At 41.0% G+C, this 266,169-nt stretch overlaps 8 protein-coding genes and 1 long non-coding RNA gene across 23 annotated transcripts; 4 read left to right on the plus strand and 5 right to left on the minus strand.

Annotated features, from left to right (window-relative positions):
- Window positions 1-61,617: 61,617 nt before the first annotated feature.
- On the plus strand, window positions 61,618-138,382 carry STAB2 (stabilin 2). 4 transcript variants are annotated; one of them, XM_068191014.1, is made up of 67 exons: window positions 61,634-61,962; window positions 64,149-64,282; window positions 65,174-65,289; window positions 69,269-69,354; window positions 70,173-70,242; window positions 72,021-72,116; window positions 72,285-72,410; window positions 73,844-74,040; window positions 74,860-74,993; window positions 78,977-79,110; window positions 80,667-80,749; window positions 81,403-81,552; window positions 82,855-82,998; window positions 83,791-83,853; window positions 83,946-84,065; window positions 84,701-84,754; window positions 85,430-85,510; window positions 86,494-86,643; window positions 91,906-91,992; window positions 92,507-92,618; window positions 93,826-94,006; window positions 95,014-95,107; window positions 95,303-95,461; window positions 95,830-95,925; window positions 96,655-96,750; window positions 97,735-97,782; window positions 100,533-100,669; window positions 101,041-101,155; window positions 102,099-102,176; window positions 102,309-102,401; window positions 102,520-102,627; window positions 105,058-105,189; window positions 106,239-106,364; window positions 106,953-107,009; window positions 108,198-108,293; window positions 108,997-109,192; window positions 109,710-109,805; window positions 110,761-110,806; window positions 111,863-111,939; window positions 113,435-113,560; window positions 114,079-114,152; window positions 115,506-115,577; window positions 117,448-117,567; window positions 117,981-118,028; window positions 119,035-119,118; window positions 119,205-119,351; window positions 119,748-119,873; window positions 120,192-120,251; window positions 120,632-120,808; window positions 120,890-120,979; window positions 122,200-122,346; window positions 123,414-123,470; window positions 123,873-123,996; window positions 125,024-125,173; window positions 126,971-127,075; window positions 127,405-127,512; window positions 128,152-128,345; window positions 129,324-129,465; window positions 129,752-129,885; window positions 131,211-131,376; window positions 131,609-131,715; window positions 132,330-132,449; window positions 133,223-133,381; window positions 134,244-134,351; window positions 135,028-135,156; window positions 136,197-136,316; window positions 137,282-138,382. In XM_068191014.1, exons 1-67 carry the CDS (start codon window positions 61,879-61,881, stop codon window positions 137,312-137,314), a joined length of 7,479 nt encoding a protein of 2,492 aa, XP_068047115.1. In that variant the 5' UTR covers window positions 61,634-61,878; the 3' UTR covers window positions 137,315-138,382. The 4 variants fall into 4 exon arrangements, with proteins under 4 accessions (XP_068047117.1, XP_068047115.1, XP_068047113.1 ...); XM_068191012.1 differs by lacking the exon at window positions 137,282-138,382 and adding an exon at window positions 136,912-137,076 and having other exon boundaries at window positions 61,635-61,962; XM_068191015.1 differs by lacking the exons at window positions 122,200-122,346; window positions 137,282-138,382 and adding an exon at window positions 136,912-137,076 and having other exon boundaries at window positions 61,635-61,962.
- LOC137474442 (uncharacterized) lies at window positions 73,558-126,876 on the minus strand. 2 transcript variants are annotated; one of them, XR_010999356.1, is made up of 3 exons: window positions 126,392-126,875; window positions 103,696-103,748; window positions 73,558-73,922 (listed from the first exon to the last, which is right to left on the minus strand). It is a non-coding gene; the product is annotated as an uncharacterized lncRNA (long non-coding RNA). The 2 variants fall into 2 exon arrangements; XR_010999357.1 differs by lacking the exon at window positions 73,558-73,922 and adding an exon at window positions 96,306-96,385 and having other exon boundaries at window positions 126,392-126,876.
- NT5DC3 (5'-nucleotidase domain containing 3) lies at window positions 138,325-166,911 on the minus strand. 3 transcript variants are annotated; one of them, XM_068191019.1, is made up of 15 exons: window positions 166,718-166,901; window positions 165,666-165,787; window positions 155,020-155,204; window positions 152,074-152,148; window positions 151,557-151,612; window positions 149,295-149,385; window positions 147,516-147,653; window positions 146,166-146,226; window positions 145,831-145,933; window positions 145,589-145,690; window positions 144,510-144,591; window positions 144,084-144,170; window positions 142,794-142,934; window positions 142,369-142,433; window positions 138,325-141,303 (listed from the first exon to the last, which is right to left on the minus strand). In XM_068191019.1, the coding sequence occupies exons 2-15, from the start codon at window positions 165,682-165,684 to the stop codon at window positions 141,042-141,044; spliced, it is 1,467 nt and encodes a 488-aa protein (XP_068047120.1). In that variant the 5' UTR covers window positions 165,685-165,787; window positions 166,718-166,901; the 3' UTR covers window positions 138,325-141,041. The 3 variants fall into 3 exon arrangements, with proteins under 3 accessions (XP_068047120.1, XP_068047119.1, XP_068047118.1); XM_068191018.1 differs by lacking the exon at window positions 165,666-165,787 and having other exon boundaries at window positions 166,718-166,911; XM_068191017.1 differs by lacking the exons at window positions 165,666-165,787; window positions 166,718-166,901 and adding an exon at window positions 158,123-158,353.
- A 6,891-nt stretch (window positions 166,912-173,802) lies between these two features.
- Window positions 173,803-183,862, plus strand: HSP90B1 (heat shock protein 90 beta family member 1). The gene is given in 21 exon segments (XM_068190999.1): window positions 173,803-173,877; window positions 173,879-173,947; window positions 173,950-174,028; window positions 174,031-174,144; window positions 174,589-174,688; window positions 175,218-175,359; window positions 175,452-175,568; window positions 175,942-176,273; window positions 177,197-177,308; window positions 178,000-178,116; window positions 178,704-178,820; window positions 179,533-179,670; window positions 179,758-179,835; window positions 179,918-179,983; window positions 180,240-180,509; window positions 180,740-180,985; window positions 181,267-181,403; window positions 181,787-181,865; window positions 181,962-182,117; window positions 182,655-182,753; window positions 183,598-183,862. Coding segments are annotated over 21 exon segments (2,658 nt in total). The 5' UTR covers window positions 173,803-173,817; the 3' UTR covers window positions 183,628-183,862.
- A 3,251-nt stretch (window positions 183,863-187,113) lies between these two features.
- On the minus strand, window positions 187,114-189,156 carry UQCC6 (ubiquinol-cytochrome c reductase complex assembly factor 6). The gene is made up of 2 exons (XM_068191008.1): window positions 188,981-189,156; window positions 187,114-187,386 (listed from the first exon to the last, which is right to left on the minus strand). Exons 1-2 carry the CDS (start codon window positions 189,086-189,088, stop codon window positions 187,291-187,293), a joined length of 204 nt encoding a protein of 67 aa, XP_068047109.1. The 5' UTR covers window positions 189,089-189,156; the 3' UTR covers window positions 187,114-187,290.
- A 221-nt stretch (window positions 189,157-189,377) lies between these two features.
- Window positions 189,378-199,199, plus strand: TDG (thymine DNA glycosylase). Of its 3 annotated transcripts, none has more exons than XM_068191000.1 (10): window positions 189,378-189,466; window positions 192,021-192,169; window positions 192,969-193,198; window positions 193,691-193,760; window positions 194,354-194,489; window positions 194,569-194,651; window positions 194,732-194,826; window positions 196,330-196,501; window positions 196,798-196,926; window positions 197,026-199,199. In XM_068191000.1, the coding sequence occupies exons 1-10, from the start codon at window positions 189,444-189,446 to the stop codon at window positions 197,163-197,165; spliced, it is 1,227 nt and encodes a 408-aa protein (XP_068047101.1). In that variant the 5' UTR covers window positions 189,378-189,443; the 3' UTR covers window positions 197,166-199,199. The 3 variants fall into 3 exon arrangements, with proteins under 3 accessions (XP_068047101.1, XP_068047102.1, XP_068047103.1); XM_068191001.1 differs by having other exon boundaries at window positions 197,029-199,199; XM_068191002.1 differs by lacking the exon at window positions 189,378-189,466 and adding an exon at window positions 192,695-192,855 and having other exon boundaries at window positions 191,752-192,169.
- Window positions 197,950-213,301, minus strand: GLT8D2 (glycosyltransferase 8 domain containing 2). 4 transcript variants are annotated; one of them, XM_068191003.1, is made up of 12 exons: window positions 211,848-213,301; window positions 211,077-211,233; window positions 210,453-210,559; window positions 209,897-209,951; window positions 208,386-208,481; window positions 207,049-207,217; window positions 205,259-205,376; window positions 203,821-203,905; window positions 201,598-201,710; window positions 200,986-201,152; window positions 200,440-200,552; window positions 197,950-199,890 (listed from the first exon to the last, which is right to left on the minus strand). In XM_068191003.1, the coding sequence occupies exons 3-12, from the start codon at window positions 210,456-210,458 to the stop codon at window positions 199,718-199,720; spliced, it is 1,095 nt and encodes a 364-aa protein (XP_068047104.1). In that variant the 5' UTR covers window positions 210,459-210,559; window positions 211,077-211,233; window positions 211,848-213,301; the 3' UTR covers window positions 197,950-199,717. The 4 variants fall into 4 exon arrangements, with proteins under 4 accessions (XP_068047104.1, XP_068047106.1, XP_068047107.1 ...); XM_068191005.1 differs by lacking the exon at window positions 211,077-211,233; XM_068191006.1 differs by lacking the exons at window positions 210,453-210,559; window positions 211,077-211,233.
- A 480-nt stretch (window positions 213,302-213,781) lies between these two features.
- On the plus strand, window positions 213,782-233,342 carry HCFC2 (host cell factor C2). 3 transcript variants are annotated; one of them, XM_068191010.1, is made up of 16 exons: window positions 213,782-214,263; window positions 216,063-216,211; window positions 216,593-216,753; window positions 217,792-218,000; window positions 218,496-218,580; window positions 219,620-219,723; window positions 220,310-220,498; window positions 221,645-221,830; window positions 222,258-222,361; window positions 223,338-223,494; window positions 224,487-224,687; window positions 225,890-225,960; window positions 227,170-227,301; window positions 228,624-228,809; window positions 229,197-229,482; window positions 230,397-233,342. In XM_068191010.1, the coding sequence occupies exons 1-16, from the start codon at window positions 214,098-214,100 to the stop codon at window positions 230,420-230,422; spliced, it is 2,412 nt and encodes an 803-aa protein (XP_068047111.1). In that variant the 5' UTR covers window positions 213,782-214,097; the 3' UTR covers window positions 230,423-233,342. The 3 variants fall into 3 exon arrangements, with proteins under 3 accessions (XP_068047111.1, XP_068047110.1, XP_068047112.1); XM_068191009.1 differs by having other exon boundaries at window positions 229,197-233,342; XM_068191011.1 differs by lacking the exon at window positions 213,782-214,263 and adding an exon at window positions 215,839-215,958 and having other exon boundaries at window positions 229,197-233,342.
- A 6,870-nt stretch (window positions 233,343-240,212) lies between these two features.
- On the minus strand, window positions 240,213-255,986 carry NFYB (nuclear transcription factor Y subunit beta). Of its 2 annotated transcripts, none has more exons than XM_068191021.1 (7): window positions 255,853-255,986; window positions 247,643-247,736; window positions 247,025-247,155; window positions 245,064-245,261; window positions 243,279-243,360; window positions 240,876-240,955; window positions 240,213-240,654 (listed from the first exon to the last, which is right to left on the minus strand). In XM_068191021.1, the coding sequence occupies exons 2-7, from the start codon at window positions 247,734-247,736 to the stop codon at window positions 240,622-240,624; spliced, it is 618 nt and encodes a 205-aa protein (XP_068047122.1). In that variant the 5' UTR covers window positions 255,853-255,986; the 3' UTR covers window positions 240,213-240,621. The 2 variants fall into 2 exon arrangements, with proteins under 2 accessions (XP_068047122.1, XP_068047121.1); XM_068191020.1 differs by lacking the exon at window positions 255,853-255,986 and adding an exon at window positions 255,825-255,847.
- Window positions 255,987-266,169: the final 10,183 nt, after the last annotated feature.

The raw sequence follows: 266,169 nt of genomic DNA on the forward strand, positions 1-266,169 counted from the left end.
AGACAAAGTAAATAGAGGAAAAGAAAAACTAGTTTGCCTATAAAGTAAGTCACTTAAAAAAGATGCCACTTTCATTAATACTAGAGTATCATGCAGAGAAAACAAAATTATCAGGCAATGAGAAACAGATGTAATCATGAAACACCAACCTGTGTTTATTTTTTATGTGTACATTTTATGGTTGACAGGGATCATTAGGATGACTTACAATAACTTTCACCATAAGGTAGGGCACATCTTTGTAATCCAAATAAGGATTATTTTTAAAGGTTATATTAGCTTCTATTAATTTATACTTGGTAGCTAAATAATAATTAGTATGATATGGCAAACTGCAGTGATCAAGGAGACTACTGCTACTGGCAAAGATTAGCTCTTAAGCATGAAGGTTTTCAAGCTCTTCCTCCCAGAGAGCATTACCTGGAGGTAAATAGGAGTCTTCTCATTCAGGCAAACAGTTCACAGGACTCTTTGGCCCTGGATATCCTAACTTCCTAAAGTTCTGAAGAAACAGCCCTCACCCCAATGCTCTCCAGCAAGGATGCTGATGTCTCGGAGATAATGGACAAAGCTAAGCCCAGCGTGGGCCAGGCAGGTGCATGTCACCCATGTGGCTGCACTGGCCTTCCTCATGATCCTGGGAACCAAATCCTGGAATCAGCAGCCTCCAGTGTGTGAACTTCAAAAATCACACCAGGATTTTCAGTTTTAGTTTCCATTACCATGGTACCTAGGAACACTTTATGGTTCTAAAGCCCATTACGAGACATAAATTTTTTTCCTATCTGAAATTGTAACACATCTCATTATTGTAAAATGCAGGCGAACCCAATGGGAAGAAATGATGATGTTCAACATCAGTTCAGAAGGCTGAATGATTTCTTTATAATAACTATGCTATAATACATTAATATACTCTATAAAGGAAGATACTAAAACTACATACCTACTTTATCATATCTAACTCACAACTTGTGACCCTATTCATGAGAATCCAGACACAGGTGGATCTGATTGGCCATCAGGCTCAAACAATTCTCACCAGAATCCAATCAAGCACTCACCCCAGGTAAAAAATTCTCCAAACACATTCCACATGGGAAAATCAAGGAGCAGAAATAGAAAATGTTTTCTTTTTCTTTCTCTATGTGCACCTCTATGAAAAATCCTGAGAGAGACAGAAATGTGCTTACCACATCACATTACTTTCACTATCTTCATATAATGTTATAGTGCTGTTGAAAAGCTCACTGTTATTAATTAAAAAATACTTGCTCCAAAAATTGATTAAACATCTTTTTTCCTTCTCTTGCAAACACTCATGGCTATATGGTGCCTCACTGTTTTCTCTCTTTGAATAAATGTCTTTAAAAAGCACAAATAAAGAGAATTAAATGCTGTATCAAACTCCTGGTACAGCATGTTTAAACACCTGCTTCCCTTCATCAGTCCTTCATAACATTGTTAACTGATAATTATACATACTGATGAGTAATGAATCAAAATACTGTAATCTATCCTGAAAGGGGTTTTGCTAATAATACACATAAGCATTAATGGAATATTTAGAGTGTTCTTGTTAGAGAAAACATATCTTTCTATGCGGAGAAAGAAAAACATCAGGAGAACCTACTGCATTTTTCTCTCTACCTCTCTCATCATGCAAAACATGGGTTGCCACTCCTCCAGTATTTTATATCCAGAAATAGGGATTTGGGGCTACTCTTGCGTCTTGGCTGGAATCATACATTGCAATTTGTTTCACAATTTTTGTTGCAGTATTGTGTTTACTGGGCTGGGGATACAAGGATGATGCCCTGCCCAGAGGAGAGCAATGGTCCCACCTTTCCACCCTTTGATTCAGCTCATGGACTTGACTGCTCAGTCCAGGTATTCAGGGCAAACACAGTTGCTCCAGTCAAAACTGACATAACTTTCATCTTCTACTCATAATTTGATTTTCTAACAGCTTTAAAAAAAAGTCACAGCAGATTGATTTCTTCATATTTTATCTGAGCTTGACAAGTTGTACAGTTCTAGAGGAAAAAGGAGTCTCTTTCTAAATGGTAAATGAGAAATAGGCAAATATTTTACACCTATTTGCCAATATCCTCTGATTTCAGGATTGTGGGGTTTGTTCTGCAGTTCTTTTTAACAATAATGCAAAAACTCTCTAGACATCTGTGATGAAAACATGCAAACTAGCATGCTGAAACCTTGCAGGCTGGCTGCCTTTCAGGTCATAGTTGAAATAATTCCCTTCAGAGCCAACCATAAATGGGAGTGTCCCAGTGCCTTAAATTCACCTGGCACATGAATTTAAGTTGCTTATATGTGGAGGGAAAATTACACAGTTTTACCACTGCATCTCTTTTTTCCCACCATCTATCCCACTCACACCTTGTAATATGTAATAGCCTCACACAATTCTAAACTGTAATTTCATCTAATTTTATCTTTAGACCTGTGATTTTCCCTTGACGTTTTCCACAAAAAAATAAATGAATCATCATGGAGTCCATCACCCCAGAGTGGCTCCAGCAATGTGCCATTATCTCATTCAGCATCATGTCTTAATCCATGCACCTTAAACAAATATAACTGCTTCACACTGTTCAGAACTTAACTTGACTGCTGATTTTATGTTGCATTCACACAAATTTTAGATGCTGAATCTGGTGTGCCAGTGCAGTTATGCATAGTAAGGTTGGCTCTAGCAAGCAGATGCTGCTGATGGGATTTTCAAAACTTCACTTGATTGAAAACTTACACTAAGCATTTGCTTTAAATGCCACCCTATCTGATGATGCCTGACTGAAAGCCTACAAAGCAATTTTAAAATCTGGGTCCATAGGAATTTCAGCAGGCTACTCAAAAAGCCTAACTAATTTTGTTGCTTTTAGAGGTGTAAATGTGGAGCTACTCCTCAGAAGTCAGCAAAATTACACCAGGTTCCACCTGAATACTGGGTACCTTCACCGTGGTCAATTAACTTGTAGATCACTGAACTGTCTCAGGTGTGAACACCAAGGTCATTCTTAATAATCTTTCCAGTAGTTTGCAAAAAACAAAAAAAAGATAGAAGCAGAACAAATGTTGGGTTTTGCACACAAACAAAATCAGAAGTCATGGAAAATTTTTTTACTTTACCGGATAATCAAAAGAAAAGCATAAATACAGGATAAACACTGATATGTTAAGTATGGATACAAGAGGATCAGCATTGACTTCTTTCTCTCATTTTTGCTTCTGCCATAGCTATAGCAGTTTTTCTTTTTTAAAAAATAATATAATCGCTGGTATATTCTATGTGGAAATGCTTCCCTACTTGCAATACTGATAAAAATCTTATAAAAGAATATCAAATTATGCCTCTTCTGTTACTAAAAAAACGATTTCTCATATAGTTTTTTGTGAGTGAAAGCTAACTTGCAAAATTTCTCAAGAAGTCAAATATTATAGACTTCCAATATATTTTCTTCCTCCGAGATAACATATTCCAGTTTAAAGTAATATCCTTTACTTAACTGATAAATTATTCAAGGTGAAGACTAGAGATCTCCTGCTTCATGTATATTAGCCCTTTCTTGAGCCTTTTCCATGACACTGATATTATCTCATAACAAAAGAGAGGCATCACAGAAGAGCAACATATCTTAGTTCTGTTCCTACTGAAATTAATGTGGGTTATAAAAGAAGGAGTAGATATGCCAGAGTATTAATTACTGAAAAATATCAAATCACCCCAGTACAACATCGCTAGAAATCTTGATAAAATATCATGCAATTTTACACTTGCAAATTACTTTGGGGGGGAAGGGGGAATATGTTTTGGTGTTCTGTTTACTTATTTATTCAACCGAATCCCCATATTTCCCTATCTATTTCAGCAGCAGAAATTCCAGTGTTCCCATGGAATTTTCAGTGGTGTGGATTAGAATAAATAGAATAATAGCAGCACGAAAGACCACACAACAAATGCTCACGTCTGTTACTTGCACTCATTGGGGAAGAACAATTTTTTTTTTAAGTGATTTTAAAAAGTTGATAATACTTATATTCTCTTGTAGCTATGCATTACAAATTGAGAGTAAATGACTCACTTTACTCCTATGTGTACTAAGAATGATGCAGCAAAACATTGGTCCATGCTACAGAACTCTGCCTGCCTAGTAACAGTGGCTAGGAGACGTGGAAATAAATCATATTGTCTGACCATCACAATGTACAAGCAAATTGTTTTCTACACAATCCTACAGCAGCTGTACAGTATGTGATAAAGCTGTCCCGAAGCTGTTCAAGGTGGTGTGTAAATTTGCTGGCAAAGCCCCTGCTGTCTCTGGCAGACCACTTGTCTCCACTAGAGGGTATTACCAGTTTATCTATGCTGCCACAGGCGCACCAGCACTGCCTCCACGCTTCCCTTTTCAGGCTCAGAATTTGCACCAAACCCAGCTCGTTTTGCCCATCGTGGACCAGCTGCCTCCCACAGCTCTGCAGCCGGTCAGAGGGACATTCCTGAGCTTCTGCAGTACAGAGACGTGCACCAAGAGCTTGCAAGCCCCTGCATACCTTGGCCAGCAAGAAACGATTTCATTCTAACTGCTTTAGAGAGCCAGGACTTCAGCTACCAGGGCAGCCCTGCAGACCTCTACACACACAGGCTGCTGACTCCAGCAGCACATTGCACACCTCAAGGCTGTAAGACTGTGGAATTTACTTTTGTGTGTGCTCTAGGAGAGAAAATGAAATGTATGTGTCTTCCTTTAAGAGCCATTCATAACAGAGGAAAACACAATGTGAAGAAGCTGACACAAATGCTTGGATTATTTGTACTGCAGAGGAAAAAAATTGTGGTGACAGAAAGGCAAGAAGGGAATCTTCCATATGTTGGGCAAATAAAAGCATGAGCCCACTGGAATTGTATTCATATTTGTATTTGTATTCATATAGGCAGATGTTGACTAGGCAATTCCTTAAGCTAAATTTTATCAGACCATCTCCTTTCCTCCCCCTCCCAGACAGACTGGCATGATTTTTATAGCTACACAGCTTGGCAAACAAAAGCAGCCAAGATCTACCACATAAAACACTGCACAGAACACAAGTGTCAGGTCCTGCCCCAAAAACCTCACAGTGTAATTGGACAGCAGAGGCAGGGAGGAAGGCCTGTGCCTGAGGTGAAGGAACACAAAGCCAAGAGGCCAGGAACAGCTACTGTTCCAGCAGTGTCACAAGAAATGTGAACAACAGAGTTCACAAATGTAGAGGAATAGCAGCTTCTGTGATTTTTTCATCAGCTGCTACACCAGCTTTACTTTCCAACTGCCTCTGCCCTAAAAACCTCAAGGCTGTAGAAATGCAGAAAAGAATTATAGCTTGGGAGTGTCATGAGAAAAGAGAAAGAAAATGGAGTAACTGCAGCCCTAATCCTGCCTCCTTCTTCTACACTGTTCACTGGATCATTATCTTAGGCCAGACTGAGTCTTTTGGGTGCTGTCATTGAGTGAGATGCAGTCCCACTTGAGAGAGGTTGGGTCCCACTTTCCAGTTCACACAGACTTGAATAAATGAAAGCCAGACAACAAGTTGGCTTTTACTATTAGCGCCATTAATAATCATATAATTATGCATAGTAAATTGATAATAATTACCTATATTATTTTGGCACCATTACTAAATATTGCTTCTAAGTGGAACAGCCTTAAGCATCTCCAGCCACAGCACAGTTGCAATATTCATCCTCAGGGTAAAATACCACTTTTAAACCTAGAAACAAGCTGGATTCATCTATATTAAAGCAAATGCTCCCTCTTGATGAGTAAAAATGGTTTTTAACATAACAGTAAACTGGATTTACATCACTTGAAGTCACTTTACATTTTCCTAATTTACTAGAGTAAAAAGGACTTTAGTTGCAATGAAAACAAGTCTAGCAGCTCTTCTGATTCACAGTAATTCTCTGTTGATACAGCAGAAGACCTGTAGAAAGAGAGGGGAAGCACTTCTGCACAGGCATAGCTGCCATGGCCCCTGAGAGGGAATATGTGGAGGTAACAAGTCCTGCAGTGGAGGTGAAATTCAGATCAGAACAGACTAAATACCAAAATTCTGATTCTTCAGATCCTGGTAGAATTTCACACATTTCCCATCTTTTACTGCAGCACTAAAAGGAAGGCTACACTGGGGGACATGTTTGCACACTGATGTTTATTCCTGCCTGTGAAAGGCCAGCTGCCCACTGACATTTTGTCATCAGGGCAGTGCCCCAGACTGGCACAGCAGTGGTGGCTGCAGCACAGCTGGGTGCCTGCACAAGGCAGCTTGTGTGCAGCACGAGCCTGGGCGCAATCCAAACAGCGGTGCACAATATTAAAGGGTGTTTCTCTCTTTAAAACACTAGTGAATTTAAGTGCCATGGTGGATCACTCCCCCAAGGTGCATTTAAGCACTGTTTCATAAAACTAAGGCGCAAAGCACCGTCAGTTCTCATACAATATGAGTATGTACATATCTAAGGTACAGCATCTTGTGTCCCACAGGCACACCCAGGCAGGCTAAATCCTTTCCATGCCTCAACAGCACAGGGGAGAAAAACATGGACAGAGTGTAGGGCCTGAGTTTGAAGAGTGTGGTGGTCACCACTGAAGGCTTACTCCTTTCACCATTCATTGTAAGTAGGAAGGAAATTAGGACAATTAGAACAGTTAAAATGTAAATGAGAGAAATAGCTGAAAACCGTTTTTTCCCCCCCAGTTCCCACTTGTTTAAACAAAGCCCTAACAAGCTACAATCAGAGGGGCCTGCAATGGATCCATGGCAACAGAAAGCTTTGGCCTATGGCTACCATCTTCCCCAGCACACTGCCATTAATTTACCAGATACACATGTACATGTTTCAGGAAAAAACACCAGGCTCAAGCTTCATTCACTGAAAAAGGAGATCATTAGCAAATGAAAGAAAAAATATAACAGGTCAGCAATTTCCTTGATGAACTCATCTATTTATTTTTATTTGAAAGAGAAAGATGAAATTATTCTTGTAATTTTTGGTCTTTGTACCTCTAGTGAAGAGAAAATTGCACCTATAAAGCTGATTTTGATTCTTATACAGCAGATGAATAATAAAATCAATGCTTCAACATCTATGTATTCCTAAAATATTCTTCACAGGGCATCTGAACAGCACATTAAATGCAGAAGGTGATAGTACTAGAATACTACTAGAGATTACACCAAACAAGGTTTTATTTGTTGTTGTTTTGTGTTGCTTTATAATCCTGGTGTGTGGAAAAGGGGTTATTTAATCAGTCAGAAGATCAAGAGCTATCCAACAGCATAAGAACACTTGTTCCAAGCATGATCAGAACAAATTCCTAAAAAACACATGATAAATGAAGTACACACAAAAAATAAGCAAAGCCATCTCCCACAGATATGATGGGAATTTTGGATATGCTGTATGCTACTGATGTAGAAAGAGTGCTTATTAAATAATGAGACAAAAAGCAGTTAACTTTGTGGGTGGAAAAGGGAGACTCTGTGGGAGACTATAGGTCAGGCACAGCAGCAAATGTCTCCAGCCCATGACACTCCATTCACATGGGCTGTGCAACAAGGCACAGCCTGCAATGTATTTAATAAGTAGTGTGGTTTGCTTTTATTCTGATTTTGCAGGCTCAGCATGCCGCTTCTAGAAGAAATTTTATAAAGCAGAATTCAAAGATGAAACAGATCTAAGGAGGCTCTCAGGTGTCACAACAGAAATTTTAGCTGATGTTTTAGTCTTACCTCATGTGAGTTTGCAGTATGGCAGGGTGCTCTGAGAGACAAAGCATGAGATTGCTCAATTGTATATTGGCTGATATTCTTGACCCACTCAAAATGACCATAAATAAATGAATAAAATCAGATACTTGTGACTCAACTCACTGTTATTCTCATAGTAGATTGAATCCCTGTGCCATTAATAATTGCTCACCTTTCCTTTTCCAGGCCAAAGCCAGGAACCCATCATATGTGCTCTAAAGCCATGCACAAAACACTTGCCTTCAGGTACCACTATGCTCTTCCATGTTGCATCTTGAAGCCATTCCAAGCTGTCTTTGCCGAATGAGCAATGCCAGCACATGCCTACATTTTGGCACTTTCATTAAAGCTCAGTCATGCAAAGTGCTGACAGAGAGGGGGCTGATCAAATCTGAGATGCCAGTAGAAATTATTCAGAAAAATCCCACAGCACATGTTTGACTTTCAGCATATGACATACACCCTTGTGAATCATTCTGACAATAAGCACTGCTAATTACTCCCACTAGAGATCAAACAACACATGTAACACCCTCAGCTGTGGTGCTGATGTAGGACTCTAATCCTGACTGGGGTTACTATCAAACTACCAACATTAACTGGAAGCAGATAATGCCCTCTGATAAGCACTGTCACTTAAATTCTTTCACTAAGTAATAAATACAGTTTACTGTCTTTCATTGTAGAAATTCTCTCATTTAATATTGTAATTTGTTTGACAGGAACATTTTAAAGATCAATTACATTTTAACTGTGTCGTGTTTCATTTTCTCTTTTAAATTATCTGTGATGTCTGACAAGCAGCAGTCTGCAGAGTTACTCTGGGGATTCTTTTTCACACTATTTATAATCAGGGAAAATGTACTCTTTTAAGGTTTAGTTACTAATAAGGAGTAATTTCTTTATAAGTGTAAAGAGCTGTTGTGGTTGGGGTGTCCAGTGGGACCATGTTCATCATCAGCAGTGCTCAAACTGTTTGTGAAGTTGCTTAAAGGTCTAATAAGGCAAAACAGGAGGGCAGTTGGTGGACATCAATTCAAAAATGAGTTCTCAGAAGAGCTATATCTCCAGCTTTAGTGCTTGTAGGATCTCCAGGCCTTCAGGTTACCATGGCAGAAGCAATAGCAAACAAAAATGAGCCAACACTTTATAAAACAAAATATGAAATATAGCCCAGTTATTATGGATATATAACTTCAAATAGCCAAATCTTTTTTTTTTTTTTTTTTTTTTTTTTTTTGGCAGGCAGGCAGTCCTTATAAAGCAAGGCAAGAGATATTATTCAGTCTTATTTTTCTCTAAATATCTAGGAAAAGACACTGCATGTGCATGTATGTACACACATTTACATTTGGATAATCTAGCATAAGAAGGGTTACCGAACCCTTCTAGGTCAAAACACAACATTTCACTATAGCCAAACTCTAAGAATTTCTTCATCCATCAAAACACAGCCAGAACAGGGGTAGGAGATGGCAACCATGCTAATGAATTAACATAGCATGCAACAGTTATAAAGACCTCAAGTGAAAATGCACTGCTGTGGGAGGGACTAAAGAATGCTGTTAGCAAGAAAGCAATTTGGTCAGGGCAGGATCTCATGTCGCTTCTGGGATCAGTTCAAGTGGAATTTGAACTACAGAAAAAGTCAGGACTCAATTTTTTCTTTGATTTGAAGGTCTTTCCCAAAGCATATTTTCTGAAGGTCCCAGGTCTCCTCCTACATTCAGAGCAGAACTGTATTTCCATGCCCAGAAATACAATAAAGCAGAACACCTCCCAGGAGAATTCCACACAACATCAGCTGTCATAGCAGGGTTTACAGCTGTACAGATGTATTCTTCCAATGTTGCTTTAGAAGTTCATGGGGGCAGATCATCCTCATGGGGTGAGACAACACACAGCAGCTAAGGATCTGTGGTTTAAACCATTTAAGACCGGCTCATTCCCACTGATCTTTATCAGCACATGGATATATAGATGCCTGTGAAATAGTACTATCTAGTCAGTACTAAGTAGTACTATCTAGTATAAAACATCACTGCTTTCAATTTGAGTGCTTACCTGTCTTGAACCTTAATTGCTTGCAAAACTAGGTGGAAGCATTAGAGTTTGCACCCTTATTCTCACAATGAGAAATATTCTTTCTTAGAATGACTATATGTCTCAGTATGTGCAAGCCACAGATACTAATCCTGCATAATCATAACCATTAAGGCTGGAAAATAACTCTAGGATCATCAAGTCCAACCATTAACTTTCTCATGGCAATAAAAAGGCATCTAGGAATGATCTTTGTCACCTTGATTAGCACAAAATGGTTTTAACCACATTAGCAGTCCTCCCAAGTCTACTAATCACAAACTGAGGATAAAATAGCAGTTATAACCTGACTTTGTCAAATATATTTAGCACTCCACCTAAAGAGAAAGCATCTGTAATATGGCAGTGGCTGGGGGGTTTTGCAAGGTTTTGACCGCATCATGTTTCAGTTCGCCTAACACACAGGTATGATGTCTTTGGAGATTAAAAAGTATTGTAATCAACAAGGGGAAAAAATACTTGAAAGTAACAAGTAGCTCAGATATTCATTACTAGCCATTAACCTGATTTTCTAATGAATATGACATTAGGCATTCATTAACAATCATTTGTGTTTATGTGGAACAGTGGCTGTATAATGAAGGTTTATAAATGAATAGAAATGAAACGAGGGAATTCTGGACACTTGTAAAGTAATTAACTTGTTTGGCATTAATTACATATTGAAAAGCTAAATCAAGAACATTTGGAAAGCCACTAGGACAGAGGCGCAGACCAAGGATAGAGAGAAAGACTAGATATAAAAGAAAAGCTTTATTTCTTTTAAATAAAGAAATACAGCCAGAAGTGTGGTATTAATGACAAACAAAGTCCATTTCTAGCAAAAGAAATCAGATTGCAGCCTGCATGTTAATAACAAAAAAATCATGAGAAGCAAAATAATGAAGCCAATAAAATAACCCCTCACAGATGACAATGAAGTGCAAACAGGTGGTGTACTAGAGGGTTAATGTTTTTGTTTCTTAAAGAAAGAGCCATACAAGTGCCCACACACTTGAATGTATGCTAATAAATGAAACCACCTAGCAAATTAGATGCTAGAAATGAGGGAATATGGAAGCTCATTTTACAGTTACCAGGACACATTCCCTCTAATGCGTTGGTAACCTGATCTTCCCAGGCAGTTTTGACAGTATCATTTCTGCAGTGTGGCCCCAACCCCAAAAACAGATGCTTTCCAGAGCCTTTGCCTGCACAGAGACCTATTAACTACAAGGAAAGCGACACAGCCTCAGCAAACACTTCCCACACATCTCTTTTGCAGTATCAAAGATCGGGGCAAAAGGAAAGAGAAGGCTGCAAAGTAAAAAACGGGGAAATTTTTGTTTAGCTGGGATTTGCTAAAGTGAATCTCCTGTAGCAAAGGAGAAGGGATCTCCCATGGCACATTGTGTTCTTTTCCACAGTTTCTTCCACAGCTCTCAGTTTTGCCTCCCATGGCAACACCCAGGACAATTCCCAAGTGCAGGAGCTGCTGCCTGCTCCTGGCTGCCCTGAGAGCTCACAGGGAGCTCCTGTCCCGCTGAGAAAGGACTGCCAGCAGAGTGGGACCTCAGCTGACAGAGGGTCTGTATGGTTTGACCCAGGCAACAAAGTCAGACACTGCAAACTGAAGCCCCCTTGTGCTATGGCAGCAGATAGAAGCTGATGAGAGCAACTCCTCTGTCAGGACATCAATTCTGTCAGAGAGCTGGGCCTTCTTCCCTGCCCAAACCAGGGACCTAAGTGCTGCCGACTCCCAAAACATTTCACCAAGAAAAGGAAAGGTCTTTTCCCTGCCTGTTGCTACAAGGGAAAAGCTAAAATTTTAAACTTGTCTCCATCAAAAGCTCATGCAGACACTCACACATCCTGAATTAGACCAAGAGACCCACCAGTAGAGTTTCCCGTTTCAAAAGGATTCTGCAATCATTAAGTACATAACACAGTTACATTTCCAAGAGTTATTAACAGTCTTTCTCTCTAGTCAAATATATTCTCCCATTGGTTGCACTTGCAAAGTGTCAATTTGATCACACTTAAAAGAGCATACACAAAATTACTTATATCTGTGCATTTCTCCAACTAAAAGAGCTTTACACACTTTACCTTGTAGCTGCTATCTAAATTCAGTCAGTGCTCTGGATTTATAACCTATACCATAAAAAGTGCTTATTCTCTCCTGTGTTGCAAGCACATTCTCACAACAGAAGAACTAAATAAATCTTACCTTGCTCCAACTAATCTTGCTCGGGCTCACAGCCAAGCCTTGGTGGATACATGCTTGATACTGCATGGCTCCTATCAAAGATAAGGTCTACCACAGATACATCACCAACTCTGTAGGGAGAATGTAATTTTATTTACTTTCAACCATATTTCACATCAATTAGTAGGAGTAGCCTCATTGAAAATGAGTTTTAGACTTATTTCTTTAAAGATAAAAACTCATTCAAATGAGTTTTAAACAGAAACATTGCTTTGGTGCTTCAGTGCTAGCTGGGAACCCCAGTGAATTTTCAGAAAGACCCAGCACCACTATAGGAAACCACAAATCCTTAACTAACATATGCTAACTTTTCTCCCCCGAACAAAAGCTTCATCTCTGTTGTCCCCTCAGAAGAAAACACCAATCAAAGGCAACTCTTTTCACAACAAATGTTAGCCAGGAACTTCAGTTGTGTTTAATTAAGTTCTTCCGAAAGAAACTGCATGCTGTGGCACTGAAAAGGTTATCAGAGGTCAGCTGCCTGCCATGACTTTGTGACCCCCAAAAGGCAAAATAAAAGATAGTGGTATCCCTGCTGGTAAGATTGGCTTCCACATTTGTTTCCCTCCCTTTCTGCTTTAATTTAATAGCAATCAGCACAATATGGCTGCTTTTCTTCCAACAATGGGATGGGCAGAAGTTAGATTTACAGCACTGCAAGGGGGAAAGCAGGAGAGAGGGGAAGCACGCTGTGGCTCTTGATCTACAATAGGAACATCACTTTGATACCCATAAATAACTTGCAAACCTACTTAAGATTCATTACTGTCAAAAGCTGACAGATGTGCACTTTTTTGAAATTTAGTATTATCTTATGGAGCCTCTCAAAGACACCACTGTTAAGTCAAACAACTGAATTTTAAAATTGGAGATAATTCAGATCCATGCTGAATATATAATGTATTTGCAATACTTCTCTGAGCCACTATCTGTAGAAGAGCTATCAACATAGATGTACAAATCCACATTTAAACCACTCAAAGAGTAAGTGAAACTACTGAGGAGGTTGACACAACACTCTCAGCAACCTCCTCCAGGTGACTTTGGTCACAGCAAATGTTCCGACAGTCTCTGTGATTATCAAAGTGTGCAGAAGAGACGGGATCCCTTCAGGATTTCTCCTGAAGGTTCTAAAAGTCAGTATAACTCCAATGATTTCAGAATATCAATTACTACACTGCTACCCTGATCATAACTTTACAGTATTCCATCAATATTACTGAAATTGCCTCTGAAATTTAGTTATGAGGATAAAGTAAAATAAAGCCTTCAAATTTTTTTGTATAATTTTAAAGTGCAAGAACTTTCGATATTAGAATCCATTTCTGTTAATAACTGAGAAGATGAAAGTTGAGCGGTGGGTTGATTTCTATTTTTTTAAACTATTTCCAGTCTCTTCAGTTGCTGTCCCTCATGACTATTTCTCTGTCTCACTGCTACCCAGCAAACTCCATTCTTTGAATATTTCCATCATAGGAATCTTTCCAGAGCTTCCTTCAGGTGCAGCATGGGATGGCATCTGTAGCTTGCTGTAAATGCCCTCATCATGTCACACCAAAGCCTGACCTTATCCAAGTCCATGTCAAAACCCACACAGACTTCAGCGGAGACAGGACTGATCACAGATCTTTGCTCAAAATCAAGCTCTGCCTCTCTCCTTCTCTAGGAGAGAAGCCTACCCTGCTTTCTGAAATATGATCAACTCAACCCTGCTCCTAAAGCCAAGGCAGAGCTGTAAAGGCTTGAAGCAGGGGGAGTCTCAGTCCAGAGAGGGAGCCTGAGACCACGGTCACCCCAAACACTCAGACTGCTAAGCCTTGTTTGTTCTTAGAAATTGAGCCATTCACCAAAATAAAGGGGAATGATTCTACCCCCTTGCTGGGTCACATTCATTTTGGGTTGAAGAGAGGTCAAGTAACAAGAGGGTAATTGGCTATAAAACTGCAAAATCTCCCACTGAAATCAGTACAGTTCAAGGTACATTAGGAACACAATGCATTTTTGCTGTCAATGTTACCTTAATTTGTAACCTCAAGAAATACAGAAAATAACTTTTATACATTCTAAATATATATATTATTGAATCTCAGGTCATTACCATGCTAAGCAGCACAGAGCAGAGTGTTAGATGTGTTACAGCAGGACCCTGGGCTTTTTCTCAGTAAATCCTTTTAGCAGCAAAGTATTAGTGGTTTTGTTTGCCAGGTGAATTGGTCTCTAGAAAATGCAGTTGGTCTTCCAAGAAGGATTATCTCCATACTGCACTGATGTACAAAATTATTATTGATAGCTGCATTCATTCCAGTTATAACATTAGTTTTACTGTTCAGAAACATACATTTTAAAGTCAATCAAAATTAGAAAACCAGCCCCAAGATTAAAGTTATGAGAGAATAAAAGATACAAGCTACTGTTAGTTTTCTGTAGCAGGAATCAGTCCTATTCTTCCCTTTGCTTGAATTTTTCTTCTCTGTTGAAACACTGTAGTCGTGAGGCTTTAATCAATAAGCAAGCAATTACTTTCTAAAGTAAAACAATCTTAGCTCAGCTAAAGATAATGGAAATCATACAGGCAGTTAATAGTGTCTAAATGCCAAGCTCCTGGTTTCACTTCCAGACAAATCCAAATGACAAGGATACAATATTTGTTTTCCCTAGTAACACAAACTGGGATACCACAGCATATACTTTAACTGAATACAGCCTCCTGTGTTTGTCCTCAGCTTGTTTCACATAATTCAGTAAAATACACAGACAAGTGCCGCATCTGGATTTGTTACCTAGGCAGCAAATAAACTTCATCTGAAACCTCACAGCAAAATACACAGTTTGAAATTTCAACTGGTGTGGCTAGTGCCTCATTTATCAACCTCCCAAGGAGAAAAACAAAATACAAGAGAACAACAGCATCTCACTTAAAATGAAGTTACACTAGGGATTTTCATCTTCAATACTTTAATTTTCTAGCTCTTACTTTCATAAAACAATGGAATACTGAAGGGAGCACTGTAACACACCAGTGTGACCACAGACTCCTGGCTCTATTCAGATAACAAAGTAAAACCATCCTCACAATAGCAATTAGTTTAGAGTAACAGCAGAAATTCTGATTCCACCTACTGTATCAGGTATTTTTAATAAAAAGCACATTTTGAAAAAAAAAATAAGCAAACAAATGCAGCTCATCAGTCAGGAAAAAAAAAAAAAAACCTAAGAAAGCCTGAATAGTCCTTCATATCTCTGTATAGTTCACTAGAGGTTAAGAAAACACTTTTCATGTTTTTATGATACTGAATTTGAGGCTATTTTAAAGAGATTTACAAATCTCTTGGCCTTGAAAAGACTTAGAGACAGTGAGTACCATCTTCCAGCTCACACTCTGTTTTAGAGTTCTTTACTATTACTTGCTCAAAATATTTTTCTGAAGCAAGTGACCAAGCTGCCATATTGAGCCAGTGGTCATTTTAGGATTTTCCTTGTCCCTCTGAAAATAACATATCTTTCCTCTTCCTGCAATAGGAAGTAATTTATACTTCATATATAAAGCAAATTTTTTGGCCTAATTTCTGTGAGAAAGCAAAACATGTGTTTACTGGTGCTTCAAATGATTGCATAAGTGTATCTTAACCTTCTGTGCTGTGGCTCAAGAAGACATGGTGCCCAAAATCTTCAGAGAGAGTGAGTACACCGACAGGGCAAGCCTCCCTGATTATTATCCCCTTAATGCTAGTCTAAGCCAAGTGGTTTTTCACAGGTATTTTCAGGTATGAGCTCATCATGTAAATTATAAACTAAAGGAGGAATGTACACTCCTGAGATCTGATGTAAGCCCATAAATGCCATTACAGGCACAAAGGCTGGCTGTTCAAAGGACAAATAACAATAAGACTTGAGCTAACATTTTGTAGAAGAATAGATCAAACTTGGCCAGTGTATGAAAGTTCAAGATACCATTACTGTGTGTCGCTCATAAAGATATAGAAACACTTGAAAAATAGACTGTGTACTATCATTAGTCAGAGATGTTGGCGGCAAATCTTGATTTCTCAGACCTCTCAGGCCTTTACGCTATCTTCCCAAGGAGAGTAAAAGAAGCAAATCTCATTGCTGAGATTATCTAGGATAAACTCAGTCATCCCTGGAGCAGCATTCAAGAGAGTGTGGGAGAAAGGGGGTGTTATGCCTCATTAATAAAGTAGCTTACATCACCTCAGATCACTTTGCAAAGTGGAAAATTTAACTGTGTAAGGAAGAGATGTGATTATGGACCTATTAGCTTTGAGTCTGAATCTGCAAAGAATCTGTGCAACCACACCTGTATCAAGAGTAGTCCCAATCTCCAACCAAATAAATCCAGGTTTAAACACAAGCATAAAATCTGGGCATATGCAACAGGAACAATATGGGAACCCTGGCAATCACAGCTATCTCTTATGCAGAAAAGGATATTGGTGAGGGTACCAGAATTGCACTGGTATATTCTCAGAAACCAGGCTTCCTTTCACACCTCAGGCACACTGACCCTTTCCTGTTTTTACCCCAAAGCCTTCTCTAAAGAATCAAAGTCAAATTCAGAGCCCTCCCTAATGGCATGGGTGAGATGGACCAGTACCACAGAGGTCCCAAATGCCAGTGCCACCTATGGAAGGAGGAAGCAGTGGAACCAGTGTCCCCTTTTGAAGAGCTGGCAGGTTTGCATTGCTCTTCCAGCTAAACTCTGTGTGAGGGGGATACCAGAGCCTCAAACATCCAAAATCCTGGGCTCCATTAGTTACCAAAACTATGCAAGCCTAGAAGCAGCATCACACCTGTCAGCTACACTGTCTGTCACCCATGACAACTGCATTCACAAACTAGCACCCACCACTTTTTTTCTGCCAAGTCTTACCCAACTGACAAGCTGTTCTTTCAAATTTTCTTGTTTTAGCATGTTTGACCTTGAAAACCCTGCCTCAGCAAAACTCTTATCCTTCCGCCAAGGGCAGACCAGAGAACACTAAACATGTTCCCTACTACAGTATTTAAAATTCAAAGACACAGGAGCAATATATTTCAGAATAAATCCTTTGAAAAGGTAGATAAATAATACAAAAAGAAGGAAAAAGTGTCTCGATATGTCATGAAAAGAAAATTATAAGAGTCCATAAAGTACTTATTCCTTGTAATTACATTCTAGCAATAGTTCACATTCAGCTCCTAATAAACAAATATGCAGCTTTCTGAATGTCAAGCTTTGGAACATATATTTTGAAGTCCTAGGCCATGAGACCATTGTTAACTACAGAAGAAGAAATAATGACTGATTTAAATCAGCACATTTCTATCAGCCTTAGCAGAGCCATGCTTCTGTGAGAACCTGCTATAAAACTTCAGTTTGAATATTGACACAAGTGAATCCTGGGCACAGAGCAGCCCCTGGGATGCTTTGCAATGCCATGCAATTTGATGTCTGGGGTCTACACTGTGGGCTTCAAATCCCTCCTCCATCAAAGTGGAGCTTGAACTGCACTGCCTCAGCTCACTGCTTGAGAAAAATCTCTTCTCCCTAAGGGAATGAATGTAAATTTTATGTCCTTTTTACTTCCTGTAGTCAAGATGTAATCTTGACTATAAACTATGATATTAAATAATACAAAGTTAAAGTATTCTCTACTAGGACAAATCTCATAAATAACATACATTCTTTTCCAACATATTCACATCACAATTTTCATTCAAACTGGGGGTTTCTTCTGTTACATTTCTTAATGTTCTTTAATCAGAAATAACCAAAATTACGAGTTTCTATAATTACACAAAACAAAACTATACAAAGTTTGTTCAGGATGACATCCAGAATAAAACAGAATACAAGCACCAACTGAGCCATATAGCGTGGAAACTGTAAGTGTATATCTAAACCAACTTTTTTACACCTGTAATGTTGATCACAGGCCATTGCGGGTGGGGTTTTCCAAAATGCTCTGCGTTGGTCCAATTTTCAGTAGGCCAGCACAGACTACTCTGTAAGACACAGTCAGAGGTTATTTAAGATGATGGAAAATGTTACCATCACTGACTGATCCTTTCTCCTGACCATAACAGAAGCAAGAATTTTACAGGTGAGTGCAATGAGATTAAGCCACATAGTCTCAACTACACTTATTAGTTTCAAAAATAAATCCTTGTCTTTCTATGTGGAAGTAAAATGGTTGTTTCTTATGGGAAAAAAAGTTATAAATTGCAGCTGAAAAAAAACTAGTTGTGATCAGTCCATGGTTAATGAGAAGAAAGGTGCTTTCTTTACTCCTTCTTAGCATTCCCTCCCCATCCCTTTTATCATGATGGTTTGGGATCAATTTAACACAAGTTTTGAGGGTCCTTACCTTCTCATCCTAGGCATAAAGAACAGCAATTTTTTTTTTCTTTTTAATCAAAATATTTTTAGCTGCTTTTCTCTTTTATTAATCAGTCTTTTGAACAGCAGATTCTTCCTGATAATCTGTGGCCACTTTCCTCAGCTTTTCTCAAGAGTGACTAGAGGGGGAGGGACACCAAAAACATGACAAGAGGACTCTACCCCAAAACAGATGGGCAAGAACAGTTCACCCTGTGTGGAGACTCTGAAATGATTGCTCTCCCAGGAAGGACTGCAGACCCCCTATGGCAACAAGGACCTCATCCAAGAAACACCTCACACTGAAACCTAGAGCCACAAGGCTTAGCAAGTCCCAGGTGAATTCTCTGCTACAAAACAAGAGAGCCTAAAGCTCAAACAGGTCTTAAGCCTAAAGCTACACTATACCTAGTGGTGTGAGCAGTAGCCGAGTATAAATCACATTCAGATTCTTAACCCTGTAGCCAACAGATTACAACAGAGACACAGTTTACAATGGCTGGACTCCATGATCTAAAAGGTCCTTTCAAACCTACATGAATCAATGTTTCTATGGCTATTCTGATTACTGACACCCACTCTTCCTGGGTTGTTTTCAGTTATTTCATTCAGGAACTTATGAATTTCATCTCAGTGAATGAGGAAAAAAATTTGTTGGTTTTGATAGCATCAGGTGTTCATTCCTCCTTTTTGCTTTTTTTATCCGAATAGCTTTATACAATAGCCATTCCTGGGAAATATTTATGCAGCTTTTATTCACTGCCTGAAGGTGGAAAGAATGCTTTGGGCTTCTGGTTTTTGCTCATAATTTCACATTTGGCAAAGTTTGTTCAAATCCCTTTAAAACCTCAAAGCCTATCTGCAAGTCAAAAAGGTACAGCTTCAGAAGGCAAAAGAAATAAATCTCTTTGAAATGCTAATGGAGTGGAACACTTTCTGCCATTTCAAGAAATAATCTATCCTTTTGGAAAATTTGTTAAGGGACTTGCTCTAATGAAGATATTTTAATTTATGACATGCAATTTCAGTTCAGTGAAAACAATATTGCCTTGTCACAGCCTTGTTCCTTGTGTTGTGAAAATAGAAACACCATTATGAGAGAGAAACTGCTGCTTTTAGGATTTCACAATGTTTCACCAGCTTTGTCAAAGATGAACAAAGCCCTGAGCTCTGTGTAGATGGCTAAAAGTTACAGTTTGCTTTTATAGTGACACTTCAGTTATTTTGTTTTAAGCATTTTTAAAATGGGGAAAACAGCATCTAGCATGTGTCTGTAAAGAGCTTTGAGGAACTGGAATGAAAATACAGACAGACAGTACACTTGGTATTGTACCAGCCACCACTCGCCTGATGAAAAGCTTGTCTAGCACCAGGTTAGTGCTGATGATGGAGAAAAGATGCTATGCCCAAATATTGCTCATTGCACTAAGATATGGATCTGGGAACATGAGAGGAAAAAAAAAAAAAAAAAAGAAGAAACGTTCAAAAGAAAAACAAAACAATGCAGCTAAAATAGGCCTGATTATGTGGGTCACTAAGTACTGTGTATTTCCCCTGTAGCATTTCATAGTCGTTACTGTTGCCAGGGGAAGCTTGATCCTCTCATTATGTATGTTTGTCTTTCACATCAGAGCTCCTCTCTTTCTTTCCCTGCCCTGGCACTGTAACAGAAATAAAAATAAGGAATGAACCCCCATTATTACCCAAATACCTACAAAGCAGAGGGAGTGACCCTGGCAGGTCGGCGGGTCAGCCCCCTCATCATTGATGCACTTGCTCCAGCAGACCCCTGCCTTTTGTCACGGGGTCAAAGCCAAGACCTCTGCTGAGTGTCCTCAGTGAAGAATTAACAAGTGTGACAATTTGCAGTCCCTCCTCCCCCAGCCCCCGCTCCTGCCTGTGTGAATGCTGTAAATAGAGACATCTGGATGGAGGCCTTTCACTCCAGTAATTGAAAATGAACATGGATCAAGTTCTGGCCTGTTGTATTCATAAATCTTTGGGCTTAATTACATTAAAGGGAAATCTAGGGCCCAGCTCTATGGAAACAGCAGATCCTATCGGGCTCTCAGATCGTGAATCTTTAAGATAAGTGTTTTTCTTCTCTTTGGGACAGTCAGATGAGAAATTTTGATTGGGTTCTTCCAGCATCAGAAACCCGTCAGAGATCCATAATTGTTCTTTGTGTTTTACTTCTTCGTACGTACCGCGCTTCCAGTGGCGGGGAGCTGGAGGACTTGGACATGCGAGACACCAGGCTGCTATCATGCCCAGTATTCAGGCAGCTGGTCTTGAAGGGCCACAAACACCCTCCATGTGGACATTTAGCAGAGGCAAAATGTATAGCCAGGTCAGTATCCCAGCTCTCACTCACACAGAGCCCTTGGTCCTGCTTCCCAGTGAAGAGCTGGAGCACAATAAGCAAACAGACTCTGCAGTTCTGCTTGCTTGCTTCAAAAAGAAAATGGATTCTAAGCTCACGGGAAACCCCCAATACATCTGTCTTTTGAAAACTTAGCTGTACTTGAAGGAACAAATTGATATTCTGAAAAACAAATAAGCAAACAAATTAGTGGCAGAAGAGCAAAATGTTTGGATTTTGAAAGAAGCTGCTAGTTCTCAAGAGGTGTTTGTTTCACAAAAACATGGATGTTTTCAGCAGCATATCTGTCTCTGAAATGAGCTCCCATCAGTTACAAACTTCATAGCAAGTTTATACATGAGGCAGGTTTCCAATGCAGCAGAAGCTTTGATTAAAAGAACACCCAAAATGGTATAAAGACACATTAGAGGCAAGTTATTTTTATGTGAAGGAAGGGTTTTCCAAAACACTACCCAGAAAAAGTTTTGCTGCAGACAGACCTCTTTAATTATATTCTGCAGGAACTAATTTGATAGCATACAAGTTGACTGCTGTCTCCACAGCCATCAGACAATGCCCCTGATCCACAATATGGCCACATAAAACTGATGCTTTACTCCTACTCATTGCAAGACCAGTGGGATAAATGGCACTGCAAATACAGAAATCTTACATCTTTGCATTTATAAGCACTGTGAATGGTGCTGTGTGGTCTCTCTATATTTATTTTCAAGAAAAAGAAATTACCATCCACCAGAAAAAAAATAATCAAACCAGATCAAAACCAACATGAATGCTCAAAATATTTTTATGAAAAGGAAAAAAAAATCCCAAACCACAAAACCAATGGACTTCTAAATTGCAACTTTTTTTCCATTAAATTTCAGCCTGAATGAACTTCAATATCATGATTAGAAATTTTCTTTTAATAACAGTAGGGTGAGTTCTATGCAGAAACCCAAATTCAGTTCTCAGTGCCCTTGGCTGCAGTTTCCCTCTAACCACAGGGGTTTCTTCACTCCACTCACTCCACTTACTTACAGATCAGAAGAACTTTATAGCAATGAGTGGCAGTAGATTAGCAAGCAGGTCCTCCAAAGAAACAGCTTGTCCTGCCTCTCAGTTTATGACATATTGCAAAAAATAAAATTCCTAAAAAATATCTCCTGAACTGGCAGGAGGAGTAACTCATTCTCTTCAACAAATTTTGACTTTCTTCCAGGACTTATACAAACTGCTGTGGCAGAAAACTATCAATAATGGTTGCTGTGCAGGAGAAGAGTGGGGTTAGTCACAGCCTTTTAAGAGCCAGTGCTCCAGGAACAAGTGGTTTTGCTGTCAGCATTTGCCATCATATCAACAGAAAGGGCAGGGTAATGACTCAAGGATTATTTATGTGAAACCCAGAGCCAGCAGCACTGTAAGTCAAGGAGAGAGGGAAAGCTCACAGAGCCTGAATGAGAAGGGACACACCTTCTGTTAGCAGGCTCAGGGACTGAGCTGGAGATCCAGAACTACAGGATTCCACCTGAGCTCATGCATTTCCCCACAGCTCGAAAGGGTGACAACGCTGCCAAATAGTTCATGTTGCAGAGAGACCAGTCCTCCTCCCTACAAGGCTTTCTTATCTGATGGGTTTACTCAGGTTCCTTTTGTACTTCTACAGCCACTCTGCTGCTGCTGCCAGAATCTACATTTCACCTGTGTCTTAATTGTAGTTTTAATTGTTGAACCATTTAGGGGTAATCTATATTATAGAGGTCTTTTCTGTCATACATTTGAAGGGAACTCCAGGTTCTAGACCCCCTTTTTGTTGCATTCACTACCATGAAATAAGGACCTCTGGCAGCAAAATTAGCAAAGGCACAAAACATAACCTGGGTGGGGTTTAACCACCCACCTTTTAATAGCATTTGGAAGATACAGAATTGTTTTCAAATGGGATACACCTTTCCCAGTTCTGAAACTTCCAAGCCATGCTGGTGATCAGGGCTAATTCCTACAACAATTGGGCTCATACCCTGTCCTGTGCTCTCTTTCTCACAGACTGGGTCAGAATTCAGCCCCTGTGTCACATAGCAACTCCTCTGATATGGGCTCAGGCAAGCCTGGAGGGTGGTACTGAAATACGCTGTGGAATGCCCTGCTCCTGCAAATGCTTTGAAAGGAAAGTAAATTAGCAACTTTACATTCCTCTTCTTCCTGCCAAGGAGCAGGCAAAAGCAGCAAATTAATAATAAATTAATTGAACTAACATTATTATTTTAGTCCTTAATCAATGTCTGCCTGGTTACTTCCAGAGCTAGTCAGTTTCTATCAACGTATTTTACTGACTTTAAATAGTTAAATATACAACAGAAAGCAGCCATTGGGCATGCATGCTGCATTATTTTGTAACCTTCATGCTGCCTGCATTGTTGCTGGCTGTGAGTTCATTAAAGAAGGTAAATTGGTGACTGTTTATCACCTTTCTTATTGCACTACATAGCGATATACGTCTATGAACCAGGAGACAGCCCTCCTGCACCATTTTATTTGAGGTCCTTGGGGTCTGGGTGCCTAACTCTCAGTGACATCTCTGTCAATATCAGTTTATGTCACCTGTTTCAGCAAACACAAACACAACCACAGAATCACAGAGTGGGTAAGGTTTGAAAGGACCACAGTGGGTCATCTGGTCCAACCTTCCTACTCAAGCAGGGTCAGCCTAAAGAACATGACGCAGAACCGCATCCAACCTGTTCGTCATTATCTCCAGCGAAGCAATGCCTCAAAAATTTAAAATGACAAATGGTAATACTAAAATCCATTAAAACAAGTCAACTTTTCAGCAGGCACCCTGTAAAGAACACCCAATTGTAGCAGTAAAATTTGATACAACTTTTGTTTAGTTTACTTTTTTTTACCAATGTTGAATGTACAGCTGTTGATGGATGCTTCCATGTATAATTCAGGTGAAGAACCATCAATACTATGATGGATACCAATGGAAAGCATCTGTTCCATCGTGCTCTACAGATGCTGAAAGCTAAAAGTCACAGCAGGAAGGGAGGATATGATCTCTCTAAGAATCCCAATTTCCCTACACTCTCAGACCTCCGGTATATTTATTCACATCCCAGTTAACAATGTACCTATTTACTCCTTCTACCCTAACAGCCAACTACTTTGTAAGAGGAAATTATTAGGGCTCTAAGACCACAGGAATAATGTCTTTGCTCAAATTTAAGCCAGTGCTTTGGCCAGAGCAGTTTCTGCCTGGCATATTCATGCTGGAACAGATCCATTTGTAAACACTAGAATATTTGGGATGAGAATACCACCCCTTTTGTGGTGGGCCAGCACCAAACCCTAGTAGCAAAAGTCTTCAGATGGAACATAAAATTGCATCCTAAATTCATGGAAAGCTCTGTAAAGACTCCTCTGAATATTCATGCATAAAGCCATGTAACAAAATTATGTTAGGAAATTATTCCATCTCCATATTTGACACTAATGTTCCTTTTATATGTTTCTTCTCCTTTTGACTCTACAGACTTCACAGTCTAGCACACAGGGATAAAAGTAAAGATTCTTTATGTTATAGTTGTATCATGCCTTTAACTTCACCCAAATTGAAAATATCTGTGGCAAGCCCAGAAACCTTGAAAGATAAATTTCAGGGCAGTGATATATTTAATTTCTCTGTGACTGTACTGCCTGAAATTTTATATACCTGTAGTTTATATGTAAACTATACATATATATAGTCCAAGAACATTGAAAGTTTTACTGAAACTCACTATGGCCAAAACCCAGAACCCTCTTCCATTGCATGGAGGCCTCACAGTGTCTCTGCATATGCTGAAAAGATGCAGTGACAGCTGGCAAGGTCATTGTAAATGAGGGAAAAAGAGAGTCTTGTCTCCATTACCAAACAGCAGCAACTAATCACTGTCACATCATGATGTGGTTCAAGACTGTCCACAGGTTTATTGTGGTCATTAACCTATTCAAATATTCTACTTGAGAAGAAAAAAAAAAAAAGTCTGGGGCCCAGTCTGGATCCTTAGATCTTCTGCAGTAATTTCAACAAAGCTACTGTAAGACATCATCCCATCAGATCACCTCAATACAAAACAAATACAGTGAGGCAAATTAGAGCTTGAATATGTAGTGTGTTGCTGTATACAGACCCCACACAGGATTTTTCTTATCCTGTAAGCAATGTAAAATAGCTTTTGCAGCTTGTACTGAAACAGGGAAAGTCACCATGCAGTGTCTGAGGCTGTGCAAGCTCACACCCCACCCCATAGCAATCTGCTCATGCCACCACTTTCAGGGTGATAGTACTTTATGGCCACCTCCCTACAGTGCAAATAATTACCCCAGAGCAGAGAAAGGCTAAAACACACTGCAGGAAGGAAGGAGAGGAATTGCTCAGTTTCCTCCCTTTTTGGAGTTAAGGACCTTTGTCATGTGTTTACATTATCCTGACAATAGTGGGTTGATTCCCACACTGATTTTCTTGTGGGCTGTCAACATTGTTGAGAGTTATACACAAGCAGTGAATAGTTTCTCCATCTACCACTATTTATTTTAAATGAGTCTCATGAAATAAAAAATTATTTAAATTAAAGCCATTCAGGTATTTTATTGGTTTGGTTTTTGGTTTTGGTTTTTCGGTTTTGATTGAGTTTTTTCCCTCAAGGAAATGAACTTCATGAATGTAAGACAAAGCAATATTCCGATGGGCATATGCCTGCACTGCATGAGGCTTGCACTCTTCACACACTACATGCAGCCACTACCCTACCTAGAATGAAACCCTGTCTAGGAAATGGACAGCAGGACAACTCATGGGTGAACATCACACAAACCTTTAGACACCGAAAAGTTCCTAACACTGTTTAATCAACACTCTGTGGGGGTCAGACAGTGGGAAGTCTCTGCACCTTTGCAGTATGTGGCAAAACAGAGTGTATCCCCAAGGGTAACTCAGGAAAAGAGGAAGGTCATGGTACAAGACTGAGTTTCAGAAATTATGCCGTAAAATTCCTGTGGGCAGGGCCCTCTATGTGACCTTTGGAGATGGCATCTGGTTTGCCTGATAACCCAGCTGTACTGAGTGCAGATGCACCCCCAGTGTAGGGCCAACCACTGAGCTCAGGTACTCGGTGGCGTAGACTGGGAATCAGCACATGGGAACCTCTTGGGTGGGTTTATTCCAGTAGTCTGTACTTCCACAACATCACCACCAGCAGTACACAAACTACCTAATGTACATCCAGGTGATGCATGTTCACATGTCCTTCACAAGGACTTTCAGCTCTTCAAGAGGAAACCAAGACCATCTACCTAGGGAACTTGAGTGCCTCAGTTTGCCATCCCAGAACCTGCACAGCTTAAGAAGCCATGATCCTGACTCTGGACCTCAGACCCGTATGTCAACCTGCCAAAAACTGGCTTTGTGATGCACTTCACAGTAGAAACTAGAGAAAAAAAATACTACTTTAGATGCTTGATAAGTGTATGATCACTTTAAAAGCTCAGTGTCACTGCAAATTTTTATGGTATCTTCTCTGTAAAGACGAGGTCTCAGATGCCCTTCCAAGGTGATGCTCTAGCAATTGTTAAATTAATGATCTTTTGTAATAACCAAAGTAGCTATATCATGGATAAATGGAGTCCTTGTGCTCTTCATAAGAAGACATCTTAGAAAAATATTCAGCATAGAAGAAATTTCCAGGAAAATACCCATGAAAATCTGAGCAATACTCTCCTCTAAACTGAGCAAGTCAAAGAAATAGAGGCAAATAATTTATCAGTGTATGAACCCAAACTCTGCTGCCTGGTATGCAGGGTATTGCAGACACTTAACACATCTGCCACTCTATAGCTGCATTTTGTTTAGGGCTCTGGAAGTACAAATGCTTGCCCACTAGTGGAACCACATAGTTTCCAAAAGCTGTCTTCCATTGAGAGGACAATTGTTTTCTATAGAGATGAGAAACAAATACCCATGACCCACGTCACCTTGCCCCAGCAGGCTTTTGCTGCGGCTTCCTCTGTGCAAATACAACAAAGTCTGGCAGCAGTCAATCCTGCCAGCCCACACTGAGCCACCACAGAGTGCAGAGCTATTTACCCTTCCTATTAATCTGTCAGTGTTCTAGTCAAACACATAAAACAATATGGTGTGTGCATATCTTGACTGGTCATTGCTAAGTTACTGAGGAGCAACATGAATGAGTGGAAAACCATGCAACAAACTATAACACTAGATTTTTAAGGTATGGAATATAGGAGTTTTCAATTGTCAGAGCAAAGGAAGCAGCCATGGTGTTCGTAGCATGGTGACAATAATGCACAAGCCAGAAGCTATAGCCAGACTGCCTCTTTCAGCTTACAATAAACGGGACCTGTTTGTTTTGCTCAGATGCAGATTTAATCCCAACTCTTTCATAAGCTCCTGCTCTGTGCGCTCAGGAAACAATTAGGAAACTTGGGATCCTGTCCCTCACTTTACTTCGCACAATCAGACTGCTGCCACAGTGCAGAAACCAACAACTGCAGTTACCAGGGACATGGCAGGGCTAGATTTTGAAGCATTTGAAAGTTAAAATACTGTTAAGGTGCAAACCCTGTTAAAGAAACTGTATTGAATTGAAAAGCTGTGTACTGGAAAACACTGTGGCATCCACTCCTCACTCAGATATATTCAGCTCACTGGTACCAATGCTTGTCCAGGAGAGCACCTTTAAGAACAAGTCAATAAAAGTTGTCAGGCTGCTGAGCCAAGCACCCTCCTTGCCCTTCTCAAATAATAATCTTATTTGATGATGCTTCAAGGTCCTGTTAGAGCTGAAAATTCACCCTGCCTGCTATCTCTTTAATCTGTTTCCTAGCCATGAACAAAAGGAAGAATGTGCATATGAGAAAGCAGAAATAGAGGATATAGGTCAAAGAGTATATTCTGAGTGCCAGGAAGACTTTATCACAAAGAGAATAGTCTTTCCACAGTCAGCAAACTCCCGAGAGCCAAACAGAACAGCAAAAAAGCATGACTACAGACACTGCGAAAATAAATGACAGTACAAATAATAGTACTGAGCTATTTTCAAAAACCTTGAGTCATTCTTTGCTTTATGGTCATGAAAGTTCTACTTTGGCACTTCTGGAAGAGAAGATAAACTTTGCTTACAAGCATAATCACACATATAAATATACATGTCTGAAGGTATTTGTAGAAATAACAAAGTAAACCAAGCAATTTATAATGAACAAAGGCACATTTCAGATTCACTGCTGCAACCATTTCCATAGTTTTATACTTCTAGCTAGTCCCATCAACTTCAGTAGTTATTTATATATGAAGGTATTCACATGGATAATCCCAAAAGGTCTTGGCCTCATGGTTTCACTCTTCATTGGTAATAACAGAACTATACAAAGCTGTAAAGAATTCCTGGATAAGGCTTCAGACTAGTGATTTACAAAGTGATAAATTGCAATAATTAATTATGCTGTAATTGTCCTAGCCAATACCCATTTGAATATGAAGTTCATTGTCTGATCAGCTTCAAGTTGACCAAAATAGGCCATAGTATACATCTCTTTGGACTTCTGAAAGATGAACAACCCAGAGATGTCCAAAAAAGTGTCTGGAACAGATCCAAAGGCACAGAAAATATCTTACTCTCAGTCCATGCTCAAGCAACAGCTAACAAAGCATACAGAAAGCAGATCTACCTCACACAATCAAGCTCTCAGTCTCAAGTTCTTACAGGCAAAATATGACCCTTCTAGTAAATCACTGCTAGCCACACTGAACTTATTTAACCCCATTATAACAAAGGACAGGTAAGCACATCAGCATTTCAAGGGGAATTAGGGAACCATAGTTCTGCTATTAACACAATTAAGGTGCTAAAATCCTGGACTGCACACAGCACTGGAATATCCTTCAACTTGCAAGGAAAATAGTCACAAGCCAATTATTCACAACACAGTTGTGGCAAAGTCCACACAAAGTGGGAACAGGAATAGCTCCTCTATCCCATCTGCTGCTGTGTGCTAAGGTCTAGCATTGATGATGTTATCACCAGCACATCAAGACAGAATCAAGTTTTCACAAAATATCCCAAACCTTCTCCTAAAGAAAAAAAATTGGTTATGTTTTAGCCAAAGATAACAGATTAACTAAGGATAATTAATTCTAAGATAAGCACACTTAACTCTCACCAGGACAGGAACACATGGATGTACATTTGATTTGATATTCCCAGACGCAATACACTTACTGCTCTGCTTAGACTCATTGAAAGGGGTAAAAGCTCACAGAATCAGTGTAATATGGCCCTGCACAGCCATTTCAATGAAGTTTTAAATGAGCCAAAGCTGCCTGAGGTCAACAGAAAAATTCATCGTCCTTTGATTCAACTCTACAGTTAAGGTCTATCTAAGGAGCAAAAAACCATTTATGCCTATCATCTTAATACAATAGATAACTACTAGAAAATAAGGAGTTTTGCACTAGGAAACAATATTTTGAGCGACTGTAAACTGTAGGCTTAATACTATAAGCCAGAGCCCTACAAGATTACATTGCAGCTCTAAAATTTTCATGCGACATTCTTCTTGTGCAAGTATCTTCAGGGTTCTTAGATATAGCCAAAAATCTTCAAACCATCTTAAAAAAAAAAAAAAAAAAAAAAAAAAAAAAAAAAAAAAAAAGGGAAAATTTTTTTTAAAGTTCTCCTTTTTAACTAAAGCATATGTAAATTGTTTAGGGAACAGAAAAGATTATTTCATTTATTAAGATAAAGTAGGTCATATTTTTCAGGTCAGACCTTACCACATCTTACTCCAATTTGCAGGAAAGTTGTACAGAGAAGTTGCAGATATCAGGCTAGTGATCTAAAGATGACAAGCATTAGTTTACTTCTGTGGGTCACTCAGAAATGTAACCCTCTATCAAATAATACCAAAGTCTGGTATATGTGTACCAGTTCAATAAGTTATGCTTCAGCCCAGAGACTCCCCTATGAAAAAAGAGGTGAAAGTTCAAGGCACTGAGGAGTGTCATGTGGCAGATTGGTGACCATGCTCTCCTTTCCCCACCTTTGATTAATACCCTCAACAAAACATCAGATCAATTTCCAAATAAAATATGCAGCAATCTTCTCTGCTTCAAACCTACCATATTTCAATCTACTAAGTTGCATGCAGTTACATTTATAATTGAAAAAGGGTAGGAAGAGGTAGGATGAAGTCTGGGGGAAATTGAGGTTTTTTCTTTCCTTTTTTAAATAAAGTTGTTAGCAACAGAAAAAATCAAGGTGATTAATGTTGGGTTTTTATAACTTTATCAAAATAAAAGGTTTTGGTAAATTTAAGACTGCAGGAGTCCTAACAAATTGAATCCCAAAGGAAAAACTGGGGTCAGAAAAGGGGCACAGTGAAGGACATAGAGAATCATAATAAGATATATTAATTTTTTTCAAATGAAGAAAACTCATATAAAATTTTAATTTTGTGAAACATTGAATCACTTTGGCTGTTCTGAAGCAAGAATAGGTTTCTGTCTGGGCAGAGCTCTCCTGGATGCTAATAAGGACCTCTGTTAGAGGTTTTTAAAAAACATTGTTACCTACTCTGACATGAATGGGGGTGTTCACCCAAGAAGTACAGGGGACCTGGCTCACAACACAGGGGACCTGACTCCTCCTCTACTGGAATGAGGAATCCTGGGGTCAGGAGATGTTCTCTTCATCAACCTGAGAGTCAGTTAAGCCAGGGACCCTTTTTATATGTCCTCTTAATGATATTTTGTTAGTTTATCCCAACCCTGAAGAGGAAGATAAATGTCTTTTTACAGTCTAAAGCAGTCACATTTAACAAGTGTCTATACCTAGACAAAAAAGTCTGGACTGTACTACTGAGCCTTTGGGCTGAGTGGCATATGTAAGGATGCCCCTTGGACTTCAGGGCAGAGCCTGGCTTCACAGGTCACAGGGACTTGGTGGCCATTTCAGGGACATGCTTCAGAAGGAACAGCAGGCTCTTGGTTCCTGCAGGACCATCGCAGAGCAGTACTGATAACCAGCCAGATCACCAGGCCGAACCTTCCATTTCTCTTTTCGTCTGATTTCTCTGTTTCCCAAGCTCAGCACCTCTGAATTCTGGCACTGCTATTCAATAATGTTTCTGTGGCTTTTTTAAACTCCATGGTCTCAGATGAGTTTAAAAAACCACCATTGTGCCAATTGTGACAGCACTGCAACTTGTCTTGCACTGTTTATATTTTTTTGTCTTGCACTATTTTTTTTTTGTTTGCATCTTTTACAGCTCCTTCTTTGAAAACTACAGGTGTTTGCAGGCATAAAGCTCCCAGTACTGTAGAAAGAGTTTATTGTGAGGAGCCTTTTCTTTGCCACTTATCCTGAACCTGTTTGCAAAGTGCTACACGCGTTCTACCGACCACCATAAAAATCAAGGAACAAGAAGTCCTCTGTAAGCCTGCCCAGCAGCTCCACTATGACATTGGTTGAGACAGCTTTGTGACCCTGCATTGTTTTTCATTCATTCATAAGCTTCTTTCTTTGCTTTTCTTTTCTTTTTTTTTCCTTATAAAAAAAGAGAGGGGTGAAGCCTTTATAGGCATTTTTATCTACTGTAAAAAAAAGTGCATGTGTGCTGGTGTAATAGATTAAAAAAATAAACAACACAATGTGACAGCTACTTTAGAGAACATGTGTGGAGTTACAGTAGTTATAGTTTCCAAAACCACCTGCAAACAAGTGCAGATACCATAGCAAAGTGCCCTTAGGATTTCTTTCTTCTTTTTCCTTACATGCTCCCTCTTCTTTATTTTAAAATTCCCTTTTGCTATTCTAAGCCTGCAGTCAGCAATGAATTTATGTGACAGCTATGAAGCAAGTATTAAAATTGTGAATAGTGGCTAACAGTGCTCGAGCCCTCGGTGTTCAGCATCCTCACACAGCAGTGAATGCAGGCCGGGGCTGCTGAAAGGGAGGGGAGCAAGGGGGGAGGCAGGTGGAAGGCCTGGTTTCTCTCTCTTGTTTATCTGTACACCAGCATCTGAGGGGGGGCACATGATGGAAGGAGCAGGATGCGAGCTCCAGGGCTCCTTCTCATGCTGATGGCCCTGCATGCTGAAGGAGAAAGGGCAAGACGTGAGCACCAAGAGAGACTGGGGATGTTTCTGGCTGCTTGTCTGTTGAAGAAAGGTGTGAAGTCAAGGAGAGGAAGTGACAAGGATTGAAAGGCATCAGTTTTTGCTTCCATCTAAACACGCTTGAGCAGACTGAAGGAGTTGTGACCACAGGCACAGTACAGGAGAGGACAGCAAATGGAGAGGGGGACCCTGGCGCTCTCCCGCACGGGGCAGGTAGGAGCAAATTAGTCATCTCCCCAGCCTATTTTATACGCGCACAAACATAAACAAGGCTAAGGGGGCCAAAGGAAGAGGAAGAGAGAGGTGCCCAATGAGGCAGTGAGAGATGTTGTGCTTCAGTGGTCAGGCTGGGGCAGACGGGTCTCGCAGTCTCCTCACCCCTCTGCTAAATGGGAAAGAGGGCAGGAGGGAGAGGGGTACAAAGGAGACAAGGTTGAAGAGTCATGGGGAGTAGGGAAGTGGTGGGCACCCTTTGGCCCTCCCTCCCTGAAATCCAGCAGGATTTCAGCAGGAGAGGAAACAGAGCTGGAGCTGAGTGGGCAGGACGAAGGCTCACTCTCTCCCCAGAAGCTGTGGAAGGCAGAGATGGTGCTGGGGCAGGGGCCGAGCCGGGGGGCTGGGGGGAGGGTGCGTGTTATTAGCGGAGAAACCTCAAGACCCAAGTTGAAGCGAAGAAGATAAAAGGAGCAATATGATCAATATGGTTTCATTGTTGAGCCCCGCTTACCTCGGCGGGAGACCATCTGCTCCCTGTCAATGCATCACCTGCTTGTCTGGCCTGTTGGCCGGGCAACGCGGGCGGGGGGATTAAGGGGGCAGGGGGGCCGGGGGCCCAGCCAGGGGCTGCTCCCCGTGTTGGGGCAGGCACCGGGGGAGGCTGGCCCAGGGTAGGTGGGAAGCCAAGCGGGCTCCGCTATTTCCACAGGAGGACATAAAACAAATGCAGCGTTTCGAGCTAGCAGGGCGGTTTCAGGAAGGCCCTTCCTGCCCCTGGAAGTCAGCATTTTGCTGCACACGCTGGATTTAGGGATGCATGAGTGAGCCCGCCACAATGGACACCCAGGGAAGAAAGGGCAGCCGAGGGGTCCCCACAAAGCCAGGCACTTCACGGCCACAGTCACAGAAGGAAAACAGCGCACAGCACTCTCGAATTCCCTCAACCCCAGAAGAAAATTTTCTGGAAGAAGATACTGAAATAGTGCTAATATTTTGTTATTTTAATACCCCCACAAATTCAGTGCATTTACATAGGTTTAATGTAAGGGAGGAAAAGAACGAAAAACCCTCAGATGTTGTACAGTAACGAATGCAAGTAACGTGTTGAGTCTGTGCATCAGAGTCAAAATTACTAGATTTTTTGATCATTTTGGATATGTTTGATGTTAAACCCCGGGCACTCAATGAGCAGATAAATTACAGCTCCCTGGACCCCAGACTGGGCAGAATCAAAGCACTTAACTAAGCCCTCAGAAAGTGTCAGAGATAAAATGTTGCAGGTGTGGTACCCTTGGCTTTGGCCGATGTGTGAGGGTGGTGCTACCTCCTGCTCCTCCCTGCACTGGCCACGGGGGCACCTCTGCTCAGCTGCATGAGCACACTGCTCTGTGCTGTGTACAACTGCACTGACTGGGGGAGATTATATATCCACACAGAGATCCATGTACATACATATGTGCATGTTTGCACCTACACACACATCATCCTCTCACAAGACCTTGCATCTGCTTTTTTTTTTTTTGGCACCATTGTCAAAGCATTGCCAGCTCTCCGTGTTTTACAGTCTCATCACAGCCAGCCCCAGTGCTCACTGTGTTCAGGCATTTGGTTTCAAACCTCACCTGTGAAGCAGCTTCTCCCAAGAGTAGGCTGAGGTTCCTCCCCCATTGGAATCACTGAAGACCCACGTGAAGTTACACTTCTAAGTCAACAACAGCATTTTAGGGCAATGTCACACTCTACTGCCTCATAAACAAATAGACAAAACCCTTGGCAAATCTTGGCAGTCTGCTGAGTTTCCCATTAGCCATTTTTTAAACTTTTCTAGTCCCAAATAGAAGGTCCAGGCAGTGATGAGGGGTTTATAAACAGGAGTACAAGAGAAGCCAAGTTAAACTCTCAGCCCTGCAGAGCTTTCCTCTCTACAAATCACTCCTCAGGAAGAAGATTTCTCAGATGAAAGCCTAGAAGAAACATTCATCACAAAAAGCTGAATGTCATGCTTTCCAAAGCTATAACCAAGCAGATAAAAGCAACAATTAGACGTCACTGCTTGCATGAATCAATAAGAAACCAGACTCCTAAAAACGGGATATCTTTTTATCAGAGTATTATTATTTTTTTAACTACCATATAGTTCAGAGCAATCCTCACAGGAGGAGTATGGAGTATTTGAATTCTGGATTTAGCTTGCATTTAAAAGTGTATATTTCTAAGCCAACAAAAGGTCGCTGCATCAATTATAAATAAATGTGGAAGAAACTGAAAGAATCACTTCCAGGAAAATTAAAATCAATATATGGATAACTAATACTGAGAAACAAAGGTCAAGCACACATCTCATGATGTTGTCTAAAGTAAAACTTTTGCAGTCTCCTTAGCCAAACTATTGAGGAAGTTGTTTGTATCTCCAGTGCTAGCTTGTTTTCCCATTTTTTCCCAGAAAGAGTTTTTCAATTAATTAATTGCTTACAATTCAAGATGCAAAGCATCAGAACAAGACAACTAAAGAAACATTGTGATTTCTATGAATAAAGGGTTTCTGTTATCCCTTTGCTGCCTTATGCACAGATTCAGTAAGGCATTTAGACGACTCCATCTAGTAGGATGTGATACCCTGAACATCTTTTCCAGTCTGAACCTTGGAATTCAGAACATGAAGACCTAGCCTGCACAAGAGGAACAGAGTGAACATTTCTGTGGATGTTTCTGTGAATAAGTTAGCAGACCCTGGCACCCTGAGGAAAATCAGCATTGTATGGAATGAAAGTGACATGCATTAGATAATATAAACAAAGATTCACTGTTTAAACCATAAGTCATCAAAAATTTCCCAAATCAAAGCTGGAGGGGACCTTCTTAGATCACCTGGTTCAACCTCCTGCTTAAGCAGGTTACTCAGCAATGTGTCCAGATGGCGCTGAGTATCTTCACAGACAGAAACTCCACAACCTCTCCTCAACAACAACAAGTACCTCCTTGTGTTCAGATGGAATTTCATGTGCTTCAGTTGGTACACATTGTCTCTTGTCCTGTCACCCGGCTCAGCAGGACATCCTGCTGATAGCACCAGCTACAAAACAGGAATTATCCCATATTTCCTACTGAAAATGTAGAGACTTATTCACCTTTATCAGGAGTTTTCATTGTTTATACTAAATCAGAATTCAAGGGCCCATGTGATGCCTTTGATACTATTATCAGACAATTTCTGAAAAGAAGGACAACTGATCCAAAGAAGTTTATATTACCTAAAGCAGTATACCTTAAAGAAAAGGAACTAATACTGACATGGTCAACAGAAACAGATGCAGGTATCATCAGTAAGATTTCTTAGTTTCTCCAGCCAGATGTGTGCAGGTTGTCACCCATATGAATTAATGATCATTTGCTCCCAGCTAGTATTTTCAACAAAGAAAAGCTTGTGTCCTGCCCTAGAACAATCAGCAGCAGCAGTAGTAGATAAAAGTAGATAAAGTAGATAAAAGTAGATAAAGTAGTAGCTGGGTATGGATAAACCATTTGTCTTCATTGAATAAAATGAAGGGGACATAAGGTGTTTTTAAAAAGTAGCAAAAATACATGAAATAGGGATGTTGCAGAAAACAAAGTAAAAATAAGAAACAAAATCAGGATATTAAATATGGAGAAATTTGAAGAAATTACTCCACCATGATGGTGCTGTTATCTATGTGATGCAAAAGGAACACCTAAGCAGGTACGCTGGATGGGGCAGGCATTCAGGAAGTTACAGAAGTTAATCAGCAAGTGAAGGCCTGGGTGAAAGTTTCAGCAGTGTGGACTGGAAGGAGTGGCCTGTGTCCCTGAGACACAGCAGAGAGCCACCCCAGATAGATTTAGATATAGCACCAAGGGGAAGGACAAATGAAAAAAAGAGTAAAGCCTGAAGGGAGGTTTTGGCAGGGTATTTTGTCAAACCTCTCTAGCCCTGGAGAGTAAGGCTCTTCCATTTAAGAAATTGTACTGAGCACTGGATCTGACCAGAAGCAACCTGACTGCGCTAAAGCCATGGGCAGAAAGTTTATCTTACCATTGGGGTTCCTTTTCATCAGAGGAAAAGAAAGCCTTTCTTATGGAGGTCATGTAGTCACACAGGTTTACAGGAAGTCCTTTCAGTTGGGATTGCCTATAGATATTACCATTTTATGTAATAATATTTTTCTGACTCCTATCATCCAAAAACCATATTCTATGCATGCAATGCCAGGTAGCAAATTTTAGTGAGATCTCTAGAGATAATCAGGGACTAGTAACAGTTTATCCTTCATTCCTCTATTGATTGGAGCCTGAAAGAGCATAAATTTCAAAAAGTCCTTCTTAAAATACATGACGATCATGGATACTATATACCATGTTGTATTGATCAGTATCTAGAGAGGAGAAATTTTTCTCCTACTCATATTCAATACTCTCCAGTATTGGCTTCTGCCACCCATTATGGTTATTTAGGTTTTCCAAGCAAATACTCTGAACAACATGTTTCAGGGATATATTTGGCCATTTTATATCTTTAGCTGGTTTCCAGCAGATATCAATGATATTTAGGTTAGACCCTTGTTTGCTCTACTGTGGAATTTACCAGAATGGGTCCACTGTGTTCGCACATAGATGAAAACTAAGCAACATCTAAAAGCCAAAATATGCCACTATGGTACAGGCAGCAGTTCTGAAACTACAGGTCACAATAATTTTCTTGGTTTTTTTGGTTTTTTTTTTTTTTTTTTCAAATCCCATTGATCACAGCTACAGTCTGTGCAGCTCTGTGTGGGATTAGCTATCCTTCTTCTCAAATCTGATTCCATCCCCTCCGCTACCATGTCTTGGAAGTTTGTTGCTTAAAAGTTCCTTACAATTATCTATAAAATCACTAATAAATCCATAAAATGCAACAATTTTTTTCCCACCACCACAATACAAAAACACTGTAGTATTTATTCTCATTTACACTCAAAGGATCCACCTGTAAGTAATAGATGTAATAACAAAGGCCTTCTTTTAAGATTTTAGTTTCTAAAAATTAAGCACTGGAAAGATAACAACTTGTCCATGTAGAAGCCAACCTACTGTTCCTTGTGATAGATCTGTGCTGTCACTCTTTTACTACCTTTACTCTGTGGTCAAGGATTTGCTATAATTAATTTGGGGGGGGGAGAAAAAAAGATAATTAATTTTATGCAAGTGATGGTTCAAATTGTACTAGGATATGGAGAGTGGAGCCTGGAACTTATTCCCCTTTTTGCAAAATTACCTATGGCTGAAAAGCAGAAAGCAGAGCAACCTTGTGTCCCCAAGTGACTTTAGTCTGATACAGCAGTGCCACCTCTGTTCTGACCGCAGCCACGAGCTCCAAGTGAGGCAATGCAAACTGATATGAAACTCCTTCACATATGAAAATCTGCCAGCACAGGTAAATAAAAATATTTTGCCCGAGTTTAGTCATGAGGAAAAATTACTTTTAAAGACATTGAGGCAGATAATTAGGTGATAATGAATGCAGAGCTGCCCTTGGAATTCCACTCCAGCACACCGGGGGTGAGTACGGGCGGGATGCGGAGCTGGGTCTCCGCACTCCTGCCATGCATCACTGAGGCCATACACAGCATGGCCTCAAGCTGATTATTGCTGCTCTCCAAGAGGTTGTCAAAATATGTAAACTGTCAGCAGGAGACTCACTTTTATTAAAACTGCCTATCCTCCAGTGATATTTTTCAGTTATGAAAAGAGCATCCTTTCATATAACATGTGCACGTGAGCAAGAGAGCATGTAAAACACTGCAGCAGCATTCCCAGAAAACAGCATTTTCATTACAAGTAGGCAAATTGGATGTTCATGTAGACTAACATGCTCCATGCTGTCTGTTACGTGACAATGAGATGATTTCTTGTGAACTGACAAATACACTGTATTTGCTGTGTGGGTCTGATGTTTCACAATGTCAGCCAGCCCCTCGATTTTTTCAATACACGTGTCTTAACTCATTGTTTTGGGTGAGAACATGCAATCCCAACTCAGTATTTCTTGTATGCATGTGTGAGAGAGAATGGATGAGATTGCAATATCAATGTTTTAATGTATCCAATTGTAACACTCAGTGTGCCCCAGAACTCTGTAGATTCACTTGACATCATCTCCTGTCTTTCTCTAGGAGAAGAAGTGTAAATGGAGCCCAGCTGGTCTACAATGCCTGTGAAAATAATCTCTGGAGATGTAAGGACAGAGCTGGTACAAACATGGCTTGTATGGCCTATGTACCATTTCAAAACCAACATCAGCATTTTTAGCAAATGCAAATTTCAGATATTTCTCTGAGATTTAGGACTTCCAGATTTCTCAGTGGCTTTAAGAATCACAGGCACTGCTCGGGGTAGAGGAGCAGGAAATAAAGAGAGGTTATGGATACCCAGTGAGAAGGAAATGACATCTGCCTCCTTTTAAGCAAAGATCAAGTAGCACCTGGCCTCCATTTGCAGAGAAGGAACATAAATGCAGGTGAGAGCATGAGAGAAGTTGCAACCAGAGGTCTAATGTTGACACACCAGTTCTGAAGGGCTGCATGGGCATGGTAAAGGAAGCTAGAAGCTCTTTTTCTAAGTCTCTTGAATTGCAGCACTTCAGTCCCAGAGGCTGGCATGGGTTGTAGTGACTTGTGTGTACAGTCATTTCATCCTGGGTGCACAGCAAGACCAGGATAGCAAATATACACTGACCTCTACCAATAAACAGCTTTTCCCTCTTTATGGTATGTCTTGTTAAAAGCATCTCAGAGACAGCTTCTTCTTCAAATACAGAAGAGTTCTTTTGTTACTGCAATCTATTAACATGGCCTGTTTTTATCGTGTTCTCCTACCTCCCATGGTCACAGATTCAATAACAGTGTCCATGCTTCCTTAACTAACCTCCAATTTTTTATCCTCTGACAAATTATCTTATTTGAAAACAGGATTGCCTTGCATTGATCAATGCTAGTGGGAAACATAATGCTAGCCTTTTTGAGAAAGACAAAATGAAAATGGAAAACATGAATGACTGCTCACTGCATCTTTCACAAATATAAGATAATTGAGATATTTGAACTTGCAGGGGAATTTTTCAAGCATAGTTTATCTAGGGTTTAATTTCAGAGTCTTTGTCTCTTCCATTAACTTGTTTTTTTATTACTTTACTCTTCGTTTGTGTATCATTCTGCTCTAAAGTATCCTCCACCTATCCTGCATTTGCTCATTGCATGGGTTATTTTTCTTCCCTGCATTGCTACAAATGCCATAGAACTAACAAAACCCCATTTACTTTTTCTTTACTATAAAATAGATTTAAAATCATATAGAGAAATAAGCTGACAGCAAGGGAAATTTTTATTTAAAGGGGAAAAGTTCATCTTAAGTGGCATTGCCAAAAACAAATAACAAAAAAAAAAAAGCCATATTTTTCTATGCCTCTTCTTTTCTTACTAGTAAAAATAAACTCTCATAATCTCTGTTACCAAAGAGGGCAAGGAGTGCATCTTAGCACTTTGGCATCAATGATCAATACAAAGCTGGTGATGGGCAACCCTACATTAATATTTGTCTTCATAAATTGTATACTTTGTATTTAAATTCATCAATTTCTAAAATCTGTAGGCTGGATTTGCTTTTTTTACTGTCCATGACAATGCCTTGAACAACTTTCTGTCAGAGTGCCCCGAGATTAATAACTCATCACAAGATGAGTATTGTGCTTGATTCCTCAGATAATGGAAAAGTTTGTAAACATGGCAAAGAAAAGACAAATCACATTATGTTGTCACAAGCAGGAAATTCAAACATGGAAACACCCAGGAGCCAGGCAGGCACCCATGGCAATGGTTTCCTCTCTTTGCTCAGCCAGCTGACAGCAGGAAAAAAAGACTAAAGCTATCTTTCAGTGCTTGTCTTCACGGAGAAATATGAATGTTAATCAGGAGGCTGATAGACAAATCAGTAGACAATGTCTATCAGAACCCCAATTAGCACACATTACCCAGTAATTCTCTCTTTATAAGAGACACTGCTCACCACATTGTTTTGGGAATCATGCAGCAAGGAAGGAGACAAGAGGTATTTTCAGTCTTCTTTCAATCAGAGGGAGCCCTGACTAAACCTCTACCTTTCCTAATGGCTTTATGTTCTGATGTTGATGTTTATGTTCTAATCTTGATGTTCTGACTGCAAATCCAACACAACCACGTTTCAAGGAACTGTTGATCCTTTAATAAAAATTTCATCCTGAAAAGGGCAATTCTTGGATTGGCAAAGTCCAGCTATGCTGTTTGGCATTATTTCTGAATTGCTCAACTTTGTGAGGTGTTCAGCTCTGAGATGCAGTCATGAACTAACCCTCAAAAACTTAGTTGCCTTTCACAATGATGAAAGGTATAACCTCAGCTCACTCAAAAATGCTTCATCTTTCGTTTTTGTTTCTGATACAGATTTAGTGTGACATTCCTCAGCACAGTTTCACACCAAGTCTGCCCTGCCAGATTTAACTGAAACATGCCAGAATATGGAGCTATCACCTACAGAAATAATGAGACTTTTTGTGCAGCCCTCTTTTACAAGCCCACACTGCTCACAAGCACAAAATGTTGCCCCATTTAAGGCTTCACATACTTTGGAGAATTTCATCACTGGCAGAGCGTTTATTTGCTATCCTCCTCATTGCTTTTCCTTCTGGCACATTCTGGTGTTTGGGGATGTCACTCCACCTGAAGAAGTTCTCTATTAATCAGTCTGATTCCTAACACTAAAGCACACAATCTTTGTAACACCTACCTTTTTTTTTTCCCCAAGAAACTGCATCCTCAAGGGATTCAAAAATACCAGAACACCCATCTATTTTCCTCCTACAGTAATGGGCACTCTGAGCTAGAGGCTATCCTTCTGTACATGTACTTCTTAAGCCAGAGAGGGAATCATCTCTTGGAAACATAATTATGAACATGAAGTTCAAGTTCAGTGATTGACAGTGAGGCTGCCTTTACCCTGCAGGCAGTGCTTGCAGGTCACCACAGAGTTTGATGCTAACGCGCTACTTCAGGCACTAAAACCACCCAGGCTTCAGCAGCACAAAGCACAATACAAGCTCCAAAGTTCACAAAGAATCTGGATAAATGATCATTTCTTCTGTCATGCTGAGAGCACACTGCTACAGCTACATGGCAATAGTAACACTGCAGCAGGTTGAGAGGCAGCTCCACTGTGTGTCCAGAGGAACATTCACACTGCTGCATCACAGTTTAGCCACACTAAATATCATAGGAGCAGGGTTTCTAGTTCACTTATTTTTTTAGAAAAAGCAAAACCAAGCAAAATTACAAGTGTTCTTAAAAAGCTTTTCTAAAATGGTCTGTTCACCTTTCAGTGGCACTCTTCTGCAAACCCAAGTGTCATTCTTCAATTAAAAGCTATATGATAACATATATCCTGCAGGAGATTGCTGAAGGTGATTCAATTGCAGTGTTTCTTAACTCTTAAACATCTTTTTCACAATGTTTATGTTCTCAGCATAATTTGATGCGGCATTTTAAAACAGCTTACACAAAATTAGGAACAGAAGTATAAATCCCAGAGGCACAATTATCTGACAAGCTGTATCTGCAACACAGTATCATGTTCAATTCTTCCAATTATATTTTATGGGAAAAGAGATAGCACAAAGCAGATAACTTCCTTTCATCACTGTCTCACATCATTCTGAGAGGAAAATTCCACAAAGCTTTGTTTATTGGGATCACATCACAAGTTGAAGGTCACAAAATACAGCCTCAGCCAATATATAGTCATAGAATCATTGAGGTTGGATAAGACTTTTAGGATCATCAATTCCAACCGTAAACTACCAAGTATGCCAAGTCCAAAAATGCCAAGCACTGCCAAGTTCACCACTAAACCATGTCGCTAAGCTCCATCATCTACACATCCTTAACACACCTCCAGGGATGGTGACACCTCCACTTCCTTGGGCAGCCTGTTCCAAAGGAGACAAGTCTTTCAATGAATAAATTTTTTCTGGTATCCAATCTAAACCTGATATTTATCTACCCCCACCTGCCTTTGGAAGAGATCTCTTTTCCATGGATTTCATGCCTGTCTTCATGCTCCAGCATATTCCTGACATGCTGCCGTGCTCCACTGGGCTCTTCTTGTTATCCAGTGCCCCACATACCTGAGTGCTCTCCATTCCCTGCTGCTGGTTCACCAAGTTTCACCAGCCCAGGTTAAGAATACATGATATGTATTATTCTTATTGCTTTCTAACTTTAAGCCATATTGGATTTTAAATAAGAGCCATATTCTACACTCAGCAGGCTCTACCTTGTCCCAGTGGCTGTGGGGCGGTACACAAGTGAAGACATCTTTTCCCTAACTATATTAAAACTCAAAAAGTCAGCCAAGTTAAGCCAGCCTTATCTTATGTTCAGCTCACAAGCAATTACTCTCTTTTCTGAAGAGCTGCTCATTATAAGAATATGCACACTCAGGTGACCCTTAGTAACAGTGCAATGTTCTGGTAAGTGAGGTACACATGAAAAGGTAAACAGCACTTTAAAAATTATTTTTAAGTTAATTTGGTACATCTCGCAGAAAGTATAATCTCAGCATCAGCAGATGATAAAATTTGTAGTTCATTTAAAAACTTCATATTTTCATATGTATTAATTACTGAAAATTGTGCTTTGTTAATGATCTAGGACTATGGATTTTTTAATGTTTCCATATCTAATTCTAATTTTGCATAAAATGAGCATACAGATGGGTTTAGACATTTTTTTTTTCTAAAAAAAATATATATATTTAAAATTATTTTGTTCTAGTCAACTTCTCTGAAAGCTGCTGTGAAAAACAAACATGTTTCACCTAAACAATGGACTACCACATTTATATCTAATCCTGCTCTTGTCTGTGCTAACATAAATCAGGACAATAACTAAAGCCAATAGGATGACATGGGGTCAAACCAGTTTGAAATCTGAATGAAGACCACACACTTTTCATCCCTTGGAAACACTTATACCATTTTGCTGTTGCTTCTCTTAACTAAGCCTGGCTATCTGGTTTTTACATACCAAGCATAAGACCAGCACACAGACATTCATGGATTTAAATTGAAATGAAACAAAAGTAAATTCGATTACATGCTTCTCCCCAAGGTTAAGTTGGACAAGCTATAAACTTTCTGATGCTATTTCCTTTAAAGACATACAGGATTATTTTAAAAATACACTTTTTACGTAGTTTTCAAATTGAAAATTGCTATTATATAGGCTCCTGATCTGGTTATTTTTCACTGTATGGTGAGCCTAGAAAGTTTTCTCAGCTTGACCAAGGAACCAGGGGAACAGATCCTTCAGTGTCTGACAGCAAAACAAGGTATCCACTGACTCAACAGAAGGGGCACCATCCAAAAACTCACCATCCAAAAACTCAGTGAATCAATGGTGATTTGGACCTGGGGTGGGTAAAAAAAGAAAAGAGTGATTCCAGCAATAGTTCCTCTTCCAGAAAGGCAACAGAATCACAAGACATGGAAAGCAGCTCTTCATCCAGCACTCACTGACATCGAAGAAACACTGGATAAGATTGTAATTTGAGGTCCAAGGCAATACATTAATATTACACCCTTAAATGTATTTCACATTTTAACATAGGTTTTGATGCAATGTCATTTTCTTCCTTTTTTTCTTTTCTGCATACTTTGCTCTTTGATATATAAACTCAGGTGAAAAATGTTAAAGGAAAAAAATCAGTTGTGCTGAATTCAATGTGCTTTCCCTGTATCATTTAAATTGCCAAAGCTTTTTATTTTTTTCTTGGTATGTTTTCTGAGGTTTTCCTAGTTAGGTCTAGGTTTTGTTTCAAATTTTCTTCCCTTTTGTTTTAAATATCAGAGCTCATATCTTAGTCTGTCTGCAGCACACAGACTCAGATGGGAGTTTATCATGCCCTTCAACTGCTCATAGTTCCTTTTAAACAGTAGCTTTGTCCTCTTCAGTTTGAGATAAAAATCCTTAAAATCAAAGGCTACTAGTTAGAAGAGCCTACATTTGAAGTGCCTTGAAGTCTTTGGTTTTCCTTTCATTTCTGTGGGCCTTGGATCAGCCTGTACAGTCTCCTTTGTTCATTTACAAGCACAAAGAAGAGATTCTCTTTTATTTATCAGAACTGTAGCCACTTGGATAAAAAAAGACATTTTTTTATGAGGGATGTTATGGAGTTATTTAATGATCTTATAAGCTAAAAGCTCATTACATGTCTCCTTTTAGATCCCTGCTAAGGATCTGAGTGGGACTAGGCTTTGCACAGAGACAGGGCTGGTTTTACTAAGCTGAACCCGTGTCTGCAGAAGACTCAGACCCGTTTGAGCATGCGGGCAGAGCGAAGCCAAGCACGAGCCTGAGGTGTCTTGCCAAAGCCAGTGGGGTAAATCAGGAGCCAGGCTTGGCCCCACGCGCCTGTGCAGGAATCCGAGCTGTCACCGCCACATGGAGCCAGGACTGACTTATCAGGATTTTGACGAGAGGCACTTGGTATTCCACAGGGAAGGTGGCCTTCGCCTGCGTGTTGGGAATGAAGGAGTTATGGCGTTTCTATGGGTCCTGTGAGCCTTTCATTTCATTCAGCTCTCCGCTGCTGCACAGCATGAACTGACTGAGCCCCAGAAGAGGTTAACGAGCACAACAGCCATCATTTGTGAGGAGTGGGAAAGAGCCATGTGCTGCACCAGCTTCTTTTCAAGGCTCCTGATTTTTTTTTTGTCTTCACACTGGCACAAGGGCAAGCACCCAGCATAGCTTGTCTTGGGGAGCTTGGCAGCATTCTCCTCTCTTGGCAAACCCGATGAAGCCAAATAAAGTAATCTGTGCATTGTCTATTCCTTCGCTTGGGTGACTTTTAAACTGAGGAAAAAAGGAACAAGGGGGTGATAAGACTTTCGGACTGGGGGCCCTGTTACTATTCATACCACAAGAATCTTGCTTGGGACAAACTAATTGAAATCACTTTCTGAAATTGCACTTATTAAGTAGAAATTATTTTTTGAGATTATTACAGCTCTCTTTCCACCATTCTCCTCCCATCTTTTCTGAAGCCATCATTGCACAGATTTATTCTATTCAGCCCTCACATTAGCAGATGTGAATGAGGGAATCTGACTGAGCCTGTCACGGCAAAGAAAGCCATGAAAGAAGAGAGAGAAGAAACATTACACAACTATAATGGCAGCCACAATGGAAATATGCTGGCGTGAAAGCAATTAATGCAATTGGTGCTCTAAGTTCATGGCTTACTCCAAAACCAAGCAGCCCCTGGAAGCACGAAGCTCATTGCAATGTAGGGGACAAGCCCCGAGCCGCTGAGGAAAGCACAAGTAAAAAGGCTTTGCTGTGCATGCAAAGCTGCTCTGAGAAAGGGCTTTAGCACGGAACTTCCCTGCCATGAGCTGCTGCTCTGTGCTGGAGCCCCACTCGGGGACCAGAAGGCAGCCAGGGTATCACACTGCAAGGCTTTGCCTTGCTGATGTGCATGAATCCTTACAGCCACGCCATGGGGTGTGAGAGCCACGCTGGGCAGCCTTCCTCCCTGCTGCCAATCTGAGGATCCAAACCCTTCTTTATTCAATGGAACAAAAAGTCAAAATCCTGAAAGGTTTGCAAATCAATAGCCGTATGGGGAGAAAGAAGGGAAAGTCCATGTGCAATGTTTCCTTTTGATAATTTCGAGTGTGCCAAAGCAGAAAAAGAAAAATTTCATCTAGAAAATGCTGAAATATGCAGTTTCAAGGATTTGTTCTTTCCTGAAAACAGTCTTTTCTGTAACTAGGTATCACCTCACAGGAAAAGGGAACATTTTCTGGAGATCTCTAACCAGCTCTGTTACATGTACACCCATCCCCAGCTGACTCCGGGTGTCCCTCATTGCATGTTTGAGTCGCTCAGGACTAGTGGTACAGGACAGCTTTTGCACAGCACAAGTGCCACTTTCCCACAGCTCACTCTCACTAATGGCTCATGGTAGCAGAAGCAATCTTTGGACCCAAAAAGTGAAGTGTTACAGAGCATGCAACACCTTACTACCTTACATGACAACAGATCTGAAACAGGATTAATAGCCTGTTTTGCATATTTTTACCTTCCAGGATTAATACAAACAGGACAAAGGAAGACAAGGGAGAGAAGTTTTCCTCTCTGAGGTGTTACAGTGTAAGAAGAGATATGAAGAGAGACCTTCTGCTGATCTCAGTGGTCAGACACATGATCATCTAAATCACTCCCCATGTCCTGGACCTGGAGGGCCAAGATTGGCCATGTGGGAAGGAGTTGCTAAGGCTCTCTCTGAGCATTACCAAAGATTCCTCCCACACATCTCCTCCATTTCCATCAGCACCCTGAGAGGACAATGATTTTTATCCTTTCAGACAATTTCATTTAGTGTTTTCTCCACAGCCTCAAATTTAGGGGCTTTCTTCAACGTGCTGCATAGTAGCAGCAGTGCTGTGACTCGATTGTCATTAGATCTCCCCTCTGGTAGGGACACATGTATAATTGCTCAAGAGGACAAACATAACTTGTGCCTGCTCTCTTTCCTCAGATCAGGATTTACATTCAAAAAATTTACCAATCTCAATTATAGATTGAATACATTAAAATATCTTCTATTTTATTTTCCCATTATTTACAAAGGGACTTTTTATTACCTAACATTATATTTGCATACATTATGTGTTAGGTTTCTAGCCGCATCCACAAGTTGTTCCATCTCATATACCATTCTTTTATGACTACATTAAAGGGAAACAAGATGCAAATATTTGTTGTTCTATTTATAACTGATCTCCTTGTAGAGATAGAAATGATCCCTCAAAATGCAAAGGAGATCCATCAGCACATTTTTCCTTCCTTCCTTCCTCCCTTTCTTTTTAGAATCAGCTCTTTCCTTTGTAGTTTTAAATAAGACTTCTTTTCTTCCCTTTTGTGAATTCTAGGGGAGCTATCAGTCACTGCTGTAGGTCACAGACTTTTTACATATTATGGTGATAAATCACTGTCAGGAGGTAGTCAGGAGGTAGAGTAAACCAGGGCCCTGCCCCACAATAATGCAACAATACTTTCAAGTGGACCTGCAGTGTCTCACTTCACCTGAAAACCCTGAAATCCACACAGTTATTTTCCAGAAGATTCCCCAGCAAGTTTTTCCTCCCTTTTATTTCCCAGGGCACATGCACATTTCCTTTGAGTTCTGTGGGATCCCCAGTGCTCCAGGTCAGTCACTGTGAGAGGATGGGGCAGGGAGATCTTGGGGTACTTGGCTGTGTTGACATTCCAAGTCTAGCCCAAGAAACAATCAGTGAACCAGAGGGAAAGGGAAGGAGGAAGCAAGAGGCAGTAGGTGACACAGAAAGTCTGGCCATAAAGAAAAAGGGCTCAACAATAGTTTTACTGTTATAGAAAATAAATGAGTTTAGAGTCAATGCAAACATACAGCACTATCAACAAACTCAACTTGTTAGGAGGTTTGCTGAAGGCCAAAAAATAAATCAGGTATCAAGTGTCATATACCAACTTTCAAATCAGAATGTGAGCCTCAGGCTTTTTACATCACTGAATTAGCTCACATCTTAAATTTTAATTTCAAAAGGACAAAATTCTACATACATTATCCAGTTACCTTATTGCTCCACATCATATGCAGTCCCTAAGGCAGTACTTGAGCTATACAAAAGAGCATATTTTCTTTGCTTCTTTCTGTTCAAAATAAAGTAGACAAAATAAACAAGATGTTATAAGCCTACTATGCTAATTAGGTTATTATTAGAATGCCCGACTTCTAACTATTTGACAAAAAAAAAGAAAGCAGGGAAAAGGAGGAGAGCAGCAGCAAGCAGCAGTGTTTGCCAGCTCCCCATTATGACAGGGTGTAAATAGAGGTTAGGCTCATGCGTCTGTCTGCAAGGGGGTCACATCAAACTGCTTTCACCCCACAGGCAAGGTGAAAACAAGACCACACAGACAAAGAGGAATTGAGCTTCAGCTGGCATGACTGGAACCAATGCCAGTCAAAGAGTTCATTGAACAGTTCAATCATTTATCTTGACAGGATATGATTCTTTTCAGGCTCCTTCTAGCACTCAGGCACAGCCAGCTCCTTAAAACCTGACACAGGATTTAATAGCTCTAATGATCCAAATGAATATTTAGTCTAGAAAATTAACTTTTGATAACAGTGGCTGATATACCCTCTTATGGCATACTGTGTTTATCAAATGTTACGGTAATTTATCACTGGGGAAAACAGAATGTTAGCTTTTGTGGACAGACTCCAGCACTTCTTTCTAAATGAAAGTTTAGAGAGGGATTTACAGTGGTCCATACCACACAGGATGCCAGAGGATGAATTTCATGTCCTTGAAACCAAAACACATACCTTCATCACTTGAGAGGAAGCAACAGTGCTGCTGGACCTCCCATTCAGCAGGGTCTAAACCATGTTTTATGCATTCTTCCTACCAAGTCTGACTTCCAAACCAGTAACTCTTTGAGAGTTTCCACATTCTCAGGAATTGTATTATTACATGTTTTGTTACCTCCACGCAGGAAAACCATGACTTCAATAAGGAAGGTTTAGCCAAGACTGAAATTAGAGAGCAGCACATCCCAGTTTTCCTGTAGCTTTGGTGTGGCTGAGGAATTTCCCCGTTTCACAAAAGTCTTGCTGCAAGATGGACCATATAGGGATAAAAGTATTTAAGTTTGCAACAGGATTTCTTCCTAGATCCATCCCAAGCTGCATCACACCACTGTGCAGCTTGTGTGTATTTTCTGTATTTTGCTGTTGATTTTCAGAGCAATGGACACAATATTAATTATCGTTGGAGTCTTACCTGTGACACATTTAGGCCAACTGACTAGAGTGAACAATCTACTCCCCCTTCTTAAATTGCTCCTTTTTTTACAATTAGCTGTTTCTCTTCTATCTGTTCTCAAATGGATTTTGGAAATATCTCCTTAAGTCACAAATCAGTTTTTCTCTCCTTGTTCTGAAAACATTTCAGTTGCAAGCAGAGATGATTTCTCTACTCTGCTGCCACATTTTGGGGCTGCAATGAATACAGTATCCAACCTATCTCATAAATTCAGCTTTGGCACCATTAGCATCTCTCTCATAACAACCCAAAATCAGGTGGTTTAAGTGAAAGGTGCCATCCTATCCAGTCAGAATTTAAACACACACCTCAGCCAAAATTTACAAATGGCTAAAATTCCAAAGCACAACTAGGGCAGAAGTTACAGACCAGTCCTCACCAGTTTAGGCTAGACTAAACCCTCTGGCACAGCACTAAGTCCTACTCATAACTACTCATACAACTGTAGTATCTGCTCTTGAAAGATACCTAAAAATCTTCCTTCAGTGCTTGTAGAATGCAGCTCACTCCAGCAGATTGTTATCTGGATTAATTGCCTTGACTATAAAAAATATTTTTCTCTTCTGAAATCACTAAGCTTTGTTTTCCTCCATTATTACTGCCTTTATTGTAGAGGTACTACCTAGTGCTTTTGACACCAGTTACTTCTTGGCTTTGTTTAATTAAACAGACTCAACCTTTTTAATCTTTTGCATAAAGACAAATTTTCCAAGAGCTACCTTTAAGCATTAGTTCATTTTCATTAGTTGGTTGTGGCAATTATTTTCTAATATCAATAAAAGTTAAACCTATGTCATTTTTTTACATGTTAGTTCCAGAATTCATAATTGCCAATACTCATATTAGAAGTAGGCAAAATATTTGGACTGATAATTTTAGACCAACAACTTCAATATGAATTTTTTCATGAAAAAACTTAATTATGCTTTATATTCCTAAAAGGAAAAAGTATTTTATTAAAATTATTCTGATTCTCATAAATTTTACATGGAATTTAGGTAATTAAGTGCTTTACATAGATCCAGGCACTTCCTAAACATTGATACAGCAAAGAGAAAAAACCCAAACCCCTTCCAAAGTCAGCAATAAGCAGAATGAGAGACATTTCTTTTGTGAAGGGCTCTCCATGACCAAGAGTCTAAGACACAAAACATCTTGGAGCACCTATCACATGGAAGGCAATTACAGAAAAGCAATCTAGAGTGTTTGCTGACAAATAATAATTTAAGAAATAGAAAATAAAATATACCCTACCTGGTATCATAAAACTGTAGCTTCACCAGGGGGTTTTCACAGTGTTATTAAGTTTGAGAGACAAGCTCAAGTGGTTTAAATAATTGAAAGAAGAAATTACAACTTCCACAACATCATGTCTTAAAGTACACTTCTTTGTATCTAATATATAGGGCAGCCTCACTCCAAATACATTTGAGATTTTCTATTTCATGTTCTGCAGATGATGTTTGCAGCTCTGTGCAGGTATCTAATTTCCAGCCAAAGACAATACACTGGGGGCAGCATGAGGTTATAGCAACAAGTCAGTCAGAAAACAAGTTATTCAAAGACTGTTCAAAATAATCCTGTAATTCTATCTATTGTACCCCCTTTGCTTTCAAAGGATAGAGCAATACACTGTTCACTGGACAGTTTTCATGAAACCAACATTATTTAGTTTAGATATTCTTACCCAATTGGAAACAAAAATAATAAATATTTCACTTTACAATATCACTGTCATACTTCTTCACGAGTCCCAAATGACCAAACTATTCTCATTTCTCTGCCTTAAAGAGGAAAAGAAAATGGGAGTATATGTCTGCACCAACACCTTGCTTTTGGATAAAGAAACAATAGATGAAATACAAGGTTTTTTATGGCAATTCGGTAATACAGCTGAGCACCTTGGTCAAGAAACTGAGACAATAGATTTTCTTATGCAGTACTTGCAAGAATAAAAGTATATGGTTAAATATTTGTGGATTCTTTGACAAATAGCCTGCTTTTCCAAGGAGTGTAGATCCCCAACTCCATCAGAGCTATAGCCTTGTCTATGACCCAGCCATTCAGACTCGCCAGCAGAACAGCCCTTTACATAAAACTCTGAAAGGAACCAAGTGGTTATGGAGAGAAGCTCCTCAAGTGGTTTAGCAGCTAACTGAAATGTAGGAAATGAGGGAAAGGTCATTTTCACACTAGAGGGAAAATACTGGCCAGGAAGTGAGAAGCATTACTATGCTCAAACCATAGTTAAAATGGAGTTGTTAATGAGGCAAAAAAACATAACCTGAGCTATGAAAATGCTCAGAGAGGTTGATTGTAAGGCTAACTGACTGGGGAGATGCAAGAGCATTTCACAAGAAACCAGCGGGATGAGCAGCAAATGAAATCACATGCATGGAAAAAAATAACTATGACCCAAGAGCTGTCCTTGAACCAGTATTCACACTCCATAAATAAAATATGGCACCCTTGTGCCTCCCTCTCTGTACCAGCAGCTCCATTTTTAAGAGTAGACAGAAAAGCATACACAATGCTAAGATTTTTAAGGTGAATTGAGAATGAAGAAGAAAAAATACTGTTGTATAGCAAGAGAAATCTATGAGGCACAAACATCTTGACTGCTGTAGGCAGCTTAGATCTTCCCATTTCCAAAGCTACAGAGATGAACCAGAAGAGGTTTTAGCTGAGAGAAGGACAAAACTCAGGTCAGAGATCCAGGGAGACTCATGTATGGGGGAAACTACATCAACTATAGCACTTGTATCTGGGAAAAAACATGTTCACTCAGGAGTTTTGCCAAGAACAAAAATTTGAGCATTTTGCCTCTTAATCACTGTGACAGGAATTAGTTCAGTCCAATGGATACAGTGTTTAGAAGTTTCACTGCTGTCCCTAGTGCTGTCATCAGCACTGTCTCTTTTCACCCTAGACTTTGGTCTTGATGCAGTAACATCAAGTGAAGATTTCACCCTCACTCTTCTATCGTATCTTCTCTTGCTACTTTCCAGCAACTCAGGAAACTTTACTCAATAATAGCATTAAAGTTTTAATGTGATCAGCCCATCAATAGAAAGGCTGCATTTCATTGATCTTGAATTATTGCACCCTAGTGCAATCTATGGCTGCTCTACTATTCTAATTTTGCAGAAATTCTGCATCTACAACAGCTCAAATGCTGAAAACATACAAAGGCAAATCATATACAGGGAACATGAAAAAATTGATAATATAAGCCACTGAGTGGTTAGACTTTCCAGAAATAACCAGACTCAGATGCTATTTACTCACCTAAATAATTATTAGGATATTTTCAAAGGAGCTCAGCACTCAGTCTGTTGAAATCATTTGAAAACCTGGTCTTAATAGTCACAATGAGAACTGAGTTCTTTTGGAAAACTAGTCAGCAGCTGAGAGTGCTAAGCCAGTGAGAGCTGGATCTCAGACAGAAAACTTTCTTCATAGCCCCTCTTGAAATACTCAGCAGCAGTTGATGGGAACAGGTGAATATCTACTCTACCCTCTGATTGCAGCCTACATCAGATAAACAAGTTGTGATTTTCCATTATATTGATTTCCCAACAAAAAAACCCGGACTCCAAAAAACCTTTTATGAAGGAAGGTATTGGTTCAAGGCATGAGTTTGCTTTCGCCTCAGAACACTGGTTCCATGCACTGCAGCTCTTAGGACCTCCGGGCAGCCACTGCTTCCTGACTTGTGGATTCACAAGTAACAAAGAGGGAAACCTGCATCTTAAAAATAGTGATTCTATAGATGTTTGCCTGATGGGACTTGGAAAGGACATATCTGTGGTCACCCTACACCCAGCCCTCAGTAGCCACACTAACTCTGCAGCTTTTGATGCTTTCAGGTTTCTAGTTCCTCAGAGTCCTTATACCCACAGGGTGTGTTTTAGTTGGTTTAGAGTTGGTTTAGACTGTTTTAGAGACCTCCTGGTGTCCCACGTGTCTGCCAGATGCTACTCCATGAAGTCACAGCACTCACTAGTACCAAAGACATCTAAAGCAGCACTAGATGCCAGTGTTTAGGGACTTGAATTGCTCCTCAACGAAGTTTGAGACAAGCTACTGCATCTTTGAGGAGTCCAGTGTGCCAGGCAGATGCTTTATCCGGCAACTGAGGCAAAAAAGTGAACATTCATGCTTTTCCTTCAGTAAAATTTTTTCAACCATAAAGTTATTCCAAATACTTTCTTACAAGAAAGAAGAGTTTACTTCTTACACATGCTAGCTAAATGCATACGAAGTCTGTGAAACAATTTTCTGACTTGTACTTCTCAACCACAAACTTCTAAAACGTGAAGAGTTACCTACCTACAATTACACAATAAGAAAGAGAAGTTGCATTAGCAGAAATGGTTGCAAGCTCTTTCACCTCTTATTTACAAAGAAATAACTTTCTTTTGTCATTTTGTAAAGGCAATTCTTTCAAAAACTTTCTTACTGTAGAGTTACAATAAGAAAAAAACAAGAAAATCCTACTTTTGATTTCTACACACATCATAATACCTCTATTAATTTTATCCCTTTTTAGTTTTCTACCTACTCCACACAGAAATTTATTACATCCTAATGTACTAATATCTGCCATTTTCATTCTCCAGATCCTTCCAAATCTTTTTATATTTTTCATGGAAACTAGAGTCAGAAGAATGAAGAGAATCTCTGTCATTAAAATATTCAGGCCATATTTTTAATTACTTGTTTGGTTTTCTTCTAGGAAGTAGAGGTTGCTTCTCCCCAAGAGATCAATAATATAATTTTCCCAAATTATTCCTAAAGTTTTTATATAACTTCACAGCTGTGGGTCAAAACTGAAACAAGAAAAAAAACCCAAACAAACAATAACTTGAAATTTAAATTGCATTGTCCTGCAGTGCCATTCCTTATCCCTAAAAACCTGTGGGCAGCCAGCCAGCATTTGTCATGTATGGACACTTACAGGGACTTTGGGGTTCTGGTTGGTTCAGTGTCATTGGTGATGATGGGCAAAAAGAGGGTGCTAAAACGTTGTGAATGTGAAATAATATGCCTTTGCACTGCTTTACCATTGCTCATGTTAAATGATATTAAAATACACACTGCAATCACAGAAAGAGAGAGCTACTGCTGGATGAGAGTCTTGGAAGAGTATCTGGCAGGACCAGGAAGAGATGCATTTGAAAATACCAGTGTTGGTACTGGGCCCAAAGATATAAATTATCCCTCCTTAGAGCTTCACATCCTCAGTCCTATTTCTGCAGCTAATAACCTAGACAGATTTGAAATAACTGCATTGAAACTTTATATACAGGTGGGTTTGGTTTTTCCTCTTTTTTTTTTTTTTTATATTTTAGTTGATAACATTTCCAAAAACTTTTTTAAAAACCCCAACCAAACAAGCAAGAACCACATAAAAGCTGCACCAATAAAAAAAAAAAAAAATTTAAATTTGAAAATGAGACAAGCACTCAAAAACAAAGTAGAAAGTTTCTATTTTATAACCCCTACACAACCTCTTTCTTTTCTTTTTTCTTCTCTTCAGAGGACTACTTCATGATATTGTCTAACTGCTAAAGGGAATAATAGCGTTGGGAAAGACATTTAATTCTGGATTCTAGTTCATAGCTCTAAATGCTTGACTTCTCCATCAAAACTTTCAAAACCATAACTCTTTTGTTTTACATTAGACATATCCAAAACTTATAATCCTTGTATGTTTACTTTGTCAGCATAAAAAAACAAAAATAACAAAAATAACAAAAAAAAAAACCAAAAAATACCACACCAAACAGTAAACATTGTAACAAAGTTTAGTCTTCAGCAAAGCAGAGTCTTTTGGATGAATCTTCAGCAGATGCTCCCATGTATTTGAAATTATTCTAATTTTTACTCATAGTGTATATACAACTTACAACTTTGTGCGAGTCAGGGGAATGTGAACAGTTCCCTGGCTGCTCATTTTCTGAGATGCAGCATATGTTTGTGCAGGTACCTGACTATATCCTCTCTCTTCTACCTCGTGTACTTTGTACTCTTTGCAACAAATTACTGTTTCCAAATATATAGATATAAAACATGCATCATTTTGATATTGACATAATTGCTGTTCTATATGATTTCTATTTATTTTATAGATTTATTATATAATTCCATTAATTTTATACCTTTAAATATTTATTTCATATATTTTATGTATTTGTGTCTCATGTTTTTAATAATAATCTCTATGTTTTACATATTTCTTTTTATATTTTACAGACTTATTTCTATATGCTTACTGCGCATCATATATTTAAATCCCTATTTCTTTTTTATATTTCTTTATCCCTGTGCGCTCTCAGGCCAGTTTTGGGAAAGCACCCCAGTCTTGCAAGCGCGTCCTCACTCTCATCCCGCGGCTGGGTTGCGGTGGCATCACCGGGGCAGGGGAGCTGCTTCCCTTCCCTTCCCTTCCCCAGGTTCCCCGAGGGGACTCCCGGAGCCGCTTCCAGGCGCTGCTCCCGCGGCGCCGGGGGCTCGGAGCCGTGGCTTGGGCTCTGCTGCCCTCCGGTGGCCCCGCGGGAGGCGGGACGGGGTCAGCCTCGTGGTCCCTTCCAGCCCAGCGTGTTCCTGGCTCCTGCGCACGGATCTGAAGAGGGACGGAGGATGCTGGAGGACAGACTTTTGAGCTTTGCTCGCCAGGAGCCATCCTCGCCTCGAGAGTCACCTTTGGAGACACTGACACACACAAACTATGGAGAGGCAGAAAGGAGAGAAGACACAGCCAAGGCAGACGGGAGAGTGGCTTGTCCACATCTTTAAACAATAGAGCCAAAACAGAGCCTGAGCTTCCTTTTCCCCAGTCCAGCTCTGTTTCCCATGGCAGCAGTTCACAATCTCTGCTGCCTGCAGCCCCCAGGAGCACCACACTTGGCTCTTCCCAGCAATGCCAGATGTCCCTGTGGCCAGCCTTGCCTTAGGGATTCCCATTCTGCATTCCCACACTGAGTTACCCAGCTAGCACAGACATCACACAGCTCTGTAACTTGAGGTAAGATTACACATCATGAGGGGAAAGACAACGAAAAATAACACTGTGTTATTATTCTATTTGTGGGAATCATGCCACATTGTTTTCGACACAATTTTCTTTCTCAACCAGATTTGGGGATGGTTTTTCCTAGACAAGATAATTGGCTGAAATCAATCCACTATAGCCACAAACACACAAATTTGGATAATGCTATAAAGGCTGCATTTAAAAGGAAGAAAGAAGAAAAAAACATCTGAGCAAGGGTTGATTGCTCCACATCAGTATCTGCAATTCAGTTCCATTTGTAGTGAATTATTAACTATATGAATCTAGCTTTGTCTAAGTCTGACTAGACAAAACAGAAATACCACTGTGAGAGCATACAAGTTCTACACAGGCCAAAATTACAGCAAGCTCTCTGCATTATCTAGTGTGAGGAAGGAAGTCATCAGGTAATAACACTGCAGTAACAACACAGCTTCTGCTCCTCTCTCAGCTCCACAAAATCCCTTAACTTGTGGTGCCTGGATTTCCCAAACATCCCCAGTCCTACCACAGCTACCTGCTAAGATCTGAAATGTATATGCCACTCTCTGTCCTGCCTCTCTACCATAGGGTTAGAAAAATCAGTGTAACATGTACAGCACCAGAAATCCATGCTGTACATCCCTCAACATCTCAGGATATTCCTAATATGTTTCCTTTACATACTGCAACCTCAGCAGAACTGCAGTAGAAGACACATACAAAAAAAACCCACCATCCTTCCTGCATATTTATAAACTGCAAAATAGGTTTGCTTGAGAAACCCCATAAAGATCCATTTTGGCCAACTCTGAAAGCCCATTATTGGTTCCTAGCTTCCAATATTCTTTGAACACATCTTAAAGCTGAAGCCCCTTACATGCTGGCATTACACAGCCAGATGTTAGCTCAAACTACAGATTCATTTTAGTGTATTTACCCAGCAGTTCAGAACTGCAATTAATTTTATTTCAAATCTCTTCAAGGAACACGTGCTAAGCTCCATGTATATAAACTCCATTAAACATGAAATTTATTGATTCTGAAGTGTGTAACACCTCCAGGAAAAGCCACAGTGTTCAAAGAAAATCAAGATTTTTGTACCTCCTCCATTTATCACACCATTGGCTGGCAGCAACATGGGATCAGAGTCTGTGTATGGTCTATCAAGAATGACAAGGCAGTAGATTGAAAGTAGAGACAGGGACACAAAGATAACTTTAATATTCCTGTAAGCCACCTGCACTTCCAGATCCAGCTAAGTCCTTTCCCCTGCCCCATGGCATTGCTGCCCAGGAACCCTGTAGATTCATCCCCTGGTACATCTGTCTCACAGCTGTATGTGGAGAACACTTCCAAGAAATTGGGGAATTATCAATAACTCCTGTATCTTACAGAACCCACATGACCTGGGACTTTAGCCATTCCTTAAGAATGACTTCCACTGTTTTAAGCAACATGCAATTACAAATAACATGAACGGGTAGCAGAGGTACCTGTGAGCAGCCCCTGATTTTGTGGTAGTTCAATTTTAGAGCATGATACTGATTCTAAGCTCAGTATTACAGCTCCCCAACCCAAACCAGCCCTGAAAATTTGTGGTAAATATCAAAGTCCAAGTTAGCACCGCACACACCGCTCTTTTCATGGCTCCCTAGCAAAGCCCTCTCACCACAGCTTCAGCTAGAATGCCTTTTGTTTACAATTTCACCAGCTGAAAGACTCTTTTGAGAACACAAAAAAAAAAAAACAAACAAAAAAAAACCAGAAGGGAAAGAAAGAAAGAAAGCTGAAGAGGCCACTATGAGGATCTAATCTATGGCTAAGACCACCCCTTGCCTGGCAGTCTGCAGTGCCATCAGCTGTATGCATCGTGAGCACATTGGGGTTTAGATCAGCTGTCGGTGCCTTCTCCCTCATTAACATGGATAGAAGCGCTGGCCTCGCCGGCTGCGCGGCATTCCTCAGCATACCAGCTGCAGCCCCATCCTAATGCATCCTCTGGGCTCGGAGAATTAATTAGTTCTGATAGTCACTGTGCTTCAGAATGATGGCTGTCATAACCCCACAGATAAAATTACACACCCCTGGCATTTTCCACATGGCCCATTCAGGCTCTCCGTAGGCCACCGTTGGCTTCCTCAGATGTATGGCACTGGAAAGATTTAACTTGCCAAGCCCCTTTTTTTGATATCTCTTTGTTATGTTCCAATTAAGTCTGTGTTAATCAAAGGCAGTATTTCCCAAATATTCCCCCCTCCTCTCCCCAAGCCTCCTCCTAGGCAACTTGATGGTTTGTACCCCCCTTCCTCCCACCTACAATTAGCATTCAGACGTTTCTCTCAGCAGAGCAAAAGCCTCCCTCCCCCTAGGAAGCGTTCTTCTTATGAACACATTTTATATTTCCCTACCCCTCTGCAAGGTGCTTTAGCCAGTTTCCAAACAAAGAGCAAAGTGACTTCCCTCAGACATGTGGAGCCTCCAAGTGTATTCAAACACCCCTGTGACAGTTTTCCTGCTGTGACTGGCTCTAAAACAGAATCCACATACAGTAAAAAAAAACAATAATTCATTGATTTTCTTCTGCTTGCTTCCAAATTACCAAGTAAGAATATCAAATTTAGCTCAATACTGCCCTCACCCTTGACACTCTCTAAGATCTCACTAAATAGGCTTCACCCCTGGGAGAGGAGCTGAGCTGCAAGTAGGGTAGAACATACCAGGAAAGCAGTACCAGCTTGTATCATGCAGAGCTCACAAATGCCCAGGCTGCAATGAGTGCTTTCTTTCAAAGTAGTCTTATTTCTTTCTTATTTCTTCCTCTGAAATGGTGCTTTGGCAATATGATTGTCAAATGGCTGAGCGTTGTACGAGTCTCTGAGACCTCATCATGTGAAGTCCAGTCACCACTGGTTGAGTGAGCTTCACATTCTGAAAGTTAAGGAGAACAAAATACAATGCAAGCTATGTGGTCAATATTATTTTTTTTTTAAATGCAGGAAATTTTGTGGTCATCAAAACTGTGTAGAGCAAAGTGAGTGCTGCAACCATCATGTCTGTATCTCTGCTGATTTTGATTTACTTTTGAACTGACCTCACAAACCTGCTCTGAGAAAGAGCAACTACCTCATGGTGATGCTGAAATAAGCACAAACATTGTTTTCAGAGACATCTACATAAATGAGCCATCACATTTTCTCTGGTTGGTTGATATTTACAGCACAGAAATGGAAGCAGTAGCTTGGGGAGGGGCAGTAGGTAGAAGAAGAAAGTAAAAGGACAACTAGTTCATTAATACCTAAAGTAGGAGCATCCAGTCCAGGAATGCAGTAGCAAAGCAAAGCAAAACTGTGACCTGCAGAAGGGAATGCCCCAGCACATGGTATTTGCAGTATTAAAGCACACACAGTGACTCTTCATAATCTTTTTCACCAGGCTGCTTGCAACCTGAAAGTTTTCAGAAGTACAAGGGTGACTAGCAGCTGAGACACAGGGCAATCTGGGGAGGGAGGCTTGGCTGGGCTCCCCATGCCAAATCCCAGCTTTCAGGAAGCCACTCCCAGGCTGGCTGGCAGACGCCCTGCCACACTGCCCAGGCTGCTTCAAGCACTGAGGTGACACCTTCCCACCCCCAGGGCCGCACCCTGTGTGCCAGGTGACCTTTTAGCCTGAATTTCTGCCCAAAGTGGGGCAGGAGCCAGCCAGGTAGCATTGTAGTCAGAGCCTGGCACAGTCTGCAAGCTTCATGAAGAAGGAAATGCCCATCAGCAGCAGGAGGAAAGGGTGGCTGGTCCCTCTGGAGCAAGGAAAGCAGTCACCACAGCAGCTAGTGAGGAGGCCGTGCTGTGATGAGAAGGGAGAGGAAGGAAAGGGAAAAAGGGTTTACTTCACACAAATGCCTATACAAGAGGCAAGAGAAGATAACAAGAGAGCTGATGCTGTTACTTTTTATCTCAGCCTACAGGACAGGAAAGGGACGTGCTTGATTTACAGCTCCTTTCACCACTGCGCTGCCCAAAGTGGCAATAGACCCAGCCAACCTCAAGCTGCTGAAGGAGCTGTCAGCTCCTGCCAGCACCCACACAGGGACCAGGCAGACCAGGTGGCACACACCCTGCCCAGACAGCCACTCTGCCCACACTCCCACGAGGTGCTCCTGCAGAAGTGAGAGGGTGAATTTTACTCCCAAACATCCCACAAAGAATGGGATGTGGCCATGGGACATCACCACTCAGAAGAGGAGATCTTCCAGGATTCTGCTTTTTGAGCCATCCCTTCTCTGCCAGGCCAGATTGTACACTATGCAAAGCCAAAGTAACGTGAAAGCTTGACCTCAGAAAGAAGAAACAGCCCTTCTTAGGAACGTACCTACTGTCAGCATGTCCATCACAGCCCTGGCTGCTACCATGTCTGCATAAACAAGCAATGATTTACTCCCCTCATCATAGAGAGAAAGGAACAGGATCTGATGAGTGCACAGGAAACACCTTGCCCTGCCATCCCAGCGACTTTGCAGAGCTCTTTTAGAGCATATTAACAAAAGTAGATGGGTTTGTACATTATGTTGTGTGTTTATCACCACTCAGTTCTTTAGGAAAACCACACAGATTTAAAGATAGGGTGTTATGAAGCACAGCTTTGTATTAAGGCACCCTTAAGGAACACCTTCTAATGACAGAAAAAAAAAAATCTAAGGTTGGGGAACCAGGCAAAGCTGACAAATTGGAGGGAGCCACATTATTGGGTATTTGAGACATGAGAGAACCTGCACAAGACTGACCAGAGCAGTGGCAAAGATCAGCACTAGAAATTAGCTGAAAAACTCTGAGAAGAAAGAAAAAGTCTTGCTTTTGGCAAATCCAAATGGCAAAATCAAAATGCTTTTGGCAAATCCAAATATTCGTCTCTCCCAACCATATCCAAGCAATACAGGTGAGTCAATTTTCCTCTGCTCAGATCCAGAAAATCAGTCAAAATTATTTAACAAAATAGCAAAAAGGGAGAAAAATATGCCCCTTTTTATCTAGCTAACCAAATCTAGAAGAGGTTATTTTGGCCTCCTGAGATAAAATCTGTAGTATTTCTCCCAGAACCATATTGGGGTGACCTATCCTTATGTTATAAGGGCTGATAAGCCATCTCCCAGCGACCCTTTATTCTCCCTCAGATCTGTTAAATAACTGTAATAATAAGAAGCCCAGTAGCTATTCCAGCCCCTATCCATGCTCACCTAAAAGAGGAAATCATCTTCTGTCCCAACAGTTTAGTGTCCTTGGTTTTGTGCTGTCAACAGCTCCAGAGAGAGGAATAAATGATGGGAGCCCTGTCAGGATATCCTGTCATTCAGTGAGGGAGGCTTTATTCAGCTTTCCAGTGCACGCTTTCAGCAAATACCCTGCATTTTGGAATCTCTCCTGCCTGGGCAAGCTCTGCATGCCTTATCCTTCACTCATTTACCTTGAGGAAGACAAGTGTCCTGTTAAAAGTATTTGCCTGAGAATGCAGAAGAAACAGCACCCCTAACAATCATTTTATGCAAAAATTTGAATTTTCAGGCTTGGACAGCTCTGAAAGAAAAAAGTCCAAATCACAATGGAAAAAAGTCCAGGGTTTTTATTCCTTTTTGCTTTTTTGGTTGCAATGAAACTATGTTTGACATCACAAGTCCAAGACGAGGTAAGAAGCAGCTTTTTACATAATGGTTTATTGTCTGTATTACTCTGTGTTATAGAGAGAACAGTTACCAGTTACTGTATCTTATGGCAGAAAAACCCACTTTAACAGTCACTGGTGCAGATGACCATGAATTATAACCTGAGAGCTCTTTAATTCAGTCCTCTGAAATAACAGAAATGTATCTGTTTATTCTGTATAAGAATTTGGTTCAAATTATATAGCATGAGTACACTGAAAAAGTCTCTAAAACTGGCATATGTGGCAAAAGACTGTAAATGATGCATGTATCAAAATAAACTGATTGGGATTTCTGGTAAGTCAGAAGATGAAAGCAGAACTTTTTCTATAATGAAAATTATCTGTTCCTGCTAACTAAAAGGAGGAAAAGCTATTTTAGACAGGTAAGGGATAAAAATCAAAGTAATTGAGCTATGTAAAGTAATTACACAAAGTTATAAACATAATTAAAGGATTTGTAGACCTTTGGGGAAATGGTGCATTTGTCACGTACAAATACTGTGAATCTGTGGAATTTCACAGCATCTGTTCTCACCACACTTGTAGAGAGGCAGAACAGATTTAGAAGAGGAAACAAAAAGGCAGAGAGGAATTAGAAGGGGGAAAAGAAAGACACTCAGGTGTTTTGTTGCTATTGTTGTTAGTTGGTTGCAGTTTTTAAGTGGAAACACATATTGAAATGTACAAAAAGTACTGGGAAATATGGGAAACATGGGGTTTTTTTTAAAAAAACGACTAAAAGAAGAGACTAAAAAGTCAACTTTCTTCCATTTTCTCTAAAAACAAAACGGGAAAATGAGGAACTGGGAGAAAGTGGAAATAATGTTACCATTCCAAAACAAATAGTGTTTTACAGCTGGTTGTAGAGAAAGGCATAAGTTATTTTTATTTAAATTTTTCCTTTTCAAAGCACTCTGTGAATTTTATTGCTTCAAAAATGAAATTTTGCAGAGTGCCTTTTTGATGACAACAAAATTTATTTTCAAGCTGTATCCACATTATACCCACAACTGGGAAAAGGTCACATTTTTACTTCAAAGACACCTGAAAAGCATCTACACAACAAAAAGTTTTCACTACTCAACTAGAGTACCTAGACCAATTCCAACAGTGCACTTATGAAGGCTAAAATTTGACAACTAAATAGATGTTGAAATGTGCTTGCATGTGGGTGGTGGCAATCACATAAAATGGCTCAGCTTATGAAGCTAAATCTCATTATCAGTGTCTGTGATACATCCTCACCAACTTTGCTGCTGAAATATCCACCTGTAAAGGGGAGAAACTGCTGAGTGAGGGTTTCATCCAGGACCACCATGGGACATGTAGAAATCCTGCCTAAGGTGCCAGGGCACCTACCCAGACCAGCTGTGAGGTTCTGCAAAGGCTGCAGCATCCCATGAGTGCCCAGAAGGTCCAGGACTCTCTGGACTGCACAGGGTTATGCTGCTGGTTTTTAAAAACCATACTCTGACTTAGGTCATTTCTCGCCATTTGTAAATGAGGAACTCACTTCTACAAATACCAGTAAGAAAGAAGATTAAGCCAACATTAGACGCAGTTCAGCAAAGACTTACTGCTTTAAAATAGACACAAAAAACAGGTTAAAAAAAAAAAAAAAAAAGAAAAACAGTGCTGCTCTTCTCAGAGTGCTCTGGTGAGGTCAGGCCCAAAACCTCCAGCAGCTCTGAATGCAAAGCAAGATGTCATTCTTTGCCATCAATTTGAAAACTCCAGCCATTGCCCTTTAGATCAGTGCAGTGGTGCTAATTTAATTTTGCCTCCTCCACACCTTGTTTAATTTTGCCTTAGAGTGGGGAAGGCATTTGTCAGCAGCTTTGGAACGAACACTCCGTAGGCTGATGCTGTCTCTGTAACCTGGCTTTTAAGTCTGACAAACTTACCTTTTGTTGATGAAGTGCTCTTAGGAAAAATATTACACTTAGAGGGATTTATCCTGCAGTGGTTGGACATATTTTGTGCAGCCAAAGCTCCTGCACAGCATTAATATGTGGTCTATTACCTAGTTTAGCCCCAAAACAAGGAGTTCCTGCTGAACAGAAAAGAGCTATGAGTGAGAACAAAGCTGAGTTAAATTTGTCACTTTTCAACAATGTCATTTGGAGTAGTGTTTTTCCTTCTTGTTAATTATTCTGCTCCTATTGCAGGTGAAGAAGCAATGTGATCAAAAGCTGCTCATTAGAATGAAAACCAAATGTGTACCTTGCTCTTTAAACCTTGACACCCAGTGCCCTGCTGGTTACACCAAAATTACCAACGGGACTGGGACACCAGACTGCAGGTATCTCCTCTGTCAGAGCTTTTCTCATTAATATTGTTCTCCACTAATTAGAAAACGTTAAAACACATCAAAAATTCTCTGGTCTATGCAATTTTCTTATGGAACATTTACCATTGGCTCAACCAACTCCAGAACTCAAGCTGCATTCAGGGTATTTGATGCTTGAAGTTAAAGAGCAAGTGATATAAGAGGAAATTAAACATTGCTATTGATGGTCTAACATTTTCTCTTGAATAGAATCATAGAGTTTCTTCTATATTTATTCTGCATTCTTGATATCAATGATACAAAAGTATATTGTAAATGTACATACTATATTTATTCTTCTATATTTATTCTGCATTCTTGATATCAATGATACAAAAATATATTATAAATGTATATACTATATTTAGGTGTTAATCCTATATATCATATAAATAAAGTATTTTTCACTTCTAGATCAGGGATTTGTGGGGGTGAAGGGCAGGAAGAGATATCTCAAAACCAATTTGACATCTTGCCATTCTGATTGGGAAAAAAACCTCCAGTATTTTAGAGAAAATGTAACTACTTTAGAGAAAATGTTACTATTTTGAGCTTACTTAGCATTTAAAGAAGCTTGATATTAAACAATTTTTAAAATACTCTTTCAAATCAAAACTTAGAGAAATGTGCTGTATTTAGGCTGGGGTGGGAAGATAAATACACTGCTCAAAAGAAACAGCTCCAAGGACAATTTTAGACCTTGATGTTCAATGTATGGTTAATGAAGAAGAAAAAAAGTAGATCAATACAACCAAGCTCAGAGTTCTCTTGTCTGACACTGAAAGAAGAACAACTTTAAAATTTCATTTTCCCCCACAGGAGGCTTTTAAGTACTTTAAAGCAGCTCTAACTTTCTCTCCACAGGTATTACCTGGAAATTAAAACACACACACTTTCTTTTCCGGGCTGTCGGCACCGTTGTGTAAAGGAATTTGAACAACCTGAGTGCTGCCAGGGACACTGGGGCCCAGACTGCATGGGTAAGTTGCTTTGGGGTTTTATTTTCATATAGAATTTGAACAGAAATAAAGCAGCAACTTTTCTTCTTTTCAGAAACTATTGCTGTGAGAAGTTTGTTCCTCAGAGCTTGTTATAAAAGTAGAAATAAATAGCAGTTTTCAGCTAAAATTTAAGGGATTTGAAGAAAAACAGGTATTCAAATTTTCATTTACAAAGAAAAATTCATAGACAAATGTAAAGAGCCTCAGAAAATCTCCTAGATTTTGAGATTTTCAAAACAAATCATCGCAGCCAATGCCTGAAAAATTATTTCATTCAGGAGGACCACCAAAATGGATTTTAAAAATTAGGATTTTCAAACCAAAAATTAAATGTTTCATTTTAGGTCAAAACCACCTTTATCTGCATCTGAAATATCTCCAAATCTCTTTAATTCTTGTTTAGTGATGCATGGAGGATCTTTTCTTTTAGCTCAACTTGAAAGTGTTTTTTTAACTGCCTGTGAATGCTGAAGGCCATTACTGAAGCAAGGGAATCAGGAGTGCCTCCCCTCCTGCTGCCCCTTCTCTCAGGAAAAGCTTTTCAGCATGTCCACAAATGCATCAAATCTCAGACTACCATGATGGGCATCCAGACCCACAGAGGAAGTTTTCCTGCCCAGCCAGAGCGTTTCCTCCTTTAGTTCATGGCCTCAAGGTCTGTTTCAATGCCTGTGAAGTCCTTTGTCCACAAAACAGATTTTTAAAAAATTAAAATTTTAGCCCAAGCTATTATTTAAACAGCAGTCATTTATCTACTAAAGGCAAATAGTTTAAACACCAGTCATTTATCTACTAGAGGAAAGCAGTCAAACTGCAGCTCACAGCAACTTCAAGAGAAAAGCCAGGCAAAGAGCTGAGTGCACAGCGTTTGGTCATGTCTTCTAAGAGAGTGATTTGTGTGGTGGTTTAACCTCCCCACTTCCAAATGCAGCCCAGGAGCTCATCCTCTCATAATCAGGGTGCTCTGGGCAGCCACACAAGGGGCATCGGTATTTCTGGAGAGGGGCAGGGTCCCCTGCCCGAGTCAGAGCCCTGCCTGCACCACTGTGTGAAGGAGGCTGCCAAGGCAGGGAAGTCCTCTCTTCCTTTGGACAAACTTCCTGACCCCAAAAAGCAAAGAATCAAGGTCTCAGCATTGTTTCTGCTTTCATTTGGAGGGAGAAAAAAAAAAAAAAAAAAAGTTATCTGTACATTACCACAACCTCTGTAATAGAATGCAGCACAAGTTGAAATATTTGGAGGAAAGACTGTCCTTCCTGAGGCTGGGCAAAAATCCCTGACTAGGGGTTTGCTTTATATTTATCATCTGATGGCAAGGACAAAACTAGGTCTTAAATAGCACTCAGACTTCCTTAAATGATAGCACATATTGAAACACACAGGGTGAATGAAAGATCTTTTGTCCCGTTCCCTCCCCACGAAGCACACCAAGCCATCCAGCTGCACACCAATCCCTCTGTAAAATGCCACAAAGTCAAAAGAGAAAAGCACAGGATCAGAAAGGTCCAGGGGGAAAGAGCAGAGCCTTTCAACACTGCCAGTATCATGCAGCCACAGGTACAACAGCTGGGGGAGCTCAGGTGCAGCAGGGGCTGCTCCCTACCCCAGCACAGGTTCCCATTCTGGGCAAATATTTCCATGGCTCCTAAGAAAATCCTGGGTACCAACTGAAAGGTGTATGGTATGACCAACTGAGTAGAACGGACTGTAAGAATAAAGGGGAGGAAATGTTAAAAGAAAAAATAAAGACCAAGAGGAAACATACTAAATTTAATTATATCAAATTATATGGTTCCAAATACTTCTTTCCAAGTACTACTCACTGCTTCAGCCTCACAGGGAGTCAGGTGAAGAGAAGTATTTTAAGAGGCTCTATTTGATAACACTTAGAAAGTGCTGAATTTAAGTCCATGAAGGGAAAAGATGCTGATAGATTTAGATTCTTTTGGCCCAGATTCAAATATTTGGCCTTCACACTCTGACAGCTGTTAAGAGATAAGCAAGAGCATCGCTTTCTTACTGCTTTTCAAAAAGCATCCTCAATAAAAGCAAAGGTCTGGCATCTCCCCAGGGTGGCAGCAGGTGACTGTACCAGCACTGCTCCAGTGTGCCAGCACTCCTGTGGCCCTGCTGGTGGCAGGAAGTCCTTTATCTGCCTGGCCAAACTTGTTCAACAATCTAGTAATTTACCCCACTTCTGATAAAGCTGTCCCTTGGTGCTGGTATCAAAACAAGAGACAAGATGTAGTGAAGACAAGGAGTGTAATGAATGCCAACAGCAAAAAATAAAACCTGCTTTGCCAACAATTTTAAAATAACTTTTCATAGGAATTACACCATAAACTCTGAGTTTTCTCTTTCCTTGCACATGCAATAAAAACATCAGTGCAAATATTTTTTTTCCATTCTGGGCAAGTATTAAACACTTGCCATGAATATTTAAGTGTCATATGATAGCCAGAAAACAAGATTCACTAAAAGCCACTTTAAGTATTAAAGGATATATATTTATTACTTTCCCTCATTTGTAGTTATTTTACCAAAATTCTTAAAACATCTTATTACTTCAGCATGTAAGAGATAAACAGCACTTAAATGTTTATCTTTAAATTTATTGGTTTTTCAAAAGAAGCTTACACAGATGCAATAGACCTCAGACTACATTAAGAAACAAATTAAGAAATGTTAACAACTGATATAAAGCCATAGCTTTCAGTGGAATTAAGTGCACACATATGCACATCCACTTATTTCCTCATCATTCTGTCCAAATAAAATTCATTTTTACTAAAGCTTCCACATTACTTAAATACTCTAAATCAGTATTTACTTAGGCAGGGGGAGCATAAATCCAGTGCTGCCCACCTCCACCCACACAGAACAAACTCTGAGACTCTTTATAAGTAATAAATCCACTAGTAAGGTACAGCAGAGTACCTGTGATGCCAGTAGGAGGTGGATACACTTAGGTACTACCTGCATCAAAATTATGGTACCTAATGGGAGTTCTAATTACAGGAAGGAAAGGTTTATGGAAGAGAGTTAATACATCATTTCCAAGGAGGGACAGGACAACTGTGAAAAATAAGGGTATCCCCATAGGAGAGAAAACCTGACAGGATGATCTGACTAAAAACCACTGTAATATACATTTCCTGTAGGCAATCTTTCAGTAAAGATTTGAATCTTGAAACCTTTCAGACAAAAGAATTAGACTATTTTTATTATAAATATGGTATCTTATCTCATCTTGCTGGCTGGGGTTTTCGTTCAGACTGTCTCACCTTCCATACTGCTGCCTGTAACCATGGTTTTAGCAGCAGAGGCACTGAAGAGCATAACACACCTTTGGTACACAAGTTTGATTAGTGACCACAGCCCCTTGGACAGGATTTGGTTGTGAGATATCTAGATATTTCAATTTCCAAGATCATTTGAATCAATTATCAGACTTATGAAGGTAGAAGGGAAAAGGGAACATTTCCCACGTAAAGAAAATGCAAGTTTTGGTGGGGAAAAAAAAAAGGCTTCTTAAACCCTAACTTAGCATCAAATAAAATCCTAAGAGCAAATTATCAACACACCGAGAGTTATAGCAACACACAGGAGTGCTCAGGCAAGCTCCCCTTGTACCAGAAAAGTCAACAGCTTAGGGTGTGGCAGACAGAGCTGGATCAGCAGGAGCAAAACCATATGGTACTTCAGAATAAGAGAATTCATTTTTGTTCAATCCTTTGACTACACTCACTAGCCTAAGTTCCCAGACAAGAGAGGGTGATGGTCTCTGCTGATGCTGAGATTCCAGTGAAGAGATTCAGGCAGCTGCAAAACTGCAGCTGTCCCCCAAAGCCCCTGTTTGGCCCAAAACCCTGCAGCTGCCAAGGTGGTCACCTGCAGTGCAAGGGGAGCACAGGGGTCACAGCAAGGTGACTGATGGCTCAAACATTGTCATCTCCAGCATGTCCAGGAGGAGCTGCATCACCATGCAATGGGAGAGGACGCTGCTCACAGGGCATAGCTGGGAATGGAACATGCACTTGCCAGGTACGTCCTTTCTTTTAAATGAAAAACAAATACAATAGCATGTCAGCTGTCCTAAGGAGTCATGTATGTTCTACTCTATAAATACATTAAAAGAAAATATTCCAGAAACAGCAGTGTTGATCAGCTTGGAGTTCATTTTTTGCTTGGATTGCATTAATCTTCATGCTATTATTTCTCCAGACTTAAGTGTGTTCGGGTGGAATTATGAAGAAGTTCTTTCACCTTGCCTACCCGAGACAAGTGTTTTGAGTTCCTCTGTTTTTTAAATTGTGCTATTACTTGTGACTTTTTTGCCCTAAATAAAAAGTACTTATACATGGGGCTATATTCTCCATACATTGTTCCTTCACGGAGAGTGCAACTTGTAGTGCTTCACCTCAGGCAAACAGGTTTTTGATAAACAATAAATCAAGTTAATCTTCTTTTTTTACATCCCCCTCTGCTGGTTCATCCTTACTTTACATCAAAAATACTCTTCTGGGGACATATGAAAAAGAGACAGAGGTAGAAGCAGCCAGAAAATACAATCCAACAATTGTAAGCCTGATTTGGACATTAGGCTTGATTTTTGTACTTCATTGTTATCTTGATATTCAGAACTTCTGATTTGAAGATCTACAAATAATTTTTTTAAAAGATGTGGGGGCAAGATTGTTCAAAAGACAACGTTTTCTAGATTGTGGTACCTATTGATTGAAACTGTAATGTTATTTTATTTTGGCAGCAAAAGAGGCTGTTTCCAGCCTGATAAGCATGTATCTATCTGTATAGAGATAGACGAGAAAATTAAGTTTTGATTTCCATTGTGTAATTCACAGAAAGGGTTTGGTGGGACAGCCTGTGAAAAATGTGCTGAAGACAATTTATTCGGTCCTGACTGCACATCAGGTAAATTTGAACTTGCTTTATTTGATTAGGGAAAAGAAGAGAGTGAAAACTGTATTCAGATCCTAAGAAATCACAGTGAAACGGGGAGAGGGCCCAAAGAATTCCCAGGACGAGCTGCTGTCCACCTCATAAAACACAGCAAGAAAAGGAAAGAGAGCTTTCTGCTCTATTCTGTGCCAGGGAGACATACAATTCTGTCAAAAGTGTGAAAAAGAGTGTGTTTACTTTAGTTTTGGGGCTTGGGTGATTGATGAATTCACTGATTAGCCATACATCTATCAGAAGTGGAAGTCTGAAGGAGCAATTAAAGCTGTGTACACCTTTTAAAATGTTTATGTATCACAAGAGCATATATGCATACAACATTTTCCACTTTTGCCAGCTTCTTCATGGTCTCTACTATTTTACCTTCCTGACCCTTGCTGAAAATTACACTGAAAAACCAGAAAACTGCCTGAAAAGATTTTTATAACAGTCTTATTCTTAAGTGGTAATAGTTGCTTATCTCAAAGTAAAACTCCTGTTCTTCCCTCAAGATCTACATAACATTACTTTTGATGAGTCTCAAATGGTCTCAGTTTAAATAATCTTTGTCAGCCTTTCTACACTAATCCTATACCACTGCTGGCTCAAAGGCCCTTTTTCCACCAGCTGTCCACTGGATGCCAGTGTTGATACATAGAAATGTAACTGAGCTAGCATTTTCATGAAAATAGGGTACTTGAATGAATTTAATATCATAAATGTAATTATTTTCCAAGAAGTTACTGGAGGATTCAATTACATATTAATTTAGGCAATATTTTACACTTCAGCTATCAGATATTTGAGCTTCTCCAAGTGTTCTAAAATAAAAGATAAGCAATGTTCATTTCTGGCTAACTGCTTTTCAGTAATACCTTAGACATCCCTCGTTTTTATATTATGACTATTAACATAGGTAGGGAGTTATTAATTAATTAATTAGTGCAGGTAATTTGCATGAACACAAGCTATGTTTTTAAGGGGAAGAGGATATGCTATATCACTGCAGCTTAAACATGAAGTCAGCAATACAATTCTGTACCTCTTTTGGACTTTCCAAGTGTAACTCTAAATGGCCTTTTAAAAAAGCATCATTGCCATAATTCAAACAGTTATAACTGTAAAGCTTTTGCAGAATACTTAAGGCTTCAAAAATCATTTTAAAAGGGTCTCTTAGTCGCCTGGACTGTGAACACATCATCTTGTCTGCATATTGTCACTGGGTTTATAACCAGAAAATAACCAGAAATGAGAGACTATAGGAAGAGAGAAGTCTGAGACCTCTACAGTGATTAATTATCCTTTTAACTAAAAAAATTCTGTTCAGGGAGGGGAAAAAAAGTCATAAAACTAATCTCATCTTAAGGTTCTTGAGAAATACAGAGTTGAAGAAAACCAAGCAATAGGTTAACCGTTACTAGAGAGATCTATGTTTCACATTATATCCAATTTTGGCTTCATATTGTTTGTCAAATATTTCAAGTTTTATGGCATTAGCAACAAGTCAGCTTGGTGCTTACAGTGTGTGTTCTGCAGATTTTTTGATCCCAGGCTCTTAACATTCTTCAAAAATTCAGATGTTATTTACTGATATGTGCAACTGCAAGCACTGATTACCTCACCTATAAATTCAGGCACTCGGGTCAGAGCTTGCTTTGGCCAAAGCTGCTGGTTAGGACACACCTTGCTATGTGTAACCATGGCTTTCCAAACACCATCCTTGTTCAGAAAAGCAAATCCATTTCTCCCTGTAGCTTGCGACTGCGTTCATGGAGTGTGCAACAGTGGAATTGCAGGGGATGGACGCTGCACTTGCTTGTCTGGGTACAAAGGGCTCCGCTGTGATCAGCGTAAGTAGCTTTGTCCATAGGACATGTATTCCACAGCTGTGATTCAGGTGGAATTGGTGAGGATTAATTGGTCTCAGGTTAGTCATGCAAGAGCAACCAAACATAAGCTGAACCTCAAAGCCTGAGAGCATGCAGGCACAGCTTAATCTGTCCCCTTCTGCTCCTCAGCCATAGCCGAGTGCGAGGCGCTGCAGTGCCCTGCAAACTCCAGGTGTGCTGCCTCAGGTGAGGATGGAACACAGCTGCAATGCAAGTGTCTGCCCAGCTTCCACGGGGACAGTACACGATGTGAACGTGAGTAATTTCCATGTCTGCCCCAGTTCTTTAAATGCACCACCAGTAGTGTTATAGCTCAGATATGTAACGTGTTTTTGAGCCACATCTCACCATCTGATTTTTCTTGGGTTCGTATCCCAAAGCACAAAATAGATTCCTTCTATTGAAACAAAATCCTGAAATGTGCTTCAGAAGCCCATTCATCCAATTGCTAACAAATTACAGTCCGTGCAATCAGATTAAAGCTAGTCAACTCCCTTGAAATACATAAGGTGGGTACTGGGTGGTCAGTGCTTACAAATGCACTGCTATCATATCCTTCTGCTTGGTACAGTTCAGCTTCCATAACAACAGCAACCAAGGGCTTATATTTATTCAGCATCCATCATGTGGCAGCTCAGTTCCATCAGCAAGCACAAACTCTACAGGCAAGTAAGGATCATTTTAGCTTTCCTCTTTTTCATGAAACAAAGCTAATAGCATCTCAGCTAGAGGTAAACTCTGCCTTAGAGGTGTCTTTATAGACTCAACTTGCCATTGAATGCCCAAATCAACTGTATAAGAGCCCAGATTTTCTTTTCCCTACTCGCTTTACATGCGACCTACTGTCTTATGGTACCAGTCCTTCTTTCTAGACCAATTGCAACAAAGAATATTGTTTAATCTGATGCTGGAAGCACAATTTAGAGGCTGGCTCAGATCAGTCCCAGCTGGGGGGAAGTCAAGGGAAGAAAAGAGGAGAAAACTGAGAGAAGCACCATTTTTAGGTGTGTCCAGGGCATGCCATCTTCTAGGTACTCCATGTGTTTAACCATAAACTAACCTGGACACAAAGGTGTCAGAAGATGCTCTCCAAGTACTGCTTGATTTCGAAAAAGAACAAGTAATGCTATTGCCTCAAAAAAATGGTTCATGGAAATAACTAGTGAGCTTCTAGTGCCATCCTGAAAGCAGAAGAGTGTGGGAGGCAAAAGCACTTGCTGGACAGTTTTCCATACAGTTGAACCGATGACATTATATTGTTTAACTACAGGAAAGAAAACAGTGAAGGCCTATTGTATTGAGAAATATTTTCCAACTGATCTAACCCGTGCTTGAAGCTTGCACAGACCTAATACCTCCCACCTGACCTTCCCTAGTTAAAATCCACCAGAGAACAAGGAAATAGTTGTGATATTTTAATGAGCACGTTACATGCTTTAATCTGTTTATAACTCAATTTGCCAAGTTAAGAGATCATTTCTGCTCAAAAGCAAACAGCTGGTTGCTATGTTAGCATAAACACATTCCTCCCTTCCATCTCCACGCAGCAACAACACTTCAGACTTGGCTGTTATGAAAAGTTTAGTCTGCCCAGGCCTTGTTTGGCATGGAGGTGCTCTGGTGAACCCTCGTCTTCAATTTTAGATCTGTGGGAAATGATTTTTTTACTTCACTTCTTTTTTCACAAGCTATCAACCCATGCTCCAAAATGGTCTGTGATCCTAATGCTGACTGCGTTTACCTCGGGCCAAACCAGCACAAATGCACCTGTGGAGAAGGTTACACAGGGGATGGTCAAATCTGCCTGCCCATAGACCCTTGTCAGGCAGCACATGGGAGCTGCCCTGCACAGTCCAGCATTTGCATCTATGATGGTCCAGGAAAGGTCAGTGTAACTGCCCAAGAAGAAATAATGCTTTATCTCCACATAGAACCCATGAGGGTATGGAAACAGCTCCCAAGGAAACCAAATGCTATTCCTAGCTTTACCATAAGCCCTGCTGTTGACCAGGAGGGAGTCCTTTTAGCTCCCCTCTGAAAATAGGAATGGTAGTAATGTTGTTTTTTCTGGGACTATTTTGGCTCTGATTTGCCTCCCCAAAATGGAGGCACTGAAATAAATCTTCTCCCAGTTAAATTTTGTGTCTCTGACAAAAGGGACTTGTAGGACCAGCAGGGTCCTTATACTAGTACCACATATACATGTCTAAATTTAGTTTATTTAGGAAAGAAGCAATCTGAGTCTTTGAAAACAATCAATGAGCAGCACTTTACAAAGACAGCATATTATTCATAATATTGGGAACCATCTCCAAGTTCTGTATGTAAAACTTGCACCATCAAAAAAGCAATACTTCAAAAGGCCTGGTTTGCTTGGACACCCTGAGGAGCCAAAAAGGGACTTGATTTTCAGTTCTTGGCCTAAAATTCTTGGTTTAAAATTCTCAGTATCCAGGGTTCCAACACTTGATCATTCAGGGTTCTTTTGCAGTTCATGGTCATGTCTCAGTGAAGGTGTCCTTCCTTCATGCACATGGCTGAAACACAGGCTGGTGTGTACAAATATAAGCTTTATATTTGTGTCTGAACCCACCAGGTGATTAACTAAGACACTGTGTTCAAGCCCTAGTTCCAGAAATTGTGCTGAAATCCACAATTTGTGCACGACTAATTTTCTCTCCCCTCTCACATCCTTCTGATTTAGTCCCACTGTGAATGCAAGGAGCATTATACCAACTTTGTACCTGGGAAAGGCTGCAGCATGATGGACAACTGTGAAACAAACAACACCTGCCACAAAAAAGCCAAATGCTTAACAGTTGCACCAGGACAGATTGCGTGAGTCTTTTTGCTTAGAAAACTTTCCCACAGTTTCTCCCTCCTTCCCTAGTGAACTGGCTGCTAAAACAATTCCTGTGGATGGACACCTCCTGAAGTTATCTTTAATGGCTTCTTTATCAAGGGTAAATCACAAGATTTAATGGGGTTCGGGTCAGCCAATTAACACAGTGATAGATTTCATCAGGCCATTTGCTAATACCTATTAAGTTTTATTTTTAAAGCACTCAGAGGTCATTTCTACACTAGTAAATAAAAGGGAGCAAAACCTCTTTTCTCTTCCTCAGGGCAAGCAGCATTGTCTGTCTCACAGCTAAAATCTCTTCCAAAACAGAGTAACTGCCTCTTGGCAGCAATCCCTGGCAATGCTCTCCCTTCAACTGTGCCTGGGCACTGCAAGGGAAAATGCTCCTTGGTGTGGGCCAGAAACACGCCAGGCAGCATGCTGAAAATTAATCAGCATTAATCATGGGACAGCACTGGAGCCCTGCCTCTTCCGAGTATACTAATACAGATTCAACCAGGGCATCTGCCCCCCAAGCTGTGAAAGCAACACCAATCCCAGCAGATTCCCTAAAACCTCAAGTCAAGCAGGTGGGAGACTGCCAAACCTCTGGCAGACTTGGCTTTTCCTGTACAGAAATATGCTACATGGATGCTAGGAAAAAGGCACAGTTGGCCCTAAACTCTACAAAGCTCTCTTAAAGCACAGAATTTGGCTTATGTGTTTCTATAGCCCAGTGATGGCAGGTACTGGGTTAAAGAGCTGTGCCTGAAATATCAGTTTTGGGAGCTGAGAGCTTGAACCTGAAGGACAATACAGGCCATTCATTGTAAGTTAGGAACAAATTATCACCTAGATCCATAGAGAGAAAGTATTCAACTCAGGAGAGTATTCTCATGGCCAGTCCTTGTGTCATCATGCAGCTTTCCCTGGCAGGGTGATACCAGCATCACTTCTGCATCAGCTACTGTGCATTCCAAACAAATTTATCTAAAATATCCCCTGGCTCTCTTCTACAGCATAGTGTGCTACTCAAACTGCTTGCTACAGACTCACACAACACTTTATAGTATAGAGTACTACCATACTGCACAGCAGCAGCTGGAATTTTGAAATAAAATTCCAAATCAGGAGCCTTTTTCCCTAATTAGTCACAGTTTCACCACTGTAAAACAATTTTTGAAGGCTGAGAAAGTTTTGAGAACCTTAGAATGAGAAAATTAAAAATTTATTACTTGGGATGGAAAAGAACAATGAAAATTCTCTGCACATCATTCATTTAATGATATTTAATGGCAAAAGTATAGAAGAACGGAGTGGGATTGAAATAAAACTTGAGCTAAGGAAAATCCATTTATGAAAGAGAAACTTTAAAAAGAAAAGCATTAATTTGTAAATGTGGGCACAAAAAATAGGTTCTGGTAAGTGACAGATGGTATTTTGGCTGCATCTCAGATTTTAAATGTATTTTGGGAGGGCTTTTTTGGTTTTGTTTGTTTTGTAAAACACAGAGCTATAACAGAGGCCACAAAACTGCATTGTTTCCTTTCTATTTTTGTTTTGGTTTGTTTTTTTTAAGGATACAGTTGTGCTATTAGCTTTCCTCACACAGTCAGTTCTACTTTCTCCAGAACCAAATTATTTGTACAGGAATAAATCTCTCATACAGGCAAAGATGTAAAAAACTCAAACATTTGATTTGTGAATATAAACACAGCAACCTCCTCAAAAATCACAATTGCTTTTGTCTTATGTTCCCACATAGATTTTTCCTGAATGAGTGCTGACACTTTCTCTGGTGTTGCTTCAGCACAGTAATCATGTTCAGCCTTGCCCAGGAGCTATGAAGCTCCAACCAGTGCAGAATTACACTGCATATTAGATCATAACCTCTTTGGTTTCCAAGGAGAGCTGCCCTACTGTCAGTTAAACTCTTTATTATTTTCTCTTAATGCCACTCTTATTTTTCCTCTAGGTCTTCAATGTAGAATTTAGTAGCTTCATAAACCAAAACTCTATTATAGAGGGTTTTGGTAAAACACAGACAGAAAGCTGAGCTTTCCTCTTCCAGAGAGAGAGAGTTTTTCTTCCCTGAGTAAGCTGAAGTGTTGACAGTTCCCATCTTTTCCAATCCTGCTGGTTCTCCCAATGCCCAGCCACAGAAAGTCAATTCCTTCAGCAGAAGGAGTGAGGAAGCACACAGGTTGAAGGGTTCAATCCCATGCCATAGGTGTTAATCTGAAATTGCCCAATGCTTTCCTTTGGCACACAGATCCAAACTACCTTACTTGGAAGCTCACTCAGTTATGAGCACTATTGTCCTCAGGACAGAAGTTTCAAACTATTGCAGGCATTTCTGCAGTTCACTGTGCCCCCAGAAATTATAGCCGAAGAAGTTGTTATGTTTAAACACCTGCTTCTTTATGAACATTAGGTGAAAAATAAGAGGAGAGCTTTATTTTGAAACCTGAATCTGATTTGTGCCATATTTCAAGGGTGGCTCCTTTTTTCTACTTTGCTATTTCTCAGTTCCTTTGAAGCCTCAGTTGTTTTCTTCTCTGTTCAGAAGTGGAAGGGAGCTACCTACAGCAATTCAGCAATATTTGCCCCACCAGAAAAAATTGGATCAGCTCCCAAGGAGCAGCTGTTCCTCTCTCCCAGCTGTAAACCCTTTAACCAGGCTCCACAGTCATGCTCTCTCTGCTCAAGAGATCCCCTTAGAAAGAAGTGGATTCACCCTCAGAATAGCATCCTAAAAATTTAGGTTGCTTTTAGACTGCCATTTTTACCCAGGATCAGAGTCAAAGCTTGAGACTCTTGGCCAAAATCTCTACAATCCTCTGAGCCTGTATGCAGTTCCCCAGATTGCAGGGACTTGGGGGGACTTCCCAATAATATTTCTCTCACTAGAGAAACAGCTGCAGTAGAGACCATACATGGAAAGAAGGAGAGGGTCTGGCATCTGGCTGATACTACTGTGGGGTGTTAGTGGTAGGTGTGCTTTTTTAACAACCAGCACATGCAAATGAGTAATTATAGAAAGGTTTGCTGATGGGAAATAATGTCCCTTTTCTAGTGATGCCATTAGGAAAAAATATCCAGAGAGATGAACCATTGTGGATAGAGCTTATATGAATACTGAACATGCTGCAGACTTAATTGGGAAGGGTACTATTAAGCCCAGTGTCTGTCTGTCCATCTCATGGGCACTGTGACCTGAGTCTGCTTTAGGCATCCAGAGCACGGGGTCAGGCACACATCACTGGCACCTCCCACAGGCTGGAGTCCCCAGGAGACACACAGGGTGTTACATATGAGATGCTATTTCCAGAAGAGGGACAGCAGCAACACATACATCTAAAAAAAGCACGAGATTTTGTGCTGCAGCAGAAAATAAAGATAATGTTAAAAGTACAAGTATTAATGCACAAAATGGTGGCATTACTTAAAGGGCAGGGTAACAAACCACCACTTTGCTTTGTTGAAAGGAAAAAACTTTTTCTACAAAACCAGTGCAGCTATTCCAAGGACTGATGAGCTATCACCTCCCTTATCTACCATTAATCCTGCCAAATCCCATGTTCTGAGTGAGCTCTTCACAAAACAGACTCCCTGCTGCAAGAGTCACACCTGACACATTTATGCTCTGCTCTCTCCTCACCCACAGACAGGGTAGGGTCAGTGGATTTCTGGGCTCCAGCAGCCACAACATCTTGGGACCAGAGGCTGCACATAGCCTCTATTCAAAGGTCCTGCAAGACAGACAGTGCTGTCTCCTGGCCCAGCTAACAAGAGCCCACAAGGCAAGCAGCCATCAGGCTGCCCCACACACTGACACACTTCACAGCATGCAAAAGCAGAGAATTAACTACAGTGCACTGGTGCTTCCTGAAAATGCCTTCAGAGGAGCAATAGATAACACCTGGTGCCAGTTTATTGAGAACCACAGCTAAAAATCCCAATCCCAATCCCTTCACAGGTGCACGTGCCAGGGGGGCTCTGTGGGGAATGGGTTTGTGTGCTATGGGAACATCATGGAGCGCCTCCAAGAGCTGAATGCAGAAGTGGGAGGACAGTGGCAGGGCAAGCTGACATCCAGCCTCTTGCTCATGGGTGAGTAACTGCACACAAGCAGAGCCCAGGGGGCTGATCCTGCCCTGTCTTCCCCCCACATGCCCTGCTACAGGAAAGTGCCCCCCACAGCATGACACAGCACACGTGCTACCCACTGCACAGTCCCTCAGACCACCTAAAGCCGCTCTGCTCCTCACACCGTGAATGCAGACTGCAAGAACCTCCAGGCAGAAGTGCTAAACTTGTTCCACAACCCCTCACGCATCATTTCACATCACCTGTGGGTTTCACCCTACATTGTCACAAGTGGGATTACCCCAGTTCTTCTCCCTGCCCCCACTGTTTTGGGCAAATGAGATTTGGTCTGGAATGACATACTAGTCCATAAAAAACACTGGCATTCCCAGTTACCTAGTGAACTGAACAACCTAACAGCCTTCATCATCTTCTCTATGGCAAAAAATTTGAGCTATGAACAAACACTGTTAGGATTGAGCTGGATCTTTGACTTAAACTTGTAAATGTGGAAAAAAAGATCCTTCTGTTTAATATAATTTGCTCAGTCCCACTGAGCCCAGTAATTAAAATAAAGACAATGAATTCCTCAACAGAAGGAATAAGAATCCCCCACAGCTGGCCAAGGTCAAAATATTGGCAAAATCAAGGTCAAAAATCTAAGCTGACTTTCATACTCAACACTGAAGATCAATATCCATTGCCTCAGCGCTTAGACTTCAATTGCAGTTTCTCTATGAATTCCTTCTCACATGTCTGAAAAGTGCCCAGCATGCTGAGTTAACAACCCAGATTTCATGTTCTTTGGTTAAGTTTTGGACATAAATATTATCTGCTTGCCAGAAGCTACAAAGACACATTAACCACACAGGTTAACTTACAATATGTTCACTCCACATTAATGTCCTTCAAAAGCTAAGAAATTATAGATGTTTTGTAGGACAGCATATTAATTTTGAGATACATTCTTTTTACAATATACCTGTAACAACTGTAAAGATTTTTTCAGTTCTGATTTTATACCTCTAGAAAAAGAGCTGAATATCAGAAATATTTAATGCCTTCAGCTGCAGAACCAGTGGTCTCTCATGCTGATGTCTTGGATACAGAAGTAGTCTCTGGGTAGTAAATGAATTCTAATTAACTTTCAGTGCATCTAGTTTTGATTACCTGTCATGTGTTTGCTGATATTTGTAGTATCAGCAGGTTATCAGCAGCATATTTCTCACCCCATAGAGACTGAATTGATTTAAACCAGAAGGCTGTCTTCCTGTAAGGACACATCTCCAAAGAAACTGCTGGTTTTATGTCCTTGCTCCGGCCTGCATGCCACAGAATCCAGGCTGCCAGAAGCATCCTGAATGTTTTGCCTCATCATGTGTCAAATATGCAGCAGCACCTGGATTTAACATCCCATCTATCTCTCATCTTTTAATGGCTTGTACTTTAGAATCTTAAATTAACATTTAATAATCAGATACTATTATTGCTTATTCTCCCTTCACAGCTTTGCGCAGTTCCTTTCACAAATGAGGTTTTCAATATGCATTTAAACTTTTTTTGTTCCCTCTTCTCATAAGAAAATACCTATGAATGGCAGCTGAGCACTCTGGGACCATTTACTGTGCTTGTACCAACAAACAAGGGACTCAAAGGTACAAACGTAAGTAAACAAGAGAAAAGGTTTCACAATGGGGGGATTCAGCTTCTGCAGAAATATCATCTGAGCTGTCAGTGTTTTGACTCAGCAGATACAAATAATTTGCTCTAGGACACTTACAGTCACATAAAGCTAGGGCCACAGACTGCATTTTTCCCACTTGAAAGAAAAACAAAATAATTTGGTGAGTTAAGGTCGAACACTGTCACACCTCAAGCTAAGTTTTGGATTGTCTTACATGACTATGCTCAAAGTCTTTTCACTCAGTTGAGCCAGGGGTTGAACTGAGATGTGAATTGTCAGCAATGAGGCCTGCAGGTCACCTTTTACATAAGGGTGATTAAAAAAAATAATGAAAAAATGTTTTTAGTGAAAAAAACAAAAAAAGAGATACTGAGATGTAAGTAGCACCTTCTACTGACATCAGGACAATTCTGGAGGCACCTGCCACTCATGCAGGGCCATAAGAGTACAGTGTGAGCTGAACCAAAACCAAGAGAGGGCTCCACTTCTTTCAGACTCCACCACCTCACTTGAGGGTAAAATATGTAATTTCATAGTACAACAACTGAAGAGAGCAAAAAAGCATTCAGCATTTTTTTTTTTTTTAGATAAAGCCTGCATTGAAATAAATCTCTGTTCCTCTGCTTTTCTAGGTAAAGGAGCTTCTGAAAAATAAACAGAAAGCCCAGTACTTTGTTAAACTCCATATAATTGCAGGTCAACTGAACACCAGTAGCTTGAATAATGCTAATGTAATATATACTTTGACTGGCAAGTCAGGAGAGATGTCAAAGGGAGAAAAGGTAAGTGGCCTTTCAGCCTCCCACAGCAAGAATAGTGCTCTCTGTTCCCTCCACAAGAAGCAGGAAAACACCTTCACTCTGATGTCTCCCTGCAGAAAGAAACTGTTGGATTAGGAAAAACCACAGCCATGGCCATGTACTACAAGGAGTTCAAGTCAAACTTGAAACCTCACTGGCATCAAAGTTCCCACTAAAGCCAGCAAAAAAAAAGAAAAAAATTACCTTTAGTCATGTATCAGCACTGAGTGACTTGGCAGACTAACACAGACTGGTCTAAAATGTTTGCTAAAATGAAGTTATCCTAAATCTGCAAGTATGACCAACAGAGCTGGGGGGCAGGGGAGGGGTGTTAAGAGAGCCCAGGTAAAGTAAGAGGTGGCAGGGGGAGAAAAACACAGAGTTTATGCTGGAAATCTGTGAACACTGCTCACATGGAGCAAGCACTGGCTGAGCTGCAGATCCCATCTCCCACTGAGCATCAGCAGCCTCAGAACAAGGCAGCAGATGGAAGTCTCAGCAGAGAGAGAACACAGGGCAATTAACCATGGGAAATACATAGCAAAGTTTAGCATTAGCCCAGATTGTCCAATGTCAGTAAACATCAGAGCACAGTTTAAACTGGCCCCACAGTGTAAAAAAACTTGTTCTCTGTGGATGATACATTAGATTTTATAGTCTGGAATTATTGTTCTTGGTCCATTACGTGTCTCTTTATGGTTAGGCCAACGTGAAGGCTGAAATCAAGTACTTCTCATGTTTTGCAGTAGAGCAGTGGTATCTGAGCAAAGATATCTATTTTGTATGTTCAGTGAGTACACACTCCATTTGTAACAGGAAAATATCCTTGCTGTCTGAGCCCTGTTTCCTGAAGGCTTCAGTACAACGCAGAATCAGCAACATTTTGTTGTTTTAAATATACATCGACTATAAGGAAATGGGTTAGAGTCCCATAAGATTAGAGGAGCTGACCTTTCCAGTACAACAATATTTTAAATAATTTCCTGGCAGATTTTTATTACTAGCAGTCACCACAACACTTTCAGGTACATTGAATTCCCCTCTGGGCCTGTCTCTCTTTCCCTTCTGAATCTTGCAGTTCTGAAGCAAAAGAACATGGTCCTGATCCAAAGAATTTTTTTCCATTTCCTTGATAAGCAGTGGAAGCAATCTTTAGCCTCTCCAGATTTAAATTGTTTAGGTGTTGGCAACAGGAAGAGGTCTTAGAGTATTTTCAACCTGTGTACACACTCTGCTGTCATTTCATAATAAAGAATTCACTATCCTTTGCCTGGTTTCTTTCAGGATAACCAATTAAGGATTAGAATCCAAGGAGGAAGGGGGAAAGGAAAAATTTTACAAGGAGATATTATTGCTTCCAATGGAATTTTGCACATTATTGACAAAGCCATGGACAACGTGGAGCCAACATTTGAGAGCAACAAAGAGGTGAGCCATAAGTTATAGACATGCAATGTCAAACTCTCTTTTAAAATAGTTTCATGTGAGGTGAATGTGAAGGAGGATGATAGAAACTAAACAAACTCTACTGAGCTATTGCACATCAGCTCACAGATGCAATATTCAAAGTGAGAGGTAATGACAGAGTTTCCACAGAAAACAGACATTCACCCTGCTGCCAAGCTGGACCGTGGTGGGTTTGGATGTTCTCACTGCACCTGAGGGGTTCCTTGGAAAATAGGCAGTCATGATCAGTGAATTTCACTGAATGTCAGAATCACACACTAAAAGGAGGGACATCTGTACAAATACCAGACAAGGCTTGTATTCAAAGTTTCAATTCCTTCCCCCAAAAGGCTAATATTAAAAAAAAAAAAAAAAAAAAAAAAGTGATTTTAAATGCTTTGGGGTTTTGGTGCCCAGCTTATCATGCTTGCTTAAAAGTTCTCTTCCTTTTGTTGCATTTTTCAAATATTTTATATCTCTACCTTTTTTTTACTGGGGATGAAGAGATAAAAACCCTTTCCCACACACACAGAGTTGTGTTTCCTGTGACCACCCAGTATTCCAGCACAATAACAAAATCTAACTATAAACCATAGCACCAGGAAAAAAGGGGCTGCCATCTCAGCCATTTCCAAGCACCACCAGCACCCCAGATGAAATGTATTCAATCTGTAACAACTGAGACTCACACAGTAAGTCAAGAAATATCTCATAACAACTGGCACTTATTTCATATTCCCAACTAAAACAAATCTTACTTTTATCCTATTTCAGAAAACTATAATGTCAGTGCTTCAGGCTAACAGAAGATATAGCCAATTTACATCTTTGATAGAGGTAAGGATCCAGAAAAGCAATTACATAAGGCTACTTTCAGATGTTCTTCAACATTAATATGTAAATTTACTTTTATTTTTAAACCAAAACAGAAAACTGGCCTAGGAATGGATTTACAGCAGGAGAACCAGGCTTACACAGTTTTTGTTCCAAGTAACAAGGCTCTGAGTAATATGAAAGCTGAGGTTCTGGATTACCTGCTTTCTGCAGAGGTACAGTCTTTCTATAAGGCAAATCTTTCTCAGACAGCAGATAGATAGGAGAGTCATACACACATTGTCCAGTGCTCATCTAAATTAGCTCCTATGATCAAGCTTGAAAGCCATCTCTAACAATTAAAGATCAAGGTAACACCTAGAGAGGAAAAGGATCTGGAGTCTCCCATCACATATAGGGATGACCATCCACACCAGGCCCCCATCGTCTGCTTTTGCCCAGACATCACAGCCTGAACAGACACATGGCACAGCCCTAAAACCTCTCCTGGAATGCATCACCCTTGGTGGGAACAGTCAGGGAAAGCAGTTGCTACAAGGGCCCCACTGGATGGGAGTCACTGCTGGTGGGGTCCCAGGAGGTGGATATTGGTATCCTGTCCCCTGGACACCTCCTGCCTGTCCCAAAACCAATACATGTCATGGAAGGCTCACATCAAAATAAAATGTGGTTTAGGGGTGAGGGCATGGAATGTCAGGGTGCCTGCCACAAGCTGAGCACCACCACTGACCCAGAGGTTTCTGGTGCCCCAGCCAGTGATGCTGTTCTCATCCCCATGTCCACTCAGCGGACCAGAATGGCTTCCTGAGGCTGATTTTGGGCTCAAACAGCCTCTTTTCTGCACTGGCAGGGTTCCTGGAAGCTGCTGGAGCTGGTCCGATATCACGTTGTCTCCAACACTGAGGTGAGCACAGCTGCTTTGCCAGCCCAGAGTGCAGGAGCAAGAGCCACTGTCAGGGGTATGGTCAGGACTTCAGGCACAGGTAGCAGGAAAAGGACTTATTGAAATCAAGGTATTTCTGAGCCTATTCTGCTAAAATCAGTCTTCTGTTTTTCAGAAAGAGCTGCTTTTTTCATCCTCTAAGTAAGCCCCCTGTTTTTCCTGGGGGGAAGTTCATCTCTACCCCAGTCTCTGTTGTGGGGAAAGAAGGAAAGAAGTGGCTGTATCCTCAGTGAAAGGCTCAGTTTATATAATCTGATGTGGCCAGCACAGAGAGTGGGAACAGAGGGAACACGAGTACCACATGTACCTTTATGGCACCAGCACCACCACAATGGTCTATGGATGCAAACAGGGCTATTTTTAGAGAAGGGTATTAGCTTTATTTAGACTGACTGTAATAATTGGAAGAAAAATTAATATTATTTTGAGCAATGAGGTCCTCACCTGCAGAAACCAGCAAGCTCGGTCGTGATTTAATGACACTCATTTGGTTACACACGCTGATTCGTCAATGCAAGGCTGACCACATTGATAACCATTTTCTCGCCCCAAAGAACGTCTTTCTTGTGAAATCTCTCTGGATTTGAAAAGAGTAATGATATTACACTTGTCTCAACCAACTTACATTCATTTCAGCTAGAGGTTGCCAGCCTTGTCTCAATAGAGCACATCAGGAGCATGGCAAAGCAGTTCATCCACTTTAACAGGACCAGCACTGTAAGTCACAGCCCTCACCTGTGAGCAGCTCGCTCTGATCGAGGCAACTTTGCATGCAGGGGGAATAAAAAAGGGACAAGGGGAGGCATAAACAGAGGAATTTCGAGCTATAATGAGGCAGAATTTTTCAACTTCTCATTCCCACCTACTGTTAGTACTAATATTATAAAGGATGCAGAGATTGGTATACAAGGACAGCCGTGTACACCTCAGAGCTAAATATCAGGGGAAATATCAGGGTTTTTTTCCTTATGATTGTCCACAATCCAGGAATGATTCTCATTCATGCTCTGCCTTATTAAAAAAAATCTATTTAAAAGATTTAAAATCATTCTGTTACATATATTAATAATTTTAAACCCCTATCAAAAATATTCTTTTTCTCTCTGTAATATTACAGTCTCTGATCCTGATGTACCTAGTGAACATATTTTTAAAAGTGTTAATTTGTCAGTATTTGTGCAAAAACAAACTGATCTGTTAGGTTAGCTTCCTTTTCTTCTGGAGTACAGATGCACCTATAAAAATTCTTGAATTCTTGTAAGAGCAGAGCAGCTGTAGGAGTAAATGCAGAAAAAATACTTTCTTTTTTTCCCTCTCTCCTGTGAATTTGAATAGATCCCAGATTCTCTCTCACTTTCCCCCTCGTCTGTCAGAGAGAACACCAAGGTATGCTTAAACCCACTGAAATCAGTGCCTGAAGTTATCAGTAGTCTTCTCTTTTTGGCCAGTCTGTTATTCACCAGTTCCACAGGCTGACAGGGCAAATTCACAGAAAAAATGTAGACACCTCTGTTAAAGACCAGTATTCAAGAAAATACAGAATATATGTGTGCTTCTTGCATAAACAAGCATAATAAAATTTTGATAGCAAATTCAAAAGAAGTATGAGTAGAAAGTAATTTTAAACATTTAATTTTAAATCATTGGAAATCGATGAGCTAAAACCACTTCATTATTAATAATAATTTATTTTTTTATAGGGACAAGTCTTGGTGAGTGGAGAAAAAATGGAAGAAACAGATATTGTTGCAAAAAATGGTCGTATTTATATCCTTGAGGGTGTTCTCATCCCATCCACAATTGTTCCAATCCTACCACATTGGTGTGACGAGACAAGCCAGGTCACAAAGGTAAGAGAATCCCAATGAATCTGTATCTCCAACTCCTCCATACAAGGTATTCCAGCTTCCTCTTCACTTTACTAACTTTCTTTGATATCATCCATTTGAAAGAGGTATTTTTGGAAATAAATCAATGGCTACCAGCCTAGCAGTACTGCAAACAGGGAACTCATATGAACACATTCTATACCATACATTCTATACATTCTATTCTATTAAAAAAATCTAGTTGGTGCATTAACCCTTTGAAATACCCTTTGTCTCTCCAGTCCAACTCTTTCCTCCAGTTCCTAAATCCCATCTGTGCATACAAGTACATGGGAATTTACAGGTGTCATGTTCTCAGGGAAAACTACTCCCTGTTTCTCAGGGAAACTACTCCAGGTTAATATTTTCATTTCTACTAAATATGCAGGGAAAAGAAAAAGCAAGTTAAAATATTAACATAATAATTTTATATTTATATATATAATCATATTTTATATATATAAAATTATAAATTACATATTTAATTATATTTTATGTTATTTTCAGCAGCCACAATTTCCCCTAACCCTGCTTTCCTCCAGAAACAAAACTGCTCCCACTTAAAAGGGTGGATTCTGACAAACCTTGCTCACTTAGGTAACACAGTACAGGCCTTTACTTGGTAACATTCAGATGCTATTTCTGGTAAGAGAGCTGACTGTCAGACCAGGCTTTTCCTTTGGAGTAAGCTCCAGTGAGCTGCCTCTGGACCATGTTCAAGCCCAGTTCTGGGCCAGTAACAGTTCCGGTACAAAAGGAAAACATTTAATGTCTAAGCTTACAACAGTCCAGAACCACAGCCTGCAAAGAGGTTCCCAGCAGAGCTGGACAGCATCAAAATGTAATGAAGAAAACACTGGCAGTAAAGATCTACTACCTCTGGCAGTAACTACAAAGTGCTGTGTGTGCAATATAATCATAAACCAGGCAGAGCTCCAAGCAGCAACCTCTGATGCAAAAAGCAATCCACACCCAGAACACTCCCGTAATCTGAATTCCTTATCAAAAACCTGCCAACAAATTATGTCCAACATCAAGCTATCCCTAAAGCGACAGACAAAAAAATTATTTATAGACAGAAGAAAGGCTGTTAGTCCTAGAAATTATTCACCAAATTTAAGAACTTCTGTCAGCCTTGAAAGCTGCATGCATAGTTAAAAAATATAGTTATATTTTCCAAGACTTAAGCAGAGCACTGCTAGCCAGGAAAACACAAAGGAGCAATGGCTTTTGCAGTTTTTACTCTGCACCAAGCATTCCCATCACTCTCAGAAAACAGGAGTAACAGCACCTAATAAACACTACTTATATTTAAAGAGTTAGAAGACACAAACCTTGTAGGAACTGGTAGATCTACACACTTACAAGATACTTTGCATCCCCGAAGATGAAACCTTTGGGCTAATGCATATTTATCCATGTAACCATACCCAAATGCTGAAAGCTGCACCTGAGCTTAACCGAAGGACAGCAGGGCTTATTCTTAATGTCACAAAGAGCACAGCAGGGACAACAGGTCCCCTGTACTGCCTGATGTGTGGACCAGGGCCAGTTTTGATGATCTCTGACAAGTGGCGCTTGGAGCACTGAGGGAGCAGCTGACCCCAGCTCCCTGCATTCCCCCAGAGATCATCACCCCAGGGGCAGATTTGATGGGAATAGATCTCTGTGCTCCAGTGACTTCAGTGTGAAGGCAGTGTACCAATCTACCACTGAGAACAGACAGAGCTGACCTTGCCTGGAGGTGACAGAGCCTCTGTCCTCTGCTGGGGTGTGGCAGAAGAGAGAGACCAGACTCCCACCCTTAGAAGAGGAGGGAGCAGGTACACATGTCTGGGACCATTCCAGGGGGAAAAAGGGACTGAGTAGGTGACACCAAGTGGCACTGAGCATCAAGGAGAGCAACATTGCCCACAACAATCAGCCAGATTTTTAGGTTCTAAAGGGGTAAAGGCACACTTACAGGCATTTTCAGAAACACAAAGGCTATGTCAGCTTCAGGCATGGCTATGCAGCTTGTAAAAGAGCTTGTATAATATTGAAATGTATTTGCCAAAATATACATATCTGAACCACAGACCTTTAAAGCACAGTAGTGGTACCTCAGCTATTTGCTGCGCAAATGCTTTTGTAATTCTGATCCTTTATTCCTTTAAGTCCTGTACAACATGAGACACTACTAAATCCAAATCAGTACCTGATTATTTCCCCACAGCTCCAGTGATAAATCTGTGGGAGTAGTGCCATAATTCAGGTTTATGGTCTCCTGTTCAATGGCTACAAAACAGAGTCACATAACACAATGGATGCTGGCTCTAGGAAATATGCTAACTTGATTGAAAAACAAGACACTGCTAGTCACAAGGACAATAGCTTTGACAAACTCCATATCCACACTCTAAAGGTTCAGCCTCTCTGAAGTTATTGCATGCAGATATTGTAGAGAATTCATCTTTAAAACTGCCAATGGAGTTTATACCTCCTCAGTAATGTAATTGCCAGCCTCTGTCACCACCACATGGTGATAAATTAGCCAGTCAGGAAAAGCAAACAAAGGTGAAGACAAAAAATATTTATGTACCACTGGATCACAATGGAGTACAGGATCTACCATGTGGAAGCAAAGAATATTTTTCTCTTTGCCATCTATACACAAGACAAATTTCTGTTCACAGTGCCTGCATTCTAGACTCAACTAATCTGTGTTTTTCCAGGAAAAAAATAAAATATTCTCATAGAAGTTAAATGCGTAGACTTCGGTAGACTCTCAGACAACATTAGTTAACTCATTATACTGAGTTGAGTCAAGGACACCAGTGCATTCATGTCCATGTTGAGGAAGCTTCACGTTCATTAAAAGAAGGGAATGAGGGAAGGAAAAATGGGGAAAGAAAGGAGAAGGTGGAAATGAATAACAATTATTCAAAAATCAGAGCCAGCAGATATAGCCCTGGTGCTGCTCTTTGGTTCCAGATTCAGGCTCTAACACTTAGAAGTCATAAAACAGCGGTACTTAAAATGTACAAGGTACACCAGCCATAAGTATGCATCTCAGCAGATGGTATAACACCTTTTCAAATCCCTCTCTCTATTGCTTCCATCTAGGGTGTGTGTGCAGGTTGTTTACAGCATGCACTGGCTCCCTGTCCCCAGGATGCACAGCCCATCCTAAGTGACATTTCCCAGCCGACTCACCAGTTGGCCAAAAGGCATGGGAGAAGGCATGCCCATAGTTTGGTTATTGCTCTGCCAATATAGAGAGCAAAAGAACAACATATGAACACAGGAGACTGCATAAAAGTACAAATATAGATGGTACTTTCATCTCTTTTTTGGCAATGAGTGAATCATCTGATAATTTCAGCATTATTTTGTTTGCCCTTGCAAAATTCCCTGTATAGTTCATAGAAGCTCTTACTTGTTTCTCAGGTGAAGCAAGTCCTATTTCAGTAGAGGAGAGATGTGAGGAATGAGAATCACTATGACAATGCTTAGAGAGTTAATAAACTGAATACATTTAAAATAGACCTCACATCTGTTAAAAGTTTCCTTTTGATTAAGCATCCTCCCTGAAGTAACAGTCTGAAGACACAGGTTCAGGAAGGATTGAAGATCTCCCATCTGCTTTGTATCTAAGAGATGCAAATTTAGCTGCATATTTCTCCACATACAAAATTCAAGTCTAGCTACACGGGAATGTTATTCTCCATTTTATAAAAATCCACAGATAGTAGTCCTGTAAATCAGTAGTCAGAAACAACGAAGAGAAGTTTGTATCATGAAAAAAAAAAATTTAATTAAATTTTTAAATGCAATACCATCAAGGTGCTTTCTATTCTCCAGGTAAATTATGCTGTGATATTAAGACTCTATCACAGAATTCTATGTAGCTTAGAAATATCAATGCTTCCCTCTCGTGCATGTTCCAGCCTTTCTCAAAACAGAGGTACATTATTGAATGCCCAACCTTTCAAAAATTGGCTCTGATAGAGCCTGTAATATAACAGCAAAGCTACAGAATTACACCTCCTTTAGGTGAAATGTATATAAAAGTTTTCCAAAATATTGTCTCATACATGGTGAACTTTCCTGTTGGAGCTGAGAGATGTTTGGACATGTCCATGTAGTTTCCATGCACTTCAACACCAGGCTGAGAGCTCGTGTACATCTTAGAACTAAATATCAGGGAAAGTCCAGATTAGTTATCATATGTTAGTGACAACAGCACGCTCATACTCTGCCAAGCAGGAGTTTTCACATAAGGCTCCACACCCAGGTGTATTCATTTTCCTATACAGCTTCACCCATGAAGAACAGGACAACTCATCCTCTCCTGGTCCCAGCCACTCCTGTCCCAGGACTTCCCATGATATTGGAAAACAATGAGTGGGGAACACTCATGAGAATCACACCCCAACTACTGCTTGGGAAGTCCAGTTCTTGCAGAAGTCATTAGCCCTGAAAGATCTTTACACACTTCCCTGCTTAGGAAGTCCAGTTCTTGCAGAAGTCATTAGCCCTAATAGATCCTTACACTCTTCTAGGGGTCCTAAATAGGCTTCTGCACTTCATGAGCACCACTTAGTGACAGGCAGATAGGTCTAAAAAGTGTCAGCTTTGTAAGCCTTTTGCTAATTCCTAGTTCTCTTGAATCACACATGCAAATCGGTCTTTTCTAACACCCTTTCTCTTTATAAATAAACAGATCAAGAAGCCATTGCACAAATAAAACAACATACTCATACTCAAAAAGCCATTCAGAGCTGCATGGTGGCTAAATCCCACCCTGGGGAGGGGAAGGAGGAAGATCAAAGCAGCATGTCTGTCTATCACAGCATCTCTCTGGGGTGAAACATCCCAAGGTTCCTGATCTCAGATTCCAAGGAAACTGCCCACATCCTAATTCCACTGCACTCCCACTGGTAAATATGAGAATGAACACAATATGAGCAGATACCCACTGGAATGCTTGTAAGTGGGGACAGGATGGGGATTTCTAACACTGAGTCTTATGAGAACAAGGGCAATATCTGGTGATCCGTGCATCCCCTTTCTTAACTGTCAACACCCCTCCTGGTTTTTAACAAGGCCATGGCAGAGCAGGTTCTGGTTCAACACAAGGCTTTTCAGAGACAGTTATCCATGCAGACATTTCCCAGAGGCCCAAAACACAACAAAGATTTGATCTTTATGCACTGCCTCTGCCCTAAAGCACTGAAAGAGGATATTTTCTTTATTTTGCAGGAACCAAAGTGTTGCAAAGGCTTCTTTGGCCCTAACTGCAGACCGTGTCCGGGAGGTTTCTCCAAACCCTGCTCAGGGAATGGGCAGGTAAGCAGAGAATCCAGCATCACCCTGCACTCCAGAAGGGAAAGGATGAGCTGTGTCCCAAAAGCCCCTGGAGCATTTCTGCATAACAGGAATGTTTGGCTCCACAAGGGCTGTCCCCTTCATCTGTGTCCAGTGATGGCTGTGAAATTCAGGTTCAGCTATAGGCAGGAGGCAAAGGGAATCTGTCACCTCTCAGATGACCAAATTGCAGATTTCTAGGGTTCCAGCCCACAGGCAAGGCTGAGTGGCCCATTCTCATGCTTTTAATTTGCACAGCTCAGTGTAATGACCCAGCTCACTATTCTTACATAAAAACTGCAAAGAAAGGTAGAATATATAGCAGTAAAGAAAAAGCATAAAGGAAGTTTTCTTTGAAACACCTGGCTCAGCAAAGCTGGAGTTCTTCCTGAGAGTCTATCAGAATCACAAAATGTGAGCAGGCATGTAGTCTCTTTTCTAGGGTAAAGACTTGTTTGAATTCATACATAACAATCACCTCCCTTCCATATCACAGTGTATGGATGGCCTGGATGGAAATGGCACTTGTGTTTGCTCTGAGGCATTTCAAGGCTTGAGCTGCCAGTTCTGCTCAGACCCTGGCAAATATGGACCTCAGTGTGACAAAGGTAAGTGCAGCTCTACAGCCTCAGCACAAGAGTGTGGGCTATTTCTTTTGGACCCTAGTAGTGTTCAGGCAGGAGTTAAGTGCTTGCTTAACAGTCCCTGTGGAAGATGAGCAAGATGTTCCTGGGGATTTCTCATTTCCTATTTCAAAGGGACACATCATAAGGCCAGGGTCAGTGTAAATACTCTAAATTACTCTTTGCAGGGGGAATAGCTTGTTTTATACTAATTCATTGTTCTTTTGATTCTGTCTCCCTCACACAAGTAATTGAAAAGAAAATCTTTGCTATTCTGTTCCCACCTGCTATTGCTCATAACAGAACAGATTCTGCCTGCAATGACAAACATATGTAACCTAAGAACAACTAGATCTATAAACAGGTTGTGTTTAGGCCACTTAACTACCCTTACTGAATATTTTCTGATCTATTTTATAGCTTGCAGTTCTGCATTGACAGATTTAATCCTACTGAGCATAGGATTTGAGAGTCTACAGCATATCAAACATACACACATTCCTCATCTACAAAACCATTTTTAGTCTTTTTTGTTATGAAACAACCTGCCATTCATGAAACAGAGCTCCCTTGAAGGTTCAGAGGTACATGGGCAAAAGCTGAGACACAAATTCCATAAGGAACTGTGGTAGTGCCTAAACTCCAGTCCCACCAAAGTAATAAGTGTTTGCTTGACCAGTCACTGACACTTCTTTGGAATGCACAAAGCTTTCCTGCTGTGCACCTTGGGCACATTGCTGTGCCTCCAGCAGCACTGATCCACCCAGTCCTAGCAATGTGCTGGTAGGTCTGTGCTGATGCTCTGTGTACCCAGCACTGTGCAACCTGGAGGATCTGTGCGCTCAATGTTTAAAGGCTTACCCTGTCACTGAAAGCACAGCAAAAGTCATGCAATGAATAACTTTAATAGTCTAGGACATAGCATTTTGCTCCTACTTCTCTGAAGCACTTTGAAATTCATTGATAAGAGCAGTGTAAAAATACAACAAGTTTTAAATAGTTACCTGTAAAAAACACCTGAAAAGACAGCTATGATTAACAAACAAGTCCCCCATCAAAGTGACATTAAAAACTACAAAAGTTTAGATTCTTGGAAAAAAAAAATAGGAAGAGCTCATTCATAAGAAATGCAATGTAAGTATAAATGCCTTTTTCTACTGTGGAAATGCACATTGTAGTTTATCTCTGGTAGAGTGCCTCTGCATTTATGGGAAGTGTGATAACCGAATAGACAGCGATGGGACCTGTCTTCCTGGATCCTGCAGAGCTGGATACACAGGGAACCTCTGTGAGAAGCAGATTGTTCCCTGTGAGGCCTCCCTGCAGCTCTGCCATGCACATGCAGACTGTCAGCTCAGCGATGGCACAGTGAGGTAAGTCAGTAGCCTGCATCCAATTAACATTCACTGTGCTGCAGCTCTTTCCTGTTTGCCTGACCAACACAGTCCCTGGCTGCAGTGCACATGCAGCAGCCACTGCAACCCTGCTATGCAGCGAACAAGCACAACCATGCACCACATCAGCCTTGAGATGCAAGATAATAATTACGAGTTCTCAATACCCTGTAGCTTATATATTTACCACTGATAGTTGCATACAGATCTGATCCTTGATTAAAAGCGTCCCTTCCTACCAACGTCTACAGAGGCTTTTAGGAAACTCTTCTTTCTAATCACCCCTTAGTGATTTAGGAGTTTAAGCCTTGCTGAAAAAGAATGAAATTCTCAAAAGTTTGAGGATGGATATCTCTCTCTGTAAGCTCAGGTAAATTTTGCACACCACAGCACCACAGACTTCAGTACAGGTTCCCCAGTCCTGCCAGGACTGGCCACAAAACTGTAACTGCTTCAGCTGCCTGCACTTGCCTCAAGCTCACCTTCACATGCAGCAAGTTTGCCTCTTGCCGCAGTGTATCTATAATGAGTCACGACAAGCACAACGGGGGATCCTGCAGAACCTGAGGGCTTAAGTAATTCCCTCCAATATAGGTTAATCCTGGGGAGGGACCCAGGGAAACAGGAGGGCTCATTGACTTGCACACATTTCAGAGAAAGAGACATCTTCTGTGTAACTGAGAGAGCATAGCCAGCCCGTAAATATTTTAGAGCTGTTAGCTCAACTTTGCAATGATAACATCAGCTCAGAATTAATTTCACTCCCTGTCTCATATGCAGAGAATGGATCCCTGATTTGACTCAATTAACCCAGTCAACATTTTGGAAAAAACCCATAATGTACACACTGGAGCTATTTGCATCACGAATCCAAGGTTACCAATTTCAAGCTGCCTATAAATAGCAAGTTGCAGTGGAAAACAATCACTTTACTTTAGAGCTGTCCTGTCACGTGTAACGCCTCCTTCCTCCTCTTGTCTCTGTAGCTGTGTTTGCAAACCTGGCTATGAGGGAGATGGCTTGAGCTGCAGCAAAGTTGATCCTTGTGCTGTTTTAAACCCTGGTGGCTGCAATATCAATGTAAGTATGTGCTTTTCCCACAGAAAAGCAAGAAAAGAGGAAGGTTTGGCCAGAAACTTCTGCATGAGAGTCACAGTTTTCATTTGAGTTACAGTCTCTTTCCCCAGATACCACTACAGAGCTTAGACAAGCCTTATGGCTAAAGGCAGATGTCCCCTAAGAGTCCTGAATGGCTGCCTCTGCATCTTCCCCTAGGCTGAGTGTGTTCAGACAGGCCCAGGGGAGCACAGGTGTGTTTGCCAGGCAGGATGGACAGGCGATGGAAGGGACTGCTCAGCCATCAACAACTGCCTGCTGCCCACCACGGCACGGTGCCACGAGAATGCCACCTGTATATACATCGGACCAGCTCAGGTAGGTCCTCACATTCAATAGCACCTTCATTTTGCTCTGCCAGAGCCTGGCCTTCCTACCCAAATCCTCCTCTCTCTCACAGCCATGATGTTATTTCCACATGGTGCTCTCTATCCAAAACAGTCTCCTTAAATTCCAGTCCCAGTGTTCCCTCCTTTCTATGTGGTGGTGCTCTGGCAGCGAACATGTTTTTAGAAAGTACATTAGTAGATGTCAGGTATGAAGGTCTTCTGCAGATATTAGTCAGTGTCATTCCACTGAAGTCAATGCCAAGCTAAAGAAACACACAGAAACTAATTCACCATGTCTAGAATATGCACACTATTTTAATTATTTTAATGAATTGCCATGTTTTATTGAAACAACAGAATGACTGTAAGTGTAAGGATGGATTTCAGGGGAATGGAATTGAATGCACACCCATAAACTCATGCCTGGAACAAAATGGAAAATGCCATCATCTGGTGAGTAATTAATCATTCCCTGAACAAAGTGTTCAGATACATATCACACCTCGCCTCCTGCGTACACCATAGAATTTATTTGCCATTTCAAGCCTGCAATTTTCTTTTGAGAAAGCACTTTCCAAGCAGTTCTACAAGCACCAAAAACTGTGTGAACCACATCAGAATAGTACCTGAGCTGAGGATAGATTGCAAGGGCTGCTCCCAAATCCACCAGTACAGAAGGATTATCTCAAGCCTGGAATAAACAAATGCTGTTTTTCTACCAGCAATTACAACTTGGATCCACTATCCTGTTGGGATATGTATCCAAGTCAAGCATCTCTACCCAGGCATCTATCAGCTTTTTCACAGCTCTGCTGTGCCCTGTAGTTCCATCCTCAGGTGGGGCAAAGAGCTTAGGTGAGGAGCACTGGGGAGAAGAAGATGGATCTGCCATAGTCAGGTGAAAGAATTGAGCCTCAAATGGGTAGGGAGGAAACAAGAAAAGGTGGAGCAAGGGTTTAGAATCCTATAGACTTAGTGCATGGCGGGTAGGGGAGGGAGTTAGTACCCTGGGCTGATGGAGTGTGTCCTACAGGAAGGTGAAAACACCCATGGAAGATGGTAAAAAGCTCCTTTGTAAGCTTATGCTTATATATAAACACATCCTAGTAAGAGGTTTCATAGGCCATCCGTGCTGGAGTGGTCTCCTGAGTATTTGAAAAATTCTCTCTTTCTGGTTCAAAGGCAACTTGTCAGTTTGAGTCTTCTCGTGGCTGGGAGTGTGTGTGCCCAAAGGGCTACGAGGGGGACGGTAGGACATGCTACGGAAATGCTGCAGATGTGAGTACTGGGGTCACTTCCTCTGGGCACAGGACCTGCTCACCCTGGATCTTAACCAGAGAGAACAGCAAAGCCTTTACAAACAGCCAGAAAAGTATTATGCCCACCAGTGATCTCTGCAAAGAATGTTCCAGTGGGAACGCTTGCCTGATTCATAATTTGTTGTGTTTAAAAGCATGGCTTGGAAAGGGGCCTAAGGAGCAGAGCATATTTCTGGCTTCAAACAAATTGAAAATTTGAAATTGAAGACAAATTGAAAAATGCCAATCCCAGAGTCCAGACCTACAAAGGTGCTAAGCACTCACCTCCCAGCTGGGAGCACCAAGCAATCAACTCTTCTGAAGTTCTGCCCTGCAGTCTATCTCAGTGGAAATTATCAATTTATGATGTTGAAACAAACTGTGCTGACCCACAGGCAGATAAGACCAAAGCAAGTCAATTGGTGAAATAAATATGCATTTACCAGCATAGGAAAAATGAAAGTGTCCTCAGTCTCAGCTCCTGGCAATAATCTTACATGGCTCTCAGCACTATCTGCCACCCTGCTTATTCTATCATCTATCTCTGTTCTAAGTACTCTGGCAGAATAAGGGCTGGGTGATGTGTAAGATGCTGTACAAATATAATCTAAAACAACATATATTTCAATCATTTTTACATGGAGTTAAGAGAAGAATTAAGTTTAAAATCACAGGAAATTAGTCTTAGCCTGGGGTCAGTACACAATATATACCAAGGTCAGGTACACACCTACGCAATCCATGGCCTGATTTTCAAGAATTGGTAATTCACCTTTCCCACTACCAGAAAGTATTAAAAAAAAAAAAAAAATTATGTCATCCCTTTTGACACACACCAAAAAACTCCTCCTCCTCCATGTCACATAAGCCAGGCCAGATATGGTGGGTTGCACCACAGTCAAGAGCACTTTGGTACAGCTAATTATAGCTTACAGATTCATTGATCTCTCTTCTTTCTCATCAGGAGCTATCCACTCTGTCAGAAGCAGCTGTTTTTAACCAATGGGTTAACGTAAGTACATTTTGTGCTTAATTTCTGTATTATGTTCAAGTTTGCAGAAATACATGAGCCTTGTAGAGCTTAGAAATGGGAGCCTCACAGCAATATTTCCATCAGAGAGAGGAAGCTGAAAATCTGGAAAGACATCAGGGTGCCTTTCCCACCTGTCATGGGGGGGTTGATCATCTGGTTCCCTATTTCCACCTGAAAATCAACTTCTGAACCCAAATTCAGTGAGTAAGAAAGCTCCACAAGCAGCAGAGCTAGTTCCAAGCCTGCTCTCTGAGGCAGAGGGATACATAAGCCATGTCTAATTTTGCATGAAAACTCTGCAGCCCAGATGAGCAGCAGCAAGGTGTGAACAGAGACTGAACATGACCCCAAGTGTCTGCTTTCAACTTCTCTCATTCAATAAAATGACAAGTGGGAAGGGAAGGCAATGCCCTACACCCCCATTTTCACATGCCCCATGACAGGAAAATGCAAGTGTATGGCTGGACAGTGTGCTGCTGCCACAGCAAGAGGGCAGGAAAAAACTGAGTCTGTGCAGGAAATAGAATCGTAGAATGGTTTGAGTAGAAAAGGACCTTTAAAGTCCATCTGGTCCAATCTCCCTGCCATAAGTAGGGACATCTTCAACTAGGTCAGGTTGCTCAGAGTCCTGCCCAGCCTGACCCTGAATGTCTCCAGGGATGGGTTATCCACCACACCCCTAAGCAACCTCTTCCAGTGTTTCATCATCTTCATTGTTTAAAAAAAAAAAAAAAAAAAAAACCACTCTTTCTTATATCAAACCTAAATCCACCCTTTTTCAGTTTAGAAGCATTCTCCCTTATTCTTTTGCAAAAGGTCTTGCTAAAAAGTCTGCCCCACCTTTCTTACAAGCTCCCTGTAAGTACTGAAAGGCCACAAAAAGTCTCCCTGGAGTCTTTTCTCCAGGCTGAACAACCTCAGTGAGGAAAGATTAGCTTGTTTGGTTCCAGATTATGGAAGAAACACCAAAGTAGGTTTCAAACCCCAAAGTTCTGGATACATGTGTTGTCAAAATCTACTTTCTATTTTCACATGCTATCATTTATTACTGGAACAGCAGTAACATTAAGGTCCTACCCCTCTGTGATTGGAACTGTACAAATAAAGATTAAAACTGGTTGCTCCCACAAGAACTTAAAACCTAAATGTAAGAAGTGTTCAGCAAATACATAGTGAACAAGAAAGGACAGTGATATGTTCATGAACAGCAGCAGAAGCAGAAGTCACAGCACATTAGTGGCTTTTCAAAGTTAGATGGCTTGGGGTTCATTAAAGTACATAATTGCAAGGAACACCTCAGGGAGCTTCTTAAGAGAGCTCCATGTGGCTAATTCAGGTCAGTTGTCTGCCCTGAGCTCACACTGTGGCACTGGACACTGTATAGAGAAAGTAAAGAATTTAAAGAAATGGGCACAATAAGAAATATGAAATGCTGTTCTCCTGCTAATGTGCTCTTTAGATAATGAGGGAACAAATCAGAGGGAAGATTCTGTATAATCTATTGAAACAGACATGGAAATTTCTGCCACACTTCAGAGAAATGCTATCACTTAAAATAAACACAACTACAAGCACGAGCAAAATAGGGAGGCATACCCATCCATGGGTTTTTGACTTTGTACTTGAGCAGGAATGTGATGTCTACCACTTTTCATAACCAAATATTTTTATTGCTGCTCAGGAAGGATGAGAAGGGGAAGTTTGTTGCTCTTTCTATATTTAAATATTTGGAAGGTGATAGAGATGATGGCTAGGCAGAAAGATGATCTTAACAGAGACAAAATTCCCAGCTATTTAAGGGAGCCGATTCCCTTCTTGATTCAAAACCCAATATGGGTAATGAAGGACTATCCAAAACAAGCCAGCTTCCAGGCAGCATACCAGCCGCAGAAAGGTAGAACCCAAGCTCATATTGCTCCCTCAGGTTTTGCAGTATCAAAAATGGCAACTTGTGGAGCCTGTGAAAAGCTTGGAGAACCCCATCTTCAGTAAGATCACATGTAAATATTTAGCTTTCCATTTTTCACTCAAAAAAAAAAAATCCACACAACTGGAAAAATTCTCTGCAGTGGAAACTCTTTCCATCCTTAAGGCAAATAAAATGGAAGATTAATTAATTAATGCATGCTACAGATCTCACAATCCCCATCTAAAATTAGAGCTGTCACCAGCAAGCTCCACTGCAGTGCTATGGGCACAGATAACTTTTGGACCTCTTGAAAAAAAATCCCAGCCATGTTAAATAGTTGTTTTCCAAATGGGAACACTGTGTCATGGGAGTTTCTTATATCATGGTTCATAGTCCTTCTATCTATTAAACAGCATGGAGTGCTCTGTAAGAGCAAGTTACTTGAATTTATCAGTAACCACTAGCATTTATCACCACTATTTTTTTTTCTTTAACATTGAAGTGCATAATACAAAACCTATGAGACAGGCTAACTTTTGAGGGGGGTCAAGTTATGTATGTATAAGAAACAATTCTGACCTGGACATTATTTCTGCCCTTTAAATGCTGGCAATCTATTCTGTAAAAAATAGACACTCATTTACCATTTTTGTACAGCTCTAAGTGCTATTGTTCAAGTCATTGCTCAGTATAATCGTTTTTCCCTTTCCAGCCTGGTCACAAAGCACGTCACATATTCCACCTTGCTTAAAATGGCACCAGCTACTATTTATAGACCATATGTAGAATGAATTATTTTACCTTCTTTATTCCCATGCAGGAGGCCAAGATAAACTCGGTGTTGTCCACCACCTCAAACCTAACTGTCCTTGTGCCTTCTCTGCGAGCAATTGAGAACATGGATGAAGATGAGAAAGCCTTTTGGATGTCAAAAAGTAACATTCCAACTCTACTTAAGTACGTCAATGGTTTGGGGGTTTGGCTTTTTAAATTCACTGTTTTTATGCTAAACAAGCCTTTGGTGTGAAGCCACTAGAGCAAGACAGATATTTTGATTTTAAAGGAAGGGCATAGGATTCCCCTTCTAGTTCCAGTGGTATAAATCTCTGTAGCAAGGCCACTGGGAAAAAAGGCATTCTTTATGTTATGTCAGAAATGTTTAAAGGTTGAACTAAGATGAAAACATAAATAACACCTGAACAAGGTCTTGTAGAACCAATTCCTGCTTAAAGCTACAGTTTGAGACAAACTAAGCATGTTTATCTGAAATAAGACAAAGAAAAAAGAGAGAAAATACAAAACCTTCAAATCCAGTTAATTTCCTTTAGGTATCATGTACTGACAGGAGCTTACAGCTTTGCCGATTTCCAGAATTTATCGTCCTCTGACATGCTGCCAACATCACTACAGAGCAAATTCCTACACTTGTCTAAAGAAAATGGGGTGAGATGACCTACAAACCACTGCGGTATCATACACCAAACCCTCACCATCACTGCCTCTGTCTTTCTTGTATAACAAAACCACATAGACATTATGTATTTTTTAAAATACATGTCATAAAATTAAAGGCATAGTTCAATTATATTGGGCCCTCTGGGAGAAACATTAGCTTGTTTTTCTCCACCACTTTACATCACTGAAATTTGTCCACAATATTATTTATTTCTAATGCCCCAGTAGCTGCTGCAAACACTGGACAGTTGTAACAAGCAGAAGGGCAGTCCTTTCCTGGAGCAGCCTGTGTGAGCTACATTAAGACAAAGAGCATCAAGGAAACCAAATAATTTAGGGAACAGGGAAGGTAGGAGGAAGCAGTGATAACACACGTCTCCACATATGCAACTTGATAGTTCTAAAGCACTTGAGGGTATTTTTAATGGTAAATAACAAGTTACAGCCCTTCCCCCCTAGCCTTTTTATCAGGAAAATTCCATGTTCTGAGGAGGATTTCTTGGAAATACACAAGTCACATTTAAGCACTTCATCCCCATTAAGGGAGAGGGAAGTTCCCCCCACCTCCAAGCTCCAAAGGAAAAGTTATGAACAGGGTCCTTCAAAGCTGCACAGGGCTGGGAGGGTGTGAATCAGCTCAGAGCTCAGCCTACCCTGTGCTGGAGGCAAGTGCACCAAGCCCAGCAAACCACTCCAGTGCAAACCAGCCCAGGGCTTTGCCAGTCTGCACACAGGGAACAGCCAAGAGTCCTCGAGTCCCCTTTCCTCTGCGTGATTCCCTGAGGTAACCCAGCCTCTGGTGTGAATTCGTGGTGCCATGGTGCAGCCCTAGGCAAGTATTTGGGAGGGTGTGGAAATGCACAGGATGAGCTGCTGGGAAGCACCACCCCAACAAGGCAAACACAAACCCTCTCTGCTCTCCCTTTTCCAGAACCTGACCCTCGAGGGTGCTCACTTTGTGGCCAGTGACATCACAACCACAAACGGGGTCATTCACGTCATCGACAAGGTATACAACATATTGATAAGTATTTGCTCTTCTGCATCACAAGCAGTGCAAAACTATTAACCTCCCGTGAAAAACGCTGCACAGAGCAGCATTTTGTCCTGCAGGTGATGTGGGCTATCTGCTCCTTTGCAGGTGCTGACCCCGCTCCGCAGCGCCGTCATGCCGAGGCTGCTGGCCCGCCTGGAGCAAATGCCCGACTACTCCATTTTCAGGGGCTACATTATTGTAAGCTTTCACACCATGGTCACAGTGTTTCAGAACAGAGGAAGCTCTCTGCTTTGTTTGCATTTCAGACTATCAGTGGTCATTCTGATTTATTTTTTTTAAATGTGTTTCACAACAGCAATACAGCCTGGCTAACGAAATAGAAGCAGCAAACACATACACAGTCTTTGCCCCAAGTAATGATGCCATAGAAAATTACCTAAAGGATAAGAAATCTGCTTCTCTGGTATGTATTACTCACAAGGCTTGTCCTAACAGCTCAGTATTTCATCTTTGTTTCAAGTAGATGGGTTATGAGGAAATATATAGAAATAGGAAGAGATTTGTTTCCCAGAAATCAAGTGAGGTTTTGTCTGTAACACCAAAGAAGGGGAAATGGGATGGACCTACCTATATTTTCCTGACTTGTTGGAAGAGTCTATTTGTTCTGTGTTTTGGCCTTCTCTAGAGTAAAAACATGGTGATGAATTCCAAGACATCTTGTCAGTAGACCTTTCTTGGTTTGGGATTTTGAGAGAGATTTTTTTTTTTTATTTTATGTAAAGAAAATCAGTATAGGAATGATGAGAAAAAAACACTCAAATGAGTTTTTTAGGTGAACAAATTCCAGTCCCCTGACACCACTAGTACCCCATCATTAATAATGCCCTGAAATATTCTGACTCTTTTTTTAAATTATCCAGATGCTGGCCTTGTCACTCCTGCAGGAATGCTGCAGCAACACTCTCCCTCTAGCATTTGTACTCTGACATATTTACAAGTTCAAACCCCCTTCTCAGCCTTGAAGGTTTACTCCCAAGATAAGCTATCCTTTTTCTGCATCATCCCAGCAGCTTTCTTTGTATTTTCTCCAATTTGAAACAGCTTAATAGATTGCATATATCAAGAGCCACACAGCTTGCAGAGGAAGCTTCACCCATGATTTGCCCAGTGGCTTTAATTCTTCCCCGTCTTTTTCAGAAGTATTTATCCACACTCTATCCCTACTTGCATGGTCTCCATCTACAGCCCAGAAGCTGAGGAGCACAGGGTCCAAATGACTCGTCCCAAACCATTTATCAACAACAGCAGACCCAAGGCAAAATCCCACATTCACAAGTGATCAAGCTCCATCTGCTCAAATGGCTTTTGAACACTATTTTTGTTGTTTCTTGACACAACATCATCATTTCCACATCACTACAAGAATAATTTATAATAAACTTTTGAGAGACACATAGGACATCAATCCCAGTAGATCTGGATTACACATGCACGCAGAGAAATCATTTTAATTTCCACTACTCACCCTCACCAATGTTTGTTCAGTCTTTCTTCCATCCTCCCAACCTTGCCTGATGTGGCAATCTGAGAAAAGAAAAAAATCAAAAAACCATAATGTTAAGTCTGCCTGAGGCTTAACCTCTTTGTGAAACACTTGGGAGAGCTCTGCTGCAGAGGGAAGAGTTTGGCACAGGGAGAAGATCCCATTTCTTGGCCCTGATGAGGCAAGATGTCCTAACTCTGCTGGGGATTAAAGACAGAAATCAAGATGGATCAGTGTTAGCTTTTCCTCCAATTCATCAAAGTCAGGAGATTAAACAGGGCTGGACATTGATGGAGATTAGCTCTATCTTAATTCCCACTTTCTCGTCTGCAAATATTTTTTTGCAGATTCTGTGGAACAAGGCCAGCCCTCAGATGTCAAGGTCACTCTTTTACTCTGTGGGCACAGCCAGGCAACATCACAAATCTCACATCCTGGTGCTTCATGCTTTCACATACTTTTGAAGGAGCAAAAGAGCAGGAGCAGCATGGACATTCAGAATAAGGGGACAGTGAGCAACAGGATTTCCCACAAGCACATTTTATTACAAAGAAAGTTGCAGCAGCACTGTCTGTTGGCAAGGCAGCTCCTAAACTCCCCAAACACCCCAGCTTCTCTCACACTGACCAATCTCTCACCAACATATCCTGCTTCTGCTTTCTCCTCCTAGTCAGGGAGAGTTCTGGGAGTCTCCTGCTTCAGAACAAGATGTAGAAGCCTTGGGAAACCCACACAAAATTTTGATGTACAGAGAGTAACTTCATCACTTTACAGTGAAATATGAATATACTCTATCAACCAGGCATAGAAAACTTTTCAATTAAAGGCAATTTAAAGCAATATTTATCAACTGAAGATGACCTTAAAGATTACATATAGATAGATATAAAAATATAGATAGATACTACAAACACTCACCACAGTTTATTCCCCTATATGTTATTCAGGTATTCCCAAAGGAATAAGGAATAGGTATGGAAAGATCATAAAAACACTCATGAATATGCAACCCTTCATGTCAATTAAACCCATGAAGTTCAGAGTCCTAAAAATCCATCCGACTTTTCCCTGAATTCAGCAGCCAGCCCTATGCACAGGAACACACTACAGACTCAAGCAAACCTTGGTCCTCCCAGTTCAATAGCATTTCACCCTCCATGGTCAATAACCTTTTCATTGTGGCAAGAATGCAGGCTCTCTACAGGAGGAAATATGAAATAACCTACCTACTGGAGAAGTTTCTCTTTATACTCAAGCAATCTATGTTTGGCTTAAACCCTTTGGAAAATGCTATCCCTAGGAAGTTTTCATTCTTTCTTACACATCTCTAATGCAATTGTGTGTTGGCAGGATGAAGGCCAAATCCGCTATCACGTTGTGCTGGATGAGAAGCTCCTGAAGAACAACCTGCACAATGGCATGCACAGGGAGACCATGCTAGGGTTCTCCTACCAGGTTGGGTTCTTCCTCCACAACAGCCAGGTACTGCTGTCTGCACTTGCTGGGAGATCAGCTTTCCTGCTTTTTACAAATGCAGCTTCAGCTTTAAACTGACAAGAAGTCAGAAGGAACTGTGAATTCCTCATTAGCATCTGTGACTCAACAGAACAAAAGTTGTCACTCAAATTCAAGGCCTGTTTCAGACCTGCTTAATTCAAAGTCACCCTTGAAGGTATCTTTGATTGAATTTGATTTCAGTTGTGCTGTTCACACTTAGAATTGAACTTTAAGTATCTGTGTCTAGCAATTTTAAGCCTGAATTACAGAGCAGTCATTAATCTGACTTCCAAGGGCTATTAGAAAAGTGCCCTCAATTATAAAACATTAATTTTATTTTCTGTGGATTCACTCCACTTTCAATCCTAAGAACTCAAAAGCAGTGGGCAACAAATATGAATTGCCTTTCAATACCACTCATGGAAAAATCAGGTACAGCAAGATTAAGAGACAGGGCCAGGAAGGGAACTTGGTCTTCCTTCTCTGTCCCAGAACTCCCTGGGGCATAGGCAAAGGAAGACAGAAAGCTTCTTACCCACAGATTTTCAGCCCTACTCTTTGCTCTGCCCACAGATGAGCCTTGAAAAAGCACCTGCAGTGGGACTTGCTGGTGAGGGAACGATGGGAAGGGCATTGCAAGGTAGCACTGAGATGATGGAAGTCCGCCTTGAAAGAGCAGCTGCTGGGAGGGTTTCCTTGAAGCCCCACATTTCCCAGACACAGAAAGCCCACCTTTTGGCACACCTTAGGCTCCTTCTTCATAGCCTTTACACCCCTTGGAAAAAGCTGCTCTGCCAAATCTTGTTGCTCAGAAGTTCTAACAGGCTGCAAGTCACCCCATGCCCTCCAGGGCACTGAAGCAATTAAATGCAGCAGCTGGAATACGAGCAAATGCCTGATGCTAACTACCTTTGTTGGTTTTCCTTACATGACCCCTGTGCATTTCTCTCTTCCTTCCACCTCTGACTGCTCAAGTTACCACAGAGCCATGGAACACCTCTGCTGCTCTCTAACTCATTGCATGTCTCTTGCAGCTGTACATAAATGATGCTCCTGTAAGCTATGCAAATGTTGCCACAGACAAAGGAATTATTCATGGACTGGGAAAGGTCCTGGAAATCCAGAAGAACAGATGTGATATCAATAATACTGTGATCATTGTAAGTGATAGAAGTTGATACAGAACCATAAAGCCCCTCAGAGAGACCTATAGCTAAACAAAGCTCAAATGTATAGGATATGTGATACTATTTCTCAGCAAGGAATGCACACATTTTCCACAAAGGATATTCCTACCAGAGTTTTAGCATCTCTTAAGACAACTTGGGTCCTGAAATCAGTGTTCTGGCAGCCTGGATAAAATATAATCAGAGTAGCTCAACAATAAGAAATTCCTGAGCTTAATATTCAGATAATATGAGTAATGCATTATTCTAATACATCTTCATAACCAGACCACTTGTTTACAAAGTGGGAAGCATCACTTTAGAAGAGCAAATAAAAAATAACCAAATGATCTTTCCTTCTTCCCCCTGGGGGAAGGGTGTCCCCACAGAGCCCCTCATAGGGATATTCTTCCTTGCTGAGCAGGACAGCTTCCCTTACCCTCTTTACCAAAGGGGTTATCCTGATAATGTACCTCAAGCACTAGATTTAGTAAGTTGGCTGGAAATCATTCTTTTTCTGTGAAACAACCTGCCTGCAGCTCTGTTCAGTCTGTTAACTACCTCTTATTTGTGTTGCATAAGGAGAAGTGCAGAATTTGTTCACAACCATCAAGCTGTCCCCCAGGAACAAAAGAAATTGTAAGTATTTCTTTCATTAATGCTAGGGTTGTTTGTTTCTTCATATCTAAACCGACTATATAGGCATTCAATCCTATTTTTAATATAATTGCCTCAGTTTCACCAAAATATGTAGTAGTTACCTCAGCCTGCTACATACATTGCTTACACTCGAGAAATTCAGTCCACCCTGACCTCAGAGATTTTTTTGAAAAATCTCCCTGGGATCAAGGTGGCAGAAGGGCAGCTTAAAGACAATTTTATCTTTCAAGGCCAGTTTCTCATATGCACTGGTGCAACTAAGACTCCTCAAACTGCAAAGTTTACCATTACCATGCAAAATTAGGGGAGTTCAATGTGGTCTGGAGGATGCCTGCTCCAGAAGGAATTACAGCACCAGCTTTGAGCCCTTCAAGTCAGAGATGTACAGAGGAGCAAAGTCAATCCATCCCCAGCAATATGCTGTAAACTATGATCACAAGAGGTCTTGGAGATTAGAGAGACTTTGGATGCCCAGGTCCAACACATGAGAACTGCAGATATTTAGAGTTTCTTGGTATCTAACTTAGCTGTGAAAGCCTCTCCATTGATATTACATAAGCATATTTTCCTTTATTATTTTTTAATTAATTATGCCAGTAATGGTATTCCAAAGCAGCTCTAGTCCCAGCCACCTCAAAGTACTTGACTGGCAAAACCAAATTTAACTCCTCATGGGTAAAAATCAAACTCATTAACATTTCTTTTACAATGAACAGCCGGATGGATTCTTGTCTCAATCTCCTCACAAGTTTATACTGAGATCAAAAGTTTTCTTCAGCAAACACTCTTTCCCCAGTTGTGTTTAGGCCTATAAGACAATTTTTCAGCAGCTGTTTTTGCACAACTTCATAACTCGGTTTTCCAAGAAGAATTAGAAAGATTAGAAAATGTGAAAAATGAAAAAAAATCCTGTTTGTAAAACCTCTGAATAGAATCTGTTCAGTTCTGAGCAAAGGCAATTTTAGACATCTTTAAAACACCACAAGACCCTGAGTTAAACTGATCATATGTTCATTTTTATTTCTAAAACTATTTCCTTCATTTTAATTGTGAATGTGTGAGTCAGTGCACAGCATGCATAAAGTTAATGTTCCATTTTTTAACAGATTTGAAAGTAGCTGATCAATATTATTCAGAAGTGATTATCTTTCTCCAATATTTGCTCAGGCAGGGGTGAAGAAATACTGTGTCCTCACAGAAAACCACATGAGACAGTACACCATCCAGATCGGGTGCAAGTCCAAGTGTGCTAAAACCATCATTGTGAGTTCACTGCTTCTATTGTGCTAAAAACCAGGAACCCCCTTCCCCGAGCTTCATCCTCCTCATCATTCCCTCTAAGCACACACAGCACATCAAGGCAGCTCCTGACAGTATATTTATTGACCCTTACTCTGGACACAGAGATTGGAAGGTCAAAGATTGATGATAGCTGCAGCACACGAAGAAGTGCTGCATGTCCACACGGTGCAGAGGGAGCACAGTTTGGGAAGGGTAAACCTATGCTTGTCCCTAGCAATTCTCCACCTCTCCCTGAAGTGGTGAAGGGCACCTGGGTCCCACCAAGGACTTGCGGTGGCAGCCTGTGTCCTGGCACACTGAGGAGTGTGGTCACAGACCAGCAGAGCTGATGTGCTGCTAAAAATCACAGAATCAAAGACTAGTTTGGGTTGGAAGGTTGAACCTTAAAGTTCACCTAGTTCCAATCACCCTGCCATGGGCAGAAACATCCTCCCCTTGACCAGGTTTCTCACAGCCCCCCACTTCCAGGCATGGGTCTACCCATAACTTCTGTGGGAAACCTGTTCCAGCGCCTCACCACAGTAAATAATTTCTTCCCAATATCCAATATAAACCCACCCTCTTTCACTCTGAAGCCATTCCCCCTTTTCCTACCACTAAAAGCCCTTGTAAAAACCCACATCTCTCACTCACCCTGCTTGCCCCTGCATTTCTGGGTTTGCAGAGCAGGGAGTGCTGCGCGGGTTTCTTCGGCCCGCAGTGCCAGCCATGCCCAGGAGGAGCCGGGAGCGCCTGCTTCGGGAACGGCGTGTGCCTGGATGGCATCAACGGCACCGGCAGCTGCCAGTGCGACCAGGGCTTCGTGGGCACGGCCTGCGAGAGCTGCAGCCAGGGCAGATACGGCCGCGGCTGTGACCAAGGTACTGAGCATCCCAAACCGCACAGGAGCTCCACTGCCCCTCATGTGTCCAAACCTTCCCCTTTTATCTTCTAACTCTGTTCAGTCTACACCCTAGAAAGGTACAGCACTTCCTAATAGGCCAGTCTTAAAAACATCATTAACCCTTTTTCTTTCCCCATTATGGTGTTTTCTTTCTAATCCCTAGGCTGGAGACAGTGCCTTCTACTCTGGCACACCACAGACTTAAAGAATCCAACAAGAACCATCCTCCGCAGCACTGCTATTTTTCACCAATTCTTTCCCGTTAAAATACAGTTTCAGACCCTGCATTTGGGAGTAGAGGAAATATGAGCATAGTTTGAAGTTAGAGTTATTGTGTAATTAGAAACCAAAAGGCACAAGGCAACGCCTTTCTTCAAATAGCCTAGAGTAGAAGGCACCATCAGCAGGTGATGTCTGGGCCACCCCTGCTGTCCTTCCTGCCCCTTGCTGCCTACACTGCTAGGGACAGTGGCTTGCCCCCATCTCTCCCACAGTGTGCACTTGTGTCCATGGGAAATGCAGCAGCGGGGTCGACGGGGATGGCTCCTGTGAATGTGACATTGGCTGGAGAGGAGTGACGTGTGAGACTGGTGAGTGCCCTGCCTCTCTTCTCCCGAGGTAAAAAGTGAGGATTTCAGAAAATGACAGAACTACAGCCATGATCAGATCCCAGTGCAGCTTCCCACATGCAGTGAGATATGGGTCACATTCCTGTGCCATGGCAATTAATTACTGCATTATTAGAGATCTGGTTGATACTGAAATGCTGACTTAGCTAATTCTCTACCTGTGTCACCCTCTATTTGCCCCAAAAGAATATCCCATTTTTTAAAGCTATATGTTTTCCAGAGCAGGATTACCCAGCACATTTTGACTCTCAGATCAAAAGCCTCTCAAGTGCTTCAAAAAGTTGATTTAGCTATACAACATAGATATTAAATTATATTCAGATATTAAATTATGTTCTTGTTAATGCGATAATAATTAGCAAATAAATAATTTTGTGCTGGCTTAGTACAGCTTCTATATCCAATCAAAATATATTCTATTTAGACATACCTAAAGTGTACTCAGTAACTATTTCAAAAATCTAGCTATAATGGTATGAAATCTAAAAATGTTACAAGCTTATTTATAATAGCATTCAAGATCAGTTTTAAATTTTTCCAGAAAAAAAAATAGTAATAAGTACAGTTTTGTAAGAGCGTGGCTATATATGCTCTGAGAAAAATTTCTGCTCCTTTAGAAAACCAACCCCTACATAATTCTAATATTATACAAGATTCACCAGACTAAATACAGCTAAATGACAATAGGTGAAATGTTTTCCTAACAGTATGACCCAGCTCTTCCTTGCAAGTTAGTTTAAATGGTATCCACTGAGCTATACAGACTCTACAGGTGGAGCCTCTATCAAAACTGAGAGCACAGTTGTCTGGCACAGAACTCAGGCTACAGCTCCACATGGTGGGAACAAAAGACTCAATCTAGAAGCATGTTGACACAAAAGCTTCTGATCCCTACTTCATTTTTTTCCACTTGCAGAAATCAAAGATGATGCATGTAATGCCTCGTGCCACACCAGTGCCAAGTATGTATGAAATGTACTTATTTGGAGGAGAGGGGAGAAAAAGGGGACCTCTTGCAAGGCAAAAAATCAAGTCCACCTTGCTCATGACTTCTCAGGAGCATATCTCAGAGATAAGGAGCAATGTAAATCTAATGTATAAAGTGATGAGGCCAGAAAGTTCAAACCTCTCCTCTTCACCTCAAAATATAGAAATAACAACAATAAAAAAAAATGCTCTCTCTAGTCCAGCACCAATAATGGGACACTAACTAGTTTTCAGAGAAGCAAGTGAGCCCCACTGAGCCATTTAATGAAAGGCCTCTGTTCCCTCACCACTGACCAGGCAGCAAGATTTAACACTAGTCAAGACATCTCAAAAAAAACAAGGAAAGCTTGCTGGAAAGACTCCTCATTTTCAGCCACAGCTCTTCTGTGGGAGCTGAGAAACCAGAGGGGCAAACCCCCTTTTTCCCAGATGTAGGTCATTCTCTCCCTGTATATTTGCGACCTTCAGTTCACAGCAGCAATATTTTACCAGGCTTTTTTCACAAAACTGTACACTCAGATTTGCTCATGGGGACCCCACACATTCTAGAATCAAGACTGTGTTTCTGACAGAAGCAGATTGTTCTTCTCTTGTGTACCTTTCATCCACTGACATACACCTGTGGGTCTGAGGATAGGTGCAGGCATGGCAGGAGTAGGGGGCAATGATGAATTGTGCTGGCTGCATCCCTCCATAAATTGGGTGCACACAAACAAAAAAATGTGCACAGCTTTTTGGGTGAGTAGACATGCAAATGCTGGAGTTCTACACCAAAAAAGATAGGTTATTCATACACCAAAGCAAGGAATTCTAATACCTAAAATAATACATCCAAAACACATTTGAAAAGCTTGGTCCAGCTAGGTCTATTTTTATGGCTTCAGCTACTTCTTACTGTATGGTTAAATGCCTTGTTATTTCTATGCAACATTACCTTCAGAAACACTCACAAAAGCAAGGGCTGTACAAAAGACCTGACCATTTTTTTTTCCTCTCTGTTGAATGATGCCTCCCTCCTTTTATTTCATTAGCTGCCTTCTCCTATCAAATGGCACTGCCTATTGCAAGTGTGCAGCTGGCTTTGAGGGGAACGGGACATTCTGCACAGGCAAGTGAACTTTGTTCCTTCCCTTTGGGGGAAAAAAAAAAAAAAAAGAAACCAAAAGAAGAATGCTTGAAGCACTCTCTGGTCACAGTAGAGCTGGTGAGAGATGATCAGTTCCCTATGCAGTAGTTAAAAAGAAGGAATTGCTGCCAGTTCCCTCAAAACAAACAGCAGCCCAACAGGTGCAGATTCATAGCAAACAAAGGGCTCCAAATCTCCAAGTTGTGAGGCATTGTGCTGAGGGAGAGCAAAGAAAAGGGAACATGCTGTGCACAACCCCAGCCCCATTGTTTGCAGAGTAATGAAACCTGGTTTGTGACTTTTACTCCCTTTCCCAACAAAGCCCTGCATAGAGAGGCCAATTCAGGGCACAATAACACTTCCAGCTATTGGAAGTTGTGGAGCTCTACCATTTCCTCAGCCTTCTGAACTTGCTCTGATTTCTGGTGTGGCAAAATCCATTTCTTTAGACTAGAAAGATTTAAGAGACCCTCAGAAAGGGATAATAGCACCTCATGCTAGATGTTCTCCCAAAAATCTGGTTATCCAAAACAGACTGCTTCCAGCCACAATAATCATAATTACTTATATTTTTTCTTAATTCTCATCTGATCAAAATGCTAATGCTTTTCAGACAGAAGCCCATTTTTCTACTTACTCACAATGGCTGGCATCATCCTAATCCCAGATTTTGCCACTCTTACTCTGCCTGTTTTCATTTTCTCTTCTGGCACAAGACAGACAAATCAATTTTAATCTGCTGGGGGGCAATTCCCCATGTGCAGGAAGAGCTGGGTGACACAGGTCACCCATAGTGACTCTGTACTCTTCTTGCTCCCATATACAGGATTCCTGGGCAAAACTAGTTGCAGAAAAAAATCAACTCCCTGTTCTGAAATTTATGAAAGAGTAATTTAGGGTCATTTGAAGCAAAAATTAAAGCCATTTTCAGGCTGACATGAGTCACACTGAAGATCAGACAAGGCTCCCTTCCTGCTTTCAAGTTGTGAGCATCCAGCTCATCCAGAGTTGGAGAAACAGTATGAGTATCCATCTGAATAAGAACCAGGACTTTCTGTCACGGGAGGGCTAGGTGGTATTATATTCTAGACCTCCTGCAAAAGAAGTTATATGGTCTGTGTGCAGAAAATGTCAAGCTCAGGGAGCACTTAAATGGCTATTTAAACTAGAGATGAACACAAATATCCCTTTCTTTGGTGTTTTGTTGAAATGGGCAGAATTGGAAGACAGAAAGTTACTGAAAGTCAGTCCTGGATGAATGCTAACATTCCAGACAAGAAACACCATTTCAGCTTTCCCTCTGGAAACAATAATAGCTATTAAATAACTGGCACTAATGAAGTCTATGGCCTCCCAATTCAGGAAGACTCATTCCAAAAATGTTAGTAAATCCCTTTAAAAACAGAGACAGATAATCATGAGAAGCAAGAAGCCAGTCCAGCCCATTGGTTCAATCTCTGCTGTTGTCCCTGTTCAGCTATTGATGCTTGTGAGAGCAGCAATGGGGGCTGCTCCTCCAAGGCAGAGTGCAGGAGAACAACACCAGGAAACAGAGCCTGTGTCTGCAGCACCGGCTACACCGGAGATGGGATCGTCTGCATTGGTAAGCACATGCCCTGTCTCATGCATCCCTCAGAGGAAAACCACAGCAGAGAGGTTCCCTCTAGGGGGATGATCCTCCTTCCACCCTGACCCAGAAGTGCAGCTTGCTGATACTATATCCCCTGATGCCAAAGGCATCTTTTCCTGCCACACGGCCGGTACTACTTGGCAAACCATGCACCTGCAGCAGTGTGCTGTGACACCAAATCTTATCAAACAACATCTACCCCTAGCAAGGATAACCCCATCTCCAGCAGCTTGATACACATACACTCCTCTGACCATCACAAACAGGCTTTTAGAAACCGTACCACAGCTCCCCAGGTCTGGTTTCAGAAATACTGCTGGCAGGACTTTAGCCTCCACCAAGATAACTGAAGACCTAGACTGAGGTACTAAGTAACTGAGGGAATGAATTTTGTCATAAATCTGCATTCTTAGTATGCTTTACTTAAAATTTATTCTCCTTGGGTTTTCAGAATTACTCTCTCTTTATTACACTGTTTCTGTTTTATAAAGAAATCAACCCTTGTCTGGTGAACAATGGTGGATGTGATAGAAATGCAGAATGCACACAGACTGGACCCAATCAAGTGAGTACTTTGTTAGTGAAGAAAAACAGACCTAGTCAAGTGTTTATTGTTGGGTAAAGAAATATTTCCCTATGTCAATTTTGTTTTTAAGTAGAAAACTGAATTTCATAACAATTCTGAAAAGTATGTGCTTTCCTCAAAAAGGCATTTGAGGGGGAGTGCAGATAAACATGAAAAAACATCTATTTCAGTGAAAGAAATCCAAAACTACAGAGAAAAGCAGTGCTTTGCTATTTTAAGTGGTTGTTTTTCTCCTTTGGGAGATTTTGATGTGAAAAGCTGCAAGTTTGAAAGTATTGCTAGATGATGTTTCTCTTATTGTTATAGAAACTGTCAATGGAAAAAATTCCATTTTAGACTAGCCCTTCTCCCTGCACAGTTCAAATGTATCCACAAGGAAACAGAATGGCCTAAACCATAGCGCTTGCAAAGGGTTACAACATTCCAGCATCCACTCACTCCTCTGCTGATCTCTAGATCTCTAGAAGTAGTAGCTCCTACCTGTTTATTTATTCTTCCTTACCTGTGAGAATGTAATTAACATCAGAGCAATAACAACTTCCACTACAAGACCCCAGCACTGCAAAGGCAAATTTATAGGACAGAAATGCATCTGCTTTCTCTAGGGCTCTCACTCATCCAGGAGGTACATAAACACTGCTATTAGACTACCTCCCAGTTTTATTTCTGCTGCAGAAATCTCACTGAATTTTCAAATTCCCACATATTAAATGTAAATTCTTATTTGAGAACCATTAGGCAGTGAAATGGAGAATATAATTAATTTCTTTGCAACTATTTTTCATCTTCATGATAACTGCAAATGTAAAATACCAGTAACCAGGACAAAGTGTCAGCTACATTTCCACTGCATGGGAAGCTGCCAGTAACACACAATTCCAGGTGTGTTTTGAAGCTACTTCTCATCATTAAAAAAAAAAAAAAAACAGGGGAAGGAAAGGGATGAGAGGGGAACACCAACCTCTGCAAAAAACATGAGGGAAACAAATTAAGGGTTTAGTCTGATTTGTCAGCAAGACAGTGATGTTCAAATGCCAGAAGGGTCATTTCAAATGAACAGGAGAGTAGAGAGGAGACCAGAGATGGATAGGCAAAGAAAAGGCAGATAGAGCCTAATGAAAATTATTACTTCCCAATCTTAGTCTATTGTTACCCATACTGGCCAAGAAACTGCTTTGAGAGACATAATGAACTTTTAGCTTAATAAATTGCACATCATATCTAATGAAATTATCTGGGGGAAAAGTAAACTGTCTATTTGTGTGCTGGAAAAAAAAAAAAAAAAATCAAGCATTTTTCAATGTATGCTTTTTTTCTGATTTTGCTTTGTAGGCAGTATGTAATTGCCTAAAGGGATATTCTGGAGATGGCAAAACCTGCACATATATCAGTCTGTGTTCACAAGTGAGTACCCACTTAAGGAGAAAATTCCAGGTCTCATTATAATCATTACACTTTTGGGGGTTGTATGCATTCTAAACTAAGTTAGGTGTGAATCTAAGAATCAATTTACATTAACTTGGCTAATCTTTAGGTATTCTTGGTTCAGTACATCCTTTAGTGCTGTCACTATAAGAGAAACTAAACATGCAGGAAGGGCTTTTCCTCAACCACAGCCTGGACATAACACAAATGAGGGCCTGGACTCATTGAGTCTTAAATAACTCACTTCAAATCCAATGCAGAGACACAGACCCTGGTCTGTAGTGCCAAAACCTAAGTCAGCAAATCATTTGTCATATAGAGTTCCTACAAAAAGCCAACAAAACCATTTCCTTCCACAACACCCAGCCCTGGACATGCCATGGCACTACCCATTCTGTCCCTCACTTGTCACTGCAGGCCAAGAATTAGCCACATTTGTTCAGCACAAGCTGGCTCACACACTGCAAGTCACATATTGGTTCTCTGCACTGTACTACTCTGCCTCTTGGCAAGCTGCGGCAGGGACATATCCACTCTCTCATGTACATTAATCCTCTGTGCTCTGAGCACAGCAAGAACATGTCTCATTCTCCCAGCCTGGCCTCTCAACTGGCTTTTTCTGACCTTGAAAGGTTGCAGAGATGAAAGAGCAAGGGCAAAAACACAACTTGGAGGAAGGGGAGTTTAAAGTTATGAGCCATTGCTCCCTATGATTTTGAATTCTCTTGCTTTTTCCTATGCTGTGCTCCAGCAGCTTTGCTTACACTTGACTAATTATGCCAGGCTAACTATGTGTTAAAAATAAAGATCATCTTGAGAAGCATCAATATCCTACCAGAGGCTAACCTGGCTCCACAATGACAAAGCCTCTGTGCAGCAAAGCTTCACAGGTAGCCAAGGCTGCCAACAGCCTGCCTAAGCCAAGCCAAACCCACAGCAAATCCACCCAAACCCACTCCTTACAGCCAGGTGTCTCTCTGACCTGTCAAGTCAGGCCCCACTGGTAGCTCCCAAAGGAGTTTCTGTTCCCTCTCATGGCCCATGGGAGAGGATCCCTGAGATGATCAGCAACAGAAAGAACACCATGAAACAAGTACAAGACGACAAAGACAAGAAGAAAAAACAAGGAAGCTTCTCAATTTTCTCCATTTTGATCCCAAGCCCAGGATAAAAACTTATTTGCAAGCTGAGGTGGTAACAGAGGAGCACCTAGTTGTGACTGAGCCGAGCCCTGAGCCCCAGCATGCTGCTCCTGAGTGAGGAACATCTTGGTTTAGTACAGGGAGCTCTCTGGAGGCAGGCAGCTGGGTGAGATGCACCCACTGCTCCAAGCTGTGTTGGACAGATGCAGACAGGAGATGTTTTAGAGACAAGGACAAGGCAAGTCCCTGTTACAGCTGGCCTGGGCCATCAGACAGTCCTGTGGTTTGCTCCTCCATAAATTCAGGCTCCTGGCACCATCCCAGTGATTTACAGTGTATAAATTGCTCCCCTTAGGGTAAATCAGCCCTGCATTGGCAGAGAAGCCAAGACTCATCCCTAAGGTATAAAGTGAGACTTGCATGCAAATATTTTGCATCCTTACAGCATCATGAAGTAAACACATTAAGGAGGGAATCAAAACTCAATTCTCTGCATAAAAGGAGACTTATTTCTTATAAACCCCAAATTCTTTTTTAGTGTTTGGAAGAAAATATTTGCCATCAGATGTTCCAGCAAGATGTGGTTTCAAAAAGATCTTGTGATTAAACCTTTCTAAATTATATAAATGCAGGGGAAGGGTGAATTGGAATTGTTTTGTACACCTGGCAATGAAGGAATTATATATTTTAAACTTTGCCCTTACAAGAATAATGGAGGCTGCAGTGAATTTGCCATCTGTAATGACACCGAGCTGACAGAAAGGACCTGCACCTGCAAACCTAACTACATTGGGGATGGATTTACGTGCCGAGGCAACATCTTCCAGGTAAAGTGCTTCACATGTTTGCTGTCCCCTATTTTTCTTCCCATAGTTACTTAATACAATGGTTGAAACACACCACTTTTTTCTTGGACAAAGTTGTACCCCGGAATTTGAAGTTATCCCAATCCAAAGAAACCAGGAATAGGAACAGGATGCTGCAAGATAACCTTAACTGCCAAAACAAACAAAAACCCTAATGGATAATCATTATGACTGCTGTATTAGGGAGTTTTAGGTTTCAAAGAAGCCTACTGTTTGGCAGAGTAAGGTAAGAACAGAACAGAAGCAATACAGATATGCAGGACTTACTCCAAACCTGAAGTTCCCTTTCTTGTCCGAGTGCTGCATTTGTTTGCACTCCATAGATATTGCCTCACATTTGCAGCATTGCTACAGAGTCTTGTTCTTAATTGCAGGAACTTCTCAGGAACTCAAACACATCTAGGTTTTATTTTCACTTAGAGGTAAGAACAGTGGTTGGGGTTTTGGGGGGTTTCTTGGGTGGGGGTGGTTCTTGTCCCTTTTTATTCCTCCAAGAGTGTAGAGCAGAGAGAAGCAGGTAAGAATCTGGTGTGCAACAACTTCCTTGAATATAATTGGAACTGGATTTGGATTATCAGTCACAAATACTTGAGGTGCTCTAACGTAAGCTATTAACTGTCACTAAAACAGTAATAATGACCTAGAGTATTAATGATCAAGACCAAAGTCCCACAGAAAGATAAGGCCACCAGACTGGGCCTAAAACTGAAGCTTTCACCCATTCAGAGTCTGAGATCTGCCAGCACATCTCTTGTGAATTCTGAAGCAAGAATATACCACTTGTTTACTACCCTTTCTGCATATCCAAATGGCAACAATTTCAGTTGCCTCCCTGAAACATCACAGAGTGCTCTGTGTCTTGCAAGACAGCCAGCGTGCAGCCAGCTCTCACTGATTTTTGGAGACTGGCAACAGCAGTTCTCTGCTTACCAGAAGCCTCAGGGCAGCACAGACCTGTATGCTGGCCTGCTAACCTAAAGACCTATAATCCAGTTTCAATTTGGCTACCATGGTAGACAAGTGGCTTCCTCTTGCTTTAAGAGAGGTCTCAATTTAGCTTTAAGAGAGCTCTCAATTTATCTTATCAGTGGTCACTGCAAAGTTCCTGCAATAGCCCAGGTCCATTTGTACTTCTAAGAGTAATTAATTTAATTCCCTCATCTCCTGTTTGTTTTTGCAGAGGAGATAAAGACATGGCTATATGATAAAATCTTCTATTTAATACCTGTGAGCAAAGGTGACAGACGAGACTAGGAGTCAAAGTCCACATGAGGAATTTCTCTCACCCTTGTGTTGCAGGGAAGGGAACACAATGTGTGGCAGCAACAGAGCTGCAAGCACCGCCTTCCCCTCCACAGGACAGTCCCTGTCACTGTCTGGCATCACATGCACTAACTCATTGCTGCTTTTTCCTCTTCAATTTGGCAGGCCTTGTCCATCAGAGATATCTCAGGGCCTGGCCCTTTCACCCTGTTTGTCCCCCGCACAGACATACTGAACAACGACCCACGAGTAAGTAAAAGGGGTCAGTGCAAATGAGCTTTCTGCTTCAGATGCCTGGCTCAGCTGCTTCTCCACCCCTCCATTCCCCACTGCAGGTCAAGGACTGGATTGCCAAAGGAGTGATGGCTCAAGTGCTCCGGTACCACGTGGTGGGTTGTGCCAGCCTGCTGTACACGGACCTGACAGCGATCACCAACATCACCTCTCTCCACGGTGACCTCATACACATCAGCTACTCCCAGGTAACCAAACACAGAAAGACAGGGAACAGAACAGCAGAACAGTCCACTCTCATTCACCTTTTTAGAAACTTCAACGGCTCCCTTTCATCCTCTCATGCACAAAAATAAATGACTTTCAAACAAGGTTGCCTGTTCAACTGAAGAGTTCAGCACTTATTTGGTATTCCAAGAGTGGAGCTCTACAACCCTTGCTTTGACACAAGCTATTTTATCCTCAGACTCTGGCTTTATAAGCATAAGGAGAGTTTGAAAAAAAGCAAAGGCAATTTATTAAAGCTGAAAGTACTTTTTGCTGCAAAGAAAAGGTGGTCTGGACTCATTATATCAAAGCAATTCAGCATCAGCCTCACTTTCCCACAAGGTTTCACAGAAAAAATGTTTTTGTTGCCTTTCCAGAACTCACTGGTTTTGAACAACAAAGCTGAAATTGTACTCAGTGATGCTGTTGGCACAAATGGTGTGATCCATGTCATAAACCAAATCCTGGTCCCTTCACATATGCAGGATTTCCCCCTCAAGAAGGTATGTGCAGCTTCTCACTATTGCCAACCCAGAGGCTTTTCCACAGTTACTGTCAGAGACATAAATCATATCAGTCAACAAAAAAGGTGACACTAAAAAGACCTTACACAAACAAATAAATTAAATATTGTATTTCAAATTCACCAGAATTACAGAGAAAGTAAGGACAGCATAAGAGGATTTCTGCAGAGGGTTTTTACAGCAGCTTTGATTTTATAACAAAAAGCAATTTACAGGGAAAAGCAAGGTGTTACCTGCTTTTTTAATACCTAAATAATGTATTCCTTAGGTAAATTACTCACTTTTCTTTCTTTGTAGGAAAGTCTAAAAATGGTTGCAGCCAAGCATGGATACATTCTGTTCAACACTTTGCTAGAGGTAAGGACACAAGAGACAGAAGCCATCGGGAAAAGGTTGTAAATTATTTTTTTAAAGACAAACATACACGGAGCACACATGGCATCGCTGGCAGGATTTTGTTGAGGAGAACCAAAGGGCTCACCGCCAGCCACACTCCCTGAGAGGTTGGGGATGTTAAGCAGACCCACACCCACCTTTCCCTTCCCCGCTCAGCTCTGTCCTACTGCACATCAAGTTCAACTCACACATCTGCTTTTGAAAGTCAAGGTATTTGCAGGCTGGTGACCAGGCAGCCCACAGAGCACCACACCCCAGTTACACCTGACATTCACCCCACAGGTCAGTGTCACTTTTGGACAGAGCATTGATCTTCTGCCCCAATTGTTGCTGTGTTGCAGAAAAACAACCTGCTCGGGCTGATTAACGATCCCATTCACAAACCCGTCACGCTCTTCTGGCCCACAGACACAGCCATCCGTGGGCTGCCACAGGAGCAGCAGGACTTCCTCTTCAAGAAGTCCAACACCAACAAACTGGTGCAGTACCTCAAATTCCACATTGTCCGTGATGCTGCGGTAAGCCCTTGCATTTTGGGAATGCTGCCACAGGCAAAACATGCAAGCCCAGGCACGTGCATCTCCCCTTTTCTTTCCCAGGTGCTGGCCTACCAGCTCCCCAGCTCCACCCCACTGAAGACCCTGCAGGGTTCCAACCTCAGCGTGAGCTGTGGGGATAACGGGGAGATCGTAAGTGTTCCCTCTGCTGGCACATTAATTCCTCACTCCTGCTGCAGGATCCGCTCCTGCAGCCCAAGCTCAGCCTTTGCACAGCCCCCAGGGAGGGTCAGTGGCACCAAAATTTCGTTGGCCATCACCGCTACATGCCAAGAGCCACACCAACAGATTCAGCTAACTGTATGGTTTGCAGGACTTTTTGGGGCTGTCATTTGCTCTGTTGTAAGATGCTATTTGTTCAAAATAGCTCTCAGTCACCTTGAAACTGAAAGACCAGCACACTCCTACAATACCAGTGCAAAACCACTAAGATCAGCCTGGTTTTGAACCCCATGAATGCAGCATCTGCATGCAAACTCTGGTGCGTAAGCACTTCCAAGCTAAGGTTGCAAGCCTGACAAACCAGAACAATGTCACATTTTTCTTTGCAAATGTATCAGATCATACCTGGCAAGCATCTAAGTCTAAATACACATAAAATAAACTTGTGAACATAGGACTGGCATATTCTCTCCTCTTCAGAAAAGAAAGATATTATGGAATCATAGAATGGTTTGGGTTGGAAGGACTCTTGAAGATCATCTTGTTCCAACCCCCCATTATGAACAATGACACCTTACACTAGACCAGGTTGCTCAAACTCCCATTCAACCTGGCTGTGAACACTTCCAGGGATGGAGCATCCACAGCTCTCTGGGTGACTACTTCCAGTGCCTCACCAACCTCACAGTAAAGAATTTCTTCCCAAAATCCAGTCTAAACCCACCTTCTTTCAGTTTAAAGCCATTATCCCTTGTCCTATCATTATATGCCCTTGCTAAAAATCCTTCTCCAACTCTCACATATCCCCACTTAGGGACTGGAAGGTGCTCTAGGGTTTCCCTGAAGCCTTCTCTTCTCCCAGCTGAACAGACCCAACTCTCTCAGCCTGTCTTCACAGGAGAAGTGCTTCAGCCCTTGGAGTATCTTCATAGCCCTCCTCTGGAGTTGCTCCAACAGGTCCACATCCTTCCTGTATTGGGAACCCCAAAGCTGGACACAGTGCTCCAGACACACATCTGCCCATAGGAAGAGAGGCCCCAAAACTGGATTTGAGCCCCATAGCCCCAGTTTTACTTACAGGATAGTTTGACATACCACCTTGCCCCAAGAGCATTCCTACAGAGAGCAGGAACCCAAGGAGGAGCAACTCATGACTTGCCATGTCCCCTTCTCCCCATCCCATCTCCCAGGGTGCCCTTTTCCTGAACGACGGACAGTGCAAGGTGGTGCAGCGGCAGCTGGAGTTTGATGGGGGCATCGCCTACGGGATCAACTGCCTGCTGGCAGAGCCCAGCCTGGGGGGACGCTGCGACAGCTTCCTCACCATGGAGTTCATGGTTAGTGCCCCTTCGGATCCCCCACCCTGACAGCGACACAGCCCAGGCATCAACATTAGAGAGAGGTTCAGAAGTGCAGCACAATGCCTCGCAGCTGCACTACACAAATCCTGTATCCACATGAAGCAGCACAAAGGACAAGTGGTTCCACTGAAGACCATTAAAAAAAAAAAAAAAAAGCACCTTATACATGCAAGCAAAAACTTGAGCAAGGACAAATCTTGCTGTCATGCTTTTAAATTAGTGGAAGTTCACACTACAGACTTGACTGTAGAGGTCACGTTTACAAAGCTCCCTATTGAAAAAGAACAGCATTGCTACTCCAGCAGCACAGGGTATGAAGGACACAAGATGGAGAACTGCTTACTCTGTCTCAGGCTCTGCCATTTCTTGTTTTTAACACACCTGAACAGGCACTGTTAGTGTGGAGGAAGTTTCCTCTGTGAATTTTGATGGGTCCCACAAATGGGAAATTTTAAAAGTCACCTTCAAACTGTTTCAAGACCAAGTTTACTTTAGTTTAATTTGAAAGTATGAAAAAAAATCCTAGAAGTAAAAGAACTTTCAGGTAGTCTTTAAAAAAGCTTCTCAAAACATATATTTCAATTACAAGACCAACAATTGTGTATATCCCAATCTGCCTAAGTTGCCTTTTGTTTATGATGTCATTAAATGAAATTAAACAGATATCACTTCCTCAAATTTCATAAGCAGTCCCTGAGAAGCAAACATTTTTCTGTACTCTAAATTAGACATCCAGGTCTAATACAGATCACATCAATACTTGTTTGAAGAACATTCATCATCTCTTCCCTCTTTCTTGAAGCCCAGACCCATTTCCTCTTCCAGAACTTATATTCCGGTATCAAAACTATTTTCTTGTATTTTTGTGGCACTAAATTATTGCAACTATTTTGTTGTCACTCTCCTCTCTTGCTCCTCCACAGTTTTCTATTATTTTTTTGTGCAATAAGTTTTACCTTTTCCGGTCTCATAAAACACTTTTTGTCCAAGTCAAATGGCCTTTTGTAGCCACTATTTTAATGCAATTTTTTTCCCTTTTCCAGGGGCATTGTGCTAGCTGTTTCAGTAACTATAAATGCCCTCCAGGGACAAAACCAAAGGTAAAATATTCAACTCTCACATGTAAGCAGACTAACATGCTCTTCTCTGTACTTCACAACAAACCAGAAAAAGTTTCTTAGAATAAATAAAAAGAGAACCTTTGCCAGTGCTACCACACTATTAAGTGACAAAGCTCTCCCTGGGCAAACACCTGGTGGCGGAGGGGGATGCTTGTTGGTCACATACAGCATCCACTGTAAAAGTGCTTCAGCTGACTCCAGAGCAACCCCTGCACTCTCAGGAACGGTGCTTAGCATATCAGGGATCAGAGAGAGTGGGGGTCTCACACCCACACTCTTCACACATCACATTTTGATTTCAAAGTACATCAGAAAATACAATTTAAGAGGAACAAAACTAATTTTCCTGTGTTCTCCCCTCCTCTCTTTGTTGACACACAGGAAGGAATCCACTGGTGCACCTACGAGTCCTATGGGCTGCGGAGGGATGGGTGCCGCAGGAATTGCTCCATGGTCATCCATGTAGCCAAGTGCTGCAAGGGCTACTTCGGGCCAGACTGCCAAGGTAGGATTCCCTCCCACATGGCCGTCCTGTACCCTCCCCTTCCCCAGTACAGCTGTGTAGTGCCTAGCAGGGAAAACTGGCAGAGCTGGGATAAGGGGCATGAGGAGAGACCAGCTGCAAGATGAGGGAACTTAGTTGGAAGAGCTGAAGAGCACAAGGTGTTAACTGCTTCTTCAATTCAGATTATCTCCTCACATTTAGAGCAAGTTTTAAACTCCACAGTAGTAGCAGGTGAGTGCTACAGAGAGCAAAGGCTGTCCTGCTTGAGCGGGTCACCAGCTGAAAGTCCTTTAAACACAGGCTCAGGTTCACACAACAACACCAGCACACACCTGAAAACCAATGCATAATTGCTCAGCCACAGGCAAGTGCACTTATCACCAGAGCAAGCTCAGAAGTTGTAGTCCTGAACAGGTGGAGACAATTTGGGAGGCTCCATCTCAGCAGTTTGTTAGCAGACACTTCCAAACGGTTCTCCTTCACCTGCCAGCCCTGCAGGGAACAGCACTGGGGCCCCCACCAGGGCACACGGGGTCACAATGCAGGTCAGGATCTCTGCTGGCAGATAGGCCCAGCCACACTTAGCCTGCCAGCTTGCCCTATCCCAGTTTCACAGATAGACACATGCAGATCCCACACAATTTTGGCCAGCTCAACCTGAGCTGCCCTTTAGGGTCACTCTGACAGTACCTGGACCCATAGAGACACAAAAGAAAGGCTCAGTTTGGGCAGTGCCATTCACAGACGGCTCTAAATGAGCAAGCAGCCAGACAACAGGATCCACAAGTCAGGGCTGGAAGGATCCCCAACACCTTACTGGTAGGAGCTGTGGAACCATGTCAAGGAATTTGGAGCACGAGGCTCACAGCAGTCATAAGTGTCACAGCCACTTTTACACACCTCAGGGGAGATGCATTTACAGACATTCCCTGCTAGATGATTTTTACAGAACACTAGAGAACCAACAGTGGCAATGAACAAACACACACCTGAGCTAAAGAGCCACTTTTCTTTTCCAACCTTTCAGCTTGCCCAGGGGGCCCAGAGACTCCATGCAATGGCCACGGCTCCTGTGACGACGGGTACACGGGGACAGGGGAGTGCCACTGCAGCAGCGGCTTCAACGGGACCTCGTGTGAGCTGTGCTTGCCGGGCAGATACGGCTTCACCTGCAGGCGTACGTTTGAGTGCCCTTTCCACATCCATGCCCATGCCAAGCCTAAACTGTTCTGTCAGTAAGGAGTTTCTGAGTAAGCCAAGGAAAGCTTCCCTCTTAACATCAACATTTTTCCTGAGTGCCTCCTCACACCAGGGGATGGCACAAGGTCTCAGAAGGGAGGAGGAGAAGAGAGCGTGCAGAGGCTGCATGGCTGCATCTGCACAGGACCTCCTACTCTTACACAGCACATCAGTAACAGATTAAACAGAAGCAGTGCCTCCAGCAGCAAGTGGTTTTAGCTACAGCACAGCTTTCTTCTCCATCCCCATAAAGTTTAAGATAGGATTTTAGCAACATGGCTCCCCAAGGAATGCAGGAGGCCGAGGCCATGCACTACTTCTGCAGACAAGAAAAAGTACACCAGGGTGATGGCTGTTTGTGAAGAGAGATAGCCAAGCAACTGCTCACAAAATCCACCTCTCTGTGGCTTTAAATGTAAACTAGGTGGGAGCAGGATCAATATATCCCTTTAAACTTAAATATTTTCCTGACATAAAGCCTTTCAGATAAAAAGTTACAACATTAATACTTCCATCCTAAATCTGTGCACCCATACTGCTCCTGAGGCACGTAAGATGGGAGGTATAGGCAAGAGAACAGGCTTGGACACAGATCCTCAGGATTATGCCTACCTACAATTCATCCACTTTAATAGCACACCAGAACACAAAATGTATGAGCTATTAGCTTGAAACCAGACCATGAAATTTAAGAGAAAAAAGGTTTATAACCCCTTCCTTTTGATTTAAGTCAGACAAAAATTAACGGACTAAATTAAAAAAGCCAGCAAGTGAAGCTCCTTTTCAGCAGGACAGGTATGCAAAAAATCAGTTCCACAAATCCCACATAACTAGCTTTTCTAAACAACAATGCTTCAAGAAGAAGGATAAGGCCATAAAAAGTGCTGCAGCATGACATTATAAAACAGAGAGCCATGAATCATTATTTAGGAAGGATTTAGTACATAAGTTATTGCAGGACCCAAAGAGGAGAGGAAAAAACATCACCTATAGATTAAACAGACCATCACACCTCAGGTTGGAAGACAGAAGCAGCAAAACCTCATCAATAAAAGGAACTGAAGGAATCCAAAAGCTTTTAGTCATGAAAATATCTGAAACCTAAAAAAAGAAATTACAGGTAACTTGTCTACATTTTACAGCAAAGCTCACTAACCGCATATCTGGCTTCCTTACTCAGCTGGACCTTCTCCCACACAGCAGCCAAGAACTGTCCCTCTACACACCTTGTTTTTCTCTGGCCTTCCAACAATTAACAGCTGCTGCTCATTAGGACTGGTTTGTCTGGGTCTTCAGTTCAGCCCTTAACTCTTTCCTGCCACAGTTCTCCATGCAGTTTCCTGCTCCACTGCAATGTGCAGATCAATAGTCATTTTCATTTTCAGAGGCACACTGAACAAATTCCAATTATAAAATCACAGGACCACAAGTTAACTTAGATTGGAAGGGGTTTCAGAAGATCTCTCTAGCCCAACTCCTTCTCAAAACAGGGTCAGTTCTGAGCTTATGTTGTTCAGGACTTATCTTGTCAGCACTTGAAAGCCTCCAAGGATGACGATTGCTCGACCACTCTGAAAAGTCTGGTCCACTGCTTGACTGGCCTCATGGTGAAATACCATGAAGTTAGACTCATCTGAATTATTTCTGGATAATACTGTATCTAAACTGACATGCTGATGTTTTTCTAGAGAAAGACTTTCTCACTCTGCAAGTGACCTCTGTGTTTCTTTTCCAGCTTGTGAATGCAAGAACAATGGGCAGTGTGATGAAGGCTACTCAGGGACAGGACGATGTTTCTGTGAAACAGGATGGACTGGCCGGCTGTGTGAAACCAAGCTAGGTCTCTGTCTGCTCTCACCAGTCTGTCCATGAAACTACTTGCAGTTCAACAGAAGGTTTCCATAGATAAGACAGAAATGGTTAATAAATGTCAGGAGCACTTAGGGACTCCGCTCTGGACTGAGGACCCCACTGTCTCCTCTTTTGTGATGTGGCAATATGAGCTCCTACCTCCCCTGTGGAGAGGCTTTGGGCCTTGGCAGTCAAAAAATAAAATTCTTACAAATTTTCCAGTTAGCCAGACTGGTACTAAGGGTTCTCCTTCTGCATGAAACGAGGGCATTGTGGTGCCAGAGCTGTTTGATTCCAGCTGTCCTGCCTTTCCTGCAGCTCTGCCACCAGTGTGCTCCCCCAGCTGCTCGGCCAACGCCGTCTGCATGGAGAACAACACGTGCCAGTGCAAGCCCTTGTACGACGGGGACGGGATCACGTGCACAGGTGAGCTCCCACCCCCACTCAGGGCCAGAAGGCAGGTTCTTCCCTCCTGCACACACACAGCAATGCAACTACTGCCCACCATGAAATGTTGCCTGCCCAACCTAAAAAACTTTCACTGTGCAGTGGGTGAGACAAATTTAGGATATATAGAGTTCAGGTTTTCTAAATAAGACTTCTCCAGACTTTACCAAGCAGGAGCATGGGCAGCAAGTGCACTTCAGTCAAGTTTTGAAGACAGCAAGGTTTCTCTCAGAGGTAAAGATATCAAAAGGCTTTTCCAACAAAAAGGATATTATGATTTTTTTTCATGCCCATAGGCAAGGCAGTTCCCTGGTAACACTGCTACAGAAACAGTTGTTCTTTCTCAGACAGGTGTCTTACATCTTCCAAAGTCAACCTGGCCAGAAATCTGAGGGTTGATACCATGTCTCCTGAATCAAGAACATCCTGACAACGCTGTCAGAGCCCTAAGGGATAGACTTACAGAAATTCAGTAATGCCTCAGGAAATGGAAACAGCTTTTTGTTCCCCAATAAGTATTCTAGTATTTTTAGTGTAAAAGGACTGGTGATGGTTTGTCTTTATGAAGAACATCCCCTTCAAAAGCAGACTTTACTCATTTGGTTTTTTGCCCTGCAGCTGCAGAACTTTGCAAACAGAACAATGGTGGGTGCCACAAGGCAGCCGAATGCACACAGCACGGGGTGAAAGTCTTCTGTAGCTGCCAGAAGGGCTACAAGGGAGATGGGGTCACCTGCCTTCCAATAAACCCTTGTGCTGATGGGTTCAACGGAGGCTGCCATGAGCATGCCATCTGCATTGTCACAGGACCTGTAAGTCGAATGATTTCAGTCCCCAGCAGGGAAGTCTGAGGAGTTTCTTCCTCTTGCCAGCAGAATTCTCCTCTGGCTGGATCATGCCCAGTATCTCTCTAAATCTCCATTTTCCAAAACAGCCTTTACTTAGCTCCAACCTACTTTCCACATCAGTTTGGTATGCCTCAGCTGAAGGCTGAAAAACATTTTGACATCTTTGCTCTAGGGAACGGGGTAACACAGAAGCTGGGATGTTTTGCATACGTAGTCTTTCTGTCCCAGTCTTAGCTCTCCCTGTCTATCCTTATCTGCAACACAAATTTCTTGGACTAAAATTGATTATATTTTGGAAGATAAACAAAGTGACAGCTGGAAGAATAGTGTCATTCATTGATTGCTTGAATGCAGCTTAAAAAGCTCTGCAGCCACATGATACAAATTCCATGACCCACACAGTCAGTGTGGTTAGGGAAAACTTGTGCAGGTGACTTGATCCTGGTGCTTGCAGGATCACTTCTCCATTCCATTTTGGTGTCTTGCCTGAGCTGCCTTCCAGGGCTAATCTAGAAAAGTCTTGCTGATAATCCATTCCAGCTGTCAACCATCGCAATCCCTGGATGTCACCAATTCCTGCTCGGTTTATAGTTCTCATTTATTACTAGCAGTGGGCTGTTAAATTCCATGCTTGCTTCCATGCCCAGTCATTTAAATATCATTTTGATGTGTTTGCTATCCATTTTTGTGAATTACGTGTCATGTAACCCTCCAGTGCATGTTATTAACTTTGTGGATGAAATTATGCTTTGGTGTTAATTCAGCAAAGCACCCAAGTACATGTGTAAATATTTGGCTTACTTGTTAGTAGCAACTTTTCTGTTTGTCCTTTCCTGCTTATATCAAGTGAAATTTCCCCAACAGTTCAGAATGTTGCCTGAAACACCAGTGTCATGTCAGCTAAATGCTTGTCTTGGCCTTTTTCCTTCTCTCCCTGAGCAGGGCAGACGTAAGTGTGAATGCAAAAACAACTTCATTGGTGATGGGCTGAACTGCTCGGTGATGCAGCTGCCCCTTGACCGCTGCCTGCAGGACAACGGGCAGTGCCACCCCGACGCCGACTGCACCGACCTGCATTTCCAAGGTGAGGAGGGCACACCCTGCACACCACCAGCCCTGTGCCCTGGGGCCAGTGACCAGGAGCTGTAAGCTCACTCAGGCCTCTACTTAATGTCCCCATGAAACAGTGAGATTACAGGTGGAATGTGAATTTATCATGAAGCAATGTGTGAGGGCAGTCCAATCCTACCCCTAAGGAATCAATCTGCTCTAATTACAATTCCCAAAATCCATGGGTATTTGTACAACACAGCTGACTCTGCACCATGGAAGCCCCTTCAGGAGGAGCTGGTCCTTGTCTCTCTTTGCAGACACCACGGTCGGGGTGTTCCACCTGCAGTCCCCCGTGGGGCAGTACAGAATGACTTACGAGCAGGCCAAGGAGGCCTGTGCCAATGAGTCGGCCACCATCGCTACCTACAACCAGCTGCTGTATGCACAGAAGGTGAGGAGTGTTGGGAAGGATGAAAGTTTGACAAGAAAGTCTCACAGATATGTATGCTTGGCAGAAAGATTTTTGAATGTAGAATTTGAAGAAGGAACAGAAATTAAAGCAAGTTTAGATAAAGAAGAAAAGAATTGCTGAGCCAGTCTTACTGGATAACTAAGAAGGCAAAGGGTATGTTAGTTAGAAGGGGGTTTTATGGCTTAGAGCAAAGGATAAACCCACCTCAAACAAGAAGATGTTTTTACCAAGCAGAAAAATACCACTGGCAAACAAGATTGCCCATGTTGCAAGTAGAAAAAAGGTCTCCAAATTTTCCACTGCAAGAAAACTGAAAACCAACTTCTAGCTTAAACTGTAACATACTAACTTTTTGTGATTGGAGAACAGTAACATAAAAATGTTAATTATAGTAGTTAGGACAGGCTATAGGTAAAAGAAAAGGTATAGATTGGATCTTCTGTATTAAGATGCTCAGCAAAGAAAAGTATGTAATGCATTGTAACCAAAATTAAAGGGTCTTCAGACTTGTCTGTAGCTGGAGCTGACAGCTGTAGGCACAGGCTCTGTCACACACGACCCTGGACTGCTGTAACGCCATTCAGGTTCCTACTGAGGAGGCCTCTCAGAGGGAGGAGACTCCCAAACAGGACCAAGACACAGAGTAAATTGAGAGGGAGGTGCAAAGGGGCTGCTCTGTGCTAGTAACGATCATTTTCCCTCCTTTCCTTCGCCCATGCCCCAGGGTATGTTTGGCTGGGAGCAGTTTTCAGACTTTTTATTGGTTTCACCCATGCTCTCACAGTACTGAAATCATTTACCAAGTTCTTGTTTCTAGTGATGCTGGGGTGAGAGGTAGTCAGATTTTCAGAGTGTTTTCAAGGGGATTTTAATTATTAACACTTTGTAAAGAAATGTGCACCGCTGAGTTATGCTTAATTTATTTCTTTAAAGTAAGTCTCCAGGGATCTTTTTCTCAAATGCTCTTAACAGACCCATTTCCATATTGCCTCCCTTGAGCACGTTGTAGACAGCACATAGCTGATGTCTGTGTCATGAGCATCTCAACCTGGTCGGGTTTGCAAAACTTGTTTTAGAAGAGTGGGTCAGACTGACTGTCTCTTTCTGGTTCCTTCCAACTCTGGTAGGAAGAAAGACACTCACTGCTTCCAGGCACCTTTAGCAAAATGTGAGGCTGGACCAGTGCTGGCAGGGCAGGTGCTGCCCGAGTGCCCCGGGGGCTCTGTTCATTCCACGTGCAGTTCCCCAGCCCCACCTCCCAGCTTTTCCCCTGAGTTTTTCCCTTCTGGCTGTGCTGACTGCAGGCGAGGTACCACCTGTGCTCTGCTGGCTGGCTGGCTGGTGAGAGGGTGGGCTACCCCACTGCCTTCTCCTCCCCAAACTGCGGCTCCGGATATGTTGGCATCGTGGACTACGGGAGAAGAGTCAACCTGAGCGAAACCTGGGATGTTTTCTGCTACAGAGAGAAAGGTAAGAGGGGCCTTTGCCTCATCCCTCTGTGAAAATGAGAGCAGCAGCCCAGATTTTGGTTCCTTCCATCAGCCACAGGCTGGTAGGTAACACTGCAAGAGATTCTGCCTATTTTTTAACTTAAAAAAACCCTAACCTGTTGCTTACAAGTAGTTTTTCAGGCACAGGGCAGCCTAAAGATTTCTTGGAAAGGGTCTTTGCCCATACAGTTCTCCCTGTTTGTACCTTTCAGAGGTGAACTGCACCTGCAAGCCAGGCTATGTGGGGGATGGCATCTCCTGTAGTGGGAACTTGCTGCAAGTGCTGATGTCCTTCCCAACGCTGACAAACTTCCTCTCGGTAGGAACAAAGGCTGGGGTGGGAGCAGAGCAAAGCAGGCCCTGAGTGTTGTATCCAGGATTTGCTTTACTAACCCAGCAAACACACCAGTGAAGCAAGGCAGAGTGGTCCAAATCTGCACCTATCTGGTCTAAATCCAAACCAGAACTTAGTAACTACTTTTTTAATTCCTTGCTCCAAAGAGGTTTCTGGGTTCTAAAATTCAGTTGGAATTAAAAGCTTGTTGCAGCTTCAGCTTAAAGGAGACTCTCTGCCCAACTTTTTAAGCATCACAAGAGGCACTGTGCTTTGGAATTTCATTGAGCTGCTACTGGGAAAAGACAAAACGTTAAGCGTTCTTTTGTTGTTACTACTCAGAAAGCCACCATATGTATCAGCAGCCTCAGACAACAGCGGCCCAACGTCTGCAAATCAGTTTAATACGTACTCATCAAATTAGCAGCTAGAGCTGGGTTTTGAATACAATCTTCCATTGGAAAGACACTCCAGAGCTGCTTCATGGCTAAAGCCATGAAGAGTTCCTTTGTTGTCATTTGTACAGTGTCATCTTTTCTGCTCTCCACACAGGAGTGCACAATTGCTGTCTAGTAAAGCTGGATTTTCTTTCTGCCTAGGACATCATGGCTTACTCCAACACCTCCAGAAAGGGGAGAGAGTTCCTGCAGTACCTCACTGACCTGTCAGTGCACGCCACCCTCTTTGCTCCCAGTGATAGTGGGTTAAAGGAAAACGAGGTCAGGGTTTTTCTCTTTTTTCCCTTCCTTGTTCTAATAACACTTCTTAAGCATCTATTATGGGTTTCTGCATCCCATTGAAATTTAAGCTTAGAAAAATAATCTCAGTATGATGTGACTTCTGCTTAACCCTATAGAATTAAAACTGTGTTCACAAAAGACATGAATTCATTGTTTCCATTTCCCTTCCATGGTAAGGGGTGCAAAGCTATTGCGGGTTCAAGTCACTACAGAGACTTTTCCATCAGGGATTTTAGTTACCCTGGTATGAAGAAATCTGCCTGAGATGAAGTCTGTTCTGTCTCATTAACAGGTAGCACAGTTATTTGAAGAAAAGAGCAAGCACACAGCTTTGGTATTTCCCACAAATACATTAAAAGCATCCATTTCTAACTTCATTTCTATGCTTTCCCCTTTTTATTCTTTCTTTCCTTCCTTCAATCAAACACTGTTTCAAACAATCCACAAGTGTTTATACATCGGTTCATGTCTTCAAGCTGTTTGGAATATCTCTGAGTCTCATCATTTCAGGTCATCCTACAGAGGAGTAAAATCCTTTGTCCCGCTGGAATTAAGGTCCTGCCATCAGAGGCCAGGAGGGACAGAATGTCCCACTGTTCCCATGCAGATTTCCCAATAACCTCTAATGCTTCTGCACTTGCTGCAGCATTAATAGCAGAGGGGAAAAAAGGTCACAGGCACATAGCTTACTAGTAAATCCAAAGGATTAATGAGATCCATTAACACTCCTTGTCTTTTTCCCTCATTTGCAGACACTTTCTGGGAGAGACATCGAGTATCATTTATCTAATGCCAATATAATGTTTTATGAGGACTTGACCAATGGAACAACCCTTCTCACTCGTCTAGGAAAAAAACTCCTCATTACAAACACTGGGGGCCAGGAGCATCGAGTCCCCACTGCTGACCAGGTACCTCTGTAATAAATTTCCCACCTTCGTGCTTTTACTCCTCTTATGCTATACCCTGTAATCAAGTGCCACACTGATCTGGGGGGCATTTTGATAAGGTTAGAGTGGACAGCAATGAGAGATTGAGTTCAGAAGGCTCTTTCCTGTCCAAAGACAGCAGGATAGCAGCTGGCAAACTGCAAATTTACCAGCTTGCAAATGGATATCTCTTACCTGCAAAACTCAAAGGAAGCTGTTGAAGTGGTTTTCAGGAATGGAAAAATGGGGATATGGGCTTCATTTTGCTCTCCTCTCTGCTTGCAGGATTATGTGAGATGGCTGTATGATAGGTGAAGAGATGAAAGCAACAGCTTATCATTAAAAAAAAGATGTTGGCATTTGTAAGGGTAACTTTCTAGGAGAGGCAGGAGACAGCAAGAGAGCCTTGCTCACAGCAAGCAAACTCCAGCCAGTAAACTCGAGTGGCAAGTGGCATCCTCCACAGTGAAAGTAGCATCCTCCACAGTGAAAGTGGCTGCCTGGCACTCAGGAATGACTGCACTTCTAGGCAGAGCTTAGCAACTTCACAAAGATCACAAAACCCTTCAGTTAGAAAGAAAAAAAAAAAAAAAGGACAGAGCAACATGAAGGCAACATGCAGGTAATGATGATGGCTACTCCATGCACAGGAGAACTGTGACCAGCCAGGGGCCACCCCAGGCTGATGTCCAGGGAGGCAGCAGTGTAACTTTCCATGTGTTTTGCCACGTGTTTTTTCTCTCTGGGTGTCAGCAAGTGAGGTGGGGAAACCATCTTATTGTCAATTTCAGTACCAAAGGGATAAGGGTCAAAGCTCAGCTCTCATTGCATCTTTTCCTGGCAGAGCGAGATCCGATATGTGGACAGAAGTGCTATTGTTGAGTGGGATATAATTGCTTCCAACGGGATAATCCACATCATTTCAGAGCCTTTAAAGGCTCCATCAGAACCTGTAAGTGCATAGTGATTCAGGTTTTTGGGGTGGTGAGAGGTAACTGTCTTATCTTACCCTAAACTCATTGCTGACATTCATATATTCCCAATTTCCCTGATATATATGCAGCTTTCAGCTTAAAAGGTTACTTTCAAAGAGAATTAAAAGTTGAAAACGAGGTACCAGTGATACAAAAAATTGGTCTGAGCAATTTCTTCCCACAGTTATAAATGTGTTTTCTTTATATAAAATAATGGAGATCATGTGCGTAACAGAGATTTTTAAAAGCTCCATTTTAGTTCTTCCACTTTCAAACTTTTAAGGCACCTTGTTTACTCTTGCCTTGGCATTCATTCCTATCCAAAACAATGTTTTGAAAACAGATATCTTTTGCCTGCATGAATTCCTGCAAATTTCCCAGTTATCCAGCTGCCTCCTTGGTCCACAAGGTTTTGTGATGAGCTTGGCAGTGCTGGGTGAACAGGTGGACTCAATAATCTATTGCAACATAAACTGTTCTGTGATCATATCAAATGGCCACATTCAAATGTCTCTAGGGAACACTCACCAGGAAACCCAAGCACAAGAACAGCTCAGGACCAGAGCACATCTCAAAGAGACACTGCACGTGCTTGGGTGCTGTAAGCTGACCAGTGCCCACCCATAGCTCACTCACCCTCTGTCTTGCTTCCAGGCTCCTCTCCATGCCAGTACTGGGACAGGAATATTTTTTGGCATCTGTCTAGTTACTGGAATTGTGGCTCTTATTGGATATTCTTACCTCAGGTTCAGGAAGAAGAACATCGGCTTCCAGCACTTCAAGGTAGGTTGCAGGTCAGAACACAAAGCAGGGGGGGACAACTGCGCTTCCCAAATTCATAACTTTCAGTTTCTCCATACATTTGGTTAATCTAGAAACATTCCTGATCACTTCACACTTGAGCTGTTCAGACTGAGACACAAAGTGAGAAACAAAGTGGGGAAGGCTTGCCTTGGACATGAGTTTACATTTGGCCCAGACCTCTCCACCCAAGTGTCTGCTCACACAGACACTTCCAACACCGAGGACTGGCCCAAAGCCAATTTAACTGCACCACAGCAGTGCAGAAGTCCTTGCCTCCCCAGAAAGCTCACCCTTAGGGAAGCAAGGAATTACAACAACTGAAAGGGCACCTGTTCTCCTCCTCCATTACTATCAATTTTGTTGTTCTGTAGGTTAAAACATTTCATAGGAAAAAGGCCAGATCCAACAGACAAACAAACTGAAATGCCTGTAGGGTTAAAAAATGCAGGCTTTTATACTGATGCACTTTCATGCTTGATTTCTCTTAACTAATTTTGCTAGCAACATATAGATGCAAAACCAGTCAGCAACAGCTAAGCTACAGAGATGAGGAAAAAAATGTTACAAGATACACAAAAACATACCCAAAAGAAAGTCTACCTAGAAGTGAACAGAAAACCATTCCTTTTCTAGTCCCTACATGTAATGTGAATAATCTTGTAGAAACAAAACACAGTAGCCAAGAGCCAGAGGAAACACTTATATTTTAAACAGTTTCAAAGAGAGCTCTCAGGACTAACCAAGTTCTTTTTACCCCAAGCACTATTTCAGGGCCACCCTTCCTCTCCCATTCTTTGCTGAGGCTTAAAAATAAGAAGGGAGGGGAAAAGAGATACCAGTGTTAAGTGACCTGAGATAAAATGACAACCAAAACCACAGTTCATGCCCAGAGACAGATTTAGACAATGAAGCCAGTTGAATCACAACACTGCACCAGCTGGTAGAGAGGCTCAAGTGTCCCACTTAATGCACTGAGGGAAGAGGATGAAATTTAAGCAAGTTTGTGTGCTTTTGTGCAGTCAAAAGATGACACCAACACAACGTCACTGGACAAGTCACAGCCTTCAAACATCACCAACCCCTCATATGAAAGTTCTTCAACACTGACTTCACCAGAACCTGCTTATGATCTTTTCTCAGTAAGTGTTCATTTTGATTCGAGGTTGAGACATTACTAATATAATGGTAAAAGGGAATTGCTTTATAAAAGAAAAATGCCAAGTTGGAAAAGAAAAACGAATTCAAGAAACCAGCATTTGAGTTCCTGGCTTCCCTGTCTCCCCTCTGCTCTAAATTGGTTTGCCTCACCCGTAGTAAAATTGAAGCTGTGGTCAAAAGCTGCATCTCATGGCCATCTTCAAAGACAGCTGAATTAAACTGGACTTCAAATGACACTGGATGACAGTGACACATCCACAAAAACTTAAAAAGCCTTCTAATTTTGTCTTCATGTCTCCTTGGTACAAACGCAGCTGAGAGCCATGCTAGCACTCCAAAGAATCTGAAACCCAGCAGGGAGGGGGCTGGGAATCCAGGGAAGGAAAGATTGCACCCTCATGTACATGCAGAGTCTAAAATCAAAATGCAACATTTTGCTTCCAGTAAAAGGACTTATTTGGTGCAAAAATGTCAGGTGCCAACTCTGCCATCTGTATGGACAAATTTGCCAAAATGTTACTTTTGTTTCTTAATGCAGTGTTCAGGTCTGATTTTCTATTTTATTCTATTTTATAGGATTCAGATGACCAGCAGCTTGTGATGAGTGGTCCTTATGATCAGAATTAAAAACTGAATTTGGCATTAGTCATCTAATAAACACATTTTTATTTACACTTACTGTGAAGAAAAGACCACCTACATTACAGGGAATAAAATCTTGTTACCAATTAAAAACCAAAAGAGCACAGCTTTGTTTAAGATGCCTTCTATATAGCTCACAGAGATGCCAGCTTCAGAAGTGTTGGCTGAATCTGAGCAGTACCAACTATGAGTGCTAAAATCAAAATTGAGTCTCAACTAACCTACCCAGAAGCAGACACCTCTCTGGGAAAAGCAGCTGATTTTCACTCACCTGCTATTTAACTGCTTTTATTTTTCTTCACAGACTAAAATGGCTACAAACACACAGGGGCGCTAACTTGGCAAAAATCCTAAATTTTCTAGTACTCCAGGCCTGTGCTTTCATTTTGGCTCAGTTACAATTAGAACAGGCAAGTGTGAAACAGAACATGTGATAAGCTGCTATTTTTAAATGGAGGGGATTTTTTGGCTGGTATACTTTCCTGTTAGATAGTCAGCAACAGGAAACACAGCCATCCTGACTGTCCCCCTTGCCTGCTCTAGCTTCTCTGTCTTTCCTCAACCTTGGCTTGGTGTTTGCTTTACATCTCACCTCACTGCCCAAAGGGAAGCAGTAACTGAGGCAGCTTTAGTAAGAAATGCAGGTGATATGAAAGCATCCATGAACCATTTTTGGGAAAAGTGGACTGTGAAGATGAACATCCCCCTGCCATGCAATGTCTACATTCAGTTCTTCAGGTCTGAAGGAGCAGCTACTCCTTCACACACTGTGTTTTCACCAAGCACAGCAGCAACAGCTGCCACTGTCACCACACACCACTAGAGATGGCTCAAACTTGAGTTTGATTCAGTGTCACCTCCTTCCAGCAAAATATTAAATATCATAATGACCATGTGAGAACACAAAAGAAACCACAAAACAGCAAGAAAAAAAGGTTTTCTTTCTGGCAGCAGTAACATCCCCCCAGTCTATAGGGGCAGGAGGAAAGCCCAGGAAAGCTTTAGTTACCTCTGGGAACTACTCCAGGAGGCATTCCCTCAAAACAAGGCAGGGGGCAAATGCAGTGTTGTTGATGAAGCTATCAAGAACAATGAAGGGAATATAACTTGTAAATACACATTCATCTGGATGAAACAAACAGACAGTCAATTTCCTCAACTGCTTCCCCTGTCCCCCTACACAAGCCTGCTAGTTTTCACAGACTTTAGAAAATTTAGAACACAAACACCCTTCAATACACACATTTAGGAGTTTTCCCCACAGAATTTTGCAATCCATACCACTCATGTTCTTTCCTTCTCCCCAGTCAATCAAAATATTAAGGCTCATAGAGACCAGAAGATAAGAGTCCAAGCATTTATTTTTTGTAATAATCATTAAATATTTTTATCACCAAAAAAAAAAGCTCCACAATTCATTAATCTCTTTTTCTTACTGACAGGCTATTGAGCTCTGTGTTTTTGATAGACCAGAACAAAAACTTTTTCTTGCTTTGGTGTTCAAATGAATCATACTCCCAAAATTACTACAGAGACACTGCCCATTAAACATGCCTAAAAATCTCTTTGAAATCAGTAGCATAAGGTTAAAATGAGCAATGCAGAGAGTGTCAAGGTGAAATCATTAAAAAAATGCAAGACATTTTTAAAAGTTACAAAGCAGCACTTTAGCACTGAAAAATAAATAATACATTTGAATATTCTCACTTAAATTTATATTATATATAGTTGAGTGATTTTAAAGAAATACAATCCTTCAATAACTAACTTTTTTCATGCAACATCGTCTATTTCAACAAGTCATGCAATATAAATAATATTTTACTTCAGCTGCTGCTATGTTGCAACATAGCTTGGTAGAGAAGTTTGATTTCTAACTTAAGAGAAAGGAAGGGTGAGAGAAGAAAATTTTGAAACAAAACATGCATTATGAGCATAATAACCATCCAAGCCAATTAAATTGTTCCTGCTTAACACAGGATGAAAGCACAGTGGTTTGGGTGGGTCTTTTTTGATAAAGAGTGCATTGAAATCTCTGGAGCATGAGAGGTGCTACACACACATAACAGCAAGTTCAGTTGAAGCTGAGCATCAGGATAAGGAACCTGAAGGCAAATCGGGATATTTTCATCTTCGTATTTCATTATCAATTTATGCTAAATATTTCTTGCACAGCCCCATCAAGTTAACCCCTGATGCAGTCAAACTAACTTCCTGCAACATGTTATCTTTTTATTCCAGCAAAACCATCAGGACAGTTAGATGAACTTACTCATTTCAAGTATATTCATCTGTTTAAACACAGGGGTGTTTAAATCACACACTTCAGTCAAGTTTGAAATAGAAGTATAGGAAAATCATAAAATCTAAACCACCTCTGAGAACTTTGTACTGATTTCAAGCATACAGGAAAACTACTTACAAAATTGTGCAGGCTAAATTACAGTACATTCTTTACTTTGCAAACATGCTTTTAAAAACATGAAATATACCGTATATGAAATTAGATCCAGGTACTTGCACATACAGACAGGTTAAAAAACAAACAAACAAACCAAACCAGAAAACTTTTGGTCAACAAAAGTTTGTTTGCCTGCAATCATAATAGAAAGCAAGTGATATCCCAAAATGAATACCAAATGCTGTATGTTTTGTTAATCACATGCTTTTAAAAACCAAGCCTTTAATAACTAAAATTTAAAATTATTAATTATATGATGCCTTCTAAAGTGGCTGGGGTGGGAAGCACCACTTTAAAAAACAAACATTTCCTTTGGATTCAGAGAAAGGAAACAATTCTTATTTAAAAACAACTATATAGCAGTTCTATAAAGTGCCTCTTTGAGGAAATACATCAACAGATGTTTTCCTTGTGCAAAATAGACATTTTTCAGCTCAAATCTTTGAAACACATATGCTACCCAGAGTTTGTTTTCATGCATTACCTTCAATATCAGTAATTCAATAAAACTGCTAATCTATACAAAAACTATTTTTCTTTATTCAAAATGTTTACCACTCCTAATTTAGCTTTCAGGGCTTGAGCTAAAAACACGTCATAAAACTCTGGGCTTCTCATTTCTTAATTCTTCCTCTAAGTCCTTTTCCCATTGTGCGTGTTTACTTTTGACTCTAGAAGTCCATTACTGAAGGCTATATGAAATACATTCTCTCCTAGGGAACAGCAAAGCCACATTGCATACCACTGGAATAAGACACTGTTAAAATCTTTAAAAGCAGCATTTAGGATCAAACTAAAGCTTGATAGAGATCTGTCTGCACTTCGAAATGCAAAACCTCTTGAAACAACTATTATTGGAGAGTGGATACTTAAAGTGTTCTGAAACTCAAAAAAAAAAAAGGTACCTAAAAGTTAAGAGAAGGAAGCTGAAGCAGCCCAAGCTACTGCAAGTTTCAGTTTTAGGCTCAGGTCCACCTGCAGCAAAGCACAGACATGGCAAGAACAGAAACTGCACAGACAGGAGAAAGAGCCTGGGAGCCTAAGCCCAGTGCAGCAGAGCCAGGACACTCCAGCCCTTGGCCCCTCACAGGTAAGGCTCCGTCTGTAGCAGCAAGGAAGGGTAAAAAGTGTGATCATCCCTCTCAGTCTCGCCCTAAGCTGGTTATTAACTTGTATCACTGAATTACTAATACTGGATTTAAGCTCTTCAGTGCCAAGATCCATTACAGGCTCCAGCTGGAGTGCTGAACAGGGCCAGAAGAGAGAGTCCTGGTATATTTCTTTGTAAACCACTAGGCTGCAGATCAAAGTTTTCAATGAACAAGCTAAAACAACCACCCCAGAAGAGCAGCAGTCCTTCCCTTCAGATGTGCCCTCCCTCCTGGCCCACTACTAGTTTGGCAGTCCATCATCTCTTCTGTGTGTAAGAGGAGTTTTCACATGTCTGAGCAGGAGAGGAGAAAAACAGGTACAAAGCTTATGAGAATAAAGTATGAAATACATATTAACCAAGGTAACAGATTTAAGTGACTTAAATAAAATACAGGTACATTCAAGAAAACCAACAGATATTTGTCCATTTTAGAGAGGAGCCACCAAGAGTTTATTTGATCTGAACTGTCTCTTGTAGGAAAGGTATTCTGAATGTACCAGTGCACAGCTGGTCTGACCAGCCAGGAAGTTCATGCTGCAAAGGAGTCCTTCTTGGATAAAATGTGTAATCAGGTTCGTAGTTCAAGAGACAGCTCAGGGATGCCATGTAGATATCTGCAAATCTAGAGAGACGTCTCAGGAAGTAAGTTGGATTCTCATCAGTTCTGAATATGCTTCCAAACTGTGCATTGAAGAAGTTCCTGTTCATCTCCCTGTCCCCCAAAAAGAGAAAACAAAGACAACAAAGTGAACAGACCTGCACACATCTCTTCACCAGCTGGCATCCATAACCTGAAGCAAGCAGATCCTAAAACTTGTTCTATGCATTATTCTCTTGCCATTGTTCTTCAAAACACTAAAATGTGCCACAGAAGATTTTCACCTCTTGCACATATAAAACTCAGGTCTAGAAATCACAGCTTCACAGAGCTTCACACATCTCCCACTAGAGATAAGTTGCTTCTGACATCAGAAACATGACATCTCAAGCCTTCTTTTCTAGGAATTGTGAAAGAAGATTTTTGCCTAAATATTTTAATCTAAATATTAATGACATCCAATGTTCCAAAGATAAAAGACTTCTTAAGAAAAGGCAAAGATTTGGCTTAATGCACACAAAAACACATCTTGGAATTAAGTTCTGGGAAATAGTCACTGCCAAGTATCATTGCCATTTCATTTATTCCCACATTTCTGGAGAAGGCTGCTGGTGGTACAGCTACTGGCCTTGAAAACTGTGCACTTCACACCCCCTGAATTCAGGGACTTCTCCTTCATGATAACAGATTATTAGCACTTCTAGCCCTATTACCTAACTTTGTGATAAATCCATGCTAAAGCCAACCCTAGCACAGATGTCAGTTTCCATGTATTCTAAGATGTATTCCACACAATCTGCAGAAATCACATAAAAAACCTGGAAAAGTGACCTAAGCCTTGAAAAAGAAATACAGGTTTTTTCATGCAGAAGCTGTGTAATCAACAGTGACAGCCAAACACAGAGGGACAGAAGAATCAAAATGAGAGGGAAATAGATTTGATGTAATGTTACCTTTTCACACAGAAAAGTTACATCTGTTCTAAAGACAGGGAACAAAGTGTCAGAGGGGAGAAAAGCTGTACAAGAGACAGGTAGCAATATTATTGCTCCAAAAATATTTTGTAATATCTGTAACTACCAGAGATGCAAAAAAATTGCAAATAAACCTGTGGAAGATATTGCTTAGAACCCTTGGCTAGCAAAGCATACTGCAAATTCTTCATATCCTGTGTCTTACCTCATTTCCTTTCTTTCCTTCTTCCATTCTTCTAAAATCATTTGGGAATCAGGATCACGGTGAACCTGAAACATAAAGTATGGATAACTTGTAACTAAGGATAACTCTGTAAATAAATCTTTCTATTAATAAACCCTTATCAGCTAACAGGACATGAGCAATAATTCAGAGATCAGTATACAGAACTTATCCACATGCATTTTAAACAACCAAAAGCAGGAATTGATCCAGGCTGATCATTGGAGAAAGGGAACAAGATGTTGAGAAAACTCCTATTAACTAACCACACAAATAATTGCATTTATCTGCAGTCCAACACCTCAGAGAGACTGAAAGCACTTGCAAACATCAATGTCCAGCCTTTAGAAACTTGGCTGGATCCCTCTGGCTCTCCAGAGCTGATTACACACACACAGAGCACAAACCTGCATGTGTTCCAATAATCCTGTCAAGGTTTGCAGCCAGGTCATGGTTTGAATGTACTTCTCTGTGTTCATGATTTTAATCTCCGATCGTAACTCTGGAATAATCGCACCAGTGCGCCAGCCATGCTTCAGGGTCAAGTCCTATTTACCAAGAATTACAAAATACAGATATTAGTCTTAAAAAGAACTACTTGAAAGAAAAGAATCTGACTATTGTTTATTCCAAAGTAGCACTAATTTAACTGGTTTTTATGTGCCAACAGAAGTATGAAACAGTGGGACATACTGTGCCAATGGACAATAGAAGTTAGATCAAGCATCAAATCCTACATTTTTGAAGAGAGAGAGATGAAGAACACACAAGCACTTGCAAATAAACACTAATTCATTAGGTTTAAAACAAACAGCAGGAAATGCCTCTGTAGAGGCATTTGAGGTTTGTGCTGTTTACCCACACACCCAGCTGACAGAAGGCTACAGCCAGGAGCCCCAGCTATTCGAGCTGCTCCTGACAGGTACAACACAAGGCAGCTGCCACCTGTGCTCTCCTCTCCATTGTGCCAGAGTGGAACAGAGCTGCATGCTCCTCTTGGCCCTCAGTCTTCTGAAGCACCCAGTGTTACTATTCTTTTTAAAAGGAGACTGAGGGGAAAATGTCAACATCTGCTGCTGCTGAAACATGTTACAAGAGCTCGAAGTGGAAAAACCACATCCAGGCATTCATAAGGAATCAATTACAAAAGAGCCAAGTGGTGGTCACCTACCCTAAAGTAACAATTAACAAAGAATTTGTTCATAAAGTGGCAAAAAAAAAAATGCCTGGAGAGTGGGGATACAAATCAGAGCAAGATCCTGAGAAGAACATTCACAATTAGTGACAGGAAGATTGCCTCCTGCAATTCAAAACAGAAGTTCATTCAGCTGTCATCCAAGTCAGGCATATCATGTACATTTGAGTATCTGTGTTTACTCTCTAGTACATCTGACACAATCAGTATCTGGATCAGGAATACAACCTCACACATTCCTGACCACAGTTAGTAAACAACTTAAATGCTACAAGTCAGGTGGAAAATACGGTTGGCATTTTACAGCACCAAGACTCATTGCTGTAAAAAAAAAAAAAAAAAAAAAAAAAAAGCAACATGGCTTAACTACCAAATTTTGTTGTATTTTAAAATATCTCAAAAGAAAGTGTCTTACATTGAATAATTGGGGAGGAAGAGAGGAAAACTAACAGAAAGCCAAAGCCTCATCTTTTCTCTGATTTTGGGAAAGCAAACAACTTACTGCCAAGTCACTGTATATGTGGTCACCAAAGTAGAGAACCTTAGAGCCCCTCCAGCCAGTAAGCTTCAAAAATTCATATAAGTTACCCTGCAGAAATAATGACATGGAGATTGTAGCAGCATGTGACTTACACCTTCACAGGCACAAAAAAGGAACTTAGTACACCACTAAAGATATTTCATATCATTAATCTTGTCCTCAGTTTATACACTATGAATCCCAAATTTTACAGGTGATTTCAGTGATAGTAGCACTTCAAGAGACAAGGACATACAGTACCAACAATGAATTTTGTACAATTTCAGACATTAAAATAACTCTCTTAAAGAATGCTTCTCCATTTTAGAAACCTTTATATCCAAAGAAGCTTGGGATTCTAGGGAATAGGTACAAAGTTTCAACAGAAAGAGTCTATTGAAAGCATACCTGTTTGTAAATCTGGCCTTTCTGCAGCTTGTGAATCTTGTCCCAGAGCAAGACTCCCCTTTCATTCACCTTCCGAAATGGTCTAGAATAGATATGCAATTATTATGTTGCTGTAGGAATCCTGACGCTTCTTAGGAAATTAAAATGTTAGCATTAAAAATATTCAGCTCTCAAAAGGAAAAAAAAATACCTCCAGCATCTGAATTTTGTAAGAGAAAAAGCAAAACTCCAAAACTTCCACTTTAACCAGTGAAAAGCAATGTAAATTTCCAGTATATCTATGACATTTATAAACACAGTTTGAGAACAACTGCTGAGAAGTAAGGCAGGGACCCCAGGCAGAAGGGAAGAAACAGCATGAGCTGTCTGTCACTAAGGAGGAAAGAACACAAAAACCCAGATGTGTAAGAATCTTGCCCAATCCCTCAGTTTGCACACCTGGACAACTGAAGATGGGAGAGTACAAGAATGGGGCCAAGACATATACCTAAAGATCTTTTTTAAATTAAATGCAAAAAGTAAAGGGAAAATAATCCCACCTCCCTCTATCTCACTTTCAAATCACAAGCACACATAAAGGAACAGGTCTTTTTCAAGGGTAAAAGTAGGGCATACACATTAGAGATGTGTTTACCTAATCACAACTAGTCCAAATATTCCAGTCTGTCAGCCAGCCAGATGTCTTTTAAATATCATGTGTGATGAAAAAAAAAAAAAAACCCAGAAGCAATGGAAGACATTTCCAGATAAGGGTCTGATTTGAAAGGCATCAAGATTTCTCAGTTTATTAGGAAAGAAGCACACTTCACCAACATGCAAATGAGAAGTTAAAAACTGCTTCTGTGGCCTTAAGTGGCTCCAGTACACCTGTGACAGCTCCTAGAACTTTCTTAGGCAAGAAAGTGTAAATATTTAGACTTCAGCATTGGGTGTTGCTGCATTTTGTAATGACCTTAACCAGGATTTCATCAAATATGATTTCATTTAACATTGCAGCCAAACGAAAATATTTCCCAACACATTCTATAGCCTTATATGGAAAAACTGCTTGAATCATTCTTTACTGACTAAACACCCACCTTCGCTTATCATTGAAAAAGTTTGGTTTTTCAGCCTGGACAATGACCACATCAAAGAGATCCCTCCAGTCCTTGCCAACGATGAACTTCATGCCTTTGTCCCTAAAAAGGACAGAGGGATATTAACAATGAAGTGTAGCAAAGTGCAGTTGCCTGTGCAATAAAATGAATTGTACTAGAGAACCTCATCTTCCCCATTCTCTAAGAATGCATAGTTAAACAGCAAACAGCTGCTCACTTACACAAAGCTGCTGGGACTGTTTGTGATGAGAAACATCTTCTTGCCATGATCAGCCAGCTTTGCTAACACTGCACGAGTTTGTTCAGCATAGCAGATGTATTTCTCTGTGAGGATTGGGGAAAATACAGCATTAATTAAGAAAACCCTCATGAAGAACTTTGTATGCATTCAACCAAGAGTTCAGAACACAAGGTTGTACTTAAATACTACTCTGACAAGTGGGAAGGTCTTTCAAACTTTAAAAATTCAGAATTTGTAATCTTTAAATATGGAAGCCAGAAAAATCATATACTATCAGTAAGAAAAGCTTTGATAGATTACACCATTAGTACTTACCAATATCTGCTTCAATTGCTCTGTACATTATTCCTTTGATGTGAACATCCCTGATTGAATCCTGTGAGGAAAGCAATGAGTAATAAAGAACGTCATCTTTTCAAGTGTTCACCAAATAGCAGTAGTAATTTGTTTTTAAAACAGCTCCTTTCTTAACATCCAATTTTACAGAAATGCCATGTAGTGTTCAATATAATTATATATGTATGTATGTGCATATATATGGTGTCACCACTAGATAAAGACTAAGCTTGTACTCTGAGAAATCAACTTCATAATTTTGGGAAGTACAAAACTACATAGCAGAGATGCTCTTTTACATAACTGTGAAAGGTTGCTCAGGAGGGTGAAGTGGGGTGAAAGCCCTCTGCAGAAGCAGAGTCATCACAGATTTCCAGTGACCTTTGGAGCAGAACACATTCCTTTCGCCTTACCAAAAAAAAATGAAGTTGTACATCTGACAGATTTTAGATTACAATCACTCACAAATGCCCTGGTTATTTACATAAGAAATTTATGAACAGACGAAAGAAGTTAAATGTTTGAACAAAGTACTTATAAGGCACTCTGGAGGCATTTAACTGCTCTCCTGAGCCAGCTCTGCACCAGACAGCTTTGTTTAGAACAGTGGTAGTGCCATTTTGGTGCTTACACAGGGTATGTCTTCAAAATCCTCAAAAATTACCACTACAGGGTTTCCAAAAATGTTTGTAACGCTGAATAGTACAGTAATTTCTCTACATGCTTCAGAGAAACCACAAGAACTGGCCTTCTCTATGTTACATAACCATGCCATATAATTATCTCCTCTGCAGGGCACATGCTGAGCAATCAAGAGGGTCAAATTACTCTAGACTACTACTAGAGCTTATCTGAAGGAGGAAGAGAGGTAAACAGGGAAAATAGATAGTTCAAAAGTATGAGACAGCAAATGATTGTACACTAGCCAAAAACGAAAGCTCTAAACTGGAATTCCCTTTAGCCTCTTACATTCCCTATAACCTAGAAAATCCCTGATAGTGAGAAAAAGGATATGTTCAACAACAACCAAAAGAATTTTTATCACCTTACAAGATCTTCTTCACCCCTATTCATCCCTCAAACCTACAAAAAGAGCAAAAGCCCTAGAATGTCAGCTTCCAAACTGATTTCAGTTTATTCTTTTCCAAGCTCTACCTTAATTTTACTTATGTTTTTACCCATAAGTTGTATACCCATAATTACTCCATAAAAAACTGAAGTGAGGTATTTCACTGAGGCTAGCACAACAGATGAAAGCTTCCTGAAGTGCTCAGAGAAGACACACACAGATATACAAGTTTATCTAGATCTTCAAAGCTTGACATCTACCTTGACATCTTTGTACAGATGAACAGGTTCATAGTCTATGTTGTTTTTCAGAAAATATTCATTTACACAAGAAAGGAGTGTCATTTCTGGCAAGGAAAATATATCCATGAATTGCTTCATTGTATTTCCTTGTGAGCTCTATGGTGATGAGAAGAAAAGGAAAGAAAAAACAAAGTCAGGTATTTCCCAGATCAGAACACTTTCATTTGTTCAGTATAAACACTTCAGCTTAGTTGCAGATATTCAGCCTTTGCCATTCCTCTCCACATGGCTAAAGACTGTTTTTCAACTAATACCTTCAATAAAGTTATCTCCAACAAAAGTGTTGTGATTAATTCTTCAAATAAATCCAAATCATTACTCTTAAGAGTGGTATTTTAATTCATAAAAACTAGACAGTGCTCAGTTAAAAGTCAAGAAAAGGCCTCCACCAGAAGTCTGCACTTCTGCAAACAAGAGGCACTGATGGATGAGGGATGGAGGTTTTCTTAGTTTGGTGGGTTTTTTACTAAGTGGAATACTAATTAGGATTGCAAAACAATTTACCTCCTTGAAATGAGATCATAAAAAGATGTAAGGATCTACAATAACTAGCACAGAAACAGAGGAAGAGATTTCTAGTCTGCAAAAGCTGTAACAATAGTCATGTTTCACAGAAGTAGAGAATCTCATTATGTAACAGCAAATATAGCCAAAATACCTCTCTGTGAGAAGGGAGGTAAAGCAAGAAGCTCAGGATCAGATTAACTAAGAGCAGAGGTCACAAGGGACTGCAGGAAATCGTCTTGTCCAAGCCCCCTGCTCAAGCAGGACCACTTAGAGCCAGCTGCCCGGACCCTGTCCAGATGGCTCCCGAGTATCCAAGGACAGAGACTCCACAGCCCCTGGGCCTGTGCCACTGCTAGGTCAGCCTCACAGCAAAGGAAGCACTTCCTCATGGTCAGAGGAAACCTCCTGTGTTTCAAGTTGTGTTTCTTGCCTCTTGTCCTGCCACTGTCCTTCCCAAAATCAAAGAAAGTATAGACCTAAACAGATCAAGGCATCCCACTGGGAATGTCAGAGTGATATTCACAAATGCTGCAGAGACTAGATTCAGGAATTCTAAATTCAGCTCCTTAAAATAAGAACAAGTACAAGAATAATAAAATGTTCCACATCACAAAGAAGGGTTGTTCATGTCAACATGAAATTAACATTTGTACATTAAAAGGGGTGAAATAAACTTGGCTTTTTAGCAGTCAGCTTCATCCTTCATTTGGGAAAGAGGAAGCAACGCACCAGAGGGAAAAATTAACCTTATTGGCAAAGTTTAGAATTTAACATAGAAGTTTCATCTTTTATCACTAGTCTTTTGTCAAATCCTCTTAGTTTGACTCTGCCAGTTTGCATGCAGGAGTTGCCACCATATATTTACTTGCTGCTATACCAGTTAAGCCATCAGACCACCAGGAAAAAGTAAAGTACATGAACCAGACATGGTTCATTTGCCAGCCTTTATCAGATTCTGTGTGCAACACTGAGCATGTCACTTGATTTTCTGTGTTCCACCACTCTGTCTGTATGACTTGGTAAGGGAACAGTCAGAGAATAAACTACACCGAGCAGGAGAGAGAAAAGTAATTTGTCACTTTAGATGGCAAACTTCACATATAGCACTAAAGTCAATCATACATTGAGAAAATATAACTGCTAGTTATATAATGAGAACAAAATTTAAACACCACTACCCTCATGCCAAAAAAACCTCACCGAATTTTAAAGACCAATTTGTGGTTTTACCTTTCCATAAAAGTCACTCATCTGTTCTAAAGGGACATGGGAACCATCATACATTGCAATGACTTCTTCATCTGGGACAACACTGAGGCCTCTGGAAAAAAACACTAGCTTTAGTTCAAAAGTCAGATTAAAATTTTCAAGTAATCACCAAACCCTGATAGATTAACACTTAGATCTGGATCTTATTAAAACCCTAATAATGTCACAGGAACATTTTTGTTTTTAAGTTGAAACAGCATCTTTCCTTACCAAACAAGTAACATTTTAACAGGCTCATGCACACAAAACACATTCCAATTTTCAGTCCTTTCTACTTTCTTATGGGAAAAGAATTTATTAGTGTCCATTAAAGCTATGCCTCAAGGGTTTTTTTAAGAAGTGGCTAGAACTTCCACTTTCTTAACACAAAGTAATTCCTCATGCTGCCTTTTCTTTTCTACAGCTCTGATTATATGATAGAGTTTAAATCAGATTATTCTGCAGCATGACCTTGAAGATTTAAGAGAGTGAAAAATATACACAACCTTTAACTAAATAATAATTTCTTTTTAACTGCATGAACAGTTCAGTTTCCCAAAATTTAAAACTACTTGAAGTATGGTTGATAATTAAAACATTCAAATAAAACAACAAGGAGATAACATTTCCCCAGAGTCTATCAACTATTACGAGAGTACAGGCTTTAGTGTGGTTTTGAATGTTTACAGCATCAAGCATCTTGCACTAAAGCATGTAAAAGACTGCAGGCATGCACACATCCTCACCAGAGGCCACGGAAGTATTGATATTTTACTCAGGATTAAAAAAAAAACACTAATGCAAAAGAGATCAGCTGGTCTCCTTTTTCCAAACCTACTTATGGTGTTTTGCAGCCTTTTAAAACAATTATTTCAGTGCCTCCCTTCACTGGTCTGACCAAGAAGAGTTGCCAGGCATTAAAATAAAAAAAAATTAATTCACATGCCGAGTGCTTTCAGTGCTTAAGAGTCCACACCAGCTTTGCAGTGGAAAGGCATGATACATGAACTGCCTCAGGGGTTCTGTGGTGGCAGAATCCTACATTAACCAGCTCCTTTACTGCACTTCTGTCCACACCCCAACTGGGACACAACTCTGAGCTGTTGCTGGCAGAACTCCAGCATTCAAGTCAGTCTTGTGCACCAACAGGGCAGATAATACTTGGGGTCTGTAACATACAGAGTTCAGCATCACCCCCTCCACAGCAGCAAGCACAAAGAAATGCAACCAAAATATAAACCAGATACCAAGCAACACCATCAGAATTGAGGAGGTACCTTCTGGTCTGCAGACAGCTGTGCCAGGTGCTATTTGAATACTGCTAGAGAAAACACTTGTGCATCAGCAGCTACTTAAGCACAGATCAACAGAGGACAATGTGAAAACCACAGTGGAGTGATGACTGCCTAGGCAAAGCTGTAGATTACTTTTACCATAAACCTCACAGTCCTGCCACAGCTCACAGTGCAGCTGTATAACCATATATCATCTTGACATCAGCTCTCACGGCCTTCAGCTTCTCTTTTCCTCCCCTCATCCCTGTACAGGTGCTTGAGGAAACAGCATGAAGGTCTGATGCAAACCACCATTTCCAGGTCACACCCTCTTTTGGACCCAAATTTGGGTGTTTTGTCCTCATGGTGGGTGGCGGAACACAACTAGGAGTGCAACAGAATAAACCTGGGTAGAAGCCTTTTTGTCCAATGACTTTAGGAAAGGTGGCCTGGCTTCTTGTCTAATTCAAAGTCTGGTACCTAGTGTGATGCAAGTTTGATTTGGTTGATGTGTCCAAACTTGAAAGCTCTATTCAAACACAGCAGGACCTCTCAAGTGTCTCCACAACCACACCAAAGTCATGCTATCAGGTACCCTGTGACAATTATTTACATAGAAAGCAACAGCAGAGAAGTCATCAGGGTATTTTTAGATGCCTTTCAGCACAATTTAACAGCCGGAAACACAGTGAGTCAGCACTATGTGATCAACCAGCTTGCCAATTCTCCCAGGGCTGATCTGGGGAATCAGCTGTGCTGGATCAGCCAGTGGATGTGCACACATCTGTGTGTACACACAGAGATGCAAAGAAAACCCCTTCCAGCATGGCTGCAATGCTCATTCATGTCTGTGGTCACCAGGGCACAGGTCCTGGTAAGAATCCAAGCTGTACACTAATAAATGCAGTTAAAAGACAAAAAAAGTAAAAGCATGTATTACTATTACAAAGAAAAAAATAACTTTACCCACCTGTAAACTGTTCCCAGTTGAATATAATGAAAAGCATCGATCTTCATTAATAATGCCTTGCAAGTCAAAAAAAAAAAAAAAAAAACAGTTTTTATCACTTCAGCTATTTGACATGAAATTACAAAAGTCAAAGCAATTTTATCTACAACCTTTCTGCCTCAATAACACCTGAGCATTCTCCTTGAAACTTACTTCACAGCTTCCAAAATACTTTTATCAATGACTTTTACCTAGTTTTATCCTGTTGCACCCTAAGCTGGCTTGCCCCACCCACCATAATGACAAAATGCCCATAACATGTTCAACTTAAGAGCCACTTTAAAAAATATTGTTATTCTTATTGATGATGCTAATAACAGTAATAGTAATAATAATGATTGCTATTAAAGAGAAAAACATGAAACAAAATCCTTACATATCAATTCAGTGAAAAGTTGAAAGGCTTAAAAGCTCTCTTTACTTTCTTTGGCTATGTTCAGAGCACTACATAACTCATCACAAAGTTATTTATACATACCCGGTGCACATCATAATGAAGACCTCTGATGGCAAAATTGGGATCATAATCATACTTCCTTATTTCTGCAGGATACTAAGAAAAGAGAGCAATGATTTTCTTTTAAAAACATAATCAAAACAATAAAAATTGTTTCTGCAGAATTTTAAAAGTCTATGTTTTCTGTGCTTCTCATTTGCTGTAATCATTTAAGGAGAATTTTTCACAGGCTGGTGAGATTTGCAGGAACATGTCTTCAAGATAAGTCAAATATTTTTCCAAAACCCAAGGTCATTGCTTTAAATCTAAGGGCATCCTGGTACCTGAAGTTGGACATGCAGGTAGTCTGTAGTGATGACCTTTCAACATTAGCCTCTTGTTCAAAAAAGTTAATTTAATATATTCTTCATACATTTAAAAAAGTTCATTTAGAGATGCACATGAACTGAATGTCTGTCATGTACTCTTCCCTCAGGTTCTTTATATATAGTGTAGGTAGCTCATACCATTATATGGTGTGAGCTGTAATCTAACATTTTTCAGTATAAGCCCATTCTCAGTCAACTGTAATTTTGTCCTGCTTTAAACACAGGTTGCCATGAAAAGAAATGTTAGGTGCATGTGCTGGGCTAAGGGTTTTGTTCACTTGTTTTAAAAGGGTGAAATACTTCAGTAGTTTCAACAAGGCATGAGAAAACTGTAATTTCTTTGATTAAGACACTGAAAGGCAATCTTTCATTTTCCTCCCACAGGTTACAGCAGCCTTAGAACCTGACATTATTTTTCACCTTCTCTACAACAGTCTCCATACATATATGGCTAATTTACAAGCCTCCAGGGGGAAAAGTGCATTATGCAGCTTCAACAGAGCCTCTAGCTACTTTATAAGAAACAAATTGTCATTTCCCCCCTAAAGCTCTTATCTTGCTGAAGAGGACTTGCTCTGCAACTGCTGTAGATTGCATTTGTACTGAATACAAGCATCTACAGTTAAAGAAAGCAGTCCTATCATCCCTACACTAACACTTCCAGAAAATGTGGGGCAGGCTACTGATCTGAATGAAGAACAGCATCAAAAGTCTACAGACAGCTTGCAAGAGGTATACCTTTGGTCAGGAAACACGAAGCAGAGACACAAGGGAAATCATCAGGGAACAATACAGAATGTGATCAACTAAAAACTACCATGTACTGCACATGCCCCAAAGCAACCACATCCAGCACGTACAATGTGAAATAAATGTATAATCATTTATTTCTGACTTTATCAAACCTCTATATACTTGACTTGCTACTTTAATTTATTCTACTAGAAAGTTATCTTTTCAGATACATGCCAGTACGTATGAGCTTACCCTGGCACATAAATCAAAGCTTCCTTGCAAACCAAACAAAGAAACCATAAAAATGGTACTGTTTGCTTACCCCACTTTTGGTAGGGACAAATATAACTGGACTGAAACAGCAGTCCTGATAAAAAGGCACAAGGCCTGTGCATCAGGAAATAAATGAACCCAGGAATAAGAGCTTACATAGAACACCTGCTGCCACCTCCATGATCAGCATTAAATTGATGTTTATTCTCTTGGACAATTCCTTGCTTCCTACACTGCATTTTGCAATTTTTGATGTATTACCTCTCACTGCGATGAGCAAAATTTGCCATCTTTTAGGTTGACTGTGACAGTCATAATGGACACCATCTAGAGGGTCTTTTTCTAATGGTAAAGGTAAAAACATAAATTAACATTATCTTATAAGCAGATAAATTCCAAAAGGAGACAATTTCAATAAGCTGTCTGAAAAAGTAATTACAGCTTTGTTTAGTAGAACTCAGGAGATTTTAAGCAAGACAAACTGGAAAGCTATTGCTACCCAAATCCATTCAAATAGTAAAGGCAGAACACCATTAGAATTTTTGTCTACAAGAATTCATCTTGATTCCTACAGTAAAATGGGTTTTTCCCAAGAACCATGTAGCTTTAATAAAGTATATTTACACATCCCACAGAAATTGCTATCAAGACATGCCAAAATTGCAGGGGGATAAAGCTGTGTATGCTTGTAGCACCCATGAAGTTGTGTTTGCTCTTCCAAGGATATTTATAGGTGTTTATAAATAGCTCCTAACCTTTAGATTCAAATACGAAAGTAGAATAACACCACGCATTCAGATTTAGGTTGTATAAAAATACACAAGCAGCTTTATTAACATACTCCATGGACTTTTTGTCTTTTCCTTTCCTGCAAGTCCAATAGTTTTCTTAATTTTGCTTCTTTTAGTCCGCAGATTTTTTTCAGTACCTTCAGTTTCCCAAGCCACCCATCTCCCCCTCCACTTCCTGACACTCTTTTCCCATCCCCAAACTAGACAACAAGAAGCTCCAAACTGCCTGGATGTCAAGTGGTCACCGATGGGAGAACACTGCTTGGAGAGGCAGGAGGGCAGTGCTCTGAGCTGAACACTTCCCTGTATCCAGGCTCTGCTCACTGCACACACTGCCCCTTCAGCCAAGGCAGCTGAAATGCCAGGTACACACAGAGCACCTCGCAAGTACTCACTGCCATCAAAGCCCTGCTGTGAAGTCCAGCTAAAAATATTTCATAAGGAAATTAATCACTGCACTCACAGCAAGGGATGAAGCATAGTAACGGTAACTTTTAAGCTCCTTATTTATTAATGTGATTCCAATAAATGACAATCAGGAACAAACAACAAACCACATGCCCACATTAAGAGATAAGACAAATATAACTGTATTCCTTAACAGACTGTTCTCTGCTCAAAACTGCAGCTGAGAATAAAACAGGGCTTCTGTTGTGCATATGTAGGTGCTGTACAAAATGTGCTATAAGGGAGCCAAGCTAGGACTGAGACATGAAAAGATGATTTATGCCTCTCAGTCAAAAATGATTTACTATACCCTTTATTCATAAGTGTACTGTTATTCCATCAATTTTACTTACCCGATGCTCATTAATAAGAAGATCTCGAGCAGCATTGAATATGAGCGTGTGCAGATGTTTAGAATAAAAGACCAAGGTGTAGTCATAATCAAACCCATAAATTTCAATGTCTGACAGGCTCATTTCATTGTTTGAAAAAATAGCATCTGGATTCAGCATGTTACTCATAATTGAAGGAACCAACTCTGTGAACAGGGGAGAGGAAAAGAAGTTATACCAGCCTTGTAGCTTTATTTAAATAAAGACATAGAATTTTATTAGCAACTGCTAAATATAGATAAATTATGGTAGAAACAAACAAACTAATTCACACTAACCAGCTACTCCTTAACAATATGATGCTATTGAATATGTTGTCCCTAATTTGACTTGAAGATCTGTAGGTTTTAGTCCAAGTACACTTTTCTCTGCAGTCCAAGTTTGAAGAAAAAAAATGTATTTTGGCATCTTGCTTATCACATAACACCAGGCATAATTTTTTGCTAACTCCATTAACACATTTATTAACGTTTTTGAAAATGAATTTGGAGTTAAAGAATATTATTATATTATTATTACTGCTAGTCTAGGAACCTTGTCTTCTCCTCCCATTACTTGGTCCAGCTCCTGCCCCTGAAGCAGAACTGACATTGTTCTAATTTGATATTGCTTTAATTTTTGCTTCACCACTTCAAGGTTATCACATTAATCAGTTTCAGCTCACACAAATAAACTATATGGGACTGTGTACATAACAACTATTACATACAAATTCTTATGCTTATTAACCTCCTAGAGAATCAGAAAACCAAAAATATTTTGCTTATTTTCTACACACACAGAGTGTGCAAATCACTTTCATTTTTAAGGGAATGTTTCTGTTGATATTTGATGGAAAAAGTATACTGACTGAGAAATTAAAACCGTGTTATAATGAATAACTTTAGGACCAACACCAATGTCAGTACTAAACACTGAGAGTGTTTGTATTTCTTGTTTACAAAACTTGAAAGAGCAACATTAGGAGGCTAAACACTACTCTCCTGGCAGCATAAAACATGAGCGTGTTGTCCTTTTTTCCTTTCTCATATACTGCCTTTATACTCCAGACTTCCCCACCAGTGGAAGAAAACGGGGAACATTCATCTTAAACCGCTGCTTGGAAAGGTGAGTTTAAAGGGAACATGCTTTGTTTGGTTACTTTCCATATAGGTTTAAAAGGAATTAACCAAGCTTCTCTCAAAACCTGCAGCTCTGAGGATTGACCCCTACATGCTCCACCACTGAAAACATCTCAACAGGCAGGTAGGTGTGGGGACTTCAGATGCAGACATCCAAGTCTTCTAATTTTTAAGAGGGAAAAAACCAAATTCACCGAGTTTAATTCCAAATTTCAAATAAAGCCCAGCAATCAAATCAAATGCAATTTGACATGCTACAATAAAGGCAAATATTCCTACTCTACAGAAAGGGCCATGGAGCATTCAATTATCTTGAAGTCATAAGCAGAGTTTTTAATCAACTTCCAAAATCATGTTACAACACTCATTTCTGTATTATATAGTATTTTTTCAAATGTCAATTATGCAGCTTAGTGAGTTGACACTTGTTTTAAAAATAAAGATATTTTTGTAGCTATATATAGATAAAAAGACACTTCAGCTGAAAACTAGCTTGACTGGTGGCTGTCTGAAAAGAGACAGTGTAAACAGCTGGCAGCTATTAGACATTCTGGCCAGCAGACAGCATCACAAGTGCTATAAACCTTGGGTCAAAAAACAGGAGAGCCTTGTAGCCTTGTCATCTCAACATCATAACTAACTGAAATAGCATATACTTGAAGCCATTGGGTGGCTTAGTTGTAATATAATAGCCTGAAATATTCTAGAAGCAGTTGCCTCATCTTTCGCCAGCTCACACCCACTGACCAACTTATTTTCTCACAACATTACCCTACCTCAGCTCTTAGTATTATATGGCTGTGGTTTAGAACAAGAGAAAGTTAATTCCAAAAACAGGAAAAGAAAAAAATAGATTCAAAATAAAATGCACTTCCCTTCTTCCTATCCCTTATCTCACCCTCCAAAGCCCACAGACCTCTCTTGAGATCGCTAATATGGCTTTTAATTGCATTCTGAAATGCTGGCACTGTTTTACATTCACAAATGCTTTGCTTGCACCCAGTGCTGTGAAGTCTCAGCTCACGTTCAAGACTCCTAAGTGCAGGAAAACAATAATTTCTTTCTTTATAGGCAGAAAATGCAAGCTAAAGCATTATCCATTGCCACTACAGGACATGCTCTTCCCCATAGCATTACAGAACACACTCTGCCTCTTTTTCTTCCAGCTCTCAGAAAAGACCACATTTTCAAGCAATTATTATCTTGGTAATTCTCTTCCCATGGGAGCAAGGGTAGAAGCAAGCATTTCTCTCCTAGCTTTTTACCTGGCTGGGCTGCAGAACAGAGCTTCCCAGGGTCACGTATGTACCGCGAGCATTTTATAATGCCTCACAGAGTGCGCTATGATGGAACCGTACGCAAAATGAAAAGAGTCATCTAAAACTTCACAGCATCTTAACTTTTTGGAAGAGCAGCCTATTTCAGAATAGTTGTGCATATATATATATAACAGTCATCAATGAGATGACATTACCAACTTCTAGATTTTTTTTCTACATTTGCTTTTCTACACGCAACACACCCCCAAAGCCTGCCACTTTGCCCGGCCCAAGCTGCGCTGCACCAAAGGCGCTCCGAACAGCCGCGGCCGGGCGATGGTGGCGATGGTGTGAGGGGCTCAGAATCCCTCCGAGGGGAGGATGAAGGGGCAGCGGCCCCCACAGCCCAAGTCGCCGCTGTCCGGCCCCCGGGACCCACGGGTGAGGATGTCCCCGCGCCGCCGCTCCGGATGGGCACACCACGGCAGCGCCGAGCACACGGTCGCGGGAGCCGCTGCGGGACGGACCCGCGCCTCGGCCCCCGGAGCCTTCCCGCTCCCCCACAGGCTTCGCCCTTGCTCCGCTCCCCCACAGGCTTCGCCCTTGCTCCGCTCCCAGCCGCCAGCACGGGTCCGCTCCCTCCTGAGCGGCGGCGCTCCGGCCCGCCGAAAGGGAGCCGCTCACCCTTGGTGACCCTCTTGGCCTCCTTGTAGCGCGACCACAGGTAGCTCTTCATGTCGGGCGACGGCTGCTGCTGCTGCTGCGGGGCCACGGTGCAGAGAGGAGCGGCGCCCGCGGCGGGCAGGACGCGGCCCCGCCGCCCGCCCGCGCCCGCCCTGCCCGCCGCCAGCAGCGCCCGCGCCGCCACCGCTGCCATGCTCCGCGCTCAGCCCCGCCGAGCCGCTCCGCCGCCGCCGCCGGCTGAAGTCACTTCCTCGGGCCCCGCCCCGGGCCGGGAGGCGGGCCCGGCCCCGCAGGTAGCGGCGGGACGCAGGGCTCGGCCGGGCCCCCCGGGCTGGGCGGGCTCGGTTGCGCCCAGAAGCGGTGAGCGGGGAGCGGCGCGCAGCCGGTGCGGCCGGGCCCCGCGTCTCCCATCCGCCGTCCCGAGGAGGGAAAGCAGCGTCCCCCCATCCACCGTCACCGCCGGCAGCGTTTAATCTGCGCTGCTGAGCAAGGTCAAGGGGAGCTGCCTGGGGATCATCCCCCGACCTCATGGCTCTGCTGCTCCTCAAGGTCTCTGCTGTGCTCGGAGCTGCCTGGGATTCTTTCACCATAAACATCACATCAACAGCAAGTATTTACTTCTCCTGCCCGCTTGCACTTCCCAGGTACTATATACACCTGCTTATATCTGTAACAAAATAAGCTCAAAGCACAAGGGGTAAGTAAAATACACAGACGTTCTACTGCTGTTTTGAGGCCCTCATGTCCCTGTGAAGCACTAGCGACTGATAGCTGTAGACCCTGGCAGTCTAAGAATCTGAGCCATATCTATTGTACTTGGAGAAAAAAAAAAGTTAGACGATGCTTGGGTGAAGAACAACCAGACCAGACCGCTGCCACAGAGAACTGGTTACAACTCCACACACAGAAGTCCTGACATGCTCAGAAACTTTTTACAACAAAAGGAACATATTCTTTTTCCAGTACAGTAAACATTGAATACAACTTGAATACAACTTGTTCTTATTTCAAGGAGATCTACATTGTGACCATTGTCACTTATGTCTGGAAGTTACTCAGCGGTTATCCCCATCCATCTCAAAAAAAAAAAGCAATCCTATACAAAACTGAAGGATTTCAGAAAAAAAGAGTACTTTTTTTTTTTTAACAAAGAATGACTCTCACCTTGTTTTTACAGGCAAAACCACAACAAACTGAAAGAAAAATAATGAACTTTGGATTTCAAAGTGTCTGTCAGTAGCTATGTGTTCTGTACTTCCAACCAAGGCTGAATTCTTGACTGACAGTACAATTATTACAACTGAGATTGCCAAAAGTCTGATATGCTAAGGATTTCCCAGGCTTAGTTATTGGTTGAGACCAGACACAGCTTTCAAAGTTCCTACATTATCCTTTATGTTAATTGCATCGTCATTTCAGTATGCGATTCTGGTAAGCATCACTACAAATCTATCACAACAAATTCTGGGAACAAGGGGAGAACAAGATCGTCAATATTTAGAAAAACAAGAGAAGGTGAGATGAAAAACAACATCCTAGAGAATTACTAATCTGGTACTTGCCTTCTTTGATGTTCCTAGTCTGAGAATATTTTTGCAGAACCCTGCAACAGACAAAATGAAAACTCCATGTAACTTTCAGCATCAGATTTTCCATGTACAACTACAAAAAAAATTAAGTCATCTATGAAATTACAAGACTTGGTAAAAGTAATTTTTAATTTATGGCATAGTTCTAGAGTATTGTAGTTTTCTTGTCAGCCCAACTCTTCATCACCTTCAACAAAACAAAAATGTATAATAACTGGACAGCTTTTTTAATCCAGCCTAGGTGTTAATTAATCTCACATGCAATTCAGTTAAAATTAATAGAAAAAGTCTCATTGTCCTTCTCCTGAGCACAGCTTAGCCTGTGCTCCAAGTCCCAAAACTATAAACATTGTGAACAATAACCACTTTGGTCAGTGAGGCATTCTCAAGGAAGAATTACAAGAACTCCTCTGAATAATACAAGAAGGAGGAGTAATGAAGAAGATACTTCCAGCAATGTGTTGACACAGGTGTTGTTTGTTGTGCCATAAACAATAAGAGAATACGGCTGAGACAGGGATTTATGTTCCCTCACTGTGACACCAGCATTAAAGTTAGAAAAGTCTAATAGAAATCTGGAAAAAGACAGTACAGTGTCCTCTAGCACTCAGTTATCCCTTGAAACCTCAAGGCTTTAAATCTTCACATTAATTTCTTTTTTATATTATCAGACTAGAATGTTAATACTTCTATTTCTTCTGCAAGCACATGCAAGACACAATCTTGGATGTGCAAACTATTATTGGTGGTAGAAATCCCATCTTTGCTGCAGACAGTTTAGGTCCCCAGATAACCAGGACTAACCAATGAAAAGATCATTCTCCGTACATATCAGACAGCATGTTTTTCTAATGCTTGATGCATACAATACAAATAGAAAAAAGTTGTTTTCTATATGTACTTCTGTTAGCTAAGACAACTTCCATGGGGTGTTTGGCCAGCAAGTTATTCTCACAAATCAAATTAAACCCTAAGTGTTAACAGTGAGACTGGAGACAGAACTAAAACATGAGGTAATGGTGTTTAAAAATAAGTTGTTAACTCAACTTCAGACAACTCTGTTCTTTCCTGTGTCTGCTGGTTTCCAAGTAATGACTCAAATATTGGAAAATATGTGATAATATAAACTGGTATGAAGGAGCACATGTGGAAATTAATTTGTCTTTATTTGGAGTCCACATCCCTTCTTCCAATACTTGAATTAGCTTTTGTTTAAGCAGTAGAGAACCTGCAGAAGTAGAGGATGTCAACTTCAAGAATTCTTTCTAAAATGGCATTTAACATGAAATATGATCCTGCAGGCTAATGTTACGTTAAATACCTCTTAATCAGATCAGTCTATATGATCCTAGAGATGACTGTGATGACACAATGCACAAAAGAACCCAGACTTTCATTTTATTGCCAGCATTGACCACACCCATTATATCTGTTGCAAACTGAAAGGCGTTTAGGTATCTCTGACACTTAAAAAAAATAAAAAGAAAAAAGGAAATCCCATACCCAGCATAAAGAGCTTCACAGAAGAATTACCCTCCAAAGAACCTGAGAGGGCTTTCTTACAGAACAAGAAAGAGCATAGGCCTAAAACGAAAATGGCATGAGTTTTGTTATGCACATACCACGTAAGCGGAATTATATCTGGCATCCCACTATTATTTATGGCCTATGGAATTAACTAGGACTTGGGTGAGGGTAATAAACATGATCACTTTCAAGCTAAAGAGAATACTTACCAACTGTTTCACTTCTGACTGAATTTTGTGACCAGGAGTAACTCAGAGAGGCTACACAGACTCCTCATTCACAAACACCAGCTCTTTTAGCACTGCTGAGGCTCAGGGCACAGATGCCATGTGATCGCTGCATGTGCACACATAAAACACCCTGAGAACCTGTCAAGTGTTTTGTGTATATTACGGATGACAGGTCAGACACTACAGCTAATTTCTCGGGTTTGAAAGTTTTGTTGACACAGGGAAAACACACAAACCTCCCTGCAGCCTGCTCAGCCCTGTCATCTCCTTCCCACATCTGAGATCACTGAGAGGACTCAACACCTCAGAAACCATTTGGCCAATAAAGACACTCCTGTTCTTAAGTCACTGACGGATGTATTTCTAATCAGCTTCCAACTAAAGCCTCTGACTAGGCTAAGAGATACTGCAATGCATTAAAGCACCATTAAATGAAATTAAAATGCAGTGCTAGGAAAGCTGACAATGTCTTACTGCAGCCTCTGTGGTGCAGTGTTCCAAACAGAACAGCTTCACAAGCAATAAAACCATTTGACAGATTCTGTCAGACAGTTGTTTATCACAGAGGTGAATGACCTTGGACTGACAGAGAATGGGCAAAGGCAGCACAGAAACAACCTCCTGTGAAAGAAGAAAGAACGAAGGAAGAGCCTCTTACCACCTTAAAAGATTCTGAGGAATGTTACTTTCCTTATTTTATTTCCTGCTTATGTAAGTTTCCCTAAATGCGTTTGCAAAAATTATTTTGCTTTTTTACAGAACCATCAGATTCTATTGACCCAAGTCTTCTTGGAAACCATACCCTTTTCTAGTCCCTTTAGCCAGAGTACCTCTCACACTAACAAAAGTTTTCATATGGAAAATTTTGTCTGTGTTTTTATCCTGATATGCTTATCATTTTGGTATTGATACTTAACAATGAGAGGAATTGTGTTCATGTGCACCTATTTGGTAAAAGCATCTAACTCTTTAGAGAAAAAAACCTTTTTTGCCTGAGCTACTTACTTGCTTCCTTTGCTTCTATTTCAATAATAATAAGACACCATTTGAAATTAATTTGCCACATCTGATGTGGAAAAGAGAGACTGTAAGTGCACACTAGCCAAGCATATTAATACATGGTTAAAATGAGAGCAGAGAAATAAAGCAACTGAAATCGGAAACATTAGTGGCTGCACTGCTCTTCACAAACTTCAATATAAAGCAGATCTGCATACTTGCAGTGTTGCACTTCCACAACACAGCTGGGTAGAGAAGATTCTGATTATTTAGTCCTGCCTGGTGAACATTTGTCTGCTGTCCCTCCTTCCAGAAGAAAATGTGTAATCCAAACAAGTTATGAGATTTCCTGGTAACTGAAGTGGCACAGTTTTACTACCCAGCCACCCTGGAGTGTGAATTCTTGTACATTATTCCATCCAGTACATCAGACATCCTAAAAACTTGCCAAAACTTTCAATATGTTTTAACACAATTTCAAATAGCACACCGTTTGTACAGACTTAAAAAAAAAAAAAAACACAAAAAACAAACTACAACCAACAGACAGATCCACTAATAACACAGAAAAATCTGAGTTGAAAGGTACTCAAAAAGGATTATCAAATCCAGCTCTTAAGTGAAGGACCCATGCAAGGACCAATATCAAGGAGTCCTAAATAGGGATGCAAGTTTTGTAACTGCTTTAACTGCTTTTGCCCAACTTCCTAGCTTTGCAGCCTAAGAGTGAATTGAGAAGATTAAATGGCAATTAAAAACCAAACAAAACACATCACTTTTCTTTTCACACGAGAGATGCTTTAAACTATAGATTCACTTAGAAGCAAACTTAGCAGAGGAGTTAGAAGCCTATCATTGTTCTCTGTTAATACCATCCAGTACAGCACAGGCTACCTGTTATGTGACAGGTGAGCACTTAGCTAGCATCTGGTCCAAAGGAGAGTCTGAGTCTGCAAGGTAAAAAATAAGCAACCCTGAATTATTTTACACCAAATCTCAAAACAAAAATGCTGGCAAAGCAGGCACAGTCAAGTGTGTCTTTACTTAAATTCGCAGTGGACAGGAAATGCAAACACACTACAGAGACCATCACACTGTCTGGAAGATGGAGCACATCCTAAACGCCTGTAAGCATCCTCAACCACTCCCATTAGCTCTTGTTCAACCCTCATTAAAAATATCCTGGACTAAACCAAGTCCACCAGGTACTGTTAACCACATGTAATTCAATTTTTTTGTTAGCACATCAAGCACCAGGACAAAGAAATTTAGGTATACCCCTGACTTGGTCAAGGCAGTCCCAAAATGTAGGTATCTCATTCATAGGAGTCAGGACACGATTTCATCATGCCTTACACCAGAACAGAGGGTTTTCTAGCCCCAGGTTCAGTATGTGTCCAACAATTCACCCCCAATATGGCAGAATGGAAAAAAAAATTATGGAATTCAGCATTTACACCAGGTCACAGATTAAGGTTTCAAATGTATCAAAACCCATCATTTTCTTTACAAATTTAGGTGACATGATCATATAATATGTCACTTTTTACTCAGTACTTTATATATAGCCCTGACTTTTCTTGGGATGACTTGAAAACTCTGCCAGCTGTACTTGACCTCTAAATAAAGGATTCATCCTGCTATGCAAAATGTAGCTTGCATAGAAGCAAAAAGGGGAACATCCTTCACCCAAAAAAACTGAAGATAAAAGAAAGTAATTTAAAAAAATACAAATATGGCAAGAAATTAATTACTAGAAAATTACTAAAAATCCATTCCATTGCAACATGGTTGCAACTAAGTTTAACATAATTACACCGTGTCTGGAGCTTGCAAAGATTTATGAATACACTTAACTTAGGAGTCTCCTTGAAGTTTTAGCTCCTCACTGCACAAAGTCATTCCCTGAGGTGGGTCTTCATAGGCACAAGCTCCAAGAACACAGGACTCACAAACTATGTCTTGTTAGGGCATAATGCTAAAATAGTGACATGCAAGTTGTGAATGACATTCCAGCAGAGAAGCCTGTAAAAGAATGGCTCCATCCCCATAACTCTGTCCATAATGTTACTAAGCAACACGAATTTGCAGGCACTTCACTGCTGCAATTACAGTGATGTCTCAGATAAAATTGGTACAGCTTCAGTCTGCAGTCTTGAGTAATTTCTGAATCCTGTAATTAGTTTTATCAGAAGAAAGATTCAGACTATTTCATTTCATATAGAGTAAATAGACAGTTAATTTATAACAGTTTTCATGTTCTCTACATTTTGATATAAAATTAACTACATGTTTGCTTTTGTCCTTTATTTTTGATTTTAAGCAGCAGATGCCCATCCAAGAAGTCTCAATATTCTAAAGAACGAGCACCATAAAGCTGATCATCCTGTTTATTCTGGAAACTTCTTACTGATAAGAATTGTACACAGAAGAAAAGTAACATTATAGCCATCCAGTGTGGCACTGTGCCACCTGGCAAGGTCCTGGTGTCCATCTTGCATGAATTAAACACTACAAACATTTTTTAATGAGCCTCTCAGGAAACAGCATCACTCTTATATCAATGATAATTCATCCCACATGAAGAACCTTACTTTGTAATCTACCCTTAGTTTCTAGTGTACACAATTCAAGGAGTTCTTACAGAAATCTATTTTTGGCAAATAACTGAAGGTATCTTTGTGTCTTCTCTAGCTCAACCTCATAAAAATTGGAAGACAAACAAAACTTCTCATGCACTTGAGAGTTCAGAAAAACTCAGTATCAACATGATAACACAGAACAGCACATTAAATTATGACAGATCTCTCATTGCAGTGTAACACACATGATTAAGTGGCTGTATTATCAAATAAGACTTAATCATGCACATCTGAAACCAACAGAAGTTTTGCCTCTGTTTCCTTGGGACTGAACCAAGAGTTAATTACTATAGGCAAAGTTTCCAGAGCTGGTAAATGCTAAGCAGCTCTCACTTAATAGCAGCAATAATAAGGAATTGTTGAGTACAGACTGAGTTTGAAGTCTTGATTAAGATTTGACTCTCATGTCCTATTGAGCACTTATATCTTTTAAAAATCTGGATACCTAGTGATAGATCTAAATTCACATAACGGAGGTCTTTGAAATTCTCTTTTCAAGAAATACAGATAAATCTATTAAAACCCAGTAACATATAATTCTTAAAATAAAACTTACTCAGGAAATCTGAAACCATAGATGATTTTGATCTTAAAAATCTACTGTAAATCCTTTGAAAGACATCATTAGTTTCCTCAGATTGATATTTTCACCACACCATCCACTGCATTCTGCTGCTTCTTTAAAAGAATGTACATTAGCCTAGTATTAATAAAAACTCACAGCAAGAAGCATTTATTTCCTCAAAAGTGTCTACGTCTTGTAGGCAGAGAACTTGTGAATCACTTGTTACAAAACTATTACAGCAGATTTCAGCCTGACTATTTTGCTTGTCTCTGTCTTTTGGAAGAACACAGAAGATTCACTCCCCCTTCTTTCCCTGTACATTTAATAAGCCAGGCATGGCAGCATTTCATCTGACACAGCATCTTGTCAGATCCAAAGTCTATTTCTCTATCTTAAATTTTATTATTATCTGCTTTTGTTATATAATCATTCTTATAGGCATTTTCAAAACCTTTTGGCTACAAACAGAATGAATGCTCTAAAATATCCTCAAAACTACTTCTTTATATTCAACCCTCCAAATCCATATCATAATTCAGAATACTCAACATAGATGAGAAAACACACAACACAAGAGGGTAGCAAGGCAGCTATGGATTAAACACTTGTACACCAAGAGATAGAACAGAGACAAATGAATCAGCTCTTACAATGACTAAGAAATGCCAAGATAAAAGCCCATGAGAAAAGTAGCTGTAAATCCTGAGTATTCTAAAATAGATATTGTCACTCATCCCTGTTAAAGCTGCTCCACTTCACATGAAATAATTAAATCATTTGGTCTAGGAACAGAAAGGATGGTCTAAAGACACAGAGAAGACCTGAAAAGGAGTTTTGCGACTAGTTTACTCCAGAACCAAGAAACCAAGTCCAGTGGAAAAGAGTAACACATCCTAGAGAAAAAATAGTTTTGTCCTGATCAATAAATATTTAACTTCTTTTTCAAGATATCATCCAGTAGCTCACTTACCAAGCTGCTCATGCTACCTGGTGCTTTTACAGTGATGAAGGTACATGGGGTCACTGGAGTTTCCTAAGCTCACCCCAGAGTAGCAGTAAGAACAGAGATTTCATACTTGTCTGCATAGCTGGAGCACCTCAGCCAGTATATCTCCCTATCCCCTAACTTAAAAAAGGAAATATTTCAGAACCAAAATCCCAGGTCCACAAAAAAGCTGTAACTACTTTGAGGAGCCTGCAGCCTTTCTTCCCTACAAAATCTTTGTGATCGTCATCACCCACTCTCCCTCCCTCCCTCCTGTGAGGCTTCAGCTGGCAGTGTTCAAGCCATGCTCTGATGCAGCACAGCTGTGTAACCTGGAGCAGGGTCCTGTGAGAACAGCTGGGAGAGGCCTTGTCTGTGCTTCACCCACACACCTCCTGCTCTTTGGTTCCCAAGCTGCAGTTAAGCTCAGGATTGGGCCTTAGTTTGCTTCTAGGCTCTGCTCTAGGTATACCTGGCTTGGTCAAGGTGACGTCCTGGCTAGACTCATCTGCACCTGGTCAATATAGGCTAGTCTAGTAAGGAAAAAAAATGGTGGTATTATCCTTAATATTCATTTCACAATCCCAAAATAAGGTTCATCCTTCTTTTTAAGTAAATTGGGACATAAAACGAGCACTCAGATTTGTCATTGATATAAAAATGGATTTCACAAAATTATTTAGAAAACATGTATTTTTTTTCCTAATCAACAATCTTTTAGTATTTCTTTTCCAGGTACATTACATTTGACCTAACATATAAGCAACAAAACGCAGACATAAGTAAAGTACACCTCCAGCTATTCACAGAGATTCTGGTGCTCCTTTCTGTGCAGTTAACAGGTCTAGAGTTCCCAGGCTACTGCAGTTTACTCCTCTGAATGGAGGAATAAAGGCTGATTTTTCCTGACATAAATGGGTGCTGCTGAAAGGTTGTCTATTAACTTCCTCTAGCAGTACTGCAAAGAGCCTTTCTGGGACACAAGAAAAGAGAAATCATGATATGTTTTCAAGAAAATGGCAGTTTGTGTAACCACAGAAAAAAAATTCTCCCTGTTAAAAAGAGAAATATTTTAAATACATGCGTACATACATATGTGCAAAGAATAGCTGAAATATTTGAGAAATGCCTCTTTCCGGGCGTAATGGCTCTATAAGGGGGTAAACATATAAAGGCAGTGCCAAAAGGAGTATACGATGATGAAATATTTCCTAAAAGGAGGAGGAACAGCAAATCCAACGCAGCCGTGTGCCCTGGCAGGGCTGATCTCTCGACAGGCCACCAGGGCGAGCTCTCGCCCAGCAAATCCAGCCCCAGCCCTGCAGCTCCACCACTGGTTCTTCCCTCCTCCCGTGCTGCCAGGCAGGGGAGGGCAAAAAAGAAAATACGCCTTTTACAGCTTAATGTCTTCTCTCCGAAACCTTTAATGCCTTCATGGCTCAGTTCTTGAGTAAAACGAGTGCCAGTGGGCAGAAATGGTATTAGCCACAGAAATATGTTGCTGCAGATGCAGTTCTAGTGATCACTATTCTAGTGATACTGAAACTTACAGAGGTTTCAGTATTTGAAGACTCAAGGAGAGTTTTATAATGATCAAAACATGGTTGTTTTATCTGTACAAAGATTCTTCTAGAAACAAATATTCACCTTAACTAATTCTGCCCTTAGTGGTAGGCTCCTTAAAATCATTCTCTTCTGTGAATTCTTCTCCTATAAAGATATAGAGCATTAAACTTCAATGAACACCTTGCAAATTTCAAAAATATTTGATGGGAGGGCACAGTACAGATTACAGACTTTTCAACAGTGCCAGCTGCAGTGCAATCATCAGCCTCCAGAGAAATGGGATAAAGACAACCAAAAGCCAAATTATACCTGAAGAACAAATACTTTCCTCCAAACTTCAGGCATTAGTATTTTAATCCTGCTTGTATGTAGTTACTGTTAAAATTTTCTAATATTTGGATAATCAGCTACTGGCAGCATTTTTTTGTTTTGTTTTTTGTTTCGTAGTCACACTCAGTCCCAGATGTTGCAGAACATCTTATGTAAGTGGCTATGTCTTCAGTTTTGCTGTACACACAGTATTTAGTCTCTGATGCAGACACTGCAGAGGGAGGGAATATAAACTCTCAATGTATTGTTTTAAAAGATACCACTGAAGTTTTAATCACAGAGAATGCAGATAAGTAGTTCTTTATATTTCCAATGCATTATCATGTAAGAAAGACGGGGCTCAATTTGGTGCTACCAACTTCAGACTGTATTAATTATTCTCACATAAAATCACTTACATATCTTTTTCAAATACAGTATGGCCGTAAATGGCTGATTAGCAGTGACATGAATTAAAGCATTTTAATTATCCATTAACAAAAATGTAACTTGCATTAGTTGCAGATTTCAATTTAACTGTGTACTAAGAGAGGTGATATTCTGACATTGCAAACTCATTGTTTAGTTTTATGGCTTCCTTATGTTTGTACCTATGTACAATATCTTTGTTCTATGTAATACACATCCCAGGTTCAGCTCACCACCATGAAAACTAGAATATCACCTTCTTTTAGCCACAAAGTCCTGCTCTTTACTGTGTCTGGTTCAGCCTGCACCTGATGTAAGATGATTTAACTACCAAGTATTTTGCTGAGCTAGAGAGCTAAATCAGCTCAGGAAAAATCTGACAGAGCCAAAGCAGGGCAGTGAAAGGACTGGCTCACTGTTACAGATGGAGCCCAGGAAGATCAGCTGGCTAATTTAGCTGGTTAAGTCCAATACCCACAGTCAGGTCTTACGAACTCCTCTCAGTTTATCTCCATAACTATTTCTGTCAAGGTTATGCTTCTTGCTAGTTCCAACATCGAGTTGGAATCCCGTGGCCTGCTTCAGAGACGTGACTTCCACATGGACATGGGGATGACCTGATAAAGTGGCACTCAGCAGACTGGAAAGGGGCTGGCTCTGCTGTTTGCATGGGAGGAGACGCTACCTGTATTCCATTCCTCTTATCACCACATGACCCTGAATTTTACTTAACAGAAAAGCACAGTTCTAAAATGGACTGTTTCAATCGTTATGCACACAAGTATCAAAACATATCTAATTGCTTTATAGACCTCTGTAATGCAGCTAAGTTGCTGAAGAACTATCACCACTTGACAGTTACATCTCCCCTTTGGTATTAATTCCTGAAAGGTGATACTCACACTTCTTTTGAGTGGCAGCAGTAGTCGGTGCAACTAGAGCTTAAAAGCTCCCTTAAGTTTTTAAAGCAGAAATTAAGCTGAAATTTTCTCCAATTTACAGCCTCCTTGTAGAGAGAATAAACTTTCTTTCTGAGAGCATAAGTACTCAGCTGCCTCATTCTTGCCTATCAGTTTTATCTTGGGTAATCCAAATTGGCATTCATGAAAGCAAACAGTATAATCTACATCAAGCAATCAATGCTGGTAAACTCATCACAGTTCTTACTAGTCTAGCCTTTCAATTCAACAGACAAACACAGATTTATCTGGTTTTGTATTTCCTTCAAAAGCAACATTCTACACTGTATAATCATAAGGGCAAAGTAACCAATAAAATTTGAATTCCACCAAACTTAATCTAAAATCTGTGTTGGTTTAGCACAGTCAATAACAGAATTGGTTTGCATTCTTACTATTCCAGCTACCAATGTTCAAAATGATTGTCACAAAGCATGACATTTTCCTGCTGCCAGCAAAATGACTGCTAAAATAGAAATGCCAGAAAATCTTCTAATGCAAGAATTTTACAAGGCAGAGATAACTACTCTGTTTATCTCAGTGTCCTTCAAATGCCTATTCACAGTCATAAGGCAACATATCTCACTCTGGGAATCATAGAGGCACAATTAGGAAATCAAATCCTGAACTGCTTGTAGGTGAGTCTTAGAAAAAGATAAACTTTCTGTGCTTAGACTCCTGAATAATGAAATTGTATTTTCAAATAAGGAAGACTACTCTTCAGAAAATAATTCTTCAACTTCACACAAGTCTTAAAAAAAACCTGACAGATTTTCTTTTTACTTACAACCCTGACACTGACCTCTCATATTTCTTTTTCACAGTCATTCTCACGTACGTGTTGGAAAAGTAACCATCCTTTTTATTTCTTGTATAATTTGTGATCCGTGAGGAACATCTATTAAAACTGCTAATCATACAGAAAAGCTTAATGAGTCCTTTAAAGACATCACAATTGAATTTTGCCTTCTTGTGCTGGTATTGGCTGGGCTAGAGTTAATTTTCTTCACAGGAGCTGGCACAGGGCTCTGTTGTAGATTTGGGATGGAAACAGTGTTGATAACTCAGGGATGTTTTGGTTATTGCTGAGCAGTGCTTGCACAGAGTCAAGGCCTTTTCTGCCCCTCACACCAGCCCAACATCAAGGAGGTTGGAGGTGCACGAGAAGCTGGGAGGGGACACAGCCAGGACAGCTGAGCCCACCTGACCCAGGAACATTCCATGACACAGGGTGCCATGCTCAGTGTATAGAGCTGGGGGAAGGAGGAGGAAGGGGAGGATGTTGGGAGTGATGGCGTTTGTCTTCCCAAGGCACTGCTGGCTGTGCTGGGGCCCTGCTGTCCTGGGGATGGCTGAACACCTGCAGGCCCGAGGGAAAGGGTGAATTTATTCCCTGTTCTGCTTTGCTTGCGTGCCTGGCTTTTGTTTTACCTGTTAAACTGTCTTTATCTCAGCCCACGAGTTTTCCCACTTTTACTCCTCTGATTCTCTCCCCCAGCCCAAGGGGAGGAGTGAGGAAGTGGCTACACAGGGCTTTGTTGCCAGGTGGGGCAACAAAGGTGACACCCCTGGCGGGTGTCAGGGTTAAAGCATGACACTTCATTGCGAAGAACCCAAAGATAACCATTCTTTACTCCAATATAAAGGCTCCTTCAGTTCCATAACTATTAGTTATCAGGAGGACAGAAAGGTACAACACTGAGTTTTAAAGTTAAAAAAAAACTATATGGCCCATTGTATAACTAAAGATGACAAAGATATTTTTGCCAAGACTTTCAGCTACTGATAGACTAAGTTCTGTGTTTGTGAAATTGTAAACACAGTGAGGGCTTTTATTTTTGTGTTGAACATCATCAATCAATTTCTTTCAAATACATTCCTCTCCAAGTACAAAGTCCATTAAATCATTGCTTGCAAGGTTGGTTTTTGGTATTCGGTGGGGTTTTCCTCCAGTCTAGAGTTAAACGTGTAAGATGAAACAGGTGACTGGCACATGCCAGCCTGGGCAGACTTTTTCAGGATGGTGAGGGGGGTTCTAAGTTATTTCAAGTAGCTTATTAGCATAAGCTCTTAACAGCGGTGCACTGCAGAAGTTGCACAGGCTGCATTTTATGTCCCCAGCTGCAACCCTGCCAGGGACGCTGGAAATGCACGGCAAAGGTCTCATCTCCGGAGCGGCAGGGCTCCCTTGCAGTGTGCTCGTCTCTGGAGCGGCAGGGCTCCCTTGCAGTGTGCTCATCCCCGGAGCGGCAGGGCTCCCTTGCAGTGTGCTCGTCTCTGGAGCGGCAGGGCTCCCTTGCAGTGTGCTCATCCCCGGAGCGGCAGGGCTCCCTTGCAGTGTGCTCGTCTCTGGAGCGGCAGGGCTCCCTTGCAGTGTGCTCATCCCCGGAGCGGCAGGGCTCCCTTGCAGTGTGCTCATCTCCGGAGCGGCAGGGCTCCCTTGCGGTGTGCTCGTCCCCGGAGCGGCAGGGCTCCCGTGCAGTGTGCTCATCTCCGGAGCGGCAGGGCTCCCTTGCAGTGTGCTCATCTCCGGAGCGGCAGGGCTCCCTTGCAGTGTGCTCATCTCCGGAGCGGCAGGGCTCCCTTGCGGCGTGCTCATCTCCGGAGCGGCAGGACTCCCGTGCAGTGTGCTCATCTCCGGAGCGGCAGGACTCCCGTGCAGTGTGCTCATCCCCGGAGCGGCAGGGCTCCCTTGCAGTGTGCTCGTCCCCGGAGCGGCAGGGCTCCCTTGCGGTGTGCTCATCTCTGGAGCGGCAGGGCTCCCTTGCGGTGTGCTCATCTCCGGAGCGTCAGGGCTCCCGTGCAGTGTGCTCGTCTCTGGAGCGGCAGGGCTCCCTTGCAGTGTGCTCGTCTCTGGAGCGGCAGGGCTCCCTTGCAGTGTGCTCGTCTCTGGAGCGGCAGGGCTCCCTTGCAGTGTGCTCGTCTCTGGAGCGGCAGGACTCCCGTGCAGTGTGCTCATCTCCGGAGCGGCAGGGCTCCCTTGCAGTGTGCCACAGACCGCAGCTGCCCTCACGCTGACCCTGCCCGGCAGGGTGCCACTGGGGCGGCAGGTCCGTGTCCCCTCACACCGGAGGCAGCCGCTGGAGCCGCCACTCCCCGGGGGAAGGGAGGGCTGCGGGGGGATAAACAAAGGCCCCAGGGCAGGCTGAGGAGCGCTAACGAGCTCCCGGGAGAATGGTCGCCCTGAAGAGCGCTGGAAACCAGAGACGGAGACCTGCCAACCACCCGGCTTGATTTTTCCTCCACCAGCACCGAGAGTCCCCAGAGAGGCTCGGCAGAGGCCCGCCGGTTCCTCTCACGGCGGTGTGAGGCACTAGACGCGCAGAGAGGAGCCGAGCGCCAAGGCCAGGGGCACAGGGACCACAGCGGGGCCGGGAGGCCCCGAGCAGCTGGCGGGGAGGACCCAGCCGCGGCGGGGGGCGCCACGGGGCACCGACAGCGCGACTACAGCTCCCGGCATGCAACGCGCAGAACGGCGCCTGCGGCCCCCCGCGTCCCTGCCCCCAGTCGCTGGGGCGGGCAGCGGGACCCGCCAGCGCCGCCCTGCCCCTGCCGGCGGCTACGGCGGTCCAGGCCTGACGCTGCTTCCGCCGCTCGGCCCAGCTCGTTATGGCTCTAATCATGACTTTTCGCTCTTCTCGGAAATCGGGAGTGCCGCCGAGACCGGAAGTGCCCGTTGCCATAGCACCTCGTCTCCCCGAGATGAGCATCCCGGGTGTCCCCGGAAGCGGTCGGAGCCGGTGTTCCGTGTGGAGATGGTCCCTGTCGCTCCCGCGGCCGCGCCCCACGTGGTGCCGCCGTTAAACACCGCGCACCATTCATTGCAGCGCCGCGCGGGGCCGCGCCGGCCACGCCCCCCGCGCACTCCATTGGCCGAGCGCCGCTCCGCCCGCCAATGGGCGCCGGCCACGCTCCGACCGCAGGAAACCGCACATGGAAAGTCACGATTGGCGGCGACGGCTGCAGGCCCCGCCTTCCCAACCTCTCCATTGGCTGCGTGTTTGGCGTGGTGCGCTGCTATTGGGCCGAGCGGCGCGGCCCCCCCCACGCTGGGGTTGATAAGCCGGAGGGGGAGGGCCGCGGCCGCTCCAGCAGGCTCGGCGGCGGCGCGGGACGGGCTCGGGAGCGCGGGGCGGAGGCGCCGGGGGCTCTTCTCTTGTCACTGCGGCCGCCATGAAGCCGGTCTGGGGCCTCGCTCTGGCGTGTGTGCTGCTTCTGGCCGGTGAGCGCCTGCGAGTTTCTAGAAGGTTCTGGCGGAGGGGTGCCAGGGTCCCGGCCCACAGGCCCCCGCCGTGTGCTGGGGTGAGGGGGGCGCAGGCCGCCGAGGGGAGGTGGGGTCTCCGGCGGGACCCCTCAGTCTGCCCCGCGGGGAGGGGAAGCGGTGCTCGGGCCCTCGCCTGCCCTGCCCGGGCCTGGGCCTCTCCGGGGATGGGGCGGCGGGGGGAGGGGGCCGCGCGGCTCATGCGCCGTCACGGGCGGGGGCGGAGGGCGGGAGGGGGCCTGCCCCTGCCCATCTCCCGTGTCTCCGGTTGGGCTGAACTCCCTTGGGGAGGGGGACTCGAGGGGCTGTGCTGAGCCTCACGGCGTGGGGAGGGGTAAGTGAAAAAGTTGGGCAGTGCGCAGTGCGGGGACCGGGCTCAGAGCGCTGGTTTCCTTGTTTTCCCAGTGTCGGTCAGAGCCGATGAGGTGGATGTCGATGGGACCGTGGAAGATGACTTGGGCAAAAGCAGAGAAGGGTCTCGAACGGATGATGAAGTTGTTCAGAGGTTGGTACCTGGGACGCTCTGCTTTTGGAAGGGTCAATTCGGGCACCAGTAGTGCCTCAGAAGTAAGGGTGGAACGCTGCTCAAAAGACAGGTCCTGGAGAAGACTGATTCCTTCTAAATAAAAGCGAGCTTGAGATCTTGGATTCAGAAAAGTTCAACTTGTTTTTATCGAATGTCGGTGACTGTTAATTTGGGTTTACTTGGTGCCTGCGGGTGAAATAGCTCTATGCCCATGAAATGCCTCACCCCTGTGAGGTGCACCACATGCTGAAGATTGCAGTAGCTTTAAGACTGCCTGTATTATTCCCTAAATTTTTAATTAAAAAAGACTCACTTGCAAGCATGACTTTTTACTCAAGTTTCAGATTATGGTAATATAGTTGTGGATTGCTGCACTTGACTCATGTGATCATGTAATTTTGTGCTGTATCAGTGATTTAATGTTATTGCTGTTGCTTTGTGATAAAATGAAATTAGTCTTGCTGTTTGTGGATGAGACTCCTTGATAGGTTTTTCACTGTCCTAACAGAGAGGAAGAAGCTATCCAACTAGACGGCCTAAATGCATCCCAGATCAAAGAAATCAGAGAAAAATCTGAGAAGTTTGCATTTCAAGCAGAAGTGAACAGAATGATGAAGCTAATTATCAATTCTTTATATAAAAATAAAGAGGTTAGTGACTTCATCTGCATATCATGTTAGAATTTTGGGAGGTATGTGTCTGTTTCTCTCCTGGCATTCCTGACTACTGGTTTCTATTTCAGATTTTCCTGCGGGAACTTATTTCAAATGCATCAGATGCTTTGGATAAGATACGGTTGATATCATTAACTGATGAAAATGCTCTTGCTGGCAACGAGGAACTTACAGTCAAAATCAAGGTAAGAAGGATTAGATGCAAACATATCTTTCAAAGAAATGGTGGAGGAATGTAAAAATACACTGCATCATTAAATTTCTATTTTTGGCTTAATGCTGATGTAAATACAAACTAGGACCAGATGAGGACCACTGTAATTAACTATCAAAAACTACTCCTCTTTTAATGGTAAAAATATGTTTCTGGTTTTATAAAGAGCAACTGAAGTACTGGACTACTTTGAAGGAAGGTCTTCCTCCTTTCTGTAGTTACTGCAGTTTCAGTTTCTTGTTCCTAAGCATGTTTGAATTTGAATAGCTATACGTACCATTTTGTTTGGTGTGTATTAAGATTCACAGTGAAGTCAGACTGCATTTTTGTCTTTATTTTTTCAGTGTGATAAAGAGAAGAACATGCTTCATGTTACAGACACGGGTATTGGCATGACAAAGGAAGAGTTAGTTAAAAACCTGGGTACCATTGCAAAGTCTGGTACAAGTGAATTCTTAAACAAGATGACTGAAATGCAGGATGATAGCCAGTCAACATCTGAGTTAATTGGCCAGTTTGGTGTTGGCTTTTATTCTGCTTTCTTGGTGGCAGACAGAGTTATTGTCACATCAAAACACAACAATGATACTCAGCATATTTGGGAGTCAGATTCAAATGAATTCTCTGTGATCAGTGACCCAAGAGGGAACACCTTAGGACGTGGCACAACCATAACGTAAGTATTAAGTTTCTTTAGTCTCAAAATAAAAAAGGTTGTGTGGGTACATTTGTTCATTGGAATATGTGACCTTAGATTTGTGACTGATTTACTTCTTTTAATACAGCTTTATTCAGTTTAATAGAAACACGCAAAATACAAACTGCATCCAGAAAGAAATGTAGTCCGTGTTCTGTTAGATGAGCTGACAAAACTACAAATGTCTTGACAACTGTCAGCAAGTAATTCCAGACAGTTCAGCTGCCTTCAGGCTCATTCAGTCACTCAACACAATTCTGGCCTGGCAAAACCTATACAGGGGCTGTAGAGCTTTGCTTGGAATCTGGCTGCTGTTTCTATATCAGTGAGGCTGGTCTGATGCAAATTTCAGACTGGAGGTAATTTGCTAGTCTATTCTCATTGCTTTCATGAGCAGGTAAATTTATTTGGTCTGGATTTAGAGGAGATCTTTCTGGAGGAGGCACTCAGTGTAAAAAAGTTGATCTTTGTGGTCTAGTTTGAAGTGAAGCCCATGAGAGTGCATCAAGATCCTGATAAGTATCGATATTATTTGATGTTTTCATTTAAACTTTTGAATATTGTGTTCTGCCTCAGCCAGTGAAAACAAATGCTGGTTGAGTAAGAATTATATTTTTTAAGAGATACTTGGAGCTGAACTAATTACAAAGCTCACTTGCATAAATCTGAATTGCTACAGCTGCAGCCAAAGTCACAGGTTGTTCTGAGCTGGGACCCACAAAGTTCATCAAGTCCAGCTCTTAAGTAAATGATCCCATATGTGGATCAACCCTCACTCTTGGTTGTTAGCACCATGCTCTGGCTCAGTTGATCTCAGAGACATAAGAAATGTATATTCTGCTATAAAACTGCCAAAGACTTGTGCAGCCCTTAAAAATGTTTGGGTTTTTTTTTTCCTTTAGCCTTGTCTTGAAGGAGGAAGCATCTGATTACCTTGAGCTGGACACTGTTAAAAATCTAGTGAAGAAATACTCTCAGTTCATAAACTTCCCCATTTATGTGTGGAGCAGCAAGGTAAGTGTATTTAACTAAGTTGTCCACTGTAAGCTTTGGTTATGATAGCTGTCTGGTCAGATCTTTCATGAAGGCTGAGGCCTGCCATAGAGCTGCTTCTTGTCTAATTTCTAAAATTCTTCTGTTCCTGATTCTCTTAGCTACAGTTTTGCTAGTTTTGGTTTTTTTGTTTTTTTTTTTTTTCCCAAATGCTGGTCTGCTGCTAAAATCACAAACTTTAAAGGAACTTGGTATTATTCTGATTCAAAGAACTTTACCAAAGAAAAAATTCTGCAAATTACTAATAAGGATCTTTGTTCCACTGCCTTTGGTAGATGGAAGCTCTGTTAAGTGTTCAAGCAGAGCTGTGGCTAGATACCCATCTAAAAAAGGGCAGTGTCTTAGATTTTAGGCCTGTTGTGATGTTTTCTTGGTGTAGCACCAACTTAAAATCCACCAAGTCTCTGATAAGCATTATGTGTAAAGCATTGAAAAACTTGAATTTGTGTGGTGATCTCCTAGTGTATTGAAGGAAAGTATTTATTAATGAAAAAGTAACTGAAGAATACTACCCATAGAGAAGTTTGCAACAGACAAATAGCAGAAGTCAGGCTAGTGCTGTGAAAGATTTAACTGTTTGAGAGAATACTACAACATACCTGGTAGGAAGTCTAGGTGTTCAAATCCCCCCCACCTGTGGTTGTCTCTTTAGACAGAGACTGTTGAAGAACCCATTGAAGAGGAGGAAGCAAAGGAGAAAGAAGAAGAAACGGACGATGAAGCAGCAGTTGAAGAAGAGGAGGAAGAAAAGAAACCAAAAACTAAGAAGGTAAGCTTTGTTAGCCTTGGGGTCCTGTAACTCATGTCAGATAGCAATTTTTCTAGGTGGTCTTGCAGAGGTGCATTTCAGTAGTGTGTGCTTTCAAGAAGCAAATCCTTTTAAAGTGAGATGGTAGGAGAGAAGATTATAATGAAACAGACTAGGTAGAAGTCAGGCAGATGATTGGCAGTAGCCTTGTGAAGCTGTGGTCACAGCTAATTATAAGTACTTGCATGAACCACTTGAAATGGTAGTGGAATTCTGTAATCTGACACTGTTGACGAGTTTAAATTTAATATACTCTGCTGGGAAGATTTTTCCAGAGTAGCATTAGAACAGAAATACTGGTGCTTAGTGAACGTGTTAAATGTACATGGAACACACTACATTGTAGACTAAAGTTTTGTTCTCATGTGTTGTGCTACTGTGTGTACTTAAAATGAGAACATCCAGGTCATTGCATAATTTTGTAAATGAGAGCATGTTTGGGATTTTGACATGATATTTTACGTTTTGGCTTCTGTGGAGTGCCTTTAATTGGCCTAACCTGAAGTAAAGAATGAGTCTTTCTTATACTATTGTGTTTATTTACTTAGGTTGAAAAGACTGTCTGGGACTGGGAGCTCATGAATGACATAAAACCAATCTGGCAGAGACCATCTAAAGAAGTTGAAGAAGATGAATACAAAGCTTTTTACAAAACCTTTTCCAAGGTAAGCTCTGGGCCTCAAGATAATTCCAAAGCAAGAGGCTTGCTATAGTATCTCTTGCTATGTAATTAAAACTGAGTTCTTATAGGATGGGCTATTTCAGAAGAATTAATTAATTGCTGTCAGTAGATGGAACTGCAGAGAGCCTGGAAGGTAGAACATCTCAGTCAGGAATTAATCTTTTTCCAGAGAGAAGGTACTGCCATCCAAGTGTTGATTAGTCTAGATTTGGAAAGTATTATGTTGCAGCTCATGTGAAGCTTACTGGTGTGTTTAAATTATAAAGGGAAATCTGTATTTAGTCTGAGGGTTGTGGTGTTTGTTGCATGTGGTGGAAGAAAGAGGGAGACAGAGTTTCCTAGGAATGTTGTCTTTGTATCAGCACAGTGTAATGTGTTACTCGAAAGTAACTTAACCGTGGTGTGATGATAACTCTATTGGTTATTGTCCTGTTGGTAACTTTTTAGTGACTGGCTTTTAAAAATCCAGCAAAATTTGGGAGGTCTCCAGGAAAGTTACTTAGGAAAGTTATTTTTACTTGAGTAACACTGCTCTTGCAACTTAAAATTTTCTTTCCAGGATAGACTCTAGCAAAGCATGTCCACCTGGATTAGTGGTAAAATAATTGCACTTATTTGCCAACTCATTATTATTAGAAATGTATTAACTCAATGGTATTTTCCCCATGTCAACTGAAAGTGTTCTCTCTTCACAGGAGCACGATGACCCAATGGCATACATCCACTTCACTGCTGAAGGGGAAGTAACTTTCAAATCCATCTTGTTTGTTCCTAATTCTGCTCCACGTGGACTGTTTGATGAATATGGATCCAAAAAAAGTGATTTCATTAAGGTAGGACAGAAAAGTGTGTGGGTATGGTTTTGTGGAAAAGAAAAAATATCCTAAATAACTTGGGTGCTCTCTGCTCTTGAAATTCAGCTGTACGTTCGAAGAGTGTTCATCACTGATGACTTCCATGACATGATGCCCAAGTATCTTAACTTCGTTAAGGGTGTTGTAAGTATTATAAATATTACTTTAATTTGTTTTTTATCTTCAAATACTGCCAGATAGACTTAAAACTTTGTTTTTCAATTAGGTGGATTCTGATGATCTTCCTTTGAATGTATCCCGTGAAACACTTCAGCAGCATAAATTGTTAAAGGTAAGGTAATTGGTTTTAAATTCCCTCATTGTAAGCACACAAAAGCAGCAAGGTTTAGGAGACCTAATAGCTTGATGAATTTTGTTACATGACTCTAATATAAAGTAATGTAAAGGAAACTCAGTTATTGCTGTTTCCAGATTACTTGTCTACTTCAGATCAGGGATACAAAGTGGAATTTGTCTTTAAGTGAGGTTGCATTGAGGGCTATTCAAAATATTTATTGTTGTAACTCAGTATTGCTGCTTTTTCTTAGGTGATCAGAAAGAAACTTGTTCGCAAAACTCTTGATATGATCAAGAAAATTGCAGAGGAAAAATACAATGACACATTCTGGAAAGAGTTTGGTACCAACGTGAAGCTTGGTGTTATTGAGGATCATTCCAATCGTACCCGGCTCGCTAAACTTCTGCGCTTCCAGTCTTCTCATCATGAAAGTAACCTCACAAGCCTTGATCAGTATGTGGAAAGAATGAAAGAGAAGCAGGACAAAATCTATTTCATGGCTGGTGCCAGCAGAAAGGAGGTGTGTAAGAGTGCAAGAAAGAGGGAAGGAGTACAGTATGTTATAGTTTGTAGGCTTAGTACCATAGATGTTGTGAATTGTGTATTCACTGTAAATGTGGAGACTCCATGCTTATGTTACTACTGCAGTTTAGTTTTTCTGGTACCAGTATTTGCCAGATAGTTGTACAGGTTTTGGTAGCTGCTGCTACAAATGCAATTAAACTGACATCTCAAATGTTTTCATCCTAGGCCGAGTCATCACCATTTGTTGAGCGTCTGCTGAAAAAGGGCTATGAAGTGATCTACCTGACTGAACCTGTAGATGAATACTGTATTCAGGCTTTGCCAGAGTTTGATGGCAAGAGGTTTCAGAATGTAGCGAAAGAAGGAGTTAAGTTTGAAGAAAGTGAAAAGTCTAAAGAGAGTCGGGAAGCCTTGGAAAAGGAATTTGAGCCCCTCTTAAACTGGATGAAAGACAAAGCTCTCAAAGACAAGGTAAAATATTGTGTTATATGTAGTGATTATTTTTATTTGTCATACTTGCTAAGACATACCTTGCAGATGATTTGAGCACAGGCTTGACAGTAGCTGCTCTGTCTTCATGGGTGAACTTTTATGGATAACGTCTTTATTCAGGAAGATAATGAGTTAGAATGTCACCTTAGCCATTTTTCAGAGATTCTTGAACTGACAGGGAAGTGCAGAGTTATTTACTTTATTAAGCTATTAGCTCTGTGAACTAACATTAGGGTGTTTGGGTTTTGTTTTTCCTACAGATTGAGAAAGCTGTGCTATCTCAACGTTTAACCCAATCTCCATGTGCTCTTGTGGCTAGTCAGTATGGATGGTCTGGTAACATGGAAAGGATCATGAAGGCTCAAGCTTACCAGACTGGGAAGGATATATCTACAAAGTAAGCTTCCAGTTCTGTAGCCAGTTCTGTAGCAGCAGACATGAAATGCACTTGACAGCCTCCCTTGCTTGGTGTGCCCATAACAAGCTTCCACCTGGTTCAGATGGTCCTGGGTGTTTTAATGTCATTTTACAAGCAAGTTAGTCTCCAATATAGCCTTAAATTGTTATTTTCAAGCCCAATATATAAAACAGCCTGTTGAGCAAGACTCATCAGTGGCTTTTGGTATCTGCCATTTTTTGGCAAGAGAAGATGAATTTAGTTGCACCAGTATTAAAGGAGGGGGGAATTAAACTTGTTGCTGTGACTGTAACCAGTGTATATAGATTTAAACATATACTGTCCTGTACTTTGAAACTTAGTGCTGTAATTTCTCTTCTCAGTTACTATGCCAGCCAAAAGAAGACATTTGAAATTAACCCCAGGCATCCACTGATCAAGGACATGCTGAGGAGAGTCAAGGTAAATAAATAACAGTAGTGAAACATTGACTGACTTGGCTGCATACAACCTGCTTTAACAAGTCTCTCTTGATTTTCTGGTGTTCTTCCATGTTAGGAAAACGAAGATGACAAAACTGTTTCAGATCTTGCAGTGGTATTGTTTGAAACTGCAACTCTGAGATCAGGATATATGTTGCCAGACACTAAGGAATATGGAGACAGAATAGAAAGGATGCTTCGTTTGAGTTTAAACATTGATCTGGATGCAAAGGTTAGTTTGTCTTCTACTTGGACTGATAATGGACCTACTGTTGCTCCATCTTAAAAAGCACAGCTCCTTCATTCACATGCATAAAATTAAATTTATCCAACTTCCTGCCCTTAAGTGAGCCAGCAAAAGTCCAGCCATGAGTCTGTACTTAATACTCATGTTCTCTCTTCCTTGCTCTTCTTTGTAGTTGCTTGAGATTCTATTTCATTATGCTTCTCAAGTATATTCCTGTCCTTAATTAAGTGCTGGCTCTACAGGAGTAAACTGGGCACACAGGCCTTTGGCCCCTGTATCTAATGGAGAAATTCCTAAGTGGGTACAAGTAATACAGGTTCTCATAACGCTGTGCAAGAACTTCTGCTGGCTGTTTTGCTGGAGTGGGTTAGTAATGAACAGATTTTACTTTTTCCTTCAGGTAGCTGGTGGCAAATGTTAGGAAATAATAGTGAATACTTCCATAGCATGTATTTTGCTAGTGCACAACTAGTTTAACAACCTAAGCAAGTAAAGCAAATTGCTTGTGACCCTTGTGTACAGGTGGATGAGGAACCTGAAGAGCCTGAAGATGCAGCTGAGGAGGCAGAGCAGGATGAAGAGGAAGTGGATGCTGATGCTGAGGACAGTGAAACACAGAAGGTAGGGTCTCAAGTTTGATGCTTTCTTGTCAGTATTTGTGTGCAACTTCATCTGTGGGTGCTACCTGGCAATAAAGTTCACTTTGCCTTTCATGACACTAGATTTTAGTGTCAGGTGTTCCAGGATTTTCTTGGAGGTGAGAAAAAACTGCAGTACAGATTTATTAAACTGTATTGTGAAAAGATGACACTGAGGTATGTTGAAAGCTGGAGCTAAGATTTAGAGATTGTAACAGTGCCCTGTGGCAAGAAAATGGCAGCATATCCTCTAGTGAAGATAATTATCCATGGTATTTCCACAGCTTGTGGGCAAAAACATGAACAATTATTTGTTATTGTGTAATTCTAAATGCTTACAATACATGTTTGGAATAACGTTCCAGACAACACCATTGCTTCTGAACAGTTCACCTGTCATATGAAGTCAGCCTTCACTTAGCTCAGGTCTGCAGTTTAATTATGTCTTGATGGATATGCTGAGCTCTTCTAATACCATAGCTTCTTGATAATAATAACTTGTAAAGTTGTTGTGAGGTCCCAGCTGGGCCTGCTTTCTTGGGTTGCTTTTGGAAGAGACCTGCAAGATGATATCCTGTGACTAGTGCAAATACATAGCTTATAGCAATGTAATTTCCTACTGTTAAATGTCAGATTAGGTAAGAATAAATTTGAGAAATGGTATTTATTGTACTATACCTACTTAATTTTGATGCCACTGCTGTTATGTTTGCACAGCAGTATAATATAATGTGCAATGACAGTAATATAAATTTCTGTTCTTCTTGGACAGTTCTTGTAACCTTTTTCCACTTTCCAAAAGTAATACTCTATTTTTGTCTTCACAGGAATCCACAGATGTGAAAGATGAACTGTAAGCTGCACTCAACTACTGTCCTGCATTGGGGGGTTAAGAGGGAATGTGAATTAGATTGTTTTGTTTTTTTCCACTGTAAAATGTTGAGGGATGGTATGGGGTATTAAGGGTAAAGGAGGTTTTTTTTTTTTAAGTTCACTTTTCTAAAAACATTCCTCATGAATGTAAATTTGTATTATTTAACTGACTTGGTGTAAAATCTTGTCATGTACAAAATAAAATGTTCCCAAACACCACCAACTCTAAATTTATACATGGCAAGCTCATCTTGTGGGCTGGCAGAAAGAAATGAAGGTATGGTCCTGGGTGTTCAGGTCCACTGTGCAAGGAGGCTCTTTGTTGGCAATCCTTGGGCCTTCCCATGCTGGCACAGCCACACCTATTTGTAGTATCTGCCTGTGGCTGGGATTTACATTTACAAACCTGCTGTCCTGCTTGGCCAAATACACCTGGTAGCTGAGAGCCATACTGAACTTGCTAATTGAAATAACACTGAGTTGGGTATCTCCTGCAAGCCTCAGAAAGAGGAGATGGGGTGTTAAAAAATGGTGTTGGAAGTGAATCCAACAGCTTGTGCTCTAGACCCTGTGACTTAACTCCATAGGATAGGCAGCAGAAGCTTTATAGATGAGGGGAGAAAAAACACTTCCTTTTTCAGTCGGCAACTTACCACCAAAACTGTCTTACTACCTGTGAGCTGGTACCATCCTCCATGGCACTTGGAAACCCTGCTTTTGACTTGTGTAGCTATAGCAGTTCTGTTTTCTACACCTTTTTTAAAGGTGGAAGTTCTTTTCACATATCCTTAATGCTGTTACTCCTAAATGTTTTCACTCTCATTCTAGGTCTCTTATGGCAAAGCACTGTAGATAGTTAACATGACTGAAGCTAAACCTGGTTAGTTTTAGACATGCTGAGCTTCTGTTCTTTGTTAGCTTGATGTAGTGATTGGACAAAGCACTACATTTTCTCACTAGTGTCTCCACTTGAAAACATCTTCACAGACTTGGTAGAAAATATTTACAGTGAGGACTTGGGATTTTTTTTTTTTTGCCTTCCCCTGTGGAAGCAGGACATAGGAGTGGTGCTTCTGCACAGTGATTCTACTTAAGAACCAATCTTTTCTGGTTTATTAACAGAACTTCTGTGAAGTTACAAGTTTCTACAGCCTGAAGCAAAATAAGCTTTCTTATTAAGTGAGGGCACTTAACACTTGACCAGAAGAACTTGCTTTCTATTTACTAGGCTTCTATATTGCCCAAATTTTGCCATGTATGAATGTGATTGTTGCATTAGAGTTTTAGAGTTGGATTGAAGTTTGAGATGTCAAGGAAGCTTAGTTTGGGGGGTTCTTAAGGGAGTCTGGGGGGGCTCTGGTTTCTGCTCACTGCACTGGTATTCTAGAGGAGAGCCTTTTGTTACTGGCCCAGGCTGAGTGGTCTAACATGAGTCTCAGCAGCTGGCCCTGTCAGCTTTAGAAGCAGCCTTTGGCACTCAGTTACTGAACAGGGCAGAAAGGGCATATCCCCTTACTACAGCAGTGAGACTTGGTGCTCTGTAGCAGCCAACCTCCTGGAGTATCACTTATTTTCAGTGATACACACAGAAATGTATGATTGCTATCCACACCTCTCTTTGACCTCTGAGTAGCCAAGGTTGCTCCCACCTCCTGTATGGTTCGCAAGTTTGTTTGCCTAACAAACTAGAGGGGTAGGGTGGCCTCCCAGTACTCTTAATCTGTAAATTACTTGTGGATTTAAGCAAACTTAGTTCTGTTGTATAGCTGAAGTTCTCATTGCTTTGGTTGGTTTGAGGGTGACAAAACTGATTACATTTCAGAAATAATAAAGAGCATACTTGAGAGTTATGCTCTGTGCTTCTCCTTACACTTCAGCTGAGAGCATCATGTGCAACATAGCTGTGGTCCAGCTACTTTCTCTATACCCTGCTGTGACAGGTCTTTGCTATTAATAAACACAAAATGCACTTTTAAGTCTACCTTTTTTTTTGTCAGCTCTGAAGCAAAATGGTGTCAGTAGTGGAAGTGTCTCTCAGTCAGCAATGTTTCTTTCAGTGCTGCAGTTATGCTGGTTCTGGGGCTGTCACGGTGCATTGTCAGCTTTGCTCTTCCTAGATGGGCACTAATGAGGACATTTCCCTCAGTGCTAGAAAAGGCAGAGCTCCCTGTTGCTCAGTTTCCAGTAGCAGCAGGATGCATTAGAAATCTAAGCCTAATTAGTAGAAACTTCCCTCTGCAGCCTTTAGATCTGAAAAACCTTTAGAAAATAGAGAGAAATGCTTCTTTCATGTCAGAAATCAACAACATAAGAGGTGATAATCTGACAAAGTGTGAGTAACAGTGCAAGGGTTGGTGAATGCTGGCTTGTTAAAGGGATCATCAAAATCCTGCTGTTCATGCCCCAGTTAGAAAAGAAAAAATTCTGCTGAACTGTCCCATTTTCTCTTCAATAAACTTTATCTTCTGCTGAAGTTGAAGGTTGCCAATCTCAGCTTTGTTTAGGTGCAGTAAAGGAAAAAGTCTTTTCACCGGAAGTCGATGTATTAAGACTTTTTCATTGATAGATTTTGTTTGGGTTTAACATCTGTGTTTTACCAGAGCCTCTCTCTCATTGCCTGCTGTCATTAACAAAGGTGCCTGAGAGAGAGGATGTGATCTAGTTACATAAAATGTGCACACATGGGCACACAAGAGCAGGAGAGGAGCTCATCCCAACAACAGCTGTTAAACTTGGTGAGAGCAAACACGTACACATGCATAAGAACTATAAACCTTTCTTCCTAGGAAAAGCACTCCAGCTTACGTAAGCATAAATAAAATAATAGCTTCATAGCCACAACTGATGTAAATGTAGCATTTACTGTGATCATTTCTTGATCCCTCTGCTCTTACAAGGCTTCCAAGTACTTCGGCAGTAGGAATTGGGGAGCTTTTTGTTTCCTTACTGGGTAATGTGTCAGACTGTGGTTTTACAAGTTCAACTTAAGTGACAACTGAGGATGAAGCCTGTGCTTTGTCCTGGCATCTTTCTCAAGTAAAACAATCCCAACCTTCCCAAGCTTTATACTGTACCATTCAAAACTGGGTTGTCGAGCCACCTTCACAGGACGGTGATTGAATCTTCAAGTTCCCGGTGCGAGAGTGTTGTGGTGATTCTATTTGCAGACTGAAAGGTAAACCTGCACTTTTTATTTCAGAGTTTTGTGTATTTACAGCTATCAAAAGCAACCATGGACAGATGCAGATGCCCAAATGGAGCACAAACAAATCTGATTTTAGTGTCATCTGTACATACTTGTCCCATTTTAACTGAGATGACCAAGCTGTAAGATTCCAGCCTTGCAGTGGACCAAAGCAGATTTCCTGTCAGTGATACATCTGTGTCATGGTTTGATGCCTTATTCTGAAGGATACTTAAAATGTAATCCAGATTTAAGAACTCACAAGCATTTTGGCACACAGCTGATGGGACTTTTACCAACAGCATTCACTGTATGTTCGTTTTTAATGCTGCCTGCAACTCGGCTCAAAGGAAAGCAAAGACACATTACAGGAGCACAGTATTCCACATATGTATTTCTGCAACTGAAACAGTTGGATCAATATTTTATCAGTTCTAGTTTTCACAATGAAAATAAACTCTGGTCACTCTTGTGAAGTCTGAACTTCGCTTGATCTTTCTTTTAGACCCAACAGCTCTGTTCTCAGTTCTCCAGGCTTAGGAGGTATTTCAGGTATGCTCTATTAAAAACAGAGAAAGACATCAGTGTTGTGACAGAGGAAAAACTAAACTGCCAAAACAGTAAATGAGCTTACTCTGGAAGAGCATGACAGCTAAACTGTGATTTTACCACCCTCTTTTCTGAGCAGAATATAATTCCTACATGCAAAACACCTTAAGAATTATTACCTTTTTGTAATTTGACTTATTTTAAAGTAGTACAATTAAAAAAAAAAAAAACTCGAGATGAAAGGAAGAACAGACAGTTTGTTTTCAAGGAGCAAAGCTTCTTTTTGCCATTAAAGTGAGTTTGGTAGAGATGCTCTAGCACAGTTGAAATTTCCACACATACTCTTGTTGACAGAAGAAAATGTTTCACTGCTTCTACTGCCCTGATTTAGAAATAAGGCACTGAAACTGGAGATAAAAAATTAAAAAGGCACCAGATAATATGACATTTCAAGAACTGCACCTCCTCAAAATTCATGCTACTTAAGAGATATAGATCATTTGATCACTCTGAATAAATATGTCAATTTGCCTGTAATGAAGACTACAGTCAAGACTACTAAAATACATAAATTCTAATGTATTTATCAATGACTGAAGCATCATTGCTTAAATTTTGAGCTGACAGCTAAAGCAATGGTAATTTTTAAAAACTTATTTCCCATTTGAAAGTAGCCCAGAGAATTAAAAAACCCATGAACTATACACAAGCAGGAGGATGAAAGAAAGCTTCCAAGTCAGACCTCCAAGAGGCTAAACCAAACCATTATTATCCCTAGTGGATAGTCTCATTTAGAGTTTACTTCTGTGACTGCAATTTTGACAGCCTTGTCTGTCATAATTTCTAATGTCAAGTTTTGGTCACCTTCATTTCCATTACTGGAGGAAATAAAGTCTATTTAAATCTAATACAGCCCCTTCTTGCCACTCTTGCACACTCTTTTCAAAACCCAGCTTCCCACAGCAGAGACCCCTTCTCGACACATGGTACTACATCCAGAGTGGAGGTGACTCCCCAGAGGAGTCACAGAATCACAGAATTGTCAGAGTTGGAAGGGACCTCCAGTCCAAGCCCCCTTTCAAGAAGGGTCACCTAGAAAAGATCACACACGAACGTGTTCAGGTGGGTTGGAATGTGTCCAGAGACAGAGACTCCATGACCTCCTTGGGCAGACTGTTCCAGTGCTCTGCCATCCTCAGTGGAAAGAATTCCTCATATTAAGGTGAAACTTCTTGTGATTTAGTTCATGGCCTTTGCTCCTCATCCTGTCGCTGGGCACCACTGAAAACAGTCTGGCACCATGCTCTTTGCACCCAGCTCTAAGGTATTTATAAGCATTAATGAGACCCCTCTCAGCCGTCTCTCCCAAGAGACGCAGGGTCTTCATGACCCTTCACTGGACCCGCTCCAGTAGCTCCTCGTCTTTCTTGTACTGAGGAGCCCAGAACCTGACCCAGTGAAGTCCTGGCGGCCTGGCCAATGCCTCTGTAGAGGCTGATCTGTGTCCACCGCCAGGCCAGAGACCTTTCCGAGGCACAGCCTCTCCAGCAGACCCTCCAACCCGCACACACGCTACCAGCGACCGGGACCCTCCGAGCACTTACAAGGTCAGGCCTGTAGTACCTGTGCACGACCTCGGCCCCCGCGAACATGGCCAGCATGCTGGCCGCCAGCCCCCTCAGGTAGGTGGGCCAGGGTACGCCGGCGGGCATGGCTGGGGGGCGGGCCCTGTGCACGGACCGTGCCGGACGTGCGTCATCCCCACCGCCGCCGGGAGGGGGAGGGGGAAGGGAACCGGGAAGAGGGAAGAGGGTGCGGAGGCCCGCCCTCACGGGGGAGCATCGCGCCAGGCGGGGTGAGTCGCGACACAGCGCCCGCACCTCGGCCCGGCCGCCCCCTCACGCCCCCTCACGCCCCCCGCCCGGGGCGGCCGCGGCCCCGCCCTGCGCCCCCATTGGCCGGCGCGGTCACGTGAGCGGGGCGCCCGGGGTCGGTGGGGGCGCGGGGGCGGCCGGCGGCGACAAGCGCGGCGACAGCGACGGCGACGGCCCCGGCGGGCGCGCCGGCATGGAGGGCCCGGAGCTGGGCAGGTACCGGCGGGCGGCCGCGGCCGCAGCCGCGCTCGGGCCTCGCGCTGCGGATCGCCCGTTGTCCTTCTCCTCCTTCCCCGCATCCCACGGGAAGCCGGGGCCGCGCTGTGGCGGCCGCCTCCCTCCCCTTCCCCTGGGCACAAAGAGGGACGGAAGGCGCTCCCGGGGCTCCGAGGCTCCCGGGCCCGCGGCGGGGGGAGCGCGGCGACCCTGGCAGCGTGGGCGCGATCGCGTCTCTGTCACGGGGGGATTTGAAAATTACTTAATTTCACTGGTTGTGTTCCAGTGAACATGTGTTTTTCTTTACCTTTTTCTTTTTTTTTTCCCTTTGTTTTTAGCATGAACGGATGGGGGGGCGGGAGAGGAACAAATCACTACTTTTTCCTCGTGATACTGAAAGTACTTATTTCGATGTCCTATCATATATATACATCAATAACAAAAAGAAAAAAAAAAAGTATTTCTGAACCCACACAAGAAATCTGGCCTAAAAATATATGGGAAACTTAGAGATAGGGGTAAAACTTCACTTTCATCTCAGTAGCAAGTGGTTTGAGGACTTGTTTGTGGTGTGGTGCAAATTTTTTCTCTTTTCAAAGGGAATTTTATTCTCTTTGCTAGAAGGAGACTTTGTGTACACATAAAATAAGAAGGTCTGTATTACAAAAAGATATCTGGTCTTAGATTAGACGCCTTCACTTTTTTCTTACTCACTCTGTTCTGGTCTGTATGATTAAGCTTTTATTACATTATGATTAAGCTTTTATTACATTATGAACTGGATTCTGCGTGTCTCAGTTTCTCATGTGTTTCTTAATACAAATCTGAATATCAGTTTTGTTTGGTTCATTAACTGCACAAGCATTTGATATAAGTAGAACTCTTCCAGCAGAAGGTTTAAGGTGTTCCCTGTACTCAGAAAATCTCCTATAGCTTTCTTAGGCAACTTCCCTGGGAATCTGACAGACATATGTTCATATATATTCTCGTTGTTTCAGGATAGATATTTGGGTTAAAATTAGTGTCTTGATCACAAGACTGTGGGTTCTTCTTGCATAAGACTGATTTACAGTGACTTCCTTAAAATCTCGGTGTGTAGAAGAGAATGGTCCCTACTTTTGAGAAATTTAAAATCAGAATCATTTAGGTTGGACAAGACCTCTAAGATCATTCAGCCATTAACCCAGCACTGCCCAGCCCACCACTAAACCCTGTCCATAAATTTACACATCTACAGCATCTTTTAAATACCTCCAGGGTGGTGACTCAGGCTGTTCCCTGGGCAAGCTATTCCAATAGTTAAAAACCCTTTCCATGAAGAAATTTGTCCTAATATCCAATCTAAACCTCCCCTGGCACAACATGAGGTCATTTTCCCTTGTCTTGTCACTTGTTGCATGAGTGACAAGATCAGCTTCAACTGCTTTTCAGGTGGTTGTAGAGAGTGATAAGGTCACCCCTGAGCTTCCTTTTCTCCAGGGTAAATACCCCCAGCTCCCTCAGCTGCTCCAGAGCTTTCCCCAGATCTGTTGCCCTTCTCTGGACATGCTCCAGCACCTTCCTGTAGTCAAAAGCCCAAAACTGAACACAGGGCTCAAGATGTGGCCTCAGCAGTGCCAAGTCCAGGGGGACAGTCCCTGCCCTGGTCCTGCTGGCCACACTATTGCTAATACAGGATGCCATTGGCCTTCTTGGACAAATATCTCTATACCTAAAATTTATTTGGTGTTTTTAATTATAGCTCTGAGATGATAAAATTATTTCCTGAAAATCTACTGTTCACCAAGTCCTTGCTATGTATTTGTGAGGTAGTAGAAGCTATGGACAAGAAGGTGGCTGCGTAGGTAGAAGGGAGTGACAGAATAAAGCAGAAATAGGTAGAAGGGAGTGACAGAATAAAGCAGAAATGGGTGTGAGGGCTGTATATGACTAATAAATGTGTGGAGGGAGAGAGCTGTCTATGGAAAAATGTCTTTATGCATAGGATCTCTGTGTGTGGGAACACTTCCATGTAGAATAAGTGCAATACTTGTGTTGGGATCCAGTGTGTGATAGCAGGACAACATCTGCTGCACAATTTGTTAAAGCTGTTTAATAGTCTGCACAGTAACAAATGCTATGTGTATTCTTAATGCTTTATAGCCCTGAATGATTCATCCATTCTGTATCTTAACAGATTAAGCAACTGACACCACATAAAAAAGATCTAAAATTTAGGAAACTTGTGGTAGTCCAGAGAGCTTTAGCTCAACATGTGTTGTAAATTGTTGGTAAAGATAAAAGCTCTACTCTTCCCTTACAAATGCTGTGTTAATTCCACATCATAGCAATCACAAGAGAACTGTGCTGCTAATGTTGGGGTTAAATGACACCAGCTAAGCAGCCAGACTGTTTCGAAGGTGCGGATAATTTATTGCCTTGTTAACAGAGTCATCAGAGAATGTAAGTGCAGTACATGCCAGCCTTGATAAAGTTTGATGTTTACATTCTGTTTGGTACATCGGTAAGTTTCTAAATTATTGATAAATTATTTCTCTCTTTCTCACTCTCTAAGATACTACGCATATCTTCAGCAAGCTCAAGCGTTTTACTCACTTCCATTCCATCAGATGATGACTGCAGTGCCCAACATGGAAATGATGACTGAGCAGCCGACTCTAGAGGGCATTCCAGAGCCAAACATTGCTCAGGAGCCTCCAAAAGGTAGCTTGACTGGGCTGTGCTAGTGAGCTGAAGTGAGAGTGATTAATTGGGAAAAAAATATTGGTCTTAAACTGCTTCCTCGCACCTATTGGATTTCCTTTTCTTGATGCTCACTGCAGAATTATTGATTAATTGTATTCTTTAAGAAACATATTCTAATAGACAATTAAAAAGACAGGAAGTAAACTCATGTGAATGTATGCACATTGTTCAGTCTCACATAATTATCTTGTTCCAAGAAAAGCAGATCTTTTTTTCAATAAGTAAATGCAGTATTTTAGCTGAAGTCATGGGTTTTAATATTGTGTTAGAGAAAGTTTTTTTAAGATTCTGGCTTCAAAATACCTAATGTTTTTAACTTTCTGCAAGAGAAGTACAGTATAATTTATTTGAAATATTTTTGTTTGAATGGTTGCTTAGTTTTTATAGTAATCACAATTAGGGAATTGGTTACTAAGAATTATTTCATTTAGTGTGGCTTATTTAAACGCATACTAACTGTTGGCTAGTGACACTGTTCTACAGCTCAACGTTATTAATGAACATAGAGAGAGAGAGAGAGAGAGAGAGCAATCTCTGGGTGGTCATGCCATGGCCAGTGCCTGTGCTGCCTGAATCTCTAAACTTTTAAGAGCCAGAAGATGAGGAAGCTTCAGGTGTGTTGCTTAAATTAATGAATTTTGAAGGTAAATTTACCTGTTTGATTTCTCTCTGTGTCTGTACATTTAGCTGAGTCTCTTTGAATATCCACACTGCAACATTGGAAATATACTAAAAGAATATTTGTTGTGTGTTTCAGAAGTTAAAAAAGGGGGAAGGAAAAGAAAAGCCAAAGCAACTGAGCCAAAGCAACCCAAAAAGCCTGCTGCTAAAAAAGAAAAAACAGCCAAGTCAAAAGGCAAACAAGAAAAGATCACAGATACTTTTAAAGTCAAAAGAAAAGTGGACCGTTTTAATGGTGTATCTGAAGCTGAACTTCTGACCAAGACTTTGCCTGATATTTTGACCTTTGATCTGGACATTGTGATAGTGAGTAATTCAGTTACAAGATTAGGTCTTGTAACTGAAAAGTCTTGTATTTACTTGTTATGATTTACATTCTTTCTGCTTACTCATCTATATTGCTTGTATAGCAAGATCTTGCAAGATAAAGTACATAAACTGTTTCCTGTGTGTAGAGCTGCTTTGCATTTTCTGTTAAAGCCATAGTAACTTAGTCCTAATTTCTGAGAAATCTAAGGCTCATGTTTAGTACAGATTCATGGGAGCCCATGATTCAGTGCTTTATTTCCTGGAAGCTCTGCACCCTCTGAGCTGCTCTTTTGACCTTGCACATCTAAACAAGGCACTGCTGCAAGATTGTCAGGTTTTTTAAAATAATGATGGAAGGTGCCATTAATACATTTTTGTTTATTAACAGTAACTTAGAGAGAATTGAATAAGCATTCTTACTGTAACTTGATTAAATTCTTGACTAGCAAGCCATGTTGTCATTGTTAAAATGGACTGGTATCTTTGTAGATTGGCATAAACCCTGGCCTGATGGCAGCTTACAAAGGACATCATTACCCAGGACCTGGAAACCATTTTTGTACGTTTTTGTTTTCATTTCTTCTTTTAGCATTTGCAGAACTTTGCTAGAACTTGTGGCATTTTAATTAAACTAGTTTGGTTTTTGTTTTTCTCCTGGGTTTTGGTTGGTTGGCTTTTGGTTTTTTTTTTTTTTTCAGAGAGGGATTTTTATATGCTAAATATGAGTTCAAGACAGCGAGTTCTGTCAGGGAGGCCCAGAGCAAGGAGAAGCAATGGCAAGATTGTCAAAAAAAGCTGACACATTGTATTTGCCACATTCTTTCCTCCCAAATCCATATTGATCACTGCTTAAATTAATCACAAAATCTAAAGCTCTGTACTGAGCTCTTAAAATAAAAGACTGGTTTGCAGGATAGTGATAAGGAATTCCTGTACACTAGGGCCTTTCTGCCCTCTTGGAGGAGGTAAAGTAATGTTGGCTATTTTAAAACTTTCTGGATAGGGCAGTAGTCTTCCCAAACTAACTGATACTTTGTTAAAATAGATTCTTCCTTTAGCATTCCGGTACTCCAATAGTTGAGTGGAATTTTTTCGTTCTGTTTTCTTTTCCTTGGAAAAAGGCAAATGCATATCTGTCTTGCTACTTCACAGGGAAGTGTCTGTTCATGTCTGGTCTAAGTAATGAGCAGCTGAACCACATGGATGACCACACCTTGCCACATAAATACGGGATTGGATTTACAAACATGGTTGAAAGGACAACACCTGGAAGCAAAGACCTTTCCAGGTAAGACAACAAAGGGAAATATCAGGCTTGTTAATTAATTATTAGTTGTGATAATAATTTTGAGTACCTTGTCTTTTAGCAAAGAGTTTCGGGAAGGAGGGCGAATTCTGATGCAGAAGCTACAAAAGTATAAACCTCGTATAGCAGCATTTAATGGAAAATGTGAGAACTTTTACTTAAAAATGAATTTTTTTTTCTGCCAGTAGCTTTTTTTTTCCACTTACCCTGTATTTTCATTTTAGGTATTTATGAAATTTTTAGTAAAGAGGTTTTTGGAATTAAAGTTAAGAACTTGGAATTTGGGCTGCAGCCACACAAAGTGCCAGATACAGAAACTGTAAGTATTGAGACTGAGAAACAAAACTAGGGCACTCCATTTTGATTATTTAAAAACTAATGAAACCTCAGGCCTTGCACACATTTAGGTTAACACCAGTTTGACTGGAGGTGTGAAACGTTTTTACTTAGATAGAGAAAGGGGATTAGTGCAGTTTTTGGACACATCTTTAATGCAGCTTCTTCAGACTTGCAGACTTCTTTTGAGAAATGGTATGTTATGGTTAGTAGGTTGGTGCATTCTCTAAGGACTACGTGAAATACAAGTAACACATGCCTGCTTTTATGATAATTTTCATCTGATCCCCTGTGTCCAATTCCCTGGGTATTTGTATTACTGGATTTTGATACTGACCATGACCATGCAGTGCCACAGTGGGGGAGAAAGAACAGCAACTCCATCCCTGTGGCATTGCACGTGACCCTTCAGCATTGCTGGATCTGGGCATGCCCCAGCGCTTCCCTCAGACTGAGCTGTCTCCTTAAGCTGATCTGCAGTTTGAAGTTAAATTGGATGCTTAAGATAAAACAAGCAATTTGATGAAGAGTGCATTAGTCATAGAACTCTAGTGCTGGAAAAGATCTCAAGAGACCAGCTATGTATCATTAGAAATTGATTTGTTTAATGTGTTCTTATAAACAAGTTAAAGCAAAGGCAATTACGCTACTTGCCAAGGTAGCTTATTCTAAAGCTTTATTACCTTGTCAGTTCAAAAGTTTGGATTGTTTTTCTTTTTATTTCTATACTCAATTACTAGTGCTGCAAGTTTCAGCTGCCTTTCTCTAAAGGTGGAAGTGTTGCCATTAGAGCCTGAAAAATCATTGGATAAAGTATTTGCTCCTTAGGTAGCTCTCAAGGACTTCTACAGTAAATGTATTTATAAGAAAAATAATTCCCTTTACTGTTACTTGTTCATAAAGACTCCATGGTAATAGAAGTATTGAATACAGTTTGTTTTTCCTGAACTAACTTGGTGTCTTTAGTTAGGGCTGTTGACAAAGATAGAAATACTGAAGCTTGTTCCAGCCACACTAACAACAATTTCACAGCCTGGCGTGCGTCATGCAGATGCACTTGGCCAATAAGCCAGGCTAATTACCCTGTGCTGCCTCCCTCACTGGTTTGGGCTATTTGCATGCTGTCACGTACTCCTCTGTGCCCTGGCTCAGAGCTCTGCTTGTTCAGGGAGCTCTGGAGTGTGCTCTCCTCTCTTGTAACACACATGGGTACTGCTTCTCCTGCAGCCCATAAGTAACTGGTGAAAATTGTGCTCACTTAGCAGCTGGCAATCAGCCCCTCTCTTCAGGGCAAGACAGATGGCTGGCCAAGAAAAATGAAAACTCATTTTAACCCATTCCACAACCACCTGTGGTATTAGTTGAAGTTTGTACGAACAGTTAAAACAGCGAGGTTAACTGTTAAGAACTGTTGTTCTGAATACCCTAAGTTTTAACTCATAGCTCGGGGATCAGTGATGCTTTTTCTCTTGTTCTTTGTCTCAAGCTCTGCTACGTTATGCCATCGTCCAGCGCAAGATGTGCTCAGTTTCCTCGGGCACAAGATAAAGTTCATTATTACATTAAGCTGAAAGACTTAAGGGATCAACTGAAAGGCATTGCACCCAACACAGAGGTCCAGGAGGTGCAGTACACGTTTGACTTGCAACTTGCACAAGGTATTGTTGTTATTTTGTTAACACTTCATTAAAATGTAATGTAATGTACAATACTAGCAGTTTCCCAAGCAGAAGGAAATAAAGAATTTTTTAATGGGAGAGGAGGAGATGTGATACTCTAAACTCTGTGGTATAGAATTACAGATTCCATTCTCTTTAGTACAGCCTAAATTTTTTAAGGGGAGCAGGGATTATCTTCTAGAATTTGTGGCCATTTTTCAAATGTCTTCTGATGAAAGTGCTCTTTGATAATTTTTATTCTAAATATTAATGCTTGAGCTGTTCTGTTTCTGCAGAGGATGCTAAAAAGATGGCTGTTAAAGAAGAAAAATATGACCCAGGCTATGAAGCAGCATATGGAGGAGCTTACTGTGACCGTGCACCGTATGACACTGACCAGTGCAGCTTGTCTTCAAATGGAACTGGTAAAGTGCTTGGGGCATTCAGTCTGCAGCCATGGCTGGGGAACAGAGAGCCCGGGGTGTCACCTGCCTTTAAAAACGGTGTCATTTTTGTTTGTTCAGCAGGAAGCAATCCTCAGTACTGCGAAGGGTCGTCCTTCAGTGAGGTTCCTAACGGACAGTGGATGACACAGTCCTTTGCAGACCAGATTCCAGAGTTCAATGCTGGCATGACACGGGAAGAGGAGGGAAGCAGCGTGTAGGAGCTGCTCCTTCTCGGCTATGAACACATGCTGCAGTTTTAATGCAGTGATCAAGATTGGTACCTCAGTTCTCCAACTGAAGCATCTGCATAGTATTTTATCTCCCCTAGTTATTTTATTATAGTCCAAAGTAAGTGTGTGGTAGGCTGAAATCAATGAACTAGGTAATTTTAAGGAACTATCCAAACTTTTTAAAAAAAAGTTAGCCCTTTTTTGTATATGAGTTTTATATTTAATGTATACCATTTCTTGCAGTTTTTGACAAATTGCTTTCTCATTTGTGAATATTTCTTTGGGGTGTTAATTTTATTCCATAAATGGCAACGTGGTGGGAACAGCAGCAGTGTACTTTTTACTGATGCCTCAATATTTGGATATCTCTTAATACTTTCATATCCAGAGGAGAAAATGTACCCTTACCTGGTGTGAAGTGGTGTTTTTAATCATGCACAATTAAGGAAATGGTGCTTTTTAAACCTGCCTTTTAGCATCTTAAAAAGTGTAGAAAGTTGTGTTCTGCAGCTGTGAGTGCTGTCTTCTGGGTGGGACGAGAGAGCTGTCTGTTCAGTGAGTGTAACATAATTGAGGATAAGGGGAGTGAGAAGACATCATCTCACGTCACAACATTGGGGAGGAAAACTTGTGTCACACAGGACAGGGTCTAAATATTCCAGCTGAGCTCTCTTAGGATAAGGTTTCTTTACTACTCCATCTCTTTCCCCCTTAAATTTCAATGTAAGGAGCTGGAATTGCTTTTAAGAAAAGCAAAAACAAACAGTAGTGGTAGTTCTTGAATTCTGTGGTATTTAAACTCCATCATTTCCATGAAGTTAGTCCCTTCACCTGACCTTTAGAGGAAGATAACACCTTTGAATAAGACAGAGAATTGAAAGACTGCATTCTCTTTAAAAGTCATGCACAGCTATGCTATTTACATCACATACAATTAGCACAGGTTGAAATAGATTTGCAGTTTAGCAGTTTTTAACATTAAGCTCTCTTCAATCTGTAGTACCTTAGAGGGTGTTCCCATTATTCCACTTAAAAGTTAAAAACACTGAGTTGAGTACAGGGGCAGCTGTTTTATGAATAAGAAGCTGTCTGTAGAAACTATAACTCTCTTCTGAGGAACTTGCCTAAATGATACACATTTTTGGCCAATATTAGTGACTGAGAAAAACAATTTCATCCTGGTGCCTGACTCTCACTTTATTTTCCTCTTTTATCATGTGAGGAAAAGATGAAGTAAAAGCAATAAGCTGATCAAAACACTAAAGTTTTGATGATCTTATGACATTTGGTGCTTCACATACTTGAAAACAGACACAAACAGTATCTCCACACTCCATGCTGGTCAGAGATTCCTGTACCAGTGTGATTTATCCTCTCTTCACAGCTAGTGACAGTTGTCAGTTGTGTGTAACTGGTTAGTGTAGGTTCTAATCCTGCTGTAACACCTCTTACAGAGATCACACACTGTCAACCTGTTGTGAGGCAGGCGTGATGTTTACAGTTTCTTCCCAAATTATGTGGCTTAATTCTGAGAACCTTCAATCGAGTGAGTGTGCATTATGATTCTGATTGTGTTTATTAGCTGCAGCATAAAGCTGTTCCACATATTGTCAGAAAGGTATAGGACTTGTCTTGTCTGTTATTTAAAGTGTACTGTATCATGTATTGCTGTTTACATGGATGTTTTCCTGCAGGTGCTCAAAGTATCTTGCATCAGGGATTTGTTACAATTCAGTTTTATTTTCAACAAAATTAGAAGCATGAAATTAGTACTGCTGAGTATGTAGCACAGTAGGATGTAACTCCTGAAAGGCTATCCTGTTTGCTTGGAAGGGAAAGGTCTCTTCCTTAATGGAATCACTCACTTGGTTATAAAATACCGTGGACTGTACAATGACCATTCCACTAAATACTGCAATTCTGTGTCCTCCCTCAAAACTGGTGCTCTTTTGTTACAGTGATACAGAAGTTCTTTATCTGTCTTAAATTTATCAATGTTTCACAATAAAATCAGGAATTGTACTGCAGTGTATTGGAATGTATTTTGCATCTTGCTAAGTGCACTACAGGATGTGTTATACACAGAGATGCCACAGTCACTACACAACAGAACTCAGTAACGTGCCCAGGTTTTCAATTCAGGATGTTTAATGTGGGTTAGATAACTAAACACCTCTTGTACATAACACTGCAGCTATCTCCTGTGTAGATTTTTTCCTACCAGAAGACATTGGAATCTTACTTAGAGAGCTTAAATTAAAGCACTCTGTCTGGCACTGAATTTCACCTCTGTAAGTGTTTAATGAAAACACTTCATTGTCAAGTAAACTTGTTTCCTCACCTTTCATGAAAGTCAAGATAATCTGAACTGTGTACTGGTCACTCCAGCCTCCCTCACCTGCCATAAGCACACAAGACTGATGGTCAGTTATTCATTTTTTTAACAAATACTTTGTTTTCTAAAATCAGTTATCATACAACATGTTGCATCTCAAACTATTAAATGCATCCCATATACTACGTTATGCAGTATTTCAGTATCAGCTATCAGGACGAGTTAATTTGAACTTCCCTGAAGGGTCAGGAATAAACCAGTTTTCCCAGAGATCAGTGTGGACACTGGGGTAGTCCCAAGGTTTGTATCTCCCATTCCAGTGAAGTAATTTAGCTTCTTGAAGAAATTGCTCTGAGTAACGGGCATCAGGACTCCAACCTGCATGGGTAGATTAAAAACAAAAAATCTGAAAAATGCAGTTTTGGATAATGGAAGACGCTGTAGAGTGGGTTAAATTCAGGTGACATTTCCAGAAGTCTGATTTGTATGTTTTCATGCTAATTTACAACTAGTTGTATGATAAGCAGATTTTTGCAGCTTGTTACCTCTTAGGCTGCATCAGCAAAAAATCTCAGCAAGTTTCCTCTCTCAACACTTTTAACATCTTGGCATAGCTGGGATTAAAAACAAAGTAAAATCTATTCATTTTACCATACCAGCTAAGCTATTCATAGGATAATTCATCACTCCCAGGTAAAAGGTAACTACATCCTCCAAAATGTTGACAACAAACACTGCCAGAACTTCCCTTTTCTTCCACTGCACGTAGAAAGAGACTGAGTTTTTCCAGTCTCTCACTATATTCAGATATTTCATATATTCTTTCCACGTAAGTGCTACATGAGGTAAAGTCACCTAAGGTCTTGCAGTGGAATCTCACAAGCTCACCTTAATTCCAACTTGCAAACAATGAGAAATTAAACTTACCAAGATGCCTTATGTGCCACATAGGATTAATAGAGGAATATTTTCCATGAAATACAATCAGCATTGGGGAGGTTGCCACACCTCCCCCAAGGGTGCTGCTATAGAGGTTTTCCCTGCAAAAGGAAAAATAAAAGAATATGTTCAAAACCCCAAGGAATCTTTATTACAAAAAGCAGAAGATTAAAAATAAGTATCTGGCAAGAAAGAAATACTCCTCCTTCTTTAAACTAGCCTCAGGAAGGGAAGATCATTCAGTGGCTTCATCCCAGGCTAAGTTGGTCACCCAAAATGAGAACCACATGTTTGCAATGTCCCTCAGGATTAAGTGTGGTTTGTGATTGAACACAAGACTAAAATTCCAAGTGGCCATTTCCTGGTTCAGAATTGGTCAGATTTAAACAGATGGAAATGCTGGAATATGAGTTACTTTACCAGACAAGATCTCAAAAGAAAGACTGCTTGGAGTTAAAAAACCTGTAAGAGCTTTTAAATGGAAAGTAAAACATGTATTAAAAGTAAAGTGCAAAGCTAGACTTCTACACATACTCTACATTTCTTTGCATCCACTTTTCCAACTGCTTTGTAATCCGCTGATGTTTCCATTCAGTCATGTTAGCAACAATTACTCCAGGATTAAAGGAGCAGGTGCTGGGGCTGATGCCAAGATCTCTAATGGCTTGCTTTCTGTAGTCCAGGAATCCCATGTATGTGTTCTAAGAAATAAAAAAAAAGTATGTGCATCGCCTATGAACCTCTGTAAAGATACATGTAAATGCACCTCACTTTCACTGAGAAGGAGACTAAATATGCTCTCCCAAAGATGAGTTTCTAGATGGCGGTTACCTGTCATGAGTTCTGTATGACAAGGCTGTAAGGCAGGATACCTCCAGATATTAAATTACTTTTTCCACAATATTGTACCATGGAAGTTTGCCAAGGCTTTTCCTTCGCTATGTTTGTCTTTTGGTAGCCCACACTAAATCATGCAGCATCACAATTGTACCACTACAAAAAGTCCTTAATTACCTGAACAACTATTACAAAGCTATATATATATATAAATACACATAAAACTTTCACTTTGGGGAAAACACATCAAATCATCTTACACTTATGGGCAAACACATTCATTATTAGAATTCCAGAATGGCATCTTACCTGCATCCCTACACTTCTAACCATTTCATGTGTAGAAGGCAGATCACAATCATCTGAAAAAGCTGCTGCATGTCCAGGAGCTAACTTAGTATCGTAGAGTTCCTGGATGTCACCTGATTACAGAAAGGTCACAAGCATCAGACAACACCTACTGCACTGCTACAGAGCTGATAGGATAATGTCAGCTCTCATGTCTTACTTATAACCAGTTTTGAAGGATAGCCCCTATTGAATTTTGTAATATGGGACCATTTTCAAATTTGCACCTGGATGCCTAAGGTCTATATTTAGATATTATCATTGGTATTCAATACATTCATACTCTGGTTGTCCAAAATCAGCAACAACAGAAGCCGATAAAACAGGACTGTTTTAACAGGACTGTTAAAAAGCCTGGTTACAAACTTGTGCAGTCATAGAGCTTGTCCATGGAGAGGGAGGGCACAGGCAATTTTTCTGAGCCTCTTCAAGTCCCACTTCAATGTCTTGCACAGATGAGGTTTTTCCTGTTGTTATGGCATATTTATCTCCTAGGAAGATACTTGGATTCTCAGCAATGGCTGATTGAAATTTGCCTGTCACTTGACCATCCCTGCTGGCTTCACAGCCCACCCAGCTCCTTCTTGGTGGAGGGAAACATGGTAATGCCTGGCACCTCACTCATCACCTGACCAAGATGTGCCAGAACAGTTTCAGGACATGTGGGAAGCAGATCACTGCCACAGCAATCGAGTGAGCCTGCATCCCAGCCCCTTACAGCTTCCAGTTTTTCTTTTGCTTTCATCTCTTTTACATGTTGTACTGCCGGTCTTCTGCCAGGTCAAATAGCTGAACCAGCTGCTTCTGCAGCTGCACGACTGCAGTTTACACACTTTAAGAGGAGCTGCCTGGGGACAGGAGAGGCCACTTGGTCAGCAGCAGCAGCCCACCATGAGGGGCGATGTGAAACTGCACCTTTGTCCTGCAGCTCCACAATCACCATCAGCTGGCACCCCCGGGGAAGAGGGAGCCCAGTGCTGGTGAACACAGGTGCAGGGAGGAGTGATGGGGGACTGGCAGGCTTAGCTTGAATTGCTCGTGAAACTGGAGTCTAAACGAAGACCTGGAACCTTCCAAAGAGATAAACATTGCTGCTGCACATTGCTGACAGACAGAACAACAAAACCAAAAAGCAGAGATTGCCATTGGAAACACCCGTGTTGAAGAACTGTGATAGAAAGTCTATGGCAAATTAAAGGGAGCCAGAACAGATTCGTTGTCTTTTACAAAGAAGCAAATAGTGACCCCTTTAAGTGCAGCTGGTCTGAAATCTGCCTCAGTAGAGACAAAACTATAAAGAGGTGCAGAAAAGCAGTGGAGAATTATGCTTTTGTCATGTGCATATTCACTGGTCTTAATGTTCTTACAGCAAAGACTAATTTAGGCCAAAAATTTTATTGTAGTTATATTCAGTCCTTCCAAAGGAAATTTTGCTTAGTTGCCCACCAGGGTTAAAGCACAACGCTCTGGCTAAAAAGTGCTTTAAAGTAACAAGAAAATATGATAAAACAAATATGAAGACAACAGCTCTACAGAGAAAAAAACCCCAACAACTCAGAAACAGAACAGAAAAAAATCTCACAAGAAATTAATCTTTAAAAAACAATTGGTCTTCAAAAGAGATCACTTGTATGATAGGAAAAAAATAAAATATTTTTTCAGGATTTGAATGTCTTCTAAGAGCTCCCACTTGACTAGGAACTCCGAAATCTTCGTGATTCTGCACATTGCTTTACATTCTGAGCTGAAGATGCTCAAAACCATATTTTGAGTGTTTGGAGCTTCCATCCTATTATTTGAATAAATTCCTCTTGCTCTCAAGAACAGCAATTCTGGATAAGGAATTGGTAGCATTTGTGGGAATTCAAATACTAGCAGGAAATGTGTGTCACACACTTAGTAAACCTTGCAGCATCTGAGTGAAATCCAGGGTATCTTTCAGCAATTGACCAGAACCAATTTAAATGAAACCCACATAAAATTTTGATCACAATTATACAAAATATATGCAGGTAAGTTCTTCCTCAAACTATCATTTAAACAAACAGATTATTTGTATTTTCCCCAAGTTCAACACTCCTAGCAGCTGCCTCAGTTTCTATCTCATATTTCCAAATGGCTGTAAAAGCTTCAATAACTTGGATTGCAATTCTGTTAGAAACTGCTTTTTAGACAACAGCTTACCTTGAACAATGACATCATCATCCAAATATATGACTTTCTCATGTTTCTGGATAAGCAGAGGAAGATAAAATCGAACGAAGTTCAGCTATTAAAGAGAAAGAAAAGGTAAAGACTAAAAGGTAAAGCTGTTGAATGCAGCAGCCTCAGGCTTCTGTCTCTATTTAGTCAGTTGGAATTTCTCTCTTTACTGAGTACTAATCAGTGACCATTTGCTTCCTCCCCCACAGCTTTACTACTCTCTCAAATCCAGTATTATTACTAATATTGCCGTTATTATTTATCCACTATAATCCTAACCATGCAGCCCAAATCTGTTGTTTACTCACAGAATCCTTTAGGCTGCAAGGGGCCTTTTGAGATCCTCTTGTTCAATCCCCCAGCTGCAGCAGAGTCCGCTTGAGCAGACTGACAAGGGACCATGCCCAGTTGGGTTCTGAATACGTTCACAGATGGAGACCCAACAGTCTCTCTAGGCAACCTGAGACTTTTAAATCCATGCTTTAAAAAGCCTTTTATTTAGCTCAGAGTGAATTTCATGTTATCTGTGCCCATTGTCTCTTGTTGCTCCCCTCAAGCATTTACATACGTTGATAAGATCCTCCCAAATCTTGTCTTCTCCAGACTGAAACAGCCTCAACAACCTCTCACATGAAAGATGCTTCAGCCTCTTCATTTTTGCGGCCCATGTTGGACTTGCCCCAGTAAGCCCATATCTTTCTTGTACTGGTGGGCTGAGAACTGGACACAGCACTTCAGATGCAGCCTCACCAAAGCAGATAAGAGAGGAAGGAGCACCTTTCTGGACCTGCAGCCAATGCTCTTCCTAGTGCATTTTTACAGCATACATCACACCAAATTTCAATATGTAATAGTATCATCAGTCCACTCTAAAGGAGTGATTTGATTGGTGGCACAGACATGGGATAATTTCTACAACAGCAATGAAGAAAAGAGCAGAGGGAAAGGGGACTGAGAATGTAAGAACAACCATAAGAATTCAGACCATTTTATCCAGCCCCTGCCTTCAGAGTGGTCCTAACCAGATGCTCAGTGGAAAATAAAAATAGAGCAAGCATCCAGAATAGTTGCTCCATGTATTCTCCTAGCTTTCAGCTATTTTCAGCTCAAGGGATTTTCTGATCTAGATGTGATTTAAATATGAACTTCAATCCTAACTGAACCCCTGTACATTTTTACATCCACAAGGCCTTTCAGCAAGGGATTCTAGAGATGCAGTACTCATTGCATGAAAAGTGTGCAACATCTCTTGTTTATGCTGTCACTCTGACTAGTTTCATCTCTTGGTCATTGGCTCTTGCATTGGAAGAGACATATACACACACACCCTGCATGAAATGGAACAGATCTAGGACATCTTAAAGCCCATAATAAGTATTAAAAACCTCAATAATTTGTTATGTGGCCTTCATTAACTCACAGGCTGCAGTAGCTCAGGACGTGATGCATCTTGTCTGATTTTTCCTTTTAGTATCATAGGATTGAATTCCACAACCTTAAAATTTATTTCTTTCAGTTTAGAATTTTCAATCCATTTTCTGTGATGGAAAGAAAAGAAGTGATAAAAGAAATATCAAGTGTGTGGCAAGTACTTCCAGCATGAAATTCACAGACACTTAGGAGAATAATAAGAGACCTTGAAATCTCACTTGATCTATTCTATCCCAAGACAGAACCATTTATGTCTACAGCTATTACACACAGAGTTTTGTTAAACTTATTCTTAAAATACAAAAAAATCCCTCACAAAACCTCAATAAAACAAACACACCACACCATTCCCAAAATCAGAGACTCCATGTGTAACCCAAACAACTAATCTTTCACCATTACTTCTAATAAACTATATTCTAAGTTCTCTTCCTATAATTAAAGATAATTATTTCTTACTCTATCTACAGTACTTTTTATGTTCTTCCACATGACTTCTATGTCACCTCCTAATTATGTTTTTTTTTAGACTAAGCTAATTTTCTTTTCATATTTTTGTCAGATTTTTTTATCACCACTGTTTATTTTCTCTTCTGACACAAATTGCAGGTACAAAGGCTACAGAAGTGAAGTAGCCAGAGGTGAGAACTGCTAAGAAATGTTTTAGCTTGCATTCACAATTTGGTCCTCTTCAAGACAATGTTTGCAAATTTTAACACTGAAATATAATTAACTGAATCTTCATGAAATTACATTCATTGAAATGTCAGGATACCATTTCCTTTCATGAAATGAAGAATTCTCATTTCATGAAAGGAAATTAAATAACAAATGAAGGAATGAAGTGAATTGAAGATACATGAAATAAAATTAAACTAAAAAAGATAAAACTATGTAATGAAGTGAAACAAGAAAAAGGGAATAGAATGAAATTAAGTGCATTGAAATGAGATGAAACCTCAAGAAATTATATTCATTGAAACCTTGAGATTTCATTTCCTTTTCATGAAAGAGGAATTTTCATTTCAGGAAGGGAAATAAAATGAGAAACGAAGGATTAAAGCAAAAAGGACAGAAAGGAAAGGAAAATATAATGCAGTGAAATTGAGAAGAAGAAAATTCTGAAATGAAGTGAAAACAATTAAATTGAATGGAATGAAGTACTGTGAAATGAACTGAAATGTAATGAGATGAATATTCATTGAAATCCTGAGATTTCATTTCCTGACATGAAATGAAAGATTCTCATTTCATAATAGGAAATGAAATGAGAAATTAAGGAACGAAGTTAAATGGAAAGAAGGGAAAGTCATCACAATATTTTTGGGCCCCTTTTTATAACTTTAATACATCGTCAACTGAAATCAGCTTTAAACAGCAAGATTTTTCTACTCTGAAGCTGAAGACCCAGCACCAGAAGAGAGGTAAGCGCAGTGCCACAGATACACTGTGACATACAGGTTACACTGTGGAGGAGGATACACTGTGACAAGCAGGCAGTGTATCCTCACCTTACTATAGACTCCTCTGCCACCTATCTACAAAAACCTAAGAACGGGTATGGCATGGCCTGGCTATTTCACACCCCTTTGCAGGAGTCAGTGCCTTGTGGAGGACAAAGGTCCTTTTTCCATCACATACAGAATCCTGGGGGTTGCTCCCAACACCACAACATTTCCCTGAAAATCCTCTGAAGTCCAGAAGTGGTTATGCCTGTGCTAGGGGGAACAACAACGTGGCTCTAACTACAGCTCAGAACAAAGCAAGGCTGGTGTGTACCGAATGTGTGGGATGGTTGTCTTCAGCCCAATGATGTAGAACAAAACATTGGCCTCTGTGTTGCTGGAGATGCTGCTGATCGCTGCTACAGCCGCGCCCATCCTGCCCGCAGCAGCGCAGATCACCACTGGGATTTCTTCCTCCACTTCCTCAGGGCTCTCCAGATCCACTACAAGGAACAAACCCATTTTACATCAGATCTGGGTCACAAAAATGAGTAAGAACTACCATAAGCAGTGGAATCATTTTATCAGCACTCCATTTTTCCTTACCATGTCCTACACACATCCCCATCTCGCAAGGCACACAGCTTGAGCTGTTGCTAATCCAGAACCACTTGCAGGTTGACTGGATTGTTGGATGCCTCCAAACAGCATAAATAAGAGAGTTCTCAGCATCTTCTACTCAGCAGGGGCACCCTGTCCTTCATGTAGCTGCTTATTAATATGAAATCGTAGAGGCTTGAATACCTTTGAGACTTCTACTTCTCAGTTATATTAAGTACAAATTGAACAACAGGTTCCAAAATTATCAAAGGAAGGAGGTAAGTCAAAGAGACAGTGCAATTGCATGAGCTCCACTTCTTTGGTAAGCTGGCTTGAAAGGAAGAGTGCAAAAATTTATACCAGCAGGAAGTTGCTAATGATTGAAGGGAAAAAAATCCTGAACTACACTGAATCAGGTCACACTCCTGCTAAAGATTTTTATCCCTGATTAGCACTGATTAACTTACAGAACTTAAACGGATATAACTATACTGGTTAAAACATAACAATTACAGTCATAACAACCCCAACAAAAATATACTGAAAATAAATTACTTATATCCAGGTAGAGTTTGTTTACCTTGGTAGCAGTGAGTAAGCTATTTATATAGACATTTAATACTAGTCCAACCTTGTTAACCATAGCAGGTTTCTGTCACTATAAAAATTCCAGGAAAACTTCTGCTGTAAATATGAAGATTTGATGGTCTATCTGAAATGAATAATCAAGCCAATAACATTCCCAAGGAGGAAGTCGTGATGAAGGTTTATTACCACTTGACAACTCCAATCTGTTCAGCTCAAGTAAGGATATACTCCAGCATCCATCTACATCAGTGACATCTGGATAAAAACTTAATCAGAATTACAACTCCTAGTCATCACTATCAATCTCCTCTAATTTTATTCAAGTAATTCAGAAGCAAAATGCTTTTCATCCCAGACTACATGCAGCAATGTGAGTAGCTCATCTACTGCAGGACATTCAGTGAGGTGAAAAGTGCTGCTCAAGTTAAGACATGAGGAATACAAAACAGGAACATAAATGAAACTGAAGTGAGAGTTACTTACCTGTTTCATTTCTCAGTGCCAAGGGCACTTGGTGAACTTTGTTATACAGAATAGCGCACACGGTTAAGACAAGAAGTAACAGTAAGATCTGGTTAACTGAAACAAGAGGGAGAATGTGTTAACAATCAATATAACAGCTAATTGCCAAGTATCTGATTAAGAAAAAAAAAAATCCAATTTGCAACCAGTACAGGTGATAGAAAATTTGATAATTTGATAACCTGTATCTGTTGTGTTTTTCTCATGTTATTTGATCAAGCTAAAACTTTTCTATTAGAAACACAACAATAACTCTCCCTTATTAAAGTAATCCCCAACTATCTGATTTTCACTGTTAATTTTCTCATTAAATCATAAGATTCCAAATATATATGGGTTTTCCAAACTAGAAAATTCACATGTTTCTGAATTTTACCAGGAGCTTGGAAAGTTTGGGGGTTTTTTTCCTGGCTAGTCTGTTTTCTGTTTACAGTCACTTAAGGAGTTTATTTTTATGTAGCTCTTCCATTCTGTTATGCTTCCCTGATAAAACTTCAGACACAGGAGAATTTTTTATCTATTTCAGCGTTCAGATCCTGAAGGATCTGAGCAAAACCCTAAAAATTATAAAAAAACAAACCCATCATGCTACTGAAACCAGGAATGTTTCAAAATATCTGAAAATACTTTTTTCAACAGGGTAATTTAAATCAGTAAAATCAAAGCAAGGCAAAGACCTGACTGTATATTCTGATTTATAGTTCCTGGAAGACTGTCTTGTACAAATTTAAGTCATTCAACACAAACCAAGCATGTGCAGGTGTTGGGACAGTTCACCAAGCACAATAGGAAAGGAATACATTGTCCTCATCAACATGGGTGTTCCTTGTTTCAGACTCCTTTGTTACTTTTGCACCACCATAAAATGTATTTAAGGTGATCAAAAGAGCAAAGTGAACAGAGTTTTGATCCACTTTAATCAAAATGGCCAACTGGCCACCACAGGGCATGAGGCTAGATTGAAATTGGTAAACCACTAATTTAAACTGGCTGAGGAAAAATCCCATTGAATTCTGAGAAATTTTGGGAAATTTGAGAAATTTACATAAGTAAATGTAAAAGTCCATTTTCAGTCACTGACCCTTATAGCTGATGAGAGCCCCAAAAGTCTTGGGGCCACACCTCAATATTGAGTATGAACAGCATTATAGTGCAGAGATCTCTAAAATTCAGCTTCAGTGCCCTGGGCACAATTCACATGAAAACAGCAGCTACTTGCAGTATTGGTGGGAAATTTCACAATCTCCAGTCTCATGAAGTAAAGCAGTGAGTAGTTTTAAATTAATGTGGTACTTATCTGACACAGTTAACAGGAAAATACCTATTTGCATACTTAACGTTTAGCATAATTTAGCAATACTAGAGCTATAAATTTGTACACAACTGTGACAACAGTTGCATAAGAAATTGGATTTGACATTTCTGTCCTCCTTTAAAAAATATGTCTTTCAAATGCTTTTAATCTCTCTTACTTTTCTTTAAAAGAGCCATGTGTCCTGTTGGATGAGAACTGTGATCTGTGGTAAACTAAAATAAAAAATAATTAAAAGAAAAAAAAATAAAAGAGAGAAATATCATTAATGCCAGAAGTGAATTCTAGTTAGTTATATAAAGGTCTAGGTTTTGGGTTATCAAATTTTACTGCTGAACTGGTAGAAGTAAAACTGCAATAAATCTCTGCAAATACCTTTTTGATTTTGAACAAATACTAATATTGTGGATTTGAAATATTTTTATTAATATTTTAAGCAACTAATAGCTTGTGAAAAACATTTTCATAAATCCCATCTGATCATTTACGTCAGTAGGCGATTTTTAGTACATTTGAAGATACTGTGCAATGAAGTATTAAGACATCCACAAATGCAATTTATCATTATCTCTGATTTCACTTCAAACATAGTATCTATAGCAAATACTTATGTCTTGCAGGAGTATGCATTCCCAAACATATGGGAATCTTATACCAGGACAGTGTTTTCTAGACCTTCAAAAAATTTCAGAGCAATAGTGAAAATACTTTCTTACACCCATATTCTGCTAGTGGGTGTAGTGTGGCTTGTATTCATGCACATTTTTTGTGATGCTGAAGAAAAGGAGGTAACCTTCCCTAAAACTGTGCTTCTAGTCCAGGCCTGAGAGGAGCCATGTCTGAGAAGACAGAACATAATCCCTAAAGTACAGGATTATGAGAAATACAACATTTGTTTGAATTCTGGACCCAAAACTACTGTTTATGAAAGAAAACACAAACCATATAACCAAAACAACAACAACCAACAGTAAAAAACAGCACCAGAAGTTGGAGGGGAGAGAAAATCCAACTGTGTGATCTAACCTTTATACTATGTAGAAAACCATTTTTCCTGCTTCCACACCTCCAGATATGGACACATTACAGCATAGATAAAGATATAAGATGGGATCTGTGCACACATAAAAATGAAGTTTGTTCCAGCTCCTTGACAAATCAGACAGACCAGCAAGAATTCTTGAAATCTGAGTCACAAAACTGACCACCTCTCATTGGTTAGTGCTCAAGTTCAGGCAGAATACTAAATTAGTCTCTACTTTGACCAACAAGTTAAATGACAACAAAACCAAACAAAAAAATAAATGTACAAAATCTAAGATGTGGCATTGTTTACACACCACTTATATTGAAATGTATTTAAGTCATAGCTAATTACCAAATTGCAGTGAGAAAGGAGTACTCTGGAAGTTCTTCCACATCTGCACTACTTATCTACATTCCAGCAGACCATTCTCTTCATGTGGCATTAATTTACACAGAGGAAATCAAGCTTATCTGTCAGAAAATACCACAGCTGAGAAAGCCTTTCTCTCATATATTACACAGAAGTATTACTTTCTTTTACACTTAAAAACTTTACTCATTAGGTAAGCAGAGAGACAACAGAACCTGCTACACTCTTGGACTAATTTTCTAACCAGATTGTGATAGCTGATCACAATCTTCCCCTGATTTCCACAGAGCTGCCCACTATCTTTGAATTAGCATTTGTAACAATTGCCACAAACAGTCCTGATGATCACTGCAAGATGAAAGCTGCACAGCCACAGCTTCATGTTATCTCCAGAAATTATTAAATCCACATAAAATGAATCATGTTTTAAACTTTAAAATCCAAAGACAGACTCTCACACAAGTCTGAGTTCTACAACTACAGCATTCCTAAGCCTCTGAAACACCAATCGATTACCTACTGATTTTTAAGGAAAGAGAGGTATATTTGTTCCCCTGCAAATATTTACTCATTTACTGTAGACATTATTTCCTGGAACCTGGCAGTCCCTAACTCAGCTGCCAAATCCTGTAACAAAACGAGGGGCTGCAGAAGGGAAAGCTCAAAAACAGTGACATTACTGCTCAGATATTTCCTGCTTAATTAGTCTTTTTACCTCTTCAAAGCAGCACAGTATTCGGGACTCCTCTCTCCTGAAGCGCTGTGGAGCTATTTACTCGGATCCTAGACAGCCCACAGCTGTAAGCACTCTTGCCAAAGCGTCCTTGACCACCATCCTCCTTTGAAGTCACCCACACAAGGGCCTTACAGGGCACAGTAACAGTTTTACGATTCAATTCCTTTTTTGAACTCTTCAAAGTTTACTTTGGAGTTGTGCTGGTTTTCTTTCCTTTCTCTGCTGCTGAGGAATAGTGCAGAGCCCAGACGCTGCGCTGGAGGAATGAGAGCACATAAACCACTTCCAGATGTGCAGAGGGATGATGCAGCCCCAGATCTGGCAAACTCGCCTCAGAGCTTCAGCTAGCAGATTGCAAACAAATCCCATAAGACAAAATTCTTAAAGGGGTGGGGGAAAGGGAAGGAAACAAACCCTTCCAGAAGTTACTTCCAAAATCTAGCTACAAGTTATGTTTTTAGTCATTATTTATGGTAAATGTGAACAGGTAACTAGTGTGCAAGACCCAGACTACAACATGCCAAAGTCTAACAGAAAGCCAAAGTTTTTCCAGTGTCTGTTGGCAGAGTTCTTGAGAGTCAAAAACTAAGGGAAACTTGCAAAAGTCAACTCTGAACATGCATTTTGACTTGAATCATCTCATTTCCTAATCTTTGAGCATTTAATCCACAGGTTTGGTTTAGATTCAAAACGATCTTGGATCAAGGTAACCAGCACATGGTGATACCCTGCCTCCTAAGCTCTTCTGGAATGCTTTTGCAGTTTTCTTTCTACAGCACTTCTTTTATTTGACTTCTGTCCCTCTCTTCTAGGAATGAACTTTCTAAACGACAAACCACTGTTTTGTCACAAGACTTTCAAGAGTACTGAAAGAAATAACAACTTCAACTCTAAACTATTTTTCATATTTTTGTCATGAAGCAGTGCCAAATTTATGAGTAGTAGTCAATAAAGGTCTTAAAAATCTTAAGTGTTTTAAATGAAGATTGCTGTTCCATTTGCAGGAGCCAAAAATGTGGGATTTCAACTATGTGCCTCAAACATGCCCAAACTGTACTATCTGTGTCTGATTTTGCACAGGAATCCATCTTCTGCTTGAACAAAAATCAAAAGAGTTATACACACAGTTATATACTTTGTGCAGATGGCCACAACTATTAGTATTTTGCTGTGCTATGATATTTAAGTTATATTAAGCTCATGTTCATCAAAATCCACCCATGTTTTTTTCACCTTCCCTTCCATTTCTATGTGAATCTGAACAGATCTAAGCAGCACACAGTCATATGAGCCTGCAGAACTGGGACTGGCTCCTTCACCCCGCAGAACCTTCAGGATTATTGGCAATGCAGTAACACCTTCCCAGAATCACAGAATCAGGTTGGAAAAGCACTCCAAATCCATCGAGTCCAACCTATGACCAAGCACCACCTTGTCCACTAGACCATGGCAGTAAGTGCAACATCCAATCTTTCCTTACACACCTCCACCACATCCCTGGGCAGCCCATTCCAATGTCCAATCAACCTTTCTATGAAGAAGTTCCTCTTAATGTCCAACCTCACTTACATGTCTCGGCATCATTTACCGTGTAGAATTCAACAATGAGAAGAGACTTAGCATCAGATACCCTTTTTTTTTATTCCCCTCAGCCTCACACGCTTATATTCTCACATAACACCCCCCTCACACAGGAAAGAGCAGCTTCTCTCCTGCAGGGCGAGACCTTCGAATTCACTCAGATCACTCCGTTTCTACAGCTGCCAGCTGTAGAACCGAAATCTCGGTTGCTAATCTCAGCCTTCAGTGTTTAAACAGTAACTCATTTCTTTCTCGCCGCACACCTCGCAGGCAGCAGCATTGCCTCGCCTACCAATAGCCAGTTTAAAAAAAAAAAAAAAAAAAGGGAATGCGCTACGCGTTTCTGAGGGCTCGGCGGCAGAGCGGGTGCCCCCCGCAGAGGAGCCCACGCCGCCTCCGCGGTGCCCGAGCGCCCCGCGGGCGGCGTGCGCGGCAGGCACAGAGCCCCTCCACAGGGCTCCCGCCGGAGCACGGCCGGGCCCGGGGGCGCCGCGGGAGCGGAGGGGGCCGTGCCGAGCCGGGGCTGCGGCGGAGGCGGCCGCGGGGCGGGACACGGGCGGGACACGGACCCGCCGCCCTCACGTCAGCGCTCCCCCTTCCCCGGCGGGCTGCCCCGGCCGCGCGGTGCGTTGTGGGAGCGGCGCTGAGATGGCGGCGGCCGCCGCCGGGCTGAGCTGGAGGCGGGTGTCCTCCTTCACGGGGCCGGTGCCGCGCTCCCGCCACGGGCACCGTGCGGTCGCCATCCGAGAGCTGCTCATCATCTTCGGCGGCGGCAACGAGGGCATCGCCGACGAGCTGCACGTCTACAACACGGGTGCGCGGGGCGGGGCCGCGCCGCGGGGCGGGCGGAGCGGGGGGACAGCGGCAGGGCTGTCCCGTCCGCGACCGCCGGTGGCACCGGGCTCCGCACGGCGTCGGGGATCCCCCCCGGGTGTCCCGCCCTCCCCCGGCACTGCCCGCGGGGGGCTCGGCCGAGGGGGCGGCGGGCGGGCTGAGGAGCTGCCCGGAGCCGAAATGGCGGGGCGGGAAATACTCCTGGGCCGGGGGTCTTCCCTGGGCTAGTGCTGCGCCCTGGCTGGTGCTGCGGGCTTGGTGCTCCTTGCTGCGGGACAGCGACCGGGAGGATCGCCCGGTGCGTGTCGCGGCTGCTCTGCTGTCCCCGGCTGTCGCGCAGGGCTGCGGAGCCTCTCTCCCCTGGCAGGTCGCGGCTGAATGGCGGCAGGCGGGATTAGTCCCTACGAGTGTCCGGATCCCCCTCCTTCCCTCTGGTGGCGGCAGCTCACGGGAGCCGAACGCGTTGGAATGGGAATCTTGTTTGGAAAAGCCAACATGCTGGCATCGGGAGCCTTTCCAAACAGGAAGCTGCCCGAGACCGATTTTATTTGTGAAAGATCAGACGCCTAAATAGTTACTGTACGGAATGCTGGATGAGGCTGGAAAACTTGCGTGTAATTTCAGGGCTTGGGCCGAGACGGGGGAGTACAGTGGCTGATCTGTGCTTCTCAGTCAGTGCTGGCTGCTTGAGGTTTTTCCAGGCAGATTTTTCTCGGATAGCTTAAAGATCTACTCTGCTTAAATCACATTTCTGACGGGAGAAGGAAAAAAACAATTCTTAATCTTTCTCTTCTGACAAGTAATCCCAAGAAAACTCTTAACATAGTTATGCTATCAGAACAGAGGTTCTGACGGGTGCCTTTTGAGTGAGTCTTGTCATGACTTGGTTTTTTTGTTCCCAGACTTTCTGCTTAAGGTGTTTCCCCTTTGCAGCAGTGACGAAAAGCATCATGACTTAGTTGTTCCAGTTTCTGGATGAGTGCTTGGCCCAAACTGACCTTTTTTATGCTGGGGTTTAAGATGCAGGGTTATGACCTGGGATGCCATCCATGGCCCTTGCTATGCTTGTGATGATTTTCGAGGAGCTGGCACACAGTGAGAGCATCTTAATCTCCTGCAGCAACGCTCACTGGAAGCTTCTAATTTCCTTCTTCTCCTTTTTGTGCTCATAAAAATAGTGTAGGAAAAAAAGATATTGTCCCCTGTAATTCTTAAATTCCAGAACAGTTTAGGCACCACTATGCTGCTGGATCAGACAGTCTCAGTTGCTTTTTCTTGACTCTGTGCCTGTCCTCTCCCACTCTGTGGATATTAAAATGGGTCCCAGAACAGTGTAATTAGTTTTTGAATAGAGCTATTAAGTCCAGGCACAGTGCCATGCTGCTGTAGCTCCAATAATTCTGTTTCTAGGGCTAGCTCCCTCTGAGTTAGCATGGTTACCTCTTTTGTGTGGAACTGCACTTGTGTTCCTCATTAGCCTCTATTCTTGGCAAGTCTATTAAATTGCTGGATGACCCTTCATGACTGACTTAGTTACAGTGACCTCATGGGCTCATTCATATACTGAGTAATATTGGTTTGATAGAAGTGTTTGCTTTTCTTGTTATTAAAGAAAATAAGAATTAATTTAAAACTTAGTGTGAAGCAAATAGCCATAGTTATCTGCAGTTCAAAGGTATTTCTTTAGAAAGCAGAGGTGTTTAAAAATATATGTTTCAGTGTTTGAAATATTTTTCTAATCTATTTTTCTGATTTTTGTTTTTTTATTTCCTACTATAGTTACGAATCAGTGGTTCCTTCCTGCTGTAAGGGGAGATATTCCTCCAGGCTGTGCAGCACATGGATTTGTTTGTGATGGTACCAGAATATTAGTTTTTGGAGGAATGGTTGAATATGGAAGATATAGCAATGATTTATATGAATTGCAGGTAGGAAATTTATGAATATGTTTTGATTTTCAGGACTACTATATTTATCTGTTTATGAAGAAACACATTTTACCAACTGCAGAGAAAAGTTAGATGATCTTTGCTCTTCTTCAGAAGATTTTTTCCATCTTGAGAATCTGAAGTTTATTCTAAATAGCTTTGAAATAGAGACTTTCACCTAGTCTAAATACAGTATAATGTATTTAATATTTTATTAAGGTTAGCTCTTACATATCCCTTTTAATGAATGTCCTAAGAAAAGCACAGCATTCCCTTAAAAGTAATTCAGAAAATATACAAATGTTAATATTATATGAATTCTATTTGTTATGACAGACTATCAATGAAATTATTTCTAAATAATTTTTTCTTGTCTTCAAGGCAAGTCGATGGCTCTGGAAAAAAGTAAAACCTCAAGCTCCTTCAAATGGATCACCACCCTGTCCTCGGCTTGGCCACAGCTTTTCTTTGTATGGTAACAAGTGCTATTTATTTGGTGGCCTGGCAAATGAAAGTGAAGATTCAAATAATAATGTTCCCAGGTATGCTGATTTGTCTTTGAATTTAATGGCTTTAAAAACAAATTACTTGATTTGACAGCTTTGAAAAGAAACATTCTAGGCAGGCTGTCCTGCACACCAAGTGCACAAAGTTGGATTATTTGTGCAGTGAAGGGGTTACAAGGTGAAGAAGATTAGGTGTTCCTTCTACTAATCCCACAATATGGAACACTGAGTGACAGCTTTGACACTTTTGTGGGGAAACCTGAGTATGCTTTCGTATTTCTCCTGGTATTTTGGGTGATGTTTTTAAGAATGGCTTGTTTGTTAGAATTACCTCAATCAGCAGAGTCTCATGAGTCATCAGGGAATTCATGATGGATGGTTTTTCTGTATTGCTGTGAAAAACAGTTATCAATTTATCTGGAAATTTTTTACAATAACTGCTGAAGTTGCCATTATTGTCAGCAATGCTGAAGTTTTATATCCACATTCACCTGCAGTTCAGAGCACTTATAGCCACTGAACTATAAACTGGCGATTTCAAGCTCAGTAAACAAAAGGTATCTGGTGTGAATGCCAAGATTCAAAGACCATTATCTAAAAATAACTTGCTGATAGATTCAGCAACAAATGGTTAATTGTGCATTGGCCAGCCTGACGACACAAGGAAACAAACAGCTTCTTGTCACCTTGGTTGACTTAAGAGTTGCAGAAATTTCTCTCTAATACCTCTTGTCATCATGTATTTCCCACACCTTTGCAGTTTATTGTGTGTCTGTAATGTAGCAATTTTTGCAAGAAACGTTGTTTTCATGTTACTTTCATGTAATACAGTGTAGCAAATAAGAGAGCATGTTTTCTCAGAGGCAACAAGTTATAACTGTTATTTTTTTTGTTTGAAATCAATTTTAAATCCAGATTTGGTACTGCCCACAATGCATCAAATGTTTTGAGAGTTTAAAACTCTGCACCCTCCCAAGACAGAAGTCTGTAATACCTGGAAGTGGTCAGGGTTTAAAGTACACTTGTCATCATGCTTTTAAGTGAGTTTTTCATACTTTGACAATAACACTCTAGATATTTAAATGATTTCTATGAACTGGAGCTGCAACATGGGTCTGGTGTGGTCGGCTGGAGTATTCCTGTGACCAAAGGAATCTTGCCATCTCCCCGAGAATCTCACACAGCCATAGTGTACTGCAGAAAAGATGTGGGAAGCCCAAAGATGTATATTTTTGGAGGCATGTGTGGCTGTCGGCTTAATGATCTCTGGGAACTTGACATAGGTGAGTTGGTTTGCCAGCAGAAGTCAGTGCTTACTGGCTGAGGGGAAGTATTACAATATGAAATGGTTAATAGCATGCTGTGGTGCAGATATTATTGAGACTGACACCATAGTGTTAACCTTTTGTAATATTTGGAATTAAATAGATACAGTATTGTTTGCATATATTATCCTCACTGATTATAGGTACTTCATGAGACAGATATCATAGTCTTTAAAGCACTCTAAAGAATGAAAGTTGACTAACCATAATGAAACCATAATTTATGTTTTTGATAAACACTTAGTTTGTCAGTATTTCCTGTGATTTTTTCTAAAAGAAGTTCCAAGTGCTTGTTATTGCACCCTTTTTCTAAAAGTCACCATCTTAAAATGGTGAAATTTAGCTTTGCTGAATATTAGAGGTATGTTCCCTCCTAAAATCCAGGTAGTGAAATATGTAGCAACAAGATAATTTTTTTGCTGTTGTTTGAGGATTTTATTTTCTTTCTTTTAGAAACCATGACCTGGTCAAGACCAGAAACCAAAGGGACAGTACCACTTCCTCGCAGTCTCCATACGGCCAATGTAATAGGAAACAAGTATGTCTGTTGTTAAAAGCTCAACTCTAGAAAGGTACACCTAGTAGGAGAATGATGATGCTTATCCACTACTGCTCAGTATAAACAGCAGCCCTGTAGAGTAGTTTTCTGCTGCTATTTCAGTGCCACTGTTAACTCACTGTTAACACTGGCTGTCAGTGTTTCCATCGAGCAGGACAGTCTGCCCAAGCCACCAGCACCTTTCTGGGCTTCTTGGAGCACCTTGGTGCATTCTGGGGCAGCCTCAGCTGGGCCTGAGCTCTGTCAGGAGCGAGCTTCAGTGCCTCTGTGTGTGTGACACAGATGAGGTAGCTATGCAGAGAAACTGATCAAAGAGTGAAACTAGTTCCAGGCAAAACTATTCCCCAGTTTTTTTGTAGTCTGACCCTCATTACACTGCTTCTTGCCAATATGGTTTGTTTTGGCAGGTAGCATTGATAAAATGGATTTTTAAACATGGGTTCCAGTTGATTTTGTATCAATTTACAAGCTGGCATGAGGAGAAAGAGGCAAGGGAGTAAAGAAGTATGAAAGCTTTTTATCTTCTGATCCAGCAGCTTAGCTTTTTATTATTTACTTAAAATGTTAGTAGTTTGTAGCCTGCATTATATTTTTAATTTTTTTTATCTGAGTTAGATGCCAGTCATCTTATTTTAGCATGATTTACTGAGGGCTCTGCAGTAAAGAATTGTAGAAATTCTGTTGTACATGTGGGATTTTTGGAGAGCATTAGCAGTTTGATGGTTTGCTAAATGTTACAGTATTAACTGCTGTTTCTAGTAAGTTGAGGAATTTCTGGGACTTTTTCGTGTGGTTGGGTTTTTCAATCAGTCAATTTACTCAAAAATTTCAGAAGGTAGAAGTCTGCAACAGTACATCATAAAGACAGTAGATACAAATAAAATTTGCTGTGATCCAAAACTGTAACACACTGGACATTTTCTTTTTTGTCCTAGTTTGAGAGAGCACATGCAGCACATCTAGGTGTTAATTGGGGTTTCTTTTCTTTTTCCCTCTTCCCTCTTTTCCTGTATTTCAGAATGTATGTTTTTGGTGGATGGGTTCCACAGTCAGCAGGAGGTGAAATTTCTGCTCCTGATGGTGAATGGAAATGCACCGGTTCCTTTTCTTACCTTAATTTGGGTTAGTGTTTCTGCCTTTCTGGGAGTGGGTATTTTGAATTAGTATTTTCTTAACAGAGTAACTATTTTGAAGACCTTGAGTAAAGTTTAGGATACATAGTTGTAATCCTGGCTGACTAAAGAAGTTGCCAGTATTTTGCATGTTACTTGAAAAGTAATTTTTAAATTATTATTTTTCTTGGAAGATTCAGCAGGTTTGCTTCTTCAAATCTTTGTTAATACAACTTTAATGTTAAGTAATGTAAATACTCCTTCTTCATTTGTTGAAGAACACAGGAAACAGATTCTGAAATGAGGTTTTTCTAAGCATGATAGTACTATCCCTGAATTCTCAACTTCTGATCTATTTTCCTGAGAGAGATAACCAGAGGTCAGAAAATTCAGCCTGTATGAATTGATTTTATCTTGCACGCTAATTGGAAAGTGACCTTTTCTTCATAATATTTCCATTTTAAATGCAGTTGTCTATAAAAAGAGAGGTGATTTTTTTTTCTTTTTTTTTTTCTGAGCAGTTAAGTGTGTTAACATCTTTATTTATTGTTTTGGAAAACATCTAGAAACTAAATGCTTTGAGTTTTATTTACTAGATACCACAGAATGGATAGGTCTGATCTCAGATTGCCAGGAGGACAAAAGTAACTTGTTACCAGGGCCAAGAGCAGGACACTGTGCTGTAGCTGTTGGCACTCGTCTGTATATCTGGAGTGGTAGAGATGGTTACAGAAAAGCTTGGAACAATCAAGTTTGCTGCAAAGATCTTTGGTACCTTGATACTGGTGAGTCAGAAATAAATAAGAGACTTGTACTATGTTCTGTGTTTTATTGACATATGGAAAGCTTGCATGATTGATGATCAGAACATTAAAGCTGTAGCAAACTCGAAGAGTTATTTACATTTTAAAAATTGTTTTTAGATCATGCTTCACTGCTGGTTGTTTAAAGGCTATTACTTAAAATGAAAAAAATTAGGAAGGCTTGTTTAAAGCCTCTGAAAAAACTTTGTGCTAAATTCTGCACTGCATGCCATAGTCAGTTGATACAAGATGCTAAAGGCTGTTTTGCCTAAACTCAGGGTTCCTGTCCTCTCTTTTTAGTGCTGCTACTGCTTTTTTCTGCTACTATGTACTTTTTTCACCAAATCCCTTCTACTGTTGGGATCATTGCTGCTGCTTCTGCTTCCTCATCTCTTGGACTGTAAAAAGATACTCTTCAATCTAAGAAAGGACCAAGTTGTTCCTGGGGATGAAGGGAATTCTGGAGACTAATCACTCATTAGTAGCTGCATTGATAGCGGGACACTGAGATGGTGTTGGGAGAGAAGGAATTAGAATAGAACTTTTTTTTCCCTGTTTCAGTCTTCCCTCAGAAAATGAAAAAGAGTAGCAGGGGAGGGGTGTGCTTAAGATTGCAGCCTGGTCAGGCAGAGAGGCATGTGAGAGGAGCAAGCCATTGGCATTAGTCATGTCCAGGCTTCAGCCTGTGCAGAAGAAGTTACAGCAAAAGCTCATTTCAGCTACACAGAGCAAGCAAAAAGGAAGAGGAATAATTGTGAATTGGAGGAATATGTAAAGCTTTAGGAGCCAAAGAGCTACCCGTGGCATTTCAAGAAAGCACAAGGATCTCCTGTCTCCGTAATCCCTACAGTGATGTAGCTACAACCCAAAGGCCTACTGGCAACAGCAGAACCATTAAAAACAAAGCATCAAAATTGGAGCATTTTTGAACACTTTGAAAAGACACTCTGTAATTCTCTGACTTGACTTGACTTGCCCCCTTTGGTGGTGGTGTCTTGTTGAATCTGGTATATTGTACCTCAGTGAAAAAGGAGTGACTGATTTTACTTGCAATATGCAGCTATTTAATCAACTGGTAAGGGAGGGCAATTTCTAACGTGCCATCTGTGTTTTATTGGATTCCTGTAGAGAGACCACTAGCACCATCACAGGTACAGCTGATCAGAGCTACAACCAACTCTTTTCAGTTGAAGTGGGATGAAGTACCTACAGTTGAAGGATATCTTCTTCAATTACATGCTGACTCACCAGTGCCACCAGTGGCTGGAATTCCTGGTACTGGCGTTCCTGAGACAGCAGTGCTGAGTTCACAAGGTAGCAGTCAGATCACATTACACTAACGTTTGTGCACAGGCAGACTGGAGGGTTGCATAAGTAATAAATATGAGTTTGTTTTTTAAAGAACCATTCTGTGAGAGACAGAGAGACCCTGTTTCTTTGGTTATTCTCCAAATGCCTGCATCATAATGATGGAAAACTCCCCTTTCACTTGTTTCTATTGGTTTTGGGCAGCTATCTGAATTATGAAGATATTTGTAGAATGCTGGGCACAAATTGAGAAAGGAAACAGTGAGGAAGGGATTTTATTTGACTGTTTGGCCATGCAGTTTCATTTCAGACTTACAATGAAGTTTTCCTTCAGGCAACTTTGGCCTCCCTCTTTCTTACTGAAATAGGTTAAAACCATCATAATATTAAGTTTTACATAACTGATGGGAATTTGCTTTTGTTTACTTGCAAGGTGGCTGTTCTCTCCATCAGAGTCCACAATCATTGCCTAGTGTCCCTTATCCAGAAATGAAGGTGGATCATCCCAGCCAAGCAAATAATCTCATTCCTAATAACGTAAGTGTAAGCTGAAAAATGCTTCAGTGTCAAAACAGTATGGCAAGGTAGTGAACTGCCAGAACATTTTTCAGTCTTAAAACTCCCTGCATACTTTTAAGGTCTTAGGAAAAAAAACTCAAATAAAACAAAAGACAGACACCTGCTGAAGTAGTTGTCTGTTTTCTTACATACTTTTTCATTTTATGATGGAGACACAATCTTTCAAGTCCTCTTCTTGTTGATGCAGAAGAGAATTGCAACTGTATTGTCTTCCACAAGGCCAACTGGGAGCCTGACACCAATAGGAATACTATTCATCCTCAGAATGTTGGTGACATTAATGTGGGACGCAAAAAGAATAAGACATATTCCTTCTTTATTAGTCTAATTTAGTTTTATGCTAGTCTGCTTATTTGTAAGTTCCTACAGTAGGTTAAATCCAGTTATTATCTGTGGTGTGCAGTTGTACATGTTCCTCTGTTTCACCAATTTAACCAAAATAGTGAGGACAAACTCTGGCTAGAGGTTCCCCTTTTTAGAACTTTGGACCATTCCTTAGTTGTGTAAAGTCTGAGATCTGTATGGGATCCATCATGTGTTCCTGGAGGAAACATATGTAGAAATACCATAAATTTCACTAAGAGTAGAAATATCTCAAGTACATGTCAGGAAAGCAAAGGTTGAAAGCCTCTGTAATTGTGATTTTCCCCATCACCCAAAGTCCCCCCAGTAGACTAAATATACACAGCAATGAAATGCCATGCAATGATAAAATTTAGTATGACTCTTCCAAGTCAACTCAGTGTTTGAGTCTTTGCTTTATAATGACTAAGGTAAGGATTGAGAGATTGATTTCTTGGTCTAATTTAAAGTACCGGGGACTCGTTGGAGGAGTTTATATTGTTGTTTATGAGCAAGCATTTTCATGCCATGTTTGCAATTGAAATTTCTGAACTTTGCAGTTTAACATTAACAAATGTGTTGTTTTGGTTAGGTCCAAGTTGCCCTTTCATCCAGCTCAAAAGTAGAAGGAAAAGAAAAGGTTGCAGCACCTGAAAACAAGGTTACACAGGAGACTGTGAAAAACCACACAGATGCTACAGGATTCAAAGAATCAAATGCCCCTTCCGTTTTGCCTGTTTGTACTTCAAGTAAGATGACTATAGAAAAAAAATAGAGGAAAAAAAAAAAAAGTGACAGTTAAAATTCATCTCAAAAACACAAAATAAGATTGTTTCTGTCTTGTAGTTTAAAATTATTTAAGAGTCCTTTGTAGTTTAAGAAACCCAACTTGTATTAGTTATTACTCAATGTATTTTTAGAAGATACAGAGAAAATTGAAATCTTAACTTGTTTGAAGTGTTGCAAGGTACATTAAATTTTCAATATATTCATTATTATGATGGAAAATCTGTCTATTTAAACATAAATAGCCATTTTTAGCATCTAGTAAAAAGGGACAGATGACATTTTACAACATTATGGTGATAGTAACTCCAAACTGACACTGTGTCTGTCTGTTAGCAGTGAAAAGCTATTGGCTGATGTAAAATTTCAGGCAATGTAGAGATAAGCATGTATCTCTCTGACTGCGGAGGAGGTAAAAGATGACAAGGCTCTGATTTACGCATTTCATTGAAGTGCCTTAAGTTGTGTCGTGAATCCAGGCTTAATCACCTGATCTGTTTATACTGATCTCAATGTATTTTATAGGTAGTTGGATTTTTATTTTCTTTACAGTGTAATTTAATTAAATGTGGAAATTTTGGTTCTTATTGCTAAGTGAGAAACATACTTCTACAGAGGTTAATCTTAAATTGATTGTTACAAATCTGTGATACTGATTTGTGTGGATACTTTATTTTAGTAGGGTTTTTTCCCAAATTATTTTTTTTGTGAACAAATACATAAAAAACAGCAAGCTTAAAATAACTGTTTAAATACACCTATTTATGACTGTGGAGACAGACTTCTGTTCAGTTATAAACCTGAAGTAAGCATTAGCAATCAATATTACCAGATCTGTTCTAACCTAATTCTGAGCTAAACTCAGGCTTTATATGAAACTAAATCCATTAGACCAAGTTGAGATTTGGTGTGTTACCAATATTGAATTCTTGCTAATATTTTCATCTTTTTTAAGGTGCTCAGACATCAGCAAATGTAGGTGAATTACATGACTTGGACAAACAAAGTGTAAATCCTGATGCTTCTGTATCCAGTACTGTCTCCAGCGCACAAACTATGGTAACCCAGCAGGCTGTTAAAACTGAATCATCAAGTACAAATGGGGCAGTTGTTAAAGATGAAACTTCACTAACAACATTCAATTCAAAATCTGAAGGTTTGAAATGTGTTTCACATACTGTATTTTGAGCCATATATTTCTAAGGCCATCAGAGTTCCTCTAGTGTGATGGGATTCCCTGCTTGAGTAGTACCTGGGATGTAGATAGGGCTTTGGGCATTGAAGACCTTGTGCAGCCTAGATGATCTCTGCTAGGATTTATGCATCTTCTAAAATCAGGTTATTCCTTCTATGCATTTGTAAATCACCATGTTTCCTGTAAGTGAAAAATCTTCATTTATGCAGAGGTGCATTTTCTAAATATCAGTGGTAGCCTGTTTTGGTGCTCATTGCACATTTGCTTTCATTCAGTGCTTGTCTATTTAGTCAGCAAAAGACTAAAATAGTAACCTTGGATAATTTTGATTTTAAGCAACTGACCTCTGTAATAAATATGGCCAGTTAATGTGGCCAGCTCACTGCTGGTCTAATGTGCTGGCCTCTTCACGGTCTGCTGGAAATACCCAAAATAAGCAGCAATGCAGAACATAAACTGGTAGTTTTTCAAGATTTGTTTTTGATAAATATCAACAGGCTGTGCTTGTTATTGTTTTGAGTGTTAACTAAAGAACTGTATTCTCATGTTGGTGTTGTGTGTATAGTGTGATTTTTACCAATCAATATTGTGTTTTAAAAGCAAAACCCAGGAACACAAGCACAGAATACTAATACTTCCATGTGTTACTCATGTGCTTAATCTTTTTTCTTTTAAGATTCCATTTTAAATTTAATGAATGCTCTGTTCCCATTTACTAAGGTTGTTTACAGTTTAACTGCTTATGTTCAGAATTCAGACTGTATTGATGTCAGAAACAATGCAATTAAATTAAGAATTCACACTTAGCATATTCAATGTCTAAGTGTGTGTATGTGCCTCAATCTGGTATTTAGGTTATTTGTTCACAAATATTTTATATCGATTTCATAATGCTGTCACATCTTAGGATTTTCTGAGTCCTGCCTTCTGTTTGTATTATCTGTAGCAGCCTCCAATGCCAGACTCTCAGAATTGTTCTGTGAATTTGATAGAAGCCAAAATTAGTTTGTGTTATAAATAGAACTGCATGCAAAAGAAGTCTGAGATGTTCTTGTGCAACAAATACTTGTAAATGGCTATTGAGGTCATCTTCATACTCTGTGGGTTTTGTATTAAATTTTTTCTATTGCTTACATTTTTAAAATTTAATGTTTTGTTTTTAGCTGCTGAAACTGCTTGTGTCATGCCTTCAGCAAGGGTCAATACTGGACAGACAAATGATTCACACTCTTCTGTAAGTCCAAAAAAGTGTTATCAAATTCCTTTATCTATTGTTCTGTTGATTAGTTGTAAGGGCTTTTCTGTTTTCCTTTAATTGTATTTTTGAAAGAAAAGCAGTGTTTATTTTGAGCTTGGAGTGAATAATACAGGGGTAAACATTTCTGTTGTAAAACTAATTGCATTGTGTGGGTTAGATGTGAGTCTAAATAGCAGTTGTGTAGTTGGGAGGAGATCCAAGTACATGTTTCAGCTGTTGAATCGTTTTTATCAACTGGCACAGTGGAATGGTCTCTGCTGCATGATGTGCAAATGTAAAAAGTTTTTCTGTATGCACAACTGAATTTAAAATGAACTATGTATTAGATCAGACTAGTGTTAGCTGCTGATTCTATAGATTTGAAACGTAACTTAACTGACATCTTGATGTTTTTCCCTAGAGGAGATGGGGACTGACTATGCAAGCTGTAAATACTGCCTGAAAAAGTAAATGCTTCCTATTTCACCTGCTTACAACTTAATACACAAACCCAAGGTGCCACTGTTGCCACCAAAAGCGAGGAACTAAGGATGGGGAGAAGCAGCTGCTACCAAAGGGTTGGGTGCTTTTGCCAAGAGCAGCTGCAGCTCCTGCCCCATTTCCATGCTAGCAGGATCATGGCCTGTCTGTGCTGGGCACCTGACTGTGCAAGTGCCCTCCCTGGTGCCTGGAGATCAGCAAGAAAGCCAATGTGTGTTTCTGGGTCAGTCAGGAGCAGTTTGCACGCCCTCCATCCCCGTGGCCCCACGCCATAGCAGAGGGCCGAGTTCCGCAGTGCCTGACAAAGAGCACGTGTGGGGCTGAGGTACTGCTGAGCCCCAGGGGGAGCTGCTGATGTTGGACCACCTTGGGAAACTTCTTGGCCTCTGAGAGAAATTAACTCACAACTACATGCTGCTACAGACACCTAGTTCTACAGCTTTAAGCTTCTTCCTCCCCTCCCCGTTCAGAATATTAGATGTGACATCCCAGCTGTTGCTTTTAATGACAGACTGTGGCTGAGTAAATGCATAAGAACCAGTTGGTTTTGCACAGTATTTTAATAATACATGCATATTCTTTTGAAGCATAAGAAAGAAACACTGGTGTAAAAGGGGGTTGTCTCTTACATATACTAGAGCCTTGACATTTTTTTCCATGGCATTGAAGTGTGGGTAATCTACATGTCGTGTCTTCAAACACTAGAGAGCTCCCCAGAGGCCGCCGGTGAAAACCAGGGACCGCCGGTGGTATGATGTGGGAATTTTTAAGAACAACAGTGCTGTGGTGAGCCAGTTCTACTTGCTGCCAGAGGAAACACTGAACTTCAATAGCAAGGTAGCTGCTGCTTCTCTGATGTAACTTGCACGTACCTATTTCAGAGTCTGTTGCTTATATAGTTCACAACAAAATGTGGGATTTTCTGATACTGCAGCAGAATCTGGTGCTTGTAGGAGTTCTGTATTTTATGACCAGTAGTTCCTCATGTATTTTTCTCACCTCTTCTTACTATTTCTTAAACTAGTTGAATTTTCTTTTTTTATGTATGATAATACAAAATATCTTATTTTGCTATTGCTAATTATTTTCTTTTTTTTTTGTCTTAGGAAACAATTTTAAACTAATAATTCTTCAAGGCAGTAAAATTCTTAAAAACTGAAATCCCCACAATTTCTTAATATTTTTTTTCAGTCCAGCATTGAAATGTTTTAGTGACTTCTCTGTTCCCAGAATCTTTGCATAAAAGTTGTTAAAGATACTAGTAAGACATAGGCTAAGCTGCTTAAAAAGACTAGATCTGGAGCTGTAGTGGCTTTTGTATTAGATCTTTCAAACTTAATATTTGGTACAATGTAAATGGGTACATGAAAATTATGAGTGTGAAACCTTTGAAAGTGTAACAGTTTTGATGGTAAAAGTGTAAATTAGTGATATCCTTGTTAACTAGAAACAAAAATTGTGTCTCAAGAAGACAGAAACAAAGTAACAGAAGCCTTTCTTTGAAAGCACTTCACTATAAATAGTCTATGTCTTAGTTTTAAAGAGCACAGTACATGGTACAGTGTTTACATTGACTGTGGTTCTTTCACATTATTCAGTAGGAAAATAGTTCCACTGTAAGAGGATGAGTGATGCAATCAATGCATATTTTAATCTGGAAGTATGGTAGCACATAGTGTTTCAGAAAGCTGTTTGTTACTAACTTATTGTGCTTTTCCTTAAAAACATTTTGATTACCAAACTGCCACTCCTAATGCTAGGAATAACTGCTTTTGAAATAAAAATATTTTTTGGGACAGAAGATTATGTTAAATAAACTATAACTTATGTAGTTGTAAATGCTACTTTGTTTGAACTTTCCCAAGTAAAAATAACCACAAGGTGCAGTTTAATTTAAATGACTGAGAAAATGGGATATCTTTTGGTCTAGAGATGTAGTCTCACATTGCATCTTAGATCAGCTGTTTTGAGGTGAGATACTGTGTCAGTCAGAACCTTTTCATAAATTCTGATGTAAGTACAACAGTTTTAAATAGATTTCACTTTCAATTAAACTTAATTAATCTCAGCCTAACTAGGCTAATTGTGTTCACAGTATTTTTAGACTAATTGTGTTTATAATATTTTAAAAATTACCACAAATGTTGCTTTATTTTCAGACCCAAGGTGCAGATGTACCAGACTACAGATTACTTAAGAAACAGGATCTGTTGCCAGGCACAGTGTACAGGTTCAGAGTTGCTGCAATTAATGGCTGTGGTGTTGGGCCTTTCAGTAAAATCAGTGAATTCAAGACCTGCATTCCAGGTTTTCCTGGAGCTCCTTCAACAGTCAAAATCACCAAGGTGAGAAATATAGGTAATTCTGGCTACTGGTGTAATCTCAGAACTCTTGGTTCTAATTGGCTTTATTTTTAAGTGAAAATTGTCATATAAAATGGTATCCAATGCTTACTTGGTTAACTCTGCTCAATATAATATTGTTTAAGAAATTTGCTAAAAAGAATTATTTTAAGAGTTAATGATAGTTTCCCCATAATTTTCTAGTCTTGCATCATTACATCTCTAGGGGTTTACCACACTTCTTAAGAAAAAGTCAAAAAACATCCTTATCTCCAGAGTGGTGATGATAGGTTAGAATTTTCAGATAATCTTTATAATTTGGGGTTTTTTAATATTGTTTATATATTTCTGGTTAGCTACATACTGTAATATTTTTCTCTCTTTCTTCAGAGTGTAGACTGTATTCATCTTTCTTGGGAGCCTCCTGCTTCACCCTCTGGAAATATTTTAGAATATTCTGCCTACTTAGCCATCCGTTCCACACAATTACAGGAAAATCCAAGTCAACTTGTATTTATGAGGATATACTGTGGTCTTAAAACCTCCTGCATAGTGACTGCTGCCCAGCTTTCCAATGCCCACGTGGATTACACCTCCAGGCCTGCCATAGTGTTCAGGATTTCAGCCAAGAATGAGAGAGGCTATGGCCCAGCCACGCAGGTTCGGTGGCTCCAAGGTAAAGTCACTGTCACACACAGCATTTGAGCAGAGCAGGAGCTGTGCATTTCTCCCAGAACCAGCACAGCACTGCATGAGAACTTCTTGAAATGTTGGTTTGTTCCTTATGGGAGTTTTATGCAATTCTAGTTTTGTTGCTTCTGACTTCTCTAGAATTCACTTCAGCTCAGAAGTTTTTCAGTCTAATAAGAAGTCATCCAGTTATGTGCATCATGTAGATGACACAGTGTAATCAGGGTTTTTTTCAGTCTTTTCACCCTCCTAAATGGAAAAAAATTCCATCAGGTGATATAAGGTGCATTTTTGTGATGCATATACACTTTAAAATCTGTGTTACAGCCAGAAGAGGTTTTGTCATCTTGTCCTTGGGCTTGAATTTGTACAGGTTCATGATGATTTGGGGATGGGAATGGATCCACTGAAAATAAAATTAGTGTTAGCCTGGTCAGTTCTGGCTTGCCTTATAAGTAAGCCAATCTGGGGTTTCAAGTTTTGCCAGCTTCTCCTGCTGCTCCTTCCCGTTTCTGGCTTAGCTTTGTTGGGAGCTGGCTTTGCTCAGCAAGAGGTGCTGTGGGCACAGAGGAAGGTGGGAAGGACAGAGTGCCCACCCCTTTGGGCAGCAGGGAACTGTGGTGTGGGGGTAGCTGACCTCAGCTGCTGGGCTGGGACCCACCTGTTGAATGCTCCACTGCTTGGTTTCTAATACGTGCTTTTCTAAGATGGGGAGTAACAACGAAGTTGTCTTCTGTGATGTTCAGTATTTCAATGCCATTTTAACCCTTTAATTGGCATGGATTTTGACCATGATCTATAACCTAGAACTCTGAAACAGTGTTTGTTTGAAAATGTTTGAGTGTGTACACTCAAATGTGAAATTATGAAACATTTAACAATGTCTCCTTTGTTTTGCAGATATGAAAACATCAAGCTCAAAGTAGAAATGACTTTAATCTCAAGTTTCGAATGTAGTGTTTAATGTAACTCTTGTACTATTTGTAAATGCTACAAATATTTTATTTTTGCATTGTTTTTATCTTAAAAATATATAACCTTTTTTACGTTTGACACATCAACATTGTAGAGCCTTGCTCAGGTATGAGTATCATATAGAAAATATATCAGAGATGGTGGGGTAGAGAATCACACTCTATCCAGCAGCTCTTTTTGGTGGTGATAAGTTAAAATGTAAAGAACACAAAGTTTTGAATCAAAAATTAATAAAAGAATTGGCACAAGTAGTAGTATTTGAGGTAGAGTCCCCGGGATTGCTACAGATCTTGCATAAATAATTCATAAGATTTGGGATATGAGCAAACTCTGTTTGGTTTCAGTTCCCTATACCACATTCTTCATTGTGGTGCCTGAGTACAAGGCAAAAATTTCCAGTTATTATATAGTAACTTAAAATGTATAAATATTTTAATATATACTTTTTTTGTAAAGAAATGATTTTTTCTACTATTTGTAACAAATATCTTAATCTTGAAAGATATCCCCTGAAAATTTAAAAGGAAAAAGATAAACTTATCCATTGCTCTTATTACAAAAAACGTAAATTCATTGTAAATGCACTACTATTACTTAAAATTATCCTTTTGTAGTTGTACAAATCTTAAACTTGTAAATACCAATGTTTACAAGAGACCTTTCTGGTCTTGTATTAAAACTTCCATGAGATTCATTCTATTTTTTTTTTTTAATCCATATGCTTTGCTTTTAGCATATGCTTGCTTTTTGCACTAATAATAACTTACCTCATTCCTGTGTTAGTAATCACTTGTGTTGCTTCCATAATGTTTCTGTAAAACTTCAATCTGAAAATTTTAACCAAAGTTTAGAATACATGGTAAGCAATTTTGCACATATTATATGGCAACTTTCAACATATTTATTCTAGTTAATCTTCTTAAGTGCTTGTTTGCTTTACCAATATATTCTACCAATCAAGTTCAGTATCTCCCTTTTACTATGCATCATTTTACATTAACTAGCTAGCTGATAAAATCAACAAGCATTACTTCTAGGAATAGGTGGATCCATTCCTATGTGAAAAGAAAAAAATTGTTCACAGTAGTGAAGTAAAGGTAAACATTTTAAATGCTATTTATGTACCAATATATAAAACTGTGTTTGCCAAAGTGTAGAGGAAAATGGCTGAGTTGGACAAGGTCACTAGGTAAATAGATTGAGGCACCTAAATAAGATTTATTTTAAAATAAAATCTAAATTATTTACCGTGCAATGAAGTTTATACTTTGCACTTTAATTTTGCCCCAAATGCCAAAAGATTATACATCAAGGTAGAATTTCTTGCCTCTTCCAGTAAAATTTGTCTTAAGAGCGTTTGTAAATATATAAACTAAAATCAATGATGTGCCTGGTTTGGTGGGAGAAGTATCGCTAAAATAGTAGAGATTTAGCAGCTCAAGTCTCCCAGAGCAGATTTAACAGCCAAGTCTTGGCTACCCTGAGAGTCAGGGTTGTAACAAAGTGCTGGTACAGCCTTAATTATTGCAATGCATCACATGCTCCAATAGCATCTAGAAAGTGCTGGGGACCATAAATGGCTATAATAGTGTTAATTGTGGCACAGGAGTGACATGTGGTTTGACTCCAGAGAAGAATCATGTTTTATGACAATGACAGATATCCCAGTTTCACTTTAAACAGTGTTTATAGTATGAATGTATAGGACTTTTCCTGAAGTTAACTGGCTTTAAGATATTTGTGTTTTAATGGTCCATTTTGTCAGGTAGGATCTCACTACCAATACTGTCTGATAACTAAAGTACCATACACATGAACTGTCAACTAGAAGAATAGAACTTGGTTTTTCTTATTAGTACTGTGAAAGAAGCCTTTAGAGAAAACACTTGTGGCTTTGATTTTGTTGGTTGATAGCTGTGATTGTAGAGTTGTTATTTAAGAATAAAACCTGTCGGGTGTGTCTGGGTGGAGTTTTTTTTGCACTTGGTTTCACATGCTTTGCACAATTTCTTTTTTCAGTGAGTGTGTCACGACTACCAAAGGGTAAAACTGTGGCGTTTTCAATGAAAGTATAATTTCCTTGTGAGTGTGCTTTCTTCAGCTGACTTGACATAAGATGTCACTTTCTCTTTTTTGTCCAAGTTGGGTAATGTTGAATAGTGATCATATGCAACTCTTCAGTTGCTCACAGTTTTACTTTAAACTGAAATTGTGGTACACACTGTAAAATACACTTTGTGGTCTGTTTTTAGAACTGTATTTATAATGTCTAAATCCCACCTGTTTGCCTATCAACTAGATATCAGACAAATATTGATTGTTCGATTTTAAAGTTTAGAAGACTGTTGACACCAGCTCTTTGAAACTCCATGTTATCCATTTATTTCAGATACTGCTAAAGGACATGTAACAGAAGCTGAAATCTAGCAGATTACCATATCCATATTGTAGAAATGTCTAGTTTTACTGAACTCCTTAGGGAGGTTGTGACTATGTAAGCATAGGACAGTCGTGCCAGTTATGGCAGCCACTGCTACAGCTTCATCTTCAGAATGTTCTTGTGAAAGTGGAAATGAAGTGAACAATAACCTAAACTTTGTGTTTTCAAAGTAATTATAGCAATATCTTTTGAATGTAGTTTGGAGTAGAGCACATGATCATGCCATAAACTCTGAATATATAGTAAGTATTACTGTTGTTATCTGATTATTTCAGGATAGCCAATTTGACGTGAACTTAATCTTACAGCCTGTTACTTAATGACCTCTACAAGGAAACTGACATTTTGTACAATACAAGTTGATTAGTCTTATTTTGAAGTATTGTTTGTTCTTTGTAATAAAGTGGTTGTCCTATCAAACACATTGTAAATACTGAAGTGTGTCTGTTTTTTCAGAGGTGTACGTGTACAAACTCGGAATTTCTGATGCAGAGAGTGAGTAAATTTCTCAAATTGGGGAAGAGGGTTTAATCTTAAGCACTGTCATAATACTATTGCTCTTCCATAAATATTGTCTCCTAAGTTAATTCTTAGTTACCTCATGAGCTTTTTCCCTAGTTGAGGTTCTCCAATATCCCTGCCCCACCTTCTGCAGTTGCTGTGCACTCACCAAGCCCCCTTCCATGCCTTTGTACCTTGCAGGCTGAGGCCTCTGAACTGAAATTTTGACACTACTTCCCCTGTCTATACAGGGGTCATGTTGCTGTTGTTGAAAATGAGTGACAAAGAGGTTGGTGTTGCTTTGTTGCAGTTTGTTAAAAAGATGTGTGAGCACTTAGTCTGCTCAGAAGGCTCCTACTAAGGGTTTGAATTGTGTTCACGTCCAGCTCTGCTCAAAATGACACCATCTTTTATGGCAGCTGACTGTGGGGAACTCTTGTGGGAATAAGCAGTATGTGTTGCAAGAAGCAGGGGAGCAAAGAGGAGCAAGTGAACTGAAAGGTCTACTGGATTGTTTCTAGACCTCCTTAAGAGATTTCACATGAAAAACTGCTAAAAGCTGTCTGCTCCAGATTGATTCCTTCTTTGTATTCCTAGCTATTGTAATAATGGTTGTTGTCTTGTTATTTGTGATGCTTGCATTAGTGGAAAACAAATGGGAAAGCCTAAAACATCAGTGAAGAATCCTCTCGTGTTGTTTTCTTTCTGTTAATAAGATTTAAAGAGTAGGAGTTATTTTCTCTTGAAGGCAAATTTGACTTTGCTGTACAAATTTATCTTAAAAACAACTCAGATTTATTTCTTTTTTCTTTATAGCATTATCTGGTCCCTAGGGCATTTTTATATTTCTAGTGAGTGAAACATCAGGGCTTTTATTCTGTGGCTTCCAGTTCTGACACTGAAGCATTTCCAGATTCCCAGGACGGGTGGAATGCTGACTGTGGGCACTGTCTGGGCACTGTGTTCCTCCTTCTGTTAACAGTAGTGAAATCTTCATTTTGAGGTGTTTGCCATTGGTCTGGAAGTGGAGATCCCTTTTATTGGAATTTCAACAAGTCAGCTTCAAGTGTCAGGAAGATGAGCTTAAAATAAATCCTCTTGATCCATAGAATCTTTAGGATACTGCATCTCCAACACTTCCTCTAGAGAGAGGAAATCCCCGTGATGTGGGGCGGGTGGAGGTAAGGTGGGCACCCAGCTGGATCCCAGCATGAATGAATGGTGCTGGGGCTCAGCCAGAGAATGTCTAGCACCTGCAGCCCCTGGAAGGGGAGTTAGGATGGCAGGAAGGCCCAAGAGATCTGTGTGTGAGCTACTCAGCCCCTTGGTCTTACTCCCTCCTTCTACGTGCCTCATGCTAGGTGGTGAAAATCTGGCATCCATTAATGTGGTCAATTTCAACTGGGTCTGTTCCCTACATCCTTCAAAAGCCTGAAGTACTTAATGTATTTGTTGGGTTTACAGTCCTGATAGGAACAACAAAAGTATCTCTCAGATTGGGACTGGGCATGGTTTGCTGTCATTGTTTTTTGGTTTTCTTTTTTGAGTGGATTCTTGCCTCTAACAAGCATCTGCTTTTAATATCTGATGTAATTGCTAAGTTGGTACAGCAGCTCCTTAAAATGAAAAGTTAGGCTTGGATGTGGTATCTTCGAAGAGAAAAAGAGACTAAGCATTTCAGTGTGTCCTAGTGTTCAGAGAGTTATTTCTGTATCTGTTGAAATTATAAAATACTGTTATCCACACATGGAAGTTATCAATATACAGTTATTTCAAAGCGATTCTTAAAAGAGGCACACGGGCTATATGCCATTTTAGAAGGTTCAAAATCTTTTAGAAGGTCCAAAATGTTGGTTTACTTGCATCTTTTTGTTGTTCCTGTTGTTTTTGTTTCCATTCACTCATTTAAATGTTTATTGCCAGGGATTCTTAACTGCCTTTTAGAGTAACCATCACTCTTGCACGAAGTGCTGGTAAGCCTTTTTTAACAAGAAGTTATTAGGTACAAGCAGTTATCTTGTAACTTTGATCAGTATTAACAAATATCCCAAACTCTTCTTTTTAGCAGCAGTTTCCTAATTATTTCCTCACTCTATTTTGCCTGAGTAGGAAAGAGACTTTATATGTTGACTTTAAATGCTGCCTGCTCCAGAAGGAAAGTGTTTAGAGTCTGGGAGCAACTCTTTGAAATTGCTGTCTTGAAAAAGAAAACCTGAAATCAATCTAACAGCTTGAGGTTTCAGCTACTTACATTTCAGCCATCTGAAGCAACATGAGAGCTGTCAAGTCAGACAACACAAAATGGCCAGTTTTTGTCAGTATTTCTTCTCTTTGCGTGTACAGAACTTGATCCCACTGCATCTACTCCAGAAACATTGTGGATGAGTTTCAGCTGCTTGGCTTGTAAAACGTGGCTGTTGCTTGTGGTTTTGGATAGAGTGAGAGCAGACTCGTCCTCTGCTGCAGCCCTTCCCAGGCTCTGCAGTCTCCACATTCTCATCCCACAGCGCTGGAGCCTGTTTCCTTGTAGCAGAAATGCTCTCCAGCTGGCTGGAGGTGAGATTTCAGATCCTTCCCCTTCTCCCTCAGTGCTTAGCTTTTCCTGTCAGCTGGCTCCTGGCATCTGCCTGTTCACCAGGTTGCTTTTCCCAGGATGTAACACTGCACAGGGAGTTCAGGTGTCCGGTGGGTTTGGATTTCCTGGCTGGGGCTAAGGAGGAGTTGGACTGTGCAAAAACAAACCTGTGCATCCCAGCATCCTTTATCTGTGTCATGCTGCTCCTGACAGTGTTGGGACATGGGCTCTCCTGTGCTGGACTTCCTCCTCCTTTCTCCTGTGTCTTCCCCCAGGGTGCAGAGAGTAGAAATGGTATATACTGCTCCTAATGTGCTGCTGCAAATGTTCTAGCTGCAGCTGCATTTTGAGTGACACAGCCCTTGCACACGAACTGAGTCTTGGTTGTGCTGTTGGAGGTGGTTTTATTTGCTGTTCATGTTGCTGTACAGGCTGGGTAAGTATCAGGCACAGACACATTAAATTAGCAGCCCAAAGGCTGCTCCTCTGCCCAGCAGATTTAAACCCTCGATAGTTTTCTTTCACACATAAGCAAATCAGGTGCCATTGCTCTGATAAATGGCTCCTCTGGCCTGGCGTGCTGGAGTAAAATATTCCAGGAAATGAGCCTGGAAATTTGCCTGGAAGATTTCTTAAAGCAGGGTAGCCAACTCCCTCAGACCTGCTGTGCACTGCATCACTCTGGCCTTGCCTCCACATCCATCCTTGGGGGCTTGGATTTAATAAACTCAGTGCAGCTGGCACCAATTTGGAGACTTGTGCATAGCAGCAAACTGCCCTCCCTCCCAAGAGCACGTGGCCTTGATTGTCACTCCAAGCTGAACTGGCAGTTTCCAGGGAGCTTCCCATTAAACTTTTACATCCTGAGGGTCAGAGGTGACACTGCAGTCCATTACCATGCCAATTTCACAAATCAATAGGTAAACAGATCAATATTTGGTTGCTTAAATGTATTTTTCAGCCTTTGAAAGGGTGAAAGTGTGAATTATTTTGCCACAACAGCATATCTGATTTTCAAAGAGGAAAAATTGGTTAGTCTTTTCAACTACGTCCATGTCTTACAGTGTACCACATCCAGAAGGCATCCTCCCACTACTCCTCTTTTTATCAAATCGGTGCAACAGGGGAAAAATAAGAGGAACCATTAGAGTTAACATTATCAAACTTCTTTCTATAGGACTGCATGTAGAGTTTCCTTATAGCATTACTTGTCTTAGACTCTACATCCAGTTTTGGAGGTTTTTTCATCTACAGACACAAGAAAATTCACTACTAGTTTCAGTGAAAAGCTTCCTTTCTTCTACTTGGTACAAATCAAACCCCAAAACCACCAAGCCTACAGCATTTGGTAATACAGTGACTTAAAGGCAAGTTGTCTTACTGCTGCAAATATAACTGAGGCAGCGAGTCTCTGTGACTTAACTGGAACATTAATCACATTCAGAGCTCTGCAAAATGAGGAATATTATCGCTGTAAGCAAGGCTGCTGCCAACCCTTATCATGACAGCAAGGTGCTGGGGAAAACACTAGCCCTTGGCTCTGCCCGTTGCTTTGCACTGAGCAATCTCTTCTGTGTGTGCAGTTGCCCATATGCTTCCTCTCCTGCCAAAGGCTAGAGAGAAATCACCTATCCATGCCTACAACATGTTCATGAGCATCATCCTCAAACTCTGCAATAGGAATCATCCCACAGCATTCACAGTGATCCAGAGCGCAGTTCAAGGAAGACAGCTCTTTAGAGAATAACCCATATAACTCAGGCTGATTTTTAGCCACAGGCAGATAAGCATGGGGCAGTAGGTATTTAGGACGTACCACCTTGTGCCAGAAATCCATCTGTGTTCTGGCTACACCATCCAGCCACATATTTTAGCAGTAGAGATCAGAAGGGAGAAATAAATAAATAAAATAGTTAACAATGCACATGTACATCAACAAGACTGGGGAAGGCACAGCCTCAGTTCCCATTTTGCCTGTAATGAAAATGGGATGTAGAAGAACATAATCTAAATTAGCTTTTCTCATAACTGCACTTTAACTAGAGATAACAGTGTTTCTGTGTTTTTAAAGATACCAAAAGCACCCTATAAACAAATACCAGAAGGATCAAGCTACACAAAAATGCATTTTTCAAAAAATTACTGTGGTAAAACTTGCTTGTGTTGTGAAAAGGCACTTTTGTTCTTGGAAAAAGACCTTTGAACATCACTGCTATTTCAAGCAGCCTTTCTCCAAGTCTTAGCATGCACTGCCACAGCTTGTGCTGTCTCGAGTTTGGGAGTCTCTTAGTTGAAATAAAACATTCAGAGGACCAAAGACAGGTGTTTTGTACAAGCAGAGGAGATGTAGCAAGAATGGTCATTCTTGGTTTGGGTCTTAGCTACTTGTAAACTTTAAACACTCAAAAAGAGCAAAATGAGAACACAGAGTTTTTGAACAAATATAAAGAATGCACTGGTTGTGCTGCTGCTAATAAAATTAGGCAAGTATTTCTTCAGACCACATTTGTTTTATTTGGCGTACCATGGCTACAGTACCCTGCAAACTTTTATTAGGAGAATGGTTTCAGAGAGACATGGAACAAAGTGTTGTACTATTACTGTTACTGCTGTAGTTTCAGGAAGAGAATGAGAAGTTATGCAGTGTTGTCCCTGGCCCTCAGAAGGGGAGGGGAGAAGAAGGGAAAAGGAAAAGCAAAGTATCAGCTTCATTGCTCACATGATGGAGTATAAACCACAAACTTAACACACTTTAACCTAAACTCACAGCAGAGCGAGGAGCCTGAAAAATCTTGCCTGTTTCAAGCAAGTGTGTGGGATCACCTCAACCTGCTTTCTATACATCAAAATGCCAAATCTTCCCTAGCTTCTCCTTAGTTGGTATCACAGCTTTTTTCCATTGCAAATCTGGGAACAGCAAGAACAGGCTATGCTGGCCTGAAATAAATGGAATACAAACAGAAGGGGCTCTTGTAGGGATTGTGTTCTTCAGTTTTACATTTAATGAGAAACTCCATTTGTTCATAGCTGCTGAACTACGGCAGGCTGCCACAGAGCCCAGAACATCCATGCAGACTGCCCCAGAATACACTGGATTGCCTCCAGAGGCTCTGCCAGCAGGATGCTGACTGATAGGAAACACTGCTCAAATGTGCACATGAAGTTTTTGTTTAGCTAAAGAGCTGCCTATTTCAGGTTTCTGGGATCTCTTATGTTATGCTAATTTCCCAATATTTAACTGTTACTTTTCTTTTTTTTTTTTAAGAAAAGACAAAACCAGCAAGAAATCATATGGCAACAGTTTCAAGGTGTGGTTTGCTTAAATTAATAACAGGTATGTGGAAAGATAATTAATATATTACATTTCAGTCCACTGGAAACAGTAAAAATAGCAAAGGTCCCAAAATCCAGTCTGAGTAAGATATTACTAAAACCCCCACCCCTACCCTCATAGGCTAAGACACGGCAACAAAATTACCCACCCAATTATTAAAGAAACAGCAATGTTACCAAGAACAGCTCACTAAATATACAGAACTACATTACCTAGGTAGAGTTTATTGCAAAACCAGGAAAGAGACAGCAAACCTGAAGTCTGTCTTCCATTTCAGATTTGCATCACTTGTTCAGCTGTCAGCCACTCACACACACACTCTCACACACACACACAACACACAGCCCAGACACAGAAAGTCACTACCACTTTTGAGTTCCCACAGGCTCACAAGAAATGTTAAAACACTTCAGTAAAAAGTTAAAACGAGATCTTTTACCACAAGGACTATAAAATCCCCCCCTACCTTTGAATTTCTAAGTTTGGGATTCTAAAAGCCATACATAAAAAGGAAGAGTTATTTCAATAGCAGAAAGACTACCTTAAAAGTATCAAAGTAAGTCTAAGGAGAGTTAATGCAACTGAAAAAAAAATTAAAAAAAGAAAACTTGCATCGCACAGTCAGTGCTTTCATTAACACTGTTGATAAGCTCTAAACCTCTAAATGTAGTAGAGCATTCATAGGTTTTGATTAACCTTTAATTCAGAAGTTACATTAGAAAAAACAATTGTAGCAATTCTTTTGAGCTGCTAGTTTCATGAGGAAAAAGTCCCTTTCAAAATCTCAATAAATAAGCTGACATGAAAAGTTAGTTGAGGTTGTCATGCAAGACAAGTTACATAACCAAGACTAACTCAATCTTTATAATAAAGGCAACTTGCATTCAAAAATGAACTTTACCCTTACCATTTTATTCAAAGGGTAAACATGAATTAACCCAGCTGTTTACCTGAATTACAAAAGTAACATGATTCAATATGAAAATAAGAAACTGTCTACAAATCTCTGACAGTAATAAATTGCAATATACAATGCATACAGGAGTTATACAGAGCAACAAACTCTTGTACAAAACAAAAATACTTTAATACCTTTAAAATCCAATTATTTCTTTAAAATCATCATGAAAAAGATTTGAGTCAGAACTCACACCTCAATTAGTCAAGCTTCTGGTAGCTACATTACAGCTATTTAATATACAAAGAGATAAATCTCTTCACCAGTCATTAAAACTGCCTCTTCGTTAGAGTTGCACAGGCTTTCCGTCTCATGTTCCCAGATGGAAAGTTTTCTTCAAAATCATGAGAACTGAATTTGCTGAACACCAGAGATCTAGAGAAAGAAAATGCAAGTTTACATTCCACTGCACCTTTTCTGAAGCTGCAGAGCAGTTCACAGCAAGCAGCCATGAATTCTCAGTGTTGGAATGGCACGACAGCCACCACCAAAGGATTAAATAAAATTAATTCTCATCTTTCAGAGCAGAACAGCTGAACTCATGCTTGGATTTTAGCAGCAGAAGGGAGAGTAGGGGACAGGATACAGGCTCATACCTGTTGATATGATGTTGTGTAGACCATAACATTCTGCTGTTGGCCGTCTGTGGTTATTAAGCCTGCTGGCAACTGGTTAGCTGAAAGAAAGAGCATTTTAAAAATGTTAGGCAGGAACTGCTTGATATACAGAGCCTTGTTTGATGTGTCTGTCACCATTAAACAACTGTGGTCCACTCCAGGACTACAGAGCCATTAATCTCCTGAGTTACCATCCTACACTGGTATAGTCACATTTGTTACCAAGTGTTACAAGTGAACAAGTTTATTCCCATTCAGGAGAACCATATAAAATCCAACTTTATTTTGCTCTGAGAGTAAGCAGAATGTCCAAACCTGTACATAGGCAAATGGAGTGGAGCTCACTACCCTGACCACTGAAAAGGCCATCTCCAGTGCTCAGTATCCCAAGAAGCCTGGAGAATTCAGTTGGCCTTGTTTAAACACAAAGTTAGCACTTGAGCATAGCCATGGAGGAGAAACTCAATTAAATCACTGTGCTGCTTTATAAATTAGGATCCATCAGGGACTCCATGATACAGAAGCCCCATGGAAGGCAGAGGAGAGGAACAGGAACAGGCAATGACAAAAAATAAAAGGCACTGCCAGAGCCTGACATTGCACTGGTTGACTTCAGCACGTCCTTCAGGGCACACAGAAGAGCTCTGATTTCACAGAGGAAAGAGGTGGCCAACAAAAGGAATAAAAAGTACTTCTGAGATAGTGAGAGAAAACACAGGGAGTGATGCTCCAAGGTAAACCTTCACAACATGTATGTTGAGCTCTCACACTCAGAGTAGATGCCTTACAGCTGCTATTTGGAAGCAAAGCAGCACAACTCTCATATTGTAGGTTGTCACTGTAGCACATTTTTCCCTAGGACACAAATAATGAGGCTTTGTTCATGTAGTTACTAAATATAAACAAGATATATAACCAATACAAAATTCTGAAAGCACAGCATAATCCTAACAGTTTTCATTTGAAAGCTGATGCTTGAGGGTTTTTTAATTAGATTTTTGGTTGGTTGGTTGGGGTTGTTTTAATTTTTTTTCCTTCCTCCTTCATTGAACAAATTTTCAATTGCTTCAGTTGCAGGCTAAGAGATGCATTAAGATTAGTGAGAGTGGCTCTGGCAGTTCCAAAATTTACTGCTCTTCAATGTGCATGTTGCACATCCAACACAGCTGAATGGTGAGTCCCTGACCCAGCCCTGGCATGAGGCCACCACAAAGAGTTGAGGGTTATGCCACAGAAGCACAGCTATCACTCCTGCTGCTGCAGTGACACCATCATTCATTCCAGACAGATCTATAGCTGCCCCTGTGGAGAGAAATACCTGCAGCACTTGACATGATCAGTTATTTAACATAATTTAATTTTTTTTACTTTCTTCTAATACTGCAACATCTCCTTTGCATCCTTAATCCTGCCAGGACATTTCTAAAATTGCTCTTTTCAAGGCACAGCAACCTAAAGTTTTTTCATAGAGCACTGAGTTTCCTAGGTCTGGAAATTAAGAATCCAAATCTAAGTATTACAAGTTTTATATATAAAATTATTATAATATTTAGATTTAGATTCTTAATTTCCAGCCAGTTTTATAAGCTACTCTTCCAGGCTAGAAGAGACCCAATGAGTCTGCACTGTTTTATGCAGCCAAAGTCAAACTGAGAGCAAAGTGTATTTCCAATCCTGAATAGGTCATTTTAGTCCTCAGGCTTTGAATTTTTGCTAGTTCAGTAGTTTACCAGTGATTTTATCACATACTTAAAAAACTAAATCTTGTCAGTAGATATGACTAGAGCTGTGCTTCCTAATTCCTCTTGTATCAGGTTCAACATCACCAGCCCGTAATGTTTAAAAGCCAAAGTGGAGACTACATGTAAGAATCAGCACCAACAAAATCAGTGTAAATCCCAAAAAACTGTCAGGCTTCAATCCACAGTAAAAGGAAGAAAAACTACACTGAATGCACATGATACTCCTCACCCTACACCTCCTAGCTCCCAATCTGTGAATTCTTTTGAATGTAAGAAATCTTAAGTTCTTTAAAATTAGACAAAGATGTTTTTCTTCTCTGCCTCATTTCTCAAAGATGAGCTCCTCAAGTCATCAAGAGGGGTTCATTTTACTTTTTTCCCCCAATAGTCTTGCAAGTTGACTGAATGGGGCCTAAATATGTAGCTACTGTAGGGGAAAAAGAAAAAAAAGGTTTGCACATTTCATTACAACCAGTGTTTAAGTGTATACGAGCACTAATATATGCATTTATAAAGTTTCCACAATTGACATGAGCTATTACTAGTCCAGGATATATTCCTCAAGTAAGAATGCTGATGCCTGATGAAACTTTTATGAAAGCTGTAGTAATAACATAATAAATTAAAAAGTACTACTCACTAAATGCTTCTTCTGTGAGCTCCTCACTTAGACCATCTGCAGTTGTAACTGTTCCCCCAATTCCCTTTTCTCCTTTCATTGCCTAAGAAGAGAGCATAAAACAGCAGAAAAAAAGCTTGAGATTTTTTTCAAAGCCCCAGGAGCTCCAGCCAAGGTTTGAAACTTGCAGAAAAGTCACAGTGCAACAGCTGGAGCTTGAAATCCCAAGACCTGTAAAACTCTATGGGATTTGAGAATGTGCATATTACAGGAGTGTTTTTCATCTTAGCCATACTCCTGAAACAAAAACTTGGCAAACGAGGACTGTGTGGTTCTAAGAAAGGCTTTTCACCTTCTGCAGAAAGTTCAAAATCTGTGGTATTCCAGAAGGAGCATTTACAAGAAATCACAGAATCTCACCTACCAAGAATGTGCAACATTTGCTTACCAACCACACAAAAGTACCATCACCATAAACTAAGAGCTGACATTTAAAACCAAGATGTGGAATTTCTTCTCCCACATCAATGACTAGAGCCAGAAAGGATATCAGCACAGAAAGCCAAGGCCCCCATCTGCATGCAGTTTTACAAGTTTGAAGTTTGATGCTCTATGCTATTGCATAAGAACATCTAGAAAAATAATGTGGGCATAAAAAAAGATTCTCTGCAACTGCTTGCTGCAGACAAAATACTCAGTTACAAAACTGAAGTACTTCACCCTGAAGACACCCTTGCTGGAATGGAGATTTAAAACTGATGAGCAAAGCTACTTAACCCATCCATGCAATTAAAACCCAATTCGACTACTCTGCTACCACAGCGTCTATAATCTGCAAAAATAGTCAATTAAGAATGAAAGTAGCACAGACCCACTTGAGACTTATTTGGTAGTCAGGCAATACTTGTCTTTTCAAAAGCACATACAGCACTATCACAGCATGTGCAACTGCTACACAGAACTGGAAAAAGACAGCACACAGCACTACTCTAACTTTATATTACACCTCCTGTTACTCAGTTATCCAGCAATGACCTTCTGGGAAGGGGAAGCTTCAAGTGCTGTCAACAAAACAAATATTGTTAGCAAGTCTGACCTAAAGCAGTCTTAGGTTTACAAAACAAAGAAACTCAGAAGAGCATCCTTATCTACTGTTCTGCCAATTTAGACAGGGGGAGGCAGACCAGAACAAAAAACCCAAGCAGAAGCAACTTCCTTTTTCCTAAATTGCTGAAAGGAAGAAAGTCACTTTCTGCTAGAGAAGGGGTATGTTATATTAACTGTTTGGATCACATACCTAGCATGTACTATGTATCAAAAGCAAACTGAGGGACAGGCTAAAAAAATAATTTTAAAAACCTCATTGAAGAGATAGTTTTCCATGTGAACCATTATTCCAACAAGAGAAAACCAGCTTTTTTCTTTTGCAGACCTGAAGTCCAGACAAGCAATAGGCATTAGGCCAGTTCCTCAGAGGATGCAGTCAGTACATACTGACTGAACCCAAAAATCCAATTAAACATTCTTAATAGGCACCTCTAAAGAGCAGAGCAATTTACTACCACCAATATATTAGATAAGTTATTCAGTTGAAAGCTTTAACTACTCTGAATCAGCAAGTCTAATCAAAATGCTTACTTCCTCCTTTTTCCCTTGATATCCTCTGGAATGCTTTTAAACATTACATTACTCCCTGACCCAGAGCTGTGAGATACTGGGCAAGTTAGCCATTATACAGTTACAACAAAGAGCTACGGATAAACACAACCAGGTTAAATAAATGAGCAAATACCCATATATACCAACCTCTCTGAATTTTTGGAGGTATAACTTCAAAGGTTCGACATAGCTATCAAACCCCAAGGTAGACATGGCAAAAAGAATATCCTCTCCATTGATGGTCTTTCTTTTCTCTTGGTGACACCTCTCACTTGCTTCTGATGTTATAAAGCTGATGAATTCACTTACACACTCTTGTACACACTCCTTTGCATCCTTAGCAATCTAGTAAGGAAAAAAGTATCATAAAATCATTAATGAAGACACAAGACTTTAAAAAACTCACCACAAACCCCCCAAAGAATACATCAGATAATTGAGGAAACATTCCAAAACCCAATGACAATGCTCATTTAGGCAACACCTGCACAGCAAACCACTGGATGTCCTCACTGCTCTATGTAAGACCAGCTGCAATGTGATTTTACCCATGTTTTACTATTTCAAGCAGCACAGCCAACTTCCAGGATCTCCTGAAATCCTATACAAGCTTTTACACATAGATGCTTCTTGTTTTGCTTACCTATGTCTCTTCAAACCTGTTCATTACAATGTCACAGTCCACTTCCTCTTCTTTTAAGAGCTCCAACCCCACTGCAGTACATTGCCACAAATTCAGCAATGACAAGTATTTTTATCCTGCCTAGATTCAAGGACTAGAATATACACCTAGCAGCAAGCCTTTCTAATGCATTAGTATTCTGGTGTAAAGTTACCAAATGAGAATTCAAACGAAGCACCATATGCCCCCGGCAAGAATGAAGTAAGTAAATTTGATTAGAGTTTTCAGCAGGACAAAAGTCATTTACCCAACTTAAGTATTATTCATGATTACTTGGGAAGCTGACAGGAGTCAACAAGAAGATTATAATAATTAAGATTCTTATTCTTCACATGAAAAGAACCTAAAAAATTGAAGCAGTAACTGTGTGCAGAGTCTTCACTAGCTCCTCTGATATTTTCAGACATGTAGGGTGAGATTTTCAGAAGTCATCAGTCAGAAGCTTCCCTTGCAATTTTTTACAAAAAACCATCCTGATTTTTCAAGATAGCTCTACATCCCATATGCTAAATTCTCAAGAAAAATCTCATCTTGATCACTAAAAATTTATGACAATATGGACTAGGGTAGAGTTTTTCACAGCAAAGTTATAAATGTAACATCCAGATCTCCAGAAAGCCCTGAACATTATGAAAATACAAGCAGATGCAAGTAAATTATGTCTTCCTTCTATTTAGAGTGATGTCCAAAAAGAGAGATCAGTTTTAGCTGGAGGAAATGCTACTGTGGCTGGAATTGTATTGGAATACAATAAAGAAACAGCAAATCATAGGAGCCCTGCAAAGGTTTAAGATAAACCACTAGAATGATGAAGTACTTATACAACCACCAGCTCAGCAGAATGGATTAAAAAGTCTATTCTTAGAAGTAAGAAATAAGTAAGGCTTTCAATATCTGGCCTTATCTGCTCCACAATATAAAGCAGACTTCTTAGGTCACTTCGACATTTGGGTGTGTGAATATTTGGGTGATGCAAGGCTAACCATTCTCTTTCCTTCAGGATGAGCACTGGATTTCTATTTCAGCCAAAATTATTCACTTATTCCAAATTTTATGCACCTCAATGAAAGCAGACTAAATCTCTCAAGAGAATTGCATAGAAAATATTCTTAGTGATTGTCATCAAGCCTGATCCTTTACGACAATTTCAGAGAACACATCTTAGAAAAACAAAGCTCTTGAAAGCCCTATGGAGAATAGTTCTGGACACTCTAACTACAACAGTTACTAAAAGCTTTCAGAAATCTAAGAAAAATGGGCCTGGTATCAATCACCTCCTGCTCCTGGGGCTTTTTTCCCTTTCCTTTTATAACACTTTTCTTCAAGAAACCAGCATCATTTGGAAAAATATGTTGTTCTAATTAGATCACTGAGAGGAAGGAATAAAACTCATTAACACACTTTCTTTACCAGACAACAGTATTACCTTTCCTGTTTGGGGTATGGCATTTTTCATTATTCTTGCCACATTTGCAATTGGAAGATAGATATCTTGTTCTCTAAAACTCTCTTTTGAGCCGTTTGTATCTTCATGATCATTCATGCTGTCCTCTGTGTCTAATGAAATGAAGAAAAGTTAACAGAAATTATATTTGATAGACTGCAGGCAATAATTCAGTTTAAAATCTTACACTGAAGGATGAAGACCTTTGAAAGCACCGTGTGATAACATCATATAAATAATTTTAAAAATAGATGCAACATCAGGGTGCCTTTATAAAGATAGCATTTTATCACATTATGCACAGAAGTGTACATGGCTGCTGATCAACAACCATTATTAATGCCATGTCAAAATACAAACTGCTTCCTAGAACATCAATTTTTTTGTCACCCCCTCAAGGTCACTGTGCCAACATCTAAAAATCCAACCTGCCCCCTTCATACTGCAGAAAAAAATGCTTTATACAGTGAGGCATTATGAAAGCAATGGCAAATTCTTAGCCTGAGAGAAGAAAGCAGAGAATGATACAAGAACTGGAAGAAAATATATGTATAGACACATATGCAGAGAAATAGTAGCATTTAGTCTCTCACTTCTTACCATCATGAGGCTGTATGACATAGTGACTGCCACCAATGTAATCTCCAGCAATTCCTAACTGAGAAGCATCTGTTGTGGAGCTGTCACCATCCATCTACAACCAGAAGAAGGAAACCTTTCAGGTGTGATTGTTACATCACTAAGCGCATCTATTACTCAAACCCAGCACAAACTATGAGATCAATTTATACAAAGCATAAATATTTTGCTATTGGAGAACAGCATCCCCACTGTCATTAATGAGTTTTACTGACGGTGGGAATAGTTTAACTGGTTTTGAGGCTTTCCAAAAAACTCAGCCAGAGGCACAGGCCATACATAGAATCATCTAGTTTATGTTGCACATAGCTCCCATGAGAGTCTCACCAGAACATTCAAGGTGTCTCTGAACAACCCTCAAAACCTACATCAGCTCCTCATTCACTGAATGCTTTACCTTTAAGTTACTACACAGAGTGCATCCTTCACTCACCTTTACCATCCACGTTGGTTTGTCAAGCCACTGACAAACTTCTAAACAGATCACGGGACCAGCTCTGCATCCTCATCCTCCCTGAGATACCAGTTACTCCTATGTGCCTTCTGAGTCATGTTTTAGCATTCCCTGGTCCTCCCCTACCTCACTCTCTGGGCATCCTTAGGTGCTCTTCTCTCAAGGTTCTGATGTGGTGGCCAACAAGAAGACTTCTTCATGATGGTTTGGAGATGGGGCTGTCACAGTTTAATAGGTAACTTAAATGCCAGGAGAAAAAGGGATGCCAAAAGAGCTTGTGCTTCCCTCCTTCTTACTGACAAGCTACACACACAGCCCCTGGAGAGGCAGAGCCCAGCTGACTTCACTCACTGACCCCACACCCATTGTGTGGGTACCTTGGTGTCTTTGAAGGATCACATGGCTGTTGCCAGTGAGACCACAGAGCTCACTTTTTTGCACACCCATGAAGAGGGAGGGAAGGAGAAGCAATATTGTGCTATTTTTACACCTACCCAGAAATATGAGCATTTAACCTCTCACTAATCTGCACTTTGCTTGTGGCCACAGGGCTGAGTTTCACTTTGAAACCTTCAAGCAATGTCCGGTGTTACCCTTGGCCACAGACACGCAAATAACACAAGCGCTACTCACATTCCAACAACAGCCGGACAGAGCCTTAGGAACTGCTCAAGAGAAACAGACTCTTCCAGCTCTTCTTCATTGTACAGAATATGACACACACTTTTATAAAGAACTTCAGGTCCGTTTTGCTGGGCTTTTGTAAACCAGCTTCACTTCTTACACAGCAGCTTTACCCAAAGAAGGGCAGTATTTTAGGCATTAACCTTCCATGTGCCAAACTTCACATAAATTCACTTTGTCCACATTTTGCAGACTCTTTGTTGGGAGATTTAACTTTGCTTTTCAATCTCCCAAAGGGTCTGCAGTTTGCTTACTCAGCTTACTGTAATGACAATGCAAGGATATCACAATCCTGCATGTCATGATCACCAAAACTGACATCACACATCAAGAATTAAGTTAAGAGAATTGTGCCTCTCTCTTACTTCTGCACTTTGAAACAATTAAAATTGTAGTCTGGTAAATCCCAAAAGCTACCTCCAAAATTAACTTAGAGCTTTCTGGTAGTTTTTTTCTCAGTTTCAGCTCTCTGATCCCTACCAGAATTTAGTTCAGGATCTCAAATTTACTCAGCCCCAGTACAAGGTATTTTAAATACCTTGATCTTTCTTTCCCTGTCTTTTTTCAATCTTCTGTGAAATGTGTCTTCTAAATTACTTCCTTCCTCCACGGTTGCAATATTCTTCAAACTTCTGCCATGATGTGATAACGAACTGGTTTCTGCTCACCTCTCCTGCAGGCTACTCTATCTGAATCTTTATTGCCAAGACCCAGCAACACTAAGAAATCATCTTGCTTTCATCAGCCCAGCTTGCCTTCAAAAGACAATTCCTGCTTGAATCTCTTTCAAACTTCTGCTGCATCTACAGACATTTTGGTCATATTAGACTAATGCATCCTCAAGGTAATACCTTTGCTTCTATTTTCTGTGTGCACCTTTCCAGATCTACTTACAGGATGTATTATTTCACCATTAGTGGGAACTTGTGGGGATGTTTATCAGCACTATGAATCTAAAATAGTGATTAGCTAAATTGATAGGAAAGTGCTTGCAACAGAAAAAGACAGATCTGACTCAGATAAAGAAAACAGCCACTGACAGCCTAATATCAACTGAAATTACTTCTGTGGGTATTACTTGAAGAAAGATTTTTAGCTGCCAGGACAACCTTGGGACAGGAGATTAGGGACAGTGCTAACACCTTTCTGCATAATGCTCAGCATAACCAGGTCCTGATCCAGGCCCACAAGATAATTCATGTTGGAAGTGGCCGTGGGAGGTCTCTACTCCAACCCCTGCTAAAAGCAGGGTCAGCTCCAAGCTCAGAGCAGAGCACTCAGGACTTTCTCCAGCCATATCCTGAAGGCCACCACATACAGAGCCAGCCCAGCTGCCCCATGAGCCACCTCCACAGCCCAGCTGACCACAGTGTGAGGGAGGGAGTGGATCTCAGCACACTACTTCAATCCAAGTAAGTTGATGGAAGAACTTCAGCCAGAGTTGTCATTCAATTCAAATCTAGACCCAGGCATCTGAATATAGCAACTGTAATTAATATGCCATCCAAGTCACCCTACTAGTATTTCTTTGAGCCCGATGGATGACAAACATGACCTTGCAGGAAAATGTGGCCACTGCTATCCCAGTCATCTCATAACAAACAGTTGCATGCTCACACATTACAGTTTTCATTTCAGATGTTCAAAACTCTAGTCAATCACCACATTATCTGATTGTCAAGCTCAGCACAAGTTCTGTAACACATACAGCAATGTTCAGAAAATGAGAAAACACTCTTCTCACTACACTGTTGCTAATTAACCCCCCTCCTTTAAACAAACAAACCAAAACCCCAAACAACCAATAAAAGCCCTCTAAAACCATGACACAAACTAAATTCTGTGTGCCTGAAGTTGCTCTGGAAAAGCAGCAGCCCAATATAGCATAGAAACAACACCCTGCCTACACTAACTGCAGTCACTGGGAGACTAAAAAGGCCAACAGTTCTTATATTGGCCCATTTAGTAGGAAGACCTACTAATTTGGATGGAAGTAGATGCTAAAACAGGCAATGTCCTGGGAGAGCTAATCCTAAAAGGTTCAGGTGGGCAAGAATGTTCCTCTCAGATTTTGCTTTAGACCGCCCAGTTGTTACAACTTGCTTTAAAGAGAAGTAGCCATTTGCAGATTATACCTCACATTAGCATGGCAGTTTCAGCATGCAAACATTGCAACGCCTTTTAATACAAGAGCATCTCCTACCTCTGTGTGGCTGCCAAATTGCACAAGGGAGGGCTTCCAACACCTCAGTCCTCCAGCAGCAAGTGCTGTGCACAACTGCAGGAAGCCATTACTACAGGTTGTACATTACCCTCAGCCTCCAGGGCTAGGAGACACTGAAGCTCCTCCATGCATACACACGGACTGAATCAAGACTGAGAGCTAAGCACATCAGAAGTGACATGTCAGTCTCTAAAATGACCATGGCCCTATCTGATTTTATCAACAACCAGGGAGAGTAAACAAGTACAGGACATAAACATTCAGCACTATACTGCAAAAGAAAAATTTGAATACAGGGTAGCAGCACAGAAAGCAGCATGCTTCCTGTTAGTGGTTTTCTGTTTGCTTTTTCCATCTCTAATAAAAAGAAAGAATATTACTAGGGATATACAAACTACTTGATGCATGGAAATTAACCAAAGAAATATGTTAAAAGAGAAACATTTCAAGGGCATCAAAGAAGGTTCAGTGATAAGATGCACATGAATGAACACACAGGTTTACACTGACATTTGGTATAAATATTCTGGAGGATGCTTAAAAAAAAATTGCTCCTGTCACCTGCCTACTGTTCCTATAATATGCCTATACTAAACTAATAATACATCAGTATCTCAAAGTAAACCTTGCATCCTGTTTAATCTTATAAGCTCTCTTAAGAGCACAGTCAGTATCAGTGGCTCAGCTGCATGATAACTAAAGAAGAATACAAGCTAGAATACTAGCATTGAGAAGAAGGGACTAAAGCTTAGATAAATATAAAAGGAAAAACAAAGAAGAAAAAAAATTTTGAGGAAACAAGATTTTTTATTTCAGAATGAGGAAGTTATCTGGAAATGATTTACAAACTGCCCTCTTGAAGGGAAACCAAAGGCCTCTTGTGATTTAAATATTTCATGTGGTATTTATTCACCCTGTCTCCCAAAATTGCTACCTTATAAAAGGGGCAGTAGAAAATGATATGCAATGAACTGAAGCACTTGGTACACATTCCATGCAGTCATGTCTGCCAAAGAAGCAGGACAGAAACAATAACTAAAGCTGTAGGTAGTAACCACATCATTCATTTTGCCACACCTTGTCACAAGAGAAGTAAAGCTGTGAATCAGTATGTAACAGCAGAGGCACAAAGTTTTATTCGAGCTTTCTGCACCCTCTCCTGTTAAGCAGAAAGATTTTTCAATTGAAAATACACTTTCAATTTCCTTTTATTTTTCAGTGATTTCTGGGGATCCTAATTTCCCACTGAATTCTCATCTGCAGGTTTATAAGAAATACCAACTGGTGAATGCATTCACAGGACATTGTTCCAGCAGACACACAAAAATATAACACTAAACCCCTTAGCACATAGCTAGAACAAAACTCTCTCTCCATCTCAGGCTTCTCTAATCCCTCACATTCAGTGTTTTCCCCCACAGCAGAATAACACTGGGAAAAGCAGACTGATGCTGAGAGGACCAGACAGTGTCACCAAGGTTCATTAGCATCTGGGCTGTACCAGAATCCTTCTGCTGGCCCACGGGGAGGAAACTTTCCCTTATGAAATCCAAAGAGGCCATTGCCACCTTTATACCTTTCCACGCCATGTAACAGTCTATCAACTTTATGTCTTATCTTACAAGCCCAAATGCCACTGATCACAAGCCCCCTCCACATGGACCCAACTCTGCTACAGCAGCTGGTGGCTCCTTCCCAGGCTGGCTAACATCCACAAGCACTGTTAGCTCCAATACATATGGCTAGACTAAAACCTCAGGCATTTTCACATCAAGGAGTGGGTCAGTGATACAGAGCAAGCAGGAGAAATTGAGTTTCCACGCTTTCTCTTTTTTGGCAGTAGAAGAGAGAAGCTGGAGGGGAAAATAAACAAGATGAGCAGAGGAATGGAGGCAGTTTAGTTGCTTTTGCAGAAGCTGGAAGAGGAAAGCAGTACTGAACACGCTGCACCATCACCTCCATCCTTCAGCAACCTGACTGAAATCCCCATATTACCTTTCAATAGTAAGTTTTCAATACTTTTCTAGCATTTCTGGTAAAAAACTAAGCTTATCTGTTTATTAAAGAAGCAATCCATAAATCCTGTCTTTTTTCTTTTAGACGTTTGGTAACATTTTTAAGTAGGTTATTTCTCCTTTGTTGAGGTAGTAACTGAAGTATGCCAAGCAGCTTTTTTCCTCTCAAGCAACAGGGCAAGTAAGAGTTTTACAAAATTAGTTCAGACCAGACTGAGCTAGCTTCAGAACAGACTATTTTCGGCCAAAACTGCTGAATTTGCTGACACTTGTTTTTATTCTACCAATGTTATTTACCCATATTGTTTAGTATGCATATATATAGTAATGTTTTGCTCTTTTTACAAGCATCCTGCCACTAAAGCATCAATTTCCAAATACTAAGTGTCTTCAAAACACTACTGCAAAACTCAGTACTAAGTCAAGTTTCTTTCTAAGCAAAATTTTAAAGATGGAGCAACATTAGATTTATATTTGAAAGCACTAAAGGAAGAACCTTGCAAACCTTTTTTAAAGGTTGACAAAACAAGGTACCACCAGACTTTAAAAGTTTCAGTGTTTAATGTTTCACATCTTGACCTTATCTTAAATATTCTTTTTCTTTCAATTTCTGAACATTGCCTCCCTTCATGTAATTATTACCACAAATAAGAGTTAAGCTTTGAACTGCTGTGACTGTCAGATCCTGAAGTCTAAAGAGTAACACCCAGTGCTCCTAACTTCTCCCAGTATAATGCCATAGCTGTAAATGCCAGCGGCCAAGACCAAGTATAACCACCCACTCAATGCACAGCACAAAAGCAACACACTGAGGCATCAAAACGGTTCCAACTGATCCATCTCGGGTGTCCTAGAGAACTGCAGATGGATCTTGCCTTTACATTTTAGCTGTCATGCCACAGGCCACATAAGCAAAGAAAAAAAAGAAAGCAACCGCTAGCTTATTGTTTAGGAACAGTACACTAATGATTATATATAGACACCATTTCTCCATTCCTGCAAGCCAATTAAAGCCAGACTCTGAATACTGCCCAAAGTGGCATCTGCCATTTTCCTTTTTCTGACCATTTTGCCAAATCTTCTTTTGAGAAAGCTGATTTTTTTTTTAAATTAACAGTAACTGCCATCTACCAAGATGCCAAAGAAAGGTTACTACATGTAATAGAGTCGATGAACGGGCTGCAATCCAGATTTCTGTGCTCCTCGTTGCCTAAAAATTTTCAGATCACTGTTATCAGTAATTTTGCCATCCCAAAAGCAACCCAAGCACACTAGGTAGCTTCTACCTGACAGTACTTTTCAGAACAAAATCTTTTTGGTTAAACTTCAAAGAAATTGGTAAAGCTAGAAGTTGATTTTCTACTGCTGCTATACTGCAGAATATATATCATAGCTGCAGAAACGTTACTAGAACACATGAAATTTTTTGTGGTTTTCCAATAGTATTGTCTGTGAATAACCTCAACAGTACTCTTCAGGATCACCAATTACATAATTTCTGGAGGCAGAACAGTGGCTAGCACACGCAGGCCTGCCCAAGAACACCTGCCACACACTGAAAAGTTGTGTAGACATTGATAATAGCAGGGTCCTGTCTCTCTCCCATCTATCATGTGTGTCACAGGACAAGTGCTGATGCCACCCAGCTGCCTCTGTGCCACTGCGAGCCGATCGATCCCATTCCCCGATTTCATGCCCTTCAATGATGCAAACGCAGCTAGCTGGGGCACGGGGACACCTTCCTACTTACACCAACAGCCTCCGAGCCTTCCGGGCACCCAGCTCACATCTGTTCGAGAGGTAACTCGTCTATCGTGACCCCTTGTTTACAAATGGCACAAGACGACGAGTCCTCAGTTAATCAGCAACTTTATTGTCGGTCACCCTGGCTGTGATTTCCGCGCTGCCCGCACCTGCCCGTGGCCGGCCGCTCTGCCGGGCCCCCGTGCAGCCCACCAAGGCCTCGCACTCCCGCCCGCACGGCCAGCCGGGTACTGGCACCACAGCCCGGGGCCTCGGCCCACGCTCCTCATCCCTGCAAAATACCGCCAAACCTTCCAGGAAATTTCGGTCCCGACAACGGCGTGGGGAGGACCGAGGGTAGAGACCGGGCCGCTGTGGCGCCGCTACCCGGCTCCCAGCCCGGCCAGGGGCCGTGGGCGTGGTGGGGGTCCCGGCCCCTCGCTCCCGCGGCGAGGGGAGGGGGCTCGGCCGGGCGGACACAAAAGAGCGCGGAGCACCCTCCGCCCGGCGCGGCCGCCACAAAGCCGCGGCCCCGGGACACAGCGAGCGCGGCCGGCGCGGAGACGGAGGGATGGCGGGAGGCCGTGCGCCCCGCGAGTGCCCGCCGCTTCTCAGCCGGCGGCCAGGGGTGCCGGCCGGCCGCAGGGCAGCTCTGCCTGCTGCCCCCACCCCTGCCTAGGCCGCAAAATGGAGCCGGAGCGGGGAGGGCCCCGCGGAGAGAGCGGGACAGCGGCGGGGGCGACCGCCCCGCCGCCCCTGCCGACACCACCCTCGCTGCCGCCTCCCTCCCTCCCTCCCTGCCCGCCCGCTCCACTCCGCTCCCCTCCCCACCCGCCCACCCCGCTCGGCTCCCCGGCCGCGCGGCCCCCGCGGCTCCGGCCGCACAAAGCGACGCGCGGCCGGTGCGGGGCCCGGGGCGCCAGCCCCGCACTTCCTGGTGCCCGCGGCGGCGGCGCGGCGGCAGCGCCGGGGCCCGGGGAGGGAGACGGACATTTCATTCGAGCCTGCAGTGGAACCGGTTACCAATCATTGGCCGGAGCCAGGCACAAACCTCCAGTGCGGCCCTGGTTGGCTCCCTCCGCAAATCGGCTGTTTGGTTGGACGGAAAATGGCTGCGAAGGAACCAGTCCCAGCGCGGAGCCCCGCTTCCCGCAGCCGGGCTGCCCTCCCTCCGCGCCGCCTCCCCGCCACTCGTGTCGGCTCTTCCCTCAGCGCGCGCCCTCCCGCCGGGCCGGCCCTGCCCGCCTCTTTTATGGAGCGGCCGGGCCGGGGGGCGCCGGGCCCGCCCCCGCCGCGCGGCGCTGGGGCACGGCGGCGGCCGGGGCTGCCACCGAGGGCTGTCCGTGCCGCACGGCTCGGTCCCGCAGGCCTGCTGCTGCTGCCGATTGTGTAGCGGGGCTTCTGACCAGGCGCAGCTCTTCCCTGCGGCCTCGGTCTCACACAATCACAAATGGGTCAGGTTGGAAGGGACCACAGTGTGACATCTGGTCCAACCTCCCTGCTCAGGCAGGGTCATCCTGGAGCACAAGCACAGGGTTGCATCCAGGCAGTTCTGGGATATCTCCCGGTGAGGGAGCCTCTCGGGGCTACCTGTTCCAGTGTGTGGTCGCACAGAAACAAGGTCTTCCTCATGTTCAGGTGGAACTTCCTGTGCATCAGTTTCTGCCCGTTGGCTCTTGAAATATTGCTTGGTACCACCAAAAATGCCTGGCTTCATTCTGTGACCCCCTCCCTCCAGATACCGACGGACATTGATGGGGTCCCCTCTCAATCATCCCTTCTTTAGGCTGAACAGGCCCAGATCCTCCAGCCTTTTCTCATAGGAGATGTTCCAGTCCCCCAGTTTTCCTCATTGTCCTGGGAGGTGGGGGCTGGGGGAGAGTGGCCAGCTGTGTCCCACTGGCCTTGTCCCTGGTCACAACACCCTGTTGCCTCACCAGCTGGTGCCTATTGTCAGCAAGGCAGGCACTATTATTGTGAAGGTTCCTTAGAGCTATTCCAATCTGTGCTACACTTGCATCAAGATTCACCAGCTGAGAGAAGAGCAGGTTACGTCCCCAGTGACTTCCTACATTTGCGCAGCCTGAGAAAGAGGAGGATGGCTCATGGAACCCAGGTCCAACCAACCATTTGGTGGAATAGAACCTTGGGTGAGGGGATCTGTGGGTCTGTATTACTTTCCCCTTTCCCCCAAAAAAGTAAAATTTCACTGCAAAACAAAAAGGATCATTTCCCCGTGGTGATACAGGACTTAGAGAACATTTTTCTTCCACTTTTAGGCTTTGTTCTGAATAAATACGGGCTGTTGAGTGAAGATATTAGTTGGACTGACTTCTCCACTGAGATTTATAAACCTGTCTTATGAAGCCTTTATATGAAACACTTCATAATCCACCAGTCCCTTCATTAATTAGAATCAGAAAGGGCCAAAAAGCAGCCAAAGACATTCCACACATCTGCCAGCAACATGTGTGTATGTGCAGTCTCTCAATGGAGGTAATAAGAATATTTTTGGTTTATTCTTAATTCTTAACCTGTAGTAATTCTTCATTATTTGAGGGTATTAAGTATTTTAACTAAACTAGTATGAAACTTACATTTCACAATAGCTTCTGCTAGCATCCTCTTCTGGTTAATATCCGATAAATGCAGTATACTCCTCTCCTAACTCTTTTCTGGTACTGGGATTTACACAAAGCAAAACTCAATAAAGCCTACACATTTCCACATAGTTTCACCTAACACCATTAGTTTCATGTGCTTTGATATATCGTAAAGATTTAGATTCACTCAAAATGTCCATGTATTTGGATTGTTTTGAGTTTAAAGTGAAACATAAAGCAAGAAGAAATTTTTTGTGGCCATGGGTTTTTACTGCAAATGCTATATGCAGCTTAATGCTGCCTCATGGGTACTATCAGCAGTAATTAGTAATTTTTTTTTTTTTTTTTTAGTGTCCAGAAGATGTTAAGTAAGGCAAGAATATTCACTAAGTTTGGGACCTTAGGGGATGCATTTTCCCCTTTATCTATTTTATAGCTTGTGTTCACTAAGTACAATGTGGTGACAATACACTATTAATATGTGCACCCTTAAGATCTTTGGGTGGATTTTGTTATGTCAGCCCAGAATTTCACAAGTGATTAGAAAGATTAACGCTGACCAGTCTGCAGGTTTTTCAGGGCACAGAGCAGACAGTGCCCTTTTTTTGAGCTGCTAGTAGCTAGTTTTGAATCTTCTTGAAAACACAGCCCTCCAATTTTTCTACTGCATTTTTTTCAAACTTGAAATGAAAATATTGTTTCTCCTGTGGTTTTCGTACTGATATTTATCAATGTTGTGTTGATGGAAAAAACTACTTATCCACTTCTACTTAGCACTTTTCTTTAGGACAGCATAGTGGGAACAAGTGTTCACTGTTACTGGTGACAGAGCAGCACTCAGCGGTTAAACTTGTCAGCCAGCTGGAGCCAGGGAATTCAAGCCAGCATTCCCATTTACATACATTTTATTTTGTATTCCTCCATTAGTAACAATTTCTATCACAATCTTGTAACTCAGTCTTCAATTGGTTTGTTATTTTATTCCTATGCAAAGTATATTCTCAAGCTCCATATTTTGTAAGGCAGTGATCTACTTTCTGAAATTGTTATTTTGTGCCTAAAATTTTAAGTGAGGAAATCAAAATCTTCAGATATATTCTTTTTAGTGTTAGCTAAGGTGAGCAAGTATGCATCTTTATAGCAGAACAGATATATCAGCTTATTCCAGAATGTGCCTTACTTCTGCTGTGGACTCTGTCATCTGGAAAATAAGTGCTTGAAATAAGAAATTCTGATTTTTGTAGAAATAGCACTGGAGGTAGGGTGGGTGAGTTGTTCATCTAACTTTCTCCAGAGTTCTCAAAACAGTGAAGTTCTTAGTGTAATAGACTGGAAATAGGTCTGTCATCAAACTGTGAACTCCATGAAGCATCAGGAACTGGTATTCATTCTTCATAGTGATCTTTCTAATGTTAATTATCTTCTTTGTTTTTGTAGGTCAGAGCATTCTTATTTGTATTTGGCAATCCTAAATAAAAGATACTTGAAGCTGCAGAGCTAAGCAATGCTATCTGAAAAAGATGAAATGTGGAAATCCAGCAGAAATTATCTACAGGTAATTAACCAAGTCAGAGTGGGATGAGACCAGGTGGAATTATACAAAGTTCAAGACATTATTATTTTTTTAAGGATCACTGCTGTGTTGAAAAATTCTTCAGCTAATTAGGCATGCCTTCCTTTTAGATAGTGTTCCCCCTTTCACAGTAAAATTTCAGCTACACTTGGCAGGAGCTGTGTGCTCAGGTAGTCTTTGTGCTATGTGATCCCACAGCTCTGAAGGGGAGACACATACAGCATCTGCACTGTGCCAGTGCACCTGAGAGGCAGATCTAGAAGAGTAGCTAGCTTTGATGCTCATGAGGACCATGAGGACCAAAGAATGTGTTTATTCACAGCAGACTGGGATCCTCCCCAAAGGGGGGGCTGGGAAGGTGCAATTCTGAAATTACTACATCCCATTTAGGAAATATGGTCCAAAGAGCAAAGTGCAAGCTTGGATATATTTCCCAGGCCTATTGCATGCTTCTTGTATGACCTTGGGCAAATTACTGTTAAATCCAAGCCATCAGATTTCAATTGAGACATGCATAAATGCCTGTGAAGTCTGAAATCTGAATTTTAATCGTGTTGTGCCTCAATTCCCCATCTGCTAAATCAGTAGCAGTATCATTTTGCCTATCCTGAACTGAACTGTGAATGGCTCAGATATTGGGAAAGCAGGAGAGGTAGGAGTACCAGAGGTAAGAAATGACAAGTGAAACTATTTTCTGAAGGCTTCTTGAGACCAAGCTGCTGTATGGCAATCCCTAAGGAGAGCTGAACTAATTTTTGAGCCTTTTCCTCACTACTGCTCAACTGCCTTTCCTTCACAGGATGCACAGAAATGTAGTATGTTGAGACATACTCCACTAAGTAAATTCTATTAAAATTGACCAACGTTTCAAAATTTATTGGGAGAGCTAAGACAGATAGGCTGTACCTAATGTCTAAATCTTCTTCCTTTAGAGAAAAGAAAAAACAACTTACTGCTTTCACCTGTGGAATGGGTGCATAGATAGATGCAAATAGATGCAAAGATACAGCTTGAAGTTTAGGTTTGCTAGTTAATCTCAGCTCAGTGGGGTTAAATGTGGCTGGCAGCAATCCCTTTGAAAGGTAGCTGGAAGAGAACTCACTTGTAATCAGGTAATTTATATGTTAAGACATGTCTCAAACATCAAGTATAGACATTCCACACGAGCAATAGGAACTTCAAAGTACACATGCAAGACAGAACCACTTGAAGAACTAGAAGAGATCTTGGCAGAAGCTTCTACCTTGTCCATGAATAATACAGCAACAGGTGGAGGTGAAACTACAATATCTCCTCTGCTTTGTTTTCAAAAAAGGAACTACACTGTTTTGCGATGCAATCTGAGAAGAGCTCGCTTTTCAACTGTGCCATTACAACCTCCTGGATAAAACCATTAGCATTGGTTTTGGCTCTTCTCAAAACACAAAAGAGAAAAAAATCAATACTCATTTTAAATAGCAAAGGTTGAAGTCATTTAGCTTTATCAAACCTTATGACAAGTAATATAAAGTATAAAATGGAAAAGCTAAGTAGCTCTGGTAAAACTTCAATTTAATTTTTCATAACTAAATTTTTTACACATTTGCAAGGGTCATTCACATGGATTTGTTTGATATCACTAGCATTCAGCTGCATTCTATGGTTATGTTTTGGATTTTCTCCCTATTACCAGCTACATGTGGGATTGAAGGTACAAGTATGGTGAAAGATATCTTATTTAATTCTACTCTGCAAGAGGATAAGCAGCTGCTTAATGGCTATGCAGTGAAATCCTACATCTCCCAGGGGTGGGGAAGCTGTGTTCCATTACAGCTTTGTTTTGGGTACTGCAGAGGGAGCACAGAAGGCACGTCAGATGAAGATGGGAAGTGAGGAAATGTGGACTTTTGCCCAGTGCAGTTCTGATGACAAAGTTACAGTTATGAAAGCCCTGAAGCTGTCAGTATTGACATAGTGGATTTACAGAGCAGGAGCTCTGCTGGGCTACAGAACTAAGTTTTTCTCTGGATCATGAAAATTTACTTACATAAAGCCCATGTTTTCTCATTGTGTCCATGTGGTTGAATTGCGCAACTCTTAACAGGTTGGATCACTTGGTTTTCTTGGCGTGTGCCAAGGTTTAACCCCAGTCAGCAAGTTCCATGCAGTTGTTCGTTCAGTCCCCCTCTCCTCAACTGGGAGGAGAATCTGAACAAAAACGTAAACCTCATGGATTGAGATCAGAACAATTAAATGATTAAAATAAAATTCTATGATACTACTACTACTAGTAGTTAAGAAAAGGAGAGAGAGGAGTAAAACTCCATAGAAACAAGTGATGCACAACAGAGTTGTACACCACCCACTGACCAGTGCCCAGCCTGACCCCAAGCAGTCATTGGCAGCTTCTGGACAACTGTCCATAGTTTATTTACTAAACATGACATTCTGTGGTATGGATTATCCCTTTGGCAAGCTCGGGGCAGCTGTCCTGGCTATGTGCTTCCCCCAGCTTCTTGTACTCCTGCAGAGTACTCCGGCAGAGCTTGGGAAGACAAAAAGTCCTTGATTTAGAGTAAACACAACTTAGTAACAACTAAAACATCAATATATTATCAACATTATTCTCATACTAAATCTAAAACAATCACTGTGCCAGCTAGTAGAGAAAAAACAAACTCATTCTCAGCGAAACTCAGCATGAATGGAGGAATTCGGGACTTTCCTAGAAGTATCTGAGGTTTCTGGAGGCTATGGCATTTGTCAGTATGTTTAGTTTAGTTTCCTTCTTGTAGATATGGGACCCTAAACTGCACTGCTTCAAAGGCCTGTGCACATTACCATTCTGTCAGCAGCATGATGAAAATAAAACTGTTCTCTTGTACTCGGTCACACAGGGAGCATCTTAAATGCCCCTGAAATGTCACTAACATACTGACTGACACCATCGCATTTGCAGTGTAGGCAGAGACATAGATGACTTCTGTCAACTTAAGTATGAAAGCTGAAATTCTTTTCTCTTGAACTTGTCCAGACTAAGGACTAGAGATAGGGTCACTCTTTAGAAATGGCTTTCCCCAGAAGGATGGGTTAACACCTGGACATGCATGTCTTTCTCTGTTGGCTGCAGAAGGAGCTTGGATCCAGAGTTTACACAAGAGGCCAAACTTTGAGGTGAGATCTCGAGGTAAGAAAATTAATCTAAGCTTGCAAAAATGACCTGTAGTATTTCAATTACATTAATATTAGTTGCTGATGACAGAGACAGGAATGTGACAAGATCACACCGAGATCATGCAGCAACAGCTGGATTTTATTGTTTGCTGCCTTTTATAGGGGCTTCAAATTTCCACTGGCCAATGATATGGATGCATTCCATTTGAGGTTCAGAGGGATTGGCTGAGGTCCTCAGTTTGAACTGGAATCTGACTTGTCAGTACTACACCTGGGGGCTTGTTTACTTCCACTCTCTGATGAGCCAGGCTGGTTGAGTTGGTGTCTGCTATGCCAAATTATTTGGGCAGCTATAGACCAGCTATAGCTGTCACAGTTCCCCCTTTCTGTTTAAAAAAATGCAAAGTGTTCTTTGTCATCCCTCTGCAGGCGCCTTGCAGACAGGATGACAAGACAGCATGATTGATGCCTTAGGTTTTAGTTTTTATATTTTCAGATTCTGTACTGCTTTAGTGTGTAGTTCTGAGCTTCATAATAAGGGATGGTAACCTCTCTTCAGAGAGTAGGTAGACAAAACAATTCCTTTCCTAGCTGGGGACCAAGGACAACCGATCCAAGTTTCAGGCCCAAGAGTATAAACAATGGTGGACTGAAGAGAGAAAAACAAGAAGGGTGGGACTTCATAACCTAAAGCTATAATTGGACAATTAACTCCAATATGCAAATGGACCATGATTTATAAAAGTGAGAGATCTCATGACCGGTTGTTCATTTTGTGTCCATTTTGGGTTCATCTTGGGTGTAGCCCTGGCTGGGCTCTTGTGCTGCCCAAGGTGTATCCACTGAGGCCTTCTAATAAATACCTACTTTATTCTTTAACTCTGACTAGCCTCTGTTCTAGGTCAGCCTTCACAAGACATCATAATGACACTGGTAATTTCACCCAACTCAACACGCCTAGCCTCTCCCAGCCAGTGATGCATCCCATAAATGGTTGAAGTTGTAACATTCATTCCCAGGAGCTGTCAGGCGGGATTACCAACAATACAAGTTCTCAAAATGGCATGCCGCAGGCATATTGCTTGGAAGTTACAAACTTACAACTTAACTCTATGAACAGGAAACATTTCAGCTTTAGAACTGTGGGAAAACCAACAAACAGGAGAAACAATCTGTCTCAGTTCAGGTCTGTGCTCCATATCCTTAAATAGATAAAATCATCAAGTCCTCATATCTTTAAATATATAAAATCCTTCTAATAGTGTCAAGTGATTTAGGGTATCGATAGTACCAAGCATTTCCCTTTTTTTTTTTGTTTAAAAAGAATATATTTTAAAGTGCCATGAGGGGAATACCAGTGTATAACACACCCCAGAGCTGTAGGAATCATTTTGTGTTTAGTGAGGTATACAACTGCTTTTGAAGTTACCATTTACCAAACCAATTCAAAATTATCAAAGGAAATGTCCCGTATCTTAGTTAGGTTTTACAGATCACATCTTGGTATACAATTAAAAATGACATATCCTTGTGTGTGTAATGACCTTAAAATATTTGATTCTCAAGGTATTTGAGTAAAGTCATAAGCGAACCATACTGAGTCATGGACTGTAAGAGATGACACACTGCAGGTTTTCTGGAAGTTAGAGGAATTGGTATTAATTTAACATAATCTTGGTGATTTGTAGAGGTGGTGAACACACAACTGCTCTACAGTGAGACTCCTCGATTATAAGTGACACTGGGGAATTCCGGTTTTTGTATGCACTGGTTTTACAAAACATCTCAAAAGTAGAACTTACTGTTTTCCATTACTTCAGCGGATCTTCACTGCAGCAATGTAAGACCTTTTTCTTAATGAAAGGAAATGTGATTAAAAGATAATTGCAAAAGAATAAGCAAAATGAAGCACTGTGAATGAATAACAGGACTGCAAGGTGTTTTTTTTAAATTTGATTTTTCTTAAATTGGCTGAATTGCCATCTGGTAGTCTTCATGTAATGAAAATATTGAGATGGGTTTGGTAGAATAGGGTTCCTTCCCTAAGCTTGTTCAGCAAATTAGTTTAATAACTGTATTGTTGAAGCTATAATAATCCATGAATGCCTGCAACAATTATTATCCTCATTATTATAATAATTTTTGCTGTTACAGATAGCTATATTGAAGACATAACTAATAAAATCACAGTGGTCATTCTCATAAGTTCAGAGATTTTTTTTCCATTTAACAGTCTTAAGTTTAGGGTTTTTTCCTGTATTTGAAACCCCAGCTTACACTGGAGATATCATTGCAGAGTAAAAGAGTAATACAGGAATACAAATAGGCATTGCTGAAGTCCTCTGAGCAAAAAACCTGGGGATGGGGAGGCAATGCCTCTTAAACATCAAGACTCAAAGTTATTATCCTGTTCTCTTGCTTCCCTTTCTTTTGATCCTTTGTGGCTGTTCATTATTCCTCTTGTGGCAGAGTACTGAAGCAGACATGACACATTGTACACTGGGGAACACTTAGGACTTATGCAGGGCAACATAACAACCCAGTGGTCACTAAGACTAAGAGTTCCTCGGTCTACAACATTCATTTCATTGTCACGTGTTGGTGGCACAGCATCCTTCACGCTTGCTCAGCCACAGAGCCCAGCAGTCAATCAGTGCAACTGAAAAGAAGACCCATCCAACAAAACCATCAATGCTTGGGTTTGCATAATTTTAAAACCTTTCAGACAAATGTGTTTGCAGTAAGCAAGAATAGTGACCAGATAAATTGCCTTGTTTGATGTAATGTCACACGTTTCTTTCCATGTGAAGCGTTTTGTTGGGTTTGTGTGGCTGGGTTTTGGTAGTGGGAGGTTACAAGAATGGCTTCTTGTAACCTTCCACTGACGTGAGAAGATGCCAGAAGCTTTCCCTCTAAGAAGGGGAAAAAAATATTGTACAGATGTAATTGCAGACAGAGGAAAGAGCAGTATGAATATATGAGAGGAGCAACTCTGGAGACAGTAAGGTCAGTAGAGAAGGAGGGGGAGGAGGTGCTCCAGGGGCTGGAGCTGAGATTCCCCTGCAGGCTGTGATGCAGCCCATGGTGAAACAGGCTGTCCCCCTGCAACACATGGAGATCCATGGGGATGCAAAGATCCACCTGCAGGCCATGGCAGAGATGCACGCTGGAGCAGGTGCCCCAGACAGGGCTGTGAACATTTGGAAAACTCCTGCTGGATCCGGCTCCAGGCAGGACCTGCAAAGCTGTGGAGAGAGAACTCCACACTGGAACAGGTTTCTGGTAGGAGTTGTGGTCCTGTAAGGGACCCAGCTGCAGCAGGCTGTGCCTGAAGGACTGTACCCTGTGGAAGAATGACTCGTGTTCCAGCAGTTCATGGAGAACTGTCTCCCGTGGGAGGGACCCCATGCTGGAGCAGGGATACTGCTCTTCTCCCTGAGCAGCAGCAGTAACAACCTGGGATGAACTGATCATGACCTCCATTCCCTGTCTCTTTGTGCTGCTGGGGGAGAGGAGATAGAGCTGGGAAGGAGGGAGGGCTGGGGGGAAGGTGTTTTTAAGATTAATTTTACTTCTCATTATCCTGTTCTGGGTTTGTTAGTAATACATTCAGTTAACATTCCCAATTCAAGTCTATTTTGCCTGTGATAGTACTTGGTGAGTGATCTCTCCCAGACTCTATCTCAACCCATGAACCCTCTTATATTTTTTCTCCCCTGTCCACTTGTGAAAGGGAGGAACAGAAGGGCTTTGGTGGGTGCCTGGTATCCATTGTCAAACCACTAGGAGAGTGAAGAAAGTTAATATTGACCGGCGATAACAGCGGACATTTGTGTACAGGCTTGGTGGTAGCTTAAAGGGTTACGGCTTTCATCTTGCTTTGGCTTCTCAGCTGACTCCAGCAGTCCTTGGCAGACGCTCCTCTCGCCACATATTTGAGTGTAAGCCACCAGGCTGAGGCCACAGCCTTGGCAGCACTGTAAGGTAGTGGTGGCAAATAATGGCCCAAGCCCGGACGGGAGTAGTGTGACCAGCCTCA

Source organism: Anomalospiza imberbis, chromosome 5, assembly GCF_031753505.1.
Source record: "Anomalospiza imberbis isolate Cuckoo-Finch-1a 21T00152 chromosome 5, ASM3175350v1, whole genome shotgun sequence".
Taxonomy (NCBI): domain Eukaryota; kingdom Metazoa; phylum Chordata; class Aves; order Passeriformes; family Viduidae; genus Anomalospiza; species Anomalospiza imberbis.

Coding starts and splice junctions, on each gene's coding strand:
- NFYB (XM_068191021.1), bottom strand. CDS start 247,736: ATGGATGGTGACAGCTCCACAACAGATGCTTCTCAGTTAGGAATTGCT. Junction 247,156..247,642: donor TGTCATACAGCCTCATGATG/GTAAGAAGTGAG, acceptor TCATTTCATTAG/ACACAGAGGACAGCATGAAT. Junction 245,262..247,024: donor CCATACCCCAAACAGGAAAG/GTAATACTGTTG, acceptor TTTCCTTACTAG/ATTGCTAAGGATGCAAAGGA.
- TDG (XM_068191000.1), top strand. CDS start 189,444: ATGGAGGGCCCGGAGCTGGGCAG. Junction 193,199..193,690: donor TTGATCTGGACATTGTGATA/GTGAGTAATTCA, acceptor GTATCTTTGTAG/ATTGGCATAAACCCTGGCCT. Junction 194,652..194,731: donor AGCAGCATTTAATGGAAAAT/GTGAGAACTTTT, acceptor TTTTCATTTTAG/GTATTTATGAAATTTTTAGT.
- GLT8D2 (XM_068191005.1), bottom strand. Junction 207,218..208,385: donor GGCACTGAGAAATGAAACAG/GTAAGTAACTCT, acceptor TGTTCCTTGTAG/TGGATCTGGAGAGCCCTGAG. Junction 199,891..200,439: donor GTGGCACATAAGGCATCTTG/GTAAGTTTAATT, acceptor CTACCCATGCAG/GTTGGAGTCCTGATGCCCGT.
- UQCC6 (XM_068191008.1), bottom strand. CDS start 189,088: ATGCCCGCCGGCGTACCCTGGCCCACCTACCTGAGGGGGCTGGCGGCC. Junction 187,387..188,980: donor GGTACTACAGGCCTGACCTT/GTAAGTGCTCGG, acceptor TGTTTTTAATAG/AGCATACCTGAAATACCTCC.
- HCFC2 (XM_068191009.1), top strand. CDS start 214,098: ATGGCGGCGGCCGCCGCCGGGCTGAGCTGGAGGCGGGTGTCCTCCTTC. Junction 218,001..218,495: donor TCTCTGGGAACTTGACATAG/GTGAGTTGGTTT, acceptor TCTTTCTTTTAG/AAACCATGACCTGGTCAAGA. Junction 225,961..227,169: donor CAAATGATTCACACTCTTCT/GTAAGTCCAAAA, acceptor TTCAAACACTAG/AGAGCTCCCCAGAGGCCGCC.
- STAB2 (XM_068191012.1), top strand. CDS start 61,879: ATGGAAAAAAGTCCAGGGTTTTTATTCCTTTTTGCTTTTTTGGTTGCA. Junction 115,578..117,447: donor ATATCAGTCTGTGTTCACAA/GTGAGTACCCAC, acceptor TGCCCTTACAAG/AATAATGGAGGCTGCAGTGA. Junction 119,119..119,204: donor TACTGAACAACGACCCACGA/GTAAGTAAAAGG, acceptor TCCCCACTGCAG/GTCAAGGACTGGATTGCCAA.
- NT5DC3 (XM_068191017.1), bottom strand. CDS start 158,315: ATGGCAGCGGTGGCGGCGCGGGCGCTGCTGGCGGCGGGCAGGGCGGGC. Junction 152,149..155,019: donor TTCTTATTAATGAGCATCGG/GTAAGTAAAATT, acceptor CTCTTTTCTTAG/TATCCTGCAGAAATAAGGAA. Junction 147,654..149,294: donor TGAGTGACTTTTATGGAAAG/GTAAAACCACAA, acceptor TCATCACCATAG/AGCTCACAAGGAAATACAAT.